The sequence below is a fragment of the Malus sylvestris genome, chromosome 11 (genome assembly GCF_916048215.2).
Source record: "Malus sylvestris chromosome 11, drMalSylv7.2, whole genome shotgun sequence".
Classification (NCBI taxonomy): domain Eukaryota; kingdom Viridiplantae; phylum Streptophyta; class Magnoliopsida; order Rosales; family Rosaceae; genus Malus; species Malus sylvestris.
In genome coordinates, this window is record NC_062270.1 from 17,229,784 (window position 1) to 17,518,141 (window position 288,358).

At 37.3% G+C, this 288,358-nt stretch overlaps 11 protein-coding genes, 7 long non-coding RNA genes and 5 pseudogenes across 28 annotated transcripts; 17 read left to right on the plus strand and 6 right to left on the minus strand.

The window, feature by feature from the left end:
• Nucleotides 1–3,982: 3,982 nt before the first annotated feature.
• Nucleotides 3,983–5,592, plus strand: LOC126588377 (uncharacterized). Its single transcript, XM_050253463.1, has 2 exons — nt 3,983–4,174; nt 4,960–5,592. The coding sequence occupies exons 1-2, from the start codon at nt 4,045–4,047 to the stop codon at nt 5,358–5,360; spliced, it is 531 nt and encodes a 176-aa protein (XP_050109420.1). The 5' UTR covers nt 3,983–4,044; the 3' UTR covers nt 5,361–5,592.
• A 38,005-nt stretch (nt 5,593–43,597) lies between these two features.
• Nucleotides 43,598–44,769, plus strand: LOC126590276 (uncharacterized; annotated as a pseudogene).
• A 296-nt stretch (nt 44,770–45,065) lies between these two features.
• LOC126588938 (uncharacterized) lies at nt 45,066–45,867 on the minus strand. The gene is made up of 2 exons (XR_007611675.1): nt 45,720–45,867; nt 45,066–45,622 (listed from the first exon to the last, which is right to left on the minus strand). It is a non-coding gene; the product is annotated as an uncharacterized LOC126588938 (long non-coding RNA).
• Nucleotides 45,868–53,528: 7,661 nt separating this feature from the next.
• On the plus strand, nt 53,529–55,066 carry LOC126588935 (NAC domain-containing protein 90-like). The gene is made up of 3 exons (XM_050254098.1): nt 53,529–53,727; nt 53,901–54,187; nt 54,376–55,066. The coding sequence occupies exons 1-3, from the start codon at nt 53,574–53,576 to the stop codon at nt 54,679–54,681; spliced, it is 747 nt and encodes a 248-aa protein (XP_050110055.1). The 5' UTR covers nt 53,529–53,573; the 3' UTR covers nt 54,682–55,066.
• A 12,494-nt stretch (nt 55,067–67,560) lies between these two features.
• LOC126588936 (uncharacterized) lies at nt 67,561–70,238 on the minus strand. 4 transcript variants are annotated; one of them, XR_007611672.1, is made up of 3 exons: nt 68,266–69,110; nt 68,034–68,181; nt 67,561–67,908 (listed from the first exon to the last, which is right to left on the minus strand). XR_007611672.1 is itself a non-coding variant. In XM_050254099.1 (2 exons), exon 1 carries the CDS (start codon nt 69,767–69,769, stop codon nt 69,095–69,097), a length of 675 nt encoding a protein of 224 aa, XP_050110056.1. In that variant the 5' UTR covers nt 69,770–70,238; the 3' UTR covers nt 67,561–68,181; nt 68,266–69,094. The 4 variants fall into 4 exon arrangements, 1 of the variants encoding a protein (XP_050110056.1); XR_007611674.1 differs by having other exon boundaries at nt 67,561–68,000; nt 68,084–68,181; nt 68,266–69,103; XR_007611673.1 differs by having other exon boundaries at nt 68,084–68,181; nt 68,266–69,100.
• A 3,961-nt stretch (nt 70,239–74,199) lies between these two features.
• LOC126588937 (vesicle-associated membrane protein 714-like) lies at nt 74,200–76,514 on the plus strand. Its single transcript, XM_050254102.1, has 4 exons — nt 74,200–74,569; nt 74,681–74,871; nt 75,213–75,376; nt 76,129–76,514. The coding sequence occupies exons 1-4, from the start codon at nt 74,353–74,355 to the stop codon at nt 76,217–76,219; spliced, it is 663 nt and encodes a 220-aa protein (XP_050110059.1). The 5' UTR covers nt 74,200–74,352; the 3' UTR covers nt 76,220–76,514.
• A 16,177-nt stretch (nt 76,515–92,691) lies between these two features.
• On the plus strand, nt 92,692–95,077 carry LOC126588932 (capsanthin/capsorubin synthase, chromoplastic-like; annotated as a pseudogene).
• Nucleotides 95,078–114,900: 19,823 nt separating this feature from the next.
• On the plus strand, nt 114,901–123,155 carry LOC126588934 (mitochondrial fission protein ELM1-like). Its single transcript, XM_050254097.1, has 10 exons — nt 114,901–115,247; nt 116,979–117,205; nt 117,622–117,718; nt 119,008–119,157; nt 119,357–119,483; nt 120,841–120,953; nt 121,024–121,087; nt 121,771–121,864; nt 121,957–122,065; nt 122,729–123,155. Exons 1-10 carry the CDS (start codon nt 115,065–115,067, stop codon nt 122,828–122,830), a joined length of 1,266 nt encoding a protein of 421 aa, XP_050110054.1. The 5' UTR covers nt 114,901–115,064; the 3' UTR covers nt 122,831–123,155.
• A 693-nt stretch (nt 123,156–123,848) lies between these two features.
• Nucleotides 123,849–125,369, plus strand: LOC126590277 (casparian strip membrane protein 2-like; annotated as a pseudogene).
• A 2,198-nt stretch (nt 125,370–127,567) lies between these two features.
• LOC126588940 (uncharacterized) lies at nt 127,568–129,066 on the plus strand. Its single transcript, XR_007611677.1, has 2 exons — nt 127,568–127,900; nt 128,571–129,066. It is a non-coding gene; the product is annotated as an uncharacterized LOC126588940 (long non-coding RNA).
• A 285-nt stretch (nt 129,067–129,351) lies between these two features.
• On the plus strand, nt 129,352–129,782 carry LOC126588941 (uncharacterized). Its single transcript, XR_007611678.1, has 2 exons — nt 129,352–129,520; nt 129,609–129,782. It is a non-coding gene; the product is annotated as an uncharacterized LOC126588941 (long non-coding RNA).
• Nucleotides 129,783–130,677: 895 nt separating this feature from the next.
• LOC126588939 (uncharacterized) lies at nt 130,678–131,923 on the plus strand. The gene is made up of 3 exons (XR_007611676.1): nt 130,678–130,859; nt 131,378–131,454; nt 131,728–131,923. It is a non-coding gene; the product is annotated as an uncharacterized LOC126588939 (long non-coding RNA).
• A 2,397-nt stretch (nt 131,924–134,320) lies between these two features.
• LOC126591487 (uncharacterized) lies at nt 134,321–143,470 on the plus strand. The gene is made up of 3 exons (XR_007612407.1): nt 134,321–134,873; nt 135,629–135,687; nt 143,271–143,470. It is a non-coding gene; the product is annotated as an uncharacterized LOC126591487 (long non-coding RNA).
• LOC126591486 (uncharacterized) lies at nt 135,700–142,686 on the plus strand. Of its 2 annotated transcripts, XR_007612406.1 has the most exons (3): nt 135,700–141,252; nt 141,336–141,457; nt 142,213–142,686. It is a non-coding gene; the product is annotated as an uncharacterized LOC126591486 (long non-coding RNA). The 2 variants fall into 2 exon arrangements; XR_007612405.1 differs by having other exon boundaries at nt 135,700–141,457.
• Nucleotides 143,471–149,934: 6,464 nt separating the features above from the next.
• Nucleotides 149,935–156,712, plus strand: LOC126589820 (OVARIAN TUMOR DOMAIN-containing deubiquitinating enzyme 6-like). Of its 7 annotated transcripts, none has more exons than XM_050255238.1 (10): nt 149,935–150,014; nt 150,106–150,166; nt 150,723–151,576; nt 152,044–152,205; nt 152,675–152,752; nt 154,771–154,849; nt 154,937–155,082; nt 155,791–155,856; nt 155,950–156,121; nt 156,342–156,712. In XM_050255238.1, exons 3-10 carry the CDS (start codon nt 150,890–150,892, stop codon nt 156,554–156,556), a joined length of 1,605 nt encoding a protein of 534 aa, XP_050111195.1. In that variant the 5' UTR covers nt 149,935–150,014; nt 150,106–150,166; nt 150,723–150,889; the 3' UTR covers nt 156,557–156,712. The 7 variants fall into 7 exon arrangements, with proteins under 7 accessions (XP_050111195.1, XP_050111192.1, XP_050111194.1 ...); XM_050255235.1 differs by having other exon boundaries at nt 149,957–150,014; nt 150,602–151,576; XM_050255237.1 differs by having other exon boundaries at nt 149,957–150,014; nt 150,713–151,576.
• A 7,603-nt stretch (nt 156,713–164,315) lies between these two features.
• Nucleotides 164,316–169,194, plus strand: LOC126591504 (mRNA-decapping enzyme-like protein). The gene is made up of 8 exons (XM_050257204.1): nt 164,316–164,727; nt 164,847–164,887; nt 164,989–165,038; nt 165,781–165,925; nt 166,773–166,829; nt 167,178–167,304; nt 167,861–168,331; nt 168,719–169,194. Exons 1-8 carry the CDS (start codon nt 164,569–164,571, stop codon nt 168,773–168,775), a joined length of 1,107 nt encoding a protein of 368 aa, XP_050113161.1. The 5' UTR covers nt 164,316–164,568; the 3' UTR covers nt 168,776–169,194.
• Nucleotides 169,195–173,269: 4,075 nt separating this feature from the next.
• LOC126590151 (uncharacterized) lies at nt 173,270–183,705 on the minus strand. Its single transcript, XM_050255677.1, has 14 exons — nt 183,278–183,705; nt 182,714–182,883; nt 181,362–181,465; nt 180,308–180,374; nt 178,802–178,894; nt 178,557–178,721; nt 178,310–178,450; nt 178,131–178,208; nt 177,284–177,396; nt 176,640–176,700; nt 175,178–175,345; nt 174,413–174,514; nt 173,945–174,034; nt 173,270–173,812 (listed from the first exon to the last, which is right to left on the minus strand). Exons 1-14 carry the CDS (start codon nt 183,567–183,569, stop codon nt 173,750–173,752), a joined length of 1,707 nt encoding a protein of 568 aa, XP_050111634.1. The 5' UTR covers nt 183,570–183,705; the 3' UTR covers nt 173,270–173,749.
• Nucleotides 183,706–193,890: 10,185 nt separating this feature from the next.
• Nucleotides 193,891–198,673, plus strand: LOC126591542 (ruvB-like protein 1). The gene is made up of 12 exons (XM_050257258.1): nt 193,891–194,129; nt 194,555–194,743; nt 194,888–195,019; nt 195,124–195,273; nt 195,478–195,633; nt 196,199–196,333; nt 197,308–197,373; nt 197,455–197,561; nt 197,782–197,881; nt 198,021–198,112; nt 198,192–198,261; nt 198,360–198,673. The coding sequence occupies exons 1-12, from the start codon at nt 194,040–194,042 to the stop codon at nt 198,447–198,449; spliced, it is 1,377 nt and encodes a 458-aa protein (XP_050113215.1). The 5' UTR covers nt 193,891–194,039; the 3' UTR covers nt 198,450–198,673.
• A 2,278-nt stretch (nt 198,674–200,951) lies between these two features.
• On the plus strand, nt 200,952–203,135 carry LOC126588549 (uncharacterized). Its single transcript, XR_007611513.1, has 2 exons — nt 200,952–201,774; nt 202,741–203,135. It is a non-coding gene; the product is annotated as an uncharacterized LOC126588549 (long non-coding RNA).
• Nucleotides 203,136–218,794: 15,659 nt separating this feature from the next.
• On the plus strand, nt 218,795–224,077 carry LOC126590278 (uncharacterized; annotated as a pseudogene).
• A 1,614-nt stretch (nt 224,078–225,691) lies between these two features.
• LOC126588748 (germin-like protein 9-3) lies at nt 225,692–226,704 on the minus strand (annotated as a pseudogene).
• Nucleotides 226,705–242,951: 16,247 nt separating this feature from the next.
• On the minus strand, nt 242,952–255,179 carry LOC126590279 (germin-like protein 9-3). Its single transcript, XM_050255770.1, has 2 exons — nt 254,728–255,179; nt 242,952–243,135 (listed from the first exon to the last, which is right to left on the minus strand). The coding sequence occupies exons 1-2, from the start codon at nt 255,177–255,179 to the stop codon at nt 242,952–242,954; spliced, it is 636 nt and encodes a 211-aa protein (XP_050111727.1).
• Nucleotides 255,180–273,998: 18,819 nt separating this feature from the next.
• Nucleotides 273,999–275,242, minus strand: LOC126588393 (F-box protein At2g27310-like). Its single transcript, XM_050253479.1, has one exon. The coding sequence runs from the start codon at nt 275,182–275,184 to the stop codon at nt 274,174–274,176; it is 1,011 nt and encodes a 336-aa protein (XP_050109436.1). The 5' UTR covers nt 275,185–275,242; the 3' UTR covers nt 273,999–274,173.
• Between the last annotated feature and the right edge of the window lie 13,116 nt (nt 275,243–288,358).

A 288,358-nucleotide genomic window follows, 5' to 3' on the forward strand; every position in this document is an offset into this window, starting at 1 on the left:
GCATCTTCACAAAACAAGCAAGAATTGAAGATTACTCACAAAATAGGCAAGAAAGCCCTATAGATTTCGGCCAAGCAAGGGAAAGTGGCTGAAATTAAGACACAAAACATGCCTAAATTCTCCCATGGATGAATCAATACACAAATCAAAGCCAAATCCATCCAACAGCAAGCTTTGAGAAGTTTATAAATACAAGGTCCTTAAACAAGCATAAAGGTCGACAATTTTTACATTGAAGGGCTGAAATTCTCACAAAAGGGGAACCTTTGCCAAATCTTTGAAGACTAATACACTGCCAAAGCTCTCTTTGAAGAACATACAACCAAAGCTGAAGCTTTCTTTCGACCAAAGCCAAAGCATTCCCTTGAAGAATTTACAATCACTTGTGCCAATTCTTTCAAGACTTTGTTGCAAGCTTAAAACTTGTAATGATGTTCGATTCAAGATCAAGTCACCAAGACCCTTGAATCAACAAAATCACACATCAACTTCACCTTCGCCACAAGTCATACACAAACTTAGAGGTGAAAACTAACCACACATTGTTTAAAGCTCAAAACTTGAAGCAATCGTTCAATCATTCATCCAAGATCAAGTCATTGCGACCCTTGGATCAACAACCTACGCATCTACCTCAAATTTGAAGATTGAATCAGAGGAAAATTGTAAACAGAGATCGTAAACAGAGATTGGAAAATCAATATTAATCTACTTTGTACACATGTTCTCTTTCCATTCATCACATAATTTTCATGTTTACAATAGTAAAATTATGAAATAATAGAATGGGGGTTCATGCATCATGAGGATTTATAGAGTGGGAGAGAGAGGGGCGCGACAAGCAAGAGAGAGAATTTGGTGAATTCTGAGGTATATTATCTCACCCCATTATGCCCCTATTTATAGTAGTAGGAAACATAAATTTCTTAGGATTTACACAATCACATTCCTAACCTAATTAGAATTGCAACAAGAATTAGAATATTACAATAAATAAAAAAAATTGTTGACTCACACGAACAGATTCTAGCTACTCCATCAGTAAACTCAAGTGGATAATAATAATAATAAGGGAGACTTTGGATGCGGTCCCTAGTTATAAACAATCTTTGACTGAAACTTTGTTGGTTTTCAATTTTTTATTCAAGTCCCTAAAATTAATTGATAATTTATTTCTATGTGCGTTACTATATTTTTTAAATTAAAAATTAAAATTTATAGTTGTTTATAGTAATGAGATTTTAAATAAAAAACATAATTTGTGGGATTAAAAATATTAAAATATAAATATACTATTGTGTGTGTGTGTGTGTGTGTAAACATGGGTACATTCATAAAAAATAACCAAAAAATGATTGTATCAAAACATGGGTACATTCTTCAAAATGGGTACATTTAGCAAAAATAAAAATGGGTACAAATAAATAAAAAAATATGGGTACAATACAAATAAAACTGTAAAAAATATGGGCACAAAAAGAAATTAATATATGGGTACAAATTAAAATTGAAAGGAAAATTGGTACAAATTAAAAAAGGGTTGCAAATTAAAAATGGGTACAAACTAAAAATAAAAATATATGATAAAAAATTTAGCCATAAATATAAATATACTAATTGTAACATTTTTAATATTAAATGAATATATTTAGAAATAAAAAATATTTTATTATTGAAATAATTAATGATATTATTAATACAAAGGACCTTGATCAAAAATTGAAAAGTAATAAGGTTTTCATCCTTATTTTTACTACTCTATTGATTAAAACCTTATTACTTTTCAATTTTTGATCAAGGTCCTTTGTATTAATAATATCATTAACTATTTCAATAATAAAATATTTTTTATTTCTAAATATATTCATTTAATATTAAAAATGTTACAATTAGTATATTTATATTTATGGCTAAATTTTTTATCATATATTTTTATTTTTAGTTTGTACCCATTTTTAATTTGCAACCCTTTTTTAATTTGTACCAATTTTCCTTTCAATTTTAATTTGTACCCATATATTAATTTCTTTTTGTGCCCATATTTTTTACAGTTTTATTTGTATTGTACCCATATTTTTTTATTTATTTGTACCCATTTTTATTTTTGCTAAATGTACCCATTTTGAAGAATGTACCCATGTTTTGATACAATCATTTTTTGGTTATTTTTTATGAATGTACCCATGTTTACACACACACACACACACAATAGTATATTTATATTTTAATATTTTTAATCCCACAAATTATGTTTTTTATTTAAAATCTCATTACTATAAACAACTATAAATTTTAATTTTTAATTTAAAAAATATAGTAACGCACATAGAAATAAATTATCAATTAATTTTAGGGACTTGAATAAAAAATTGAAAACCAACAAAGTTTCAGTCAAAGATTGTTTATAACTAGGGACCGCATCCAAAGTCTCCCTAATAATAATAACAAAAATAATATTGATAATTCACCATGTTTAATTTTGTGGTTTAATATAAGTGAGCAACAAAGATTATATGCTTAGAAATTACTCTAATTCTCGAATGAGAAAAAAAATCAAGTTCAAATAGACTCTGCATCTTCCTCTCCATCTATTATTTTGTGCTTGACTTACAATTAAGAGTCCATTTGATAATTTTATTTTATTTTTTCACTTTTAATTTTTTCGGTTGAGAAAAAAAGGACAAAAATATTATTATCAAACACAAAAATAAAACTTAAACTAAAATAACATCATTCTAATTTAACTAGAATTTAGAAGAAGACGAAAAAAGTAGAGTGCTCTGAAAATTCCTACCTCTTTTGGGGTCTGTATCTGGCTATATTTCGTTTCTTTGTAATTGTTTTAATAAAGTTATATATAATTGACCCCAAATGAAATGAGATTATGCTCAAATGAGCTTATATTGGTGATATTTGAAGGGAAGACGCAAACTTTGGTTAGAAATTGAAGCATGACAAAATCTACATGTACCATGGTATTTCGTACCAAAATGCTGGTGATGAATTGTTCCAGTGAATTAGGTCTATTCAAACCTTTACCCCGTTCCTCTTAACTTAGAATGGTAAATATTGTTTGTAATATATATATATATATATATATAAAGCCTTTAAGGGAAGAGATTTTCATTTTTTATAAAAATTGGGATTAGTTGTGGGATCCACACCACATCGAACTTTAATGATCCGAATCGTCTATTTTTCAAGTTGTACCTCATAGATCATCTTTGCAAAATATTAGCCGAATTGGAAATATTTAAGACATCTAATTAGGTTTAAAGAAATGAACGAATACTTTGTTATATAAGAAACAATGAAATTTGATCTTGATAATTAAATAGGCAAATGATGTCAGATTAAATTGAATTTTTTTCAAGGACAATCTATGAATTAAGACTTACAAAATAAACGTTCGGATCGTTGAAATTCGATGTGGAGTGGGTCTCACATCTAATCCTCATGTTTTTCAAAAAAATGAGAATCTCTTTGCATAACGGGCCTGTATATTTATATATATTAAATAATGTGTACATGTGCCAAGTTGTCTGTGTTAAAGTTATAGAGACAGGCCAATGGTTCAACATCAATATTGCCTTCAATTTAACTACCTACTCATTCAGGAAAAGTAAGATTTTTTTATCCTTTAAAAATTCGGTGTAATTAAGAATAAAATCATGTAACTAGAAGTTGTAAATTTCTGGCAAACGAAGCGGGATATTCAACATCCTCCACCAAAATTTCTGTCCGGATTGAATACCAACATTACTTAACCTTCCAAAATATCATTCCTAGCCTCTACCGTCATAATCAATACACCTGTTTATCAGAAGACTCTGATGCAAAAGAAATTGGCATGCCAATAAATTTTGGACAAGCAAAATTAAAAGCCCTTCACGACAGAGCCAACTACTAAACTCACTCACTGGGGCCATTTATTTAATATGGCCCCTCCTCATCTATTTATAAGCTTCTATACGCTTACCTTTTCTTTAAATTAATTCAGTTTGCCAGTGTTTCTGTAAGTGAGTGAGTGATTAGTTTACTTCAATGGCGCTTTCCTGGATTCTCCCAGCACTTCTCCTTGCTTTGGTTCTTGCAAATGTCGAGACCTCCACATGCCAAGTTCTGAAGGGCAAGGTCACTTGCCTTGATTGCCATCAAAACTATGATTTCTCAGGTCCGATTTGTTAATGTTATTCTCTATATTTGTTTTTTTTGTTTATTTATTTATTTTTTTCATTTTTGCCCTCACTTAAACTTGAAGTTAAGAAACCCTATTAATTGTTCCGAATGTGGAATTCTTAGTACATTTTTCTAGACTTATAGAATTTTAACCACTCTGGGGGTTTGAGTAACACTACCTAATGGAGTCCAATCATTGCTTGAGAGAGCTCGAATACTTCTTCAGAAGGATTGAGTAGTACTCGAGGGGACCTTATTTAATTATTTATTTTATTTTTGTGTACAGTCACATATTTTACACTAAGTGTACGTAATTTGGATTAGGTCACACAATAATAGGTCAGCCATAATAAATTAAAAGTCAAACTCATCATTTATAAGAGTCAAACCAAATTTATGTACTAAAGGATATAATTATGGCCAGATCTAAAAATAAATAAATTTACACTTAGAAGTGGTTTTATATTATTTTATTTATATAAGAATATATTTACGCTTGGGAGTATGATTTGGGTTAAGCCAAAATAGGCCAGCCTAATAAATTTGTACCAAATTCGTTATTAACGGAAGTCAAACTTAAGATTTTTCGCTTAACAAATGGAAATGACTACCTAGTAGTAGTATTAATTGGCTGAGTAGTTTTATTTCTAGATCTTAAAAGAATGGGGGGTTGAAAGGCTTTAGGGTTTATAAAAATGGGTAATTTCTTCCAATTTTTCAAATTACCCAGTTTTAAAATTTGACAAATTCTTATTTTACTTCGTGTGTTATATGTTTCAGAAATCAAGGTTTTGGTGAAGTGTGACAAAGTGAAGAAGTTGGCAATGGCAATAACAGAAAAGGATGGCTCTTTTGAAGCAAAGCTCCCATCAAACAACAACCCTAAAACTCCAGAAGCTATGAACTGCCTCGCCAGGATTCTTGGAGGACCAGATCAGCTCTATTCCTCCAGGAAATTCTTGGCATCTGAGATTGTCAAGACCCAAGACTCCAACACTTACACCACTTCAACTCCTCTTGGTTTCTCTACATCATGCCCTTTGAACATCAAAGATGCAGCCTGTAAAGCCATAAACAAGTTTGGTTCATCCAAGACTATTGATGTGCCTCTACCACCAGGGTGGGGGTTGGCACCCTCAAGCTATTATGTTCCTTTCATCCCCATCATTGGGATACCTTAAGTATTTTGAGTGCGAAGAAGCACGTTATAATTAACCTGTAGAATTCTATATTATGGTTTAATTTTATTTATTTTCTTTCTTGTCTCCACTATAGCATGTGGCGAGTGTTTTAGTGTGTGTTTTTATTTATTTGTTCTTTTTTCCTTTCTGGGATGTAAACCTAGGAGGTACAATGTATTAAGCAATCAGAACAAGGTTGATTTACCAATATTAAACAAGTAATATTACTGCATTCTCAGTATTTTCAAGCAGATTGTTATTTTCTTCACTATAAGTTTAAATGTATACATTACAACAACAACAACAAAGCATTTTCCCACTAAGTGGGATCGGCTATATGAATCCTAGAACACCATTTCGCTCGGTTATGTGCCACGTCTTCCGTTAGATCCAAGTACTCTAAGTCTTTTCTTAGAGTCTCTTCCAAAGTCCTTCTAGGTCTTCTTCTACCCCTTCGGCCATAAACCTCTGTCCCGTAATCGCATCTTCTATCCAGAGCGTCAATAAGCCTTCGTTTCACATGTTCAAACCACTGTAACCGATTTTCTCTCATCTTTCCTTCAATTTCAGCTACTCCTACTTTACCTCGGATATCCTAATTCCTGATCTTATTATTTCTCGTGTGCCCACATATCCAACGAAGCATTCTCATCTCCGCTACACCCACTTTATGTATGTGTTGATACTTCACCGTCCAACATTTCGTGCCATAAAGCATTGTCGGCCTTATTGTCATCCTATAAAATTTTCCCTTGAGCTTCAGTGGCATATGACGGTCACACAACACGCCAGATGAACTCTTCCACTTCATCCATCCAGCTTGTATTCTATGGTTGAAGTCTCCATTCAACTCTCCGTTCTTTTGCAAGATAGATCTTAGGTAGCAAAAGCAGTCACTCTTTGGTACTTCATGATCTCCAATCCTCACCCCTGACTCATTTGAGCCTCCGTTTGCACTGAACTTGCATTTCATGTACTTTGTCTTTGACCGACTTAGGCAAAGACCCTTAGATGCCAACACTTTTGTCCAAAGGTTAAGCTTCGCATTTACTCATTCCTGAGTTTCATCTATCAATACTATATCGTCTGCAGAAAACATACACCAAAAAATATCATCTTGAATATGTCCTGTTAACTCATCCATTACCAATACAAAAAGGTAAGGGCTTAAAGATGAGTCTTGATGTAACGTTACAGTTATGGGGAAGCTTTCAGTTTGTCCTTCATGATTTCTTACTGTAGTCCTTACTCTATCATACATGTCCTTTATATCTTGGATATATGCTACTCGTACTCCTTTCTTCTACTCTCAAATCCTCCAAAAAATGTCTCTTGGGACCCTATCATATGTTTTTTCCAAATCTATAAAGACCATGTGCAAATCCTTGTTCATATCTTTATATCTTTCCATCGATCCTCATAAGAGATAGATTGCCTCCATGGTTGAGCGCCCTGGCATGAACCCGAATTGATTGTCTGAGACCCGTGTTTCTTGCCTCAGTCTATGCTCAATTACTCTCTCCCAGAGCTTCATTTTATGACTCATTAACTTAATACCCCTATAGTTCATGCAATTTTGTACGTCGCCTTTATTCTTGTAGATAGGCACCAAAGTGCTCTTTCGCCACTCATTTGGCATCTTCTTCATTTTCAAAATCCTATTGAAAAGGTTTGTGAGCCATGCTATACCTATCTCTCCCAAGACTTTCCACACTTCGATCAACATATCATCTAGGCCACTGTTTTTCTATGCTTCGTCTGTTTCAAAGCTACAACCACTTCTTTCTTCCTGATTCGGCAATAAAATGAGTACTTTCTACACTCTTCTGAGTTACTAAACTCCCCCAAAGAAGTACTCTTTTCATGTCCTTCATTGAAAAGATTATGGAAATAACCTCTCCATCTATCTTTGACTGTGTTCTCTGTAGCAAGAACCTTTCCATTCTCATCCTTGATGCACCTCACTTGGTTTAGGTCATTTGTCTTCTTTTCTCTTGCTCTAGCTAGTTTATAGATATCCAACTCTCCTTATTTGGTATCTAGTCGCTTATATATATTATCAAAAGCCGCTAGCTTAGCTTGTCTCACAACTTTGTTTTTCTCCTTCTTTGCTATTCTATACCTTTCACTGTTTGCTTCGATCCTATCCTTGTAGAAGGCTTTACAACATTCCTTCTTAGCCTTAACCTTTGTATGTACCTCCTTCTTCCACCACCAAGATTCCTTTTGGTGTGGAGCAAAGCACTTGGGCTCTCCTAATACCCCTTTTGCCACTTTTCGGATACTACTAGCCATGGAATCCCACATTTGACTAGCTTCCTCCTCTCTATCCCAAACACTTTGGGTTATTACTTTCTCTTTGAAAATGGCATGTTTTTCTCCTTTTAGATTCCACCATCTAGTCCTTGTGCACTTCAAGGTCTTTTTCTTTTTTCTCTCTCTTTAGATATGTACATCCATCACCAACAAACGATGCTGATTAGCCAAGCTCTCTCCTAGTATAACTTTACAATCCTTACAAATTATACGATCCCTCTTCCTCATTAGAAGAAAATCTATTTGTGTTTTTGACTACCCACTCTCGTAGGTGATCACATGTTATTCTTAAAGAAGAGATCTTATGCCATTGCAAAATCCGTGATGGCTTCCCCATCCTCGTTTCTCTCCCCAAAACCATGGCTACCATGAAAAACTTCATAGTTGCCTATCTCCTTACCCACATGTCCATTTAAATCTCTTCCTATGAATACCTTCTCCGTCTGAGCGATTCCTTGCACCAAATCTCCAAGGTTTTCCCAAAATTTCTCCTTTAAACTCATATCCAACCCTACTTGAGGTGTTTACACACTAATCACATTGATGAGTTCTTGTCCTATTACAATCTTGATTGCCATAATTCTATCTCCTACCCTCTTGACATCTACAACATCTTGTGTTAAGGTCTTGTCCACAATGATGCCAACATCATTTCTCATTCTATTTGTGCCTGGATACCAAGTTTAAAACATGAGTTTTCAAGATCCTTTGCCTGAAGACCAACCCACTTGGTTTCTTGGAGGCACATAATACTTATCCTTCTCCGCACCATAAATTCCACTACTTCCATAGATTTTCCCATTAAGGTTCCTATATTCCACTTTCCTAAATGCATTCTACTCTCTTGAACTATACCCTCATGTCCTAACTTCTTCACCCTCCCCCGTCTAATAAGGTCAAAGTACTTCTTTTGCTAACATGTGTAAAGTTGATAGGAGCAAATGCTTCCAAACAACTTTGAGTGGAGTCTTTCAAAAAGAAGTTTCTATGGCCCCCTTGCTCATTTAACACTCCATCCGGGCACCGATGGAGATACAGCGACCCTTGCTCACTTATCACTGTACTCAGGCCACACAGTGCGCCACTTACTGGGGATGACCTAGCTTTAGCGCAATTTTGTTTAGGATTCATTATCATAAGGATTCGATGTAAGATAGGAGTGCCGGTTGTCGACTACCCTGATGCCCTCCCCTTCCTCCTTCATCCGGGCTTGGGATCGGCAATGTAAGATAAATTTACACAGGCAAAGTTAAGATTAAATGTATACATTAATGGCATAAATTATTATATGTTCCATCTTGTACACAATCATGCTCTTGGACGATATCCATCTTGTAGGGATATGATCCTTGAACCTTTTAGATGATTATTTGAGTTGGTGTTGTAGCTATGTATAAAACTGTGTCATTGATGCCGCTTCTTCTTCACTTGTAAGTGAGAAGTCTTAGGTTCGATTCTCGCTAAGGGCGAGTTTGAACCACATTATTGCTAGTACATTGTGAGGCTAAGCCTACCACTCTTCCCTTAGTGTAAATAATAAAAAATAAAAATAAAACTATGCGTCAGTGAAGCAATTTACAGTTGCAGGTTCAAGATTGCATCAATTTAAATCTTGTTTGATTGATGGTTACGTCTGTTGTCAGATGAATGATATGGCAACGGTAAGTTTCGTTTTTGTGTTTATGGAAGACAAATCATAAAAAAACGAAATATTAAACAAACACCTCCAAGATTATTAGATGTATGTACAAATATCACTCAAATTGTACAATCAACCATTTTCGAATCACTGAAATATCACTCATTTTTTGGTTAAAATCTTATCAATTTACCACCTAAGCTACACTTTTCGAATGGATATACCACATCTATTAATCAAACAAAACTCATCATGTGTTGCACACACACGAACACTTTTCCTTGCGTATCTTACTCTGGATGTGTTTGAGACTGAATTCACATTTTCGGCCGAATTGAGTCCTAGTCTCAGCCAGCAGTGTAATGTTGGGACCCAATTTAGCACGCTCCCGGCCCAGCCATATTTTTTTTTTCCATTGGATAGTGGAAAAATCAGTTAATTTAATGACTTCAAGATATTATCATTGATTTTTATAAGCATGATAATTATATTGAGATTTTATTAAGGACTTTCTGAACCATTCCCTTTTAATACGGTTGAGTTTATGTGGGATACTACAGTGATATGGTGGATTTCTAGGTAAGCTACAAATAAGGGTATTTTTTTTTCTTGGCAAGGCGTGCATGTAATTGGACAAGAATGTGGGTATGAACATTGCATGCTTGCACAGAAAGCATTACTTAAGGGATATAGCACCAAATGGTTGAGGACATGCAATCTCAAGAATTTCAAGATAACATTCCAAGGATCAGACTCTACAATAATTCGACTTGAATATCAAGCAACTTTTTCTTATAATACACGGCGTTGTGCAACTGGGGAAGGACCTTCAACTCAACATACAATCAACGCTCTACGCGGAACGTGCTCACACCACTAAGAAATATACTAACTACTCCAATAAACAAGTCAACACAAATTCAATTTGGTTAAACAGGTTTAGAGTTAGCAGCCGACAGACGATTATAGTTCGGTTAAACAAAATTTTCAAGAAGCAGCCAGTGATAGTGATAGTTTGGTCAAATAACATTAGAGTAGTAGAATCAACTCAGCCTAATTAAGAGTCTTGACAGTTTGGTTAAACAACAAGTTCTTTTTTTTTCGACTGGTTTTATCCCAAGTCTCTACCGTCAAGAAGTCTTTGATTCTTTCACCGAGCGAGGTCACTTCATTAGCTTTTTTGGCGAAGTGGAGTGTTCTATGATTGAATATTTCCAAATGACTTTAGAGTTAGGCATACCAACCGTCAAACCACTATTACCATTAAGACACTCATCTACTTTGAGTATTTTTATGCCTATAGTTTGATACTGATTAAGTGTACTTATATTTTTACAACTATAGTTGAACCGCCTGAATATGGTATAAAAGATTGAATTTCATAGCAAAAGGCATAAACTTGTCTTCAGGTTATAGAACTCAAGTCCGAGAGTGTTTCTTTCTCGGCTGAAGTCACTCGTTTTAGAAGTTAGGGGCGTATTCTTAAATTAGTACCAACAAGAATATCCTGCAATTTAAAATTCGATATGTGCTTGACTGACTAGTCAGCTTCATCGGTCAACTAAGATCAAATTTGTTAGTTTACTAAAACAAAGAATATATAACTACACCTGGTTTACTAACTTAACTCTAGTTAACAAGGGTTTAGTTCAGTGTACTTTTAAACTTTATTAAACTTAGTTGACAACACATATCTATTTGAAAACCCTAGAGTCAATGTGTAACATGCAAATTAACAAGATATGTGAGTAAGAATGACAATAATCAACACATGAAGTTTTTGGCCGAAAAAATCCACCTCTAAGTTAAAAAACCAGGGACTCACCATTGAGTCCAATCCACTAGTGTAAACAAATGTTAATACAAAGATCCACACAAAGCTTACTTCCTAGAACCCAATCTATGGAGTAGCTTTATCTTTGTTCAACCTTGCCTTACAAGAGATGGACTCCTACGGTCTTCACGAAGTGGCAGCTTCTCCTGAGCTCATCACCTTGTGGCACCGAGAACCAACACAACCAATGCAACTAATATGACAATGATGGTTATGTAAAATCTGGATTCAATGGCCAGTTAGTTTCTCCAGTCAAACATTTGAAGAAGGAAATTCATTTGAATCCTAAAAATAGGTCCATATAAGGATTTGAAACTTAATGCAAAACCATGAAAACAATGCAAACCTACTTCCTAATGATTGGTGTTTAATGCATGAAGAAGGTTTTGCAGTTAGGGTTTTATAAATGGAGAAGAGGCCAGCTCAAAGCCTTTAAGGTAACTCTTTCTCACTAAAATGAATTCTAAGACCCCCAAAACACAATCTAAAACCCTAAGGAACAAATATACCCAAGGAAATCAGATTTTCCATCAATCAACTTGTCCCAAGGACACTTGTCAGCTGCAAAAGAGATCTAGGTAAATCAATGGCCAAAAACAGACCACTAGTATAAAGGTGTCAATATGCCAAGATAGCTGGAAGTCAACACGCAAAACTGATTAGACAATCAAGCTGGATAGAATGCAACACAAATATTGATATGAAATGCATATGCATGAACAAACCTTTTGATGTGACATGTTCCACATCTTGAACATTTACTCCAGCATCAACAACCCATAATCAGAGTATATCCTAAAGCTAGATTGAGAATATGTGATGTTCTATTACAAAATTTGACAAGGAAAGCCAAACCTAAAAGTCTTGACTTCACATTCTACCCATTTGGCTTTCCTTGACAAAATACCCCAAGCCTATGACTAATTTCACTTAAAACCACATTCAAGAGAACATCAATCAATAGGACAAAAAAAAAAAAAAAAAAAAAAAAAAAAACCAAGTAACAACTCCTACAAAAACAAAAAACTCATGACAAGAACAAGTGAAATTTATCATAGGTAAAAGACTTGCAAAGGTAAGAAATACAAATTTTACTCCCTCATTTTGTCATGGCAAGAGAATATAAGCACAACGGATCAAAACAAGTAATAAATCATATAAGCATGCTCAAGTAAAATGAAGCAGCAGCAAGTAAGTGCATGTAAATGAACCAACTCCCCCAAAAAGGATTCATGCAATATAAAAGGGCTCCCCCATAATTGATGCTCTTGATAAAAACAAACTCCCCCATAATCATAGACATGACTTGAAACAAAGCACAACAAACAAACCCTAAAAAGTTTGCACTTTTTGTGCCAAGGAACAGTGACGCAGTAGAAAAGAGTGATGTCCATGAGAAGGCAGATTTGAACAAAAAACAAGACACAATGGTCCCTAAACAAAAGAAGACAACATGTTAAAATGATAGAGATCAAGTTGATAGTTGAAATCCTTGCACCAGTAAAAGAGAGCTAAATTATAAGCCACGAAGAGAACAATGACAAAACAGTTTGAATATCAATGCTTCCAAGAGATATTGATAAGACAAGTATTTGACAAAACAATATGCAATGAAATTCTCAAAAGGCAACTCTTCAAAGGCATACAAAGACAGTAATACACAAATTGCTCATGATGCAACTGTGATGTGTCAAGGTAAGGAAATAGGATTGGTGATAGCCATCTTAAAATCATAGAACCAAGCACTTAATCTTAAAAGCAATTTCAAAGATAACAAGATTTTTAATAATCCATTGACTTTAAGAGACAACACTTCTTACATAATATGAACATTGGACAAGACTCAAAAAAGACAAGGCACAAGCCTTGGAAGAGAAGTTAACTTTAGTGAAGAACTTTGAGTGAGGCACCAATTTGAGAAATGCCAAGGTCATTGGAATGAGGTAAAATTTTAATGAATCATCATTTGATTTCTCAGACTTTTTGAAATATGACCTGCAAAGGGGATCTAGAAGCACTGCACATGACATTGCATGGAAGGCCAAAATAAAGGGATTTTTCCATTTTTGATGATATACTATTTCTTTTGAAGACACCTCTTTTGCTTACAACACTCACCTAATTGAATTTGTTTTAATTTGGGGAGAGGACAAAAAGAATATGAGAATTGACACTTGGTTCAGATTATAAAGTAAGTAAAGTCACTACCACTCAATTAGAACCAAAGTAACATTAAATTCAAAATCACTTCAAGTTTTGGATGAGTAGAAAAATGATTTTGCAGAGGCCATCTAAGAGAATATAGAGAACCTCTGACATCACAATGAATAACTATCCAAGGCTAATCCACATATTACTCATAATGTATGACAGTTAAGAGATGTATATAGAGAGTAAAAACAAAATTATCTAATGAGATAACTGTCTACACAAAAATGGGCACAGAGACTAGACAAAATATTCAACTCTTGGAAGCAAGGCTATACAACCTATTCAATTCATGTCACAAAGACCAACAGACCGTCGAAGATCTTCAAACCTTCGATTATCTAGGGCTTTAGTGAAGATGTCAACTAGTTGTCTTTCAGTTTGCACAAAGGTTAATGTAAGGATTTTACCTTCCAAAAGATCTCTAATGAAACGATGTCTTATATCTATATGTTTTGTTCTAGAATGTTGAACATGATTCTTAGAGATATCAATATCACTCATGTTATCACAATAAACAAGAAAGGTGGATTTAGAGATATCACGGTCATTGAGCATTTGCTTCATCCACATTAATTGAGTACAACAACTCCCGACAGCCACATATTCTGCCTCGGCAGTTGACAACAAGACACCATTCTTCTTGCTATGCCAAGCAACCAAATTGTTCCCAACATAGAAAACTCCCCCAAAGATACTCTTTCAATCATCAATGCACCAAACCCAACCGGCATCACTATATCCAACCAAGTTGGTGTTGGTGTCATGTGTATATTGTAGCCCAAAACTAGTAGTTCCGCCCATATATTTGATAATCCGCTTTACTGCCAATATGTGAGATGCCTTAGGACAACTTTGAAATCAAGCACACACCCCAATTGCAAAGGCAATATCCAATGTAGTTGCAGTCAAATAGAGTAGGCTCCCAATCATTTTTTTATACAAAGTTTGGTAAACATCCTTACCACTGGGGTCTTTGTGAATTTTGGCACACATACTTATTGGTGATCTTGCAATCTTTGATCCTTAAAGACCAAATTTTTTCACTAGATTCTTGGCATACTTGGCTTGAGAGATGAAAATGCCATCTTTTTCTTGTTTGGCTTGAAGTCCAAGAAGTAGTTTAGTTTACCAACAAGGCTTATTTCAAACTCACTGGTCATCATATCAATGAATTGCTTCACAAGAAAATCAAAAGTGGATCTTAAAACAATATCATCCACATATACTTGAGCAATCACAACATGAGATTTCACCTTCTTCACAAAAAGTGTATTGTCAACTGAGCCACGTTTGTAACCATGAGCAAGAAGATGAGAAGATAATATGCCATACCATACACGTGGGGCTTGTTTAAGACCATAAAGGGATTTCCTCGGTTTATACACCCCATATGCCCTGTAAGGATCTTCAAAGCCCTTTGGTTGTTTCGCATAGACCTATTCATTAAGATATCCATTAAGGAATGCGGTTTTGACATCCATTTGAAATAACTTGAACTTTAAATGGCATGTAATAGCACAAAGAAGTCTGACATATTGAAGACGAGCGATGGGAGCGAAGGTTTCATCAAAAGCAACACCTTCAAGTTGAGAGTATCCTTGAGCAACTAGTCTGGCCTTATTTTTTATCACATTTCCTGACTCATCAAACTTATTTTGTAAATCCATTTGGTGCCAATAACATTAGTATCTGATGGACGATCAACAAATGACCTGACTTCATTTCTTTCAAACTGATTCAACTTTTCCTGCATGGCTAAAATCCATTCCTCATCAGTTAAGGCATCTTTAATATTTTTGGGCTCAATTTGGGACACATAGCACACATTAGCAACTTCATCAGCAATTTGCCTTGGAGTTCTAACACCTTTATCAACAGGACCCACTATTTCATCATCTCGATGACTTCTGGGCCACTTTGGCTTGTCCTTGAACGTGGTATGGGAATCTTGCTCAGAACTAGATACGCACTTTATGTCGCTTTCTGATAACTTTTTTGACACAACAAAAACATCAGCTTTATCGTTAAAGGGAGGAGGAAACAAATTAACATTGTCAACATCCATAATAGGAGGAACGATGGAGTCATTAATTTTGACATTTATGGATTCCATGACGGTATTTGTTCGAAGATTGTAAACTTTATAGGATGTGCTTGTGTTAGAGTATCCCAAAATTATTCCTTCATCACTCTTTGTGTCAAACTTAGCTAGGTGTTCCCGATCTCTCAGAATATAGCAAACACTACCAAAAACTCTAAAGTACTTCCCTATTGGCTTTTTACCTCTCCAGAGTTCATAGGGAGTCACATCAGTTCTTGGCCTAAGAAACACACGATTTGAGATGTAGCGTACAGTGCTCATAGCTTCAGCCCAAAAGTGCTTTGTTAGATTCTTATTATTCAACATCACCCTAGTCATCTCAATCAGAATAAAATTTTTCCTTTCAACAACCCTATTTTGTTGAGGAGTGATAGGAGCAAAAAAATCATGTTTGATGCCATGAGTAGAATAGAATTCATCAAATTGAACATTCTCAAATTCAATACGATGATCAATTCTAATTTTGACAAGAGATGGACGACTGGACAGAGATTCATTCTTCATTACTTTATACACAATAAGGAACTATTGAAAAGTATATGTTTTTTCCCTCAAGAAACACACTTAAGTATACATTACAAGAATATACTTCTTTCCTCCAATAGACAGTGTCTGGATTGGGCCAACAAGGTCCATATGCACCAGTTGTAGAGTCTTGGAGGTTGCAACATCCTTCAACCTTTTGTGAGCTACTTTGGTCTGCTTTCCCAATTGACAATGTCCATAAACATAGGAATCAAAGACTAAAGGATGAGATAAACCCCTTACAGCTTCTCTAATAGACAGCTTATAAAGATCTTTGAAATTTATATGGCCAAGTCTTCTGCGCCACAACACACTAGCATAATCAATTGCTTTGTTGCACTTTGAGGAATCACCAACCTTTGAAGCATCAAGAATGTAACAATTGCCACCAAATCTTGGAAGAACCATAATATTTTTTTACATGTTCATCCACAATTCAACAACCTTTCTTGGAGAAGCAAACTTTATTTGCCACTTCATCACATAGTTGGCTAATGCTAATGAGACTTAACTTCAAACCTTCCACATAACTAATGTTCTTAAGTAGAGGTAGACCAGGAATATTTACAACCCCATTTGCCGAGATTTGGGACTTATCTCCACTACCAAAAACAACACAACCACCATTGAAAGGTGAAAAAGATAGGAAAGCATCCTTGTCCCCAGACATGTGACGAGAACACCCATTGTCGAAATACCACACATTTGGCTTCGTGGTAGATAGTGCATTGAGAACAACCAAACATTGATTGGAGACTTTCTGAGTCCATTTAGATTGAGGCTTAACACTCTCCAAATTAGATGACTACACAAGTTGTGCGATTTTGTTGACTTTATAGAGAAGAGTTTCTTAAGGTCCACTTGATTCTTCAATGTATCATTCTTCACAGAGAAGAGTTTCTTGCACTTTGGTCGAATGTGGCCCAATTCATCATAGTGATGACATATGGGAGTAAATCTAGTTTTCAAACTTGAATTGACTTTAGATATTACAGGAATAGATTCTTTCACAAATTACAATTTTGTGGTCACTGAGCTTGAGGCACCTTCTACATATCCAATACCATATTTGTCACCATGTGGTTTCCCAACACTCCACATCTTGTCAATTTTTTCAGCTTCAATGGTAAGACGAATAACTTTATCATTTGCCTCGTTTAATTCAATTAGTTGTTTCTAGTTAGCCTCATGATACAACACATTATTTGCCCTTAACACATGAATTTGATTCATCAAGTTTTCATGAGATACCACCAAGCTTTGAACCTAAGCTTCAAGACTAGCAATAACATCATCTTTCTCATCTTTCTCATTAAGATTAGACTCCTTCCTATTTAGCTCCTCAACAAGAGTCCCAAGAGAACCAATCTTTTCATCCAGTTCAAATCTGACTAGACGAATAAACTTGTTTTCCTTTTGCAACTCAAAAATCTTCTTAGTTAGCTCTATCTTCTCCACTTTTGTAGTACAAGTTTCATCAAAAAGAGTATCATACTTAATGAATAATTCAGCATAAGTCATCTTCTCACTGTCATTTAGTATAGTATCATCATCACTGTGAGACACTTCCTGTATTGGAGCAACAAAAGCAACAATGTTTCCTTCATCATCTGATGACTTGTCAGACAAGACAGACTCTTGATCATCATTATCACTCCAGGTAGCTGTCTTGGCTTTTTCACGCTTTTGTCCAAGAAATTTGGTGTTAGCACATTTAGCAGCATGGTGCCACCCACATGCAAAGCAGAGACCATGTACCTTTGACAAACCTTTGTCACCTTTTCTAGTGAACCCTTTGTGTTTCATTCCAACTGAATGTTTCTCCTTTCCTTTGTTTTTAAAAATTCTTCTGAATTGTTTGACAAATAAGGCAAGATCATCTTCTAAGGTATGTCTACACAAATCACCAACAACCTCACAATTCTCAATACCTTAAAGGGCCATTTTTTTTCTCTTCTTTGAGTCACTTTCATCCATGTCAAGCTCCATCTCGTAGGTGATGAGTTTCCCAACAAATTTTCCAAGCTTAATCTCATTTAAGTCCTGAAACTCTTGAATGGCAGCCTTTTTTGCTTGAAATCTCTTGGGCAAGCATCTCAAGATCTTTTGAACAACTGTTGTTTCATCATAGGCTTCCCTAACCCCAAGGCTTCATTTGTTAACATTTTAATTTTCTCATAGAAGACCGAGAAAGTCTCTGACTCGAGCATTCTCAAATCCTCAAATTTTGAAAGAGACATCTAGAGCTTTAGATCTCTTACTTATTTGTCACCTTCATGAAGTATTCTGAGCTTGTCTCAAGCTTGTTTGGTAGTTGTACAATAACGAACATGTGCAAACTGATTAGATGAAATGGTAGAAACAATGGCATTTCTTGTTTTCCTATTTGCCATGGCAGAAGAAATTTCTCCTTGAGTCCATTCACCATTAACATTTCTTGATGGTGTCCTCCATTCCAGGGTAAGATAGTCAACGTCAACTAAGTCTTGAGCTTCCAAAAAGATTTGAAACTTTTCACTCCATGTAGTATAATTACTTCCATCAAAGTATGGAGGAGAATTGTAAAAGGCAACAACACATTCACGATCAATGGCGAGATTCCGCCCAATACCAGTCACTCCCAGAGATCACTTTAAATATATCTAGAGAAAAGCTTCTCTGATACCAATTGAAATTGGTATCAGGCAGAATATCCTACAATTTAAAATTTGATATATGCTTAACTGACTAGCCAGCTTCACCGGTCAACTAAGATCAGATTTATTAGTTTACCAAACCCGAGAATAAACAACTATACCGGGTTTACTAACTTAACTCTAGTTAACAAGGGTTTAGTTTAGTGTACTTTTAAACTTTATTAAACTTAGTTAACAACACATATATATTTGCAAACCCTAGAGTCAATGTTTAACATGCAAATTTTAACAAGATATGTGAGCAAGAATGACAATAATCAACACAAGAAGTTTTTGGTTGGAAAAGCCCACCTCTAGGTTAAAAAAAAAACAAGGACTCACCCTTGAGTCCAATCCGCTAATGTAAACAAATGTTCATACAAAGATCCACACAAAGCTCAATTCCTAGAACCATATCTATGGAGCAGCTTTACCTTTGTGCAATCTTGCCTTACACGAGATGAACTCCTATGGTTTTCACGAAGTGGCAACTCCTCTTGAGTTCATCACCTTGTGGCACCGAGAACCAATACAACCAATGCAAATGATATGACAATGATGGTTATGTAAAATCTGAATTCAATGACCTGTCAGTTTCTCCAATCAAACATTAGAATGAGGAAATTGATGTGAATCCTAAAAATAGGTCTATATAAGGATTTGAAACTTAATGCAAAACCATGAAAACAATGCCAACCTACTTCCTAATGATTGGTGTTTAATGCATGAAGAAGGTTTGGCAATTAGGGTTTAATAAATGGAGAAGAGGCAAACTCAAAGCCTTTAAAGCAACTCTCTCTCTCTCTCTCTCTCACTAAAATGAATCCTAAAAACCCCAAAACACAATCTAAAACCCTAAGGAACAAATATATCCAAGGAAATCAAATTTTCCATCAACCAACTTGTCCTAAGAACACTTGTTAGTTGCAAAAGAGATCTAGGCAGATCAATGGACGGAAACTAACCACTAGTATAAAGGTGTCAGCCAGCCCATGTGAGCTATCTTAATTTGTGTGCCAAGATAACTGGAAGTCAGTTCAGAAAACTAACTAGATAATCAAACTAGACAGAATGCAACACAAATATAGATATGAAATGCACAAGCATGAACAAACCATTTGAGGTGACATGTGCCACATCTTGAACATTTACTCTAGCAGCAACAACCCATAATTAGAGCATATTCTAAAGCTAGATTGAGCATGTGTGAGGTTCAATTACAAAATTTGACAAGGAAAGCCAAACCTAAAAGTCTTGACTTCACATATTCCATTAAACCACTATCACATCCAAAGTATTCACCTGACTAAGCTCGGTGACATGTTAGCACGCCCGCATCAGAAATTAACCATTGAAGAACGTAGCAGACTCCTTAATTACTCTGCATGAATGCCACATAGGCTTTATAACTTTTAGGGTCAACATTTTGGTGTGCCTAATGGGACCAAAGTGCTAAAATTGCGAAGTTCAAATGATGTTTCAATATCCTAATTCGTCTCAATTCAACTGATTGGATGAGATCCAAGCTCAACTGGAGAAACACATTCAAAAAGAGCGAGGAGGCAAAAATGGCAAAGGAAGTGGATAAAATTCTTGATGCATATGAAGAAATGAGAGAATCCTTCACCCAAATGTTAAAGGTGATAGCTCACATCACTTTACAAAAACAATGGGTAAAAGAAGATAGGGCTTGTCTTAGTGCCTGTCTGGATGACAAACATTTTCCTTTCGTTCTTGGACACAAGTCAATCCCATTTAAAGTAAGGTTAGATCAAAAGGTCGAGGACTGAATTCTCACTTCAGCCTTGATCAAGCGTCGACCTAAGAATAGTGTCCATACAACCAAAGAAGAAGTTAGGCCACCTAATTATTCGGCTAAGATAGAAAATTTGATCAGCTCAAAAGAAAAAGTTCAAGTTTCGGAGCAAGTGTAGAAATTAGTTCAAAAGATGATTTGTCAAAGGAATGTTCAAGTCATGAACAAGGCCAAACATAGCTTCAGATGAAGAAACCATTTTATTGACATGGTAATTAAAGAAACGACCTCAGATAAAGAAACCATGTCAATTGATATGGTTATTGGAGATACCGTCGGTATGGAGCAATCCTGTTCGACTAAGTTATTCGAAGTCATTATGAATCAAGGAATTATACTCGGAGCGTATAATAGCTAAATGCATTAAGTGGCCGAGAATCAAAAATATTTGACCAAGTCAAGAATTTTTGGAGATGGTCCTTTGCTTGGCTTGGATCAAAATCATATTGAATACAATGTTATAAAAAGATCTCCATTCAGTATCGAAAGATCTTTGCTCGAAATAAAGTATCATTAGACTCATCCTCATCATGGTTATGCCACTTTTATTGTTGTTTGTAAAAACTTTTTTTTTCTTAACCATTCAGCTGTTGAGGCCAATGCTTAAGTAGACAAGGGAGGCAACAAGCAACTGTTTTAAAAAACAAATGCAAGAGAGAGAATGGTTTAGAGCAGAAGTTTGCAGCCGAGGAAAAAGAAAAAGGGTTTTTTAAGGCCGAAAGATAAGGTTCCTTAACTATTCGGCATGCAGAAACTGGAGAGCAATGTTTTGAACTGAATTCACATTTTAGGCCAAATTGAGCCTCGGCGGTCCCCAATTTTGCATGCTCTCGGCTATATGTTTTTGGCTGTTGGATGAGGCCATTGAATGGTAGAATATCACTAGACTATAGTACTAAGTGGCAATATTTCAAGACATTATCATTGATTTTTATATCGTCATATTATTTTGAGATTTTATGAAGGGCTTATCTGAACAATTCCATTTTGATACAGTTGAGTTTATGTGGGATGTTAGTGTGATATAGTAGATATCTAGGTAAGCTACAGATAAGGGTATTTTTTTTTTTTCTTCACAAGGCGTGCATGTACTTGGAGAAGAATGTGGGTATGAAAGTTGCATGGTTGCACATGAAGCATCACTTGAGAGATATTGCACCAAATAGTTGAGGATAATCTAAAGATTATCAAGATAATATTCCAAAGACCAGACTCTTCGGTAGTACGACTTGAATATCAAGGCGTTTATTCCCATATAAATAAAAGGCGTTGTCAACTGGGGAAGGACTTTCAACTCAACACACAATCAAGATTCTACGCAAAACCCTCTCACACCCCTAAGAAAAATAGTTATTGCTTCACTAACAAGTCGGCTAAAATTCAGTTTGGTTAAACAAGTTTGGAGTTGGCAGCCGACGGACGATGACAATTTCATTAAATAGAATTTTCCAAAGTCAACGGGAAAAGGTGACAGTTTGGTTAAACAACAATGAAGTCGTAGAATTAGCTAGGACTAGGAATCTTGATATTTTGGTTAAATAACAAGTTTGTCTTTTTCGACTTGTTATTTGTCTCAAGTCTCTGCCGGTGAGGAGTCTTTGAGTCTTTCCTTAAGCGATGCTACTTCATCAGCTTTTCAGGGGAAGTGGCATGTTCTATTATCATATATTCACAAGTTACATTCAGAGTTTGGCATATCGACAAACGAACTACTTTTCAACATTAAGATACCCATCTTTTTATATATTTGTCCCTATAGTTTGACTAATTCAGCATGCTTATATTTCTACAAATATAATTGAAACGACTAAACCTGGTGCAGAATATTGAATTTGGTAGCATAAGGCAGAACCTTGTCTTTAGGTTATAGAACCCAAGGTCGAGAGTGTTCTTTCCTCGGCCAAAGTCTTTAGTTTCAAAAGTTAGGAGCATAATCCATTACACAACTACTACATTCAAAGTATTCGCCCAACCGAGCTAAGTAGAGAGTTGGTATATCCGCATCAGCAATCAACCACCAAAGGACGTACACTAGTACAAAAAATAGCTTGCGCGACGACATTTTAGGCGACGAAAAAAAATTCGTTGCACAAAACGCACTTGCGCGACAGAACAACATATTCGTCACGCAAAATAGAAAACATATTGAAAAAAAAAAAAAAAACTTTCACGCGACGAATAATAGTTGTCGTCGCGTAAAGTCAGCAAGAAAATGCGGGGTAATTTTATTTGGCACGAAAAACTTGCGCGACGAAAGGACTTTTTGCGAGACCAATTTTTCATCCCTCAAGTTCCGGTCAGCTTTGACCATTTAATGCAAGTGAATTCGAGGACATTTAATACAGATGTTTGTGCGACAAAGCATTCGTCGCGCAAAAATCCTAACTTTGCTATAAATAGGCGCTTCTGCTGTCCTTATTCTTCACAATTATATTATCCTTATTCTTTACAATTTTGTTCGTGCTGAGATGACGGATAAAAACAATGATAAGAGTGTGCGAGACACCAACCTGCATGATTTCAGAGAGCATTTTGAGTTTGCTCATGTGATTGTTGTAGCTATGGGAAATAATTGCCCCACTGCTGAGTGGCGTTATTGGAAAGATGTGCCCGGGAATTTGAAGAAGGCTGTGATGGATGAACTATTAGTAAGTATATTATTGATGGATCAATAATGAAGTTTGTGAAAATTTTAGTTATATTTTGGAATTAATTATGTGCATATATTTGTAACACGGTAACTATGTTTTTGATGATGAATCGAAAGAACAATTGATGAAGTTGGTGGATGATGCGTTGGAGGGAGGTTACAATCGGTGGCATTATGAAGTGTTGCAGAATGGAGCAGGATCATCCAAATAGTAGTTTAAAATTTATGTTTTGTATGACAATATTTAAATTTCAGGTTTTTTTTTATATATAATTTATGTATTTGGACTTAATTAGGTTTCAATTCCTGTTGGGTTTTTTTATTGAGACCTAATGTAAGCACCCTATCTATCCTGGGTTTATATGTGTTTTTAATCTTTAATGAATATCGTACTTATGCTGAAAATAATTGTATGGATTAAGCCATTAATTATTTGTAGAATAAATATTTAAGGTATTAACTATTTATAGAATAATATTTTTGGTATTAATTATTTATAGAATAAATATTTAAAGTATTAATTAATTTTAGAATAAATATTTGAGGTATTGAATCGCTTATGAATATTTATTTTTAATTATTCTATGTTTTTGTAAATTTTGTAATTACAGTTATTTTATTTGTCGCGCAATATATTGTGCAACGACACCTTCGTCGCACAATATATTGAGCGACGATACTTCATCACATAAGATATTTTTGCGCGACGAATCAATGTGTTTGTCATGCAAAGCACCATCAGACTGCGTTCAAACCTTCCAATTTATTGTGTATTTATGACCCATTTTGCTCGACAGACTTAGAAGTTTGCACGACGAATATTTTGTCGCACAAAGGTGTCTTAGTGCTATATAATCACAATTTCAGAGGCTTAGTTTTCAAAATTTTTTTGTTTCAAAAAGAATGGCCAATTCTAGAGAAGGTACTGGCGAAACGAAAGATGTTGTGCGATTAGAAAGGTATAGACAGAAGCAAGTGCCATACTTTGAAGGTAAAAATTTTGCTGAGGCATACGTCGAATTTAAGTATGACATTGGGAATTTGGTGCGGAGGGATTGTTCTGCCAAGTTTGAGTCTTGGAAAAGGGTTCCTAAGGAGTTGAAGAAGTCCATGTTGGGAGAGTTATCGGCAAGTTTGAGGTAAATAATGAACAATTATTTTTGTTAAAATGTAATATTTTTTAAATTACTAATTTATTGTTATTGGCATTTATGTAGGTTCATTGGGATGTTGATGAAACTGATGAGAAGCAACGGATTTATGTGGATGGGCTTTTCAAGCAAAGTTTCTGGCAGTGGAAGTTTGATGTGTTGCGGGCGAGGGAGGATTGAAGTTGATGAGAGTTGTTTTTTATTTTTTTTAAAATAAGATTTTGTGGACTTTATATTTAATTTAATTTAATGAATAAATATATGTTATGTGGATGGGTATTAATATTTGCATTGATTATAATTTCTATTTGGGATAGTAAATTAGTTTTGTTAATTAATTTAATGTTTAATTAGGTTTGAGTTTTTTATTTATAATAAAATAAAAATTCACAATACATACAAATAAAAAAGAAACACATAAAAAAATATAAAAATATATGTATTGCACGACGAATGTTCTTTTGTCGTCCCGCAAAAGTCATATGTGCTGCGAAAACCTTTTTCGTCACGCAAATAGCATTTGAGCGACGAAGTCCTTTTTCGTCGCACAAAAATATCTTACGCGACGAATTACATGTTTCGTCGCACATAATCATTCGTCCTTTTTAATCTAGATTCAGCCATGTGCAGAGGCAAACTGCATTCGTCATTCGTCATTTCCAGCCTCTGCACTCATCCCTTCTATTTTGCTCAATCCAGCATTCGACATGTCCATTTTCTCTCAATTTCATCATCTAATACTCCCTCCATCTTCTTCTCTAGGTTGATCGAGCTATCTCTGTGTGTCTGGTAAGCATTTTTTGTCGTTACGATAAAAGTATTAATGTAAATTCATACTAGCGCCATTAATTTCGTTGTCTATAGGGATATTGTGTGTGATTAGCGATTTGTGGAGAATGATTTAAAAGGTATTTTCTTCGTTTTATTTTTTAAACATATAAAATTAATTAAATTATGTTGAACTTAGTTTGTTATGTTTATATTGTGTTATGAAATTATATTTATATTATGTTGTTAAATTTGTATGTGACATACAAATATGTGTTGTGATGTACAGAGTTAATTGAAATTAACTTCGTACTTCTTTTTTGTTTTTAGTAAAACTTAGTTTCCTGTTCGAGGATTAGTTGGATTTCACGCATGGATGCGAAAGTATGACTATAGTCTAATTAATTCTTGAATTGTCCCATTATTGGGATAGTTTGGGAATGCACAGTTATGACACGTAGTTTATGGTTGAAGAATTAGGTTTCGGTTGTGGAGATTTCAGTGTCATCTCTATAGGTTCTTCGGGTCGTACACCTGAAGAACAGTACCGAGATGCTACCGAAATTCATCCACGTCGAAATCTAATATGATGTAGCCGTAAATTACGTGACATGACTATGCATTCCCGACTGGGATAGGGCCTGTATTGGAGGCATATGGTGACATTATCATTTTGTATGAAGTTGTTGTGATTGTTGTACTGTTATTGTGGTTCCAAGAATTATGGACAGGACGTGGATACAGAACCCAAATAGATGCATGGACGAATACTTGGATGGAATCGATGATTTTATTGACTTTGCACGTACACACAACCCGAGTGCAACTAGAATCCGGTGTCCTTGTAGGAGGTGTAACAACACGTTAAGGGAAACAATTGAAAATGTTCGATTTCATTTAGTAAGGAATGGAATGATCAAGACATATAATACTTGGAACCATCATGGGGAACAATTATACAATGCTTTGTCTTCAAACACCACAAGAGTGGATAATGTTGAACCTATTATGGATCCTAATGAACAGGTCATGCATATTATAAATGATGTTTTTCCATTTGCATCGACAAACTCCAATCAGGAAGGGGAAGATGATGTGCCTCTAGCAAAGGATAGTGCAGAGTTCGAACAATATGAAAAACTATTCAAAAATGCCAACCAAAAGTTATACCCGGGGTGCGAGAGCTTTTCCATTCTCACGGCCATTGTGGAACTAATGCATGGAAAAATAAAGTATCGTATGTTGAACCAATGTTTCGATTACTTTTTGGGGGTTTTCAAGAGAATGCTTCTGAATGACAAACTTTTTCCGAAAGACCATAGACATGCACAAAAGGTGTTGAATGGTCTTGGATTGAGTTATGAAAAAATTCACACTTGCAAAAACAATTGTATTTTATTCTACAAAAAGTATAAAACATTAGATAAATGCCCTGTATGCAATGAGTCGAGGTTCAAAATGATATCTCAGAATAGAACGACTAAGATCTCACAAAAAGTCATGCGTTATCTGCCCCTGAAACCTAGGTTGCAGCGATTGTATATGTCGACACATACTGCCACAGACATGAGATGGCATAAGGAAAAATGGGTAAACGACAATGTGATGCGGCATCCTGCAAATGGGGAGGCATGGAAAAATTCGATCGAACGTTCTCCGAGTTTGCTGCTGATTCTCGTAACGTTAGATTGGGACTTGCCACTGACGAATTTAATTCGTTTAGGGTTTTAAACCAACACCACAGTACTTGGCCGATTTTTGTATTTCCGTATAATTTGCCGCCATGAAAATGTATGAAAAAAGAATACATGATGATGACTATTGATAACTAAGGATCCTAGTAGGTCAATCGATGTATACTTACGGCCGTTGGTAGATAAGCTAAAGGATTTATGGACACACTGTACGCATATACGATAAATGTACTGCATGATGTTCACTTTGCGGGCTGTAGTGATGTGGACTGTGAATGATTTCCCTGCATATGCAATGGTTTCCGGGTGGAGCACTAGGGGTTATATGGCATGCCCTGTATGCAAGGAAGACGTAACATCTAGTTGGCACGCCGAAAAAGTTTGTTACCTTGGTCATCGAAGATGGTTGCCTTGGGACCACGAGTGGGAAGGATAAAGAGTTTGACAGGGAGAAAGAGCATCACCTCAAACCCAGAGAATGGTCAAATGCTCATGTTTTGGAACAGCTTAATGGTTTGGACTTTGCTCCTTTCGGGACCAATGTCAGTAGGACAATACCTTCTACATATATGAACTGGACGCAGTCTATGTTTTTTGAGCTCTCGTATTGGTTCAAACTAAAATTGAGACACAACCTCGATGTTATGCATGTTGAGAGAAATGTATTTGACACATTGGTCGGCACAACTCTAGATATTGAAGGCAAGACAAAGGACATGTCAAAGTTCGTCTTGATTTGGAACGAATGGGAATACGACGAGGTTTATGAATGAATAGGGACAATGATAAAGCCAGAAGGGATCATGCATTTTTTTTAATGAAATTGAATGACAAGAAAGAATTTTTAAAGTTTTTATCGTTTGTAAAGTTTCCCGATGGGTATGCTTCAAATATCACGCGTTGCGTGAACGTTGACGGGGGTAAATTAGCTGTCATAAAGAGTCATGACTGCCATATGGTTTTGCAACACCTACTTCCTGTGGGTATTCGACATCTTTTGCCAGTCGATGTAGTGAAACCAATCATGTTGTTGTCCAGTTTTTTTTCTCTCAATTGACATCAAGAACGGTGCAAAAAACGGACATTAATCAGTTGCGCCTTGACATTGTGCAAGTTCTATGCAAGTTTGAGATGATATTTCCTCCAACTTTCTTCACAAGTATGATACATGTGATGGTTCACTTACCAGAGGAGGCATTGCTTGCTGGACCAGTCAACTTTCAATGGATGTATCTAATAGAAAGGTATATATTCCTCGTCTTTTTTATTAATCAATATTAAATATATTACGATTAGTAATATGTGTATCGTATCATTTTCTTTTGGCAGGCTTCTCGGAGACTTAAAGAAAAGTGTAAAAACAAAGCGAAGCCCGAATGATCCATTATACAAGTTTATGCAGCATATGAGGCGCTTACATTTTGTGGAATGTATTTATAGGATGTTGAGACAACTTTCAATCGTCCTCCTCGCAATAGTGACAGGGGTGTGAGAAAGGAGAAACTTTCAGTTTTTGCCCAAATCACTCGACCATTTGGAGATCCGATTTGTGGTGAGTAGTTTTCCAAGAAGGACATGGAGGTAGCACATTGGTTCATACTCAACAATTGTGACGAGACACTGTCATACCTAGACAAGCATGAAAATATGATGAAGCACGCACATCCTTCACAATTGTATGCCAAGAAACACCGTGAATTATTTCCGTAGTGGTTTCTCGAATATGTAAGTTTGAAGTGTTTTTTATTGGACATATATATTGTACCAATTAAGTTGCTCGAACTAACAAATTTAAATGTTTGTCTAATATTCCCCCGTGTACAGTGAAGAGTTATATAACTTGGCGTTTAGACCAATTCGTGTTGAATTGTAGTTGGGTTGCCATGTCAATGGTGTCAAGTTCTTAGCGGGTGCACGAGATGACAAGTTGTGTACACAAAACAGCGGTGTTCATGTCCCGGAGGAGGCGAAAGTACAACATTGAATTATATGGTAAACTAAGAAGTGTCGTACAATTGCTTTACAAAGACCGGTGCCAAGTGATCCTATTTAAATGTCGATGGTTTGATACAAACCCAAATAGACATGGAAGTGTGAAAAGAGATCATAGATTACTATCAGTGAACACTACCAAAACTTGGTACAATGACGACCCTTACATCTTAGCAGCCATGGCAAAACAAATTGTGTATCTAGCTGACCCTAAAGCCAAGAAGGGTTCTTCAGACGATGGATCATAGAAACGTGTATGCTATACTAGAACAAGACCGTACTAATGACGACATCGACAATGTTGCTGACCAACGTCTTAAATCTTTGATGAAAAGTGGTGCGGAAACACTCCGAGATACTAATCTTATCCAAGAACCATTTCAAATAGAAGAAGTATCTTCAATCGAAATACTGATTCAGTCGATCACAATTGATCTCGTTAATATTCCACAATACGATGGTCCAGTGCACATAAACGACGATGGTGACGTACCTATCGATGATGAGGAATGGGACACTGAAAATGATGAAAGCGACGAAAGTGAAAGTTATTATAGTTCGGATGAAGATTAAGGCAATTTATTTGTAACTTTTTTGTAAAACACATGAAATGGTTAATGCATTATATAGAGTGATGGAAAAAATGGTATGAATGATTCCATTTTATATATGAATTACTTTGTAAATAAATTTGGTATGTTTGTATTTTATAATAAATTGTAAACAAAAAAAAATTTAAAAACCATTTTAAAACATAATTGCATGACGCATAACAATTTTTTATCGTGCAAGCTAGGCATGGCAATTCCTAACACGACCCGATAACGCGACACAACATGAAAAATATTAATTTTATATTTTTATAACCCTAAAAAATTACTATAATAATTATATATATATATATATATATATATTAAATTTAATTTAAAAAAATGGTGACCATTGGATCGGCTTAAATATACATATCATTCAACTTCTTAAGTGTTATACGTACAAAATAAATAAATTTAAATCTACTAAATAAATATATATATATATATATATATATATATATATATATATATATTCACTTAGAAACAATTGCTTTAATTGACTCAATAGTAGACCTGAATTGTATTCAAGAATGACTAATTCCTACTAAGTATTTCATAAATCAACAGAAATACTTAGTGCTGCAAACCAGTCACCAATGCAATTAAAATATGAAATTCTAAAAGCCCATGTTTGTTTCAAAACCCCATTTCTTTTAATCAAAAACAATTCAGACCCAGTTATTTTAGGACTTCCTTTCATAGCTCTCCTATATCCTTTTAAGGTACACCATAATCGGATAACCACTAGAATGTTAGGACAAAAAATTACATTTGAGTTCTGCACAGAAACAGACCTCAAAAAATTAAGATAATTACAAAAAGATTGCATTCCAAAAACCATTAATTTACTTACCAATAAATCACAACAAATTAATTTCTTGAAAGTAGAAATTAATTACAAAAGAATTGAAGAACAATTAACAAATAAATCTTTGTTACAAAGTATTGACAATTTTCAAAAGAAACTTGTAAATGAAATTTGTTTTGATATTCTTAACGCCTTTTGGCACAGAAAACAACACATTGTCAAACTTCCTTACAATAAGGATTTTGATGAAAAGAAAATACCCACCAAAGCTAGGCCAATTCAAATGAGTCAAGAAGTTATGGAATTCTTCAAAACAGAGATTCAGGAACTTCTTAATAAAGAAATAATTATAAAAAAAAACAAAAACAAATCACAATGGTCATGTCCTGCTTCCTATGTCCAAAAGAATGCAGAATTAGAAAGAGGAACCCTTAGATTGGTCATCAATTATAAACCTATTAATGAAGTCTTGGAATGGATACAATATCTAATTCCTAACAAAAGAGATTTGATTAAGAGACTAAGTCAAGCAGTAATTTTTTCAAAATTTGACATGAAGTCTAGATTTTGGCAAGCAGATTCAGATTCATGAGGATGATAAATACAAAACGGCATTTGTCACTCCTTTTGGTCATTATCGATGGAATGTAATGTCTTTCAATCTTAAGAATGCACCCAGTGAATTTCAGAATATTATGAATGAAATATTTAACCAATACAGGCATTTCTTAATTGTTTACATTGATGATGTTCTAATTTATTCTAAATTGATAGATGAGCATTGGAAACACCTGAATATGTTTGCTAGGATAATTAAGTCAAATGGATTAGTTGTCCCAGCCACCAAAATTAAACTACTCCAAACCAAAGTTAGATTTTTAAGATACAATATCCACCAATCTACCATTCAACCAATAGATAGAGTCATCCAATTTGCAGACAAGTTTCCAGATGAAATCAGTGACAAAACCCAATTAGAGAGATTTCTAGTATCCTTAAATTACGTTGCAAAATTTTATCCCCATCTCAGACAACAATGCAAACCTTTATTTGATCACCTTAAAGAAAATCCTTCACCTTGGTCTCATACTCATACTTCCATTGTCAAACAAATCAAATCTCATGTGAAGACTTTGCCCTGTCTTGGCATTCCAACTCCTAATTCATTCAAAATTATTGAAACTGATGCCTCTAAAATTGGTTACGAAGGTATTCTCAAATAGTCAGTCTCATCCAGATCTCCTGCACAAATTGTTCATTTTCATTCGGGAGTATGGAATCCAACACAAAGTAATTATAGTACTATTATAACAGAGATATTATCTGTTGTATTATGCATTAGCAAATTTCAAGATGATTTATTAAATCAAAAAAATTTAGTCAGAGTCGATTGCAAATCTGCAAAACATGTTTTACAAAAAGATGTTCAAAACATTGCATTAAAACAGATTTTTGCACGATGACAAACCATATTAAATATTTTTTATTTTGAAATTGAATATATTAAAGGCAGCCAAAATTGTATTCCTGATTTCCTAACCAAAGAATTTTTGCAGGGGAAGAATGACAGACAAAAGAACTGGTCAAAGAAGGCTTCCAGCCATCCTACCACCACCAGTAAAAGAAGAATCAAACCAAGATTCTTCATCGGCCTTAGCCATTACGAACTATTTTTCTCCATTAGGTTCCACAATAAGAAACCTTAGGCCAAACTACCAAACACCCCGTCCAAATTATCAAACAGCATTAGTCAGTCAATATGATCCATATTCAACTTCAACTTACCAATCCTTATCATCCCAATCAGCCAGTTACACTAAAACATCACCATATGTCAAGAAAAACCCCAGTGAATATCTTTTTAGCATCCCTTTCAACATACCAAGAACAAGCACCAGAAAAAATAGCTAAAACAGTTTTTCCACCCAATTTTCATTATCAGCCTACCGAATCATATAAAACTCTCAAATATTACCGAGCCATTCTTAGTGAGAATGAATCCATTTCAATAAAACCGCTTTATAGTAAAACCCATGAAAACAAAATCCTTCACCATTCTCTTTACATTGGAAAGTTTTTAACTGAATCACCATTTCTGTACTCTTATTTTGTCTAGAAGCCCTAATATTAAACTTTTTGTTGATTTTTCTTCAGACTGAAAGTCTGAATTGTGACTTGAGGAAGAACTATCGTGTCCTTCATCATTATTGTTGACAAGGGTCTGTGTTTGGATCCTACTGAGATGTGTACAAATTTCTAAGTTTTCTAATTTTAAAAACCTAATTTCATCTTTCATTTGATTAACTTCTCTTTGTAAATCTTTAATTGTAATTTCCTTCATAGATTTATTGAATCTCTCCAAGGTTGTGCTAAGGCTAATTTTTTTGGGAAACTTGGGGTTGACTGGTATTGGCTTCTTCTTGGGAGACTAATTTCTTAAGCTTTTGTAAGTAGAATGATTTCAATTCTAGATCATCTACTTTACTGATTAATTCGATAAGAAGATTTTCTTGTTCTTCTTGTTTATTGAGGACTGAAATCTTTTTACAACAAGTATCAATGTATCCTATTTTAATGTCGGGGGATGAAAGACTACTTGAAGAATTGTTGGAAGAAGACGAATTAGAACTTAAATCATCTTCGGATTTACTATGGTATGTGTCCCTTCACCAAACAAAAGACTTTAGTCATTCATGGTTTATCAATTTTGACAAGAGTTTCAGGTTGAATTCCCAGCATGGTTCCCAAAATGGTGGTCAGTTCATGGCCTAACAGCCAGCCTTTTACCAGAAGAACTTATGCAAGTCTTATTAGCTGGTTTCCAAAAGAAGTTTGACAGAAGCTGATTTAATTACAGGATTACACTTCTCCCATTATTCATGGCCAAGTACAAAGTCCCGTGGATTTTAAAATGGAATTATGAAGTTGAAACCGGTGAAGTCTACAGAGCAAGATCAGTCAAGTGGTGAGATAAATTCAATCATTAGAAAATCATCAATCTGGTCCTCTCAGAATTTCCCATCATTTCAGTTCCAACTATTCCAGCATAACCAACAATGGCATTGCCAACCGTTCCAGAACAATCTTTACCAGACATTAGTCTGTCTTCATCCCTCAAAGGAACAACAAAGTCATCCAAATCAACAAGTTCAAAGAAAAGAAAAATCATCCCAGCTCAAAGATTTAGCCAAACAGTTAATGGAAAAAGTAGCTTTGCTCCATGACGAAGATTCAGACTCTGACGCTTCGAACGCATCCTCACAACATCCAGCCAATTCAGCAAGTCAAAAATCTCAAGCAACATATTATCAGGATTCCCAAGATCCATTTGATCTTTGAATAATTCAAACATGTGAAGACACAGTAACTAGGCATGTGACCCCAATAAGAAACATGTCATTTCCAGCACCAAAAGCAGTAGCCATCATTCTAGATTCCAGACAATTCACTATTCATTAGCAGTAAAAGCAAGCCATTATTTTGCTTCCTAACAAGGGCCGCGTGATTCAACAATCATTAGATTAAATCATCATCCTCCAGCTCAGAAGACAGTGAGATTCTAGGCCTCAATCATTCCATTCAATTATTTCCAGTTTATTAAAAGAAACCTCAGGTCTCATTCCAAAGAGAGCTAAAACTTCTGCGCATTCTCGTCCTAGAACAGAAGCAATATTAAGCTTGTAATTTCCCAGTTCAAAATTGTAAACACTTTTAATTTTTTTAAAGTGAAGGATGCCTGCCTGCACTAATATCATTTTCATCAGTTATTTTCCCATTTGCTGACCCAATCGTTAGTAAATCAATTGTAAGCTTCTAAGTAAGTTTTCAATAAAACTTATTTTCAAATATATCTGCATCGCTACTTTATATTCATTATTTTCATTACAAAGAATATTTTCATTACAACTAATTTTGACTACATTCAAGCATGGACCAACATATTTCTTCACCAATCATCTGACCTTAGTCACTCTTAGTTCATTACATTTGATAAAAGTTTCAGGTTAAACTTCCCAGCTTGGTTTCCAAATTGGTGGTCAGCTCATGGCCCAACAGTCAGTTTACTACCTGAAGATCTTATGAACATATTATTATCTGGTTTCCAGAAGAAATTTGATCGAAACCGTTTTGACGACAGAATTACTCTTCTTTCGTTATTTATGGCAAAATACAAGGTCCCTTGGATCTTCAAATGGAATTACGAAGTTGAAACAGGTCAAGTTTACAGGGCCCGGTGGGTTAAATGGTAGGACAAATTTGATTATGGAAAAATTATCAGTTTAGTCTCATCGGAATTTCCAATTGAACCTGTTCCAATGGTATCTCCACCAGCAACATCAACACAAGCATTGCCAGAAATCCAAGAAAATACCCAATCTTTATCAGACATTAGTCTTTCATCCTTTTTCAAAGGCAAACAAACCAAATCATCCAGGTCCTCCAAAACATCAAGTTCAAAGAAAAAAGGGAAATCCTCACAACTATTGAAAATGGCAGATAAGCTTATAGCAGAACTAACTTTGCAGCGCAGTGAAGATGAAGACTCAAGTTCAGATTCATCAGACGCTTCATCTCAAATAGCCAAGTTGGCAAATTACCAAGATGCCCAAGACCCGTTTGATTTATGAAAATTCATATTTGTAATCATTTGTAATCATTTTTAAGTTTTTACCCATGTAAATCCTATAGTAGAAGCTATGTGATTTCCACAGAAATAGCAGTATCAGCAGTAGCAGCAATCATTCCGACAAGACACTATTCATGAATAGTAAAATCACTTTTTATTATTCATCCATCATTTCAGCCAGCAGCAACGTGAATACATAAGAAAAGCATCATCATTCGCCAGCCTTTACAACTTTTGGCACATGCAAGCGACAGTTAGCAGCAAGATTCCCAGCCTCAATCATTCAACCTCTTCCTACAAAAGAAGAATTCATTTTCAGTAGAAGAGGACTCTAGTCGAACAAACAGATGAGACTCTATGCGAATTCTCTCAAGAATAGAAGTCATAATTCAGCTCCATCCCTCAACTAGCAAAATTATTAAACAATTGTATTTTACTTTATCAAAGATGCCTGCGAGCACCACTGTTTTTCTCATCAATCGTCAGTAGACGAAATTGTAAGTCGGTTTCCGATTTGAAATAAAATTATTTTCAAATATCTATTTGCATCTTTAATTTTAAATTCATTATTTTCATTATGAAGAATATTTTCATAACCACTAATTTTGAATGGCATAAAATTCTTAATTCCAGTCAATTAATTGAGTATCTCAAATTCAAGGTAAATACCGATCAATCTTTTGTTCTCTTCTTCCTTACAGTTTATAACATCTGGTATAATATATGCACCCCCAATGAACATAATGACTGTAGTCTTGATTGTTGTCCTCATAATTTCTACCATCATCAGTAGATAGAACTTCCGCTCCCATTTGGTATCAGAGCCAAGTGAGTAGTAATTGCATTAGCATCTTTATAATCTGCAAATTAGGTTCATTTTCGAACTTTCCATTTACAGTTATCTGTCGGTCCTCATGGTCATTTGTTCAACTCCCCAACCAAACAGTAAGGCGTGTTCCAAACTATAAGACCCATGAGAGGCATGAGCGGATCGCATGAGCGAGGAAAGGGTTTAGCTAGCGCAAGAGGAAGGTGAATCAGTATAAGTTTTTTGTATTTTGTTTGTTTGATTTGTGAACAAAATGAGTAGATTATTTAGATCTAATTCAATGGCCAGCACTAGCTCTAGGTCCAGTCTAGGCGTTATACCTGATATTGTTAATGAAGAACAAAAACTTGATTTTCAAACCGATGAAAGTGCTGACTTTGGAGATTGGAATATCCCCAAGGTTTCAAGTAAAAATATTTACAAAAAGAAATGGTCAATAGCCTCATTTAGAAATGAACATCATGTTAAAACATTTGAAAAAGCTTATGCTCTTAATAAAGAACATGAGACTTGTCAATTGTTTTCCCCTGAACAAATCAAATCCCATAGGAAAGATGGTCATAACTATATTCATATAGGCTTAGTTCAAATATCTGTAAAACCATTAACACGTAGAGGACACATCTATTCTATTATGTCTCTGAGATGCTAGATTCACTAACTTTAGTGATAGCATACTTGGTATGATTGAGTCAAGCTTATACAATGGACCTATCCATTTTGATTGCCTTCCAGATCTTACCATAAGTCTTTCAGACCTCCATATGCTGAAAGCACATACATTAAACATTAAAACTTCAGGATATCAAGTTCTTGAAGGAACTCATCCCTTGGCATTAATTTATAGAGTCTACTAAAAAGTCACTAGCACAAATATGAACTTTCAGGCTTTAACCAAAAGTCCGAGAGATCATACACTTTTAATTCAAACCAACCAAGAAAATGCAAACATTAAAGTTCCAAGAACCATTAGGTAGTCAGATATCAGTCTACCTTCAGATTGGTGTTTGATTAATAAAAGTCGGCCAGTAGCTATCCAAAATAGTCTAGTTAATTTAGACAACATAGAACAATACTTTGACGGGACTGTTAAAATTAATTTTGATCGTCCAACCAGAAGGTCTTGTGAGTCAGTCCACTCACATAAATCATTTGCTCCTAGCAGAAATTCTTTTTCTGGATCCATACCAACCGATATGATGGGTAAAGATCAAGAGTTAATCAATTCTTTAGCTAATAGGAAACTAAAATCAGTAGACACTAGTTCATCTGTTACTCAACAAGAATTAATCAATGATTTGATTAATATCAAATTAAAATCGATAGAAACAACCTCTCAGGTTATACACCCAGTCTATCAACCTGAAACCCAAGATCAAGAAGGACATACTTCTCCTACAGAATCTAATTTTGACGCAAGTAATGTTCATCATCAACTTTTAGTTAAAAATAAACCATTTCAAAAGAACCGTAAAAAGCTCAATGCTAATATTGAAGCTGAAGAAAACATTCCACACAGGAATATTTTCCGAAATAAATACACTCAAGAAGAAAAATTAGAAATTTATAAAAAATGGAATGAATTTATGCAAACTCACAGATTTAAAGTATTTTTCTTCGATTATGTTGAAAAGTACTATGAGTCTGATAAAAAACTTGAAGTAATAACTAAAGAAAATTGGCTCAAAGAAGACAAGACTATTGTCTCTTCTAGCCATCCACCACAAGAAACTATTCTCATCACAACTGCTAATAAGCAGATTCCAGCAACTCCTTTTAAAATCCCGAAAGAAGATGCAGGAACCAAACCTATCATTGAACAAAACTATTTTACTAATCAAAGTCTCCATACAATTGGAAAACAATTAGATAAAATTGAAACTAAAATTGATAAACTTTCTCAACCAAATTCCACAATCAGGGAAAACCCCTTGGTTAATTTCCTAGAATCCTCTTCAAAGGCAGTAGCCTTGAAATCATCATCAACTTCCATAAGCCAAAAAATTGATCAGTTATTACTTGAATTAAAGAAAGAAAAAACAGTCAAAACCATAAACTTCAACATATCTTTATGGTTGCTAATAGTTATATTACCAATCATAATCTCAGTCAACCCCAAGTTGTCGACCTTTTGGTCACTGGATTTACTGGAATGCTCCATTCCTGGTGGGAGAAACATCTCACTGAACAATCCAGAAATGAAATTCTAAACTGTTAAAAAAGATGAAGAAGGATTACCTATTTTTGATGAAAATAGACGTCCCTGATGCAATTAACACACTCCTTTTTACAATCATAGACCACTTCATAGGAACACCTAGTAATATAACCTCTAGAATCCATGATCAACTCAGCAATCTGAGATGTCCAACTCTAAGCAACTTTAGATGTCCAACTCTAAGCAACTTTAGATGGTACAAAGATGTGTTCATGTCAAGAGTCATGCTCAGAGAAGACAGTAATCAACCATTTTGGAAAGAAAAATTTATAAATGGATTACCAAATCTTTTTGCACATAAAATCAGAAATGTTTTAGTAAACGAAGATGGTATCATACCATATCATACCCTTACTTATGGAAATATAATAAATATTATCCAAAAGGAATGATTGAAAATGTGTATAGATATGAAAATTTCAAAACAAGTTAATAAAGATAAATCCATCGCTAAATATGAACTAGGAACGTTCTGTGAACAATATGGATTACCTCCTATTGCTACCTCCAACAAAAAGAAAATGTCAGATACCTACAATAGGTATCCAACCAAATACTCCAAAAGACATCCTAAATATAACAAATATAAAAACAAGAATTTTGAAAGAAATGAGTTTTATGAAAAACCTAAACATTCTAAATGGAAAAAGAAATCTTCCAAGAAATTTCAAACCAAAGACCAAACCCAAAAGGGTAAATGCTACAAGTGTGGCAAATTTGGCCATTACACCAACAAATGTCGTGTTAAGAAAACTATCAACCAATTGAAGATCTCTGAGGAAGAGAAACTTCAGTTAATCCAAGTTTTGGAATTAAAGACACAGACCAGAGTCAATCAAAATATGATTTGGAATTATCCTCTTCTGGTAATAATTCATCGAGCAATAGCTCATCTCCAGACATCGAGGTCGGATGTATCGATGCTTGTTGCAACAACAACAACAAAATTTCAGTCCTTAATAAACAAGAAGAACAAGAAGATTTTCTACTTGAATTAATAAGTAAAGTCGATGACCCAAAACTTAAATCTTTTTATCTCAAGAAGCTGAATAAATATATATATATATATATATATATATATATATATATATATATATATATATATACCATTGAACTTGATGAGATACGCATTCTACGAAATTAATTTCAACGATCCAACCGTCTAACTTATTTGTATATGGTTCGAGATCGTACATGCTAAAAATCACAACAAAAAAAAAAAAAAAAAAAAAAAAAAAAAAAAAAAAAAACATTCAGAGATCAAGTAACGGGACAAAACTTTTGGACAGTTAGAAATGAAAAATCACGATTTAACGATTATTTTAACTCCGATTTTGATGATTTTTTACAGCTACACTCCTTGACCCTATATGAATAGAATGAATGAATTCAATCTTCATTTTAACCTATTTACACTAGTGGATCCCACAAAATCTTATGTTATACTTAATGAAAATATAAATAAACTCTAAGTGTTAGTGAATCTATCTTTTTGATGGGATACGCATTCTACAAAACTAATTTCAACAATCCAACCATCAAACTTGTTTGCATATGGTTCGAGATCTTACACGCCAAAAATCACAAAAAACAAACATTTAGAGATCAAGAAATGGGACAAAACTTTTGGACGGTTAGAAACGAAGAATCACGATTTAACGGTTATTTTAACTCCGATTTTGATGATTTTTTACAGCTACACTCTTTGACCATATATGAATAGAATGAATGAATTCGATCTTCAATTTAAACTATTTACACTAGTGGATACCACAAAATCTTATGTTATACTTAATGAAAGTATGAATAAACTCTAAGTATTAGTAAATCTATCTTTTTGATGGGATACCCATTCTATGAAACTAATTTCAACGATCCAACCATCAAACTTGTTTGTATATGGTTCGAGATCGCACACGCCAAATATTGCAAAAAACAAACATTCAGAGATCAAGTAACGGGACAAAACTTTTGGACAGTTATAAACGAAAAATCACGATTTAACGGTTATTTTAAATTTACGCAGAAATATTGCGCGACGAATAAATATATTTTGTCGCACAAAGTATATTTGCACGAGAAATATTGCATTCGTCGTGTAAGTTTCTGAAATTTCAATTAAGGCGCCTTTTGTTTTGCGAAAATTTTAAAAAACTTGAGGCGACGATTTTTTGCCTTGCGAGACAAAGCCTCTGTCACGCAAGATTCTATATTTTAACCCCATCTATCCTTCTTCCCCTCACTTCCCTCTTCTTCCTTTTCCCTACGCGATATCGTCTCTCTCCTTCCTTTGTATCTCCTTCCGTCTCTCCGTCCCTCTCTCTGGTCGTCGCGACTTCGTCTCCAAGAGGTAATTTCCTCTTCAGTTTTTATTTTCAATTTTCTTTATTTACAAATTGGGGGTTAGAATTATGGCAGTCGGGTTAGATTTAGGGTTCGTAAATTGCGGGTTACATTTAGGTTCTTAAATTAGAGTTTTTAGGGCTCTTAATTGGGGTTAGATTTAGGTCTTAAATTAGGGGAACGATTTTGGCCAGTGAGGTTAGATTAGGTTTTCTTAAATTAGGGGTTAGATTTCGGGTGCTTCACTGGGGTTAGAGTAGGGTTCTTAAATTAGGGGTTTTTTAATTTCAAGTATAGGGTTCGAATTAGGGTCTTGTCTCGCTCTTGATTGAATTTTTCTTATTACCATGCAAAGTGATTCAGTGTGTTGAGAAATAATCGAACTAAATCAACTTACTACTATCTTTAGCTTTGTTCCTTGGTTTTCCGAGGCTACTTTGCTATTGGATTTTGGAATTTTTCTTATTAAATTGTTGCACATTTGTAAATGATTGTAAACAAGATGAGGTTTGAGAAGCCAATGTTCTTTCTTGCAAATACGATTAGTTTCAATAAAGTATCTATCTTGCAATATTGCTAATTTGGGAGTTTTGTTTTTCTTTTTTGGATTTCCTTCATGTTGAAGTTTATTTGGAATTCAAAATTTTCTGCGGTTAAAAAATTAAGTGGCACTCAAACCGATCTATCTAAGATGGGATCCTTGACCTTTGTTGATTTGTGAAATATTTTGAATCATCAAGTTGTTTTTTCGAAGGTTCAACCGTCTCCCTTCTTTTTCTCAATGTAATTAAAAGGTTGCCCGTTTAGGTTGTGCTTTAATCTCAGTTCCCATGTATGCTTTCTTGGCTGAATTTGGATATATTTGAGAAACAATGGGAGACAGAGTCGGATGGCATTTCTTGTTTTTCTCTTTTGATGTATGCATTGTACGTGCTCTACGGAAACCTCTGCGTAGGTCTGCATGACTATAAACTTGTATTTCCGACGTGTAATTTTGTATCCTAAACAATTTTAGTAAGTGTTCACATTGCACTTGGGCCATACTTATAATATAAATACATGATCACCATCCTTACGTGTTAATTAAGCAAATACTAAGAACTAAATGGATGCCTTAATGACTTCTCCTAAGCTGCTCTTCTCCCTTATTGTTCTTACTCTTTTGTTATCCATTTCTCCTCCGTCTTGCTCTTCTGTTGAAGACGATCATGGCATTGATTTGCTGATATGTATATTTATATCCAATAGTCATATGATTTCTATATGTAATGTGGATGTTTAAAGAGAGTGAGAATCACTTTATACGGTCCCTTTTCTCATTACTACCTGTGAAACTATTAAGTAATTATGTTGCTTAGTACATACACACACAGCACACACACACAACTTGCATACATGAACACACACACACAAAGTACATGGAAAATTAGCATACATCAAAACACACACCCAAAATCAGTATATATACATGGACACACACACAAACAGTACATACACACACCCACACACATAGAGCACGTACATACAAACGGACGCATACACTCATAGGCTATGATTTTGCCTCTAACTACTCCTTTATGCTAGTTTCTTCTTATAAGTTATAATTGTTGGGTCTAATCCTATCTGAATTGATTAGTTTGTGTATAGTATATCAGTTTTAAGTTTTGTTTCTGCCAAACTTGAATTGGGTTTAGAATTAGGGTTTTTAAATTTCGTTTTAAATTCAAGTTCAAATTATTAGTAGGGGTGGTTAGGTATGGGATACCATACCGAAACTAGTATCCCGAATCCCAAACCAAAATTTTTCGGGACGGGAATTTGAAGACCAATCCCAAACCAAATTTTCGGGAATCCTAAATTTTGGGAATCCCAAAATATTTTCGGGATTTCGGGACAAATAGGGAATCCCAAATTGAAATATGAAATTATGAATTGTTCTTCAAATATATAATTCAAGAACACATTCATGAACTAGGAATGTCATTTCATTCACACTACCATTTAATCAAACACTGGCATGCCTGACTGTTTTTATCAGAGTCAAAATTCAAATTAATTAAACCCTTTTTGCAATCTGTTGAGAGAAAAAAGAATCAAGCCTTTTGAAATCATCAGCCATGACAGCAGCAATAATAAAATCCAAATGAATATCAAATAGAACATGAAAAATATGTAAGGTGTAGGGCATTCCAGGTTGCAGAGCATGAATTAGAAACTACTAGCATCAATTATAAAAGAATAATATATATAATATATATGTATATATATATATATATAATAATTAATATTATATATTTTCGGTTTGGTATGGATTCCCAAAATATCAAGAAGCCAATCCCAAATCCCATACCGGAATTTCAGGATCTGTTCGGGATAGCATCCCGAAAATTTCGGGAATTTTTGTTTGGGAAATTTTTGGTTTGGGATCGGGATTTTTTTGGTTCGGTTCGGGATTTTACGGAATTTTTTCCACTCTTAATTATTAGCATGTGTACGGTAAGTTAAATCTTTGTGTACAAAACAAATTGATTTCCAATTTTTAGATGTCACACCTCATTAAAACCCGAAGGGCAATGACTTCTTCACCTAATCCAACGACTACTCTACTACTGCCACCACTGCTCCGGCAGAGATGGACCATAGGCCAGTCAATCCAGTTGACCTAGTTAGTCCTCCAGTCCCACAGGCGCAAGCATCGTCGACTTCTTCAGTGGTGTTGCCTGTTAGCGCCTTACGTACTTACCGGCATCCCCACAGTACGGACCAAATGTCGCCATCGGGATCCACAACATATGGCCCGGGTACATAACCAGGTATACAACCCTAATTTACTCCCTCATTCCCATGTTAACTGAGTCGTTATTTTAGGTTCAATTTGTTATGTCATGTCATGTAAGGATTAAAAAGTTGTCATCATTTTGAACCTTTTATTAAACTGTTGTGATCATTGTGTTGGATACGTGTATTGTTTATGATATTTTTAGGGTTTTGGGAAATTTTTTAATTATAGGGGAGGTTATGCCGAAATTTTAGTAGGATTTGTTATTAGCTTTGGGTTAATGATTTTTTTCATCTCTTTGCAGTGAAGAAAAACACCTGAGGACCTTGTCAGCAATTGAAAACGGCGAAGGTCACCCAGGTAACCAATGGTCGTATCCCAATCGGATACGATGAGCGACATCGGGCAACACCAACGGCGAAGCAGCATAGTGCATTGGCCCACGACATTGGGCATGTCGTGCAAACCTTTTGCCCTATACGGTGGAAGTCTTGGAAGGCGATGTCGGAGGAGACGAAGAACACGGTGCACAACCAATTATCCGTAAGTAGCGTCGCCTTTTTTATGCTTTTTGTGTAAAATTTATATATTTATATTTATTACTATCTTTTATTACTAATACTTTCAAAATATTTGTTACATTGTAGACAAACTACAATTTGGAGGACATGGATGAGAACATGTTCGCGTACCTCAATCGGCTCTTCTCCGAACACTACAAGCAGTGGAAGAGTGACCTACACCAATGTTTCCAGGAATTTGATGATCCATAAGTCACTCTCGAGGAGGGTTGTCCGAAGGAGTTGGAGGACTGACAAGATAGTTGGGTTTGGCTTTGCAGTCATTTTCAAGAGCCGGGCTATGTGGTGTGTTTTTAATTACGACTTCTTTCATTTTACTTTTCTTAATTTTTACTAATGTTTATTATTATTTTTTATTTTTCTTTAAGTATTACAACTAATACGTTTATTTTTTGTATAACAGAAGAAGGCGAAGGCGAACAAGATCAATCGGGAGAAGAAGACTCTTCTCCACCATTCGGGTTCGAGGCCTTTCTCCTATAGGATGGAGGTACGATGGAAGGTATATATTACATCTTTCATTTCCAATTTTAAAATGTCGCTAATAATTTTTTTTTCTCACTAACATTTTCCTTATCTTATTTGATTTCAGGAGGGTTCAAAATTTCCAAAGATCGACGTCTTTGCTAACGTTTATGTTCGGCCTGGGAATGAGTTGACCGAGTCCCTTCATGTAAGTAATTTCTTATGCATTCAACATTTATACTAATTATTTCAAGTTGTTTTCTATTAATAATCCATGTTTTTTTTCACATGCGTCTATGGTGGAGAAGAGTCAATCGGTGCTTCAAGAGTCCGCCTCCCAACTTCTTTCAGACACGCTGATTGAGTTTGTGGATCCCCTTGAGGATGCAGGGTTTCACATCATAACAGAGACGTTAGACCAGACTTTCGGTTAGAGGCCAGGAACTTATTGTCGGGGGATGGGAAATGCCAGGTGGCGAGAGAGTAGAGCCTCGTCATCATCACAGTCAAAAGGTCAAGTTATGGCTTTGATGCAAGAAGTCGCTAGCCTGAGGAATGAGCTGGCATCGTACAAGTCTCAAATGTCGATGCTTGTACAAGCCCTCAGTTCCTCCGGAATACATCTCCTCGCTTTTTTTGCACCATCGCCCTCACAGCCCTTCCACACCAAGCAAGCACAGCAATCAGGTCGTAAAGCCAATTCAACGGAGACCAAAACATCGCTGGAAGAAACCTTGTTTGCTTACAAAAATTCATTCACACGGAAGGGTGGACATCAAGGCCTCAACCAATGAATTCAGATGCACAGTGGTTAACCATCTAGTCACTCAATACCTACTGTTAGCCCTTGATGCTAACTTTAAAAGAACAATTCATGTGATCACCAGTTTTATTCCAATTCGTCTGGCTGTAGACGTTAACTAAAGCACTAATTGGGAGGCCACCCAATTTTCTTACTCTTTTCTTTTTTATTTTCATTTATTTAAGTTTCTTGCATTTATTTCAATTACACAAATCATGAAGAATAAAAAAAGTCAGAAAATTGAAAGAAAAAAAAAATTAATTATTGTTATTTTTCTTTACTAATCTAATAACGTTTCTGATTTGTGAATGCAAGCTGAATTTAGAACTGATTCGGCCTAATCGCAACTACTCGTGGATTCATAGCATTCATCTATTCACCTCAGTATGCATTCAACATCAACATTACGGTATAGAAATTTAAAAGGAAAGTCAACTGGAGTTTAAGAAACGTTATAGTGGGTTTGCAAAGAAGACTTTGTACTACTTGGACCCACTCCACTCATTCGCTCTCACATTTCAATTAAAAAAAAATACTTCAATACAAGTTTGGGGGTGGACTAAGAATCACAAAGGAAACCAGTACTTAAGCTAAGTTCAGATTCAGATGTTTGCACAAATTTTCCTCAGCATTCATCATCAAGAGACATGCACAACAAAAGGACAATTATGAGCATGCAAAGATATATTCATTCGTGGGTGCACGAATACACAAAGACACTGAGACAAAATCATTCACACAAATTCTTATAACCTATTCATCTAAATCGTGGTTGAGAATTTTTACCTTCCATTCTACCTTAAGATCTGCGGTTTGGGTTGTTTCCTGCTTTTGATCCGAGAGTCCTGCACACAATATACGCATGCATGAGGTACATATCATCTTTCTTCCAATTCATCTAAGCAGAAGCACAAAAATCGCAGAAGGATAGAGCATTTTTACCTTGCATTGAGGACAAAGAGTATAGTGATGGCTGTATTGAGATGGGATGGATCTGGTGCTTGAACGAGGCGAGTTTGTTTCAAATTTGGGGGTTACAGGTTGTACTTCGAATATGAGCTATAGTTATGGAGGCACGGCTAGAGAGCAATAGTTTTGTGTTAAGGTTTGAGAGAAATAAAGATAGAGGAAGAGAGCATTCATGGCTCTGGGCTCAAGATGGCTAAGAGTTTATCTCAGAAATGAATGATGATGGAAATGGTTGTGTCTTCAGTTATATAGTGGAGTTTTAGGGTTTCAGTCCCACATGTGTATCGCACGTGTGCTAGGTGTGGGCTGGTTTTCACATCGGTGCATGGATCTTTTCAAGGCCCAGTTTCTTTTGGTTTCCAGGGCTGCCAATCGTGCTCCATCTTTCTTTGCATCGGGACCCATGTCCAATGCCAAGTCCAAATTTTTAAATCCAGGTGCATTCTTTTCTTGTATTTCTTTCTCTATTTATTTATTCTTTTCTTTTCTTTTCTTTATTTCATTTAGAAAGGTTTCATTTAGTTAGGATTCTTTGTTGACTTTACTATTTTTTATGTTTAGTTCGGTTTCTTTAGTGTCTTTGATTTCATTTCTTTTTCCACACCTTGAGGACAATGTGTGATTTAAGTTTGGGGGTGGGAAATAAAAAATTTTAGATTTTTAATTTTTGAGTCAAATAAATCATTTCAAATTTTAAGTTAATATCCATAGATTATTTTAAATGTTAGAACAAATAGACATGGTGAAGATTAATCCCACAATAGAATCTTTTCTATTTATCGTTGCTTAGACACTAATTCATGAGTTACACTTTGAAAATTTGCACATTCACATCAACATGGTTTGTGGGGAGTGAGATTGAAATACTTATTTTTAGTCTAAGTTTATTTTTAATTTTTGTTTTATGTAAAGTTAGTTCTTGTTATAAATAAAGTAATAATTGTTCCACATGAGGCTTTGCCTAGTAACCGGGTCAGTCCTACTTGATCAGCAGTGATTCTCGCATCAAACGGTAGAGTTTTGGCATGGGGTAGGGTGGTTAGTTGGTTTCGTAGCCTTTTCACCTCGAGTAACTAAGTCCTTAGGGGTGTTCTACACCTGTGGTTTGGGAGTTATTGACCTAAAACTCGCTACATGAGTTGGATCGAAAGCTTAAGTGAACTGACATTGCACGACCACTACTATTACTTAAAAATAAAAAAAATAAAAAAAATAAAAAATAAAATAAAAACTATATTTAAAGTTAGTGCATGTGGAATAAAAGGGACAAGAAGTCAGGGTTTTAGTCGAGTCTCTTTAACTATGTTGGTTCACTTTACACCAAAGGAAATTCATGAATTCTTTTCTAATTGATTCTAAATGGCTTTAGACTATGTGGTGGGATTAGTTGAAATTTTTTTAAATATGTTTTGATTTTTAACGTTTTCTATGGATTGCGACTTGAAGATGAAAATTTTGTCTTAGTTGAGTTTTAATAAAGTTTTTTGTTAGTTTGCTAGTTTTTATCTTTGTTTTTTAGTTTTGTTTTGCTTGAGGACAAGCAAAAAGCTAAGTTTGGGGGTATTTCGCAACAAAATTTCCCTCGTCGCACAAACTGTTTAATTTAGTAGTGGTAGTAGGCTCCTTAGTTACTCGGCATGTGCGCCACATAGGCTTTGTAATTTTTAGGATCAATAAGATACAAATTTCCATCAAAGATAATCTACTAAAAAAAATTTCAAAATAATTAACACCATTAGGCTAATTGACCGAAACACATGAGGAGGGTGTTTGTCAAAGGACCTCTAGTGCCTAAGTCAGAAAAGCGTTTGTGGGAAACTGATTATCTATGAATTCTGAGTAGTAAAATGGCAATTATTGATTTCTCTTGTTGACTTGTACTGCCGTAGCAAAGGGAAACACCCACGAACTCTGAAAAGCGATCCCCAACCTGCTTGAGCCCAATGTGCAGATAGGTGAGAAAGAGACTTCACGGGCTTGTTGGTGATGTGCAGTGACGCTTGACCCATCGAGGTGGAGAAGGTAGTCTGCTCACCATGTCAAGGATAGAACTGTCATCTTGAGTTTGAAGTCCACATGGCGTATATCAACTAGAGGTGGAGATCGAAGGTAGTCTGCTCACAACGTCAAATGTAAAACTTCGTCCAAGGCCCATAGACAAATTAGTGTAAGAATTTCGGTTAAGCGGAAGATAGGTCCCACGTGGCGTATTCCCAATTGATGCCATTCATGGTATGGCATTCATCGATGCCTTATTAAGTTACTATTTGGATTCCCTATTGTGTCTAAGCTTACTAAGAAATGTACCTATCTCTTTACTTCTTTGAAACTAACATATTTCATTAAGTGTATAAAGCACTGATATATAAAAAATTTAATAAAAAAAATCCAGTCAAAATGACAGCAAGTACAAAATAGCATAAGGTTCCATGAAGAACGTGTAACAAAAGTGTGGGGCCTAAATAGGAAGTGCACACGCATTTGACGACTTGCTTATTTTGGTAGAAAAATCAATGGCCTGAAAAGCTTACGATGAAGAGAACTTTAATGAAAAACATCTGATATTGTTCATTTTAACGAAAAATTACATTTTTACACTAAAAATTCAATCTTGGTACTATTCACTTTACCTTTTATTTTGTCATTTTCATTAAAACTCAAAGTTTTCCAGTCATTTTCATTAGTTTTCCCTATGATAAATTGGGTTTTTTTTTTCTTAAATTGTGTCATGAGGTACTCATTCGTGGTGAAATCGTTGTTCAAAAGGCTGGGTCAGGAGCCGATCGTGATTGAATTTGATGAACTAGGTATGGATATTTTACTATTCATTACATGGCAATGCTTGAGTTTGCAATTTAGTCTTTAGATTTTTTAACGAACGATAATATCTAAACTAAAGGGATGAGGTAGTGGGCTAAATCTTACAATGGAATTGCCATAATAATGTGGTTTAACTAACTTCGTCTTTGACGAGAATCGAACCTAAGACCTCTCATTTACAAGTAAAGATGAATACTACTAAACCGTAGTACTATCGTTATTGAATTTTATTGTATCTCTAACTTGTTTTATCTTTATTTTATCTTTGCTGGATTGTGATTGAATTTTGACCATAAATTAGTACGAGGAAGTCTATATATGATCAATGGCGTTGCCACCCACAAGACTAAGGTGGGCTGTAGCCCAAGGAGGTTTTATGTAAGAGTAGTATTATCTATGCACTTATTTTTACTTCTCATATACCCTTCTCAATTTTCAGTTGTTCGAATCAAATGAGTTGGAGATGATCATTGACAGATAATTAATAAGGTTGTATTGGAAGTAAAAATGGGTTTGTGAATATAACTATTCTTTTGTAAAATCATGTTTATAGCTTACCCAATTTCAATAGAGATATCTAATGTATATTTTATAGAGGATAGGTAATAAATAATACGTTTTATGCTAAAAATTATAAATTAGTTCTATCTCCAGTCCTTCTTTATCATATTCTTTAAAGAAAAAGACCATTTACCCTATGTAATTTAGCCTTTGTGCTTCTTATTCAAGAAAAGAAAAATAATTTCTTTAAATCCATAATTAAATCCTTATCTCCGCAATTCCTTAATTTCCTTTGCGATTTTCCAATAAATGTCACCTTTGGTACTTTCTTAATCTCTATATTTACTTATTCTTGATTTAATTAGTAGGTTAATTATTTATATGGTCCATGAATTTATCGGTTAGGGTTATGATTTTGAGAATAGTTTATATTATATTGTTGTTCTTTTATATTGATTATTATATAAGTTTATATAAGCAAAAAATAAACATGTGATTTTATGGTACTATTTTCAATTAGCCCACCCGAAGAAAAAATCATGGCTCCACCCTTGTATATGATGAACTTTGTCAATAAAATACTAGCCTTCCTATTGATTTGTTATAATTAACTTGGAATGGTTGGTTTAGGGGCCAATTGAGAAAGAACAAATTCATGTTGAAAGAGATATAGCCTAAGACTTTGTGGAGCTCATTATGGATTCTTGGCCTGATGTAGGCTACTTCATTTTCTGTTTTTCAATCCGCCACATGTGTTTTCATCATTTTGTTTAAAACAAAAGTCTAGTTCCAGTAAAAATATTAACCTCTCTAACACTTTGTACATGAATGAATTTGGTCAAACTAGAGTTATTATATTATATGAATCAGGATCCCAATATATGGTATAAACTGAAATGTTCTCTAAGGGAGAAGAATTGAAATGTGATGAAGAAGTTGTTAAATTAAAAACTAAACATTGGGATACATGTAAACAGTTAGCCAAATTTTAACGTTGGGACGCATGTATCATGTAGTGTCAAATTTTTATGTCACGTTTTTAATGAATTCTTTATGAAAATAAGTTCAGCAAGAACCTTTTATGCCTCTATTCTTTCTATTTTTGTACTAAGGGAGGTATTTAATATGTCATAGAATGTTTTTGTAGAGAACCATGTTCAACCTGAATGCAAAATATTAATTGATTTTAGTTTCATCTTTTGTTTCATTTTTCTTTTTATTTATTAGTATTTAACTCTTCTTCTTATTCCTCCTTTGAACCTTTTAATTTTTTTTTTAAAAAATTATTCAGATGAATTTAACACATCCCGACCCGGAATGTCTACGTATCCATATGAGTAGTTGTGTTGTGCACTCTAGTTTATTTATTTAAAGTTTAAATTTATTCTCACTTTCACACATCAACCATGCTTTATTTTAGGTGACGAAGCCAACACAGTTAGATTCGAGTGTCCAAGTGGATCGATATTCCAGGCCATCAAAATTTGTAATTAAATTTTGTTGGATTTTTTATTTAATTTAATCTGAAATTTTGGTAAAATATGCCGCTCGATTCATCTACCATTAAATTGCTACTTGTAGATTTCGTACACTTTTTTACAGGACTATGGATCAAATCCTTGTATATAAATGGTATGTAATACACAAGAAGTATCCTTTGTAAATAGTACTATATACATAATCTTCATATGATTTTCTATCTCGCAGCATCATCATTTTTTGCTAGTACGGGTCTAATTTCCAAATCAGCAATTTAATGGCAGACCAGATGATTTTCGTAACGGAATAACTTCAAGAATGCTATAGAAAATATAAATAGTCCAAAATACAATGATGTTTGTATGTTATAATTGACCCCCACCCTGGCGTTTGAGTGTCAAAGGAAGTCCACCCGTATGAGGCCCTCAATATTTGTAATTTGTCCAGTCATTTTAACCTTTGGGACATAGGACTGTCAAAATTAAAGTCCCACACCAAAGGAGGATTAGAAGGCCAGAAAGACGACCCCATGCATGCAAGTTGGATGACCACAAAACCTGAACGCGGGTATGAAGAGGTAAACGAAGAGAATTGTTCCCCAAGTCACGCGTGCAAAGATTGGATTTTAATGGAATACAAGATGTTACACAGTTCAGTATGTTCCCTTTCTTTGATTTATGTCCCTTCACTGCCCTACATGACCGAGTCTTTGTTGGTACTTGACATTTTGTTTTCTCTTTATAATAATATATGATATTGGAAAAGAATGAGTCCATGGTGGAAAATTAGGCTTTAAGTATTAAATATATATATATATATTGTTAATATAGAATATGAAAAGTTGATACAAATTTTATCAGTTTTATTTTAGGCATATCACTTTCAATTTGTTTTTCTATAGGAAATTTCTCATTTTATTTAGATGTCGATGTTTATATATTTGGCACTCCTCAAAATGTTACTTGTCTTAAAGCATCTCTAATGGACGTATCAAATTATTATTTTCAAAATTTTATTTGATAGTTGATGTGACAAATTAAATATTGATGTTAAATCTTCTTTCCTTGGATTACATGTGTCAAATATTTATTTTATTAATATGTTTGGCCTCATGGTATATTAACTATTAAGAAATAATTAAAAATGAGTTAATTTTCATTCCATTGATTGGTAACGGAAACCGTGCACTAGAAAATAAATTAAAAGCATTTAGCGCCCAAACCTTGTGCTGCCAAAAATGACAACCGAAGGCAATGCAATCCATGTCAGCTTATAACATTTCGATTGAAAGAAATGTTGCTGTTTTTTTGTTCAACATGGCATTCGGCATTCTACATTACATTTGACATATTGATTGGAGATGCTCTTATATTTTTTTTCTCATAAAAATATATATATGTTTTTGGTCTAATATATTGTTGAGTAAAACAATTTGAAGAGATTGTAAGTGGTGAATTGCTTTGGTAATTAGGGTCTTCCATTCAACCCTTTGCATTTCGGATTCATATTCTTGTACAGCCTCTTAGTGTAGATTGACATAAAATATTCCTTGTAATAAAAATAAAATAAATAAATTTAGAGGTGTGATATCCACACACCCCATTTTACTTCTCACACATCTTTTTAATTTTCAAAGGACAAAAATTATCAAAGGTGTGTGAGAAGTAAAATAAGGTGTGTAGATAACACATCGCTAAATTAAAAAACTGCCTGAAAAGATTTTGTTTTAGTGTACTAAAATAAACTGAAATTTCTGTCTGGAATGGTGATATGAAATTCTTATTTTTAATTTGAAAGTTGACTTTTAATTTCTCATATCAAAATCGAATATCCTTGTCTCTGAGCCGATCTGACATCAAACATGATCAAATAAATTAAAGAATTATTATCTAACTATATATAACATCATAATAGACCAACACGATGTTTTTCTATAAAACAATGAAATGCTCATGGTGATAGTCAAATAATTAAAGATTTTATATATAGTTGTTTCTTAAAGAATAAGATCTAATAAGCCCTTTGTACTATTCAGCCGAGGGAACTACTCATATGAAGGGGTTGTTTTATATGTGTGCGTGTGTTTACATGTATAAGCAAACTTCGAGGGAGGGATCTCAAATGGGGTGTGATATCTACACACCCTATTTTACTTCTCACACACCCTTCTAATTTTCGGCCGTCAGATCAGATGAATTGAAAAAGATCAACGGATAAAAATTAATAAAGGTGTGTGAGAAGTAATTTGGGATGTGTGGATATCACATCCCATCTCAAATTTGTTACAAGAAATTATCAACTTTTTTTTTATTTCTAAAAGATGATAAAAACTTACACAGAGGATTCTCGACACATCATATTTTCAAATTTATCAAAAAGTAACTTAAAAACTATTACATGAAGAAAGTTAGCGAATGAGGAGAGTGAGTTTAAATTTAAACAATAGACCATGGTTGCATTATTTAGTGAATAGCTTAAATTTGATTTCAATGTTACGTATCATCAGTAATATATAGTATTAAAGAAAAATCCAAATAACTCTACTAAAACTCAGGTCACATCTTTGTGTCCAGAAAACCACAGTTATCAAGATTAACTTCAATTCTACAAATTGCATTTATTATTAAAATTGGCGGTGAATATGTTGGAAACGTTACGTCATATTGACCACAAACCCACAAAAGAATTGGACCTTTACAATTGTTTTCTTTTCTTGATAGAGGATAGAGCTTGGAGTTAAACTGAATAGTATAGCTGACTAGTTCAAAGGAGATTTTATTAGATGAGTAATCATGTCTGCATCAAATGGAAATAACATTACATCAAAAAGTAGCAATTATTTTCTGACTAAACGCGTGAAAGTTTCCACCAATCCACAGGTCTCCCCATTTTTCCAATCTAACTCGGCAACTTTCTCTTTCTCCCCATTATTTTTTATTTTGTACCTCTCCATCTATATATATAGCTCCCTTACCAAGCACACAGATATCAAACTAAAATATACACATACAGAATAACACAAAAAACATGGGGGAGCTACCACCAGGTTATCGCTTCTATCCAACAGAAGAAGAACTGGTCTCCTTCTATCTGCAAAACAAGCTCCAAGGGAAGCGAGAAGATACTCGTCGCGTAATCCCGATTGTAGACATTTACAGCAAAGAGCCATGGGACCTTCCAAGTACATTCTATCTTCCATTAATCTGTACATTCTTACATATGTTCTACTATGCTCAATTGCATGGCATGCACCAGAGTACTAGATGATTGGATATGTAATTCGATCCAACACGACATACTAATATAATGGTAGCTAGTGCTTATGTGAATAAGTTTGTTCTACATATGTTGTAGAGTTATCGGGGGAGTTGTGCCGTGGAGACAAAGAGCAATGGTTTTTCTTTACGCGGAGGCAACAACGAGAAGCTCAAGGAGGAAGGCCCAACAGGACTACTGCCTCTGGGTACTGGAAGGCCACCGGCTCACCTGGCTACGTTTACTCTTCAGAAAACAAGGTGATTGGAGTGAAGAAAACCATGGTTTTCTATAAAGGCAAAGCTCCAACCGGAAGAAAAACCAAATGGAAGATGAATGAGTATAGAGCCATTGAGGTAGACGACTCAACTACCAATACACCCAAGGTATGTGCATGATAATTCAATTGACAACACGAACAGTAATGCATTTGTAGCTCAATTAGATAAGACTTAAGAGCGTTCACTTCTGCACGCGAGGTCTGGATTCAAAATTATCAGAACCAATCACATTATTACATTATCATTTTCAAATTTTCTTCACATCACGCTTAATAACTTTTTATTCCCTATAGTTGGGGCATGAATTCAGATTATGTCGAGTGTACGTGGTATCTGGGAGTTCTCGAGCATTTGACAGACGGCCATTGGAGCCAGTCGGAGAGGCACAACAAAAATTTAGTGACTCTACAGGAGCAAGTACTTCTTCTTTGAAGACTACAATGGTGGAGAAAGCAAGCTCATCAGATGAAACTTATTCAAATTCAGGAGAGCTTGGTGATCTCCCGGAGACGTCAGCAGGGATTAATAGTAGTAACTGGGAGATTAATGAAGGTTTTGAAGAACCTCTATGGGAATGGGAACAACTAAATTTTCCCTAATAAGCAGCCCACAACCAACTTTTAAACATGCATCAGTTGGATTAGGCATCAAGCTAAGCTATTAGAGGAAGCAAAGCATAGGTATAACTTAATTTAGATGCAGTAAAATGTAAATTTTTTGTGACTACTCCATTGTCAAGTATAAGAGAAGGATGAGAGTGAAAAATCAGAAGAAAGTAAACCATTCAAATTCATGTAAAATAAATAGTTACATTAGTTAAGGCTGATATTTGACTTTGGAGATGACCATCTGTACTTTGTTCCTATTATAATTTTAGTTATAGAGTTAGAAAGCATTCTTTCTTTGTAATCTTTTTGTTTTTTTTTTGGTAAAATGTAATCTCTTTTTTTATTAATATATTATCAGTTGGTCAAGAAAAAGAAAGTCTTCGAAATCTGAAAGAAAATGGAAATAATGTCAATAAACAAATCAAACAGAGTTGCGCTGGCACTCCAACTCATTTCGATTTCGTCATTAGGTTACATTTCTAAAGTAATTTCAGAAGAGAATAAAATTGTATTGGAGAAAGTCAAGAAGTGGGTGAGAGGGGTGAGAGTGGGGAGAATAGACACTTGAATCTTGATCCTTTCAACCATAGAGAAAATAACAGATCATAGTTAGAACTTTGAAGATTACTAGCTTTTTTTTTTTTTTTTTACTTTTTTTAAAGGATGCTTAATTAAAAGAAGAAAAAATTACAGCACATCAGATAACTAAGATAGTTAATCTTTCACACGGACTTGTTAAACTCGAAAGAAATAAATGTGTTATGTTGTCTGGTTCCTTGCATGGAAAAAAAACGTTAGCAAATTACAAATGAACCACTTCCAACCATCAAGACACAATGCAATGCATTTTTATGCTAGGAGAATCCTCGTCGGATCCTCTTTGTGAAGATCCTGAGAATCCTTCAATCATATCCGTTCATCGTACATCGTGCAGTCATAAATCATTGTAAATTTTTATATTTAAAATTGAATATAAACAGTATCTAACAAAAACTGACCGCACAATGTACGATAATCGAATGTGATTGGAGGATCCCCGGGATCCTCACAATGAGGATCCAGCAAGGATCCTCACTCATTTTTATGCTCAAAAGATGTGGAGGTTGATCACAATAACATATGAGCACAAAAAATTGTTGTAAATTTGTTGACTCTAAAGACTACTTAGCCTACGTGGCGCGCATGCCGAATAGATAATAAGCTAACTACGTTCTTCGGTTGAATGCAGGGCATGCCAACCCTTCTTAAATTGTCACACAAACCTGCCTAGAAAAGGCAAGTCAACACCAACCTGCTTGAAAAATCTAGAATTCCAATCACTTCACCTACATCTCTTAGAAACACACTCATAGAGAAGTTAATTTTGTGGTGGATACTATTTCGAAATTTTGAAGATTCATTCAAGACTTGTACTTTTTGGATCGTACGCTTCTTAGTTATGTTAATAAATGGGTTTTTTGGCCTTATTAAAAAGTAAAAATCTATTTCACTAGAATGGGCCTCCTAAGGAAATCCACATAGACCTAAAGTAAAAATCTATCTAGGTGGCAAGGTCCACAACATCAACTTGAGAGGTTTCAAACTGAGTGTGTTGTCTCGAGTTGCCGAGCATTCTAGCTAAAGCGCTCGACCCTGGTCACTTTTTTATCTCCACGATTGAGCATTTTTTACCCAAGAAGTAGAAGGCATGCTCAACTGTCAACTATGCACCACGTGTCAATAATCGATACGGAAGAAATCCTGTGTTAAGGGCAAAGGATCCTCTCCGGATTCCTTCCAGCAACATCTTTCGGATCCTGAATTTTGCTTGCAAGCCTTGCCTCCAACACAGCCGCGAAGCTATCACAACTCTATATTCTTCCTTGAACAGGTCCACAAAGCCACGATCTCAACCTTGCCTCGAACAGGATCGTGAAACCGTTGATCCTGACTATGATTTTGACAACACCATCGTCTCCTCCACCTCTGCACCCTCTCAACCCCTCATATCGTCAACACCATTGTCGGGGATTCGATGCAGATGATCCAATGGCCATTGTTGCCATCGCAGTTTTTTCCTATTTCGATGGCGGCAAAACGTTTTCCTGACCGTTCGATTTTCTTTTAGATGACTAAGATTGAAAGATCCTCTAGATCCAGATGGAAGTGATCCAAAGATGATCTTATTCCTATACGGGAAAGGATCTTCTCCAAATTCCTCCCAACTAGATCCTCCGAATCTTGAATTTTGTATGCAAGCCTTGCCTCCAGCACAGCCGCGAAGCTATAACAGCTTCATCTTCTTCCTCAAATAGGTCCATAAAGCCACGATCTCAATCTTGCCTCGAATAGGACCATGAAACTATCGAGCCTAACTACGATTCTGACAGCATCGTCGTCTCCTCCACCTCTGCACCCTCTCAACCCTTCTTATCGTCAACACCATCACGGGGGATTCAATGCAGAGGATCTAATGGCCATTTTTGCCATTGCAGCTTCTTCCTATTCCGATGGCGGCTAAACGTTTTCCTAACAGTCCGATTTTCTTATGGGCAGCTAAGATTGAAAGATCTTTCGGATTTAGATGGAAGGGATTTGGAGAAGATCCTATTACCGTAATAGGATCATAGATTACTTACCCACAAGAAGCCTAAAAAATGGAAGATAAATCTTTTGGACTAAAGAGGCATGGCCTATATAAGACTATTCAAGGTATTGCAGTGCAATACTTTCAATCTTTGTTTTCTTCGGCCAGGGCATCTAATTTCATGGAGATTATACCATGTGTGCCGAGGGTTGGAACATAATTTATTGGTTGCTCCGGTGATTGATGTGGAGATTGAGCATGCTATCTATCAAATGCACCCAACTAAATCATCGGGTCCATATGGGTTTAATGTTGGGTTCTTTCATCATCATTGGGAAATAGTGGGTGGTGTGGTGCTAGGCATGGTTAAAACTTTATTTCAAACTGGTCAAATGCTAAAGGAGTTGAATCACACAAACATTGTGCTTATTCCAAAATGGACAATCCAAGGAAAATGTCCCAATTTCGGCCAATATCCTTATGCAATGTGGTGTATAAGATTGTTTCAAAAGGGCTGACGAATCGATTAAAGAAAGTGATTCTTAAGATAATTAGTCCGAATCAGTAGCGTTTGTGGCGGGGAGACAAATTTCAGATAATATACTAGTGGTTCATGAATTGTTTTTACTCTATGAAGCAAGGGGATGAGGAATGGATCAATTTCATGGCATTGAAACTGGATATGGCTAAGGCTTATGATCGTGTTGAATGGCCATTTTTGAATGCTATGTTGCATAAATTAGTATTTGATGGGACTTTTTGTCAGTGTGTGATGGAGTGCGTACAAACTTCTCTTATAGTGTGATGGTAAATGGGGAAGCTTCGAGGAACATCACACCTTGTAAGGGTCTTTGCCAAGGGGACCCTCTATTGACGTTTCTATTTTTAATTTGTGCCAAAGGTTTTTTTGCCCTAATACAAAATGAAGACAAGGTTGGGCGCATTCGGGGCATGACAGTTAGTCATGTTGTCGAGCCTCTTTCTCATGTTTTCTTTATGGATGACTCGATGTTATTTTGTCAATCAACGGAAACGGAGGCGTTAAACGTTAATGGTGTACTCCAAAATGTGCTAAAAGGTCAGGCCAATTCGTGAATTTGGAGAAAAACCCGACATACTTTAGTTCTTGTGTCTGCAAGCTTTGAGGATTTTGCTATCAGAGGTGTTGGGGATTAAATATCAAGAGAACTTCAGCAAATATTTAGGTATCCAAGCGGATTTTGGGGTCTAAAAAAAAGGTGTTTAAAGATATATGGAATAGGCTAAATGAGAGAATTAATGGATGGGCAGAACAGATTCTATCGGTTGCTGGGAAATAGGTACTTTTTAAAAGTGTAGCGATTGCTTTGCCTAATTACACTATGTCCTGCTTTGAATTACCCATTCAGTTGGCAAGGGAAATTGAACAAGCAATTGCCCGTTTTTGGTGTAGAGACCAGAAAACATAGAAGGGGGTTCATTGGATGGCTTGGGGGATGGCGAAAGGTATGACATTTTGAGGGCTTGGGTTCAAGGAAATTATTGCTTTTAACTTAGCCATGCTAGTGAAGGTTGGGTTTCGTATTATCTGTAATCCAGACTCTTTATTGGCAAAGGTTCTTTGAGCAAAATATTACCTTTCCTCTTCTTTTTTGGATGCACCAGTGGGAAGAGGAACTTCTTGGGGTTGGAAGGGTATTTTGTAGGGACGGAAATTTTTGAAAGGATGCATACGATGGCGGGTTGAAGACGGACGGAGTATTCGGATTCTGAAAGATCCCTGGTTACCTATTCCGCGTACTTTTATCCCAATTTCAAAGTCTACGGAGATGCCGCAAAGGGTTAAGGAGTTCGTGGCTCCTGATGGTAAATGGAAAATGGATGTGATTGATCGATGTTCAATAATGAGAAAGCCCGCATTATATTAAGTTTACCACTTAGTCGATTTGGATGACCAGATCGTATCATTTGGCACTATACACGGAATGTGATGTACTCGATCAAATCGGGATATAAGGTGGCTCAGGAGATGGAGCGGAATGGTGAGCTGGGATGAAATGGTACATGTTAGTCAAGTGAGATCATCTTAAAGATCCTATTAGGTTGGTTGTGTGGCAGTTGTCGGTTCCTCCAAAGCTCCGGCACTTTATTTGGAATGGTTGCAAAAATATCCTTGCGGTTCGATCTAATCTACAACGCCAGGGTGTTCGGTTAGAGACTTGTTGTCCACATTGTGGGGAGGACATGGAGACACAGGTATATCTCTTTTTCAAATGTTTGTTTGATAGAATTTTTTGGTTTGGCTCACATTACAAATGGATGTGGTTTCGGTGGAGGGTGGGGATTTTTTGGAATGTTGGAAATGGTTGAGTAGGAAATATAGTGACGAGGTGGAGGTGGACAAACTTATGCGGTGGGTAGTGTGTGGTTTGTGGCGTATTTGGAAATGTAGAAATAATGTGGTATTTGAGAAGAGCATAGTGGAGCCTTGAGTTGCTTTAGAGCTTCTGTAGCGACAATGGAGTGAGATCGAGGAATGTGGAGGGGAGCAAGTGCAGTTAGATGGACATCAGTGTCGAGTAGGGGGGACGGTTCAGGAGAGGCGGGCAAAGCCTCCATTTCGTACAATTAAGGTTAATTGTGATGGAGCTTGGTACACTTAAACGCGGAGGGGTGGATTTGGATGGGTTGCTAGAGATTTTGCAAGGATTTTTCAAGGAGCCGGACGTGGGGACTGTTTTGTGTGTGTTTGTACCATACTTGACCAATCCCGAAACTACCGAGCACCGGCCAACGCTATACTGTCAAGGACCCAGAAGAGTTCCCCTCCGACCAGGAGGCCAATCACTACTCGACACGTGTCAAGATTAGAAGCCAATCAGAGCGCAGCACGTGTCGACATCAAGAACCAATCATAACATGACACATGTCAATGTGACAAAGCTACAAGTTTTTCTATAAATAGGGGTCATTCCCCCACAATATGGCCTAATGCCATTTGTGTTAAATCATTCACAAGAACTCACTAAATTGAGAGCTTGATCCTTTGTACTTGTGTAAGCCCTTCACTACTAATAAGAACTCCTCTACTCCGTGGACGTAGCCAATCTGGGTGAACCACGTACATCCTGTGTTTGCTTCTCTGTCTCTATTCATTTACATACTTATCCTCACTAGTGACCGAAGCAACCAAGCGAAGGTCACAAAACCTGACACTTTCTGTTGTACCAAAGTCTTCACAGATTTTGTGCATCAACATTTGGCGCCGTCTGTGGGAAACGACACTTATTCCTACTCTCTTCAGCTGTGTCAAGCTGGTTTCTATCATTCGTACACTTTCTTTTGATCAGGCATCCCTCTCCAACATGGGAAGCGAAGGAAGCCACATCACACAGAATGACACCCCCCTTGCACATAGTGCGAAACAACGAAAGAAGGAAGGAAAACGAGTTCTTCTTCAAGCTAAAGTCGATGAGTTGGAAGCTCAGAACAACAAGATAGCAATGAGGAATGAGGTCCTCCAAGAGCAATATGAGAAGCTCTTCGAGACACTCCACGAAGCTAGGCAAGCTCAGACACGCGAGCTTGTTGCCCCCGTGGAAGTCAACCATCAACTGGGTGCCCTCCAACATGGAGGGTCACATGCATTCGACATAGATATCCCTGATAGGGAACAGATTACCCCTCGATTTGATAATCAACATGAGGCTTCTCTTAACCCAGTTGCTTCGACCCGAACCATGAGAAGTGGAGGGAGACACCTCTTTGCTGAAGGGGCAGAAGGATCGAAAGCCGTCTTTCGCGATTGTCGGGATTTCCTGAAGCAACGTCGAGAGAATTCCATCCATATAAGCTCAAAGATTAATGACCCAAGGATTTCTGAGAGACTCGGTCCCCTGCCACGGCCCAAGCCGGCCACCAATTTGGGGAAGGGGCAACAAGTCCTAGAGAGACATGAGGGTACAGGGGACTCAGAGGTGTTCCGACAGACATACCCTGGAAGCCAGTACAGCGAGTCCAGGGAAAAATCACATGCCCTTGATCAAACCTTCCTAATTCCAATAGGAGATGGAGATTTACGAAAGAAAGCTCCAGTGACACATAACTCCGCTCAGGACCCCCTTGTCCTACAACTTCTTGAGGAAGTAAACAAGTTGAAGGCTGAACGTCAGGCTGAAATACCTGACTGGAACCAACCCAGGCCTGGCCCTCTTACAAGGAGGATCCTCAACACCCCCCTTCAAGCAAAGATAAAGCAAAAGCTTGGCTTGCAACTTTATACTGGAAAAGAGGACCCGATTGAGCACCTTAACCTCTTTGAGTCCACCATGGCATACCGGATGCACACCGACGAAGAGCGATGTCTTCTCTTCCCCTCCACCCTCTCTGGTGGAGCTCTAAATTGGTATTGTCGTCTTACACCTGAGACGGTAGACTCATTTGAGGAATTGAGGAAACTATTTGTTTCCCAACACATTTTCCAAACCGATCGCTTGCACTCTGCAGATGACTTGTACACTATCCGCCAGAAGCCAGACGAGTCATTACGTATGTATGCTGGCCGCTTCAGCCATGAATACTCCCGGTGTGCCGAGGCAGACGACAAGACTGCCCTCAAAGCCTTCACGGCAGGCCTACGTGATTGTTTCTTTAAATACATGATCAATGCCAATACTTGGAAGACTTACTCTGAGGTGATGGCGCAGGCTTATAACCATGCCTCCGCCGAGGCAAAGACATATCAGGAGAAACCCCCTACAACCATCCTTTATCAACAAGTGGGAGGTGGAAACCAAACTCACCTAAATGAGAAGACCTCGACTTTCCAAACAGCAGTGGCACCTCCCCATGCCTTGCATAATGCTTCACCGAATCAACAGACATATCAATTTCAAGGCAAGAGGAAGGATTTCCATCCTCACCACTCTCCTTTCAGTAAAAAGAGTAAGGGACACTATCCCGATAACCAAGGGTATCGCCACAATAACGCTCGCTCCCAGGCAGTCAATGCAGTGGGTCAAACCCGCGTCAAGATACCCCCTACCCCAAGGTATGAGACATACACGCCCTTGAATGCCACATGCGCGGCCATTTACCCCAGCATAGCTCACCTGATACCAAAGCCAAAGCCGAGGCACCCAGATTACACGCCTCCGAATAACGCGGGCATGTTTTGTTGCTACCATGAGCATAACGGCCATGATAGCGAGAAATGTATCATCCTCCGTGATCGTATTGAAGCTTTGGCACGAGAAGGAAAAATTGATCAATTCCTTCTTCACCCTCAAAGGGATAACCGTAACCAACGCCAGGTGAATGTCATATATTCCATAAGCGGCGGCACACCCATATCTGAATCTTCCAATAGGGCCATGAAAAACAGTGAACGAATTCTGAGGCCTGGTCATCAAGTGTTTCACGTGGAAGACATCAGGGGAGGGAAGTATCAAAAGCCTAACTGGGATCCGATATGTTTCTACCCTGAGGAAGAAAGAGGCATCATCTACCCTCATAACGACCCATTGATCGTGGAGGCTCACATAGCCAACTTTGATGTTCGACGAATCCTCGTAGACACAGGGGCTTCGGTCAATATCATGTTTGCCGAAGCTTTCAAGGCACTCAGTGTAGCTGAACACTTGCTCGATCGCTCGATTTCTCCTCTGATAAGCTTCTCCGGTGATATCGTGCAACCCTTAGGGAGCATACATTTACCCTTTACTATTGGTACAGGCCCTTACACGGCTACCATTACCACTAACTTCCTAGTGGTTGACTGCCCAACGGCATACAATGTCATCTTTGGGCGCACAGGCATCAATGATCTCAAGGCTATGGTATCCACGCATATGCTGTTGATGAAATTTCCAACCCCCCATGGCAACGGCTACATCAGAGGAGATCAGCTTAGTGCACGATCATGTTACAACACTTCAGTTAAGCAACAACACTTGCCCGGACCCAAGGAAACCCTGTCTGTACATGACCAAGTCACAAAGACCAGCCTAGATGAAGCGAACTTGGATCTTCCTGATAGCAACAATCAACCCGATGATCCTCGAGATGACTCTTTCACCCAGCAAGCCCAACCTGCTGAAGAGTTGGAGAAGGTACCTATCTCAAGAGATCATCCAGACCGCATGGTGAATATTGGCACCACATTGTCACCACCCCTTCGGTTAGCATTGATATCTTTTTTGAAAGAGAACACTGAAGTCTTCGCCTGGTCATACGAGGACATGACATGCATCTCTCCCGATGTCATCTGTCATCGTTTGAGTATTGACCCCAAGATCAAGCCGGTGAGACAGAAGCGAAGATCTTATGACGCTGAACGATACGAGGCAATGAAAGCAGAAGTTGAAAAACTCAAAGGCATAGGCTTTGTCCGCGAAGTCAATTACCCGACATGGGTAGCAAATGTGGTCCTTGTTAAGAAAAATCCGACCAAAGAAAGTCTTTTGCTTCAAAAGGTCTTGTGGAGAATGTGTGTTGACTACACCGACCTAAACAAAGGGTGTCCGAAAGATAGCTTCCCTCTTCCTCTTATTGACAGACTTATAGACTCTACGGCCGGGTGTGAACTCCTGAGCTTCATGGATGCTTACTCAGGATACAACCAAATCCTCATGAACCCTTCGGATCAAGAACACAAAGCCTTCACTACCGACAGAGGACTATACTGCTATAAAGTCATGCCTTTCGGCCTAAAGAATGCAGGAGCGACTTATCAGAGACTAGTCAACTCAATGTTCGCCGAGCAGATTGGGAAGAGCATGGAAGTTTACGTTGATGATATGTTAGTCAAGAGCAAACATGCTGACCAACACATCACCAACCTATCTGAAACTTTCACTATTTTGAAGAGGTATCGAATGAGGTTAAACCCCAACAAATGTGCCTTCGGCGTAGGCTCTGGCAAATTCTTAGGTTTCATGATTAACCAACGAGGCATTGAAGCTAATCCCGAGAAGATCAAAGCAATCCTCGACATGAAGGAACCGGTAACTTCAAAGGACATCCAGAGCCTTACTGGCAAGGTGGCAGCCTTAACCAGGTTCATTTCTAAGGCCACAGACAAATGTGCTCCCTTTTTTAAAGCACTTAAGGGAAGTAGGAAGTACATTAAATGGACTGATGAATGTGTCGAGGCATTCAAAAACCTCAAGGAGTACATGAGTAAAGCCCCTCTACTCTCCAAGCCCGAGGTAGGAGACATTCTCATTATCTACCTATCGGTATCAGCTTCAGCCGTAAGTTCTGTTCTCATTCGAAAGGATGGGAATATTGAGCGACCTGTCTACTACGCTAGCAAAGCCTTACAAGATGCGGAGACACGGTACTCTAACATTGAGAAATTGGCTCTGGCATTGGTCATGTCTGCTCGAAAACTCCGCCCTTACTTCCAAGCGCACTCCATCATCGTGCTTACCAATTATCCTCTTCGACATATACTCCAAAGTCCTGACACTTCAGGGCGAATGATCAAATGGGCAATAGCGTTGGGTGAGTTTGACATCTCCTACCAACCAAAGCCAGCTGAGAAGAGCCAAGCAGTGGCAGACTTCATTGCCGACTTCACATATCCGGTTGACATTGCTTCTACACCTGAAGCAGTGGCTTCATTACCCCCGGAAGCTCAGAAGATAGAACCAACAACCTCAGCATGGAGTCTGTATGTTGATGGCTCATCCAACCAACAGGGCTGTGGAGCGGGACTAGTCTTGACTACACCTGACAAAGTAGCAATGGAGTATGCTCTTCGTTTCAAATTCAAGGCATCAAATAATGAGGCCGAGTATGAAGCCCTTCTAGCAGGATTACGTTTGGCCAAACACCTCGGGGTTAAACAAATTGATATTTTCAGTGACTCCCAATTGGTGGTCAACCAGGTTACCAACAACTTTGATGCTAAGGACAGCTCCATGGCAGCATATCTTGCGCAAACACAACTTTTGCTCAAGCACTTCCACTACCAGATCACCCAAGTTCCTCGAGCGGCAAACAGTCATGCAGACGCCCTGGCTCGCCTCGCCTCGGCTGTGGAAGACAAGATTGGAAGAAAAATTCATGTCGAATTGTTGGCAACACCAAGCACCATGGCCGCAGAAGTATGCAACTTACAACAGGGGGATAGTTGGATCACCCCGATCTATAATTTCCTTGCTCATTGCACCCTCCCAAATGATAAAGTCCAGGCTAAGCAAATTCGATACAAGTCTACCCACTACCTGATCATCAATGATCAACTCTATAAGCGAGGTTTTAGCCTGCCATACTTAAGGTGTCTTACGCCTGCCGAGGCGGAAATCGTCCTTCGGGAAATACATGAGGGAGTCTGTGGAGATCATGCTGGATCTCGGTCCCTAGCACACAAGACTTTTCGCCAAGGATATTACTGGCCAACACTCCACCAGGATGCCATCAAAGTATCCCGCTCATGTGACAAATGTCAACGATATGCGGCTATTCCTCATTCCCCTCCAGAGCCTCTTACTCCTATGATCAGCCCTTGGCCCTTCGCCCAGTGGGGACTTGATTTGATCGGCCCAATGCCGGCAGGGAAGGGCAAAGTCTGTTACGCAGTCGTTGCAGTGGACTACTTCACAAAGTGGGCCGAAGTAGAACCCTTGGCAACCATTACTGAGGCAAAGATAGAAGACTTCGTGTGGAAGAACATCCTTTGTAGATTCGGCATTCCCAATGCGATAGTCACTGACAATGGGCGACAGTTCGACAACAAGAAGTTCAGGTTGTTCTGCTCTAAGTTCAACATCAACTTATGCTTTGCCTCTCCAGCTCATCCCCAGTCTAATGGACAAGTTGAGGCCATCAACAAAATAATCAAGCGCACTTTGAAAACCAGCTTGGACAAAGCTAAAGGCTGTTGGCCAGAATTTGTACCCCAAGTTCTTTGGTCATATCGCACTTCATATCGGACTTCAACAGGAGAAACTCCATTCTCACTTGCCTTTGGCACAGAGGCGGTTGTCCCTGTTGAGCTCGAGCAAGCAACATTCCGAGTCCAGAACTACATTCAAAGTGAAAATGACAAACAACTCACCCTCAACTTGGATTTAGTCGAGGAACATAGAAACCAAGCTCACTTGAGGAATGTCGCCTACAAGCAGCGCATCTCCAACTATTATGACTCTAGGGTCAAGCCTCGCTCTTTCAAAATAGGAGACTGGGTCTTAAAGAAAAGATTACTCTGCGACAGAGTCCCGAGTGAAGGCACACTTAGTCCAAACTGGGATGGACCGTATGAAGTCATTGGCATCAGTCGCCCTGGCTCTTACACACTTAGAAGCTTCGATGGCAAGACCCTTGGCCATCCATGGAACGCTGATCACTTGAAGTACTACTACAAATAGACTCACGATGTACAAGTGTTGAGCTATAGCCGTTCGGCATCCTATGTAATGAAGGCCATTTGGCAATGAATTCACTAAAGAGGTAATTTAGCCAACTTGGCCCTCACTCTTTTACATTCCTAGCAATGGAACACTCAAGTGTTGAAACCTCAAAGCAGATATATCCAACACGAAACAAAATCTAAGTATGTGTCGACAAGACTATACAAAGAAAGGAACAACCAAACAATGGCTTATATCCAAACAATAGATCTATTCATACACAGCCAAAAAACTTCACTTAAAACAGCTTCACCCAAAAAAAAAAAAAAAAGCTTCATCCAAAAAGTTTCACCCAGAAAGTTTCATCTACAAAGCTTCACCTACGTAGCTTCACCCAGAAAGCTTCACCATCAAAGCTTCACCTAGAAAGCTTCATCTACAAAGCTTCACCCAGAAAGCTTCATCTACAAAGCTTCACCATCAAAGCTTCACCCAGAAAGCTTCATCTACAAAGCTTCACCATCAAAGCTTCACCCAGAATGCTTCATCTACAAAGCTTCACCATCAAAGCTTCACCCAGAAAGCTTCATCTACAAAGCTTCACCATCAAAGCTTCACCTCGAAAGCTTCACCCAGAAAGCTTCATCTACAAAGCTTCACCATCAAAGCTTCACCTAGAAAGCTTCATCTACAAAGCTTCATCTACAAAGCTTCACCATCAAAGCTTCACCTAGAAAGTTTCATCTACAAAGCTTCACCTACAAAGCTTCAACACCAAAGCTTCACCTACAAAGCTTCAATACAAAACCTTGCTCCAAATAAACAAATTTTGTTCACAAAACCCAAGATGCCCTTGAACTTGTACAAAAACACTTGGGTAAACATAAACATTTTTTGTTTTACACCCACAAGGGCCCAAAATTTTCCTTCTTATTTATTCACTTATATATGTTCCCAAACATATTATAATAGATCCAACAACAAGCCAAAGTCCCAAGTTTCATAATGGACAAAAGTACAAGCAATTCATCAATAATGAAGGTGCTACAAAAATTGGAATCTGCCCCAAAATAGAAATCCAACCCAAGAGACTTTTTCTCTCTCTCCCACTTCCGCCTCCTTTCATCTATCAAATTTCTGCAACCTCTGCTCTTCTCCAATGGAGCTGAATTTTGGACACCCTATAGTTCTTGAGCATATGAACAACTTTCAAGAAGGAACCATTTCTGTTTGAGCGACGGAAATTAAAGTGTTGAAGCTCCAAACATGACAGTCGGATTCTTGCAGATTTCGAAGCTGCTGTGATGTTTCGAAGATCTGGAAGTATTTAACCATTAGTTCATTCTGAATTTTTGATATGTTATGAAAGAGACGATGAGGAACAACTTCAATGAAGAAAGCATGCTGATCTGAACAATAGAAAATGGAGTTTCGAAGCTCACAACAAATCTGACGGGTTGACAGAAAAATAATAACCAGTCACTCATCATACTTGGATTTCTGGAGTTATACTGCTCCGAGGGACCTCAAATTTGGATATGTTGTAGTTCACAAGTTAAGGAACAACTTCGATGAAGAAAGTATGTTGATCTGAGCAAGAGACAATGGAGTTTGTGAAGCTCACAACAAGTCTGACGCGTTGATATACAAATGACGAACAATCACTCATCATACCTGAATTTCTGGAGTTGTACTGCTCCAATGGATCTCCAATTCGGATATGTTGTAGTTCACGAGCTAAGGAACAACTTTCATGAAGATGGTTTTGCGATCTGAGCCACAGAAAATGGTGTTATATTGAAGAAAAGCTAAAGGAAGACTAAAGGAAAGCAAAAATGGTAAAGCAAAGCAAAAGAAAAGCTAAAGGAAGACAAAATCATGGCACATGATAATGAGTCATACCCTACCCCTCATTGGATTCGAATACACCCATCCTCCAAAATCATGACAAAGGCCACATTATAGATATCTGTACAAACATTACAAAAAAAAAAAAAAAAAAAAAAAGGGCCTAGGCCTCCACTTCTTTGGGCCTAACACATCTTCATAACAAAAAACAGTATATGAAGAAAGAGCCCTGGGTTACCACTTCGAAAAGAAACAAGTGAAGTTTTCCTACTCATGACATTGACTACTAGCTAGACACCTCATTCGGCAACTCTCTTCGCCTGAAGACTTGGGGGACTCCCACCATATGCTACTGCACCTTGATACTCGGCAGTCTCACAACCACTCAGTGACTTGGATTTTTCAAGTCTCCAACCGAGAAGTTTTCCTCACTCGGGAAATTAAGGGAACACTACCTCAAACTACATGCTTCACTCACAAAGCTTCAACAATACAGGTTTCAACAAAAGCAAAAATTCAAAGAACTTTATGAAGAAGGCTTTGGTGTATTTAACACAATATGTTGAAATGAAGCAAAGCTTATTTATTAATATTTTCGATAAGCCACAAATATGTACATATACATGAGTCAAAATAAACAAACAAAAGGGAGCCTTCACAAAGGTTGCTTAGGGGAAGTCTCAGCAGTCGGTAGAGCCCCAGAAAGAGAAAGCACCGGAGGGTGGTTATCCGGAGCCTCAGTACTTGACAAAACCCCAGAAGGAGGAGGCATTGGAGGTTCATCATTTGAAGCTTCATTACCAGGTACAGCCCCAGAGGACGAAGGCAATAAATGCCTTTGGAACAAACCCACAAACCGCTGATGATCAAGTAAAACCTTACCATCAGATTCCTTCATCTGGTCAAGCTTCCTCTTCATGTTTGTAGCATAGTCATGGGCGAGCCGGTGCAACTGCTTATTCTCATGCTTGAGCCCTCTAATCTCCTGTTTGAGACTCATCACTTCAGCAGCCAATGATTCAACTTGGCGGGTTCTAGCAAATAGGCGTTGGGCCATATTAGACACAGAACTTGCACACTGAACACTAAGAGCCAGAGAGTCCTTAACAGCCAACTCATCAGACCGTTTGGAAAGTAGTCTGTTATCTTTGGGAGTGAGAAGGTTCCTGGCCACCACTGCAGCGGTCATATCATTCTTCATCACAGAATCCCCAACGGTAAGAGGACCAGTAGGGGATATGAAGGATGGGCGCCATATGTTGTCGGGAGAAGGCGTGGCTGTCTCTTCTCCAAGGTTCAAGTCAAAACGACGGTCGGAGGGTCCAGACATTTTCAAATGTGTTGAAGAGGGAAGAGGTCAGACAAATCAAGATCTTAGAAGTGCAAGAAATGAGCTTCTACTGGTAGAGATTCAAGTGTGCTGTGGAACTTAATGCCATCCTCTATAAAAATCTGCACTCGACGGAGCTTCAGAAATCGAAGAGGCGTTTGCTTTCTCAAAAGCTGGGCTGCTCAGAGACCACGAGGGCCGATCTCAGAAATCGAAGAAGCACCTGCTTTTTCAGCCTCGTCAGCACCTGTCACATGCACACTCAGCTTTGCGGAAATTACGGGCAATCTGTCGAAGATTTCTGGTGAAGTAGAAAGCACGTGAATCTTACTGTTCAATCACCGCTCTCCATATGCACCATCAACTCCTCGGGTACCACATATAACTTTGTCAAAGATCTCTGACAAAGTTTAGGCACGAGAATTTCGAAGTTCCAGCTACCCTACTATTACCCATAAGGGTAAAGGAACAGCACCACTGCTTGACAACTGGAAAGTCCTTATGTGTGTCGACCTCCGTGTTTTGCGGCAAGACAGGTTGGCAAGAACGTCCAACCTTTACTCACATTCGAGAAAAGACTCCCAACATAATTACTTTCTCAAAAACCGGAGTAGCACAGCTTTCCGAATCTCGAGAGTCAGATCCTCGACGGGATTGCTTGTTCGAAAACCGAAGAGGCACAACTCTCAGAACTTCGAGAGCCAGATTTCCTTAGATAAAGCTTGTCTGTAATCTTCACACGTAACATCAGCTTTCCAGATACCACATACCACTTTTTCAAAGTGCTCTGACAAAATTAAAACACATGAAGCTGGCAGCTCCTACTACATTGCTGTGACCAAGAAGGGTAAAGGAATAGCATTACTACTTGTTATTGGGAAATCCCTATATACATTGACCTCCCTCCTCAACGGACAGGAAAACCTGCAAAAATGCTCAACCCTTTCTCGCATTCGAAAAGGCACCCTCAACATAACCTCTCGAAATACTCAGCTTTATTTCCCCCCGATAATACCTCAGCAAATAAGCCACACCAAGAACAAGAGTATCTCATATCATCAGGGTCGAAAGCAAGAGTATCCCATATCATGCTTTCTCCCTGTCTTTGTCTTTGTCCTTGTCCACACCTGCAGGACAAGGAGAAATAGAGCAGTCAGTCGGAACCTGAAATCAAACCTCCAATTTGGAACTGACTGCCTGGAGCCTTTGCCTGGTTGCTTACTTAGCATTGCTCTCGAGTACTCATCCTCAACTGCTGTCAAAGTCACGAATTCCACCGGCAAATGCCTCATGACAGTTGATCAGATATTGGCTCTTTACACTGAAGCTGCCAAGCGTGGATGAGTCACTATGAAGGAATGTTCTGAAGGACCATTTAAATGCAAAGGTTGCACACCACTTCTGCCATGCAAAAGATTGAAGCAGAAGGTTCAACGGTGAGCTGAAACAGATCACTACAGCACGACACCTTTCCGTACCACATTCATTATTCCGTCAACAGCAAAAGTATCCCATATCATCAAGGTCGAACGTACTCTAGATTTGATGGACTTGTTTTGACCCTCAAATTTTTGAGTCGGCCTTATACTCTGAAGGGCACCAGAAAACCCTCCAGCACAGTTCAAGAATAAGCCTGTGGAAAGTTACTTCTTCAAAAGCAAAAGTATCTCATATCATCTCTTATCCATTTGCTTCTCCTTATCCTGGCAGTTGAATGAGAGACAAGGAGAAGGAGAACAATCAACCGGAAGCCGAAGTCAAACCTCTGATCCTGGGTTGCTTACTTGGAAGTTTGACTGCTTACCTTGTCTGTCACCTCTTTCGGCAGATCTCCTAGCTCGGCGACTTGGGGGACTCCTACTATAGGGTTTGTATCACACTTGACTAAGCCCGAAACTACAACTAAGCTTCAAGTGAAATTGATACATTACCTTGTGCGTCAACATCAGCTAAATACACCATTCCCGGATGGAGGAAAGGTACTTCCAGAGAAGGGCAGATGAAGATCAGACCACACTTCAGTACTTAGAAGTTTCGTGATTACTCAAGGGATTGGATCTTGCAAGTCCCCAACCGAGGAGTTTCCCTCACTCGGGAACTTAGGGGAGCACTGTTTGTACCATACTTGACCAATCCCGAAACTACCGAGCACCGGCCAACGCTATACTGTCAAGGACCCAGAAGAGTTCCCCTCCGACCAGGAGGCCAATCACTACTCGACACGTGTCAAGATTAGAAGCCAATCAGAGCGCAGCACGTGTCGACATCAAGAACCAATCATAACATGACACATGTCAATGTGACAAAGCTACAAGTTTTTCTATAAATAGGGGTCATTCCCCCACAATATGGCCTAATGCCATTTGTGTTAAATCATTCACAAGAACTCACTAAATTGAGAGCTTGATCCTTTGTACTTGTGTAAGCCCTTCACTACTAATAAGAACTCCTCTACTCCGTGGACGTAGCCAATCTGGGTGAACCACGTACATCCTGTGTTTGCTTCTCTGTCTCTATTCATTTACATACTTATCCTCACTAGTGACCGAAGCAACCAAGCGAAGGTCACAAAACCTGACATTTTCTGTTGTACCAAAGTCTTCACAGATTTTGTGCATCAACAGTGTGAATCTACTAGATGGCGGAAGAGGTGAGGGCAGCTTTGTTGGCCTGTATGGAGAGAGATTATGGGATGGTTCAGATTGAAACTGATTTGAAGGTGCTCGTGGATATGTTAAATGGTCTTTTATTACCGGAGGCTAGCATTGAAGGTATGTTATGGGACATTGGTCATATCAGACAACAATTGAGTTATGTAGAATTTCTCTTTACTCCTCATGCTTGTAATGGGGCTGTGCATTTTGGTGGCGAATTATGTCACTCGTATAGGGGGTTCTCACTTGTGGGATTGCTTTGAACCGAAGTGGTTGTTTAATGCTCTAGCTATTGATGTAAACATTTATATTCGTATTTAATAATATTCTTCTCTTTGACCAAAAAAAAAAATTATATATATAAAAGAGTATTTCTGTATCTATCAATGCTCTATTAGTTCTACTACTTGTTTGATTTTACGAGTCTATGTTGCATTAGTGATTTGAGTGTACGAGTCTTTGTTGTATTAGTGGCTTTGCCCTCACGTTTCATAATGTTATTGCATTATATATATATATATATATATCTAATTATTTTATGCATGCAAAAGGAAAGGGATCATCTGGATCCCTTCCTCCTAATCCACTAAATCAGAGAATTCGTGCCGTTGAAATTTGATCCAACGACTACAAACAGGGGCCCACTTTAAAAGTTATAATAACTTTAGCCGTTAGATCAAATTTCAACGGCACGGATTCCCTGATTTGGTGGATTAGGAGGAACGGATTTAGAGATGATCCATTTCCCATGCAAAATACTCTTATAATCTTTTTATTATTATATACATTGAAGTATAAAAAAAAATTCATGGATAGTAAAATAATCCATTTTATATGATAATGAGTTGTGGTTAGTTAGTTAAGCGAATTTATCCTTGCACTTAAAATTATGTGTAGATTATGGTACTGTTTATAAATAGTACGACAACAATCAGATTTGATGCTCATCGATTCGATTCATTTTAAAATAATGGCTTAAATGTCAAAATGGTCCCTATGTTAGAGTCATATGACCAATTTAGTCCTCGCGTTTTTTATTTGGCTTATTTAGTCCTCGTGTTTGTTTCTGTTAGCCAATTAAGGACATTTAATTCAATCTCTTTTAAGAAATTTATAAGAAAAATCATATGAGAAATAATTACCCTTTCTCTTTACAGAAAAATGCAAATTAATGAGAAATAACACATGAAAAATAAAACTTGCAATATAAAAATTGATTAAGGTTGTGACACAGAAAAGAGAGGATGTAATGTTAGGGAGGAGGTCGGAGGGTTAGGAGGAGAATAAATTTTCTTTTAATTTTTAATTTTATTTCATTTTAAATATTTTAAATCAAATAAATTATAATTTTATAAATATGTGTATAATAATTTGTAAATTTTTTTTACATAAATTAGATGAAAATGTCCTTAATTGGCTCACGAAGATAAACGCAAGAACCAAATTGACCAAATTGAAAGCATATGGACTAAATTGACGCAATGACTGAAACACATAGACCATTTTAACATTTATGCCTAAAATAATTGGATTAGAAATGAATTCGAATATGAATAACAGTAAATTGACCAGAATTCAATTGGTTTACAAGTCTTAACAGAAACACAAACTAACAGGGACATGGAAGCAAATTTCGAAACACTAGTAGGACCAAGTGTGTGTACGATTCCTTGTTATTTTATTAAACACGAAACCCCAAATATCTCGTTGGACTCACCGGTGACAACAAACATGGTCCACTTCCCGGTCTTCACCTTCACAATAACAAAAAAACAATAAAACAATAAAACAAACAATAAAAAAAAAACAAAAACAAAAACAAAATAATCAGTAAATCAGAATCCAAACAGCTCCATGAGACTTCGATCGCGATCGAAGTAGAGAGCTTGCGGAGCCCCAGACCCCAACTCCCGACGATACGAACCATCGATGGCGATACTCTACGCGGTGGTGGTTCGAGGCACGGTGGTTTTGGCCGAGTTCAGCGCGGTTACAGGGAACACAGGGGCTGTGGCTCGGCGGATCTGCGAAAAGCTTCCGTCGGAGGCCGAATCTAGGGTTTGCTTCTCTCAAGATCGATACATCTTCCACATACTCAGAGCCGATGGCCTCACTTTCCTCTGCATGGCCAACGACACCTTCGGCAGTGCGTAACGTATTTCCTTCGATTATGTTCTTCAATTTTGATTTGGGAACTTCCATATTTTTTGTGGGTTTTGTGGATTTTTAATGTGTTGGTGAATTGCTATTGATCCAGGAAGAATACCCTTTTCGTACTTGGAGGATATTCATATGAGATTCATGAAGAATTATGGCAGAGTTGCCCCTTATGCTCCGGCTTATGCGATGAACGACGAGTTTTCGAGGGTGTTGCATCAACAAATGGAGTTTTTCTCCAGTAATCCTAGTGCCGATACTCTCAACCGTGTGAGGAGCGAAGTTGGTGAGGTAATTTTGCTGTGCTTCTCTGGAATTTTGATCCAGTTTTGATCATTTGGTCGTCTTATCTTACTTGTGTCGCAATTTGCCCGTTATACTGGTTGGGGTAAAATGATTGTTTTAGGAGAACACATCTGTTATCTGAAAGCAAGTCGGTGTTGTTAACCTAATTTCCGAGGCATCACAAGGTAGTTTGCAGTCTCGGTGAACAAAATATTATACCGAAGCATTTAATTTGTAGCGTTCAAAGTTATACGGCACTCTGTTCATTTGATAGGTTGATGATTCGTTCTTCAATGCCTTTCTAGTTTGTGTTTATTTTGTTCTAACAGTCATTTTCTGGTATCTAGATACGAACTATAATGGTGGACAACATAGAAAAGATATTGGAGAGGGGTGACCGGATTGAGCTACTTGTTGACAAAACTGCAACCATGCAAGATAGTGCATTTCACTTCAAGAAGCAGTCTAAACGCCTTCGTCGAGCTCTGTGGATGAAAAATGCAAAGCTCTTGTAAGTCGTTTTGATTTACAAATTTGATATGATGTAGGATGGTTGGCGTATATTCTGGGAAGAAGAAAAGGTAACATAAAGATCATTAGAAGTGGTCGGAATTCAACATTAAGTAACAAAACCAAACATTAAATTTCTCTTTTCTGAATAATTTTTCTCAGACCAGATAAAGGCTATGTATTTGATTGAGAAAAAACAGAGGAAATCTATTGCAGGTATGCCTGTAGTAATGGTATCCATTTGCAATCACAAGCCTGAAATCTAAAACCTTGAAGAGCAAGATAACTCCTACAATAGTTGAAGCCGACATTGTTAATAAAGTAATGGTCGAGAAAGCTTAGCAAGATCACTCAATGGCTATAAATTTAATTTCGCAGTTGATAATATCATGCTCTAAGTTTATTATAATCTATTATGCACACTGCCTTCTGAAGATGACATTTTGAGATAAACACTTGAATCGTTAAGTTTTGGGCTAGTACAAATGTTTTTTAATGCAGCAGGATTTTTGTTTTTTCATTGAGTAAGACATCGACTTCGTAACGAGATCAAATATTTTGATTTCATGTTCGACTCCAAAATCCTTGGGTCCATAAGCACTGAATGCTTTTCCTTGCTGAGCTGTATAGCCTTTGTACTTCCCAAATGCTGTAAAGATAAAGCTGCATGATATTATATCGTGTTTCGACAATTTGTTTGATTGGTATTGCCATTTCCAGTTCAGTGCATTGAAGGTTGTCTAATTGTTACAGGGCCCTGTTGACATGCTTGATTGTCGTGCTTCTGTACATCATAATTGCTGCTTGTTGCGGAGGCATCACACTACCTTCCTGCAGGTCTTGACTAATTCGATTGTTGTTCAAATTCTGCTGAGGTATGGAACAATTACTTTTGAGATAATCCAAGTCAATATGTACGGAAAGGGGTTCCAGTGCTTGATGGTTCAAATTCTTTGTGTGTATATGGAAGTGAAATATCTTAACTTTGCAATGTACCAGTAATAATCCTGTAGATTGTGCACTTGGAGTGAATTGCTGATTTTTTTTAGGAAGCATGTCAAGTTGTTCTAACAGTCTCATATCATCTCTGTAATTTTTAAACACTTTGGTAATTAGTAAATTGTCATTGATTGTGAAAACTTACATACTACTAGTTGGTAGTCTTTGACGATTTCTAACGTGTAGATGGTACCAAAATGCATATTCCACCACGAGGTTCCAGTATCTGCAGATAAACCTCGTCAATACACATTTTACGTCATCTCCTACTCCCGTTATAAAACCCTATATATGCAGCATCTGAGTTGTTAGTCGTGTAGGAGGTTGTTTGTGTTGGAAATGCCTTGACAAGGGAGTAAATGAGTGGTGGTTGTGTCATATAAACTTCTACCTTCCTAGCTAAGGGCTGGTTTAGTGTCTTCTGTTTTCTGTTTATGTTAATGAGACTGATTTTGATAACCTCTGTGCAACCTAGTAGTGCTTCTGCAATGCAGCATTTCGTTTATAAGCAGACCTACATATTCTTTTCTCCTTTGGTCGAAAGCAGCCTACCTATTCTTCGATTGGCTTTGTCTAGAAGTTCATACCCTGTGATGTCAAGTCTGTCTTTACATTCTTCGCCAGAAAGGTGATCATTTCATTTTTAGTGAACATTGTGTTGAGCCGCACCTGTAAGTTTTACTCGTGTTCAATATCCCTTGCTGTAGATTCTGCCATGACCATACAGATGTGGACTGACCTTAAGACATGATTGGCATGGTTTGAGCATGACTCGTATGTATTTCTATTAGGGTGAAGTGCAGATATAGCTTGAACTATCACTAAAGTGAAATTTAGATTCCTAAATTATTTTTTTGGTAAAATCAGTCTCTAAATTCGTTAAAAATTGCTAATTTCATCCCTACTATTATAGTCAAAGTTATTGTATCCAATTTTTCATCAACTTAAGTCACTTGACACACTTTAGAGTGTAATACCGTCCATTGCTCATCTATAAGCCCTTAACATTTCATATAGGTTGTGAACCAAACATCTAATTTACCCTCCAAAGTTAAACACATACACAGTTTTTTATGAAAAATTGTCAATCTACCCTTCAATCTATATCACATGCGAGTAACGTGACTTAAATTGACAGAAAATTGAGTATAGTAGCTTTGTATTTAATATTAGGGATGCAATTAGCAAATTTTTAATAATACAAAGATTGATGTTTCAAAAAAGAAATGGTAGAAATAGTTTAGGGATTTAGTTTTTACTCAGGTGATAATTTAGGGACTAACAGTTCACAATTTTTATTATATTGACACTATAATCATGATATATTATCTATATACTAGTATGCGTGTGGTAATTTGGCTTTTTTTTATTTTTTATTTGAAAAAAAAAACAAAAAACAGAAAAAATAAAATAATTATATAGGAAACTAGAATATAATCCCTAAATAAGATCTATTTTACATTAAAGTTGGGTGTAAGATTAAATACTGATTTTGGTCCTTTGACTTTATATATCACCAAAAATCTAGCTAATAGTTATTAACTTGTGTTTTTGACACACCCCGATCCTAGAATCAAAGCGTGCTGGCCGTCACATGAGTGTGACGTAACCAAAAGTGCAACGCGGAAGCAATATGTAAGAGAAATACGAAAAAATAAAAACCAAATACTAGCAATCAAATCCAACTAGCATGCTAGAGTAAGTTTAAGTGTGAAGCACGCATATTCAGAGTATAAGTACTAGGTGCAGTCAAATAGGACCATAACTAAATTACAACACCCGAAGGTGAGTTCTACATGAGTAGTCTGTCAGAATGCCGTGGAAATTCTCGTGTGCCACCAACGCTGATAACTAGAACCTGGAGGGGCACAAAACAAAGTTGAGTGGGTCAGTAAAACAAAGCTTTTCGAAAACATTTCAAATAATAACATTTCTAACCCCTCGCTGTAAAACTTGTATACTTTCTCAGAAAATAACATAATATGCATATGATCTTCATATATCTCAAATCACAATTCTTAATAAAAAATCAGAAGGTATGCCATGCAATAAATGTCAACAACAGAATAAGAATGCAACATTATAACAGGTGAAATAAGGAATCAACCGGAGACCCTGCAGTTGGTCCTGTACGGTTAATTCTAAAGCTCAATATCCCATCCAACCAGAGTCACCGTAGTGACCTGTACGACGCTACTCTGCACATAAATCGGAACTACCTGAAGTAGTCTGTACAATAAGAAAGGTGTAAGAATACGCTCTAGTGCTTCTCTCATCAACAGCTGTATAATAATCTAAAATCACCTACAGTCGGAATCACTCTATGGTCTGTACGACATGTCGGAACCCTCTCATGGTCTGTACGACATGCACCTACTTGGATCCAAGGTGAGCGTGTGGTGCGGGGTGAATAATATAAGCACTAACATCAAGGGTGCAGGTTATGAGCTCTCAACACCATTCACATCATCAATAGTTCACATGAATAACATAAACTCACCTGATACTCACCTGTGCGTCCACAACACCATTTCACATATATATGCATCAATTACTAATTCATATAATTCATAATATGCATGCATGGCATTTTAAAAACATACTTTCATTTAAATTCGATTTCTGGGAAATTCAGTAGTATATAGGTAATAACAGAAAATAACTGCCCACTCACTGATAAGTCGAAGGGTCGTAACCCCCGTGACGTCCTTGAATGCGCTCGTCCTCGGGATAGGTATCACCTATATGCGAAACAACTATAAAAACGTTAATTAAAGCACATAACCGACAATTCTAAATAACTTCTCATACGATGCTCAATTTGGGTATATGAATATACCACAATGACCTACTCGACGTCACAGACGTCGAGGTATTTTTAGAAAAAAAAATTTAAGGCCGCACGCGCCGGGAGGGGCACGGACCCACGCGTCCTCACGCGCCGAGAGGGGCACGGACCCACGCGCCCCCACGCGCTTCACCTTCTTCCTCCAATCGCCGGACTGGTTTTGCCGGTCACCGTAAAACTGGAGATTTTTCAATCTTCTTGTTCTCCGTCATTTCTCCACCATTTTATATCAAAATGAAGCCCTAAGCATGTAGAATCACGTTACACTACTTTAAGGTTCAAAAACATACGAAATCTCATTGGAGAAATTCCAAGAAAACCGGCCAACTTCGAACCCGGCGATCCCGACGTCCTAAACCTTCAAATTAAGCACTCTGAGCTTCCTTGGACCTCTCTAAGCTCCCTGTAAGCTTAGAATTCCCTGAAAATCAACAATTCACGTGTGCATGAACAGTGACATCAAACTGGGGTTCGGATTTCACGTGATTTCGAAGGTTATAAGTTCCAAGAATGATACCATTCAACTCAGGAGGTTGCAAGGGTGAAGAAACTCACCTTATTAACGTTGATCCGTGATGTTTTGAGGGATTTTGGGTTCTTGTCTGTACGGTTCGAGAGAGAGAGAAAGAAACTGAGAAGGAAGAGAGAGAGCACGGGGAAGGAAAGGGTTTGTCCCGTGTGTGTGTGTGTGGTCCACCCAAAACAAGCCACTCTTTAATTCCCTAACCACACAAATATACACACATCCTTTAATCCAACTTAAATTTTCCAAAACTTAGGAAAATATGCATTATTCAAAACATGCCACACACATACCTTAGTAACCGTCAAGGGTACTTTCGTCATTTCACAACCTCGATAAATAGAATCTTGGGACGAGCTGTGACAATCTCCCATCCTTATAGAGTTTCGTCCTCGAAATTCACACAACTAAACAATCCACTTAATACTCATAAAATAACCTTGGATACATCTCTCTCATTCGATCTTCTGTCTCCCAAGTAGCTTCTTCTACTGAGTGGTTCCTCCACGATACTTTTACCAAGCTCACTGTCTTATTCCTTAAAACCTTGTCTTTCCAATCCAAGATAGTCACTGGTTCCTCATCGTACGTCAAATCCGGATTAATCTCCAAAGGTTGAGGAGGAATCACATGTGAGGGATCTGAAACATAATGTCAAAGCATCGAGACATGGAACACATTATGTACCTTAGATAACTCCGAAAACAACTCCAATCTGTAAGCAACTTCACCAATCCTCTCAGTGATCTCATAAGGTCCTATGTACCTAGGACTTAGCTTGCCTTTCTTTCCAAACCGCACTACACCTCTCCAAGGTGACAATTTCAAGAATACCAAATTACCCACGTCATATACTCGATCAGTAGCATGTCTATCTGCTAAACTCTTTTGTCGATCCTGGGCTGCTTTCAGGTTAGACTTAATCACCTGAACATTTTGAGTAGTCTCATCTACAATCTCTGGGCCTTCTAGCACTCTTTCACCAACCTCTGACCAACACAATGGCGTACGACAAGCTCTACCATAAAGTGCCTCAAATGGTGACATACCAATGCTCGAATGAAAACTATTATTTTCGGCAAATTCCATCAAGTCTAGGTGATCATGCCAAGAATCACCAAACTATAACACTGAAGATCTCAGCATATCCTCTAACATCTGAATAGTCCTCTCTGATTGTCCATCGGTTTGAGGATGATAAGCAGTGCTGTACAGCAGTTTCGTACCAAGAGCTTCCTGAAAAGCTACCCAAAACTTAGAAGTAAATCTTGGATCTTGATCAGAAATAATATTCACTGGAACTCCATGATACTTCACAATCTTCGTGATGAACAACTTAGCCAATTTATTCAGGGGATACTTTTCCCTCACTGGAATGAAGTGTGCTGACTTGGTAAGCCGATCTACAATTACCCAAACACCATCAAATCCATTTCGTGTACGTGGAAGCTTATACACGAAATCTATAGTTATATTTTCCCATTTCCACTGAGGAACGGGTAGTGGTTGTATCCGTCCAAAAGGTTTCTTTCTTTCTACTTTGACTTGCTGGCAAACAATACACCTACTTACATATTCTGCAATTTCCCTTTTCATATCCGGCCAATAATAAAATAGTCGAATGGTATGGTACATCTTAGTCCCTCCTGGATGCATCGCATAAGCTAAACAATGTGCTTCATCCAAAATTTCTTTCTTTAATTCCTCATTATTCGGCACATACATTCTGTTCTCCTGCATAAGCATGCCATCTGATTCTCAAATCCTGAGGTCTTCTTTTTCCCTTCATTTCTCAATTGGATCATTTCTTGAATCTCATCATCAACCATCTAAGCTTCAAGTACACGATCGACCAAAACTGGCCTGACTTGGAAACTAGCAAGAAAAGCTTCTATTCGATCTTCTAACTCCAACTTTACTCCAGTAGCTCTCAATTCTGCAAGAAGAGGAACACGACAAGCATACAAAGCATTGAGTCGACCTTGAGGTTTCCTACTCAGTGCATTAGCTACCACATTTGCAAGACCTGGATGATACTGAATAGTGCAGTCATAAGCACTTAGTAACTCCATCCACCTTCGTTGACAAAGATTAAGATCATGCTGAGTAAAAAGATACTGAAGACTCTTATGATCTGTGAAGATCTTACACTTCTCACCATAGAGATAATGCCTCCAAATCTTCAAAGCAAAGACAATGGCTGCCAAATCAAGATCATGAGTAGGATAATTCATTTCATGAATCTTCAACTGTCGAGAAGCATAGGCAATCACTCTATTATGCTGCATCAAAACATATACCAAACCATTCAAAGAAGCATCACTGTAAATCTCAAAGTTACCGCTATCATGAGGAAGTACCAATACTGGAGCATGAGTGAGGCAATATTTCAGCTGCTGGAAACTTTGCTCACAATTCTCGTCCCATTCGAACTTAACATCCTTCCTGGTTAATTTCGTTAGTGGCAAAGCAATCATAGAAAAATCTTGAACAAACCGTCGATAGTAACCTGCTAGACCAAGAAAACTCCGTACCTCAGTGACGGTTCGTGATTGTTCCCAATTCTTCACTGCTGCTATCTTTTGAGGATCTACTTGAATTCCTTGTGCCAATACTACATGTCTTAAAAATGCCACTTGATTCAACCAAAACTGACATTTACTAAACTTGGCATACAACTGATGCTCCCTCAATTTCTTTAATACCAAGTTAAGATGTCGAATATGATCTACTTTCAACTTAGAGTATACCAAAATATCAATAAAAACAATGACAAATCTATCAAAATATTGCTGGAATACTTCATTCATTAGCCTCATGAAAGCTGCAGGTGCATTAGTCAATCCAAATGGCATCACCAAAAACTCATAATGTCCATAACAGGTCCTGAAAGCTGTTTTAGGTACATCTTCATCTTTAATCTTCAACTGATAATAGCCAGATCTCAAATCAATCTTAGAGAACACACACGCACCTTTAAGCTGATCAAACAAATCATCGATACGAGGCAACGGATAATAGTTTTTAATCGTTACCCGATTCAATTGCCTGTAATCAATACATAATCTCAAAGTTCCAGCTTTCTTTCTTACAAATAACACCGGAGCTCCCCAAGGTGAAGTACTAGGTTGAATGAAACCTTTATCAGTTAATTCCTGTAACTGAATTTTCAACTCTCTCAATTCCGCTGGAGCCATTCTATAAGGAGTTAAGGATATAGGATCCGTACCTGGAAGCAAATCAATCGAAAACTCCACATCTCTGTCTGGCGGCAATCCAGGCAAATCATCTGGGAATACATCAGGATAGTGCCTGACTACTCCAACTTCCTCCACACTGTTAGGAACAACATCATTTAACACCACATGTGCTAAGTATCCTTAACAACCTTTCGATAACAACTTATTTGCTCTCATGGCTGAAATAACACCATGTCTCACCCCACTTCTTTCACCCACAAAAGTAACCTCTGGTAATCTAGGACGATGAAAAGTAATTGATTTCCCGTAACAATCTATATGGGCACGATTACAATGCAACCAATCTGCCCCTAAAATCACATCAAAATCCACAATATCTAACAGGATAAGATTAGCTGGCATAACTACACCATCTACCATCATTGGACACCCAGGATAAACACTATCAACATAACATTTGTCCCCTCTAGGCATAGCAAACTCTAAATCAAATCCTAAAGGTGTAGGGTGAGGTTGAGTCATTTGAGTAAACGTATGAGAAATCACAGAATGTGTAGCACCACAATCAATCAAAACTCTAACAAAGTGACCAAGAATATTTAACGTACCCATAATCAAATTTGGATGGTTCTGAGCATCTTGCAGTAATATGTGATTAACACGTCCCTGAGCTTGTTGTCGTCCACCACGACCTCTGTTACCTTGGTTACCTCGCCCCTGAGAAGTACGTCCATGTCCTGGCAGATTAGACTGCCTAGACGGTCCTGTACCGCTAGCAGCAACCTCTCCCTGTCAGGGCTGACCTCCCTGATACCACTGAGATCTGCTAGCTGGCATGGAAGGATATGAAGTATAACCTCCAGGATCTTGGGAATACCCAGTCTGAAGATAAGGATCCTGGGAATACTGATTCTGTCCAGAAGCATAGGGAGTAGCATCATCCTGATAGTGGTAAGCACCACCACGACCTGTTTGACCATAACTGCCTGATCCAAAGTTCTGCTGAATCGGCGCTGGAGGTGGCATAACAGATTGCTGAGACCTCTGCTAATTCTAGGGACACTGAGCAGCCCTATGTCTCATCTGTCCACAGGTGTAGCAAGCACCACCACTTCTTCTACATTCTCCATGATGTCTGAAATTACAACGGCGGCACAACGGAGCACCAGAACCACCAGCACCACTAAAGTCTCTCTGTCTCTGAAACCTAGGTCCACCAGCAAATCTTCCACCTCTCCTCGGGCCTGTGACACTAAATCCTCCGCTGGAAGAACTCGAGCTCGCTCCACTTTACTTGAAATTATGTGTCTTACGGGGTCCCTGAGTGGAGATACCTTTACCCCTGTCATCTTTCTTCTGATTATCATTCTTATCTTCATCATCCTCACTATTACTAGGAAGGTTGTCGGAATCCTCCATCCGAACCAAAATCTCAGAAAACTCATGATAAGTGGTGCAAGGAAGCGCACTAGCAAAAGTCCGCCATTTCCTCTTAGGGTGCGTTTGGTACGTGGGACGGGACGGGACGGAATGGGATGAGGCGTTCCGTCCCGCGTTTGGTGCGCCAAAAATGGGTGGAACGGGCTGTTCCACGGGACAGATTTTGAGTGTTTTTGCGTTCCACCTCCCCCCTGGAACGGGTTTGTTCCACGTTTGTGGAACGCAATGTTTTACCATTTTAAGATAAATATACCCCATGTCTTTTTCAAAAATTACATCTTCGTTCTGTCCCGTTCCGTCCCGTCCCGTCCCGTTCCGTTCCGTTCCGTCTGCGTACCAAACGCACCCTTAGTTCCCAGCTTAAAACGGCGAAGCATCTCTGCCTGATTACCAGTTGTATCAGGATCATAACGAGATAAGTCTGTAAACTTCCTGTAATACTCATACGTCGACATATTCTTTTGTTTCAATTGAGTGAACTCCTGCTTCTTACGATCAATGTACTCCGGAGGAACAAATCTTTTCTTAAAATTCTCTTTGAATACTTCCTAATCAGCTGCCATCTCAGGTGACATAAATTGAGTCTGATTTATCCACCAAGCTGCTGGCTCTCGTCCTAAAAACCAAGTAATGGTCTCAACCCATCTATTAGCAGGAAGATTCCCTTAACTCTGCATCACCTGAAAAGTCTTCTTAATATGGTCTAACCACTTTTCTGCCCCTTTATAACCCTCATTACCCATGAAACGGTCCAATTTCAGATTATACATAGTCTCTAGGGGTGTTCTCTGAGGAGGAGGAAGACGAATTGCATTCTGAAAGGCATGGGCCATCACTTCCTCTAATTGAGTTATATTAGGGAAATTAGGCTCAGAAGCACGACATGATTCCCTACGAGGCGGCATAGTTCTGACAGAAGACATCAAAAGATCATTAGAGCATTAACAATTTATACAGGACTGCAACCTAGGCTCTAATACCAAACTGACACACCCCGATTCTAGAATCAAGGCGTGCTGGCCGTCACATGAGTGTGACGTAACCAAAAGTGCGACGCGGAAGCAATATGTAAGAGAAATACGAAGAAATAAAAACCAAATACTAGCAATCAAATCCAACTAGCATGCTAGAGTAAGTTTAAGTGTGAAGCACGCATATTCAGAGCATAAGTACTAGGTGCAGTCAAGTAGGACCATAACTAAATTACAACACCCGAAGGTGAGTCCTACATGAGTAGTCTTTCAGAATGTCGTGGAAATCCTCGTGGGCCACCAACGCTAATAACTAGAACCTGGAGGGGCGCAAAACAAAGTTGAGTGGGTCAGTAAAACAAAGCTTTTCGAAAACGTTTCAAATAATAACATTTCTAACCCCTCGCTGTAAAACCTGTATACTTTCCCAGAAAATAACATAATATGCATATGATCTTCATATATCTCAAATCACAATTCTTAATAAAAAAATCAGAAGGTATGCCATGCAATAAATGTCAACAACAGAATAAGAATGCAACATTATAACAGGTGAAATAAGGAATCAACCAGAGACCCTACAGTTGGTCCTGTACGGTTAATTCTAAAGCTCAATATCCCATCCAACCGGAGTCACCGCAGTGACCTGTACGGCCCTACTCTGCACATAAATCGAAACTACATGAAGTAGTCTGTACGATAAGAAAGGTGTCAGAATACACTCTAGTGCTTTTCTCATCAACAGCTGTATAATAATCTAAAATCACCTACAATCAAAACCACTCTATGGTCTGTACGACATGTCAGAATCCTCTCATTGACTGTACGACATGCACCTACTTGGATCCAAGGTGAGCGTGTCGTGCAGGGTGAATAATATAAGCACTAACAACAAGGGTGCAGGTTATGAGCTCTCAACACAATTCACATCATCAATAGTTCACATGAATAACATAAACTTACCTGATACTCACCTGTGTGTCCACAACACCATTTCACATATATATGCATCAATTACTAATTCATATAATTCATAATATGCATGCATGGCATTTTAAAAACATACTTTCATTTAAATTCGATTTCTAGGAAATTCAGTAGTATATAGGTAATAACAGAAAATAACTGCCCACTCACTGATAAGTTGAAGGGTCGTAACCCCCGTGACGTCCTTGAATGCGCTCGTCCTTGGGATAGGTATCACCTATATGCGAAACAACTATAAAAACGTTAATTAAAGCACATAACCGACAATTCAAAATAACTTCTCATACGATGCTCAATTTGGATATATGAATATACCACAGTGACCTACTCGACGTCACGGACGTCGAGGTATTTTTAGAAAAACATTTCGAGGCTGCACGCGCCCCCACGCGCGTCACCTTCTTCCTCCAGTCGCCAAACTGGTTTTGCCGATCATCGGAAAACTGGAGATTTTTCAATCTCCTTGTTCTCCGTCATTTCTCCACCATTTTCTACGCATTTTATATCAAAATGAAGCCCTAAGTATGTAGAATCACGTTACACTACTTTAAGGTTTAAAAACATACGAAATCTCACCGGAGAAATTCCAAGAAAACCGGCCAACTTCGAACCCGGCGATCCCGACATCCCAAACCTTCAAACTAAGCACTCCGAGCTTCCTTGAGACCTCACTAAGCTCCTTGTAAGCTTAGAATTCCCTGAAAATAAAAAATTCACGTGTGCATGAACAGTGACATCAAACTGGGGTTCAGATTTCACATGATTTCGAAGGTTCTAAGTTCCAAGAATGATACCATTCAACTCAGGAGGTTGCAAGGGTGAAGAAACTCACATTGACGTCGATCCGTGATGTTTTGAGGGATTTTGGGTTCTTGTCCATACGGTGAGAGAGAGAGAGAGAGAGAGAGAGAAAAACTGAGAGGGAAGAGAGAGAGCACAGGGAAGGAAAGGGTTTGTCCCGTGTGTGTATGTGTGATCCACCCAAAACAAGCCACTCTTCAATTCCCTAACCACACAAATATACACACATCCGTTAATCCAACTTAAATTTTCCAAAACTTAGGAAAATATGCATTATTCAAAACATGCCACACACATACCTTAGTAACCGTCAAGGGTACTTTCGTCATTTCACAACCTCGATAAATAGAATCTCGGGACGAGCTGTGACAGTTTGGTTTTATTTTTAGTATTATAAATAAAAGATTCTTACTTAATGTGTATTCAATACATGTAAAAAATTGCTTAAGTGGTAACAATACATATATGTTTATATGCATAAATACATCATTTGTGTACCTATACATATGTACATAAATATATATTTATGTATCGATATATATATGCTCCTATATATACATTTGTGTACCTATACCTATGAACTTTTGTATATATATGCACCTATATATACATTTCTGCACCTGTGCATATGAACCTATGTAAATATGTGTACCTATATATATGCACCTATATATATATATATTCATGTACCTTTATATGTGTATATTGTTTATTGTGTCTGCATATTAGTTTGTTTGTTTGGTTTTGTGATTGTCTATTTAATTTTTTATATAGTTTAATTCTCATTAGCAAAATATTTCAAAAAAGTCTTCCATTTTTTTTAACAAACAAAAAAAGTCTTCGATTTTAAATTGTTAAATTTGATTTGTAGAAATAAAATTCCTATTTTTAAGACCTAATTGATGATTAAGTTAGGAATTTTAGAAAGAAAATTTGAAAATAATAAAAGTGGGCAGGGGTATTTAATATGATTGATAATGAGTTTCAGGGTGCGTTTGTTGTACCAGACTATCTTGGACTGGACTAACTTTAGGGACTAAGCTGGACTAAATTAGTGAAGCGTTTGGTGCAGTGTCGGACTAAGATGCAGGATAATGAAAAAAATATTATTCTCAGTTTGGTATTTGCTCGGACAATGACTAAATTAATGTATGTTTTAATTTCTTTCCGATTAAAACTATTATGAAGATTAATATTATTGATTCCATATTTTTATGAAAATTAATCTTGTTGATTCCAAGTCTTTTAATATCAAACTAAAAATAAAAAATAAAGAGTCTTTAACATCTATCTTGAAAATATCCAAATCCTTCTCCATCTTGGAAATATCAAAAACAAAAATACAAGGGCATAGCCCTTTTCTATGCGAAATAGTGCTCTGCAATTAAATCGTTTGCGGGCAAAATCGACGACGGCTTCCAGAGGGTTTGCGGCACCATTTTCATGCTGCTCAACCACATCGTGCTATTGCAAGGCTTCTATTTCTCCGTCGAATAAGGCAGATGAAAGTCTTCATACAACCCACCTAGCATTTTGACGACTACCCACTTTCTATCTCTGCAATTACAGAGCTCTGAAAACCCTAGAGGGAAACTGAAGCTTACGGATTGATGTGAATTTGGGCGGGTTTGATGGGGATTCGGTGGAAAATAAGAAGAGGATTTTTGGGGGAAATCAGTGAAATCAAGGTTTTGAGGTTTGAATTTGTGGCAAGATTTACATACTGGCTGGGATTCTAAAGAGAAGGAAGGAAACGAAGCTCAATCAAGGAAGCGAAGAAGGAGGCGCTTAGTGAGGTCCTTAGCAATCCCATGGTTCAGCAGGGAACTAATTTGACAACCTAACGAAGCCCCGAGTCCAAGCAAGTGAGGGCTAGTTTCATTTAACTTAGTCCCCAAACATAACAAACATGGGATAATAGTCCTACCTAGTCCACTCTCACTTAAGAAGGTGAAACAAACACACTCAAGTTAGGGACTAAAACTAGATTTATAAAAGCGCTCCGGTTATAATGAAAAAAATAATCTTCTTAAAGTCCTTAAGTCTAAATGCCCATTTTTTTTATTTTATTTGAAAATTTAATGGGAGAGGATAATTTTGAAATTATGAACGTTTTATCAGTTTTGCCTCCTTTATATATATAGATTATCAATATGGTAAAGATCCATTATCACTAAAATATCTGCCGGGTCATGCACACAACCCATGTGCGCCGTGAGCAAACGTCCAAAAAGTAGCCAACTACGTTAAGGAACTCGACGAGAAAGCCAATGCACGCTAATTTTACAACATAATAACCCACGACTGTATTGGCGACAGAGTCTATAGGGCTTTGGGACGGTCCTTAAAAATTTGCTAGGAAATACAACAATATTAGGGGAGGAGAAAGTTATGCAATTAACTAGTTATAATAATTTAAACGGTAAATTACATATGACTTACTTAAATTTAGGATCAATTGGAAACTCATACAAAATATTTAAAACATTTTAATCTTATACATTTAATATTAATTCATTTTAATTTCATATATCCGTTATAAAATCTGTTGAGTTAAATGTTAAGTGATGACATGGAATCCACAGGGGAGGGGAGGAGGTTGAAGGTGAATAGTAGTAGAGGTGGGGCGGGGCCTAGGGATGGGCAAACGGGTATAAGAATCGCGGGTACGGGCTGGTTCCAAATTTTTAATGAGAGAAACGAGGCGGAGCTTTGAAATTTTAGGGGTAGGCCAATTCCAGATGTATAGGAAAACGGGCCCCGGACCGGCCTGTTTGTAATTGCAATGGACGGCCCAGCAACCTCGAGTCCTTGACGACATCGCCTCTGTAACTCACTTTCTCACCCCTCTTATCTCTGCAAGTCTAGACTCTAGCTAACGCACTATTTCTCTCTATATCTCCCAATCTCTCACTCCTAATTAGAAATGGATCAGATCCCCACCACTCGCCAGACCCGAAAAATCCCACCCAAACCCGATTACTCAACGATAGTAATCTACGACGATGATGACTTCGAGGCTGATCGACAGAGCAAGCGCAAGAGCTCTAACCCATAACCTGACCTCTACACCACCATGACCTATAAGGGTAATGCCGACGAAGACGCAGACGACGACACCTCTCTCCCTTCGCTCCTCAAACGCCTCCCCAAGGACTTCGGCGAAGGAGCCTTAATCAATTACTTCGACGACGAAGAGGACGACGAAAACGGCGACTATTTCAGCATAATGATCATTAAGCTCGATCGAAATATGACCACGAGGAGGTCACGCGACTTCAAGCGGGCGTCGTTCAACGATGACGAAGACGGCAGTGGGTTCTTAACCTTTGTGGTGAGGCCATCGAGTGAGAGATAGTTGGTCCACAGGACTGTGGTGATGAGGACGAGCAGTGGCGTTGGTTCGATGATGAGTATTGCAGTGGCAAGTATGAAGGTTAAACTGAACCTGCAAATCCAACTTCGAATTCTCCACCGCCTCGCGAGCTTGTTGCTCGCAATCCAGCTCGACAATCAGCTCGTGGAACCGCTCAGGTGAAATCTTGTCAAGCGACGGAGTCTTCGTCGCAATTTGCACCGGAACTGCTCCTTCTTCTGCTTCAATCTCAATATGCCCAAAACCGAAACAAAAAAAAAATGTAATTGGACTCGCCCCGAACAGGCCTGTTTGAAACAGGTCGGATTAGGTCCAGTTCCCAAACTCAAAATCCCTCTACCTGACCCGGCCCGCCCTATTACATTTTAAAACGGGTAGGGTCAAGTTCCTCCAAATTTGGTCTCGGCCGGGCCATGCCCAGCCCTAGCGGGGCCTATTATGTTCTAAAAAAAATATTAGCATAATTCTATGTGGCATGTTAGTGACATCCACGTTAGCAAAAATGTGGGCATTATAAGTGTTAGGTCATCACTTAACAGTCAAATTGAGGATTTGACTAATTGATTATGAAATTGAAATGAATTAATAGTGAATGTATGAGATTGAAATGTTTTAGAAATGATATATGAGGTTGTAATTATATCCAAACTAGAGGGGGGTAAAATGTAATTTACTCTAACTTAAAATTAAACTCACATTACGAGAGTCAAATATAAAACCTCTCACTTAATGGAGCTAGATATGAAATACTTGATGATAGCATCTAATACATATTGGTGTATACAATATACCTAAGAAATTTATTTTTTAGGCCTTAAAATGTTTTACAATTATCAAACTGTTAGCAGTCCTAAATTAGTTAGGAATGTCTTTGTTTAAATCCTTATAGAATTCTTTAGTATCTTTTGATAGTTTTTTAGTTGTAATGTATTACTTGAAAGGCAAGGATTCTTTATTTCTTACTACTATAAATAAATACACAATGGGGTGAGAAATACAAACCACATAATTCACCAATTCTCTATTCTCTCTCTAACCGCCGGCCCCTCTCATCTCTCTATAATCAAGTTATGTCTTTATTATTGAAAACACCACAATATCTTGGAGATCAACCAAGCAGACCTTAGTTGCGACTACTTCGAACAATGCTGAAATTCTCGCTCTTCATGAAGTTACGCATGAATGCTTTTGGCTTAGATCCATTATGGAGCATATTCGAAGTACTAGCGGACTTTCTTCCGTTGTTGACGTCCTTACAACGATTTATGAAGACAACGCCACCTATATCGTCCAGATTAAGAAGGGATACATCAAGGAGACAACACCAAGCATATTGAACCAAAATTCTTCTTCTCACATCAGCAACAAGAGTATCAAAAGATTGAATTCAAGGAAATCTGTTCCCAGGACTACCTTGCTGACCACTTTACAAAGTCACTACTGAAGTTTACTTTCCAAAAGCTTGTTCAAGGAAGTGGTATGTGTAAACTATCTAAGTTGAATTGCTTGTAGTTCTTATTTGGAAGTTTTGTCAAACACATGGAAGCATCCAAAAGTAGACTCACTTGATCTTAATGTACTATTTTTCCTACGATTAGGAGAATTTTTTCCTTTAGAATTTTGCTATCTGACGAGGTTTTAACGAGGCACCCATCTTAGCTGGTCATACCCTTATGTGCGTTCTACTTGCATCCAGAAGGCGTTTACTTTTGACTTAATGCAAGTCTCATTTTTCTCCTTAAACTATAGGTTTTTTATCCAACCCTGGATTTTTTTGTGAGTTAAACTCTTTATGCATTCTTCCGTTTGTTTTGATACTTGCATTCGCTCTTGTGCCGATAACTTCATCAACTGTTCTTACTTCATTGTTGAAGACTTGATGAGACATTTATTAAGTATTTACACACTCAAGGTGTAGTGATGCAGTCTTAAAATAGTTAAAAATGTGATTGTATAAATCCTTATAGGATTCTACAGTATAGTTTCCTAGTTGTAACGTATTACTTGAAAAACAAATATTTTTACTTTCTTACTACTACAAATAAAGGTACAGTAAGAAGTACGTGCCACAGAATTCACCAATTCTCTCTTCTCTCTCATGTCGCCGACCCTTCTCTCTCTGTATAATTCCTCAATAAAATAGGGCCCCCAACACAAACTCAATTATTAAGGATTTCATTTGCTTCAAGTTTTAGAATAAAAATTCTTATAAAGAAATTATTTAATCATCAAAATTCTCCTTTGGTTCTTCAAGATCTGTCAATAAAAAGTTAGGCAATCCACCAAAACTACGAAGAGGTATCTTTTTTACGGTAAACATTAGATTCCTTCTGTCGCTTTGTCTTGTTCTGCTTCTATTAATGACACTACTTCCTACTTCCCGTTGACCTTCATTTCTCGCTCTAATGGCCACCCTTCTCTGGTCATTTCCACCGCCGCCGGCAGCGGCCAAAACTTCCCAATTCATCCACTCATCCACCCCTCCACTCCCTTTTCCAAAAACCCATCACCCATCTTCAAGAAAATCTCTCTCCAAATTCCACAGCAGCAGGTTCGGCAATTTTCTCGACTTAAAACCAGAGGCAAAACCCGAGTCTTTGCACTTCGATCTCCACCAATTCGACCCGTCAACGCGGTCTCGCTTAGATGTGATCATTATCGGGACCGGCCCGGCCGGGCTTCGCCTTGCGGAGCAAGTTTCTCGCTACGACATTAAGGTATGCAGCGTTGATCCTTCTCCTCTTTCTATGTGGCCAAATAACTACGGAGTTTGGGTTGATGAATTTGAAAGCTTGAATCTTGAAAGTTGCTTCGACAAAACGTGGCCTATGGCTTCTGTTCATGTGAACGATAGTCAGACTAAGTATTTGGACCGCCCTTATGGTAGAGTTAGTAGGAAGAAACTCAAGACTCTGTTGTTGGAGAGGTGTCTCTCCAATGGTGTTCAATTTCATAAGGCTAAGGTTTGGAAAATCGAACACGAAGAGTTCGAGTCCTCTATTCTGTGCGATGATGAGAATGAGTTCAAGGCAAGCTTGATTGTTGATGCTAGTGGGTTTGCAAGCAGTTTCATAGAGTATGAGAAGGAACCATGGCTATCAGATTGCTCATGGTATTTTGGCTGAAGTGGAAGAACACCCGTTTGATTTGGACAAGATGCTTCTAATGGATTGGAGAGATTCTCATCTCGATAATGAGCCTTATTTGCGCACTAGTAATTCTAGATTCCCAACGTTTTTATATGCAATGCCATTTGATTCGAACTTGGTGTTTCTGGAAGAAACTTCGCTTGTTAGTAGGCCGGTGTTGTCTTATATGGAGATTAAGAAACGAATGGTTGCGAGGCCAAGGCATTTGGGGATTAGAGTGAAGAGGGTGATTGCAAACGAGAAGTGTTTGATCCCAATGGGAGGTCCGCTTCCTCGGATCCCCCAAAGAGTGATGACAATTGGAGGGACTTCTGGGGTTGTTCACTCTTCAACTGGGTACATGGTGGCTAGAACCATGTCTCTAGCCCTGGTATTGGCTGAGGCCATTGCTGAGTGCCTTGGTTCAACCCGAATGATCCGAGGGCAACCGCTTTATCATAGAGCATGGAATGGCTTGTGGCCAATTGAGAGGAGATGCGCGAGGGACTTTTACTCATTTGGTATGGAGACTTTGTTGAAGCTTGATCTGAATGGGAGTAGAAGCTTCTTTGATGCTTTCTTTGAGTTGGATCCTTATTACTGGCAAGGCTTTCTGTCGTCAAGGTTGTCTCTGAGAGAGCTCGCATTGTTGAGTTTATCTCCCCATCTAGGTTTGATATTGTTACAAAGTGTCCCGTTCCCTTGGTTAAACTGATGGGCAATCTCGCACTTGAAGCTGCATAGCAATGTAACACTCGGAAATTCGGTTGAGTAACAAGAGTTTGGTTTTCGTTCCATTGATTTTACAAGTGATCTTCTTGTCAAATGATCGGCTGAGACACAGAGCATGTGCAAAATGTTATTTGGATGGTATACTTAATTCCCCAATTTCTTAATCTGTAGTTGGTTATGCTAGTCTTACTTTCTTAATTTCTCCTGTTTCATTTCAATATTTTCTTCCGGAGGGCCCTTCTCTTTATATGTAACTTCATTTCTACGTTTTCGATTTCACTCATACTTGATCAAATTGACTTGCTACGTATTTTACCTGGAAAACTTATTGATAGAAGACCGCAGGTATCCATTGAAAATGAGAGTCTGAAATGAAGGAAACACTGCAGCATAACCTGAACAGATGTACCGGAGAAGGCTTGACGACGTGCATAAACTCAAAGGGGAGTCGCCCAATTAGCATGGGCAGAGCCACGAAGGGACCAGAATGGTCCCGGGCCTACCTTGATTTCTCTCTCTCTATATTGTTAATTGATTTTTACGGTGGATCTCAATTCGGGATTCAACTGTCAACAAGGAAAGACTCGGTAAGGGTTTTCAAATTTGAGCAACGTATGACGCTATGACATTATCATTGTGAATTACAGGGCAAATCATTTTCGACAATCGACTAATACAAGAATTTGTTCCTCCAAAATCCATCTTTGTTTGGTCAGTGCATCAGCGAAGCCTCTCCCGTCGGCATTTTTTCAAACCATTCTTTTGCTAGTTGTGGGAACATAGGAAGGTCCCTTGGATTTACAATTTCGTATATATTAGAACTAATTTGGAGTTAAAACTCTGGTAACAAGGTCATATATATCATGAATAAATCTCTGTGTTTACGTTTCAAAATAAAAAAAATCTGTGTTTATATACGGAGGGTTTGGAAAGAGAGGGTTGACTACTCTGATCAATTTAGTACTTTTATTAGGAAATGGCTACGGTACACACCTTGAAGAAAGTTCATGGGACGTACCTTTCAAAACTTTTCTAAAAGCGTGCACGTCTATACGAACAAAGCTTAAGTATGTTCTATTGACTTTTTTTTTTTAATTTTTTTTATGGAACAAACGATAGTATCTATATTAAGGGGGTTGAGGAGTGGGCTAAGTCTTATAATGAGATTGCCATAATAATGTGGTTCAACTTCGCCTTTGGCGAGATCTGAACCTAAGATCTCTCACTTACAAGTGAAAATGAATATCATTAGACCGTAGTACTAAGTGTCGACTTATTTTTACATAACTACAATATCAACTAATGGGAAAATAAAAAAGTGTAATATAACGGTGTCTTTATTTGGGCTAAATAATGATTTTGTCGAGAAATTTAATCTGTTTGAAGAGAATGTCCTGCCCCAAATTACAAATAAATTCTATCCTCTGCTAAGTAACAAATAAACAATTACATCCAAAAATTCCTCAAATCAAACTAGATCTTGTGTCACACCGTTGCAATCCTATTTGCTTCCCATCAGCAATTGCGTTTTATTTGCCTAAAGTAATGAAAGCTCTTGTGTTAGTGATTTTTATTTATATTGTTGTGGCCTATTTTATCTGACAAGGAAAAGGGGTTGGCGGCACAAAGAGAGATAATAGAGAGAGATGTGTTTGTAGGGTTATGTAGAGGAATGTGTGTGTTATTCCCCCTACGCAGTGCATTTGTTTATAGTAATAAGAGAGAGAATAAATCGTTCTCCTCAAAGGAATACAAGTCCATATAGGAAAGAATAACTAGAATAAAATCTAATTTATGATTTACACAATCACACTTAAACTAGAAGTTTACAACACTCCCCTTTAAATGTGTAAATACTCAAGTAGATTCGTTATCATGTAGAGGTTGACGAACTCGACTCGTTAGCACTGATTATGGGAACACGCTATTCTCAATGAGGTAGGAACTTGCATAAGGAAGTAAGTCCCACAAAAAAACCCTATGACTATGGTAAAAACCCAAGTAGGGACAAAATCCATAGTCTAAGGAAAACTGTGTGAGTAATGCAAAGTTAAATGAAATGTCTACGGGACGTCATTAGAGATATGATCAACTCAAGGTGGGTGTCTCGTTCAAACCTAGTTAGGTAGCAAAAACCCAGCGGGAAAAATGCTCCTAATCATAGGAAAAATAGTACATTAAGATCAAGCAAGTATACTTCAGGATACTCCCCTTGAGTTTGACACAATTCCAAAGAGAACTATCAATGTTACAACTCAGAAAGTTTATTCATACCAATTCCTTAAACAAGCTTCTGAAATGTCGCATTCGATAGTGATTTTGGTGAAAATGTTGGCCAGATTGTCTTGTGAATGGATTTTGCGTGACTTCAATCTTCTGATGATCTTGTTGTTGATGTGAGAAGAAGAACTTCGGTGCAATGTGCTTGGTGTTGTCTCATTTGATGTAACCCTTCTTGAGCTGTTCGATGCGTGCTGCGTTGTCTTCAAAGATCATTGTCGGGACATCAACAACGGGGTAAAGATCGCAAGAGCTTTGAATATGGCCCAAAACTGCTCTCAACTAAAAGCATTCCCGAGTTGCTTCATGTAAGGCAAGAATTTCAACATGGTGAAGTGGCAACTAAGGTCTATTTAGTTGACCTCTAAGAGATTGTGATGTCTTCAACGGTAAAGACATAGCCCATTTGAGAACGCGCCTTGTGCAGATCAGATAAGTATTTTGCGTTGGTATAACCAACAAGGCAAGAATCGACTCGAGATAAAGGGTGCGGCATCACTTGATGATCCGTAAGGATAGAATAAGCCCAGATCCGTAGTACTCTTAAGCTAGTGAAAAATGTCTTTAACAGCAGTCCAGTGTCTGCATGTTGGTGCATTACTGTATCTTAACAAAAGATTAATAGCGAAGGAGATGTCGAGTCTAGTGCATTGAGCTAAGTACAATAAAGCGCCTATTGCACTTAGATAAGGAACTTCAGGCTCAAAAATCTCTTCATCATCCTTCTTCGGACGAAAATGATATCGTTTTGCATTTAGCGATCGAACGACCATAGGAGTACTCGAAGGCTTCACTTTATCCTCATTAAAGCAGCGCAACACCTTCTAGGTGTAGTTCATTTGATGTACTAAGATTACATCCGAACAATGCCATATCTCGAGACCAAAGACAGTATCGAGTTTTTCCTAGATCTTTCATCTCAAATTCCAACTTCAGGTGCATGGCAATTCTCACAAGCTTTTCAGGAGTTTCAATAAGGTTCATGTCATCGACATATACTGCAATAATAGCAAAACTGGAATGTGACTTCTTAATGAACACACAAGAGCATAGTTCGTTGTTCACATATCCATGACCAGTCAAATACTCACTCAAACGGTTATACCACATGCTTTCAGATTGTTTCAAGCCGTAGAGCGAATGCCTTAGCCAAATTGAAAGCATGTTCTAGGGTTTGGAAATATTTGATCTAGTCAAAGTAAGTCCTTTGGGAACCTTCATATAAATTTCTGTATCAAGATCCCCATAGAGATACGCAGTTACTACGTCCATCAGCTGCATACTCAATTTTTCAAAAACTACCAAACTGATGAGATAGCGAAAAGTAATCACATCTATAACGGGTGAATAAGTTTCGTCATAGTTAATCTCGGGGCGTTGTAAGAAGCCTTGTGCAACATGACAAGCTTTGTAACACACAATTTCATTCTTCTCATTACGCTTCCGAACGAAAATTCACTTGTAGCCAACGGGCTTCACATGTGGAAAAGTAGGAACTACAGGTCCAAACATCTTACGTTTGGCAAGCGAATGAAGTTCTATTTGGATTACTTGTTTCCAGTTTGACCAATCGGTTCTACGTCGACATTCCTCAACGGAATGGGGTTCATTGCCATCGCTCAACATGATATCAGTAGCTACAGCATATGCTAATGCATCGTCGACGATCATCTCATTTCTACACCACACATCATTTAAGCTAGCATAATAGACTGAAATATCATAATTCTCGGAAGGTAGATTTATCTCTTCAAGGACGCTTCCGTAATCTAGAATTTCCTCATGAATTGGATAGAATGAGTAAGCGACAGTCAGATTCACGGTAGGCTCTTTAGGTGTTGTGCAAGTGGGTTTCCTCTTCTGGGGGTGTGAATTCTTTGAACCAAGTGGTATGCCATGCTTTTATATAGGGGCAGATATTTGGCTAGCCGCTTGATGCGATGAAAGTTAAGCACTCAAATTAAACCCTCTTTTGACAATTGTAGTATATGTATAAGTAGGGATCGTTCTGGACCGGGGATTAGGAGGGATTGCTAATCTAAACTAAACTGACTTACAAAAAGAAACTTAAAAACACTTAACTAGACTCTATAGACTCAAAACACTTAAAAACACAAACTAAAACAAATTCTAACTAATTAGACACACTAAAGTAAAAGGGGATTGGGTTTTGGACGAAAATAAAGTAAAACAAAACAGAAACTAGAACTAAACAGATTTGCACAAAATTGGTTGTTTTGGATGGATGATGGGCTAGCTAGAAGGTCTTTCTCCACACATGACACACTTGCATACAAATCAATCTCCGATTGCTTTTCAATAAACTATGATGCTCAACACCCCAGATTAACCGTGATGCACAAATTAACCCTCAGATTTTCCTTTACTCATTGAATTGGATGAATGCATGCGACAACCCAAATCATTCTCTAAAAGTCCCCTATATGAATGCATAATAGAGATACAATTAAAGATCATTAAGTTCCATGAAAATCATAAGCGTTGACGAGGCAATTGTAACTATGAATGCATGATACGTTTTCCAAGAATTCAATTAACGCGATTGTGACAAGCAACCTTCACTACTCATGAATATAAACTTGTAACGATTAGATGAAACTTATTTATATCCTAGCATCAAATTCATGCATGAAAACTAAGTATGCATCCTTAATAAACATACACAAATCCGTTATGAGTAAAATAGATAATTGAATTGCAATCATAACTTATCAAATCACAATGGAAGAAATCAATTCATATTGCAAATATATTCATGGTTTCGAATTCTCCTCTAGCCAAAAGAGGTTTAGTTCCTCATATTTGCAATTAAACAGAAACAATTGAAATTAAACATTGAAAACCAAAGTAGAATACACCTAGAATGCTCCAGCAATCCAAATTGAATGACTAGCACAACTCCAAGCAATCCTCCTTCCTTGCAAATATGCGGCACCAAGGTGTGAGTGGTGAATGGATGGTCTCTTGTGGTGGTGGATGGATATAGGTGAGTTATGGTGAAGGGTGGAGAGTTGTGTAGATGATGTGGTGTCTTTGGATGATGGCCCCCAAATTATGGTGAAGGGTGGATGTATTTATAGGCTAGGGAAATGAGTGTATGGAGTTGTAATGAGTGGATGTAATGGGTGTAGTGGGTGGATGTTTGGTAATGAGTGGATGTAATGGGTTTAGTGGGTGAGTGTTGTGGTAATGAGTGGATATAATGGGTGTAGTGGATGAATGTTTGGTAATGAGTGGATGTAATGGGTGTAGTGGATGGATGTTTGGAGTTGTAGGTCAACACACTTGAACACACACATGTTGATTTCTAGCCCTTAAATCTTCAAAAACGTCCATCCTCATGTCTCCATGCTTGCACTATCCAATCTTGGCTCAAAAATGCTCTAAAATGCTCCAAAATGCACTTTCTTGCCAACTTTGTTATTATGACCTATAAACGCACGAAAATAGCTTAAAATACATAATTAACTAAGAAATAACAACACAAATGCACAAGAACAAGCTAACTAAGTCGCATAAATATGCTCCTATCACCGCTAACGTACGTAGATCGCCAAAGTTGGTGATGTGGTAAAAACTAACACACAAATTAAACCTATAAATTATGCAATCGTAGTACGAGTAAGTAGGGATCGTTCTATTTCGGGGATTAGAATGGATGCTAATCAATGCAAATTAAACTTATAAAACTAAAAATTAAGTTACACTAACAACAAAACAAGACTTGGGGGATTTCGGACGAATTTAATTAAAACAAAAGTAAATAGCAGCAAGTAAATTAAGTTGTGAATGAAATATGGATGAAATGATAGCTAAAGGATTTTTCTCCACACATGAAACATATGCATACAAATCTATTTCCAGTTATTCTTCCTATAAACCATGAATGACAATGCCCCAAATTAATTGTGAATGACACTTATTAACTCTCAGATTTTCCTCAGATCATTGAATTGGACTCAGCGACGTAATCAAATTATTCTTCTCAAGTTCTCTAACTATAAAAAGCACGATAGAGATACATCTCAAAGATCATTAAGTTTTGTGAAAATCATAAGCATTAACAAAGCATTCGTAACTATGAAAAGCATGATACTCCTGCCAAGAATTTACTTAACTCAATCATGACTATTGACTTTTACTACTTGCAAATATAAGTTCATAACGATTAGGTGAAATTCCCTGATATTCTAGCATCTAATCCTTGCATGCAAACTAAGTATGCATCCTTAATAAACATACATGAATAAGTTCTTTATAAAGCAGATAAGTAAATCGCATTCAATTCACCTCTAGCTAAAAAGAAACTTAGTTACACATGTTCATCATAACCTAAAAGCAATCTAAAATAAACATTGAAACTTAAAACAAAGATAGAAAGAACTCTGAAAATTCCAGCAACTTCAATGGATGAATGGTAGGCATGGCACACCCTAAATCGCTGTAGGAATTTCATATATATAGGGGCAACGGCCGAATCCAATGAGGAAAAGGTTTTGGCATTTTGAATTATTTTAGGACTCTAAAAATCAGGTAGAGAGTGTTGGAATGTGATTAGGATTCCTTCTTGCACCTGGAGATAAGATAAGATAATGTTGGATAAGATAGGATAAGATAAGATAGGATAAGATAATGTTCCTCTCCAACTAGGATTCCTCTTTCTTGTGTAATTCCTTGCCTTCCAAGCGTGAACTTTAATTTCTCCAAATTTTAGCACATATCTATTACCATTTACACACCAAAAAGGTCCAGCCCATATGCTATCCATGCATGCTATCTTATCCAAGTCCAAAACTACTTCAAATTGCTCCATTTAGCTATTTATTGTCATCTTTACCAATTGGACCTACAATAATACGAAAATAACTTAAATTACCAAAATAAATGGAAATTAACTAAGTAAATGTAAAGAAATAAGATAACAAAGTCGCATAAATATGCTCCTATCAAATTCCCCCACACTTAGCTTTTGCTAGTCCCCAAGCAAACCAAAGAAAACAAAACAAAACCTAAACCATCCAACAATTGCCTCAAGGATTTCCAATGAAACATGACATGTTAAAAATCATACTCACATAGATTTTAGCAATCCTTACTCTTGAGCTTCTACTCAACTGCAGTAACCACTCACTAGCTCGCATTTAATCAATTAAAACAACATTTGAATGTAGTAAACATGCCTTAGAGAATTCACTCAATACCTCACCGGATATACTCTCTATTTTCACACAGATTTTTTTACTACACTCCTTATACTAAGTATATGTGAGAAGATTGATGTAAACATGTAGAGTAGCACTCACATATGTTATAACAAAGAAGGCACTTTCTGAAATTATTAATACAAAGATGTATATGATCTCATGAACGGAATGCCACTACTTCGAAGCGAGAACCAGGGATTGCACATGCTCATACCAATTTCAAACTCCACATATTGAAACACATAACAATCAAGATAAAAGTCTAAGGGTTGTAATGGGGCTAAGGTATTGGCTAACAAAGAAAGGTTAAGGATAAACAAAGGTTCTTAAAGTGATAGTGTTTGGACCCGATTTTACACTATCGGCCTGTTGCGTTGAAACCATTAGATGGCTCCAAGACTAAACTGATTTTTTTTTATATTACTATTAATTTTAATTATGGTAATTATCTTAAGAGAGATTTTTTAGTCTGAGGATATCGGGATGAAATGGGATTAACATGGTGAGAGTTGTGGAAGTCTACAAAGTCATGGCTTTTTGCTTGGATAAGGAATTGAGCTAGTCATATTTGATTTGAAAAGCATGCAGCATGTGGAGATTGGGTGGATTCACAATCAAATTGGGTTGGTTTGTGATTATCCATTTGAGTTAATGAAGATTGCATGGAGCATGCATGCAACATTATTGGCGGAGACAAGCCCACATAACCTAGAGTTCCGTTTGAGATTGAATATATCTCATCAAGTGCGTGGCCTCATCATATATTTTGGTTCAGGATAAAGATGCATGAGTGACCAGATGATGGGTGGAAGCATATTTGAATGGCAATTCTTTACAGGATTTCGTAGAGGCATCTGCGCATACGACTCGTGAGACGGAGTGTTGGTTAGGCCAACACATCATCCAATGGGCTTACAGCCACTATAAATACATAGGCAATGGCATCATTTAGGGCTCCAATTCAACACACAAAACTGCCCTGCGCAAACTCTCTCAACAACTTTGAGATTTTTTATTTTCTCTTTTCGCTGACACATCTTCCGTTGGCATCAACAGCACTGTGAAAGCAACCGGTGATATCTTAAGTCGGCATAGATAGCTCTGTCACCGTAGAATCAGCTAGTCTCGCAGCATCTTCCATTGGCATCAACAGCACTACGGCGAGGACAGTTGATTACCTATCCAAGTCTCGGTTGAGAAGGATTTCTGAATCCTTATTGGTCTAGGTCATCTCATCAGCCTTCTTGGCAAAGTGAGGTGTTACAGTTATTACATTCGGCACATTGAAAGCTGAATTCGATTCGTGAACTTCGTAAGAATAATAGCCTTGTCTTCAGGCTCGAGAATCCAAGAGGCCGAGACGTGTTCCTTTCTCGGCCGCAATCGCAAAACGCAGAAGTCAGCCGTGCACCCAACGCAACATCAACAAATTTACTCCTCGGCCGAGCTCAGCAGACGAGTTGGCACGCCCCGCATTCACCAAAGGACGTAGTTAGCTTATAGATTACTCGGCCTACGCGCCACGTAGGCTTGGTAGTTTTTAGGGTCAACAGATAGTAAGCAAAGTAATGAAATCAACACTTAGAATTCAACTTTTGATTGTAGCACCCAACTATAAACACAAAGGGGAGATTCGTGCAACTTTAGGGGTCAAATTCACATTTTTGGACCATTCTTCAACAACCAACACTTATGAACTCATTCTCACTTCTTTTCAACCTCTTTTTTCTTCTTTTCTCAACTTTTTTTTTTCTTTTGAAACATAAAACATAATCACTACTTCACCGGATTCAAAAGAACAAATCCTTCCCCCACACTTGTTTTTCTACAAATCGTAAATCAAAAGGAATTCCCAATAAGTCATGCTTCACTACTCTTTAAGAGTAAGGGTATGGATATTCTTATACTAGGCTAGGTAGGGGTAATGTAGGTTAACAAAGAAAATAGGCTAAATAAGGCTTAAAGGGGTTAAACCTACAATACATATGCAAGGGATAAGGCTTTTTGGCTCTAATGGTAACTAAACAACTTCATCTTGTCATTTTTAAGTTTAATTTGTTATGCAATTAAAAACCAAATCCTTACCATTATGTTGGAAGGTACCCTAAGACATAAACAAGCAACAAAAATGACTCTTTTTTGGTTTTTTTTCCTCAAAATTTTTCAATTTTTTTTCAAAAATTTGTTTTTATGACACACAATAAAACACTTTAAAACAGTGAATAACAACATTAGTAGTGATAGGTGGTGAAATTCGAAGAAAAATCATGAAAAGCAATTTGTTTACCCCCATCCCCCAACACTTAAACCAAACATTGTCCTCAATGTTTCAAAAAAAAAACTTAAACAAGAAAGCAACAAAAGATAATTAGCAAACAAGACAATCATAGCAAAGTAAAAACAATAAAGAGAAGAGTAAAAGACAGCAAATCTGGTTGTAGGTGCTGGAAATTCCAATGTCTTTATTTGAATACATGGGTTGCCTCCCAAAAAGCACTTGCTTTAACGTCTTCCAGTCAGACGACATCTCCAATTAATCCTCACTAGGACCAGCGGCATGGAGTTGATCTTTGAATGGAATGTGATACTTGAAATGATCTAGTAATGGTTTAAATTCTAAAGTGGGTGCCTGAATCATTGAAATAAACAACATGTTAGTAGAAAACGAAACTGAAATTTGAGGAGGTGGCTTAGTTGTGTGCTGCGACAAGAACTCAAAGACAAACACTACTTTGAAAGTTTTAGGAATGTTGCCCTCGACCAAATTTGGTATGAGGGCAGTGACTTGTCCCGTGATATAAAATCCAACTTCTTTTGGGATAGTTGTCTCAAGTACATCCTCTTTGATGAATTCTAGATACTCCCTAGCCACTTCTTTCTCTTGAATCCTCCTTCTTGTTGTACAAAACTCTTTCAAAAATTCAACACATTATGGAACTAGCTTTATTGTACCAAGAATCGGGATATTAACTTGCAACTCTTGGAAGGCTTCCAAGATGTCTTTTTCATTCTCTTCTTTCTTGGATTGCATAAACCTGCGAGGAAAAGGTACATTTGGTGGACTAAGGTTAGAAAGAATTGAATTTAGAACAACCTTACTAGAATTGGATGGCAGTGGAGCTAGGGTAGCTGCATCAATAGGATTAGAGATGATTGGGTGTTGCGGCAAGGCTTTTTCAAAGCTTGCCGTTGCTAAGTCTTTCTCATCCTCTTTGGACAATAGCTCTTTGTCCATTTCTAGGCTATGTTTGGACATCTTTGGTTCAGCTCCAACCTCCATACACTTCCCAAAGTGATAGCATCAGCGATTTCAAAATCTCCCATTGAATTGACAATAGTTGAGCTAGAAAGTTTGCTTTGTTCTCGAATTTGTCCCATGAATTCTACGATCTGTCTAAGTTGATTTTTCAATTTGACCATCTCTTAAGCTTGGTTTTCTAGATCCTGAGTCAAAGAAAAACAAGAAGTATTTAGTGTTCGAAGAATTTTAACATGATCCATAGACATACTTGAATTTGGTTGGAATTGTTGTGAGGAAGATTGTGGTGGCTGCATAGGTCTTGAATAGAACTCCTCAGATTGCTGCCAATATCCTTCTTGTTAAACTTGTTGAGGTTCCCTCCACATAAAATTTGAATGAGGTCCCACCTGGATTGTAAATGTTGGAAAACAAGTCATTTCTTGATTGATTATGGCCTTGATAACCCCAAGCATTGACACTCTCCCAACCTCCATTCTCAATTAATTGAGGATGTTGATTAGTTTGATATCCTCCTTACCTAGAAGACACACCAAATGTAGCCACACTTTGCATTGTGGACCTTTCGATATACTGCAACATAAGAGAAGTAAGATTTGTCATTTGGGCTTGAAGATTAGCAATTGCCTTGTCTTGCTTCTCTAGTACCTGAAATCAAAGAAATAAAACTAAATCAAATATCAATAGTAAAATAAACAAAAAAAAACAAAAAAAAAAACAAAGTGATTAACAATTTTACTAATCCCCAGCAACGGCTCCAAAATCTGATGCGGTAAAAACTAACACACAAATTAAACCCTATAAATTATGCAATCATAGTACGAGTGAGTAGGGATCGTTCTATTCTGGAGTTTAGAAGGGATTCTAATCAACACAAATTAAACTTATAAAACTGAAAATTAAGTTAAACTAACAACAAAACAAGACTGTGGGGATTTTGGACGAATTTAATTAAAACAAAAGTAAATAGTAGCAAGTAAATTAAGCTGTGAATGAAATATGGATGAAAGGATAGCTAAAGGATTCTTCTCCACACATGAAACATATGAATACAAATCGATTTCTAGTTATTCTTCCTATAAACCATGAATGACAATGCCTCCAATTAATTGTGAACAACACTAATGAACTCTCAGATTTTCCTAAGTTCATTGAATTGGACTCAGCGACGCAACCAAATTATTCTTCTCAAGTTCTCTAACTATGAAACGCATGATAGAGATACATCTCAAATATCATTAAGTTTTGTGAAAATCATAAGCATTGACAAAGCATTCGTAACTATGAAAAGTATGATACTTCTGCCAAGAATTTACTTAACTCAATCATGACTAGTGACTTTTACTACTTGTAAATATAAGTTCATAACGATTAGGTGAAATTCCCTTATATTCTAACATCATATCCCTGCATGCAAACTAAGTATGCATCCTTAATAAACATACATGAATAAATTCTCTATAAAGCAAATAAGTAAATCGCATTCATGTCTTACGAAACAATAATTGGATGTAATCAATTTATATAAAACATATGATCATGGCTTCAATTCACCTCTAGCTAAAAAGAAACTTAGTTACACATGTTCATCATAACTTAAAAACAATCTAAAATAAACATTGAAACTTAAAACAAAGATAGAAAGAACTCTGAAAATTCCAGCAACTTCAATGGATGAATGGTAGGCATGACACACCCTAAATCGCTTTAGGAATTTCATATATATAGGGGGAACGGCTGAATCTAAGGAGGAAAAGGTTTTGGCATTTTGAATTATTTTAGGACTCTAAAAATCAGGTAGAGAGTGTTGGAATGTGATTATGATTCCTTCTTGCAGCTGGAGATAAAATAAGATAACGTTGGATAAGATAGCATAAGATAATGTTCCTCTCCAACTAGGATTCCTCTTTCTTGTGTAATTCCTTACCTTCCAAGCCTCAACTTTAATTTCTCCAGATTTTAGCACATATCTAGAACCATTTAAACACCAAAAATGTCCAGTCTATATGCTATCCACACATGCTATCCAATCCAAGTCCAAAACTGCTCCAAATTGCTCCATTTAGCTATTTATTGTCATCTTTACCAACTGGACCTACAATAATACGAAAATAACTTAAATTACCAAAATAAATGGAAATTAACTAAGTAAATGCAAAGAAATAAGATAACAAAGTCACATAAATATGCTCATATCAGTTGGCATCCTGGGCCTCCAGGAGGGAAGTCCGTCGTACATTTGGTACATCCATCTTTACAGGCACATTCAAAGCTGGAATATGTGATCTTGTCACTTGCGCTATATCGGTGAAAGCATCTGGCATGCTCTGAGCTGTGCTCTAAAGATCTAATACGCAATGCACTTCAGTCTCAGACTGAGCGATGCGAGGATCTAAATGAGACAAAGTGGGAGTCATCCACGATAATTCACGTTGTTCTTTAGGAACGTTGACGTTCTTATCTCCCCCTAATGACAAGAAGATTGTCTTATAGAAGTGACAATCTGCTAAATGAGCAATAAACAGATCACCTGTCAAATGTTCTAAGTAACGAATATCAAAGGAGAATCATATCCAACATCGATTCCCACCCTTCGTTGAGGCCTCATTTTTGTACTTAAATGTGGCGAAATAGGCACATAGACCGCATAACTAAAAACACGCAGATGCGCTATGTTGGGTTCTTATCCAGTAACCAACTGACGGGTGCTATATGGTTGGGTTGCAACAAGCCTCAGACAGACCAACATGTCTACGTACAATATTGCATGGCCCCAAGTAGGGATCGGGAGCTTGGTACCTATGACCAACGATCGAGCAATCATTTGTAAGCGCTTAATGAATGCCTCTGCCAGGCCGTTCTGGGTGTGAACATGGGGTAAAGGATGTTCAATTTTAACCCCAACCGACATGCATTAGTCATCAAAAGTTTTAGATGAGAATTCTCCAGCATTATCCAATCGAATAGATTTGATCGAATAATCAGGGTGGTGAGCCTTAAGCTTGATAACCTGAGCCAACAGTTTGGAGAATGCAGCATTCTTTGTAGACAACAAGCACACGTGGGACCAACGTGTGGAAGTGTTAACCAAACCATAAAATATCTAAATGGTCCGCATTGATGGTGAATCAGTCCACAAATGTCCTCATGAATCCTTTGTAGAAAAATAAAAGGATTCGAACGAATCTTGTCATAAGAAGGCTTAATAATAAGCTTTCTCATAGAACAGGTTTGACATGTGATTCCTTGAATCAAACCTAAACTTTGGGTTAGTGGATGCCCGTGTGGTGATTTGAGGATAATGCGCATCGCTGTTTGTCCAGGGTGTCCCAAACGATCATGCCAAAGGGTAATTTTACGCGCAGTCCCAGAGGTATGGTGGCTTTCTATAGGGCGTATGGTCGTAGTATATAGACCACTCAGAATACGCTCCATCTTCTCTAGAATATGCTTCTGACCATATTTGTAGGAAGTTATGCACATAAATTCAACTCCATTTTCTACATAGGTTTCAGCATGGAAATTATTATCTCTAATGTCCTGAAAACTCAACAACGTTCTTTCGGAACGCGAAGAATAAGTGCCTCATCAATGGTCAAAACTATACCGTTGGACAACATTATACATGTCTTACCGTATCCTTCGATCAAGTTGGATGGGCCTGAGAGGGCATTTTTAGGTATGAAGTTGGTGAAATAGATGTGTTCACGTAAAACAGTGTGTGTGGTTGCACTATTTGCCAGACAACTAACTTCCCCACTAGTAATGAAAATTAATTTGAATCGGTCACATGTATAAAAGTTCTAAAAACAAATATCCATTCAAAATAATTTAAGTATCCAAGGATGGTAATTAATTTAAAACTTAATATCCAAAAAAACAAACCAACAACAAATAATCCAAACATAAAGGAAAATTGTTCAAAATTAACCAAAAACACAACGGGGTTCGGCCACTAAGTGGAATTCGGTCCCATTGTCTAAATTTCAACTAAAAAAATAGTTTATGTCGAAGATTCTAATCTTCCATAGGGGTAACAGCCTCTTGAAAGTCAGAAACCTCCATCTTGGTACTCTCTGGTTCATCACTTGCACAAAGTTTGATTTAAACTTCTTACGACAAAAATGATATTCAGCTACAACCTTCTGGGGAGCTCGGCAAACATGGGACCAATGGTCCTTTGAACCACAATGATAGCAGATATCTGCATCCATGGTTTCATGTGCTTTGCCCTTATTCTTGAAGTTTGGGATCTTGGGAGCGAGATTAAGGCATTTCCGGGCTTTGTTTCCTCCCTTAGATGGGCGTTGGCTCTATTAACCTTGACATGGTGGCTTCTGGCCGCCCCTACCATGCCTATTTTGGCGTTTGTTTATGTTATAGTGTGCTTCAGGCACATTAGTCGCCCTAGTAGGTCGAGCTTCATGAATTTTCATCAACAATTGATTTTTCTTTTCAGCGAGAAGTAAAATAGAGATCAAATGCAAGAACTTAGTGAATTCTAAGCCCTATATTGTTGTTGCAGGACAATATTAGTAGCAGAGAATGTCGTATAGGTCTTCTCTAGGAGATCATCTTCAGTTAAGGTTTCGTTACAAAACTTGAGAAGTGATTGGATTCAACAAACTTCAGAATTATATTCATTCATAGACTTAAAGTATTGGAAGTGCAAATGCTGCTAGTCATGTCTTGCTTCAGGCAAGAAGATGTCCTTTTGGTGATTAAAGAGAGTGCACGTGGATCATCCTCAGCAAGGTACTCAGTTTGCAAAGCGTCATGAATATGTCTTCAGATGAAGATCATGGCAGTGGCTTTCTCAACTTCGCCAACCAGGTTGTCCATCTCATCTTCAATGGCGGGATGAAAATTCTTTGCAGTGAGGTGGAGCTTCACATCTTGGACCCACTTGAGATAGTTCCTTTCATAGACCTCCAAAGCGGTAAAGTCGAGTTTGTTCAAATTCGACATGTTCCTATCACAAAATAAATGGACAAGATGTGATTAGTGTAATGGATAAAAAAAAAAATCAATTCATTCACATAGAAGTAGAACATTCAAGTTCTAATAGTCATGCATTGGTTTCATTTGCATGAAAAAAGCTTCGGGTCTTCATAGGTGATGTTTTTTAGGAAAACTTCAGGTTTTCAAACTAGGCATGTTTGTAGAAACTTCAGGTTTCGAAATAATTACGAACTTCAGTTTCATATATTCCTGTAGACAAACACAAATATATATGCATAAATATGCAACAAGGAAATATGCAAATAAAACTTCAGGTCTATAATTATAATTGAATTAATTATTTAGACTTCGGGCCAAATTTAAAGTGTGGGTGAAAAAATAATAAAACTCAAATTGTCTAAAAAAATAAACAATCAAGCTCGGGGCCCAAAAACATGGGCCAAAACCCATTGGTGGGCTAAGCAAATTTATATCGTGAGGTTCAAGCCTAAAACTGGGTTGCAGTGGGCACATGCTGATCATGCCCCAATTAGTATTTGGGTTGCAGTCCCAGTAGCAGCAAATGGGTTGCAAGGATCGGGTCTAAGAAATAGAGGCCCAGATGGGCGCTGATCAGGTGCAGCACGGTACAGGTGCATTGATGCACCAGTTGTAGGCTGGGATCCAGTGCATCGTGGGCGCAAGGACATCATAACCCTCGGGCTGGTGTCACATGTTAGGCCGAGCCATGGTCTTGGGCCGCATCATGCGAGCCCAATTACAAAAAAAAAATTAAAAAAAAATCCTTTTTTTTTCTGTCACGGGCTGAGATTGTCAACCCAATTGGGCTTGGGGTTTTAGCCATAAGAAAACCCCATCTTCGTTGGGTGTGGTCACCGAGGACGAAGGCATGTGTCGCCACTGCAAGCGATCATGTTCTGGTCAAAAGAACTCGAAACGAGTTGTTGTGTTTGACATGGAACTGGGATGGTGTGACGGAGAAGGTTGCAACGTCCAAAAACCAAAAAATTTAGGATTCAAATTTGGGTTTTTGAAATACGGGAAGATTCATACGAATCTAGACCAAAAACAATGTCGGTCGGGGATGGCAGTAGCAGTGGTTGGGCATGGCTGCTTGTGACGCCATAAAGGGCCTCGAGGTTTTTGGGTTGGGTTCCAGAGGTTTGGAGCTTCAGGCTCCGGCTGTGGTTTGGGTCCCTAGAAATTGTTTTTCTTCTTTCTTGATTTCCATATTATAATTCAATGCATATTGACAAATAATTTAATGCATGAGCAGATATAGGATGCAATTCATGGAAAATATCAATTTCAAATAATTCAACAATTATGGATATAATGCACACAATTTATGTAGAATCTAAAATTCGAAAAACGTAAAGTTGGGTCATTCATTATGGTGAATGTTCATGCTATCAGAGCTGCAAAAATATCGAGATAAAAACCATTGTTTTGGAAGAACCTAATTACGTGATGATATTTGTGAACTGGTTTGATGCATAAAGCTTCCATGTCAGATTCCTAAGTGCAGTGGTAGGAGCGTGATGATGACGTGTTGTGACCTATTTTATCTGACAAGGGAAGGGGGCCAGCGGCACAGAGAAAGAAAATAGAGAGAGATGTGTTTGTAGGGTTGTGTAGAGGAATATGTGTGTTATTCCCCTTATGCACTGCCTTTATTTATAGTAATAAGAGAGAAAAGAAATCCTTCTCCTCCAATGAATACAAGTCCATATAGGAAAGAATAACTAAAATCAAATATAATCTAGGATTTACACAATCACACTTAAACTAGAAGTTTACAACATACATATCCTACTAAAATCTATATTATTTTTTATCACTTAGATAATTTTGGTATTTAAGACATTCAAATTGGTTCAACAACAAAAAAGACATTCAAGTTGGACTTTCACACACTTGTGTTTAGTTTTGCCCATTAATTTGATTTATTTATTTAATTTGATGATTATAAATAAATAAGAGTGCGTGACAAACTAAATAGAATATAGGCATGTTTGAAAATGCTTTTAAAATGATTGAAAGCACTTTTGGCCAAGCACTTAAAGTGCTTTTCCACCATTAAATAAGATTTTTACTAAGGATTGGTTTTAAAAACATTTCGCTTTCAGTCATTTTTTAATAGTAATGATAGTAGATTCCATTCAACGAAAAGAAATCGATAAAACAGCATGCAGTCAAGCCATTTAAAAGCAAAGCCTAGGTCAATTACAATCAAATAATAACAAGTTCAAAATGAAATCTGGTGGTTCCTCAAACCATGAGTAGAAGGTAGAGTCGTTGTGAAGTGCATAGCGTGCTAGACGGCGAGAATAGTGAGGGAGCAAGCATGGGATCATTGGTCGCCCTTAACCCCAACAACTTAAACTCATGTACATTTGTTTGTGTGTTGTATTCAATGTATTAAAAGTGAAGGCATAGGCAAGGCATTTCATGGATAGCCCCCCTAGGCGAAAGCCTTGAGGCGTGACGCGAATCCTCATTAGACCTAATTTTTTTAAGATATATATGTCGGGTGAAGTGCTGATTTGGTCCCTCAACTATCACCTCAGTGAAAATTAGGTCATTGAATTGATTTTTCTGTAAAATAAGTCCTTAAATTCATTAAAATTGCTAATTTCATCCTTACTATTATATTCAAAGTTATTTTATCCAATTTTTCATTAATTAAGTCACTTGACACACTTTAGAGTGTAATATCGTCATTTTCTCTCCTATAAGCTCTTAACATTTCATATAGGTTGTGAATCTAACATCTAATTTACCCTCCAAAAGTTATCTCCATGCACTATTTCTTTATGAAAAATTATCAATCTACCCTCCAATGTGTATCACATGCAAGTAACGTGATTTAAATTGACGGAAATTTGAATATAATAGCTTCAAATATAATATTAGGGATGAAATTGGCATATTTTTATAATTTCAAGGACTGATTTTTCTGAAAAAAAATAGTTGAGTGATCTAATTTTCACTCAAGTGATAATTCATGGACTAAATTAGCAGTTCACCTATATATATATATATATATACACACACACAATTATATATAATAAATAAATAATATAATACTTTGTAAAATAAATATTCACTGTTATTCAAAAGTGCATAAGTCACACATAAGTCACAAACTCACATCACAAACAAGTTTAACAAAGCAATTAACAATCAAACAAATAGAGTAGAAATTAGACATCTAGAATCTTAAGTAAGTGCATATATGCGTGTGTGTGTGTGTGTGTGTGTGTGTGTGTGTGTGTGTGAGTTTTGAGTAATATTTGGGTAGGATATGTAGTCTTTAAAAAAGAAATAAGATCATAATGTTTCTTTTCAAAAATAATAAAGGGTTAAAGAAATAAAAACAAAAAGATGTTTATTTTCCTACTGGCAGAATATTCAGGAAAATATGCTTCTTTATCTTAAAAAATAATAAAAACAAAAATTAAAAGATGCTTATCTATCTTGTATATGAGAAAAATAATATAAAAATAAAAAAGTGAACATAAAAGAAGATAGTAGGGTAATAAATGTTAATAAAGTAGGGTCATTTTAAACTTTAAAGAGAAAAAAAAATAAAAAGAAAAAAAACCCCTCACGATTCATCTTCTTCGATGGGAAGACAGACGTCCTACAACTAAAAAATTTAAATTTGGGCAACTCAAAAAGAAAAACAAGGACGCTCAGTGAACGCCTCAAGCGCACCTCAGCCGTCCAAGCACACCCGACAAAGTTAGGCGAGTTTTTTGCCTACTCAGAAAATAGAGGCAATTTTCCTCCCGCCTCGCCTCCAAAGCCACCTAGGCGTGCCTTGGGGCGAGGTTTTTAAAACACTAATTGTATTTCACCCCTATAAACAATTAAAGCAAACTAAATTACAAACTCATCCTCCTACTTCTATTTTCTTATGTTATATTTGTCTTTTTTTTTTTTTTTATGTGCGACTTTATTGTACGTACCATATACTCGATGAATTATCCTAGTTGACAAGTCTTGGCAATCTTCAACATTACTCCATGGTATCATATCCACTCTCAACAAGCATTTACAAATAATAGTAATTGTCAACATATATTGGCACAAACTTTTGACATATATTGGCAAGTTTTGGCAGGGTGCCTGCTAGGTGCTTGATAAAATAACCCAATGAAACTTTTTAGTTGATATTATGACTTTATTATTTGAAAATCTTGGCTACACCATGGGTGAGCAATACAATTGGCTTCACGACAAGTGTGGGCAACCATAGCTCCAGTGATCCTGAGGAGCAAACCTTCGCATCATCCACAATATGCCCCACATCGGACATGTTAAAAGAACTCTTCTAAATGAGTCATACATGAATTCTATTCTCTTTTTTCTTTTTCTTTTTTTATAGGAAAACTAATGAAAATAATTTGAAAACTTTGAGTTTTAATCAAAATAACAAAAAAGTGTTGTAATACATGGGTGACTTTTTAGAGTTAAAATGTCCTTAATCTTAAAAGTAAACAATATCAAAGTGTTTCATTAGGATTTTTTTTTAGAAACTCAAGTTAGAACTCATTTGGATATACTTTTAAAATAATTGAAAGCACTTTTGGTAAAAATATTTTTAGAACCAATTCTTAATAAAAATGTAAGTAAATCCTGAAAGAGCAGTTAAATGTTTTCTAGAAAAAGCACATAATTGATGCTTTTAGAACCAGAAAACATTTTATTTAAAAATATTTTCAATCATTTTAAAATCATATCCGAACGAGCCCCACGAAGAAATTAATACCCCAGAAGGCCTATACAAAATAATTTTCTTTTTCTGTCGCTCGGTGACTCTCTTGACAGCCAAACAGCGGGCAGAGGGAAATTAACTACCGGGAGTTCGCACCAAATCTTTCCGCCTTCAACCTCCTTTGCATTACGCTTCGAATTGAATTGAACATCCGAATCCGAAGTTATTAACTTTCATGAGGCCCATACAGCTTCCGGAGCCGCCCGGTCCCAAACTGCGCACGCCGGAAATCTTCGAAGGCGGTGTGTACGGCGTCGTTAGGCGCGCCGTCGTGATTGGCAACGGCTCCCCGGGTTCGGAGAATCAGAGCATTGGCTTGGTTCGTGCTCTCGGCCTCGCTGATAAGCATGTCTTATATGTAAGTTACGTGATTAAACCTAATCATGGGTTTATCCTTTTGATTTCTCCAAATTATGGTTATAATTTTGTGTGCTAAACTACCCATTAAATATTTCGTACTAATTTTTGTGTGATGGTTGTAATTTCAAGCTCAAGAACATATCGCCTTTGTATGAATTTTAGTCTTTTACCACCTAAATGCATGTTTTACCAGGTTCTTAATAGAAATTAGTGTACTTTTTGTTTGTTGAAATTATTTTAGTTGAAAGGGATATAAAGGTGTTGGCAACTTACTGAAGTATAATGTTTGATTACTCTAGCAGTTAGACAACGATGTTATATCGATGTCCAGTACACGAATCTGTTATAGGTTTATTTATTTGTTGCATACTAGTTTTGAATGTGTTTTCACTGAAAAGCAGCCGCGTTCTTCTTTGAATCTGTTTCCGTTCATTGTTTCCTGTTTTGTGGTTATGGGTTCTAGAGTGTTAGTTGAACGTTGCTCTCTATGCTGAATTTCGTTAAAAGCTTAATAAGGCTTGGTTTTTGCAAACCTGAATGATTTGTTGTCGTTGTTTAATGTTATAAACTCAGTATTGCTATTCGACTTGGATGTTTGGCAATCCACAAGACCAGCCAGGTTACTTGTAATGGAGCGAGTTTAAATTAATTTTCTGAAAAGAAAAAATACTGTCAACTTACATATGTTGGGGTCAGTGCCAGTTCAGAAGTTTTCCAGTAGAAAGTTGGTATTCAATATCTGGTTTCATTAATTGGAAGTGAGGTTTAACCATCAATCCATTGAGTTGTAAACCTGGACGGAGTTAATGACAATAGTTCAATTCATCTTATCGACCAAAAGGAAAACATATATGATCGCTTAAAGAATTATAACCATTCAAGACTAACAATGAACTGCAAAACATATGACATTCAATATTTTGTCAATTAATCCTACCAGACAGTTGATTACAAAATGTGCCCCTTGTGTATGTCATCCTCAATATTTCATCCCCACTTTGACTTTAAACTAGTTTAGGCTGAAATAGATTTCTCTATCAAATCCAACTAGAGTTGGTGTGAACCAATTACATTTTTCAAAAGCTACATTGTTCTTCAAGATGTATGAGATGTTTTATTGGTCATTGGCAGAGGGTTCTGTGACTTGCTTTGTTACTGTTTATCAGTTTTGATAAGAATAATTAGGTGGTCTTTGATGTATTGGTGTCTTCATCAAGGATGGTAGCCATAGCAAGTAGAAAAGGTTTCGTTTTTATATTACTTGTGTCTTGTGTTTGGAGGTCATCCTTGTGATTGCTTGTTACAGTACCTTTCTTGCTGTAAAGAAATTATTGCTTCTAATACGTGTTTGAAGCTTAATTTTATTATAAATTTTGCAAGTTTCAATTAATAATTTGAGCATGCAATATGCATGTTAACTATATATCCTTTGTGATCCAAATGTCTGAATTATTATCTTTCATTGTTACTTTCTTCCTGTTTTTATATTATGCATGTGATTCCCTAACTACTTGAAGCAATAACATCTGAAAGATCAGGCCTTTATAGTTCTTGCGATTTGAAAAATACTAGTAATATCACAAGTTGCAACCAATTATTGTCTGGAAACACGGTGTTAACATCACTGTAACCTTTTGTAATTAAGAGTCCCGCCCCATCCCCGAATTTATTCTCACATCAGTTTCACTTTTTGACTCTGTTTATCTTTTAATTTGACAATGTCATGCAGCGGGTTACAAGGCCGAAAGGAGGATTGAATGAGTGGCTTCACTGGCTCCCAGTTTCTCTTCACAAAAATTTATATTACATTGTAAGACAGATCTGTATTTTATTAAAGTATCGGGGGCAGAAAGTTTTGCCTCGACCTGCAGAAAATGGTGGCAGTGTGGGGTTGAAATGTGTTTTAGAAGCTGATGTCCAGCAGATTGTGACAATGGTTCGTCAGAATTTTGAAAAGTAAATATTTCTTCTCCTCTTTCACAGTTCACTGTTAGTTATAAGAAGTGTATTCTTCAATTGTTTGCCTAAATAATGTATTCAGTGGCGTGAGTTGGTTGAGTGGACCTCAGGTTTGCTTCCACGCGGTCTGGGGTTCAATTCCTTAGGGAACCTATTAGCTACTTTCTGGAGTTTCCTGTGTCCAAAAGATTGTACGGTTGCCGGGGGCATAGTTTCGATTCTGAATCGGCAATGCAGTTAGAGAGATTTCTGGGTAGCCTAAAAAAACAACAAAAGCAAAAATCAAAAAGTTTATTCAGGAAATAAACATGCTAATATCCAGAATGCCAATGGCGTTTACCTCTTAAAATTTAGAATGTGGTGCTTGACTTGATACCTGTCTAACTTTTGGTACTCATTCTTTTCTTTTTCAGGGATGGACCTATATTGGTGGTAGCTTCTGGAAGGGATACCATTTCTGTTGCAAGTTCTATTAAACAACTTGCATCTGACAATGTATTTGTTGTTCAGGTTTGTCAATGGGACCTTGTTTTTCCTGTATCAGTTATTAGCTATATATTCTATTCTGAAATGAATTTGGACTTGATTTTTTATTAAGTTACATGGTTTAGCGGTAAATGCCGAAATGACGATGAATGAATATGTCACAATGTTTATATTTATTGTGACAGTACGCTTGCAGTATCCTGTTGCACTAATGATTTCATGTATGTTTTGCTTGAGTTTAGGTCAACTTGAGATAGTCTCTGGATATTTTACTTTCAAGTTTTATTTTTGTGGTTAAAGTAGTTTGGAAGTGTGATTTTTATTTTTTAACACAGAACAACCTTCTTGGTGGTGATTATATATAGTCATCCATTATATTTATTTTCAACATTTCCTTCTACCTTTCTTATAGTTTTCTTGGCTTTACCAGGCCTTTGAATTATGTAGCAATGGCCTCTTTGAATTTATATCTGCCTGCTGTTTCTACATCAGACTGATGCTTGTTATTATGGAAAACACTACTAGTGCTACTCGCTGCCTTTTGTACCTAATTCTGTATGAGATTTTTGGTTCCAGATATACCGTTACTGTTGTAATGGCTAAAAAAGGGTAATTTAAGATTTTAGATTGAATATCTGGTTTTTGAAATCTATGGATATCATGGTTTCCCGACTCCTCGACTTGCTTTTGGCCTGTGCATTCTAAGTGGTTTTTACATATCTTCTCAGCTTCTCAACCTTACAGGATCTAAACTGTACTATGTTATTGTTTTGATTGAGTGAGTAGTTTTGGGTATATGAGTACACAAATGGGTTTGGAATTGACCCTTTTCTTTGTTTATTGGTTAGTGTCAGATTTCAGTACTCTTTGATTTGTCTTTAGGGTCATATTCTCTTATTGATTTCATGAAGTTAGTATCTCCATTTCTGTTATAAAATTTCAATTGATTTCATCAAGTATGTTATGAATTTGCTTGAGTATGCCTTTGCTCATCTGTTTTGCAATGAGGGTTTAGTTTTTGGAAGTGCACAATTTTCTCTTCAAAAGAAGTGCACAATTTTCTCTTTATTTGTTGCTAAGGTTGGAGAGATCTTTGGAGTGGATGCCTCTTTAGTACAGTTATGGAAATCATTTGCTTGCTTGCCTGGAAAGGACTTTTAGCTGTGACTAGGTTCATAATTTTCAGTGGCTCAACAATCCAATCTTCTTTTCTTTTGGTGGCTGTGGCAGTTTTTGCCATGTCATTTGAATACCCAAAATGTTCATTATCTTCTAATTTTTATTGACACCACCATTTTCCATCTGTTTCGCAGATACTACATCCCAGGTTGCATCTAAATAGATTTGACTTGGTGATTACCCCTAAGCATGATTACTATCCTTTGACACGTGAAGCACAAAAGCAGGTTCCTCAGTTTATTCATAGGTGGATAACTCCACGTGAACCTCCTGACAGTCATGTGGTATGTACGATGATTGATGACTTTATTATATGCATGCATTTCATATATTTAAGAAACTTTAACCTTGTTTAATATCAACTGCTCCCAGTACTTCGAAACTGGAGGCTATCTTAATTTCCTTCCCCTCCCCCTCCCCCTCCCCCTCCCCCCCTCTCTCGCCTCCTCCAACGTATGACATACTAATAACTTCTAAATTCAGGTTCTTACCGTTGGATCTTTACATCAAGTTGATGCTGGTGCACTTCGTAATGCAGCTAGTACATGGCGTGATGAGTTTGCTCCTTTGCCGAAACCCTTACTTGTTGTGAACATTGGTGGCCCTACAGGTAATTTGTTATATAATCTGAATCTTTGTTGCTTAATGGTTTATGGGATTGATATATAAGTATTTGAGTACTTGATGTATAATGTTTTGATATAATCTGAATCCTTGTTGCTTAATGGTTTATGGGATTGATATATAAGTATTTGAGTACTACATCATGATTCATATATAAATGCCTGCTTCATGTTAGGTTAGATTAAGCTCTGTATGTGGGGCAGCTGGTAGACTAGTAGTGTTTGGATGTGATGCTTTTCTTTCTCCTTTCTTTTATTCTTTTATATATTAAATGTGTTACTGAAAAGGGGGACTAGAATGGGTGCTCAGTATACATGGTGTTTTGATTTGTAAGTGTAGTGTATCTATGAACTTTAAGGACCTGTACTACCTATAGTTCTAGCATTGGAATAATCAAAGCGAAGACAAAATATATCTCTAAAGTTTACGACAGTAACTTTCTTGTCCTCGAAATACGTCTATTCCTCTCCTTTGAAAGGGTCCACAACACTATGTAAGGAGTAGATTGCCAAGTCAATGGCCCAATTTTGTTACAAGAGCACCCTTGACAACACTCAACACCGAATGGCTAACAAAAAAGGCACTATGCACTGGATACAAAAAATTAACTAACAATCGATACTTATCCGTTAATTTCTTTTGGGATTTTCCTTTATCAACTAGTTTTTTATTAGATGTATTGTCTAAGCCATTAGTCAGAGTCTGGAAGTCATTACCAATTCATTATTTTTCTTATAGACATAATATGAAATGTGGCAATAACCTGATACTGGCACGTGTCTTTCAATGTCACCAAACGAGCATTTAGCTATTCTGGAAAAACTTTGGTTCAAATTATTTGTGTTCTTATTTATGCACAAGTTCGTGCCATCCTGCCAGCAAATGTTATTTTGGAGGTCGGGATTTCTTTAGAAGAATGCATTCCCTTTGACAAAGGGAGTGACTTTTGTTGCGTGGTATAACCTTTTGTTTTGTGTAATATCACCGACCTAGATTTGAATCCAAGTTTATACTACGAAGGATGATGGAATTTGTGTTTTTTTTTTTTTTTTTTTTTTTTTTGTAATTTGTCTGAATCTCAAGTTGAAATAATTATGGCCTAGTAAAGGGAATGTAGGAAATCTGAAAATGTTTTATGTTTTTTTAATGTTAAATAGATTTTTGTTGCACGTTAGTGTTCAAGATTTAGTAGAGAGATGATTACTTTGAGGAGTATTAGATCATTCATTTTCTGAGTTTTCTAGGATGTTTGGAACATTCTACGTTGTTATTTTTGTTTGCAGTAGTCTACTTATTCCAGTTAGGGCTTGTATGATTTGTATCCTTTTTTTTTCATTTAATAGGCAATTGTCGTTATGGTGTGGACCTTGCAAAGCAATTGACTACCAACCTGCTCAGTATTCTTCCTAGCTGTGGGAGTATCAGAATATGTTTCTCTAATAAGACTCCTGAAAAGGTATTGCTACAGATATACAAGTTCTTACTTGGTTTTTTGTGGTACTCAATTTTTCCATTTTGCTCGTCAGGTATCTAATGTTATAACGAAAGAGCTTGGCGGTAATCCAAAAGTTTATATCTGGGATGGCCAAGGTATCATGTGAAATTTAGGGCATGTTTGGTACTCTACTTGAATCTAACTTTTTAAACTCAAAAACAATTTTCAAGTTTTAGGCCTTAAAAACGTGTTTGGTGGGACTATTTTCAAAAATTGAACTCAAGACTAACTAAAAAATATAGTCTATTCTATAAAAATATAAAAAGTGAGTTTTTAGAGTTTTTAAACTTAAACTCACTCCTTTCTTTTTCTCTCCCTCCTCCCCTCTTGCTCCAAATCTCTCTCTCTTTTCTTCTTTCTCTCTCCTCTTTTTTTTTTTTTTTACCTTTTTTGTCTCTCCTCCAATCCTTTTTCTTCATTCTCTTGGTTCTCTCACTCCTCTTCCTCTCTATCTCGTCCGATCCTCTCTTCTTTCTCTTTCCTTCAATCATCTCTTACTTTCTTTCCTCCTCTCTCCTCTTTCTCCTTCTCTTGTGACCCCTTCTTTTTAGATCTCCTTTTCTAGTTTAAGTCGTAAGATTTAAAAATTTTAAATCACAAACCAATCAAGTTTTTGAGTCTTAAAGAAAATTATTTTCAAGAAATGGTTTGAGAAATGATAAAAAATTTCAAATAGGATAACCAACAGGCCCTTAACGTTTTCTAGGTTTCTGGTCATTTTTAACTTTGATATGAATTGGGCTTTTTGTGCTGTACTGATGAATATTTTGGTCTCCAGAGCCAAACCCACACATGGGCCATCTAGCCTGGGCAGATGCGTTTGTTGTCACTGCAGATTCTGTCAGTATGATAAGCGAGGTTTGCAGCACTGGGTATGATTGAGGAAATTACATCTGTATTCATGATATTTTCTTTAATGTATTCTTTATTTAAGCATTTTAATTTTGTCTGTCCATATTTCTAGGAAGCCTGTCTATATTATGGGAGCTGAGCGATGTACTTGGAAGTTCTCAGAGTTCCATAAATCACTTAAGGATCGAGGAGTAGTTCGGCCATTCACAGGTTCTGAGAATGTAAGTAAAAACCAATTTGTTTCCATAACTCTTCCATACAAGGTAGCAGATTATAGAGGATGCCCTTCTTAGGATTGCATTATTCGTTCATCATTCTCTGTCAACGTAGATGCTAATAGAATAAATTGACAGACAACATTGGGAAATAAACGAGACTGGGAGTACCGAGGGGGAGAGGTCATTTGTTTGTTTTTCCCTTGTAAACACTAACACACACACTCTCTGTAGAACTGCTAAAATAAAATTGCTTTGTTATCCATTCCAAAGGATACCAAAACTGAAGGAAATATTCTTGCTTGCACACATTGTAATGGCGGATTTTGTCATGCAATTGAAAGATAAAGTTTTTTCTCTTTCGTTGGAAGGTTTATGGGCCATTAATAGTTTTAAAGGTGGTTCTTCCACGTTTTCGTTTCTTGTTGGAATCACAAATGTACGACTGCAGTTTGCTAATAATGATAATATATGCTTTTGGAATGGTTGGAACTTCTGTATATTTTGACAAACCTTCCGTATATTAACTTCTTTGTACTTTTCTTTTTTTTATTCTAACCGCATTCTCATTTATTCTTGATCACCATCTTTACCGAATGAATATTGGTCTCAAGTATACTTCTGGCTTTCACTATCTTACAACCTTCGTTGCTTTGTATATTTTGACAGATTTCAGAGAGCTGGAGTTACCCTCCACTCAATGAAACCGCAGAAGCAGCCAGTCGAGTGCATAAAGCACTTGCGGAGCGTGGATGGAGATTGCGACCATAGCAAGTGAGTTGATAACCATTGTTACTTGTAGACACACTCAAATGTTATGTTGAAAGACACACCCATTGAAAGTTAAGCTTTTTGTGATAGCACGTATAGGAATGACAGCTAAAGGCTGTTGTAGCTCTTATCTTTGATTCTTCCCCTTCCGGGGGTCTTGAGATAGAATAAAGGCTTTCTGTAATTCTGCGGCTTGTAAATTACGAAGAGGGGCGAGCGTTTCTTTAGTCTAAAGGCGGGATGGTTCTTGTTCGAAAATAATTAATTTGTAATTTAAAGTGGTTTTCTAGATTTTGTTTGATATTATCGAATTGTCCTTCGTAAACCAGTGTTCATTTAAGTCTTTCGAGATTGGACTTCGATTTGGCACAGTGACGGTCTGTTTGCTTCACCCATCACACCCAAGATTGAAAACGAACCAAATCAATCAAATTGATCTGGTTCGTTTAAGTTATGTTCAATCAATTTCATTCGGTTTGTCCAGCTTCGCTCCCCAATCCATCAACGATGTTAAACAGAAAGCGTGGATGACGGGTTGGAGGTGCGGATGACAGGGCTGAGGCGTGGATGGAGGTTGCAACGTCGCGAAGGAGACGAGGGATGTTGAGATTGTGATGGAGGAGAGTGAGATCGTGAGGGAGATGAGGACTCTAGGAAAGTAAAGGTCGTTCGTAAGGAGGAAGATAACCTTAGACGACATAATTTCCAATTGTTTCGTAACAAAAAGGAAGTAAAGAAGTAAGACAATGATTCCTTGGAGGGAATATACTAACATATATACTAGTAATTAAGTAGGGATCATACTCACAGCATGATCATAAATATCAAACTTAATGCTTTAGCTAGGTTTATCTACATAATTAAACACTTTGATTAGCATTTGCCCATGATATTGCTTAATTAGTGGAGCAAGTGAGCTTTTCGGAAACAACTCCTGTTCCTCTATTCATCTCCCAATTAAAAACAACATTAAAACTAACACATGAATTAATCACTGCATATCCCTATATAAACCCCATCCCAGCATTCCTTTGATCATGAAAAACTAATTGACTCTAAAAAGAGTGGTGAATCTGTAGCAATCAGTACCGATGAGAAGGCGAATTACGGTGCAGAAGGAAAGACTGCTGAAGTTGCTCCTCCTCCTGCTGTGGTCACCACAAAAGCTACCAAAATCGGGAGGAGGATGGAGAAAGGGTTTGGCAATCATAGACTTTGTGCTGCGGCTCGGTGCCGGTTCAGCTGCTCCTGCTGCTGCTTACATTACGGGGAATACCGAACAGATTCTTCCTTTCTTCACGTAGTTATTCCAGTTCCATGCTCAGTATAATGATCTTCCAACTTTGACGTACGAAACATATATATACGCTTCGTTTAAATTCTGAAATTTTCTTTTGAGCAAACAAATTAGTTGATTAGGGTTTTGATGGATTCCTTGATATATATGGGCAGGGTTTTTGTGGCTGCGAATGCAGTAGCTGTGGGATACATTGCCCTCTCCTTGCCCTTCTCTATAATCTGCATTATTCGATGACCTCATGCAATAGGGCTAAGGCTACTGCTCGTTAACCTTGACACAGTAATATGACTAACAAATTCTACTATTCCATACTCACATGGCATACTGATGAGTCCCCTTTTTTATTTCTTTGTCGTGATTGACGAGAGTGTATTCGTTCAAATTGTCACACGTGTCAAATATTATTAGTATTTAAATTTTTTAAAATCTAAATCTAAGACTAATTTGTATACGCATGGTAATCTGAGTTGATTACACACTATATATACACTACATCAACATGTCACGTGATTCGTCCTTTTAAACCGAACTAATAATTTTTTTATCTATTAAAGAAATAATGCTCTGGAGATGATCAGTTACATGAATATGGGAAATCATAAGTAAACTCTTTGTCTCCTCACACACACGACACACCCATGTTGGATCGTATCCATTATATCCGTTTGATATCAACCGATTTCCATGAATAAAGAAGGATGTGTCGTGTATGAAAGACTAAAATGGATATGTGAAAATCAGCTACCATGATATATATCGTTACTCTATCGTTAAAGAGCTCCCCGTTTTCTATTTCCTTAATTATGTATATGTTGATCTATATATATTGACTTACTGAAAACATTTCCTTAAATGCTTTGCAGGTGATGGTTGCTCTAATCATAGCAGCAGATGGTGCTTCATCTGCAATTGTGTACTTGGCGCATAACGGGAACATGAACGCAAACTGGCTTGCTATTTGCAGGCAAGACAACGACTTCTGCCAGGCACTCAGTGGGGATCTTGTGGCTTCACTTGTCGCAGCAGTCTTTTTTGTGTTTCTGGTTGTGAATTCTACTTTTGCTCTTAAAAGAAAATGAGAAATTTAGGAGCTTAATTACTGTACAATGGTATTGTTAAGACTTGTAAATTTCAGACTTGCATGTTGTCGATTGTGTATTATTATTAATTCCATTAACGGGTGAATGTAAACTGATATAAGTAATGAAAGATTTGTGTGGATTGGCTTCAAGACATATATGCTAGCTAAAAGTAGTTTTTACTTTTTTGTTCGTTTGTTTTGTTTTTCTTTCTTTATTTCCCTTATTTTTTAGAATCTTTCATGCTAATTAACAACTCTGGTACTAAAGAATTCTAAAATCATTTTATATAATTTTCTAAAATTTGTGATGATTCTTGTTTGATTAACCTAATAAAATTTAAGTTTCGAACCTAGAGCATGTGACAGATAGCAATCTACTACAAACATTACCTGCGTACGTGAATTGTTATCTTGTGGTGGTGGGGTGGTGGTGGCAACGATGGTTGTAAGGTGGGGGTTCCGACAATGTTGGTGGGATGGGATTGCTAACCATGGAAATATGGTGGTGGTGGTACTAGTAATGGTGTGTTGTGAACTTGTGATGGTGGTGGTGACGATGGTGGTGGTCATGAATAATGTGGCAGTGATGGTAGTCATGGCAGCAACGATAATAAGGGTAGGCATATGTAGTTGGGTTTTTTTAATTTAAACTCTTACACATGAATTTTAGAAAGAAAAATTATACAAGAATTCATTCAATTTTTTTTTATCACACGAAATTTATAAATCTATAATTAATAATAAATGCCCTTCTCTCAAGAAATGACCTTCGTTTCAAATTCGCTCTTATATATTTGAAAATCTTATTGATCTCTTCAAGAGTTCCAATTAATTTCATGTTATCATATACCACCATTGCAAACGCATAATTTAAATTTTCCTAGTCAAAATTTCATTAAGACAATTATACCACGTCCTAATTGATGGAGTACATGTTCTATGATTGCGTAGTTGTTTTCGGCGAATTTAGTCATTTTGGCACTTTCATATAGGTATCCGTATCTAATTCCTCATATAAGTGTGCAGTGATGATGTCCATAAGACGCATGTATAGTTTTTTTCTAAAACTACAATACTTAATACATATTAACTAACGAATGACAAGAGAATATTGTTGAAGGGCTTTCCTATCAACTGGTCAGACCACCACCTGTTATACTACTAAAGTTTCGTTGGATGATATTTGCCTTTCAAAAATTCCGCATATCAAAATGTGCGACGAACAAAATTACAAAATAATAAAAATGTTTTGAGTTGATTGTAAACGATGTTCGATGAATACTTTTGAGGCGAGCCTTGGAATCAGAATTTTCATCAACGATATTCTTAATGTCAACTCTAATGATAAAGTGAGGCAGCTCCGATAAAGTAACGGTATGTTCTTCGCTTGGTCATCTTGGCAACAAAAGCCTCTAAACCTAAAGTTTCTTGGTCTAATCTGGCGTGGTTCAATCAAAATGTTCCTAGCGAGGCCTTTGTTCTTTGGCTTGCTACTACGGATGTAATTCATGTTTACAACTTCAACATTGATCAAAGGTGTCCTTTGTAGGGACGTGCCGGTGGGTTTCGGGGATGGGAGGCCATGCCGCTCTTGCTTTATTTCTTCTGATATTTTCTCTCTCTCCCTCTTGCTCTCTTCAAAATCCCACAACAATCTTTGGAGTTGGAGGCTTTTGCTCTGTTGGGTTTTTATCCAATAACTCAAAGGCCGAAAGGTATTTCCATTTCATATTCTTCTCTCCCAATTTCTTTACACTATGTTTGGATGAAGAAATTTAAGATTATTAAGGAATTTTAAAATGACGAAAATTTAAATGATGGAATTTTATTCTATAGAATTTGTGAATTTTCTTGTTTGGGTAACCTAAAAGAACAATGGAATTGAATACGGAATTTGTTGTTTTTAAACTCTCAATCATAGAAATTGGAAAATGACACATATTTACATGGAATTTAAACTTGGGAATTGGAGGTCCCAAATTCCAAGTTTTTTTTCCATACGGAAATTCTAAATTTCCATGTTTATGAATCCAAACAAGGGAATTGGTGCATATCAATTTATAAATTCTGTCTTTAATCCAAATTTCAAGTTTATTTCCCTCATCCAGACATAGTGTTAGAGTTAATTTCAATTTTCTTATGCTATTTGCAGTGGTGCTTTTTAGGGTTTAACTATTTGATTTCACATATTCATTCTAGGCAAATTTAGATCTGATAGGATTTTAATAGACTTTGAAATCCACGTATGGTCAATTAAAATTTTAAAAGAGAATTTTAAAAGATTCTGAAATCATGATATAGTCAAATTAGGATTTAAAAGGGTTTTAAAAATTCATTCAAATCCCGATGTAATCAATTATGATTTAAAAAAAAAAAATCCACACAAGTATAGGTGCAGTCAAAATCTCAAAGATTTAGTAGGATTTTATTAGGTGAAGGATTTTGATGGATTTGAAAGAGATGGTATAAATACCAAATGCCATCCAAAATCCGATCCTAACCCCTCTGATTTCTTTTCACGCCAGACGAAGATGAACAGGCCATTCCATCTATCTATCAAGCTGTTGCCTTTTTCACCGATGCTCATATCAAGCAGAAGAAAGTGTCCGACGCCATTTGGCTTTTGATCTCTCTGCTCAGTACGACGCCATTCCCACTCCAGTCGAGTTGATTCTCTGAAATATCTCAGGTATGATTTTTCACCCAGACCTTGAAAATTTTCTTTTCATTTCTTCCAAACTTTGAATAATTTTTTTTTTTTCCTGCGTTGTATGTTTCGAAAATGAACTTGTGGTTGTTGATTGAAACGGGAATCACAATTTATCTTTGTTTTGTGACAAGGCATTCCCAGTTCCACTTTCCACTTTTGTGGGTACCATGCATATTTGGCCACCAAGTTGTTTGATTAAATGCCTCAAAGAAGTATATGGGAATCATATTAGGTGACTACTGCAACCTGCAAAGGTGCTAATAAGAACACCTTCGAGTTAGGTCGGTGATTCCCATGTAATTCATTTTGGTTTGTATATTGCATTATGTTGAATAAATAAGCAATACATAGGCAACTGGTTGTACTTAAGGACAAGAAAAGCATTTAGCAGTTGAGAAGATGATGATGAATTGCTGGACAGCAATTCAATTGATGTTAATTTATGATTTGCTTGTAGCTTTTATATAGCAAGAGTTTGACTATGACTGCAAACTATATTTATAATTGAATGGCCTTTGCTGAAACAGATAGCAGACTCACTGATAAAAAGGCCGTACCCAGTGCACAAGGCTCCCGCTTTACGCAGGGTCTGGGAGAGGTGAATGTCGGCTAGCCTTACCCCCATTTATGGAGAGGCTGCTCCCAAGAGATAGCAGACTCACTGATGAAGTGAGGAATTGGAAACTGAGACGCATAGAACAAGTGAGACAATTTCAGGATCTCCTCATCCAGTTTCATCTCCTGTACTGCGTGGAAGGGCTCCGTTGGGTCACAGGGACTTGTTTAGTCCAACTGAATACGTCAGTGCAAGGAGTCCAGCTGTTTCTGGCGGTAGGAGCTGAAAAGGTTCATGATGCAGTAGGAAGTCTGCAAGTGTTCCGTTGATATGCAGTGTTTTAAATATAGTTATGCCAGAACGGATTGCGCCTTATATGCAATGAAATGTGTTCTGAAAATTGTTGGTGGTGTAGGTGCAAACCTTTTTTAAAAAAAACAAATGTTGCACTTCTGAGTAAATAGGGGACAATCAGCCAGCAAATTCCACTTGTATTTTGTATGCAGATGTAATGAATTTTTTTGTGAAAATCAGCTATCGTTGCATAGATTTTGGGTTTCAGATTTTGAATAAAGTAGCATTGCAATGAGATTACGTTCTTATCTTCTTTTCCTTAAACCAGGAATAAGAAAAATTGCACCCACGCCTACTGAACATTGGGTTGTGTCCCTAATTGCCCTAGGAAATCCATAAAAATCCTAAGAAATCCATGAAAAACTCCATACAAATCCATACAACTCTATACTAGAAATCCATACAAATCTGTCAAAATCCAAAAGAAGTGTAAAATTTATTAAGATCCTTTAAAATCTATCACTGAAAAACAATCTATTAAAATCATGAGAAATCCAAATTCACTACACCCCCCTAAATAGTTACATTTTAAATTCGTATTTCATAACTTGGTTGCTTGAATCTAATGTCGATTCGTTACAACAGTAGTGAACTTTTTCTTTCAATAATTTGATCTGATGTAACTCTGTTTTTGTTCTCTCATGTCTAGGTTGGTCAAGGACATGGGGAGAAGAGCACTTTGGAAATGGGTACGAAAGGAAATAAACTTGCCGAACTGCATTGGCATCTATTGTTCTGGTTTTTCTTTGACAAGTTAACTTGCTCTCTCTTTTGCAGTAAGGCGCACAAATATGGGAAAAGCACGACAGGGGAAAGCTGGGATATTGTGGTGGATGAGGAGACCTTTAGTGTAATTCCACTTTGTTGGTACAATTTTAGACTTTTAGTGTTTACAATCTGATACCTCATTGACCATGGCTTTGATTCTATTATATCCCGTTACTTTGATTCTTTTTTTTTTTTCATTCTTTTTTTTCTTTTTTTGTGAGAGGAGGAGAATTGCATTGTGATGCTCTGTTTTTTATTGCCTTAAAAATTAGAGTTTTGTTATTTATTTATTCCGGAATTACAATAATATTTTAATATACAAATCTTTTGTTTAATTAATATACAAGTTGAATTAGTTTTTTAATTTGGTTTTGGTTTGGGTTGGTGCCCGCAAAGAAGAACAAGATAAGGACTTGGATGCACATCCAAGCTTTTAATTGCTTACCAATTGCTGCATGATATATTTTGCCATATTGGCAAGATATTGTGCGAATGACTATCTATTTTTTAAAATTGGTACAAGTTAAATTTAGAGTTATCTTGAAAATATTTTTAGTATCTTAAGCAGTCTTGAATATACCCATAACTTGGCTGTTTAATTCCTGTTTAAACTGTCTTTGGCTGAACACAGGCGCCACGACCGCCACTCAAATACGTTTTTCTATTTGTGTAAGCCTTTTCTGTCACTTCTCGGCCCGGGCCCCCACCACATCCCGGGCTCGACTCCATCGTAGCACGATATTGTCCCCTTTGGGCCCCGACCACGTCCTCACGGTTTTGTTTATAGGAACTCACACGAGAACTTCACAATGGGTCACCCATTCTGAAATTGCTCTCGCGCGAACTCGCTTAACTTTGGAGTTCCAATAGAACCCGAAGCTAATGAGTTTCCAAAAGGCCTCGTGCTAGGTAGAGATGAGAATATACATATAAGGCTTACAAGATCCATTCCCCTGGGCGATGTGGGATGTTACATTTTCACTTTTTCTGAAATCAAATTTCTTTCTATGTAATTTGCATGTTAGGTGGGAGACTTGGTCTCTGAAAAATTTATGTTTTCCGATTGTGTTTCTTGCTAGAATTTGAATGCCGATATGGTTATTTGTAGAGATTTTTTTGGTATTTATAGGATTCTTCCAAACGAGGGAGACCAGGTTATTCAGGCTATTGCATTTGGTTCCACACTCTTATACATGTGTTGCTCATCGTTGAAGGAAAGATGGACGGAAAAGCCGAGCTCTCTCTCAAGCATGCAAGAAGGTTCGTCTCTCTCCCACCCTTCTTCACTCTCAAACCTCAACTTCTCTCTTTCATTTTCTTGTTGAAAACGATTGTTTCTTCAGTACTTTCACTCTTAAACTACAAACCATAATGCCTTCTCGCTGAAAATAGTGAATCTGGTGTCAATTTGAATAAAAACTTAGCCCATAAAAGGTATTGTTTTCTATGAGTTCTCCGCCAAAGTAATTTTGTGTTTTCAATATTATGTGTTTAGATGTGTAAATTTGGATTTAAAAATAGGTTTTGTGTTCAAATTTTGTTTGTGTAATTTTGGGGGGTTTTGTTTCTAACCTCAGATTCTATATCTTTGTGTTTAATTTGGTTTTGTTTTCAGACTCGGCAGACTCTTTTTTTTCTTTCAGAGTTTTGGGCATTTGCTCTCTGTACTCAAGGTGACATCTATGAATCTGACAAATTGCTATTTAAATTTACTGAAAAATATTATGTTTGGTTCAAGCAATGAGGAAATTAACAAGACTGCTGTTTTCCTTTATTAGCTTTCTATTGAAAGGTTGGGTTCAATGAAGAAGTATGCACCTATTGTGTCCTTGCCTTCAAAGTCACTTTTCAGAAAGTGAGTATACTTTCTTCTTATTTTCTATCTTATATTACGTGTACATTTCCATTTCTTCTATTAATCAGTAACTATGTTTTATGCCTGACAGCTTCAATCCTCTTGATTCCCACGTATGGCTTGAATTCTATGGATCCCCATCTGATTGCAATGTCGATCTCTTCAGAAATTTGTATCTGTCCACCTACTTTCTTTATGTATTTTTGACATTCAACTTCAAACGCTCTTCTATTATTTTTACTAATCTGTAGGTTTATTGGGATATTTGTGCAGGTTATTCAATCATAGTGTGTCATGGGATGCTTGGGTGCCTATATTATTAGTCCTAAGTGATTCTGCCTAATTGGTGATCTTAGATACATACGAACAATCATTTGTGATTGATTTTGCCAAGTATAAACATTTGAATCGAACTATAAGGTAATAGTGTTGTAATTAGTGACTCAAATTGTTTTGCTTCTGTCGTCAAATTATGTATCAATAGCCAAATATAAACATTTGAAATAAAATTGCTTAAAAGAGCTGTTTTAATCCGAACTCAATTCTTTTCGAGGACATATTGTAGGTTGATTAACATTCTGGGATGTAAGGCCATCTCCAATTGAATGGTCCAGAGGCCCATATGGTCGAAAATACCCCGAAAACCATCTTCAACCGAGGGTTAGGCCTCTGGAATCTGGGAGGGCCCCACGGAATCTGAGAGGGCTAGAGGGCTAGCCATTTTTTTTTAATGTTTTGTTATTTCTGTTGGTTATAGTCAACAGAAATAATATATACTATATTATTAGTATATATACTATATTATTAATGTCGGTTATAACCGACACTAATAGCAATGTTAATATAATAGCAATTTGAATAGTGTCGTTTAAAACCGTCACTAATTCTAATTTGAATTCCAATTGTGTCGGTTATAACTGACACTAATTTGTATTCTAATTTGAATTCCAACGGCTAGCCAGTCACTAGCTGTTGTATTCAATTTTATTTATTTTTTTTATGAATTTAAACCTTTTTTTTTCTATAACTTCCTATAACTTTTTTTCTATAATTTATATTTTACAAAATTTGGCCCTATAACTTATATTTTTCTATAACTTTTTTTTAATTTAAGTTGTAGTTTTTAAATAATAAATTATGTTTGGCCCTCAGTTGGAGACGATTTTTTGTGATAGAGCTAAAACGAGCCCTTTGGCCCTCGGTTGGAGACGGAGGCAAATATGACCATGTACTGTTCATTAAAATATTAATATCTTGGAGGATCTTGGAGGGCCAGAGGGCTAAAACGAGCGCTCTGGCCAGCCATCGGTTGGAGATGGCCTAATATAGTTGGCATGTTGGGGCTGATCGTGGAGATTCTATTTACACTATAATTGATGTTGCAAAGAGTCCATATATGCTGCTTAAAGGCTGGTATCGACTGATTTATGATCTGATTACTTGAGAAGGTCCACTTCTTGAAATAGCTTGCATCCTTATTGCTGGTTTGACAATCATTCTGTGGCTAATTATAGTTGTTTCAAGTATCGTGTTGGCAGTTTTCATGAACATTTTAATTGGATTGTATGCATCAGTTGTAGTATATCAGGTTTACTGTAGAAAGTTTCCAAAGTTAATGACTTTCCTGCTTATGAAATATTGTTCCTTAAGCTCATTAAGTTTTACAGTAGAAAGTTACTTTCAGAAAGTGAGTAGAAGTTACTTTCAGAAAGTGAGTAGTGATGAGTAGATTTTATATTATATATTTTACCCTAATCTTAGTATATTTTGGGTAATATATTGGAAGAATTTTGATACTTTGAATTGTATTTTCAATATAGGACTTTCGACTTCCTCTGGAGCAAAACAGGACCAAATGGACGAATTTTGGAGTAATTCCAGTTGGAGGACGTTCGTGAGTCACTTAGCTTGGTCGTATCAAAATTTGGGATTTTTCCACCAAGCGGTTATTTTCTGGCGATGAAATAAAGAAGCAGTGTGCAGTGCTGGAAAATGACGTTTTTGGGCTTAAATTGCGTTTTTGGAGCCCAAGATGACCTCGGATGGGTTCGTGGCCTTCTGGAAAAGTGTTCAGAATATTCCAAACATCAAATCCAGCTATATTGGGCCAGTTTTGGAGCAGCTTTTGGGCCAAAACGTGGCTGTTCAGATTTTAGACGAATTTTACTATTTTTATTTAGGGTTTTTATTAATTTTAGTGGGCTAGGGTTTGTGTGGGGGCTTAGCAAATATATTGCTTAGCCGTCTACAGTTTTATACTACACTTTATTTTATGCAATATTGGAGACAGAGAGAAGTGCTAGGGTTTTGAAGATTTTCTACTTGAAGATGTTTTCAATCCTTTTCTTAATAGATATTTCTATGATTTCAATTATGAATATGCGGAACTAATTTCTTTTGCTAGGGCGAAGCCTTGAGCCTTAGCATGAATATGTGATTTTTATTTAATTGTTTATGATTGATTGCATGCGTACTTTGAATTGTTAATCACCGGGATAAAAACTATCTAATTGTTTTAATGCCTGATCACCATTAGGATTTTTAGAAAAGGAATTTGATGCAATTTTGGTCGGAAGGTTCCCTGAAATTGACGCTGGCTTCTTGTGATTAATAATTGTAATTTCATTTAGGATGAATATCACGTCTTAAGGATTGCATGGTTTTTCAAAGGATTTTCATAAAGCATAATGAGTCTTTCATGTTCAGATTTGATCCGAACGTCCGGACGGGTTGCATGTTAGATATACGTTCTATGTTGGAGGTTCCAAGTAGAATATGAATTAGGAAAATCTAACCTTCAAAGTCGCATGTATGGATCATAAGTAATGGGTAAAAATTCATAGGATTGCTAGGTGATGGTGGAACCCTAGTTGTCACAGCCCGTCCCGGAATTTTTAATTCCGAGGACGTGAAATTACAAAAACGCCCTTAAACGGGATTAAGGTGCGTAATTTTGGTGTTTGTTTTACCTAAAATTTCTAAGCTATTGTTGTGTTGGACTTTAGGTAGGGTCCTATACCCTAATTTCCTCCCCATTTTCCGTAACCTTTCCTTCTCTCTCTTCTTCTTCCATTTCAGATTTTCACTCTCTCTCTCTCTTACTCTCTAACATACGGACTCACACACAAACCACAATCAAATCTCCACGAACGTCCAAGTTAAGACCACCATTGCAACCCTGAGGACTCCACGATCACGTAGACACCATTTTCAGGTAAGTTTTGCTTCGGAAAACCCTAGTTTTTAAGGTCCCGTGTTTATATACTGTTCATGATCTTTTAAATGGTTACGATTTAGGCTAAAACAAGCTCACAGTGAGCTTAAGGAGGTCACTAGGAGGCTCGGAGTGCCTCGTTTGAACAAAATGGACGTCGGGATCACGTGGTTCATCTTTGGCCGGTTTTCTTGGAATTTTTCCGGTGAGATTTCCTGGTTTTTAGAGCTTTAAAGTAGTATATTGTGATTCTACATGTTTGGGGATTCAATTTGATATATTATACGAAGAAAATGGTTGAGAAACGAAGGAGAACGAAGCATTTGAAAATTCCCCAGTTTTCCGGTCACCGGAAAAACCAGTCCGGCGACCCAAGGAAGAAGAAGGTGCGCGTGGGGGCGCGTGGACCCGTGCCTTCCTTGGCGCGTGGGGGCGCGTGATAAAGTAAACAATTATTTTAAAAATATGTCGACGTCCGTGACGTCGAGTAGATCACTGTGGTATATTCATATACCTAAATTGAACACCGTATGAGAAAGTTATTAAGGATTGTTGGTTAGGTGTTCGAATAACGTTTTATAGTTTTGGTGAAAATGTGAATTGATGATCCGACCGTTGGATCGTCACCAAAATTTGATACGTTGTAATACGTAATATTTGAGGATTATTGGAACTTACGGATTGGGAATCCGAGTTACGGATCTTCCGGAATTGGAATTGTAAGTCCATAATATAAAATGTTAACCGTCACTTAGTTTTGGAAATTGACGGAGATCCGACCGTTGGATGGTAATGAAATTTTAGGATGTTATCCTAGAGATATATTGTGGACCTCTGGAAGTTATGGATTTAAAATCTGAGTGGCAGATCTTCCGGATCGAACTACGTAGTGACGTATTTTATATAAGTTATATATTCTATCGATATGAATTTTGAGCCTGGATTTGATTACTATTCTAGGCGGCGATCGTCATGACGCCTTGATGTGTGGTGCTAGGGAGTTGTTGGACGAACTCCAGGTGAGTGGGCAGTTTTGTTTTCCGTATATATATATACTTGACGTTTCCCAGAAATTGAATTGAAATGAAAATATGTTTAAAATGAAATGCATATGAGTTATGTGGAAAAACGGGAAGTGAAATACCATGCATAGAATTGATATGAAAAGTATATAGAAATGTGAGTTGAAATGCCATGCATGAATTAATATATGATGCATATGTATGAATTGGTGCGGTGGACGCACAAGTAAGAATTGATTTATGATGCATATGTATGAATTGGTGCGGTGGACGCACATGTAAGAATTGATTTATGATGCATATGTATGAAATGGTGCGGTGGACGCACAGGTGAGTATCAGGTGATTATTTAAATACTGTTATGATGATGTTGATATATATTGAGCTCAAATCCTGCACCATGGTTTAGTGCTTATAGTATTCACCGCATCGCACGCTCGCCTTGGATCCAAGTAGATGCTAGTCGTACAGTCCACGCGGAGTGGGTACGACAGACCAGTCGCGAGAGTGTTAGTGAGATTCCGACTGGTGGGTGACCTTAGATTATGTGCACAGATGATTTATGAGAAGCACTAGAGCGTAACTTGTGTGCAGAAGGCCGGACGGGTCACAGAGGTGACTCCGGTAGAGTGATAATGATAGATTTTGAGCTCTAGGTTCAACCGTATAGGGCTATTAGAGGGCCTACGGTTGATTACTTTCTTGCACCTGATATGATTATGTTGATGCATTCATACCTTATTACTGTTGAGATGATGTGGCATGGCATAATTAATATGAGAAATGTTGAGATGACATGGCATGGCATGATTGATAAAGAAAAATGTTGAGATAGTAAAAATGAAGTTTTGAGAATATATATGTATATTTATATTTTACATTTCTGGGAAAGTATACAGGTTTTACGGAGAGGGGTTACAACGTTTTGAGAAATGTTTGGATTTGGAAAAGAATTGTTTTACTGACCCACTCAATTTTGGTTTTGCGCCCCTCCAGGTTCAGGAATCACAAAGGTGTGGTGACTACGAGGAATTCGACGGTGTTCTGACAGATTGGACAAAATTAGGACTCACCTTCGGGTGTATCAACTTATAAATTGTATCTTAAAGCTTCCGTACTGTGCAAATGGTTACGTCACTCTCACGTGACGGCCAGCATGCCCTCCTTCGGGACGGGGTGTGTCAGTTGGTATCAGAGCATGGTTGCAATCTTGGACATCTTGAGAAGTTTCTAGTGAATTCTGTCAGAACTACACCGCCTCGTAGCAAACCACGTAGTTAGAGGAACTTAGTCTCCCTGATTTAGCGAGTTAGGGGAAACTATTCTTGTGGTGATTCAGTATATTAGAAAAATGGACATTTTAAGACGGGTTATGAGTTGAATTTGAATCACTTAAGAGAAATGATGAACCTGAGGGAACAAAGTGACGGTTTAACCATTTGGAAAAGATGTTTCGGATTATGCAAGTCAAAGGAATCTTCCTTCTGACAAGGGGTCGAGATGACTACCTGATTTTGGTTATGAATTTGTATCCTGGTGGAAACAGGAGTATGATTTGTTGTCACCGGAGGAACAGTCGATTGAGAATTGTTTAAGGACTTGTTTAAGGAAAAGTTTATCCCTCCGGCATTTATCGATGGTAGTAAACAAGAGTTTACAAATATGAGACAAGGAAGGTGATGATCGAGGGATATTATAGAAAGTTTTCAGACTTGCCTCGTTTCATCCAGATATTGTTGTTAATTTGGTGGAGGTGTTATGTTGTTTTAAGTTGGGTGGCAAAAAGGGAAGTGGTATTTTGGGTGACCACTATCCATTGTACTTCTTACCAGGAATATACGAGATGCTATTGAGTCTTGAGGACTCTGAGAACATGAGCAACGAGAATAAAGAAGAATAAGAAATGAATGGGAATTAAAAGAAGACGATAAAGTTAATGATTCGTCATATCAAGGATATAGAAAAATTCAGAGCTTCGAAAGAAGTGAAGCTAGAGTTAATTCTTCCAGCTGAGGTTTTATTGTCGCTGGTCAGAGTAAAAGTGATGGATATACTGGTAATCCCAGATATTTGAGACAAGGTGTCTCGAGTAAAGGAAATGTACCTTGTGTAGCAGGTACAAAATTAACACTTTGGGAAATGTGAAATTAATGAATGTGTTTATGTGAACAGAGGGGACACAGAATTGTGAATCGTCCCTAGAATCAGTTGTACTCAACAATTTTCCATGATATCATAGTGTCGATTCAGCAGAGTTATGGACTTAGTAGTTTGGTCGGATTGACCGTGAGTACAGAGAGATTTGATGAGTTATATGTTCAGCTGTACAGACTATGAGAAATTGGTGAGTTATAGGCTCGGCCGTACCGACCACGCGGAGTGGATCCGGCCGACGTATTATTGAGATAAGAGTTGAATCAGCCGTATTGGTCATTCTAGTTGACTTCGGCTGATATATTTCTTATTATGTATGTTATTACCTTGAGAGTAGTAAATAAATGTAGTTGAGATGAGTGTATGTATTTTGCATTGAGTGACAAAATAGTAATGTTATATCTTTGAGAGTGGTTGCTTACTTATCGAGACAACGATGATTTATCAGTATTGCGGGCTGCAGACCGTAATATTAATAACTCATTCGTGGATTCGTTAAGCAAGCAACCCGGTAGATTATTTTATGTTAGTATTGTACTTATTTGGAATGCTTAATAATAATAGAATATATATTGTATCAGTTAATTCTGTTCCATTAGATTGGTTGGTTATAATTGTGACAAGACGAAATGTTATGGGAAACCAGTACTTTCCATCGATCTGGATGAACAGAGATTACTTTTGTAAGTATGCAAAATGGATTGAGTCAGGCTGTTATTTATGCTGTGAGAGCAAAGAGATTGTTTTCGAAAGGCTGTCAAAAATACTTAGCTCATGTGGTGCTAAATGATGTTGTTTGGAGTAGTGTGAATAATGTCGAAAGAGTTAGACTTTTCTTGATGTCTTCCCTGAAAGTATACCTGGATTGCCTTCAGGCAGAGATATGAGGTTCACTATTGATTTGTTGCCAGGTATAAATTTATATTGGAGATTGGTTCATGATGAGTTAAGGGAATTGGAAATTCAGTTGAGGGAATTGGTTGATAAAAGTTTTATTCAACCTAGTACAACACTTTTGAGGAGCCCCAGTTTGTTGGTGAGGAAGAAAATGGATCTTGAGACTGTTCATTGATTATAGACAATGGAGTCGGGTAACGATTGAGAACCGTTATCCATGGTGATGTACTGATGTTTATTTAACCAGCTCAGAAGTAATTGCGAAGATTCAAAGATTGAATTGAGATCTGGTTACTACCAATTGAATATTATAAGTGACGTTGATCATAAGATGGTTTTCTGGACTTGTTATAGTTTTTATGAAGTTTGGTGATGCTATGTGGATACTCATGCTGTTTTATGAGTTATTGGATGAAGTATTCCAATAATGCCTTGATAAATAGATATCATTTTCATTGAAGATATTCTGGCATATTCTGAGCCAGAGCGGAGCATGTAAACGTATTAAGTCAATGAAGCAAAGATTGAGAGAACGTTGGTTGTATGCTAAGTTTAGCAAATACTAATGTTGGATGAATCAAGCAGCATTTCTGGGATATGTTATATATTCTTAAGGTATTCAAGTGAATCCTTAAAAGGTAACAGAAATTAAAATTTGGAACAACCACGAGTCGTAATTGAGATTTGGAATTTCTTAGCTTACCATGCTATTTTGGATGGTTGTGAAAGAATTTTTAGTCATTGCTTTGTCATTAACGAGACTGTTGAGAAAAGAGGTCATGTATGAGTGGGAAGGAAATTGTGAGCAAAGGATTCAACAACTGAAGTATTTCCTCACTCATGCACGTATTTTGGTATTCCCAGATAATAGTAGTAATCATAAATTTTTAGTGATGTTTCTTGAATGGTATTGGAGGCATGTTGATGCAAATGTTAGGGTGATTGCATACGTTTCACGATAAATGGAATCTCATAAGATGAATTACCCTACTGGTGATTTGGAAGTCACGATTACCATTCTTGCTGTGAAGTTATGGAGACATTATATTTTAGTGGGAATGCAAGATTTTTTTTACGAATCCAAAAAGTCTTCAATATCCATTACTTGGAAGGATTTTGATATGAGGCAGCGAAAGTGAATTGTATTGCTTAATGAACATGATTGTACGATCAGGGTGATCGTAAAGTTTGTTCTAGCTGAAGCACTTGGTGAGAAGACTACAGTAAGATTAATATCTGGCACGTTTGCCAAGAGTATCATTTTGTGGATTGAAAACCAACGGAAGAAAAATTAAGAATGGAAGATCGAGAAGAAGTTATACTTGTTAAGTAACAAGTTAGTACATTTACTCCAGTGTTGAGTAACAACCTTTCCCAGACAGTGCAACACTACTTATTTGTTTTATGGAAAAGAGAATTGGATTACGGAACTGCTAAGTTTCTTAAGTATGTTGGTTGTGCAGTTTCCGAAGTAACGCCATAAGGACCATGAAATGTGTCACGTGAGTCGGTTTTTGATGACTTGTGAATGGAATGTTTCTGGGTAGAGAAAGATTCGATCGAGAAAGAGTTTTAGTAGACCCTGAGACTATGGATGAGTCTCCTCAAAGTATTCAGGTGATTAAGTTAACCTGAAGTAACCAGGAATGGCAAAAGAGATCAACAGATGGATATGCCACTAATCGAGTGTGTAAGGTAAATGGTTTGATATTTTTGGAAAATTCACCACGAACAGAAATGAAGAGAATTGGAAAAGAGACAAGATAAGATTTAAACACATCAGACCGTTTTGATCATTAAAAGAATCAATGAAGTTGCATATAAGTTTGTGATGCCTTCAAAATTGGCTAAGGTGCATAATGCATTATATTTCGATGCGTTGTCACTAGGTGGCAGATTCGTCACATGGGATTCTGGTGCAACTATTTAGAATTCAATTGGATTCGACTTGATAAGGAACCAAGGACTACTTTGGATTGGGAAAAGAAGGTCCTGAGAATTAAGACAGAGTAAGTGGTAAAAGCTTTGTGAAGGAAATCATTCAGTAGAAAATTATGTGGGAGAAAGAGAAACGGATGAGAGAGATTTACCCGAAGCTATTGTTGGAGTATGGTTGATTTAGTTGATTGCTGGAATTTCGGGGACGAAATTCTATAAGGAGGGAAGATTGTCACAGCCCGTCCCGGAATTTTTAATTCCGAGGACGTGAAATTACAAAAACGCCCTTAAACGGGATTAAGGTGCGTAATTTTGGTGTTTGTTTTACCTAAAATTTCTAAGCTATTGTTGTGTTGGACTTTAGGTAGGGTCCTATACCCTAATTTCCTCCCCATTTTCCGTAACCTTTCCTTCTCTCTCTTCTTCTTCCATTTCAGATTTTCACTCTCTCTCTCTCTTACTCTCTAACATACGGACTCACACACAAACCACAATCAAATCTCCACGAACGTCCAAGTTAAGACCACCATTGCAACCCTGAGGACTCCACGATCACGTAGACACCATTTTCAGGTAAGTTTTGCTTCGGAAAACCCTAGTTTTTAAGGTCCCGTGTTTATATACTGTTCATGATCTTTTAAATGGTTACGATTTAGGCTAAAACAAGCTCACAGTGAGCTTAAGGAGGTCACTAGGAGGCTCGGAGTGCCTCGTTTGAACAAAATGGACGTCGGGATCACGTGGTTCATCTTTGGCCGGTTTTCTTGGAATTTTTCCGGTGAGATTTCCTGGTTTTTAGAGCTTTAAAGTAGTATATTGTGATTCTACATGTTTGGGGCTTCAATTTGATATATTATACGAAGAAAATGGTTGAGAAACGAAGGAGAACGAAGCATTTGAAAATTCCCCAGTTTTCCGGTCACCGGAAAAACCAGTCCGGCGACCCAAGGAAGAAGAAGGTGCGCGTGGGGGCGCGTGGACCCGTGCCTTCCTTGGCGCGTGGGGGCGCGTGATAAAGTAAACAATTATTTTAAAAATATGTCGACGTCCGTGACGTCGAGTAGATCACTGTGGTATATTCATATACCTAAATTGAACACCGTATGAGAAAGTTATTAAGGATTGTTGGTTAGGTGTTCGAATAACGTTTTATAGTTTTGGTGAAAATGTGAATTGATGATCCGACCGTTGGATCGTCACCAAAATTTGATACGTTGTAATACGTAATATTTGAGGATTATTGGAACTTACGGATTGGGAATCCGAGTTACGGATCTTCCGGAATTGGAATTGTAAGTCCATAATATAAAATGTTAACCGTCACTTAGTTTTGGAAATTGACGGAGATCCGACCGTTGGATGGTAATGAAATTTTAGGATGTTATCCTAGAGATATATTGTGGACCTCTGGAAGTTATGGATTTAAAATCTGAGTGGCAGATCTTCCGGATCGAACTACGTAGTGACGTATTTTATATAAGTTATATATTCTATCGATATGAATTTTGAGCCTGGATTTGATTACTATTCTAGGCGGCGATCGTCATGACGCCTTGATGTGTGGTGCTAGGGAGTTGTTGGACGAACTCCAGGTGAGTGGGCAGTTTTGTTTTCCGTATATATATATACTTGACGTTTCCCAGAAATTGAATTGAAATGAAAATATGTTTAAAATGAAATGCATATGAGTTATGTGGAAAAACGGGAAGTGAAATACCATGCATAGAATTGATATGAAAAGTATATAGAAATGTGAGTTGAAATGCCATGCATGAATTAATATATGATGCATATGTATGAATTGGTGCGGTGGACGCACAAGTAAGAATTGATTTATGATGCATATGTATGAATTGGTGCGGTGGACGCACATGTAAGAATTGATTTATGATGCATATGTATGAAATGGTGCGGTGGACGCACAGGTGAGTATCAGGTGATTATTTAAATACTGTTATGATGATGTTGATATATATTGAGCTCAAATCCTGCACCATGGTTTAGTGCTTATAGTATTCACCGCATCGCACGCTCGCCTTGGATCCAAGTAGATGCTAGTCGTACAGTCCACGCGGAGTGGGTACGACAGACCAGTCGCGAGAGTGTTAGTGAGATTCCGACTGGTGGGTGACCTTAGATTATGTGCACAGATGATTTATGAGAAGCACTAGAGCGTAACTTGTGTGCAGAAGGCCGGACGGGTCACAGAGGTGACTCCGGTAGAGTGATAATGATAGATTTTGAGCTCTAGGTTCAACCGTATAGGGCTATTAGAGGGCCTACGGTTGATTACTTTCTTGCACCTGATATGATTATGTTGATGCATTCATACCTTATTACTGTTGAGATGATGTGGCATGGCATAATTAATATGAGAAATGTTGAGATGACATGGCATGGCATGATTGATAAAGAAAAATGTTGAGATAGTAAAAATGAAGTTTTGAGAATATATATGTATATTTATATTTTACATTTCTGGGAAAGTATACAGGTTTTACGGAGAGGGGTTACAACGTTTTGAGAAATGTTTGGATTTGGAAAAGAATTGTTTTACTGACCCACTCAATTTTGGTTTTGCGCCCCTCCAGGTTCAGGAATCACAAAGGTGTGGTGACTACGAGGAATTCGACGGTGTTCTGACAGATTGGACAAAATTAGGACTCACCTTCGGGTGTATCAACTTTTAAATTGTATCTTAAAGCTTCCGTACTGTGCAAATGGTTACGTCACTCTCACGTGACGGCCAGCATGCCCTCCTTCGGGACGGGGTGTGTCACTAGTGCTTTCTTAATTTGATTTTCTCAAAACTGTTTTCTTCTCTCTAGTCCTAATATTGCAGATTGTTTATTTTAATTCATTAAATTCGTTTTTATTTTAATTAGGTTATAAAATAAATCACTTCAATTTTTACTTTACAATAATTAAATGAAATCTGATTAGTTCGAATTATTTAATAATCCCTGTGGAGATGACCTTGCGAAATCCGTTTATACTACAACAACCTTGTGATTCTTGCAAGTAAAATAGGAGATTTAAGCCCGTTCACATGAGTAGTAAAAATCCCTATCAAGTAGACTTTCTTTTTATCTATCTTATATTTTGGCCATTTCCATCAATCAGTAACTATGTTTTATGCCTGACAGCTTCAATCCTCTTGATTCCCATGTATGGCTTGAATCCTATAAAATTGGCCATTGGGAATGAAAAGTCGCTTCATTGCCATATTTTTACCCTTTTTGGTTGTATAATGTGAAATTAAGTGTCGCTTTGGAATATACATTTTTTTAGAAATACGCTTTGATGAGCTTAGATTCCTATAAGGTTCGATATTAAAATGACATCAATATGCACAATGAATGATCGAGAGGTCTCAATTGAGTTTTATCGATATTAATAACAAAAAATCTTGATATTTTAGTATAACTAGCGACAATGAACGGTTTGATATTAAACTGTTCAAATTCGTGGATTTGGGTAAGAAACTAAGAAACCCTGATATTTTCTTTTGGTTTTAAGAGCTGAAATGGACATGCATGTGCTTTTCTTTGTGAATTATAAGAAATTGAGAATTTTTTCGTTTATCATTCTGGAGTGGGAGGGGTATTGTCAGAAATAAGAGAATTAGTAATTTTAATCAGTTTGATAAATTAAGAATACGGAGGTAGCGATCTACACAAAAATATGTTAATAAATTGGTTGATGGGTTTTCAATTCCGTGTTATTATTGGCTCTGATGCTTTTGTTTGACTTATGTGTATGATAGAATTGATAAGTTCTGTGTATGTAAGCTTGCTTAAAATATAGCTAGGATACATCTTTCCTTTTTTATTTGGGAAAACATTTATGTCCTGCACTGTTAACTTTCTTTAATGTTTGCTCTGGATTTCACAGGTTCTTTTTAAAGTTTGGCACAAAATTGCTTTTCTTTTCTTGGGGTGCAAGGAAACGGAGGAAGAGAAAGAATCAGAGTCTGGATTTATCAAATACTTAGTAGATATTCCATGCATTTTGCAGATGGAATCTTTTGGTAGATACTTAACCTTTTAATCAAAGCCTATACATCCCAATAGGTTTTGTAAGTGGCATCAAATAATTAATTGCTTTTTTCTTGGTAAGTAGCAAAATGTTTACACTTTCAGCTTAATAGAAAATGATATATTGAGACAAACATGGAACCTAATAATCAATATTAGCAAACCCATAAACTTATTTCGTGACTACCATGATATTGTTTCAATATTCTACTTTTGCTTGCAATTTTGTTCTCTCTGGGACATTAAAGTGTACTTTTGGTTTTTAAGTTCCACCACCAAACACCAACTGTTTGATTTTGATCTCTCTGTGAGATTGGATATATGATTTAAAAATTATGTTAATAAATGTTAATTGTGATTCAACTGTTTGTTCAATCATGTAGGGAGACGCAATCTAAGCGACTGTAAAAGATGTCGACTATGCTTTACTTGATCAAAAAATAGAAACTGCATGTGTGTATTATGAGAAGAAGTGGAGAGCAATCTGTCTCAGTTTTGGAATGTATTGGAATCAATGAAGCTAACTCAAGGTGCTAACTTTGAATTTTCCTGAAATATCTCTCCTTTTTTTTATTAATTATTTTAGACGTAGGAATTCTCTATGTTTTATATGGTAGTTGAAAATATAAATTTGGGACTTCTTCCATTTAGTTATTTGGGAGTTTGAATTTATAAATGTATATTTGTATTTGTTTGCCTAGCTGCTATTTCAAAGCTGGAGGAGGCATTGTGGATTAATAATAGGAAATATGATGCTGTGGTGCTGGGAAATGCTTAAACTGCCACTCCGGACCAGAATGAAGCAAAGGTTCCAAAAGGTGTTGCAGTGCTTCCAGAAGACTTTCAATGAGGTACTTCCACTTACAAATCTGAAAGAAACTACATTGTTTTATTTTTTCAACTTTCGATGTGTAATAAGGAGGGTAGTGAGATTGACTGCATAATTTGTAATTTGGGTTTAGTGACTTATAAAATTGCAATTTCAAAGATCTTAAATTACAGCTTAGTTATCCATTTTTGAAATTCCTGTGCAGAGTAATTGATAGATGTAACACTATTTGAAAATTGTTATTACTTTGATTGTGCAGTGCTTACTATGTATTTGCTTAACTTAATTATAAATTACGGGCAGTTGAAAGTTTGAATTTTATTCATGCAGTTTGTGCAGAGAAGAGTATCTCATTACAAGGAACTCAATCCAACAGAATATTTATTACTTTTAAAAGCATTTTGTGAACTCCTAGCTCAAGTCAATTCTTAATTTTCATCTACTTTTTTATTTCTTTATGTCTAGGTGATTTACATGGTTTGTAACCATTAAATCACCCAACTTTATATTTACAATTGTGTTTCTGATTGTTGATATCAATTAAAATACTATTATTCAGGTTATTTGATTTTATGCTATATGTTAACATATTCATTTTAATAATTACCACTTGCTTTGATGCATTGAAAATGCTAATTCTATGACAAGAAAATAATCTTATTTCCTGTTTAATAAAACTCATAATTAGAGAAATTGTTAGAAGAGAATGATACATAATTATTCATGCAATTTGTAATCCCGCAGCAACGTGCGAGCATTACTAGCTAGTTACACCTATTGTGATGGGATTTGTGTGAGCCTTTTGAGTAAGTGTAATGAGAATTGGCTTTGTTGTCCATTGAGAAAGTTTTTGATAAGTGGAAGGGTAAGCATTTGATAAATCTGATTAAAAAGCTTTGCCTAGTTTCTACTATTTATGCCATATGGAGAGAGAGAAACAAAATGATCTTCAGAAATGAAAGCAAGAATTCAATGCACGACTCTAAAGACCATCATCAATTCTATTTAGTACACTACTAGGCTGCTGAAAGTTCCGCAACCACTCTTGCTGATATCTAATGACAATTGAATACTTGTTTAATTTGTATTTACAACTTTAATTATTTAAATACGTGTTCAAACGTAATTGGATATCAACAGGAGCGGTGTTGAACTTTCAGCAGCCAAGTAGTGCTCTTTTATTAAATTAATCTCTATCAATTTTAAGCCTTTGGTGAATTGGTGTACCTTTTTTAAATGGATCCCATCTGGATCCGAATTGTGGGATCCTAAGGATCCTCACATTTTAGTCATTCATCGTGCATCATATTGTCATAAATCATTTGATTTTTTTATTTGAAATTAAACACAAATAGTATTTGATGAAAACTTATTGCATTATGTACGATAAACAGTTAGGATGTGAAGATCTCTACAAAATGGATCCAGACATGATTCTCTTGCTTTTTTTGTTGCCTTTTTTTGAGCTTGTCGGCTTTCGTGCCTAGTTGTTTTCTTTGTGGATTTTTTTACAAGTCTACGTGCCTTTTTGTTTGGTGTTAGTCTTCTTGGGGCTATAGGTTTGTGATTCTCCTTTTTCTTGGATTATTGTCATTTTTTTTATTTTTTTATTTTTTTATTTTATTTTAAAAAGACTAGTAGTAAAAGAAAATGATGATACAAATAATTAAAAGTACCCTATCTGATACGTAGGTTTCACGCCCCATCTGAAGAATTAGCGTAAATCTTGAATTACAACGTGAATTAGTAAATCTTGAATTAAGACTATTAAACTTATATAAATATTTTTTTTTAATAGGGGACTAGTTGGTAGCTTCTCCACAACAGTTTACCACTCCAGAGACTAGGAAGATTTACAAGAATATTTCAGCCTTTCCTGTCCATCATCGTGTGATTCATCAACATCAAGAATTGAACCCATGACATGCATGTGAAATATGAGTCTAAATCTCATCCCAACTTCTAGGTCACTCTCTGATGGTTTACATATCTTAATAATTTTTCTTTTGAACAAACAATATTACATACACTAAGGGGGAGTGGATGGGCTAAATCTCGCAATAGGCTAGCAATAATGTGATTCAAATTCGCGTTTGACGAGAATATAACCTAAGACCTCTCACTTATAAGTTATAAGTGAAAAGAAATATTACTAGACCGTAGTACTAATTTGCTACTTATTTAAATAATTAAATGGGAAGAAAACATAAATAAGAAAAGAAAAGAAAAAAAACAAATTTTTGCTTTAAAAATTGAATAAATTATATCTAATTTCACAAGTCAGAAACTACTAAAAATTTGCACATGAGTAGCACTTATTTCAAACAATAGAATAAAAGCCATCAAAACCTTCATTTTATTTTATTTTTGTTGTACAAAGCTACATATTAAAATTCTAAAATGGTATGAATGAATACAATTTGAAACATCTTAACCAAATCCGTTAATCTATATAACTAAACACCCAAACCATATCTTTGTTCAAAAAGAAAAAAAATATAACACCCAAACCATGTCTTATTTGATGCTTATACCACATGATCTAAGTGATTTGAGTTTGGACTGAATTTGGCTCAAAGAAGTCCAAATGGACAAAATCATTAATTGTCTAGGTGACTTTTTTTCTTTATTTTTTCTTCTGCTGAACAAATAATGTTATCTACACTTAAGGGGGATGGGGATGGACTTAGCTTCACAATGGGTTAGCAATAATGTGGTTTGAAATTGCCTTTGGTGATAATCAAACCTAAGAGCATCTCCAATGGAAATCCCTATTTAGGGACTCCCACCACCACTTTTGAGTACTTATTTAATGACTTAAAATGAATCTTTGTGCCCCTAAAAGAATATTGCCTCCTAGGGTTGGCCAATTAAAAAAAAAAATTGACTATACTGACCAAACTACACCGATGGTTTGGTTTGGTTTTTTTTTTTTTTTTTTGTTTTTGTTTCTTTTTTGTAAGTAAACCGAACTGCACCAACTAAAATTGGTTTGACAAGCAGTTCCTATAATTCTTAAACATTGGTTAACCGAACCAACCCGTGTGTTTGCTTTTATTTGTTTTAATCAAAATAAAGACCTTAGTGGTGATGGTAGTGTTTTTTCTGTATGTCTAGGATGACTACTTTGTTGCCTAGTTTGTATCGACATCACATTTTCTTTACTTTTCTTGCCTTTTTGGCTATTTGTTCTTATGGCCCCGTTTTGAGTGTTTAATGGATAACACTTTTTGACTGTTTGTTCTTGTGGTCTCTTTTCTCTCACTTTCAAACTTAGTTCTCAAACCTAGCATAACAGCCTCCCAACCGTGTCCTCCATTCTTTCTTCCTCCACCACCATCGTGAATATCTCTAAATGACAACTCTCTCTCTCTCTCTCTCTCTCTCTCTCTCTCTCTCTCTCAAGCGTCATCGACAAACCGAAAACCGACCAAACCAACCTACCATTTTTGGTCAACCGACATGATCGGTTTTAGACCCAGCTTGATTGGTTTCGATTTGCAATTTTGGCTTAGCCAACTAGGTCAGTTTGATTTCGGTTTTGGCCCAAAGCGACCCAACATAACCCGCGCCCACCATTATTGCATCCAATGGTAGAGTCCTAGGAGAATTCCTAAATTTGACGTTTTTACAATTTTATGTGATAATTTGATTAGATGCACATTTTTTGTTTATGTTAACTTTTTTTTAATTAATTAAAACCATTAAAATTGAAAGCATTAAAATCATCAATCAAGATTGTGAGCCTCGCTTTTCACTTAAGATTGTCCTCATACAATCCCTATAGGTGAGAACATACTATGTATCCGGTGAATCCTTATACCTTTAGGGACTCACTTTCTGATCTATTGAAGATTCATTTTGTCCATATATTTGTTTTATACCCATTTATAGGTGGTTGTCCCTATTTAAGGATTCCACTGGAGATGCTCTAAGATCTCTCACTTACAAGTGAATAGAAATACTACTATAATTGTCTAGGTGACGTTAACAAAGTTGAGAATCGAAATCATCTCGCACGAAATAAGCTGACTGACTCCTCCCCCACCGGGTTTTTGGTTTTGAACGAATGATATTATCTACATTAAGAAGAAAAAGATGAGCTTAGCCTCACAATTGACTAGTAATAATGTAGTTCAAATACACATTTTGCAAGAATCGAACTTAAAACTTCTTACTTATAAGTAAAGAGGAATACATTTAGATTGTAATACTAAGTGATCAAAGTGCTGGGTTTGTTCTATTGTGTGAAAATATTAAATTTTTTTAGTTTATTTTATATATTAGTGTTAATTGTTTAGTTAAGTGAGTGAACAAAGGTTAAAAACTTTTAGACAGCAGACGCGCGGCCGTAGCGGGTAAGCACACGTCACGTGGCCGTCTCTCACCCTCCGTTAAAAAGCAGGCTCCCGTTTTCTCCCTCGCGACTTCTCTCTTCCTTTTCACATCGACATACCTTCCTCTCTCTGGTCTTCTTCTTCCCCTCGCAAAATCAACATAAACCCTAAAAAAATACTTGGGAATTTGAAAAATTAAATTAATTTCGTTCAGCTTTTGCAGATCTCAGACGCGTCGCGATTGAAGCTTCAGAAGAAGGCTGCGTTTCTTTATTTGTTCTCAGGTGAGTCGCCAACTCGTGCTGAGTCAACCTTAGGGTTTTTTTTTTTAATCTTTTTAAATTTTTTATGTAATTTTCAAATTTTGTTAATTGTGTGTGTTTTGCGAGTGGGTCTTGTTTGATTATCTGATTGGTGTTTTTCTTCCATGGTTCTTGGAGTTTTGGATTTTGTTAATCGGTTATACTGGGTTTGTGTCTGTTTGGTTGCTGAGAAAATGCTAGGAAAGGGGGAACAAAATTGAGAGAAAGTAGAAAGATTGGGTTTTTCTGGTTTTGTGCTTTTTGACAAAGTGAGAAGATTACCCAAGTTTTAGTCAGTTTTGATTACAATCTTGTTTGAATTTCCTTTCTTTTTCTCAGAAGCCAAGCGGATCGTTAGAAAGCTATGTTCTTTTTTGTTGATTTGTCTTGGAAATGTATGGTGTTTGTTGCGTGCAGCTTGGGGTAGTTGAAGATTGAAATTTTTGGCAATTTTTTGGGTAAAATTCGAGTAGCTTAGAGGGTTTTCTTGTTTAAAGTTCGAGCTCTGGGTCTCATGAGAATTGTTAGGGGAATGCAGAGATTGTTTCCCGAGGAGCAGAGCGTGCTGGGCTGGAAGAAAACCTTCAGCCAAGGGATTGGTGTGACTGTACCCAAGGCCAGAACGCGTGACAAACACAACTCTAAGTTTGGGGTTTTGTAAAGGATATTAGGCTAGGGTTTTGAAGACGTTAAACATTGAATGCAATGACTCGAATTCTGGTTCAGCGAGGTTCCTCGAGTGGTTCTTCTTCCAACCCAACTCGTCCTTCTTCCTTGTCTGGGTCTTCTTCTGCTTGGGCACAGCCACAGGTTAATAATCCTCAGGTTCTTTCGGTTGTGAAAGATGAGGAAATTGTAGAGGAGGTACAAGAAAATGTTATTTTGGATGAGCTGCCAGAGTATTGTGAGAGTGATGACAATAAGGCTGTGAAAAGTGATGATCTTTTGACAGAAAGCTTTAATGATGACAATGTGGGTCCAAGTGATGAACGAGCTGATGGGGAGAAAGTTGGTAAAAATGACATTGCAAGCCCAGGGGAATTGATGAAAGGTCTAGACGGGCTGAGGATTTCTGAAAGGGTGACAGTTGAAAATGTGGACTCGAGCAGGGATTCTTTACAAAATGTGATTGGGAGTTCTCAACCACCACCTCCTCCAGTCCCTCCCCCAAAACTTCCCTCGGCAAACTCAAATTCAAGGAGATCTGTCTCAGGAAGTTCAAATGCTGTGCGGATTGGACCTTCTAGAAGAGCAGTTGCCTGGCCTGTTGTTTCAACTAGGACTTCGCCGAATGGGTCGCGGCCTTCTTCTCCCAGGTCTCATGGTGAAAGCGAGGGGTACAATAGCGCTGATGAGCAAAGTCCTTGCTTTGTGTCTTCCTATGATGACACTGTAAGTTTCTGATCTTATATATGCAAATAAATAGGAATATCTGATGTCTTCCTTAGTAGGTTTTATTGCAAAGAATCCCAGTGTTCTAGAAGGAATTGAAAAATGTGTCATAAGATAAATTTTTTTTTGGCGATTTTTGGTACATTGTTCAAATATTTGCTTTGGTTTTTTGGTACTCAAGCGTGATTGCATCCTAAAGTTGAACTTTTTAACTATATATGCATGTTCTCAGAAATTAAGAAACAGCAGCATCCCAATATCAACTTAATACAAACTCCTCCATATCAGGAAGAAATGTTTAACAAAACGCTTATGCAGAAGCTAAACGTGGCCTCATTAAAATTCTTTACTTTTTATTTCAAGCCTTGGAGGTCACATTTGCGCCCCCAGTGGGGTCTTACATTTGTTAGCTCCATTCTTCACTTCTAATTCAGAAATCTCAAATTGGCATGTTAAATCTATGTCAGGAAAGAGAACGACAGTTTGAAATTGATATTAGACGTGCAAAAGGTTTTGAAGTGAAAAAAATGCTGGAGGATGGGAATTGTCTCTTTCGTGCTGTTGCAGATCAAGTTTATGGGGATTCTGAAGCCTATGACTTGATCAGGCAAATGTGCATGGATTACATGGTATTATTCCTTACCCGTCCTCTATTTTTTATGCTATTTATGCTCTTTATTAGGTGCTGCGGATATGTACAGATGTTTGGTACTTATTATTATGACAGCTTAATTTGGGATCTGGCCATGTAATGTTATCATATACTCACAAATAACAACTATGGGGTTGCTGGACAATGTTGTAAAGTGAATTGGTAACCCCACAGATGTTACTAAGCGTGTAATGAAGAGAAAAATGAAAGATATGAATAGTAAAATAGAAGAAAATCAAGGAGTAGAGGGAAAAGTTTTTCATAGTAACAATACTTATAGTTTTGATTTCCATTAATTGTTAGAGAAACAAATTACTGGACACGAACATAAATATTGCTTTCTTCATCATAATTTCATCAGTTAATGCTATACCATAATCTTTTTGTACCCACTTAATGCTATAGTCGCCATGATTTCTGATACTTAGTTCTATTTATTTTTCCAGGAACGAGAGAGGGATCACTTTTCACAATTTATTACAGAAGGATTTACCTCTTATTGTAAGAGGAAAAGAAGAGACAAGGTACGTCATATCATAGTTCCATTGATGTTTTACTCGAAATATTTTATCAATGAGGTATGCCTACACAATAGCTCCGTATAGTATTTTAAATTGGCATCTTGAGTTCTACTAGTTTATTCCCAGAATAATGGCAATGTGGTGGAATGTTAATTGATGCATGTCCTCTTAAAGATTGTCATCCTATTACAATATCATCCCTACGTTCCAAGGTTAGTTTCATAGCAGTTATGTCTAAGTTGGAAACTGGCGAAAGCATTTGAAGTATCCGTTCCTGTTCTTCAATGCCCTTCCCCCTTTATTGTAGGCGAAGTTTCATAACAGTGGTATGCTTGTATGTCTCTACTCTTTATGTGTCTGTCTTCTGAAAGTGAGTCAACGCTTGCTGTACTTGACTTTAAAGGGTGAAATGGCTTATTTTATTGGTCTGTTTAACAATTTAATATTATCTCATTTTATTTTCAATGTTTATAAAACAATCTAGTAAGGGTAATAAAATGGGAGTGGGAAACTTAATTCTGTTTAGTAGTCCTTGATAAATACATTAAAGTTAAACTTACTAGTTACGTGGGAAAAGAAGCAGATTAATTCCGGGTTGAGTTTTATTCATTAGATTACTAACTTTATTCCTAAACCTTTTATAAGGGTGGTAAATAATGAAATCTTTATCCTGGTAGGTGAAACTACAACTATAATGCTTGCAGAAGTAATATATTTTTCCAAAAGAGTTCACAATTGAGTGTTTTGGAGATCTAGAATTTGTTTCATTTTTTGTAGTGAATCTGGGGAAATTAATAAAGTCTTCCTTTCTTTACCGTCAAAATTTTGGTAAAAGCATCAGTTTAAATGACACAAAATTGCCACAACGAAAGGCTCATAATTTGGTTTAACCAAAGGACAGCTAAAAACCCTCTAAAAAAAAAAAGTCTTTTCCTATGGTATTATGTAATTTTAGAGTATTTTGAGCTTAGAGCCACTAGAATTGATTTTTCTTCCAAGTTAAATTGTCTTATTTATAAAATATTTAGCATGAGCGTCCTATTGGCAAATAGTTCGTAATGGTCCCTCATATTGATGGTGATGTGATTCCCATTTTTATCTAATGTAATTTTGTGTGCGACTTTTGCAAAGGTGGTGTTGGTTGAATCATGATTTCAAATTACATTTTGAATTTGAATTCGGTTAAGAGAGGTTGGGTTGCATCGGTGAAAACTGGCAATGGCTTTGGCCTTTTTTTTATTAAATGATTCCTGGGCTATGATGATGGTGCATGTTCTCAATGAAAGGCCCTCTGCAAAAGGAGTTTTTATCTTTTTAGTTCCTCACGACATGGTCATATCCAGGCTCAGTCGGTGATAAAAGATAAAAGACATCTTAAGAATTTAAAAATATTGTGGACAGACTGCCCAACTTTGCACCCTCAGTGAAGGCATTAAACACCTAGATTTACACACCCAAGGAAGTATTTGCCAACCTATCTTGGATTCTGCCCTGAATGGCTGTTGATTTCTCAGATGACACTGCACTATATCCTGGTGAAGAGTAATCAGATTTCCTCTTGAAGTTATGCTTGCTAATTGTGAGAATGCGGAAAGGCCTAGCTGCTGAATTATGACACATTGATGAATATTGTCGATGATCGTAATAATTTTATGGTAGGTGACTGAGGTGAATTATAATAATAGAGGCATATGTGTTGACTGCTAACAGAGATGGTATAATTAGAAAACTTAAAAGGTCTTATCCCCAGGATTGCGTGGTACCTATTTTACCCTCCTCACCGTCTCTTTACATACACACTAAGCATGGTTGTTTTTTCAGTCGCCTTTCAAGTGTTTGTCTTTCAGTAATTTTATATTATGACTTGGATCTGGTGGCTTCAGTTTTCACCATGTATTAACCTTTAGTTTTATACTTAATGGTAATATGATGTCTGTTAATTATTGGCAAGTGAAGTTTTGCACAGTTCCCCATCTTTTCCACTGCAGATGTGTTTAATAGCTCATTTTATCTTATGTCAGGTATACGGAAACAATGTGGAGATCCAAGCCTTATCTGAAATGTATAATCGGCCCATCCATATTTATTCCTATAGCACAGGTTTTGAGCTGAATAATGATTTCTTTCGTTCTTCCAGTGAAATTTTCTATTTGCAATGTTTTGTTAACTTAAGTGAGTCTGATGCAGAACCGATTAATATCTTCCACGGAAGCTATGACACTGACACACCACCCCTACGATTAAGTTATCATCATGGAAATCATTACAACTCTCTTGTTGATCCCCGTCGTCAGACCATCGGTGTAGGACTTGGGTTCAGCCGTCTTCGTGGGGTGGGTACATGTGCTTAATCATTCTATATTCTTCTGGCTTTAATTATGTTACTTCTAATACATGTGGATGAAACATGGATAACATAGATTTTCCTTTTCTTTCTGACATGATAAAAATGGGCTTGTATACAAAGGGGAAGGTTAAAAAAGGAAACTAAGAAAAGAATTCTGAAGTGTAACACTATTGCCAGTTTCCTTCAAAAAAGTTCGATTACTATTTACTGCCATGTGACATGGGCTCATAAATTTGTTCTCTAATTTATAGGCTTTGGCTGCTTCCACTCCTATATAAACAAAAGAAGTTACTGTTAGGGGAAGGAGAACTGTGTTTAAGGGGTGTTTGGCTTGAGTAAAGTGAATTTGTTTTATTTTAAATCTTTTTTGGGGGCTGGGAGTGAGGGTGGGGAAGAAATACGGTGGGATGATGAAATTGGGCGCTGAAAATGGCACCATTCATTCAAAGCATCGTCAGTTATTAGTGTTTCCAATTAAAGAAGTTATCAAAGAAAGCAAGGATGTGATGATCACATCACTTAACGGGCTAGCTATCCAGTGGTTTTATTTCTCACTATGTTTTCATTTGTTGGGGGTATTGGACGAAGGGTATTTGGAGGTTTGGTAACCTAGCTGTAGTTCCGACTTTCTGAAAGATATTATTTGGTTAACTGTTCAACTTACATCTGATGTTTCATCTTTTCGTTTCTGTAGTCAAATGTTGACAAGGATCAGGTCAAGGCTGCTATTAAGGCTCAACAAGACCAACAAATTGATAATGCAAGTGTCTTGATATTTGAGTGTTATAGTTTTCAAAAATACTTGACCAGGAATATCATGATCACTTTTTCCTCTCATCGTTACTACTGGCAGGCACTTCTAGCTGAGGGGCGATTTTACTCAGATCTGGAGCTTACTGAGAAAGAAATTGAGCGCATGGTGATGGAAGCTTCAAGGCTTGAATATGCAGACGGCACATTTAAGCAACAACTTGGTCGTAGAGAATCTTCCACTTCTAGTGCTGAGCCGTCATCTTCTGGAGCTAGTGAGTTTTCCGTTCCTGTGTTTCTTCCACCCGCCCTCCCTCTCTCTCATACAGAACTTGGTAGAAGAATATTTGTAGTTTGAGTGGGCTCAATTTTTAGGTATTAAACTGCATTTTTGGATGATATAGTTTGGCAACGCTTGGGTATGCGGGTGAAATTTGCATGTAGGCTTTGATTAATTCTACGCTTTTACTGACTAGAATGTCACATGAACAACAGGATCATCGGGCAGTGAGACTAAAATGGGAGGTAGGGACAAAGGATTTCAGGACTCAACCCCTAGCAGTAGTATGCAAGTCGTGCTATCGATGGGGTTCAGCTACCTGCAGGTGATCGAGGCATACAACATATTCGGAGATGATGTCGATTCCATGGTTTGTTACTTGTTGGAAACTAGCAGCAGTAGCCGGCGCAAAGGCAAGGCAACCGAATGAGCTGGTACGAGCCAATTTGGGGATGCTCACGAGATTGTGCTGGATTCGTTGTGCTGAAACTGTAGTGTTGGTAAAGAAAATGATTCCTAATTAATGGAGGCCTGTGAATCTTAAATATGTTATCCAAGTTCGTTCAATAAAATGGATTTACTAGTCTGTTTTTGAGGTCTCGATAGCGAACCTTTTCGTTAGCTAAGCACTCTCTTGTCTTTTGTCATCATATTGAATAGAAATTAAACAAAAATAGTGGATATAATTAAACACGAGTGTGTAAGGGGAGGAGAAAACGTAATCTGAGGGGTTCGAGGAGCCATTTAAATAGCCAGCTAGCGTATTGATGGATTTGTGGGTGTGACAAGTAAGAAGCAAAAAAGGAATGCACTTGGGTTGGTTGGAGGGAAACACTTTTCGCCGAAGGACTTGACTCAACCAACAGTACAAGGCCCAAAGAAGTTCGATCTTCACAACTAGAAATTCAATTACTTCATAACTGCTACATGACAACTAGAAATTCAAATGATAACCCTTGCAAGGCTTGTTCTCAATGGAAGTTGGTAATTAGACCATCACAACTAAATCTTCAACAATTCTAGTCAAGGAACACTCTTTGAATACGAGCAACAGACTCTGGCATAAAATCACCAGTGGAGCTACTAGTATTGGAATAGAGAACAAGAGCCACCATGAGAAAAAAAAAAATATTAAGCTTAATCTGTTGCCAAGCCCATACTACCCAAAGCCATCTAAATGTTACAAACCGAAAATCATGAGTACCACTGCCGCCGCGGCGGCCTGATGAGCGCCAACGTCGAATAAGCCGCATCTAGTTATTAAATACTTGTAGAATAAGGGTGGAAAATGAGAATGCTTGGTCTCCATTGATCAAACTTTGTAAGCAAGTGGCATTAGCGTTGGACTAAAATTGGACAGAAAAGAAGTGATGGGAACTCAAATTTAAGCATGACTTAGGCAAAAGCTAAATCACCATACAAGTGACTCTTATTTATTCGCCATAATAGCTAGGAAAATAAAAGAGAGGGGAAAAGACCCTATGACGACTATTGCTCTTAACTCTTTCTGGAAGCTATGATGTAGGCTATTATACTAAATTATGATTACTTCTCCAATTACGTTTGACAGTACAATACAGGTCTCTTCACAAGAGTTCAAACTTCAAATTAAATATAATGTTTTCCTTGTTGAAAATATTTGTGGGTTAATGAATGCCCACACAGTAATGTTGAAACTATTGGTGGATTAATGAATGCCCACACAGTAATGTGGACTTGGGAAATGAATGACGATTGTATTTTCAAAAGGTGTGTGCTGTAAATTTTGATGTGTAATTATTACGTTTGTTTGGAGTTGCTCTATAAATAGAGCGCGCCGTGTACTATCAAAATACACTGAGAAGGAAAAAAGGATCAATAACATTAGTATCTATCTCTCCCTCTTTTATTTGTCATCCCCTTGTGCTATAGTTACAGTGTGATATTTTACACCTGCTTCGCTTCTGTCACTAGTAAAGGTTATCTCTCTAACTTTTGCCTATTTATAACACGTTATTAGCACGACTCTCTAACCATTTCTTATTTCTCTTCACCGAAAGAAAAAAAACTGTTTCCTCTAAGGATTTTACTATTCTTCTTCTTCCTCTGCCTCACCTGCTGGATATACCCTTGCGAAGAATTGTTTGCACCTTGCCTGCTTCTAGTTCTCAACCTAACAGTTACTTATATATTTGATTTCTTGTTTGGTACAGCTCCTGACTACTAACCCAGTGTTTATTTATGTTAATTTTACTGCAATCCAAGATGGTGCGATACAATTGCCCATCTTGAATTGCAAATTTAATCTTACTGCAATCCAAGATGGTGCAGTATCATTGCCTATCTTGGAATGCAGATCTAATCTTACTGCAAATTTTAGGTGGAGCGATATAATCTCCCACCCTACCCTGCATATTTAAATCTGTCTGCTGTTTAATTTTATTGCAATTTTAGGTGATGCGGTGTAATCGCCCACCCTGCTCTGTGTGTTAAAATTTTTCAAACTACTTGAGTGGTGCGGAATAATCGCCCATCCTATGTTATGAGAATGGTGCAGTACAATCGTCCTCCTCATTCATTATGTAAATATTGAGCCAGAAGTTTCGAATGCTTATCATTTTGGTCTGAAGATCAAAATGAAAAATTTGTAAGAACCAAAAGTTCTAACACTACATACCTCCAAAATACATATTATTGCAAGTTCTTACACATCTCAATTTTCTTTCAGAAAAGAAAATGGCAAACTTGGCAAAGCTTGATTTTGTTGCCTTGGATATTAATGGGAAGAACTACCTTACCTGGGTAGTGGATACCAAGATCCATTTGGATGCAGGGAATCTTGGAGAAACAATCAATGAGGAGAACAGTGCATCTTCTCAAGATCAGGTGAAGGCCATGATCTTTATCCGTCGCCACCTTGATGAAGGACTAAAGAGCAGTACCTAACGGTTGAAGATCCATTAGCTCTTTGGAAGGCATTGAGAAACATATACAATCACCAAAAAACAGTGATTCTTCCAAAAGCTCGTTATGAGTGTACTCACCTAAGGATCCAGGATTTCAAGTCAATGGCTGAGTATAATTCTACGATGTTCAGAATTAGCTCCCAGATGAAACTCTGTGGGGAAACCATCACTGAGTAGGATATGCTGGAAAAGACTTTTAGCACTTTTCATGCCTCAAACGTGCTCCTACAACAGCATTATAGAGAGCGAGGTTTCATTGAATACAACCAGCTGAAATCTATGCTCCTGGTAACTGAACAAAACAATGAGCTCTTGATGAAAAATCACCAGTCCCGACTTACTGGATCTGTACCATTCCCAGAAGTGAATGTTGTTTCCCTCGAAGTGAACACCACATCCTCTAGTGGCAATAATCATAAACGAGGACGTAGCCACAGGCGAGGACGGTGGAATGGGAAAGGCAAGAATCATGGTGTCCAGTTTCACAACCAAGTTTCAAGGCATAATTCAGGCCCGAGCTTCAAAAATGTAAATCGCCATAAAGGCAAAGCTCATATGAACAATGCTCCCAGAAACTCTGAAGGAGCCTGTCATAGGTGTGGTGGCAATGGGCATTAGGCGCGTACTTGTCGTACCCCAAAACATTTGATAGATCTATATCAAGCCTCCATCAAGGAGAAAGGTGTTTAACATAACCCACCAATGGATATACATGTTCCAATGTGCAACTTATCAGGGCAATTGAACACAACCCACCTAGATGTCTCAGACTTCATTGTGGAAATGAGGAATGAAGTGTACCGGTCCGACTGAATCATTTATATTTGATGTACTGAACTTGTAGTTTAAAACTAGCATTTCAAATTCAATAAAAGTAGCATTTAAATTTCCTGTTATAAATTGCTTTTAACCGTGATCCCCTTTACTCAGAAAACATGGATAAAAACTATGGTCATTCTCAAAACATGAGAAATGGCAGAGATATTTGTCTTGCAGACAGCACAACCACGTATACAATACTTTGAGATTGAAAGTATTTCTCAAGGATTGATGCTTACAAAAGTAAGGGTAACAACAATATCAGGCCAATCATTTGTAATTGAAGGCTCGTGGAAAGCCTAAATTATGTTACCAAATGGAACAATATTGTCCATACAGAATGCTTTGTACGCTACTCGATCTACTCAAAATTTGTTGAGTTTCAAAGACATACGTTTAAATGGATACCACATTGAAACGAAAAATGCAGAAAATGTGGAGTATCTATGCATTACCTCCAATGATACCCAGAAGCGTAAATTGGAGAAGTTGCATGATTTGAATCACATACTGTCATGAACCAGAAGTTCATTGATTCAAAAGTTTACATGCCAATCGTCTGGGTCACCCAAGATCTACCATGATGCGTAGAATCATTACCAACTCTAATGGACATCCATTATTGAGCAGACACATTGCTATCTCAAATGATAACCCTTGCAAGGCTTGTGATCAAGGGAAGTTGGTAATTAGACCATCACAACTAAAGGTTGATGTTGAATCCCCATCATTTCTACAAAGAATTCAAGGAGATATTTATGGGCCTATTTAACCATCCTATGGACCATTCCGATATTTTATGGATTTGGTTGATGCATCTACCCGATGGTCACATGTTTGTCTCTTGTCTATCAGAATGTAACTTTTGCGAGACTTCTCCTCAAATAATTAAGTTGCGAGCACGGTTCCCAGATTACCCCATTAAGTCAATCCGACTTGATAACGCTAGTGAATTTACGTCTCAAACCTTTGATGATTACCGCATGACATTGGGAATTGATGTTGAACACCATGTTCCTCATGTCCATATTCAAAATGGTCTAGTAGAGGCATTTATCAAGCAGCTTCAATTAATAGCTCGCACTCTGCTCATGAAAACAAAATTGCCAGTCTCTGCATGGGGACATGCCATCTTACATACTACATCATTGGTTCAATTGAGACTTATAACCAACCATTAATACTCATCAGTGCAACTCGTGTTTGGGCATCAGCCAAACATTTCATATTTACGAGTTTTTGGTTGTGCTGTTTATGTGCCTATTGCACCACCACAACGCACTAAAATGGGACCTCAGCGCAGACTGGGAATTTATGTGAGTTTTGATTCACCGTCTATCATTAGATATTTGGAACCCTTGACAGGTGATATGTTTATAGCTCGTTTTGCTGATTGTCACTTTGATGAGACAATCTTCCCGTCGTTAAGGGGAGAAAATATCGTTCCAGAAGAACAACAAGAGCTGACATAGGTTGTTCCCACCTTATCTCATTTTGATCCACATAGCACTCAATGTGAAAATGAAGTGAAAATGATCATTCATCTTCAAAGTATTTCCAATCAAATGCGAGATACATTTAATGATGCTATGAAAGTGACAAAATCACATATACCAGCTGCAAATGCACCTGCAAAAATTGATGTCCCTGTTGGACAAAATAAAGTGGTAGCAAATGATTCATCTAGTGCACGCCTGAAGCGTGGTAGACCTCAGGTTCAAAAATTCAACCCTTTCGCAAGAGAAAGACAAGGGCACAACTGAATCCAAATAAAATCATTCAAGAAGAAAAAATGAATGACAAATCCATAATTCATGATTCTGTACTTTCAGAAAAAGAAAATGTCATTGATGAGACACATGTACCTGAAGAAACAGAGGTACATGAAAGCAAATAGATCTCCATAAATTATGCTTGTACTAATGAATTGTGGGATCAGAATGAAATAATCATCAACGACATGTTCGCATTCGTAGTAGCCACTGAAATCATATTAAGTGATGATATTGAGACCCGCTTTGTCGATGAATGCAAACAGAGACAAGATTGACCTAAGTGGAAATATGCAATCCAGGTAGAATTAAATTCCTTGGAAATGAGAAATGTTTTTAGACCGGTAGTCCAAACCCCACCTAGTATAAACCCTGTGGGTTACAAATGGGTATTCATAAGAAAGCGAAATGAGAAAACCAAGATTGCAAGATACAAAGCACGACTTGTTGCACTAGGCTTTTTACAAAGACTTGGAATTGATTATGAGGAGACATACTCTCCTGTAATGGACGCAATTACGTTCTGTTACTTAATAAGTTTAGTAGTTTCAGAAAAACTTGACATGCAACTTATGGATGTCATCATTGCATATCTATATGGAAAATTAGATACTGACATATATATTAAAGTCCTAGAAGGACTTAAGTTGCCTGAAACAACTAACAAACCACGAGGTACGCTCTCAATCAAATTAAGGCGATCATTGTATGGGTTGAAACAATTTGGACAAATGTGGTATAAACGTCTCAGTGAGTATTTGATCAAAGAAGGGTATACCAACAATGTCATTTGCCCATGTGTGTTCATTAAGAAATCTAACTTTGGATTTGTTATAGTGGCAGTATATGTTGATGATATGAATCTAGTTGGAACCCCTAAAGAACTTAATAAAATTGTTTAATATCTAAAAAGCGAATTTGAAATTAAAGACCTTGGAAAAACAAAATATTGTCTCGGCCTGCAGATCGAGCATTGCGCTAGTGGAATTTTGGTCTACCAATCAGCTTACATTGAAAAAATCCTTAAGCAATTTGGCATGGACAAGGCTTTTCCACTCAGCAAGCCAATGGTCGTTCGTTCTTTGGACATTAATAAAGATCTATTCCATCCAAAAGAAGATGATGAACTGGTCCTTGGTCCAGAAGTACCATATTTGAGTGCAATAGGTGTTTTATTGTATTTAGCACAATGTACTAGACCAGATATAGCTTTTTCAGTCAACTTGTTAGTAAGGTATAGCTCTGCTCCAACAATTCGTCATTGAAAGGGAGTCAAAGATGTATTGCGATACCTTCGTGGGACAATATACATGGGTTTCTTCTACTCAAAGAAATTCACAAATGACTAGGTCCTTGTTGGATATGCAGATGCTGGTTTTCTCTTTAATCCGCATGAAGCCCGCTCACAAACTAGATATGTGTTCAAGAATGGAGATACAACAGTCTCATGGTGCTCAACAAAGCAAACATTAGTTGCTACATCTTCAAATCACTTAGAAATACGTGCTTTACATGAAGCACGTCGTGAATGTTCTTGGTTAAGATCAATGATCCATCATATCCGGAATTCACGTGGTCTACCTTCAAAGACAGACACTCCAATTGTCATCCATGAAGATAATGCAGCCTATGTTGCCCAAATGAAGGAAGGATTTATCAAGGGCGATAAAACTACACACATATCTCCAAAGTTTTTCAGTGTATATGAGCTTCAGAATTAAAGTTATTGAAATCAAACAAATATGTTCCAATGAAAATCTGGCAAACCTGTTCACCAAATCTCTACCAAAGTGCACATTTCAAAAGTTAGTGCAAAGTATCGAATTACGTCGTCAATCAAATAAATTTGGAAAATGCAGAATCAGGATGAGATACATATCAGGGGGAGCATCCATGATACATGCATGTTGTACTCTTTTTCCTTCGATTATGATTTTTCCCACTGGGTTTTTCCTATCAAGGTTTTAACGAGGCAACATAAGCATACTTTACACTATATCAATAATCCAAGTAAAGTTGTACTCTTTTTCCTTCGCTATGGTTTTTTCCCACTGGGTTTTTTCGAGCAAGGTTTTAACGAGGCAGTTGATGTTGATATGTGGGCATCCAAGGGGGAGTTGAAAATATTTGTGGGTTAATGAATGCCCACATAGTAATGTTGAAACTATTGGTGGATTAATGAATGCCCACACAGTAATATGGACTTGGGAAATGAATGAGGATTGTATTTTCAACAGGTGTATGCTGTAAATTTCAAGGTGTAATTATTACGTTTGTTTGGAGTTGCTCTATAAATAGAGCGCTCCGTGTACTATCAAAATACACTGTGAAGAAGAAAAGATCAATAACATCAGTATTTATTCATTTCTCTTTTATTTGTCATCCCCTTGTGTTATAGTTACAATGTAATATTTTACACCTAATTCGCTCATGTCACTAGTAAAGGTTATCTCTCAAACTTTTCCCTATTTATAACATTCCTTATTTATCGAAACAGAATGATTAATCGAGTTCTTAATGATATTCTTATCCGAAATAAGTATATGGCGTGCATGCGGAGAAAATGTAATTTCCTTCAATCAACAAAAGGACAAGTTCGTCTTTAACATTTCGTTACAAGGCGGGAAAATGTTGTCAGCTTAGCAGCAGCACTAATGAGCGAAGTGAGGAAATGGAACTTTCCAGAAACAGATGTAAAAACCCCCAAAACGTCGAATTCCCTTCTAGAAGAAGAATGTCGGGGTATTTTCGTCATTGGGAATAACAGCGTCACGGGTTCGCTTGAGAAGGAAGGTTTAATGATGTCGTTGGACCTTCGCCTTCCTTAAATTCCGCTTCTTCCTCTGAAATTTTGCGGTTGCGGTGGCGGCACATGTGGCGGAGCGGAAGCCCAAGTTAGAAAAAAAATGTCGCAGAACGGGAAATTGACGCCGAATCTGGACCAGCAGAGCACGAAGCTTCTGAATCTGACGGTTCTGCAGCGAATCGACCCCTTCGTCGAGGAAATTCTCATCACCTCCACTCACGTCACCTTCTACGAGTTCAACACTGACCTCAGCGAATGGGTAGTCCTACCTTTTCTCCTTAATTTCTCATTATTTTCTTCTTGATATCTCATTATTTTTTTGCTTATGATCTGATTCCAATTGCATAATTCTCTCTGATTTTTTTTTTCCATTTTTAGAGTCGCAAGGACGTTGAAGGATCGCTCTTCGTGGTCAAGAGGTAATTCTGCGTTGCAAGATTTGGTTTTTTCTTTTTTTTTTTTTTTTTTTTTTTTGTGGCAATTTGGATTTTGGGGGTTAATTTTGTTGCTGTTATTCCAGGAATGCGCAACCTCGGTTTCAGTTCATTGTGATGAACCGGCGGAATACTGGTCAGTGCGTTTGCATTGTGTTTTAATTCCTGATCCGTGTCGTTTCGCTGCATTTGTAGTTCTCATAGATTGGAAGTTTTATTGGTATTTGTGAACAGGGTTGATCAGATTTTCCGAGTTACTTGCTAAACTTGATTCTTTAGTGTAGCCTTCAAAAATGGAGAATTTGCTATGGTACTATTAGTTTAGGGTTTAGGGTTTAACTTAGTAAGTACGCCGAATGTCTCACACTAGAAGAAGAACATATGTTGAAGTAGCATATGAGCTCTCGGGTGTCCTTCCCTTGGCTGGCTTGACCTGCTCTGGTACCAAATACCATTAGAACCAGTCTCCAATCATTACTGGACTCTGGACTCTGGACCACATTTCTGAGTTCTTTTTTTTTTCTTTTAATTTGTTTCCTCTCTGGTCTGATGTTCTTCTTTGCCTCTCGTTGAATCCTATGCATTTGATCCTGCATATGGTGAATATCTTCTACTCCACACAGCAAGTGTGCTACATGAAAGGCTAAGCACCAAAGGGACCAAGTATTTGAGATTGAGAGATGAAAGTTCATTCACTTGAGGCTTCAAAATCTTCTGATTTGGTTATTAGCCTTTCTAGTATTGTTTTAAGTCTATATCTCAGGTTATTCAGACGCCTAATGATGTTTTGCTTTTAATTTTTATATGGCATGCGTTTTATGTTTATACTTTACTAAATTTCTTTGTATTAAGATGATTTAGTATGTTTGCATGAGCAGAAAATTTGGTGGAGGATCTCTTGGGAGATTTTGAATTTGAAGTCCAACATCCATATCTATTGTATCGAAATGCGGCTCGAGAGGTCAATGGCATTTGGTTTTACAATTCAAGTGAATGTGAGGAGGTGGCAAATCTTTTTAGCAGGTATTGTCTTCTGGCAATTTTAAGTTGATTGAAAAATTATGATCTTTGTGGTATTTTTGATTGACTCGATCAAAAACTTCGTGGATGCAACAAGTATGCCAGTGAATGGATATTCTATTACAATAAGGCATTTAGGTGAACAGTGCATAACAATTAAATATCTGAAGATCTTAAAAGTACTCCGATAATGTACTATTTAAGATTTATCTCATTTTTCTTTTTAAGACAAGTAAGAAAAATAGATGAGTAACTCTAAACTTTAATACATGTTAATACATGCCAAAAATAGATATAATCTTTTTACCTGTGTATGTTTATCAGTTATTGTTTGAAATACGTTGTGTTCAGAAAAAAATCCTTCCAGGGAATCTACCCTTTTACTAGTTTCACTCTGTTGGAGGTAAATAATGAAGGCTAGTATTTGTGCCAAGATACAATTGAACTTGTTGTGTATACAATTAGTTTAAAACTTTAAATGCGAGTAATATGTCTCATGGTGAGAGAAAGTTGAAGGTTATTGTGACATAGTAACGCCATGAGAAATAGTTTTGCGTACCACTCTTTCGAGTGTTTACTTTCTTATATACTTTGCGTAACTTTAATTTATCGGTCAACTGAAGTTCCAGAAATGCATTTTTTTAGTGTTTTAATTATTGGTTTCTCACATGACATGACCTAGGTATGTTATTATTGCAACTGTTTGCTGGGATCCTGACTGAATTGCATTTTATTTATCCTTCTTGTTTATATAAAAGTTAAAAAGGAAAGTTGAGATGTGCCAGATTGTATATTATCCTTAATTGCTTTGTTTTTAAATCCATTCTATCTTTTACTTGTGTGGCTCCAGGATTCTTAGTGCATATTCCAAGGTGCCTCAAAAGCCAATGGCATCACCAACAAAGAGGTAATATTCCTTTCATCCCTACTTAGCACAAATGTAGTTATTCCTTTACTTCTGAAGTCTGTGCTATTACAAAGTTTTCCTTGTCGACAATAGTATATAAACTTCTGGCTTTGTATTATTGGTCATTTTGAAGGGTGATATTTTCTTTTTGTATACTGCTGAGCTTGCAAACTTCTGGTTTGTAAAATTCTTGGAATATTTATCTATATTCTATTCTCAATACAATAGCATAAGAAATTATGCGTTTATGCTGTTGAATATTTCAAATGTTCAGTTGTGCAATTTTGTAGCAATTTTAGTCATTTTGTTTATGATAACAACTGAAGGAAGAATGTATTACTTTTGTAGTGAGTTTGAGGAACTGGAAGCAGTCCCAAGCATGGTTGTTATGGATGGTCCTTTGGAGCCATCATCATCAACTGCCTCTCGTGTCACTGACGTTCCAGATGATCCAGCTTTTGTGAACTTCTTCAGTGTATGTTCTCTTCCTCTTAATGTTCTGCAGTTGTGGAAGTTTATTCTGGCCTTTTGTAGTATTAACTGTATAGGGTTTCATGAGTTCCTAATTTTGTCATTGATTGGGGAATTTTGGTTGTTCCATACAGCTGTAGAATGAAAATGTTTTGATTGTCTAACAATTTCTGCATTTGATGCTAATATTGGTTACTCTCAAATTCAGCGATGAGTAGTTAATGTGGGATTGTTGGTTCTAGTCCTTTAAGAAATAATAAATAAAATTGCAAACGGAGTACCTCCTAATGTGCCCGTTTGCACTATGTTTTATGCTCATTTCAAGGAAATACAGACTTGGTGAGTGTATGCCTACATATGAATGCCTCAGCACAAGCACGTGTCCGTATACAGCTTGGACATACTGATGGATATAATTTTGTGTTCATGCATAATGTCATCCCTGCATATGTGTATATATATTGGTGAACATACTGATGGATATAATTTCAGGATCGATGAAACATCTTTTTTCATTTTTCCTATATCTGTGCCAATCTAAATTTGGACATTAATTGCAGACGGCTATGACTATCGTGACTTCTTCAACTACAGCAATTACCGGACAGCCTTACCAGTCATCTTCGACAGTCTCTCTACCTTCTCATCCAGTCGGTGTTGCCCCTTCAAGTATTCCTGGCATGCAAATACCGTCTGCTCCACTGTTACTGTCTACAACTTTGTCCTCTTACCTTGACCTCCCTGAATCCCATAACATCACCAACTTGGCCAGTAATCTTGTAAAGCCATCTTCTTTTTTTGGTCATCCTTCCTCTTCAGTAACAACCATGCCACCTGTCTCTGCATCAATCCCTGCTGCTCCTCTTCTTCACCCTGCTGTAACTGTGCAACGTCCATATGGTGCTCCTCTTTTACAACCTTTTCCACCGCCAGCTCCTCCACCATCTCTCACTCCTGCTTCTTTCCCTACTCCGAACTATGGGCCAGTTAACAGAGATAAAGTACGAAATGCTCTCATGCTGCTTGTACAGGTTAGTCTTGTCGTAATGGTGCTATGTAGATATAATTACGCTCATTTGTTTTTTCAATTGAAAAGATTAAATGTTTGTAGTAATGTTCAAAATTCATGCACATATTCTGGAAATTGTTTAAAAATGCATCATGAACGTTTTGTAGTTTTATAGTTGATAAAAATGCATCAAGGAAACAAATACCTAGGTTTATATTCCTGATGCCTTTTTCCCAGGAGACACGTCCATTTGCATTACAACTTTGAATTTTTTGAATTATATTGGGTACCGAATCATTATCTAGAGTTCTCGACTGAAGCAACTGGTGAATAATCTTTAGGTTCTTCTTCATTATGATTATCGTTAACTTTGTTCATAACTTGATTATGAACCTTGCCTGCTCTGTAGGATAATCAATTCATTGACATGGTATACGGAGCACTCCAGAAAGCACCCCACTCATAACCTTTTCCGAAAAGCTTTACTGTCAGCATGTTAACGCAGGCCAGTGAACGCCTACCTGAAGCAGCAGAGTCTACAAGCTGGATTGTTTTTGTTCATTGTGTGCCTTCTTCTTTCGTTCCCCCTTTAAACGTGTGCATATGATGTATAGGATTTCGATTCTCATTCTCATGGGAGGGGAATTTCGATATAGGGGTATTTGTAAGTTTCGAATTGACAGTGCCGCGTAGTTTTGAATGTTTGTTTGGTCTTTTACTTGATGCGCGAGTAAAGACCTTTGTATTCTCAGCAATCTTATACCCCTAAACACCCCCCTTAACCCAAGCAAGTGAGTTTTAAGCACTCTGTTGAAGCGTACTAATTGCAAATTGAAAGTACACTCGCCACCTTTTTCTTAATGAAAATTGTTATTAGCACTTCAATTTAGTCTCCCACTTTGTTTTCGCTAGGTAAGAGAGTGAGTTTTTGGGTATTTTTCTGCACTTGTGTTTCTTTTGAGGAAATCTTGCTCAAGTTTGTCCTAGTTTGTTAGCAAATAACAAAAATAGGCCATTAGACCAACACAAACAATTAAAAGCAAATTGGAGATGGAGTTTGAGTTTGAGTTATCAAATTTGATTTATGGCATTGGCAAATGGTTTGAAAGATTTTTCTACTTGAATGTAGATGTGCGAGTTTGTCAGGGAAATTGGAGATGAGAAATCATAATCCTCTTTTAATGTAAATGTACTACTTCCGTCAATTTCTGTTATAAATTTCATCAAAATTGCATCATATGAGCCTTTTTTCCCGCGTATTTTCGCTACTTCATGCCCCTTGACGACATAGAGAAAGAATTTCGATGATAAAAGAACGTGGAAACAACTCTATACTCGTGAATTATAGGTTCTTATCCTCAATCTTTTAAGCACCTTGAAGTAGAAAAATACCCTCGAAAAATTGTTTATGACAGATAAAAAAACCCTTAGCCATCCATTTGTCACGTTTTAATCAATTCCTTTGCAGGAAGAGATCCCCTCCAGATCTCTCCCACCAAGTCCTAGGGATCCAGAGATCTGAACCCTTGAAATTTGATCTAACTGCTACAATTATTATAACTTATAGAGGGCCCCCATGTTTGTAGCCGTTGGATTAAATTTCAAGGGACCCGGCCTAGAATTTGATGGGAGAGATCCGGAGGGATATCTTCCCTTCCTTTGCCCTTCTCTCAAAGTACATAAAAAAATGTTTTTATATAAACTATTGAATTCTCAACACATGCTTAATTGGGAAATGTCATAAAAAAAAGGAAAATACTCCAAAATGGGACAATTTCTTAATCTCGGGACTGAAATAGGACAAACTGGTCATGCACAAAATCGAAATTACTAAAATACCCACATATAAATGGGTTATTCCTCCCATTTTCTGATTTCTCTCTCTACTCTCTCTCCCTTCCTCAGATCTATGAGCTTCAATTTCGAAGCGATAGAAGTCCAAAGAGAGGCGAGAAAAGTGATATGGGCTTTGGGTTCACCTCATACCTCTGATTTTGAACAAAGGGATGCGAGAGAGAGGTGAGAAGAGTGAGCTAGATTTTGTACCATATTTTCTGTTTTGGCCAGCAAGTTCCATTTTTTCCGGCGACTAAAGCTTTGGTAGGGATTGGAAGGTAGGGTATTTAGTTCCAAGTTCCTTCATCAATGATTTATGGAATAAATGGATTGTTTGCAAGATGAATTAATACTTAGAATTTAAATTAGGGTTTGTATTTCATGTTGGGGCGTATGGGTTGTGGAACAAATTTCAAGTTTTGACGTGCTACAAGACTGGGATGGAACAATTTCTGGTTTAAGTGTTCAATTGCATAAATTTGTGAAATTTTTTCCGTAATGTGCATGTGGTGCGCATATGGTGTGCATGGCTACATCTTAATATGAGAAGCAAGAATGTTCACTAGTTATGATGCACTTATGTTGAGCCCCAGAATTTAGCAAGTATGACTACAACCTAGTTGGCCTCAACGAAAAACAAAATTAAGAAAAAACTTAGAGGACATTAAGGGTCATGCATGTCCATGAAATAATGACAACGAATATCATGTTTTCCACATGCACGGTTAAGCGGTGGTTGATATACGTAACAAGACTTTTCAAACTGTCACTGTAACCTTATATACATAACAATTATGTTTTAATTGTATCCACTATACCATTATGTTGCTGTTAAAGTTTCTCTCGTTCTGTGCATATCATGCGTATGTACTATACATATTATGTGCATGTGTTGTGCATATAGTGTATTATGTGTAGATGATGCGTATTTACATCTTTGATAATCTTTGCATTAACGTAGTTTACTACTTTTTCCTTTGATTTAGAGGCAAGCCCTGGAAATACGATAAAAAAAACAAACGAATTCGTGAAACAATTTTCTTTGATTCAGTTGGGTTCTTTTGTGCCTATTCAAATTGCAATTTTTTCAAATCCTTGAAATATTTGAACCCAGTCAAATTTGATACCAAATTCAAATTAATGAATCTTCGATTCTTCATATAAAGTTTAGGGTCATTTTTCTGATTTTGAAGAGAGAGCTGTGACCTATGGGTTTTTGGGTTAAGCCCAGATCTGTGAGCATAACATGAGCATGTCATGTGCATGTTGTGTGCATACAGTGTATGAGTGAGCTTAATACGAAGAAAGCGAACGAATATGTGAAACAATTTCGTCCATATCATTCTCTCTTCCTTCTTACCACTCTGATTTCTCTATTTTCCCTCAAATTTATCTCTTCTCCAAACGGCAATTGACCTTTAATACGTTTTTTCATTTAATTGCAGCAAAAGTCAAACCCTATTTTGGTGCTTGTAAATTTGGATCAAGAGAGGGAGCAAAGGGAGGGAGAAGACAAAAGAAATGAAAATCCACATATAAATCAGAGAAATAATTAAAAAAAAATCAAAAATCAAAAATGAAGGATTTGGGTCTCCTCCAAGAAACACCAAACCAAACACTTCAACTCCATAAATCCATCAATCAAAAAGCAAAATTAAGTAAACCCAGTTCGCAAAACCTACAAATGAAAAGGTAAAAATCAAAGAAGATGAGTGGGTTAGAGAGAGAGCTCTAGAGTATATTCGAAATTCGAAATGTAGAGAGAGAGAGAGAGAGAGAGAGAGAGAGAGAGAGAGAGAGAAAGAAAGAGAGAGAGCTTGGATGAAGAAGATGGGTGGGTTAGAGAGAGAGCTCTTCGATGAAGAAGATGGGTGGCTTAGGGTTCTTTGAACTAGAATTGGAGGAGAGAGATTTCTCTCTCTCTCTCTCTCTCTGTTTCTCTCTACAAAATGGGAAATGAGAGATGGAATTTCTGGATAATCCATCTATATGGGAGGATCATTTCAAGGTGTAGGAAAAATCTTATTTATGTCCGATTGTTGTGCAGGCATGTGCATGTTGTGTGCATATTTGAAATGTCCTATTTCTATCCCATGATTAAGAAATTGTTCCATTTTAGGGTATTTCCCTAATATTTTCCATTTTAGTATTTATGAAAGTAGTGCATTTTCAATTTCAAATTTCAAATAGATAGAGTACTACACATAGTGGATTGCCATGGTGAAAATGCACTACAAAAGTACTGCATCACTAAATTCACTATATTCACACGAAAAATGATAACCCACCCCTTTATCTTCCCCTACACATTCCTGTTTAATTCCGCTCGTTATTTCCATGTACGACAAAAGAGAGAGGTTGTAGGAGGAAAAAATATGAGACTTGCACTACTTGGTTGGACATCTCGTATTCAATTCACAGTCCCATCAAACTTTTTGAAGCCGTGCTTTTCAAAATAAATAGTACTTGAATTGCAAAAGACACGTCAGTAGAGTATCATACTTATATCTTGACATTGTTAGCATTTAGGTGTGCTAAAGAAGGTATTGGCTCATCTAACATCGGAAATGCTCTTTAGACAAAAAATAACCCAACTTCAATATCTCAGGCTTTGAGTTTCTCTTTCACCGAATACCACCAAGGTTAAGCATGCAATTTTTTATTTTTATTTTTTAAGTTTTGTCTAAACAGATAAAAATTCGTTTTGAATCTTGAATCTTTAGCACAATCTATATATTCCAAATAGACTCGTTTAGGAATAACCAATTCATGGGGCGGTTGAAGTATCACAGGGGGTACTGTAACGAATCCGGGTATTTGGAGTTACTAAGGTGTGGATGGGGCACATACTGTGTTTTCAGGCTTCTGCTTTTTGGCAGCTATCTGGCATTGGGAGTATTGAAATCCAGAAATACTTACTGATGAACGTACACGAAAACCCTATTTGGATTTGCCTAAGATCTTTATGCAACCAAAATTGGAGTTATCCGCTAGAATTACAGTAGAGCAGTTTATGAATGCCTACGCGGTGGACTTGCTTTTACCAGAGACGATGGGAATGTTATATTGATCAGAACAAAACACAAGCAAAAACAAATGCAGAATAAAAATGGACCAATTGGAATTTAACTCAAAAACACATCGCACTTGCACATTCTATAGGAGTTGAAACAAGAAGCAATCAAATCGCGTGATAAAATTGATGACTCCGAAATTTTTGCTACCACTGGGTAACAAGCGAGTGGAAAAGAAAACATCTAAGACCGTGTTGCTTTCTAGCAAAACCATACAAAGATCTCTATCTCCACCTTTGCCTTGTTTATTCGACCCACTCGATCGAATTCATACAAGTTGCCAGAAATATTACTCGGATAAAATATGAAACGTCGACAAAGAAAAAATTCTCAGCACCTTGATGCTTTTCTGGCGCAATAAACTACTAAGATTTTCCTATAACGAACATCTGAATGATCCTCGTGACATGAACTAGGCCAAGACATGGATGGAACCACTAACAACAAACTAGTCAATTGTCATTTTAATCTAAGCCAGAGAATCTTCAGTACCAAAAAGCAATTTTCTGGCGCAATCCTACCTTTGGTAATCAAGCTGTTTTCACTTTACGTGAGGGAGGTCGTCGAAATAAACTGATTAGATCATCAAGACCCTGTCAAAGAGCAGCACAAGCAATTCAAAAAATTCAGATATCTGGCTTGATTCCATTCAATCTACAAGTAAAAAGTGAGAATGGCAGGACAAATATACGATGCTTTGGTATTGTAAGGATTAGGAACAATACCCTAGTTGTGATGACAAGGAAACTGAAAAGTACGATCAAATATGATCCCAAGACCAGAAGCAACAGCAAGTCGAATGTCACACTAGCCACCTGAAATAACATGGTTAGGCTGATCAGTCTTTACGCCAAGAAATTAACTGATAGGTAATTAAAAAGATAATGCAACATATTTTATGACGGACAATTCTCAAACACTCCTACCAGCATGTTTCTATGGCAGTTTAAATATAACAAGTGTCATGAGAAACTTATTTAAGCTCGAGCACTATAAAGGAGATTGTATTGCTAAAGAAGATTGATATAGGAGCCGAGAGTTAGACTAAAAAACTAGCAAGTATAAGCTCTTGCAGTAGGAAGAGCCGAAGAGGCAGTTGTCATTCAATGTAATGCCCCTTGTATAGGGTTCAAAAATCAACATAAAATAACACAATCAAACAACTTTGTTTTTTTCATATACACAATTAGTACCTGATACACGTTAAGGCTAGCCCTAGTTGAATCGTAGAAAGTAAACATCCCATCAAGCACCTCATGCTGCACATTCACCTCATCTGTGTTGTCTTCCAATTCCTGTCGACAATATCAATTCTGATAAGTTAGAAACAAATACCAAGGGCATGAAAAGGAAATCAATTTTATACAAGACAAGTTGGTTTAAACTTTCCTCTTTGATCTAAGGTTCCTCCCTTCCCCCTATTTTTTAATGGTTTCTAGGTACTTGATTATCCCATAGTCTACCACAATATATACCCAACCCCACCTACAATGGCAGCCTGGAGCACACCAGGTGCTGTCCCCAGTTTCTTTACTACGATGTCTGTGAGAAGTTTTGCATGCTCGCAGTTTGATCATATGCCACGAATGATCTCTAAGTATAGGTAACTTGAATTCAGAAACAGTTATTTTAAGAAACTCAAAATTTTTATTACATATATTGCATAATCTGACAATTACATGTTGAGCCCATAAATGAAACTTATTAACCCAGCAAAGTATCATTGCCAAACTTCTGAAGGTTGAGCTCGAAAGACTGTCAACAACAGAGAAACCTTAGATGCTTCCAACATATCTTTAACTTTATAACTTTGTTCTTTTTCATACAGTAAGAAAAATTAGAGAATCTGTAAATAAATATTTACTAAATAGTGAGCAAATTTTATCATAATATCAAGCCAATTGTGAATATGAAGATATAAACCATGAAATGTAAGTAAAATATGAAGATAGTACAACCTTCTTCAACGCCAAGATAAACGGGTCATTCTTTGATAAAAATGGCGCCACTCGAGGTGTTTGTGACAGTAGATCCAACCACGATTTTATGTAAGAAGGATTAACTGCTAAACTACTGTTGTCTGCAAAGATTTGAATGTTCTTTCCTTCATGACCATAGATATGCCTCTGAATACAATAAAGGGAAATAAAACATTAGAGATTATAAATAATTATGGTCAGGAACCAATTACTTAAGTAATTTTTCTGGCTACCATTTTAAATTCTATTGGACAAATTTAACAATTCATATTCCAGAATTCGCAATGTTACACACTTCGTGTTCAAGCAACTATTTCCACATCAATGCTGGTTGATGATGACCTGAATCAACTGCATCCATAATATAGACGATGCAGACACCATTACGTTATAGATAATATAGACGATGCAGACACCATTATGGTATAGATCCTTCTAACTCCTATATCTAAGGACACGACAATCACCAGGTGCAACTGCTTTTACAGTATTAAGTCACAAGTTTCTATACAGCATAATGTCAAAGTTTCTAAGTACCATTATCCTGAAGTTTCAACTTCGATAACTCAAGTCACCCAAACATGCTGCTTATCTAGATGGACTCTACCATTCCTCTCAGACCTACACATCTAGTTAGCAAATGTATTGAATGTTAACAACATAACAGACAGAAAATTCCACACAAAAACTTCTCATTCTTCGAAGCTTTAGGTATCTACGAAGCATGGCTAAACGTTCTATCTGTTGAGAATATCGTGTTTAAGAATGGGAAAAACAAGAACAAACTCCGGAAATCGAAAAACAAATAACCAAGATAAATAACACCAAGAATTTACGTGGTTCGGCAATATGTGCCTACGTCCACGGGACAGCAACAACAATCCTTCACTATATCAATAATGAGTACAACCAATAATCTTGCCAAATCTCTAGAACTAGAACTTGACGAAAAACCTGAAAGAACAAGAACAAGAAATACACTATCTCCTTCTTTTCTCTCGCACACACTTTACAATATTGTCTCACTCTAATCCCTTGAGTGGTATACAATTTATTGTTTTGCTCCCTCCAATTCAAAACTAGTACAATAGCCCCTTTATATAGACATAATAAAGGTCTCTTCAATAAGGATTACTAATCCTAATTGGAATCTAGTTATGAATCCTTTTCCAATTGAGAAACTAACTCCAATTGGGAAAACAATTTAATCCTCTTAAGACTATAATTCCTTATAGACGTAGGAAAACTTATCATGGGTTGGAAAAAACCCAACACTTTCACCTTAAGCATGAAAAAAAATAGAGAAAGTAGAAAACTTACAATCTATAGTATAAGTACTAAAACCATGATTGCATTCTTATTAAGATAGTACTAGAACCAAGAGAGAAATATGTGAAAAAAGGAATGAATAAAGAGTAATTTCCAGATAGATTAACCCTACCGCAAGGCTCTCAGCAACTAGCTTGACACTTCTGATGATTGCAGTTTCATTCACAAAAGGTCTGCACAAACCAAGATCTCAGCAAAAGACCATTTATTTATGAGTAAACTGCCGATTTGCCCCCTGAACTATCACCCAACTTTCGATTTCCCCCCTGAACTTTTAATTGGAAAATTAAGGACTTAAACTAATTTTTTTGGCCAATTTCCCCCCTACCGTTAGTTTTTAATAGATTTCATCCAAATTAACATTAACTCTTATTATGTGCAAACCACGTAACTCTCATTTGTGAACAAAAGCATTACTTCACTAGACATTCAGACACAAAAGCTATAGAATCACACATATTTGCATAGGTTTATATTATAAAAATCTAAGGTTTTCAATTATTTTAAAAAATGAAGCGACCGAACTACCCACACATGTTGTGCACATGCTTCCATTTAACAGAAATTTGGATGGAATGAATGAAAAATTAACAGTGGGGGGCAAATCGGCCAAAAAATTAGTTTAAGTCCTTAATTTTCCAATTAAAAAGTTCAGGGGGGAAATCGAAAGTTGGGTGATAGTTCAGTGGGCAAATCGGCAGCTTACTCTTTATTTATAAGTTTCAGAAGTAAGAAGACGTGGGTATAGATACTAACCTGCCATCAACAAGACTGCCAGTGCTTTCTAACAGTTCAGGAGCAACAGGGAGTCCAGAAAGAGTGGCAGCAGTAACTCTCAGCCGTGAAAATTGTTCATGCTCCCAAGCTACCTACAGCAATTAAACGGTTTATCACCTGATATAAACAGTAAGGTACAGGAGTGCAATGAAAATAAAGCATGTTTCTAGCAATGGACTAGTACTTTGAAGAAGATGCACCCTGACTGATTTACAGTCCCACAAAAACACCAAATCAGTAGTGTCCTGTTTGGTTGCAGCAGCAGAACATATAATTTTAAAAACAAACCAACAAATTGTCTGTGTAAGGTATGACCTCAAAATATACTACACAAGCAAAATATTCATGTCGATGATCAGTAAAGATGCCAATAGATTAAAAGTTTGCAATGAACCTCATGCATAACAATGATTAGTTTGATTATCCTAGAGCCAGATATTAGATTAAGGGGATTCTAGTTATTTTCTCAAGTCGTAAACATTTTCCATGAAATTTCAGTATAACAAGATATTGGGCCCTGAGGATTTCCATATCAAAGCCAGTAATGAAAATGATTGCGGGCATCATAAAATTCCCCAAATACAAGATTTTCAACCAACCCAGATACCAGTTTACTAACCAAGGAAAACCGATGCAATCTACTTCCTGAGCCATAATAAATAATAGTTATATTGCTTCCAAGAATAAAGTGCAAGATAACCAAACATCTTTCCTAGTTTGAGGCATTTAGCAATATACTTACTCGGGGATTTGAAAATATTATCATTAAATTGTTCAGCCACAACATAACCAAATATTCTTAGTTCACCAAAAAAGGGGTACTTACTCGGGGATTTGAGATATTAATCTTCTTGTGCTTCAGACCAACTTTAAGGCCCAGTTCTTCTGCTACATTAGAGAAACCCTACGGCAAATCCCACATTTAAACCATACAGTAAAGCAGCAGAACTCAATGTAATTCAACACACAACTTGTAGTATATTCTGTAAAACGTTATTAGCTTACTTCATAAATTTGCTTTATGTAGGCATTTTCTGGTGGTTTAGACACATGAATCCACAAGTCCTTGTCCCATGAGCCAATACTATTCAAGCATATAGCATAGTCAATACTCTCACGCTGGCGTTGATCAAAGCTCCGAAGCCACTGTAAATGAAAATAAATAAGATATACACAAGATAAGCAGTGGAAAAATATTTAAGTGACTTGGAGACAAGATGCTAGCTGTAATAAACCAGGAACAGATGAGCACCTTATGAGTTCCATTGTAGTTATAAGGTCCTCCTGATGTTAACCCAAAAAGTAAATTATACCTTCCTCTTGTCTTAGGATTGGAGTAAAGAGCAGAAAACAACCTAGCAATCTCAAGAAGTGCCACAACACCGCTTCCATTGCTATCACTTCCCACTGATAAAGCCTATAAACATAAGAAAATTTAGACCTTTATGAAGATTAAAGTAGCTGAAGTTATTGACAATATGCAGTAAAGTTACATACAGGAGCTGCACCGAAAGTGTCATATGATGCTACTATAGCAATAGTTGGAAGCTGATTTGCTTCTCCCTCTGTTTTCAGTCCTGACAACCATCCCTATATTCATCGAAAAGAAATATTCAATTTCCAAACAAAGTGAAGCAAACTAAACACAATCAACTGCAAGTTCAATCTTCCAATAAAGGGTTTCCAATTACAATGACGCCCTATGAAAACATTTGCTGATGCTAATTGCAGAATAAGGTTACAAGACTACAACTAAAACCGGACTGACGCTCAGAAGTGTGAAAATATTTAGTACAGTTGACGTATGATGTTAACGAATATGTATCTCCAAGGTGCTAATATGAATACAAAACTGAGAAATTAGATAGTCTTGGCCGGCCATTGAGTTTTACAAAGTGGTGGAATATATGTGCAATGACCTCACTTCACTTTAATGTATTACAATGAATTACAATGTCAACCAGCTCCTATGCATACTAAAGGTATTTCTGGTTGCAACATAAGTTGTCAAGTTGTTATTGCAACATAAGTTGTCAACTTGTTACTTAATGGGTTTGGAACACTTTTTGAGCTTAGCATAGCTTTAACACCTCTACCATTGCAGGAAAAGACTGCAAAAACTCAAATCCTATTGAATACAACTAATCAATACATAGGCAACAAATAAATCCTGGGTGACTACTTAAAATAATATGATAAGCCAAAATTATAAACAATTTCTCCATCACTTAACTCTTTGTTCCAATCAGCTAAAATGCAATCCATAAAAGCAGTAAAGCTTTAGTTGTGTACAGGGAAATGTACCCAACACATTAGAGCAGTCCAGGGTCAAGTAGAATAACAAGTCATGTTCTAAAAACAAAGCAAGTTTTTTAAGGAATTGTAAACAAAACCTAATACTCTTCGAGGGTGCGTTGGAGTTACTAGTCATGTCTTAAAGCCTAATGATGGAAAACTCATTTTTGGAACGGATGTGAAGATTATTTTTAGGAGCCTCTTTTATCGTTTTTGACGTAATAGTCTTCATCATCATCATCAACAATACTAGTCATGTTCTTGAACACTCTGAGAAACTCTCTTGCTACCACAAACTGGGGGTCATTTTTGTTGCCATCATTTTTACGTGTGCTGTTTATATTTGGGAAAAAAAAAACACTCATCTTCCATAAAGCTTAGAATATATATCCCAAACAATTTGATACACTTATATGTGCCTATTAACTTCAATAACAATTAGTTACAAACACACCAATTTGGTTTCACACGTAAACAGTGCATGAATTCTGTTAAAAACTTGGTGAAAAGGTCAGACCAGTAGAGTTAGTGTAGAACCTTGGAGAACTTTATGGACCCAAATACGATGATTCAACATGGAAAAATTTCGCCATGAAGCATACTCATAATTATTATCTATCTCAGTACAAAATGAAAGAGGACGCCAACAGCAAAAGAACTAAATAAATAAAAATGAAAAAATAAACAAGAAACTTTTTTAGCTTAAACCTGAATGTTTGTGATGGTGGGTGATGCGCGCTTTTTAGGTTCTGGGACTGAAACAACAAGCTTGTATCTGCGAAATGTGACCAGAAATAGAAAGTGATTCAGAGGTGTTCCATGACTAAACATTATAACCCTCCTCAAGCTCATGCAAAACAAGGATATACAAGTATAGTGTGAGTTGTTACTGATGTACCTAAAAGGATTGATGCGCACAATGACAATCATACAGAAGTAACAGTACCACAAACAGAACCATATGTATGCATTTAAAGCATAATTAAGATTCAAATATTTTACTTTAAAAAAGCACAATTGAAATCTTTAGAAATGAGCAGAAGAAAAATAACAAACAAGGTCAGAAAAATAATGATATACAAAGGAAAACAAACGAGGATAAGAACAAAAGCTTATTGCTGTATAAGTTGTACTTGTTTTCTAGACGTCATCGAAAAGATCTCCTGAATCAGCAGCCACATATGTATTTTCACACTAAAAGTTTCAAGTTTGTAGTCCCCCAAAAAACATATTTGTGGTTGCACAACCGTCTTTAACAAACTCGGTCTCCAAATATTTTGTCTACAGACGTATGTTCTTTTATTCTTTTCCCCTCCATCACCCTAACCTCCAGCTGGCTCCTACCCAAAACCAGCTCACATCCCACGGGAATTAAGATTCCCTTCTCTAACCTCTAACCCTCCTATGACCAGAAAGTTGCACCAAGATCCACCTTCTGGAAGTAGCTATAAGTTTATTTATTTCAGGAATTCTGGTGGCCACCCCACTAGAATCCTGATGAACTTGCAACACAATGATTCTATGTGCAATCTTTGCATCCTTAGTATGGCTTTCCAAGTAAAATGTATAATGGCCCGAACTTGCTTGAGGGACCACCCTCCCAATGTAATTCACTCTCACTAGAAATCACTCTCTTAGACAAATATTTTCTGGCATATCATCGATTTGAAATTCAGAAAATTCTAATTTAAGATGCACATTATACTCTGCAGCTATCTGTCAAATAAGTTTCATAATATTAATCATATAGCCATTTACTTACCCGCCAGTAGTTGCAGTAGCAGGTTGACCAGTGGCATCATTCCGCTTGACATCAGCCAACACAGCCTCAATATCATCATCTTCAAAAGCAAAATATACAGGATACTGTAACAGAACACACCACCACAAAAATATCTTTAAGAAAAAATAATTTAATAAACACTTAAATAAGCAAAACGTAACTAGGACATAGAATTACTCCCATCCTAATATATGAATTCTCCAAACAAACAAAATTCAAACATTCAAATAGTGAATCACAGATAGGAAAGAATTAACATGAACCAATACAATTTCATTTATGAATGCTGAATGCAATTCATTGCATCTGAAACTAGAACCTTCACATTAGTTTCCCATTGACTATATTAGAAAAGCACATAATAAGTTTCCTAATAAAGTTCTTACAACATATGGTACAACAATCAAGGATCAATATTTCACCCTTATTGGTAAGCATAGATACGTATAAAATACTATGCATATTCTAAGAAAACCTAGAATAATTCATTGATCCTTCTTTGGTCAATAACATGCAGTGGATGGAAAATATATAATAGGTTTAGATGTTCTTCCATGAAACCCGAATTCTAGGCAAACGTATATACAATAGAGTGTAATTTTCTTTTTTCCTTTTTTTTTAAGATAAAAAAGATACATTGGAAGTGTAAATGATGTAAAAGTTAACGTAGAAGGCCTTTTTTAAGAATCTACTTGCCATTTTCAAGTTTAGTATTGTTGGTGAATGTATTCTTAAACACATGCTCACAAAAAAAAAAAAAAAAAAAAAAAAAAAACATATGCACCACAACATCAATTATGGTGCAAGTACTCTGCTTTCATTGATTTGTTCAAACTCGAAATGCAAGATAATAAAAGGAATGAAAAACAATTAGTGGGGTGGTTTACTGGGAAAAATAAGATTGCATTGGATTTCACAAATTAAGCTAGTAGCTGTTTCTACCAAAGTTATGTTGAGAATATATGCCATACTGATCAAATAAAGAACCTCAAGCGTATGGTTCAGTGGTGGAGAAAATTAGGGGAAAAAGTTAATCATATATCTTAAACCAAGGAAGGACACTGAAATATTCAGAAACTTACCAACTAATGTTCCAACATACAAGTCAGAAAATAAACATTCATCATTTAATCACTATTTCATAAATTTACATAGGAAGGCTTGAGGAAAACTATAGAAGCTAGCTGTCAAGCAATCATAAAGCTAAATACAACAGCATATATGCATAGGCACATGGGTATCATAAACCATAACTTGGGAGCTGCAAGAAACCAAAAAACAATTGCCGGAATGTAAAAAGAATAAGAAAAAGTTATGGCTGTTGGACTCACAGGTATCTTGGAATGAATAAGTAATTTTTCAAGTTCGGCCAGATAATTCTTCATTGGCACCTCTCCATCAGTTTGATGATTACTCGTTGCCCTTTCTCTGCTTTCAATGCTAAATATCTGGGGCAGCAAAAACAGCAAACCTCCCAGAGGCTGCTTCTGGGTAATGTATTCTGCAATATGATTACCAATCTCGATCAGCAATCACAAAATCACTAACGGAAAGGCTGGTCCGTACTCAACCAACTTAACAAGCTCACTTAAATTAGTTATATTTTTAGAAACAATCATATTAAACATTCTGCTTAATTTGGTCTCGAGCATTCATATATTCAATATATTCAAAATTCAAACCGCAATATGTTATTGAGTTACTTAAACATAAATCTTTTCACTTTAACGAGCTGTTAGAGAAAGGAAATTTAGAGCCGCACGTGCGTTCAATACGTCAAGAACTTATTCGGAATTGTTACTAATCAGCATTTTAGAAGTAAAATTATCGAAGCACTGAGAAGCATTTCTGAGATTTATTCAAATCTTAATCTGGAGAGGTAATAGTAGTAGTACCAGTGACGAAGGAGATGTTGAGTTCGTGTAAGGGGATGATGAGGACAGTGCGGGAGAGATCAGAGCCAGGAGCGAAGTTCAAAGAGCCAGCATGGTGGTTGAGGTTGGCGAGCCGAGATCCAAAAGGAGCACCAGAGATGTCGTACTGGATCAGCCGATACACGTCGACGACGGTGGCGGCGTCGCAGAGCTCAACGTAGGCGACGATGATGAAGACGAGCGCAATCATCGAGTACATAGACTCCAACACTTGGCGGCCGCTGCCGCCGGGCGTCGCTTGAGCGGTAGCCATTCTCCGATTGGGATCTACTCTCCTCTCTCTCTGTGGGTCCGAGGGTTTTGGGATCGGAGGAAACAAAGAGCAGGTCAGAAGGGAGAGAGAGGTGGTTCGGTTAGTTTAGTGCGGACTGACTCTCGCTGAACTCTCCCTCTCCCAAATTGATTGATATTTGATTGGTTGATTTTTTTACTTTTTTTTTTTTTTATGAAAAAAAGGATTCATTAAAGAGAGAAGCGCATAGATAGACCTGGCATTTATGTCATGTTTTTTTTATGTTAGTATTATTTTCGTGTTATACCTGATATATTAACAGGTCATGTCGTGTAACATCCGTTTAAGCAACTGGATAATATGACTCAACTCGAAATCGACTAGTTAATATTATCAGGTAATATGATCTGACCCATTACATGTAAGATCCCACATCGACCAATGGAGAGAAGGTGATGTGCCTTATATGTACATGCTTCCCTCCCTATAGCACAAGGCCTTTTGGAAACTCACTGGCTTCGGATTTTATCAGAACTCCGAAGTTAAGCGAAAGCATTCATAGAATGGGTGATCCACTAGGAAGTTGCTCATGAGTTCCTAAAAACAAAATCATGAGGGAATGGTAAGCCCAAAGCGGACAATATCGTGTTACGATAGAGTCGAACCCGGAATATGACAATTTAGTATCAGAACCACTCTGCCGTTTGGTACGGATATGCCGATGAGGACACTAGGTTCCCCTTAAATTGGGGGATTGTAAGATCCCACATCGACCAACAGAGAGGGGGTGATGTGCCTTATATGTACATAGCGGACAATATCGTGTTACGACGGAGTCGAACCCGGAATGTGACAATTTGGTATCAGAACCACTCTATCGTTTGGTACAGATGTGCCAATGAGGACGCTAGGTTCCCCTTAAGTGGGGGGATTGTAAGATCCCACATCGACCAACAATGAGGGGGTGATGTGCCTTATATGTACATGCTTCCCTCCTATAGCACGAGACCTTTTAGGAACTCACTGGCTTCGGATTCCATCGGAACTCCGAAGTTAAGCGAGAGCGGGTGAAAGCATTCCTAAGATGGGTGACCCACTGTGAAGTTGCTCGTGAGTTCCCAGAAACAAAATCATGAGAGAATGGTAAGCCCAAAATGGACAATATTGTGTTACGGTGAAATTGAACCCGGGATGTGACATTACCTGTTAAAGAAAATATTTTTTAAATCAACAAATAATGAAAATGAAAAACATAATTTGACAAAAAAATAAATAGAAAACATAATACTAAATTAGTATATGCATATCACATTGTCACATAAATATTACTCCAAAACATTAAAAAAATATTTGTCTTTTAAGTATTATATACTCCAAAATAAGAGAATAATGAAAAAAATTAGTACATTACTATAAAATACCAAATGTTAAGGATATGCAAAAGAAAGAGAGTTGCATTTCAAGGTTAAGGAACCTTGCACGTTTATATATGTTTTCATATTTTGTAATCTTATACATTAATGATTATGAATTTTATTTATTTTTAAACTCTCTTAAAAATACTATTAATGAGGGTTTGTATAGTTTTAAAATTCAAACAACGTTGTACCATAATCATAGCGTATAGGATGCGATCACGAGCCTTTGCATATTTTTTTACATTTTTCGCACTTGTAAATTAATTATTATAATTTTTTTAATGTGTTGGTATTTTTAAATTACTTGATACTTTTATTTTAATGTATTTTATAATTTTTTTTAGTCTCATTATTTGCCTATAGTATACTATAAAAATAAATAAATAATAAAACTTAAATTTTTTAAAATTATATAGAATAATACAATAATACATATTGAATAATAATACAATAATACATATTTAATAATAGTACATATTTAATTATAATACTATTGAAAATGAATAAGGTTTTAATCAATGAAGTAGGAAAAATAGGGATGAAAACCTAATTTTTCCTTTAAAAAATCAAAATCATCAAAATAACTTATTTCTTAACGTTTCGAAACAGGTTACCCCCGTGTCACTTTCGTGTAAACTTGTTAAGAACCCGTTATTAATGGGTTCTTATCATGTGACTCGATAACGACCTGATTATTTATCGTGTTGACTCGAAATCCATTATTTTCATGTTATTTACGTGTCATGTTAACAAGTCATGTAAGAAATTGTCAAGTCTACGCCTAGTGCAACCCGTTTGATACAATCAAACAAATAGGCATGATGAGTAGCTAGAGATCTATCCTAAACATGTAGATTGTTGACAAAATACCCAACACTAGTGACAACATAAAAAGGTCGTACCCAGTGCACAAGGCTCCCGCTTTCCGCAGGGTCTGAGAGAGGTGAATGTCGGCTAGCCTTACCCCCATTTATGGAGAGGCTGCTCCCAAGTCTCGAACCCGAGACCTACCGCTCATGGACGAAGGCACTTGCCATAGCACCTAGTGACAACATCCGCAAGAAAATTGGCCTCCATGAAACGTGCTTCTAGCTAATCACCTCAAAATAACCAGTCAGCTTCCAAATGTCCTCCGAGATCGTCTTCAGTCTCTAAGGGGATGTGATAAGTGCCACAGATGGAGTTAACAAGAAGTTTGGAGTCTCCTTCAACATTGATTCTTTTGAAACTCCTAATTTTTGCCATCCATAATTCATCTCGAAGAGCCAGACATTTCGTTATAGAAATGGTATTATGTCCAACCTACTAGCCCCTGCTAAAATAAGCTCCCCATTCTCATTTCTAATGACGAAACCTGCCGCCGCACCTTGATTAATAATAGAACCATCAAAGTTTAATCTAACAAAACTGGAATCAGGGGGGACCATTTGTTGGATTTGTCATTCCTTCTACTGGAAATCGGAATCTTCTTATTTGTTTTTATATATTCCTTGCCAATTTTTAGGGCAATAACAACAACTCTCTTAGGGTCAATTCTTTTATTCTGAAAAACTGTTAAGTTTCTCTCTTTCTAAATTTACCAGCAAATGAGCAAAGCAGCACTTGTGTCATTTAGATTTTCATCCACCTTGTAATTAAGAGATTGGAGCTAGTCATTGAACCGTATGGAACGATTTATCTTTATAGTATTAGAAATATTTGGACTACTCCAAACTTGTTTAGCAAAAGTTCAATTCATAAAAAGATAACTTGTGTTTTCATTCTCCAAGTTGCAAAGAGGGCAAACAGTGGGAATGTTATTAATATGTCTAGATAGGCAATCTCATGTATGAAGTCTTCCCACGATAAGCAATGGGCTCAATATTTTAATGTTATGAGGTACATTAAGCTTCCACATTCTCTTCAGGAGATCCACAAAATTATCACCATTATTTGCACTGTTGAGGAACAAGGAGCAAATGATATGCTACAAATCTTATAACAATATATGTATCTACAATAGAAGAAAGGAAATCTCGTTCCCAATTGCAATTACCAATGAAGTGATTGACCTTCAAGTTCCAGTTGATACTACTTAATTGATCATTGCTAAAGAGGTTAGATAGACGGAAAGGAAAAACCCAGTTGTGAGTCCAAAAAATGATGCTTTCTCCATTTCCCACCACCCATCTTAATCCCATCTTAACAACATGCCTAGCATTTAAGATGCCTTTCTAGGCACAAGAGTGATTTTGTCTAACTTCCGTTTCCAACAAACCCTCATGTTTTAATTACTTGTTTCTAACAATTTGAACCCATCAATTTTGATCATTAGTAATAATTTTCCAGCCTAATTGGACCAAGCAAGCATTGCTGAAATGAACACTCTTTCTAATACCCAGACCACCACTCTCTTTTGAAGATAAAACTTTATCCCAAGCAATTAGGACTAATTTACAATCTTTTTTCCCATAGAAATTTCCTACTTTCCTAGTCAATGGCTTTATTAACCTTCTCTGACTCAGATCCCATCCGGATATTTCTAGACGGAGCCGGCGGAACACATCATTGTGGCCGTTTATGCAAAATAGATGTAAATCTTGTGGCCTCAATTTTTGTTTATTTATTTCACGAGGAATGAGGCGGTGCCTCTTCCTTCTTTCCCTTATCCTCTTGGGGGCGTTTGTTTGCCCTCATGGAACTGGACTGGACTAGCTGTTAGTCCAATACTGTATTTGTTCCATGTTGGGATTAACATTAATGAGACTAAAAGGGACTAGCATGGACAAAACCCTTTACTAAGAGGTCTTAGCGAGACCCCCCAATAACCATGAGACTAGCTAAGACTATCCTCTCTCGTCCTCGTCATGCTCAACAACCACTCCCGATAGACTCCTCGTCATCTCCGGTCACCTAGATCATAATAAAATATTAATAATTTATATATTAAATAATATAATATTAGAATTTGTTATTATTCAGCTTCTTAGTCCAACACTGCACCAAACGCTTCACTAAGTTAGTCCAGCTTAGTCAAGTTTAAGCCAGTCCAGCTTAATCTTTGAAGCTAGTCCAGTCCGAAATAATCCGGCGCAACAAACGCCCTTGGTGGTTTCTTTCCTCCTCCTCTCCCCCGAAAACTCAGATACTAAGTAGCAATCTTTGCAAGCTTGCCATCGCGACCAAATTATCCTCAGCAGAGGTTTGGGGACGAAGGAAAAGGCTCAGCGCGGACCTCGTAACCCTCCCCGTCTTCGTCTCACCGCCATCGACGATGATGGTGTGCGAAGATCGGATCGGCCACAACCAGTGGAGGTATCGAAGGGAAAATGAAGTGGGCCCAATGATATGCCTATTGAAACGATTTGCTTCTTCCTCTTTATCCTTTTTTGAATTCTTCATCCATGGAGTTTGCCCTTGAAATTTTTCCTAAATTCACTTCCATCTTGTTTTTTTTCCTATTCTTGATTGAAAGCACTACAAGCAATCCAGATTATACTTGTGGTTTTCTGAAAAATTGATGGATTAATACTTGGGTACATGAGAAAACTTTTCTTTTCTGGGTATTTTGATGGGTCCTCGGTTTTTGGAATGCGAGACAAAAAAAATGCAGAGGTTTTTGGGACGAAGGGGGAATGTAACAAAAACGGATAACAGCTGGAAAAAAATTGAAAATAATTTCTGACTGTAGGATTTGTGCTAAACGGTAGGGATGAATTGATCTCCACGGGATCCGGAGAGAATGATCTGGCGAGGATCCTGATCCTTTTGGGACAAAGGGGGAAGCAACAGAAACGGATGACGGTTGGAAAAAAAAAATTGAAAACAATTTCTGACGGTAGGATTTATGCTAAACGGTAAGGATGAATTGATCCCCACGGGATCCACATAGAAGGATCCGGTGAGGGTCCTGATCCCTTCTCCATTTAAACCATGTCATTGTATTGTTAGGAGTACCCAAAAGATTAGCTTTAATAAAAGTTAGTCTTCCTGCTTTGAAGAGGAGTATTGGCTTTTTAGCCATATAACTTATTTTGAATTTTAATATTAAGCTCCTTAGCATTAAAAGGATCTTTCCAAAATATAATATTGTAAATACCTAAACACCTAACAATTGTAGTCTTATGTTGAATTTGGAGAATATTAACAACATCACTTCTAATTTGATTGTTAGCATTATTTGAGAAATATAAAGAAGATTGGTTAATTTTTAATCAATTCTTTTTTCTTTTTATTTTGGCTTACTAATTGAATTCAAGGGTATTTAGGCATTTTACTTTTTACACATCTATTTATCTCTAGTTTTCACACTAAAGCCACTCTCAATTCCAATTTTGACAACTCTAATTCAAAGCCATGAATTTTGTGTCTTTTATAAAATAAATTATTCAATTAATAGAAAAACTCTGAGTAACAAATCATTATATCAACCAAACTAAGGGTTACGTGTTCTTAGAGTCATTTCAAAGGCATCCATGTACTGCCTCGAAACTTTGCACTTGAAAAATACTTATTATAACATAAAGGAAACATCATTGGCCTATTTCAAGATTCCTTTATGTTGTAATGAGTATTTTCAAGTGCAAAATTTTTAGACAATAGATGGATGCCTTGCAAGTGAAATGACTCTCAAAACATAAATGTAACCCTTATTTTGGTTAATACAATGATCATGTTGCTTGAAATTTCTGTTGATTGAATAATTTATTTTTAAAAAAGTCTAAAACTCGTGGGTTTAAATGAGAGTTGTAAAAATGAAATTGAGATTGATCTAGTGTGTAGGCTTGAGGTAAATAGACGTCTAGAAAGTAAAATGTCTAAAATACCATTGAAATTTAACAATTTTTTAATGGGGTGAAGTGAGACCAAAATAATTGAAAATATTAGTTTTCAGGGATAAAGTGAGACAAAACCAATTTTATGAGGTAAATTGTGGCTTAATGAGAGTTTCATGGGGCATTTCAATAAATAAGTCAAGAATAATTATGACCGAAACTAAAAGAAGAAAAATGTGAAAAATGATGTGAAAAAATCACACCCTTTTAGTAATAAGGCTATTTATTGATTAGTTTGTACATATATCATGCTGATAGATATTAGGTATTAAATTTTTCAGACTGCCCAAAAACTATCAAATCTTTGCCACTATTAACGTAAATGGTGTGAAATGGCTCAATTTTGATAGTTTCAGGAAATAAAGTGAGAGTAAAGTAAGATTAAAATGCAGTTTCAAAGAGTAAATGTAGTCAATTTGGATTTCAAAAGATTTTAACAGATTTTTTGATATGATAGATTTCAATGGATTTTAATAGAGTTTTCAACCCTACGTGAATTTTGATATATTTATATGGATTTTCATTATAGATTTCAATGGATTTGAATAGCCTTTGATTATGAATTTCTAAGTATCACCAAACCAATACAAACATGACCAAATCCACATAAAATGAATTTCTTTGAGATATTTCATAAAGAAGTTAATTATCATCATCTCCCCAAAAATGGTCTTTCAAGGCCTTTTTCTTCCCACTCCCTTATCCTCCACATTGCTGCTTCTTCTGTCCCATTCTTCCACTCCAAAAAATCCAAAAACCCTCTTGCGCTTTTTATCAAACACCTGTAGGACCAATTCATCACAACTATATAAACAAGCCCTGCAACTCTTTCTTCAAATACCCACCACCCACCAACCCAATTCACCTCTTCATCCAATTCCCATAACCCGAGTCATAAAAAAATCAAATCCATGGATGGCAAGAGTTCTGTGAGATTCTATTACGACCCGCTAGGGTTTTGGAGAATAGTGAGCGAGGAAAGAAGGGAGTGATAGAATAGAATGTGAATATAAGCTGGATTTGAAATCCTAGGGTTGATGTGAGATTCTTTTTTCTCTTGGTTATATATATTTGTGTTCACATATCCAACAAAATCCATAACTTAATGAAATACTGTCAAATTCTTGATATTTTGAATGCATCTAGATTTATAATCACTTTAAAAATTCCTATTAAAATCTAAATTGATTATCCATAGATTTGGATGAATTTTTAAAATCATCTTAAATCCTAGTTTGACTACACTATGATTTCAAAATCTTTTTAAAATCCCCTTTCAAAATTTTGATTGACTATACTCTGATCTTAAAGTCTATTAAAGTCTTATGAAAGTATAATTTGACTACACCCCTAAGCGTTTAGTAATATTGAGAGCAAGTCCACCCTAAAAAAATGCGCCAGCACCCAACCCATTTAATCCACTCAGTGAACAGCATGTTCTAAAATATCCATAATATCCCGATATTTCCATCGAAATTTCCGTGTTTTTGGACTACTGATATTTTTTTGGACTACCAATATTTCCGATATCGTCGATATTTTAGACCTCGCTAAGTCACTCATGTATCTTACCATGCAATGTATAAAGTGTAAAATATTGTACTAATTCATTATTTATAAATGTTTATGGTGTGTTTAAACCTTTTTCATTAATTATTACATATTTTTTACATTCACAATGTTTGCCAGCTCGCTATATAATCAACTTAAATCAGTTATATTTATCATGCAATGCATTTCCTTCCAATTTTTTGTGATAAACTAATAGATATTTGACTAAATAAACATCCTGCAAAGTTTCAATAAAAATTTCCAAGTTTTTCTTACAATTTCCGTGGTTTTTATTCAATTTTTATCGATGTCGATAATATCCTAATATTTCCATTGAAATTTTCGTGTTTTTGGACTACCGATATTTCCGATATCATCGATATTTTATACCTTGGTGAACAGTGATAGACCCTAATGAACAGTAATAGGCCAAATGCATCTCCACCCCTACAAAATGCACTGGCACCCAACCAATTTAAAATATTATTAAATTTTTTTATATAATAATAAAGAAATTACACAAAGTACTAATAATAAATAAGAAATTACATCTATTAATAAAAATAAATAAGAAATTACATAAAGTACTAAAAATAAAATACTAAAAATAAAGACGAAATTACATAAAGTATTAAGAATTAAGAGGAAATTAAAAAAAGTACTACAAATAAATACGAAATTATACGAAGTCTGTGGAGCTAGGACATGTGGTGCTAGGATCTGTGTAGCTAGAACCCCCTCAACTTGTTTCCGCATCTCTTGCACGCCTTCTTCACACCACGTCTCTTTTTTCCGAAGTCCAAAAATATTTTGAATATGGAGACAGTCCTACTAGAGGCTTTTTTATAATGTCACGATCTGCTTGAGCCATAATTTCTTCTCTAAGCATCTCATTTTCTTGATTAAGTGCTTCTCTAATCATCTCGTTCTCTCGATTAAGTATTGCTCTTTGTCATTTAGCCATCGCATCACGTCTCTCAGTAGCTGCTAATATTGCTGCCATAGCAGCATTTTTTTCCTCATCTCTAGTCGCTTCCCACGCCATGTTCAGTTCACCTTGGCGAGCAAGTTCGTCCATATATTTAGTGTAGTCATTTTTGGAAGAACAACCTTTTTTCTTTGATGCCTTTTTACCTTGAGGCCTGAGGGACTAATGAGTCGATTGGGTCTCCAGCACTTCTTCAAGCGTCCCTTCTATCTCTTCAAATGTGTCGCCTTTTTGTTCAGCCGTGTCTACCTTTGCCGAACTGTGTAGACCCATGCCGTGCATGACAACTTCTAGACCAATTGCCACAATTCTGTATCTGGGGCAATCTTTGACAATTTGCCAACATTCCCATTTGCTGAATGATTTGTTGTGGTTCTTCGAATTGTAGAATGCTTGTGCTTGTAGTGTCTATAAATGTGGGACAATACAATATTATAAAATGCGGTTGTAACACAAATAAATAAATTAAAATATTGATGTGGGTGGAATACATATAAATAAATAAAAATATTGTCACCTGATCCGCTAAACTTGTCCCACTATGCAGATTACTGGAATCATGAGAGATGGGGTTTTTCCTACAAGTAAAGGATACGTTGAATTTTTTCCAATGACCTTGAAGACCTTGACTACTTTTGGTGTCTTTTCCATGTACATCGCAAAACCATTTCGTAATTTTACTCGACATTTCTTGCTTATCATCTCATTACCTGTAATCAGGTCATGAGTAGTGTGAACCCAGCATTCACACAACGTAACATCTTTGATGAGCTTCCACGTAGTCATTTTTTTCTCTAAAAAAATTATATGAAAGCTTTGGTAGAAAGTGTTGAAAATATTGAAATGTGGTGTAAGGTAGAAGATGAGGGTTAGGTATTTATAGATTTTTTTAAAAATTTTTAATGTATTTTTTAACAATTTTTAATTAATTTTCTTATAAATTTTAATTTAGTTAATTAATCTGGACTATTGGATTTGAAAAGGATTCAAATCCAACAGCCTAAACGTTGACACGTGGCCAACGGTCATAATTCTGATCATTGTGCCTTTTTTTTATAAAAAAAAAAAATTTGGAGGGAAAAACGTGGATTGTTGATATCTGGATCGGACGGTCCAGATCAAGCCACGTCACTAGCCGTTGGATGTCAAATTCAAAATTTTTTGACCGTTGGAAATCCAACGGCCAAGAAATGAACATGTGGCCTCCCCATCTGATCCCTAAGTGCGCCAGCGCTAGAGGACCACCCCAATTTTGTTGTCGGGACGCGTGTATCGCATGCGCCTGGCTCAAAAAAAAATGAACTGGCCTGTGATGTCATGCTGGCGTCAGCATGACATCAAGCGGGCCATCCCATAGCTCAGTCCATTTTGAGCTGGCCTGGAGACCATCTTGGGCTGGGTGCCGTCCTATCCACTGGGCTGGAGCGGTTTGCCTTGGTGCCGGGCCAATTTTTGTGCTGGGTGCCGGCCTAAAAAGTCCCGGTGGACTTGTTCTGAGTGATTTGAATTCTAAAAGCCCGGCCCAAAGCTCATATCTGAAATGGTAGCCCATCTAATAGGAGAGCTGAAGAAGGAAAATAAGGTCTCCATTTTCTTCTTCTTCCTCGTCTCTGATACAGAGGACCAAATTCTTCACAGGTTTCAACACCTGTACTAGAACTTTCTTCTCTAAAAAACCCTAATTCAAGAGGGAGAGGGAGAGGGAGAGGGAGAGGGAGAGATGGACAAGGTGAGGATAGAAGAGGTTCAGTCCACTACCAAGAAGCAGCGCATAGCCACTCACACCCACATCAAAGGCCTTGGTCTTGAGGTCTCTCTCTCTCTCTCTCTCTCTCTCTCTCTCTCTCTCTATATATATATATATATATATATATATATTGTAGCTGATGCTTCATTTTTTTACTTTTGTGTTCACTGAATTTGCAATGTTGTTTACTGTGACTTTCCCTAGCAATTTTGTGTGTGTGTGTGTGTTTGAAATCAAAGGTCAGTGCTTTATCTATAGATAATATTGTATTGATAAATAAATCGACTTCTGGCTGCAAAGAAACCAACTTATAAACCGGACAAGTATAAGGGTCGATTCTTCTGGCCATTTTTTGGAAGAAAATGGCTAATGTATCTATTTTTTACTTTGATACTGCAATGATTTTCCTTTCTCAGCATTTTATGGACTGATCTCCATCTGAATGAATTGCAATGTTCTATGGGTTTTTTGGTGTCATTCTTTTTCAGGCCAATGGAAGAGCAATACCTTGGGCAGCTGGCTTTGTTGGTCAGGGGGAGGCAAGAGAAGCTGCTGGCCTTGTTGTTGATATGATACGACAGAAGAAGATGGCTGGTCGGGCACTTCTGCTGGCTGGACCTCCTGGAACAGGAAAGACAGCACTGGCTCTTGGTATATCTCAGGAGCTTGGGAGTAAGGTATTCTGACCATTTTTTTCTCAGTAATCTAGTATTTAATGTTAAACTGATTATCCTGTGTTTTGTGGGAGATTCTGATTCATATTCCATTAGGAATAGGTTTTTTCATTATGATTTCGAATGGTCGATGGTTCTTGTATGCAGGTTCCATTCTGCCCGATGGTTGGATCAGAAGTATACTCATCGGAAGTAAAGAAAACTGAGGTTTTAATGGAAAATTTTAGACGGGCTATTGGTTTGCGTATTAAGGAAAATAAAGAGGTCTATGAAGGAGAGGCAAGTTGCTAATTGATATCAAATTCTTTATCAATAATTCGGTCAGATAATGCTATTTGAGTTGGTTGGTTATGGTTCTTGATGTTTTGATATTCTCATTTTAGGTGACAGAGCTCACACCAGAAGAAACAGAGAGTGTTAGCGGTGGCTATGGTAAAAGCATTAGTCATGTCATCATTGGATTAAAAACTGTTAAAGGAACCAAGCAACTGAAGTTGGACCCCACTATTTATGATGCATTGATTAAGGAAAAGGTAAGGCCCTATTATTTACTGTGTAGAAGAGAGATTTTTGTTTCGCCATGTTGATTATATAATTTTACTTACTATTTTAGACTGTATGTGAAGCTACTGATGGCAAATAGTCTAAACAATGTCCAACTCATGTTGTCATGTTAAAGGGGCTTTTATATCAGGTCATTTCTTCTTTTCATACAACTTTGTTGATACAACATGCAGGTAGCTGTTGGTGATGTTATATACATTGAAGCAAATAGTGGAGCAGTTAAAAGAGTTGGTAGAAGTGATGCTTTTGCTACAGAGTTTGATCTTGAAGCAGAAGAGTACGTACCACTTCCAAAAGGAGAGGTTCACAAAAAGAAGGAGATTGTGCAGGTTTGTTCTATGTGATCTGTGCTCTTTTTGTAAATGTTCGCTTTGATGTTGATAGCATCCATTTTGTGGACGTAGTCTAGAATTGATTTTTTCATCAGCTTGCAGCCTTATTAGTAACTATATGGATTATTACTCAAGCTGATTGGTGAATGGTTCTGGCTGGCTGGATGCTAAATATTTTCAGAAGGAATATGCATCATCCTTGTATGATGCAGATGTTTCCCAAATAATACATTTCTATGTTTTATTGTTGGGTTAATATGGGGAAGGATTCGTGAAATACGCTGAAAATTTTATTTCCCTGCAATTGAGTAGTTGGACTTGATTGATTGGTCAATTCATCGAATTGGACTCCTAATATTTTTTTTTGGAATACCATCTGAACCTACCCCTATTGGTATCTCTTCCTAAGTCCATTAACAGTACAACTTCTGATCAATTTTTCATCGTGCTTTCTTTAAATTCTATATGTCCAATATTTGTTGACAGAATTTAATTTTTGTGTACAGATAATCTGCTCTTTTCTTGATGCTCAATTTCTGTTCACTTATACAACTCCTGACAGGATGTAACACTACATGATCTGGATGCTGCAAATGCGCGGCCTCAAGGTGGTCAAGACATATTATCTCTAATGGGTCAGATGATGAAGCCGAGGAAAACAGAAATTACTGACAAGTTGCGACAAGAAATAAATAAGGTAGTCTTGTAATAAAGAAATGTTGACCCCACTTAATGTCTTTTCTGTGATAGGAGCCAAAGATATGGTTTCCATATGAGAAAGGATCCTTACTAATTTCTTCAATATGGTTGGAGAAGCCTGCTGAAAATGTTACTAATGAAGTCAATTGATAAAAAAGTTCCAAGCCTTTGACGTATTATAAGTCAAATCAACTTCAGTTTTATTTTCCATTTAATTGGGCTTGATGACATCTATTTTCAACATGAATTGAGACACTAATAATCTAGAAACAGCTAACTCTTTGCCTACTTCCCAGTGTTCATAGTTCTTCGTATGGATTAGATTGGCAAATGTTTTGAATTCGTTGCTACTTCACTAGTCTGTCACCAGAGATTTTACCCCTGCATTTGGAATTTATTGAGGAGCGCTTTTATCGGCGGTGGAGGTGGGCAGTCTATCAAGGAAGTTTTTGGAAGTGGCAGTAGCTTGGAAAGTTTTGATAGTTTGCTGAAAGTAGTTATTTGGAGGAAGGAAGTTTTGGAAGTGGCAGTAGTTTAGTAGCTTGGAAAGTTTTGAGAGTTTGCTGAAAGTGGTTATTTGGAGGAAGGGAACAATAGTGCGCTTGAGGGAGTTCTCTACTTATTATATGTATGGAAGCAGGGTGAGCTGGTTCATGGAGTATACTAAGTTTAAAACTTCAAGTTTAATTTCTCGTTATGATTTCTTTCTTCTCTAGTCTATGGTAGGGTATTTCAAATTCCTGTAGTTGAGCGCTCAGGTTTTTTCATGCAATGAAGAATTTCAAACAAACTATTTTCTCTTCCTAATCCCTAAACTCTAAACCAATTTCTTTAAAATGAAACTTACAATTAATTGAAATAATTTACTTAGGTTGCACCAGTAATACAGTTTTTTTCCTTGTAACAATATTCCTATTAGCTTTAAAGTTAAAGGGAAAGAAGTTGTTTGATACACTTAATGATTGATGACAGGTTGTTAACCGGTATATTGATGAGGGTGTAGCGGAGCTTGTACCTGGAGTTCTGTTCATTGATGAGGTTATTTTTTCATCCAAGTCAAATCCTTTATAACTATTACATTTCTCCTAATCACTTGTACTTTTAAATCTTGACCAATAGGTACATATGCTGGATATGGAGTGCTTTTCGTACTTGAATCGTGCTTTGGAGAGCTCGTTGTCTCCAATAGTGATATTTGCGACCAATAGAGGAATTTGCAATGTAAGGTATGAGAGTTCTAATCATACAGGCATTTGCCCATATAACTTGTGAGGTACTACCTATATGTCAGTATAAAAGGATGTACCCAGGCAATGCCTATCTTTCCATGTCCAATTGTGCAAGGGTTTCCTAGAAACCTTCAGTATTCTGACGGTAACGTCCTTTCAGTTTGCTCACTGTAATTGTAATGTCTTGCTTTCTAACCATGAGTACGTTACTGTGCAGAGGGACTGATATGGCTAGTCCTCATGGAATACCCGTTGACTTGTTGGACCGGTTGGTGATCATCCGAACACAGACTTATGGCCTTGAAGAGATGATCAAGGTCTAGACCAATTTCATTTGCTTATTGTCTATGAAATTTCTCTTTCTACTCTTATCAAGTACCAAAACTACTAATTTTTTTTCCTTTCCTGAAAAGTGTCAAAACTACTGATTACTGTAATGGTTGGTGCTTGAGCCAGATCTTAGTAATTCGTGCACAAGTGGAGGAACTGGCAATAGATGACGACAGTTTGGCTTACCTCGGAGAGATAGGACAAGAATCATCTTTAAGGTCTGGCATAAATTTTAGATGTGATAGCTGTGAGTTCATTCCCTCTGAAGGATGCTCACTTTATTTATTGTTTCATCAGGCATGCTGTTCAGCTCTTAACACCTGCAAGCATTGTGGCGAAAATGAATGGCAGAGACAAAATCTGCAAGGTAGTTACAAATTTGACAATGTTATTATGTTCTGAAGTGAATTGTCAAAGCCTTATCATTCACGAAATTAATGCACTATTGTTTTGTATGATCCGTAGGCTGACCTAGAGGAGGTGGCTACGCTATATCTGGATGCAAAGTCTTCGACAAAGATTCTTCAATTGCAGCAGGAAAAGTACATTACATAAGTACCGAACAGTTTCTCTAGAAGTCTTAGTTTCGTTTTCGAAGTAGCATGATTTGGTACTATCTTCACTTTCCCTGGCTTTTGCTTGAGTGAAATACATTGGTTAAGTAAATGGTTTCGTGTTTTGTATCTTCCATCTGCGTGAGAGATTCTTTGCAATTTTCAAAATGCAAAAAGTCAGTGAAGATAGTTATAATCGAATTGTCACTTTTCTTGTTTGATCAAGTATTGGGCATGAGACAGGTTTCTGTTAAGCAATTGTGCGTGCCTACTATTCTGCCGTGTTGTATACGACCATTTTGCAAGTATACTTACCGAAGGCGATGGGGCTGGTATTACCATCGGTGTCGAGCTTTGAGTCGATAACCATGGAAATTAGGTTCCTTGTGGTTGTGGCTTGTTGGGCTGAGCAGGCACCGTAGAGTCTAACAAGTATCATATATGAACTCAAAAGGGAAGTAATGCCTCGTTGCGGAAAGAGTTTCTATTAACTTGTTATTATCGTGGAAATATCTTCCTTGCTACGTAGCTTTTAATCTAAGCCGTCCATTTTATAGTTCTGGCTTGTCAGTGGCCGTGATACTCTGTGACAGAGAGATTGGTGGCGGGGCTGTTGGTCTGTACTGCGGGAAAGAGGTTCGATCGATGTGGTGGTGGTCTTGAAGGGAGCGTTTGGTATGTAAACGGGACAAAATGGTACGGAATGGAACGGAAGTTGCATGCTACGTTTGGTACGCGTATGCTAAAATGGAACAAAAAGATTATATGACCAACATACTCCTGCCATATCTGTTGTTTAGTACAATGAGCCATTTTTTTATTGTTCATCTGGATCAACTCCTTCCTGGTTGTTTTTCACTTTCAGCTTTTTGACCTCCAAGTTCATCTGGATCAACTACAAGTTTTTTGCACAATTAAGTTAGGGTAAATTACATTTTATCCTATCAGGTTTCGATGCAATTACAACCTCATACAATTTTAAAACATCTCAATCTCATACATTTAATATTTTTTTTTTCAATTTCATACAACCGTTAAAAAATATATTAAATTAATCGTTAAGTGATGACATGGCAAATAAGGGGTTCCTATTTGTGCTGACGTGACTGCACATTTGTGCCACATGGCTAAACACTTAATAATTTTTTTTTTAAATATTAAAATTATAATTAAAGAAAAGTAAAAAAAAAAAAAAAAAAAAAAAAAAGAAGCCCAGAAATCCCCTTCGTCTTCCCCACCCCCTTCTCCTTTCCCCACTCAAGCCCACCCCCAAATCAAACACACACTCTCTCTCTCTCTCTCTCTCTCTCTTTCTCTCTCTCTCTTTCTAATCCCTAGCTCCAAAAATCCCCTTATCGTTTGGTCTTTCACAGTCCTCGTCATCGTCGGAGTCGAACTCCTCGTCGTTTGGCCGCTGGCAGTTGAGGAACTCATAGGAATAGGGACGAGAAGCAACATGGCGAAGACCTCGTTGGTGGTGGGGACGGCGAGGAGGTGGAGGGTGGAGATCCAGCAGAGAATTAAAGGATTGGAGAGGAGGAGAAGGGATAAGAGGGCAACTGTTAACCCTAAAAACTACCAAGCCAACGTGGCGCGCATGCCGAATAATTAATAAGCTAACTACGTCATTCGATTGTGTGCGGGGCGTGCCAACTCGTCGGCCGAGTTCGGCCGAGGATTAAAATATGTTGTTGTGGCATTGGGCGCGTTGCTGACTTCTTGATCTTGCGACTGCGGCCGAGGAAGGAACACGTCTCGGCCTTCGGGTTCTAGAGCCTGAAGACAAGGCTGCTAGTTTTGCGAAGTTCAATTTCAAATTCGGCTTTCAATGTGCTGAATGTAGTAATCTGATAACACCTCACTTCGTCGAGAAGGTTGATGAGATGACCTTTACCAACACGGACTAGGAAATCCTTGTTAACCGAGACTTGGATAAATAACTAGTTGGTCTCGAAACTGGGCTATTTATCCAAACTGAAGGTGCTCATCGGTCAGCTGATTCTACGGCTCCAATGCTATTTATTCAAACTGAAGATGTTGCCGGTTGCTTTTATAGTGTTGTTTATCCAAACTAAAGATGTGTTGGTGGGAAGAAAGGGAAAGAGGATAAAATCTTAGGGTTGTTGAGAAGCTTTACACAGGGCAATTTGTGTGAGGGGTTTTTTTAGTCGTCTGCCACTTGGTACTTATGGGTACCGCTTGGTACGTGGGATGGGACGGAACAGAATGAGATGAGGTGTTCCGTCCCACGTTTGGTGCACCTAAAACGGGTGGAATGTGCTATCCCACGAGACGAATTTTGGGTGAATTTTGGTTCCGCCTCCTCCTTGGAACGACTCGTTCCACCTTTGTGGAACACAAAATTATAACATTTTAAGACAAAAATGCCCCTTATCTTTTTCAATATTTACACCATTCATCTTCATTCCATCTGGGAAATTTGATGAAATAGCCAAAATTTTGATCCTGAATTGAATTTTAACCAACTATTATATTTTTATAATTATAACCAAAATTTGACATGAAAATATTACAATACGCTTTTTTAATTAAATAATTACACAGCTACATCTTCTCCATCTATTATGCAGTCTTTTCGATTCTTTCCTGCAACACAGTCAGTTTTGTTCTACTCTCGTATTGATTTTGTTTCTTACAAAAAATAACTACATAAAACCCTAAAACACCACAGCATCCATCCCATTGTCAATTTAATGGTTTTTTTTTTTTCAATAACGAGCCTATTGGTCGGAATTGGATCGATATATCTCATATGACTTGGATAAAGGAATCGGTTGATAGGATCTTAATTACCAGTCATCACGGAAGCTCGTTTGTGAAGGAAGGAAATGCATCACGTTAATGTTTATTTTATAGTGATTTGATGTTTTTGTTGATTCTCCGTTTTCTTTTCACCAGAATTGAATCTACAAATCTCTGATGACTTCAATAGACGAAGTTACCGACTGACAGTTGACGAAGATGAAGAAGCTATATGTTTCAGTAAACTTGAGTAAAGAAGATATACTTTTGTAATTATTTTGGTTAAGAGAGGGGAATAAAGTATTTTCATATCAAATTTTGGTTAGAATTATGAGAATTTATAATAGGTGGCTAAAATTCTATTTGTGATCTAAATTTTGGCTATTGTTCCAAATTTTCCATTCCATCTCTATAGCTGCCTTTCTTTTCCCCGTAGCCTTCCCCCTCATCATCTCCCATAGCCTTCCTCCTCATCTTCTTTCCATCCCTCCCGACTGCACCCAGCCAGCAGGCAGCATCACGGAGCCACTTCCGCGTGTGCGACATGCTGCAGATTGACCCAGGTATCTATCTTTTCTTAATTCTTAATTTTTCTTCTTTCTAAGAACATAATCATGCTTTAATGCCTTAATTTGAAGATTTTGGTATTGTAATTAGATTCAATTTGGAAAATTAAATTAGAAATTGGGGGTTTTAGTGTTAAATCGAATTTTAGGGTTAGGAATTAGGAGCATATATTTCAGCGTGATTCCTTTGTAAATACGAGCAGTCTCATCCTCTACACACATAGGTCCGTGATTGTCTGGGTATAGTTTATTTGTTAATGAAGATCAGGCCCGTGATTGTAGTCTATATACAGTATCGAAGAATCATTCAGCCACCACAAGGTTATTGTAATTAGATTCAATTTGTAATCAGGCTTTAATTCCTTAATATGAAGATTTGGTATTCTAAGGTCAGAATCAGGCTTTAATGCCTTAATCGTGTGTGTAGTGAATGAGCTCAGAAGAGAAATGTTGTTCTAAAAGATTGATTTGTCATTTGTAATTGGGTTGTGAATATCTGCAGCAGGCTTTTAGACAAGAAAAGAATGGGTTCAAGTTTGAACTAATTTGAAACCTCCCCAGGTTGTTTTAAATGACATTGTTTTGGGTACATGATAACTCTGACAATTATATGATTTTTATATGTTTATGGGGATAAACAACATTTACCTCAACGCGGTATCTTTGTAATCTTTTAGTGAAGAGTATCTGTTTTTGCCAGAGACGTCATAACAATCTGGTCGAAGATCCTTATGAATGGAGTGTTGTGGAGTCCAAGCACTATATGGTTCTTTGCAATGCCGTTGACGTCAATCCTTTCGTTGATGTTCAAAAGTTAACTTTCTTTGTGCATGAAAATTGACTTATGTGCAGTGTTGTTTATCTATTTTGGGTTTAAGAGAGTATAATTATCTTTAGTTGCCAATATTGGCTATTATTGAGACATTATTGACTTTCTACAGAACTTTTTATTGAATTTTGCAGGCTTGGACTAGGTGTTGTAGCTCCCCGCCCATCCAAGTTTGTATCTTCAAATTATCCCCTTGAAAGGAAATTACGTTACAAGTTGGATGCCGCAAGAAGAAATGCTGCTAAAATTGCGGAGGAGTCCACACTAGCTGCTAAAGATGATGAAGAAGAAGACAGCAGAACTAGTGCCTTTGCAAAGAAAAGACCAGCAACTCTAGTTCATGAGAAATGTTAGTTATTATTTTATTTTTTTTGGAAGCTGAGAAATGCCAGTTTGTGTTTATGTAATTATATGATATGGGAGGCAAATGAGCTGCATTGCACAACATTGTTGTATAAATTAAGTCACTTTCTTAAAACCTGACATAATTTTTTGTTATTATTAAAGAGGCTTGTGTGTTTGCAGATCACTTTTGTAGCTTCCTCTCCTATTTTTATTTGAATCCATGGCATAACATATATTCAGTTATGTGCTAGTGTAAAAAACATATCATAGATAAGTATATGTGTTCCAATATGAACAAGTCCAAAAATAAAAAAAGTATTTGTTTGTACCATACTTGACCAATCCCGAAACTACTGAGCACCGATTAACGTTATACCGTTAAGGATCCAGAAAAGTTTCCCTCCAACTAGGAGCCAATCACAGCACGACATGTGTCGACATCAGAAACCAATCATAGTGCGACACGTGTCAACATCAGAAGCAAATCACAACACGACACGTGTCAATGTCAGAATGAAACTAGAAACTCTCTTCTATAAATAGAGATCATTCTCTCACAATATTTCCTAATGTCAATTGTACTAAATCATTCACTAGTACTCATTAAAGGAGAGCTTGAACCTATGTACTTGTGTAAACCCTTCACAATTAATGAGAACTCCTATACTCCGTGGACGTAGCCAATCTAGGTGAACCACGTACATCTTGTGTTTGCTTCCCTGTCCCTATCCATTTACATACTTATCCACACTAGTGACCGGAGCAATCTAGCGAAGGTCACAAACTTAACACTTTCTGTTGTACCAAAGTCCTCGCTGATTTTGTGCATCAACATTTGGCGCCGTCTGTGGGAACGACACTTATTCCCACTCTCTTCAGCTTTGCCAAGCTGGTTTCCACCATTTGTACACTCTCTTTTGACCAAGCATCCCTCTCCAACATGAGGAGCGAAGGAAGCCACAGCACACAAAATGACACCCCTCTTGCACCTAGTGCGAAGCAACGAAAGAAGGAAGGAAAAAGGGTTGCTCTTCAAGCTAAAGTCGATGAGATAGAAGCTTAGAACAACAAGATAACAATGAAGAATGAGGTCCTCCAGGAGCAGTATGAAAAGTTCTTTGAGACGCTCCATGAAACTAGGTGTACTCAAACACGCGAGCTCATTGCCCCTGTGGACATCAACCATCATCTAGGTGCCTCCCAACACGGAGGGTCGCCTCCCTTCGACATGGGTATCTCTGATGATGAGCGAGCTAATCATCAAAACATTGATCAACATGAGACTTTTCTTAACCCAGATGCTTCGACCAGAAGTAGAAGAAGTGGAGGAAGACACCTTCTTGCAGAAGGGTTGGAAGGATTGAAAGCCGTTTATCGTGACTGCTGAGACTTCTTAAAGCAACGTTGAGAGAATCCCCTCCACATAAGCTTGAAGATCAATGACCCAAGGGTTTCTGAAAGACTCGGTCCCCTCCCACGACCCAGGCCAGCTGCCAATCTAAGGAAGGAACGACAGGTCTTAGAGGAACATGAAGGTACGGGGGACTCTGAGGTATTCTGACAGACTCGCCCTAGAAGTCAGTACTGCGAGTCCAAGAAAAAACCACACGCCTTTGCTCAAACTTTCCTACTTCTAAGAGGCCATGGAGACTTACGAAAGAAAATTTCAGTGGTACATGACTCCACTTAGGACTCCCTTGTCTTACAACTCCTTGAGGAAGTAAACAAGTTGAAGGCCGAACGTCAAGCCGAGATACCTGACTGGAACCAACCCAGGCCTTGCCCTCTCACAAGAAGGATCCTTGACACCCTCCTTCAAGCGAAGACAAAACAAAAGCTTGGTTTACAACTCTATACTGGAAGGGAGGACCTAATTGAACACCTTAACCTCTTTGAGTTCACTATGACATATCGGATGCACACTGACGAAGAACGATGTCTTTTCTTCCCCTCCACCCTCTCTAACGGAGCTCTAAACTGGTATTGCCGTCTTCCACCTGAGATAGTAGACTCATTGGAGGAATTGAAGAAACTGTTTGTCTCTCAACACATCTTTCAGAACGATCACTTACATTCTGCAAATGACTTGTACACTATTCGCCAGAAGCCGGACGAGTCACTACAAAAGTATGCCGGTCGCTTCAGCCATGAGTATTCTCGCTGCGCTGAGGCAGATGACAAGACCGCCCTCAAGGCCTTCACGGCAGGCCTACGTGATTGTTTTTTCAAGTACATGATCAATGCCAACACTTGGAAGACTTACTCTCAGGTGATGGCACAGGCTTACAACCACGCCTCCGCCGAAGCAAAGACATACCAAGGGAACCCCCATATAGTTAACCCCTATCAACAAATGGGAAGTGGAAGTCAAGTTCTACCAAGTGAGGAGATATTAGCCATTCAGACAGCCATTGCATCATCTCCTGCCTCATTTAGTTACTCGCTAAGTCACCAAACGTATATGTCTCTTGGTAAGAGGAAGGATTTTTACTTTCAGCAAACCCATTACAACAAAAGGGATAAAAGTTCGTATCAAGACAACCAGGGGTGAACGTACCGTCGACTATTATGACCATGGGGCCAAGCCTCACTCCTTCAAAATGGAGGACTAGGTAATGAAGGAAATGCTATTATAAGAAGGCATACACATTACAAATGTTTTAACTCTTAACCGCTTGAGATTTTTTGTCACACAAGCCATTCGGCAAATATTTAAAGAAGAGGGAATTCAGACAACTTCTTTTGAGTCTTTTGAGTTCCTAGCACTGGAACACTTGGTCTACACTGACCTACCTTTATACTCCAACTCAGAGCTTCAACATGCGTACTTTGACACAAAGTATGTATACTAAGTGTTACAACCAACATGGTTCACATATCAAAAGCATGGATCCCTTCATGTATAGCAAAACATTCATAAGCATCACTCATATCAATCAACATAAACATTATACATTCCAACACATTCATACATAAACATCATACATTCCAACACATTCATACATAAACATCATACATTCCAACATATCCATACATAAGTCAACTGTGCTTCGAAAGGGTTCAACATACTTTGTGGCTTCGACACTTGCTACAATATGCCTCGACACCTTGCCCTTATTCTCACCAACCAAGTGATGAAATGTGAAGAAGGAACTCATTTTCATGCTATCAACCAGGTGATGAAATGTACAACCCGTACTCTCCTTCATGCCACCAACCAGGTGATGAAATGTACAACTTGTACTCTAATATCATTTAGCAACTTGCCACTCATGCCACCAACCAGGTGAAGAAGGAACTCATCTTCATGCGACCAACCAGGTGATGAAATGTACAACCCGTACTCTCCTTCATGCCACCAACCAAGTGATGAAATGTACAACCCGTACTCTAATATCATTTGGCAACTTGCCACTCATGCCACCAACCAGGTGAAGAAGGAACTCATCTTCGTGCCACTAACCAGGTGATGAAATGTACAACCCGTACTCTCCTTCATGCCACCAACCAGGTGATGAAATGTACAACCTGTACTCTAATATCATTTGGCAACTTGCCACTTATCTTTGTGCCACTAACCAGGTGATGAAATGTACAACTCGTACTCTCCTTCATGCCACCAACCAGGTGATGAAATGTACAACCAGTACTCTAATATCATTTGGCAACTTGCCACTCATGCCACCAACCAGGTGAAGAAGGAACTTATCTTCATGCCACCAACTAGGTGATGAAATGCACAACCTATACTCTCATTCATGCCACAAACCAGGTGATGAAATGTACAACCAGTACTCTAATATCATTTGGCAACTTGCCACTCATGCCACCAACCAGGTGAAAAAGGAACTCATATTCATGTCACCAACTAAGTAATGAAATGTACAATCCGTACTCTCCTTCATGCCACCAACTAGGTGATGAAATGTATAACCCGTACTCTAATATCATTTGGCAACTTGCCATTCATGCCACCAACCAGGTGAAGAAGGAACTCATCCTCGTGCCACCAACCAGGTGATGAAATGTGATGAAAGGTGATGAAGGAACTCACCTTCATACCACCAACCAAGTGATGAAAGCAATTCACCATTCATTCTACCTACCAGAAGACGAGTGGTACAACATGTACACGTGAACTCCTATCATTCACAAATAATAAAAAACCCTCAAGCTTGACAACTCAACTAGGGGAGCACTTATGCCCAACAAGAGTTATAGTCACCAACAAAGTTTGATTGCTAGCCAACAACAACTTCAGTGCATGGCATACGAAGATCAAGCTATTCAACCCTCTTGCATCTGCTTCAGACATTTCCCCTCTGTAACAATGCAAACACTACAACTCGTAGAAAGCTTCACACTCTTGATCAAGACATTGTGAAGCAAAACCAATTTATGGTGCCAACAAGAGCTTCATCAAAGGAGTTCAACTACAATTCTCAAAAGCTTCACACACTCTTGATCAAGACAGTGTGAAGCAAAACCAATTTATAGTGCCAACAAGAGCTTCATCAATAGAGGGCAACCACAATTCTCAAAAGCTTCACACACTATTGATCAAGACAGTGTGAAGCAAAACCAATTTATGGTGCCAACGAGAGTTTCATCAATGAAGAGCAACCACAATTCTCAAAAGCTTCACACACTCTTGATTAAGACAGTGTGAAGCAAAACCAATTTATGGTGCCAACAAAAGCTTTATCAAAAGAGTTCAACCACAATTCTCAAAAGCTTCACACACTCTTGATCAAGACAGTGTGAAGCAAAACCAATTTATGGTGCCAACAAGAGCTTCATCAATGGAGGGCAACCACAATTCTTAAAAGCTTCACACACTATTGATCAAGACAGTGTGAAGCAAAACCAATTTATGGTGCCAACAAGAGCTTCATCAAAAGAGTTTAACCACAATTCTTAAAAGCTTCACACACTCTTAATCAAGACAGTGTGAAGCAAAACCAATTTATAGTGCCAACAGGAGCTTCATCAATGGAGGGCAACCATAATTATCAAAAGCTTCACACACTCTTAAACCAGACAGTGTGAAGCAAAACCAATTTATGGTGCCAACAAGAGCTTCATCAATGAAGGGCAACCACAATTCTCAAAAGCTTCACACACTCTTGATCAAGACAATGTGAAGCAAAACCAATTTATAGTGCCAACAAAAGCTTCATCAAAGGAGTTCAACCACAATTCTCAAAAGCTTCACATACTCTTGATCAATACAGTGTGAAGCAAAACCAATTTATGGTGCCAACAAGAGCCTCATTAATGGAGGGCAAACACAATTCTCAAAAGCTTCACACATTCTTGATCAAGACAGTGTGAAGCAAAACCAATTTATGGTGCCAACAAAAGCTTCATCAAAGGAGTTCAACCACAATTCTCAAAAGCTTCACATACTCTTGAGCAAGACAGTATGAAGCAAAACCAATTTATGGTGCCAACAAGAGCTTCATTAATGGAGGTGATGCGAAAATTAACTTAACACACAAATTAACCCTCTTGTTGACAACTGTAGTATGGATAAGTAGGGATCGTTCTTAAACCGGGGATTATGAAGGATTGCTAAAACACTCTAAACTGACTCAAATATATAAGAAGAGGCTAAAAACACTTAACTAGACTCAAAGAACTCAAAACAAACTCAAAAGACTCAAAACAAGCTAAAAACCCTCAAATCTGCCTAAAAACACAAACTGGGCAGATTTGGACTCTAAACACTCTTTTGGACGAATTTTGGTTTTATGTTGATTCAAAACACTTAAATACATAAACTAAACAGATTCTAACTAATTAGACACTCTAAAGTAAATGGGGATTTGGTTTTGGAAGAAAATAAAGTAAAATAAAGCAAGAACTAGAACTAGACAGATTTGCATGAAAGTGATTGAATTAGATGGATGATGGGCTAGCTAGAGGGTTCTTCTCCACACATGACACACTTGCATTCAAATTGATTTCCAATTGCTTCTTTCAATAAACCATGAAACTCAATACCCCAGGTTAACCGTGACATCACTTTTTTAACCTTCATGTTCTCATTAAGTTATTGAATTGGATGGGAAAGCACATACAACAATTCAAAACATTCTCTAAAAGTCCCCTATGTGAAAAGCACAATAAAGGTACAATCAAAGATCATTAAGCTTCATGAAAATTATAAGCATTGACGAGGCATTCGTAACTATGATGAGCATGATACTCTTGCCAAGAATTCACTTAACGCGATCGTTTATAAGCGACCTCCACTACTTGTAAATATAAGTTTGTAACTATTAGGTGAAACTCCCTCATATTTTAGCTTCAAATCCTTGCATGAAAACTAAGTGTGCACTCTTAATAAACATAAAAAAATAAGTTATCAATCAAACAGTTAAGCAAATTGAATTCACAACTTATGAAATAACTATTGAAGGTAATCAATTCATTATGCAAGTATAATCATGGTTTTGAATAGCCCCCTAGCCAAGAAGGGCTTGGTTCCTCATGTTCACAAAACAAAGGAAAATAGATTTATACATTGTAAACAAAAGAAAGAAAACACCTAAACGCTCTAACGATCCAAATTGAACAGCAAGAACATTCAAGCACTTCTTCTTTCCTTCATTTGCTGCGGCACAAGGTTTGGTGGTGAGTTTAGGGGGTTATGGATGGTGTAGAAGGATGAGTTTATGGTTAGGATACGTGTATGGTGCGGCAAAGGTTGTTTTAGGTCAGAAACTATGGAGAATGGTGAAGGATGGATGCGGCAGAGTGTATGGAATGAATTCTGGCGTGAATGGGTGAATGAATATACCATTTAAGGCTGCAAAAAGGAAGTCTATTTAAGGTTTTCAGAAATTCAAACCCTAACTTATTTAGGTTAACAAAAATTAAGTCAAAAGCTTCTAGAAAAAGGAAACAAAATCAGAAAACTAAGGGAAAGTGTAAGGGATATGCGGCAAGGACTTAAATTAAAAGGGAATGTGTTTTAAATGCAAGGAATAGGAAAGAAGAGCTTTCCCTTGCACGGCAAGGGAAAGAAAAGGTCAAGGGAGGTGCGGCTGGATGTTTGGGAAATGGATAATGTCCTAAAAAGAAAGGGAAAGAGATTTAAGGCAGAAATTAGGAAAGAAAGTGTCTTCCTTGCATGGCAAGGAAGAGGAAAGGGGGACAACCCACGGCAAAGGTTTGTATGGTGCAAGGAACCCTTAATTTGTGTCCTAAAATGCATAAGAAACCTTCAAGGTTGCTGGAACTTAGGGACATTTAGGATTAGGAAAGATCAAACCAAAATAAGAAACCTTGGCTTAACTTTCCTACTTCAAGTAGGAATCCTCACATCTTTAGGTCTTCAATTTCGTCCATTCCTTTAGCTCCAAACATGTGATATTCATTCCAAGCCCAAAATTGCTCCAAAAAGCTCCAAAATGCACTTCTTTGCTTCATTAATCATTTGGACCTATAAACACACGAAAATGGCTTAAAGTGCATGAGAACTAACAACATAATTGCAAGAAAACAAGCTAACTAAGTGGCATAGATATGCTCCTATTAGGAGGGCAACCACAATTCTCAAAAACTTCACACACTCTTGATCAAGATAGTGTGAAGCAAAACCAATTTATGGTGCCAACAAGAGCTTCATCAATGGAGGGCAACTACAATTCTCAAACCTTCGAGGCAAATTCAAGACTGTTCGAAGCAAATTCAATTTATATGGTTCATCCAAACCTTCGACTACTACAAGGTGTGGCTTGCATCACAATCTCTTGCTCAACAGTGTGGAAGCAAAATTTGTATATGTTGTCTCTCCCACATTTTCAAATTTCTAGTTTCCTAAAAAAAAAAAAACAAAAAAAAAATTGGGAAATTCAACAAAGCTTCATCAATGGAGGACAACTACAAATTCTCAAAAGCTTCAACTATTTTGATCAAGATAGTGTGAAGCAAAATCAATTCGTGGTACCCAACAAAGCTTCACCACAAAAGCTTCATCAACAAAAGCTTCATCAATGGAGGACAACTACAAATTCTCAAAAGCTTCACACTATCTTGATCAAGATAGTATCAAGATAGTGTGAAGCAAAATCGATTCATGGTACCCAACAAAAGCTTCAACTCCAAAGCTTCACCTACAAAGTTTCAACTCCAAAGCTTCACCTACAAAAACTTCACTCATAAAAGCTTCACCCACCACAAAAGCTTCACTTACAAAAGCTTCACACATAATAGCTTCACCTACAAAAGCTTCACCCATAAAAGCTTCACCAACAAAAGCTTCACCCACCACAAAAGCTTCACCCACCACAAAAGCTTTACCCACAAAAGCTTCATCCACCACAAAAGCTTCACTAACAAAAGCTTCCCCCACCATAAAAGCTGCACCCACAAAAGCTTCCCCATCACAAAAGCTTCACCAACAAAAGCTTCCCCCACCACAAAAGCTTCACCTACAAAAGCTTCACCCATAAAAGCTTCACCCACAAAAGCTTCACCCACCACAAAAGCTTCACCAACAAAAGCTTCCCCCACCACAAAAGCTTCACCTACAAAAGCTTCACCCATAAAAGCTTCACCCACAAAAGCTTCACCCACCACAAAAGCTTCACCAACAAAAGCTTCCCCCACCATAAAAGCTTCACCCACAAAAGCTTCACCCACCACAAAAGCTTCACCAACAAAAGCTTCCCCCACCACAAAAGCTTCACCTACAAAGCTTCAACACAAAAGCTTCACACTATCTTAATCAAGATAGTGTGAAGCAAAATTAATTCATGGTACCCAACAAAGTTTCAACCTCAAAACTTCACCTACAAAGCTTCACCTATAAAGCTTTATATATATATATTTTTTTTTTCTTTCGGAAATTCGAAAATTAAAAAAAAAAAAAAAAAGGCCTAGGGCTTCCTCTTCTTTGGGCCTAACAACTTTCATAACAAATATATATGAAAGAGAAGTTTTGGGCTACCACTTAGAAAGGACAATGGTGAAGTTTTGTTACTTTGGAAACTTGGCTACTAGCAAGACACCTCATTCGTCAACTCCCTCGACCGGAGACTTGGGGGACCCCTACCATATGCTACTGCACCTTGATACTTGGAAGTCTCACGACCACTCAGTGACTTAGATTTTTTCAAGTCTCCAACCGAGAAGTTTTCCTCACTCGAGAAATTAAGGGAGCACTACCTCAACCTACATGCTTCACTCACAAAGCTTCAACATACAAGATTCAACAAAAGGAAAAATTCAAAGAACTTAGTGAAGAAGGCGTTGGTGTATTTAACATAATACGTTGAAATGAAGCAAAGCTTGTTTATTGATATCTCCGATAAGTTACAAATATCTACATATACATGAATCAAAATAAACAAACAAGAGGGAGCCTTCACAAAGGTTTCTCAGGAGAAGTCTCAGCAGTCGGCAGAGCCCTATAAAGATGAGGCACCAAAGGGTGATTATTCGGAGCCTCATTACTAGGTAGAACCCCAGAAGGAGGAGGCACCAAAGGTTGATCATTTGGAGCTTCATTATGCGGTACAGCCCCAGAAGATGAAGACAATAAATGCCTTTGGAACAAATCCACAAACCTCTGATGATCAAGTAAAATATGACCATCAGATTCCTGCAGCTGGTCGAGCTTCATCTTCATGTTTGTAGCATAGTCATGTGCGAGCCTGTGCAACTGTTTATTCTCATGCTTGAGCCATCTGATCTCCTGTTTGAGACTTATCACTTTAGCCGCTAATGATTCAACTTGGCGGGTTCGAGAAAATAGGCATTGGGCCATATTAGACACAGAACCTGCACACTGAACACTGAGAGCTAGATAATTCTTAACAGCCAACTCATTAGATCGTTTGGAAAGTAGTCTGTTATCTTTGGGAGTGAGAAGGTTTCTGGCCACCACTGCAGCGGTCATAACATTCTTCATCACAGAGTCCTTAACGGTAAGAGGACCAGTAGGGGATAAGAAGGATGGGCGCCATATGTTTTCTTGAGAAGGCATGGCTGCCTCTTCACCAAAGTTCAAGTCAAAACGACGGTCGGATGGGCAGACATTCTCAGAAATGATAAAGGAGAAATGAGGTGCAATAAATATTTGAAGTAAAGGGAAAATTCCTACAAGAAATAACTCTCTGAATGTACTTCTTGCACACAATTGGTGCCCTTATAAAAGAAAGGGCAACATGATTGTTGGTTCAAAAATCAAAGAGGCACCACTTTCCACACGCAACATCTGCTTCTCGGGTACCATAGATAACTTTGCCAAAGATCTCTGAACAAAGTTTAGACACATAAATTTTGAAGGTCCAGCTACCCTACTATTACCCACAAGGGTAAATGAACAACACCACTGCTTGATAACTAGAAAGTCTTAATGTGTATCAACCTTCGTGCTCCGTGGCAAGGCAGATTGGCAAAAATGCCCAACCTTTACTCACATTCGAGAAAACACTCCCAACAAGATTGCTTGCTAAAAAATCGAAGAGGCACCGCCCTCTGAATCTCGAGAGCCATACTTTCAATAGGATTACTTTCTAAAAAATCGAATAGACACTGCTCTTCAAATCTCAAGAGTCAGACTCCTAACATGATTGCTTTCTCAAAAATCGAAGACGCACTGCTCTCCGAATCTCGAGAGCCAGACTCCCAACAAGATTACGTGCTCAAAAATCGAAAAGGCACCGTCCTCCGAATCTCGAGAGCCAGACTCCTAACAAGATTACTTTCTCAAAAATCGAAGAGACACTACTATCCGAATCTCAAGAGTCAGACTCCCAACATGATTGCTTTCTCAAAAATTGAAAAGGCACCTTTCTCTGAATCTCGAGAGCCAAATCCTCGATAGGATTGCTTGTTCGAAAACCGAAGAGGCACCACTCTCCGAACTTTGAGAGCCAGATTTCCTTGGATAAAGCTTGTTTGCAATCTTCACACGCAACATCAGCTTTCCAGATACCACAGACCACTTTTTCAAAGTGCTCTGACAAAGTTAAAACACGTGAAGCTTGCAGCTCCCACTACATTGCTATGACCAAGAAAGGTAAAGGAATATCACTGCTACTTGTTGTTAGGGAGACTCCTATATATGTCGACTTCCATCCTCTACAGCCAGGCAGACTTGCAAATAAAAAAAATGCTCAACTTTTCTTCACATCCGAGAGGGCACTCTCAGCAGAGTCTCTCGAAATACTCAGCTTCTTTTCCTCTCGATAATACCTCTGCAAACAAGCCACACCAGAGCAAGAGTATCTCATATCATCAGGGTAAAACAAGAGTATCCCATATCATGTTTTTTCCCTGTCTTTTCCTTTGGCCTTGTTCTTACCTGTAAGACAAGGAGAAAAAGAGCAATCAGTCAGCACTTGAAATCAAGCTTCCAGTCAGGAACTAATTGCCTAGAACCCCTTGCCTGATTACTTACCTGGCATTGCTCTCGAGTACTCATCTTCAACATCTTATGCTTCCAAAGAAGATACCACATCTGCCTGAGGAACAGATAGAGCAAGTAAGAAGGATACAAGGAAGCATGTGGAGACAAGCGTAACAGAACACGTGCCGATACATCCATTACTTTGTCAACAGCAAAAGTATCCCATATCATTAGGGTCGACCATACTCTAGATTTGATGGACTTGTTTTGACCCTCAAATTCTTGAGTCGGCCTTATACTCTGGAGGAAACCAGAAAACCCTTCAGCCTAGTTCAAGAATAAGCTTGTGGAAAGTTACTTCTTCAAAAGCAAAAGTATCTCATATCATCTCTTCTCCATTTGCTTCTCCTTATCTTTGTTGCTGTTTACGACACAAGGAGAAGGAAAATAATCAACCGTAAGCCGAAGTCGAACCTCCGATCCAGGTTGCTTGCTTGGAAGTCTGATTGCTTACCTTGTGCGTTACCTTCTTCTGCAAATCTCCTAGCTCAGCGACTTGGGGGACTCCTACTATAAGGTTTGTATCGCACTTGACCAAGCCCGAAACTACAAGTAAGCTTCAAGTGAAATTAATACATTACCTTGTGCATCTTTATCGGTTAAAGATACTGCCCCTGGATGGAGGAAAAGTATTCCAGAGAAGATGCCACATCTACATATGAGACAGATAAGGCAAGTGAAAATGATACTACACTTCGGTACTTAGAAGTTTCGTGATTACTCAATAGCTTGGATCTTGCAAGTCCCCAACTGAGGAGCTTCCCTCACTCGGGAACTTAGGGGAGCATTGTTTGTACCATACTTGACCAATCTCGAAACTACTAAGCACCAGTCAACGTTATATCGTTAAGGACCCAGAAGAGTTTCCCTCCAACCAGGAGGCCAATAACAGCGCGACACGTGTCGACATTAGAAGCCAATCATAGCACGACACGTGTTAACATCAGAAGCTAATCACAACATGACACATGTCAATGTCAGAATGAAACTAGAAACTCTTTTCTATAAATAGAGATCATTCTCTCACAATATTTCCTAATGTCATTTATACAAAATCATTCACTAGTACTTACTAAAGGAGAGCTTGAACCTATATACTTGTGTAAACCCTTCACAATTAATGAGAACTCATCTACTCCGTGGACGTAGCCAATCTAGGTGAACCACGTACATCTTGTGTTTGCTTCCCTATCCCTATCCATTTACATACTTGTCCACACTAGTGACCGGAGCAATCTAGCGAAGGTCACAAACTTAACACTTTCTGTTGTACCAAAGTCCTCACTGATTTTGTGCATCAACAGTATTGTCTCATCCCATCCCATGCACAAACATTGTACCAAACAACAAACGGAACATGGGTAAGTTAGTCATTTAACCTTTTGGTTCGGTTCCGTTCTGTCCTGCGCGTACCAAACATAACATGGAACCTCTGCTCTGTTTCATCCTACGCGTACCAAACATAACACAGAACCTCTGTTCTGTTTTATCCCATCCTGTTTTGTCCCGTCCAGTCTGCATACCAAATGGTACCATAGAGACTTGCATGCCTAAGTCATGGAAACCAATCCCAATTGCATTGTGACTTTGAGTCTTTATTTGTTGCTGTCGACCACACACTTATCCCATGCATAATCACAATAATAAAAGAAGCTTTGAAAACTTTATCCTATATGCACCTAAGTCCAAGCCTTATCACATCAATCAAAGCTTGATCCCATCTTTTCCATCCTGACATTCCAATACAATATTTTTCAAAGATTCAATCTAATTGCATCATCACCATCAGCCTATCATGACTACCATATCCCAGCCATGCCATGTGATAAAAGTCCTCAGCTCGAACTGTATTGTTTACTTCCAGTTCATAGATATAGTTTGCATCCCATTCATCTTGGATAAGAAAACGTTAAGATAATTCCATATTAAAAGATAATTAAAAGAAATCATAATATTACCCCTTAACAATAATAAAATTATTTGTACTTTCCATCTGACGGTTGGGAGCTATACTCACTCAACGACCTTGATTGCCCGGGCCGATGATGTAATTTTAGGTCCAAACTACGGTGGAAGAGAAGGTGGAGGATTGCTCGAAGTGGCCCTGAGGGAAGTAGTAAACCCTAGAGTGGAGGGATGGGATTTGGACGGAGTTTCCAGCGCAGGCCCTCCAAATTTTGGGGTCGATCGAACAGCGGTGAGAGTGGGAGTGAGGCTGATGGGGCGTAAGCATATTGGATTTTTGGAGCTAGGGATTATAAAGAGAGAGGTAGTGTGTCTGATTTGGGGGTAGGCTTGGCTGGGGAGAAGGGGGTAGGGAAGATGAAGAGGATTTCTGGGCTTTATATATATATATATATATATATATATATATATATATATATTTTATTTATTTATTTATTTATTTATAATTTTTCTTTAATTAATTAATTTAATATTTTAAAATTTTTATTAAGTGTTTAGCCACGTGCCATAAATGTGGCGGCTACGTCAGCACAAATAGGGACCCCTTATTTGCCACGTCATCACTTAACGGTTAACTTAACAGATTTTTTAACGGTTGTATGAAATTGAAAAAAAAAATACTAAATATATGAGATTGAAATATTTTAAAGATGTTGTATGAGGTTGTAATTGCACCGAAACCTGAGGGCTAAAATGTAATTTACCCATTAAGTTACAAGACTCAATTTTTTTATGGATATTGGAATGTAAGCAACAAAAGGTTCTTTGTTTAAATTCTCTAATCTCCATAAGCTCAGCTGCTAGTATAGGAGCCGTGGATCGCTAACACAATTTTATTTTTTATTTTTTATTTTCTCTAAAGGTCATGTTCTGACAAAAAAAGAAATAAAAAGAAATTGAACTTGTGAACTTGTAGGAATCGGTCTGTTTCGAACGGGTCAAGTTAGACCCGATTTCAGTTTAGTTTTCTATATTCGACCCTGTTCGGCCCGGTCGTGCTTACCACTAACTTAGAACCCTAATTAGGGCAGAAACAAAGACAAGAGAGTCCCAATGCGAGAGTACTCGAAATCCCAGAACAAAACTGTAATGGCGAATTTGTAAGTGAGAAATCTTAGGATCGATTCTCGCCAGAAGCAAATTTGAACCACATTATTACTAGCCTATTGTGAGACTTAAACCACACATTTTTCTTAGTGCAAATAATATCGTTTGTTAAAAAACAATTTGGGGTTTTTATCATAAATGATCCCTGGAATTGAACCACTCCATCAAGATGATCCTTGAAATTTAAAATCAATTAATATAGTCCCTAAGAATAGATGTAGCAAATCAATGTGGTCATTTTGTTACAATCCCGTTAAAAATTATGTTATGTGTTGATGTGTCATATAAGTGAGTCTCACAAGTCTAATTAAATATTAGCATATAAATTAAAAATATTTAAATAATATTATTTTTTATGTCAAAATAAAAATTAGGGTAAATTACACAAAACTACCTCAACTATTGGGTCAATTACAATTTCATACCTCATCTTTAAAACATTTCAATATCATACCTTATCTTCAAATTTGTTGCAATGTCATACCTTCCATCAGTTTGTTTGTCAATTCCTTCGTTAAATGCTGACGTGGCTTGAGGCGGGACACACTCTCTATTAAAAAATAATTAAATATTTAAAAATTAAAAAATAAAATCATTGAATAAATTTTTTTAAATGAGGGACCCACCTCTACAAACCCATCACCCATCCACCCGTGTCTCCCCCTCCTCCTCTTCCTCCACAAAACTACCTTACCCTTCTTCTCCAGTTCACCCGCATCTTGCCACTACCATCTTTCTCACATCCCGGCCCGGGTCCACCACATCTGGGGCCCGTTCCACCACCGTAGCACGATATTGTCTGCTTTGGGTTTACCATTCCCACACTGTTTTGTTTTTAGGAACTCACGAGCAACTTCTTAGTGGGTCACCTATCCTGGGAGTGTTGGAATTTCATCAAACAATTTCCATGCACAAAAATACTTCCTCATAAATTTACCCACAAGATACCAACTAACCCATCCAAATTTATCTTTCAGGTATGCAACATAGTTATTAGTCAAAATAGAAGGGAATTTAGCTTCCGAAGTTGCTAAAATGATACTCAAATTAAGAACTACCTCAGGTTTAGTGTCCGTAGTATCGGAGATCGAGTGCTCATGAAGTAGGCGGGGAGTAGAGGTCATCGTCGAAGCATGAATCCTTCTCTTCAATTCTGGCAGAGAAGCTGTGGCTGCAGTGGAATTGTTCGACTGTGGCTTGACGGCCGAAGTTGTTAGTGCTCGCAACAACCATGAAGATGAGAGCAGCGGTGGAGCTTGGATTGTCGTCAGAATAAGTTGCAATTGGGCTCCTCCAGCACATATTGGGCTTTGAGGTAGCTGGATAGGCTCAATTGCAGGAGAAACATGATGATCAGTGGCAGGAGGGGCATAGATGCCTTCCCCGGCACTTCGAAAGTGCAGCTCTTTACGAAATTTGTCGAAATAGGCAGGAAGCTTGGTTGCAAAAGCCTTTTCGATAGCAGCATCAATGAGGGAAGGTAGCGAGGCCAATGTAGCCTCCAAGGAAGTAACACGATCTTCTAGGGAAGAGAAACGAGGGGCAGCGGTTTGGCGGGTGTGCACAAGAGGGAAACCAGGATTCGAGAAGGATGATACCAATGATAAGATCCAAATCTCTCAGCCCTTAATCAACCTGCAAGTAACACATAAGATAGAGAGGAAGAGGGAAGGAAGATGAAGGAGCAGAGCTCCAAATATTTTTGTATTTAATTTCATTTGTGTAAATTCTCATCTCCTTTGTTTTCTGGGAGCTGGGCTCCTTTAATACAAACTCTACCCCTTAAAATTCCAGTTGGCATATTTAACAGTCCTTAATACTAAAAACTAAAGCATAAAACCTCCCATTAACACTCTAAATCATCGATTAAGACAATCACAATTGAGACCTATTATGGGTTCATAACAACAACACTCTGGAGGCTACAACAACACTCTGGAGGCTCAATCACAAGGCTCTCTCCGACGTACGTACGGCGTCGTCTTTGCCCTGTCTTTCTCTTGATTTCGTATGGGATTATTGTCAATTTTACAAATTTCATTTTATGGGTACAATTAAATTGTGATTTGCAAAAATGGGCAGGTTTCATGCTTGGGCGAGTTGAAGAGCTTGGAGAGTTTCGACCTCAGCTTCAACAAAACCTCACTTCTCTCAAGGTAATTGATCGATTAGCCGTCTTCTTTTTTGTGATGTGAATTTTGTGGAAGCTAAATTTGTGTGCTTGAAAATCAGGGGTTGAAGTCATGTGTCAATTGGAAATGGCTATCTGTCGCGAATAATAAGCTGCAGAACCTCAACGGAATTGAGGGATTCACTAAGCTCACTGTAAGTACCAACTGTTTTCTACTTTTGATTTTAGTCAAAATGTGGGTGTTGGAAGTTCCTTTTAGCTACTTGATATTAGCGGAATATGGATGTCGAACTTTGTTGAGGGTAGTGCATCATTTAGCCTGGACTAGTTACAGAAGCTCATTTAGTGGGAAATTTTGAAATTTCAATTGGTCTATCTTGGTCAGGCGGTATTTTTATACTACCGTACTCCTTGTTGTTCAGACCGGAAACTTGATAAACATATGGCCATTATGGTGTTCAAGTTTTCTGTCACATCCAATGATTAGGATTTTCTAACCTAATAGTTTTCTTTCTCATGTACTTGCTTGTGCTTTATGGAGAAATTATTTCGTAAACAGCACAAAGCAAGAAATCATGGCTACTAAGTTTACATATATTAAGTTCCTTTCTGTTAATTACATGCCATTTTGCATGTATAAGAATAAGAGCTTATACCCAGGGCAGGGTTCTAGCTCACATGGGTCTTTCATTCAAAACTATATCTTGCAGTGCTATGTAGTATTGTTATCATGCTTGATATGTTTTTGAATGGAAGACTCATGTGTGCTACAACCAGGGAAATCTTGTAAGACAAAAAAAGTTGATATTAAGAATGTGCTATTGTATTATGGTTACATCATATCAAAGGTGATTTGAAAATCAGTATATAGAGTATGTCAAACTCTATCCTAAGAAGCCATAATTTGTGGCTTCGTTGGCTTGGGTCACAACTTGATAAATCGTAGACCTACTGTCAGCTACTTTCTCCTGTAGTATGAGGAGGGTTAGCTCCAGGTAAATAAATGAAATTGATAGAAAACACTTCAAAACTAGAGTGAATAAAGATGAAATAATTATACTACACAAGGAAATTTATGACTAGATTAGACAAAGGAAAAGAAAAAAAGACATAGAATAAAAGTTATAACAGTTGGAAGGATTGAACTAACCTGATGGTGTGTTTTGAAGTCTTTGTTGGCACTTAGGATAAAAGTGAAGAACAAAAAATCTCTAGTTTTCCCCTGCTTGTATCTGTTTGTAGGGGAAAATATGGGGAAAAAGGATTTTTAAGGACTTATCTAGGATATAATGTATTTAAACAGCTCTCAGCTTCTCAAATCTGAGAAGTAAAAGGTAGGCCTTGATAGAGGTTGGTCCTCTTTCACTTCTTTGTTTCCCCACTTCGCAGAAACACTTTTTTAGACAGCTTACAAACAAGAATGCTGATAGTTTATATTTGTAGAAATTTGTTCATTTGAGTTCTTTCATTCCTTTTAAATAATTGGCTATTGACCAAGTCAAGATAATTCTATAATCAGTAAATCCACAATTTGGGTTCTAGAGTCACTTTGTTCAATCTTTGTAATCAGGTGTTAAATGCTGGCAACAATAAGCTTAAGGCGATGGATGAGGTCAAGTCTATTGTGAGCTTACGTGCAGTAATTTTGAATGGTGAGATTTTGTTTGAACATTTTGTGAAATATCATTTGGGCTCATCCTTCATCCTTTACATTTTGCTGTTTGTGAAACAAATTAAAAATGGAATGACATACAAAAGGGGATACCCAAGCGAACTAAATGGACACCCATAAAAAGCAAGGCTAGTAGTATTAATGACACCATAGTAGAATGTTCTTATGATAGAAAACCTTTTTAGCATGGTAGGTAGAACCGTAAGAACATTTTCTCGCAACGATAAGAGCAAGAAAGCAATGGCTTCAAACCCAAGAAACCATTCTGATATAAGAGAGGAAATAGCTTAAATTCATGATATCCCAAGTCAAGTGGGCCAATTATGGTGAATAGTAGTATTGGAGGATATGTATTTGCCACACTGGAAGGTAGTGACTACTTAAAGTACTCTCTCTCTTGCTCTCTCTCCCAGTTTCTCATTTTATCTTCTGGGTTTTGTAGATAATGAGATTGCTTCAATTTGCAGACTTGAACTGTTGAGAGAACTGAACACTCTTGGTATGCGTTCTAAAGTTTTTTTTCCTTCCTGAATTCAATAATGACATTACTTTTAGTTTTATTGTAATAAAGATAACCAATTTTGTATACGGACTGTTTTTATCTTATTTTATTTGAAGTGGATAAAAGGTAGGATATAAAACATGAGGTGGAGATCCTTTCATGGAGTGTCTTTCTGTAGTTACCTTTGTTTAGAGGTGAAATTCAAATTTATTAACATGTATGGGGTCACCTAGATAGCAGTTTCTCATTAGTTTGTTACATTTCTCGGTGGAGTTTTGTTCAGAATAAATCTGAATGAAAAGCCACAATTTCCCCCATTTTCTTTTTCTCACACTACAAAGCTGATAACCTCATATTGTGTTGGTTTTTTTTTTCCTGCTATTCTTGTTCATGATTCATAATTATCAAGAAATATAAAATTTTTTGTTCATGATTGATATGAATTCTGCTCTTTTACTTTGGGACTTTTCTGTAGTTCTTTCTAGAAATCCGATCCATGACATTGGTGATTCTTTGAAGAAGATGAAATCTATCACAAAGGTAAGCATTTTTCTGGTGATTGATTGTCCTTTGTGATAATTTCAGTTAAATTTAGCTAAACCCTTGAAATTTTCTTGGTTTCAGCTTACTCTCTGTCACTGCCAACTTCAGACTATAGAGGCTTCGCTCAAGTTCTGTATTGAACTGAAAGGGCTCCGTCTTGCTCATAATGATATTAAGGTTTGTTTTCTGCTGATTGGTTTACCTGTTGGAAAACATTGTACATTTTAAAATACCGTTTTCTTGTAATTACCTCCTACCCTACTCAACTGTTGTAATTATTTCCTTTAATGATTACGCAGTGATTTCCTCTACTGTTTCTTCACAAGTGTTGAAAACTAATTTTGTTCAAGTAGCTAAGTTTGATAACTGTGTGTTGCCTGGTTTTGTATGCTATGATGCTCTCTCTTTCTCACTTACTCACTCACCCACCGTCTCTGTGCATGCTACTCAGAGTCTCCCAGCCGAGTTGGCTTTTAATAAGAAGCTCCAGAATTTGGACGTGGGTAATAATGTGATCACAAGATGGTCAGATCTGAAGGTTAGATCCAATGACCTGGAACTTTTGTTTCTCTATATTTCTTTTATCTTATGGGAATATTTTTTGGCCCTGATTCTTGGTATTCTGAGGTAGGTAATCAATTCATTGGTCAATCTGTGGAATCTCAATCTGCAAGGAAACACTGTTGTTGAAAAGGATAAATTAGTAAAGAAGGTACTAGTTGTTGTCCTAGTCATTTTTTATTTTTAGATCTCTATTCTGACACTAGATTACCCTTGTTAAATTTACTTATAGAAACAATGTTACTGTAGATTAAAAAGATGTTGCCGAACCTCCACGTATTCAATGCAAGGCCCATAGATAAATACATCAAGAATGAAAAGGGCGCTGGAGTTGATGAAGATGATTCTTCACTTAATACTGCTAGCAAGTAAGAAACTCAAACAGAAGAGCCAAAATATAGAGATTTCAAACATCGTGCAATGGGTGAAACCAACGGTGATATTGAAAATGCTAGTCATTCTGATACAAAGAAATCGAAATGGAAAAGGCAGGGATCAAAAGACAACACCTCAAACAATGTTGTTGTTGTCGAGGGGGATGAAAAAAGAGATCCCGTCAAGAAAAAGAACCGCAAACATCAAGTGCAAAATGAAGATGATCGTGGTAATCTTGAGAATACTGGGGATTTTGAGAAAGCATCGCAACAGAAGAAGCAGAAAAAGAGTTCAGCCCATACAGAAGACAATACCAGGGTTGGAAAGAAATCAGAGAAATCCAAGGTGAGAAAAGGTGACCTTGATGTTATCGATGATGCAGATACACCATTTTTGAAGCTTTTTTCTGTTGATGCTAAGGTTGCTGGTGAAAAAAAGGCTAAGGACAAGGTAATAGAATTGGGTGGCTTAGTAACTTTCCCTTGAAAGAGTAAAAGAGCAAAAACCTTGGCCTCCACCAATTCTACTCTACGGCCGTCGCATGTTGATGAAATTGGAACAGGCGAGCCATCAACATGGGGTGATGGTTAGATTAATGGTTGTGGATGCAGATGCTTGGAGCCCATGAAATTTTGTGTTGAGCTGGTGTCTAGATTGTACCTCTTCTCGACCTCAGAGTTTTCGTTTTTGAGATGCAGATGTACTGGCTATGTGTAAAATCTAGGTTTAGGAAACTTGCATCCAGGCAGCAAAGAGTATAATGTGTAGGATAACTTTTCACATTTACCCTTGTGTTCTATAACTTTTCACCATTTACCCTATAAAAGTTTAACCTTTTGCTTGCATTCCTTTCTGTCAAGTTATGATTTTTACCATTCTAGAGACAACAATCCTTGAGCATTGATCAGTGGAGATCAAGGAGGGTTTTGAACTACTTGCTTTATAATTAGAATTTTCTTTCATACTGGTTACATGGGAACTCACACGCTATAAAGCAAACCTAGCTAACCTCACACGTTAAAAGTCGGTTAGAGTAGTGTGTTCCCTCTACCACCTTAAAAAAATGACCTAGTGAAGCACTCTGCATGCGAGGCTACTGCATGCATATATAAAACTGCTAAGCGGAATGAAAGTACCACCAGTCACCAACCAGAGTCCCAGTTTCGGCGCGCATCATAGGAGGCATTGAAGGTGACTTTTAAAAAATCTAGGCGTCGGTCGGACCCAATGAACACGCTCCACCAACGTCCGAGCTCTTTTCCGATGTTCGTTAGCCAGTGCCAGCTCTGAGAATTTGGGATGTTAGGCAAGCATTTGAAGTGGGGTCATATAGTTCTCAGAATCCCGATCTTTTGTACATATATGTATAAAGAAATTTCGCTAAATACATATAAAAAAAAAGGTCTATGCCTACTTCAAATACACCTACATAAAGGCAAGTAACAAACACAATAAAAATACCAAACTATCCATACCATAGAAAAAAAGTCCCAATAACTCAAAAACAAAAAACTATAAAAAAAGATAAAATTTTCTCTTCGATTACCTTATGAATTTGCAGTCAAGAGTCTAAATTGAGAATTGAGAGTTTTGTCTATTTGAGAAGGGAACCGATTAGAATAAACAAGGGTCTTTAGGATTAGGTGTTTGTTTGGGGAATGTGGCAATGGCCAAAGGGCTTAACCGTTTACGGTTTGGTGTAGGAAGTACGGCAAAAGAAGTAAACAAGTTTATTTTTCAAGTTCATTCATTATATAGAGCAATTAAATCATCGAAATATCATGCTCAGCTACTCAACCCAATGTTCTATTGTATTTAGACAAAGACTCAAAGTTTGCAAACTTTCTATTTGAGTTGACACAAGGTTTGTAATACATATATATATATATAATAAAATAAAATAAAATAAAATAAAATATTGGGGCCCTCCGGAGTGGGGGCCTAAGGCGGTTGCCTATTCAAGCTACCCTTAGGGCCATCTTGCTTACAGAAGAGGTCTTAACATTTATTTTATTTTATTTTTATAGATCCCCTACTAAGAGAGATTGCCGGTTGTCGGACTTGAATCTAGGCTTTGGTTTAGCAAAGAGAACGATTCTTACCAGTTCAACTAACCCTCGTTGGCTTACCTTTTAGTTTTATTCTGTGTTAAGAGTTAGAGGAAAAAGAAGAGTTGAGAAAGGGAGAGGTGGTGGGAGGTTTAAAAGAATTGATTATCAAGTAGGTGCAATTCTAAATCATAATTTATTGTAAAACTGTTAGTTTATTGCTTTCTTCTTTACTCGATTTCTCCACAATTATTCTAACTAAGCTTTAAGTTTTATGAATCAGACGTGCGCTTTCTTTTTACTTTTATACTGAATTGTAAAATCAAAATATTTCTTTTAATACAAAACCAAAATAATTTTTTTTTAATACAAAACCAAAATATCAATCCACCACAAATAATAAACATAGTCGACAATAAATTATTTATGGCAAACAATGTAATACGGGTTAATGGCACACCCTTCGAACACATTATTGGTAATTATTCAACAAACAATGAAATACTGGTCATCGACTCTTTGGTTATGCGACTATCTTGACGGCTTGGGAGCAAGACCGGCCTTGAGCTTCTGAATGGTGCCAACATCAGTCTTGAAGGAGATAGCCAACACATTGTCGTCGATGCCGGTGGTGAACAAGGTGGAGGGGATTGATACAGTTCCTGCATTTGCACTTCCAAATGCAGAAATTGCTATGGCTGGGTTTTCTGCATCAGCGTTGTACTGGAAGTGTGCAAGTCCCCTGGGAAACACAAACAGGTCACCTGTCTGAAGCGTCTGCGTAAAGAGGTTGTTTTTGGTGTCAACGAAACCGACTTCAAGGGTACCGCCAATGAGGAAAAGTAGCTCAGCAGAGCGAGGATGAGTGTGTGGTGGGTTGGTAGTGCCATTTGGGAACTGAAGGACGGCATACGAAACACTCTGCCCATTAAGAGCAGGGAATTCAGCCAAGGATGCCTTCATAACCTTGAAGGCTGTGGGAGGGTCGGCTCCAACAAGGGCACGAAAGCCAGTGTATGTAAAGAAGTTTCCATCTAATGTTCCATTTTCATTTGGAGGCACTATGAAGTCAGTAATAATGTCCGGGTCTCCGGCCATTGCCATTTGAACAATGGCAAATGAAAAAAATTAATAGTGAGAGGAATCTGAGGCTGGAAGTTCTGGAGGCCATTGTTGAAACCTGATTAACTGAATATGAGTTGGATGAGATATTTGTGCTTCTAGGGACTATATATAGGGTGCTGGTTGTGTCGATTCTAAAGACAAGGCAACGGCATTCGAATATATTAATATGTTGCTGCAGGCCTTCTTGTAGTTCCAGGTTACAATATTAGTTTATCTCGTGCCAACTTAGACGAATAATACGATGTTTCCTTGTAGTTACAGTAAGGAACGATGAAAGTTAGAGCTTTAGCTTCTCTTGATCAGCACTAGATATATTAGACGGAGTAGAACAGAAGTATATGCTCGTGAGCATTTGGCTTTGTTCACAAAACCTTCCTTGTTGACTAATAATATTACAACATAATAGGGTATATGTTCATTCAGTTCTTCTGAGTCTTGACACCCACAAGACGTTAATTCCAGCTTTACTTTTGCTTTATAAAAAAAAGTATAGAGAGAACAGCTTTGTACTGAAAGAGTTGCCAAACTTTCTTATTGTCTAATTGCTGGGATTTTCTTTGGTGCTCCAGTGTACCGGATACTCTGGATGTTTTAACGGTTAGATCTTGATTTTTGATGCGAAGCCTTGAAGCTTATGTTAGAAGAGCAAAGGGCCCGAGGCTAGGGCAAGCTGACGGGGAATAGCGTAAGTGAGCGAATGTGTGTGTAAGTTCGGTCAAACATGACTGTTTTAGTCAGTGCGGGCCATCACCTTCGAATGGTGTTGGTCCTATATGAAGAATGAGGATCCTTTCCGGACCCTCTTTGTGTAGGATTCCGAAGATCCTCTAATTACATCGGTTCATCGTACATCTTACGGTCAATTTTTGTGAGGTATTATTTATATTTAACTTTAAATAAAAAGAATTACAATGATTTCTTATCATTCCTATATGAATCGTGACGGCTAAAACACCCGGAGTGCGGAGAGCACCCAAGAAGTTTTGCTAATTGTTTTGTTGGTCGTTGTTCATAAAGATTGCATGGCAGACTGCTAGAGAAAAGAGAACTGAAAATTGCAGGCCAAGAGAAACAGAAAAACAACATGGTGGAATCAATGCAAACTAGATGAAATTAAAATTGAGTAAAACAAATCTATCTTTTCAATTAAAATGAACGATTATTCGCTGCCCGGAATAATTTTGTTGACTGTCTAACAAGTGTATAAAACTAACTTCAATTAGGATGATTCATTTCGTTAACTCATAATGTAAAGGTGTAGATCCCACAAGTGAATTATTGGTAATTTTATAACATTCACTTAATAACTTACATCTATACTCTACAAGAAGTTCATGGTGTAACAATTAACGTTGGTAGAATTAAAGGCTATCTTAGAATTTCACTTTAAAAAAAAAAAAACATAGTAGCATTGATTCTAGGGTATAGCTCATGAGTTTTCGGCTTCGCTCAAAACCCGAGCCCTAAACCGGAAGCCATAAGCACCACCAACCCCCCCCCCCCCTCCTCGATCCCTGTACACTAAAAACCATGTAAACCCAAAACCCAAACTGGTGTATAAAGGGGCTATTTTAAGGAATTGGATCTGTTCTGCACCTTAGTGTAAGGAGCTTAGGGATCAATTCATCAGGGCTGCACAAATTCAATCCAATGGTCCCCATTAACTCATTTTCATGGCCCACCACACAAAACCAATAGTTCTGATTTCTTTTACACACTAATTATCGGCCCAGCTGATTTGATCCCTAGACTCCGGACACTAAGGTCTGGAGCGGATCCAATTCCCTATGTTAACTCCTCCCGGGGAAGTTGAATAACTTTAATATACATATACTTTCATTTGTACACCACATGAATGAATATATAACTTTCTCTCATATTTATATGATAGGACGGAGATTTGCAAATAAGATAGAGAAGGGTGTTTTAGGATATGGTTGGTGGCAATTAACCTTATCCAGTTTGAGTTCTTGTCATGTTTTGTAAATCTTTTCCAAAGACAACAAAGAATGAATTAAGTATGACAAACAATGTGTCATTACAACAATCATGTTGAACTTAAAAAACTATCAAGCGTACGTGGTGCGCATGCCTAGTAAGTAATGAGCTAATTACATCCTTATGGTGAATGTGGGCATGCCAACTAGCGATCAAGCTTAGTCAGCAAGTAGAATGGATGTGGTGATGGTGTCGAATGCACTTTTGACTTTTGTACTTTAGCGGTCATGGACGAGGAAGGAATACGTCTCGGCCTTGGGTCCTAGAACCTAAAGACAAGGTTGCTAGTCATTGCAAAGTTCAGGTTCTTCTGCACCAAGTTTGGCCACCTCAACTATTTTTGTGAAACTATTGGTGCATCTAATCGGTATCAGACTGTAAGGATACAAATACTTAAAAGAGATAAGTGCCTTGATGGTAAATGTTATTCATTTGTTAGAATGTCGAACTCTAAAGTGTACATGGGAATAACCAATCATAGAACACTTCACTTGGTTGGAATCTAGTGAAGTGACCTCGTTTGGCGAAAGAATCAAAGACTCCCCTTCGTCTAACACTTGGATATATAATTAGCCAAACTTGAAGTAGTGTTGTTAATTCAAATTGAAGATACTTTCATGATCGCCTAATCCTACGACTCCCATGTTTGTTAATCCAAACTGAAAATGTCGCAGGTTGTCAACACAATGCTATTACTCAAAATTGAAGATGTGTTGACGGAGTTAAGGCAATTAGTAATTTCTCAGGGTGTGAGAAGAGTTTGCGTAGAGCGAGGTTTTGTGCAGAGCGTTTATGTGTTGAGTTGAAGGTCCTTGATATTTGACTATGTCAAAGACATTCCATCAGAGGGTATCTACAACATAATTGTGGTTAAGCTACTTAACCATGGAGGAAGGTGAATGCCCAACAAGAGATGTCTAACCTTCAAATTGTTAGGGGAGAATTGTCTATGATATGATTAATAACCTTTGGCCAGAGCATGAATGAGATTAAGGAAGTCGTTCCAAATCACATTCTAGGTAATCATACAAGTAAGAGAATCACATTGGATAGTAGACATGAATAAACTATCATATCAAACAAGGTGATCAAGAGTATTGAATTAGAGAAAATATCGTATTGCATTTGTAATCCCAAACTGAATAGGTTCTCTGTTGGGGGACTTTTAGGTTAAGGTGGACTTGGGCTTTGAGAACGTTCTCTTGTCTTCATTGGTTCAGATTTGTACCAAGTCCCAGAATATCTCAAAAAAAAAAAAATAGCACGTCTTAAGAAATATCCTAGCTGGACCAATGACTTGAAGATAACATGATTTAGGCAAATGATGACTTGATTAAGAGAAATGTGGTGCGGAAGCTAGAAGCTCATTAGTTTTGCATGAAAGAGAGAGAGCTTGGGTGATTGTATGGTGTTTTCTACTGGATAATGGGTTTCTTGGGGTGGTAGCTAGGTTTACTATGTCTGGAATACTTAGAGGAAGGACATGGAAAATACTAAGGTTGCAAGGTGATGTTTCTAGGTTTTCTTTGGTTCTCGGTGTGAAGCGGGGGGATTAGGGGATCCACTCTCTAAGGTTCTTGACCTATATTTGTAGTTGAATTATTCTTTCCCAAGGAATCTCTAGTTAGGGCTTGTTTCTTCCTCCATTTCTCCTTAATTCTCCTGCTACCTTTTATTTTGGTGTAAGGAAGCTAGACTCTAGAACCTGCAACGTGTTTTCTTTCTGAGTCATGGTTTTCCTGCTTCAACTTTCCACATACCCTACTTTTGTTAGTGCGCCTCATAGCTTTCGCGCGTTAAATTTTTGCGTAAGTTGGGAAGGGAAAGTCATTATTAAGTGCTTGTTCTGATGGGCTTTTGTGTGAATTTAGAGCTGGAATCTGGTTCAGTCCTAACTGAGCTGGTTAGCTTGCTAGGGAAATAGGTAAATTTTGGCTAGTTCTTTCTCAATACCTGGATACGTGGACTTCAAAGGTTATGGGCTTGGATCTTTACGCCCTCAAGCAGCCCAAAGTCTTCCATAATCTTGATTCCACATAGGCCTGATGAATTTATGTAACCATCCACACCACAATTCACTTGACAAGTCCCGAGCATGTGACTTGGGCTTATTTTAGCATGACAAATACGCATGTCATGGTTTATAAATATCCAGTCTAATTACTGCAGCATGGCCTGTTTGTAAATATATTTCTTCCTCGATCTCGCACCTTTACATGTATTTGGGCTTGAATAGAGGCTTGCATGACAATTGGTCTTCGAGGTTTTTTTTAGTCTTGCATGTGACATTTTTGGACCTCAACATTAGCCCCCTTGATTATTTGGGCTTTGAAGGACCTTGAGTGGGCTAAATAATTAAACTTAGGCCCAAGGGATTTTTAAACTTGGCTTTCCTGATGAGACTTTTTTCTTTCCTGCGTGGCTGCTAGTATGATGCGCTCCTTTGATTTTGTTCTTGCTTTTCATGTGCATTGTGTGATTGCCTCATAGCTCGGCTTGATTTCTTGTTGGTGAATGTTCAAGTATGATTAGTTTTGGTGCATTGTTTAGCTTGGCATGATTGCTTGACTGCATGTAGCCTGCTTTTGCACGAACAGTCATATAACATGCTTTCCCTAGCTAGAATTCATTTCTCTTATGTTTATATGGCTTGTTAGCATGATATGTGTAGGGGAAGATATATGTGTTCTGCGCGATAGCATGTAGGGAAGCTAGTCCCATGTTAAAGTCTTAGGCTTTTGTGTGATGGCATGTAGGGAAGTTAGTCCCATTTTAAAGCCTTAGGTTTGCATGATGGCATGTAGGGAAATTTGTCCCATGTTAAAACCGTAGGCTTTTTCATGATGGCATGTAAGGAAGTTAATCCCATGTGAAAGCCCTAGACTTTTGTGTGATGGCATGTAGGGAAGCTAGTCCCATATTAAAGCCGTAGGCTTTTGCTTAAGGTGCTTGAATTTTTAGAGGCTTTTATTTACCTGGGCAGTTTGCTTTTTTTTTAGGGTAGATGATGAGTCCATATTTTATTATATATTTTACCCTATTCTTAGTATTTAATTTATTGGTTATTTTGGTAGAAATTTGATACTTTGTTATATATTTTCAATGTAGGACATTCGACTTCCTCTGGAGCAAAAAATAATCAAACGGATGAATTTTGGAGTGATTCTAATTGGAGGATGTTCGTGAGTCTTTCAAGATGATTGTATCAAAATTCCAGGTTTTTCTACCAAGCCGTTTGACCGTGGCGATGAAATTAAGGCCCAGCGCGCAGCTTTTCCAGATTGATGTTTCTGGACGTTTTGGGTATTTTAGAGGTCAAGATGTCATATTTTGAGTAAGATTCCTTCTGAGGATTTGTAGGTAACGACTTCAGCTTTCAAAAGAGACCTTTTGGGACTAAATCGGATTTGATTTGGTTAGTCAAACGACTAATTGTCTGAGAACTCCGAATTCTAGTTCAAATAGGAAGCCTTTTATTTTCTGTTTTATCATTTAATTATGTTTTCTAATTTTATTCTAAGACCTTTTAGGGTTTTATTTTGTATTAGTATAAATAAAATATTTAGCCATTAGGTTAGAAAAGGAGAATGCACGCACTATTTGGAGAATTGCTTTTGACAATTCAAGTTTATTTTTAAGGTGTTTTCTATCCATGGTTTTAACAATATTTTGGTTTATAGTTGTTTGTAACTAGTTTCGTTTGCTAGGGCGATGCCTTGAGCCCAGGGTCGTCTCTGAGATTTAGGGGCCCTGTGCGAAATTTATAAAAGCGCCCCTCTTTATGATAGTCTTAAAAAATGTAGGACAATGTATTGACAGTAGAAAATAATTACTTAAATTAAAACAAAGTTTTGCACTCACTGATTGCAAGTTTAAAAATGTCATTAATAATAGGTCAAATACCTACAAACATAACGTTCACTAAATAATCAAAAGCATTTCACTCTTAAACAACCAAACAAGAAAACAAATATCAAAAACTCTAGTTTTAAAGTTTCACTTGAATATGTAACATTATTATATAATAATATTGAAAAAATACCATCTTTTATGGTGTATTATTGGCACTCAAAATATCTTATTGTGCTCTAAATTTTTATATTTAGAAAAGAAAAAAAATTACGCTTATAAGGAGTGTAAGATGAGATTTTAAGGTGCTAACAAAATCAATTTTTGAATATAGAACATTATCTCATAACAAAAGCAATTTTAAATATAGAATATTATTATATATAAATACTAGGTGATAAAGATTTTGGGGCCCCTTCAAATTTGGGGCCCTGTGCGATTGCACCTTTCATACCCCCTCAACGCCCCCTCTGCTTGAGCCTTAACATGAACATGTAGTTTTTATTTAATTGCTTATGATATTATGTATGCATACTTTGAATTATTAATCATTGTGCTTTAAACTGTCTCTATATCTTAATGCTTAGCTACCATTAGGACGTTTAGATAAGTAATTGGATTCAATTCGATCGGAATACCACCGGGGGATTGAGTATTGCTTCTTGTGATTAATAGTTGTAATTTCACCTATGATGAATACCACGTCTTAGGGGTTGCATAGTTTTTCAAAGGGTTTTCACAAAGCATAATGAGTCATGCATGTTTATATTTGATTTGAATACCACGGACATATTGCATGTTTGATATATGTTCTAGCTTGAATACCACGACTCGAATATGCATTAGGAAAACCTAACCTTCAAAGTTGCATGAGTAATTCATAAGTAATTGGTAAATCTACATATGATTGTTAAGGGGATGACGGAATCCTAGGCTTTTACAATTTGGTTTTCAAAACTATTTTCTTTTGTTTTCTTTACTTTGTCAATTTATTTAATTGTTTTAATTAAATTTGTTTTTAATATTTTAGGTCATTAAATCAACCTCTTCTAAACTTTGTTTTCAAATAGTTAATTAAGAATTAGTTTAAATGCAAATTATTCATTTAATCCCTACGGAAAACGACCTTGCTTGAGCCGTTTATACTACAACTACCTTGTTCTCTTGCAAGTATTTTTAAGTGTTTTTATCCCTACTTTTGCAGGTGGTAAAAATCCCTATCAGTAGATTTTCGTTTCTTGCTCTGCCATGCTTTAGTGGTTGTATGCTAGCCATGTCTCTTCATTGTAGTGTCTGATAAATAAGTTGCCCTTGTAAGTGTAAAAAAAACAAAAAACTGGGTCTCCAACGGTAGTGGTGAAGCTACAAAGGAGTAAGGAAGGGCAGCCACCCCTCATCTCCCCGAAAATGAAGCCCAGGAGCGAATAGCCGCCCCTCTGGTCCATTAGAAAATTTGCAGGTGAGGGTTATGTTTCTACTACTACTGCGTGCAGTTTCACTTTTTTTTTCTGAAAAGTTCAGCCCAAAACGAAAGGAAGACCTAACTAGACGGCGTCGTTTGATTTAATGAAAAAAAAAATATAATACAATATGGGGACCACCTTATTAACCCCAACGTGGTTTTTTCAATTCCCTCACCCAATCAGTTATTCTGCCCAGATTACTCCCTTCCTTTCCAGCCTTTAAGTAGGTCTGGCGAACGGGTCGTGTCTGTCGTGTTCGTGTTGTTTTCGTGTAACACCTGTTATCTTAATGGGTCATGTCGTGTCACACCCGTTATCTTAAAGGGTCCTTAACAGGTCGTGTCGCTTTACCCAACGGGTAAAGTGACCCGACCTGTTATGACCCGTTAAGAAAAATATAATTTTTTCTTAAATTTGCACATACCACACATTGCCACATAAATATTACTTCAAAACATTAAAACAAGTTTTTCGTTTAAGTACTACATCTCCACTCGAAAATAAGAGCCTAATAAACAAACATTCATACAATTCTAGTCTATTACAAAATATTAAATGTGCAAGGATATGCAAAATGAAAGAGTTTTTGTTTTCAAGGTTGTGAAGCCTTTATCAAAAGTTTAAGCCTTACCAATGGAACTCAAAACTTTCATTTTATTCCTTTTACAAAATCCTCAATTTTCATCAATCATCATGACATAAGATTTTGTGGTATCGACTTGTGTAAATATTTTAAATTGATGATCAAATTAATTCATTGAATTCATATAGGATCAAGGAGTGTAGCTGTAAAAAAATCATCAAAATCGGAGTTAAAATAACTGTTAAATCATGATTTTTCGTTTATAACCGTCGAAAAGTTTTGTCCCATTACTTGATCTCTGAATGTTTATTTTTTGCAATTTTTGGCATATGCGATCTTAAAGTATATACAAACATGTTTAACGGTTGGATAGTTGAAACTAGTTTCGTAGAATGCGTATCCCATCAAAACAATAGATTTACTAACACTTAAAGAGTTTATTCATACTTTCATTAAGTATAACATAATATTTTGTGGTATCCACTAGTGTAAATATTTTAAATTGAAGATCGAGTTCATTCATTGTATTCATAGAGGGTCAAGGAGTGTAACTGTAAAAAATCATCAAAATCGGAGCTAAAATAACCGTTGAATTGTGATTTTTTGTTAATAACCGTCCAAAAGTTTTGTTTCGCTACTTGATCTCTGAATGTTTGTTTTTTACAATGTTTTTGCGTATGCAATCTCGAAGCATATACAAACAAGTTTGACGGTTGGATCGTTGAAATTAGTTTTCATAGAATGTGTATCCCACTAGTGTAAATATTTTAAATTGAAGATCGAGTTCTTTCATTGTATTCATATAGGGTCAAGGAGTGTAGCAGTAAGAAATCATCAAAATCGGAGTTAAAATAACCGTTAAATCGTGATTTTTCCTTGATAACCGTTGAAAAGTTTTGTCCCGTTACTTGATCTCTGGATGTTTGTTTTTTGCAATTTTTGACGTATGCGATCTTGAAATATATACAAACATGTTTGACGGTTGGATCGTTGAAACTAGTTTCGTAGAATGTGTATCCCATAAAAACAATAGATTCACTAACACTTAAGAGTTTATTCTTACTTTCATTAAGTATAACATAAGATTTTGTGGTATCCACTAGTGTAAATATTTTAAATTGAAGATTGAGTTCATTCATTGTATCCATATAGGGTCAAGGAGTGTAGTTGTAAAAAATCATCAAAATCGGAGTTAAAAGAACCGTTAAATCTTGATTTTTTATTGATAACCGTCGAAAAGTTTTGTCCTGTTACTTGATCTCTGAATTTTTGTTTTTTGCGATTTTTGGCGTTGAAGGAAAAATTTTGTCCTAGCTAAGAACAAGTATGAACATTTGAATACACATGCAAGCTATTAACACTTTAAAGTAGGCATGCATCCAAAAACAATTCATAAAACCCATGACTTTCAAAGCCTAGTATATGGTGAACCAAAATAAACTCTTTAACAACATTAAAGAGAAGTAAAGATTTAGTGATTCTTTACCCTTGAAGCTCATCCTTGATTACACAAGGGATTCACCCAAGTGGAGGGCCTTCAAGTCACCTCCAAGCTCCTTGAATCCTCCTTGTGTTTTCCTCCCTTTAGTGCTCCTTTGATGATTTGAGGAAAAAGGATTTGTTCTCCAAAACACCAAAAGCTTGATGTCTCTAGGTCTCTTCACCAAGGTTGTATCTTGTGAAGATGATATGGATGACTAAGGGAAGAAGAGATTGCTAGATGTCCCTCCCCTTAGTGGCCGGCCTCCTTAGAAGAAAATGGAGAAAATGTTTCACCCAATTTCAACAAGAAGAACCCTAATTAGAAAATAGCTATAAAGTTGTATTTATAACCTTTTCTTTGGTGAGTGGCAAACTTGTAATTAAGCAAACTTTGCCCATCCACCCTAATGGCCGGCCATCCTTTGTTATTGGGCTAATTTGCCCATTTTGTTTTAGTTGTCATACAACTTAAACATAATGGGCCTTGTGGACCAAAACGCTTTTGGGCCCCGAAACCCAAAACCAACATATAAGCCCAATACGAACCTTTCGTATAATTAATTAACCAATTAATTAATCTTGACCATTCTTCAATTAAACCATTTAATTGCTTATCCATCTCATTTAATTTCTTCACATACATCCTTACTCGGTGTACGATCCATTAGGTTCTATTTAGCGAGGCAGTGGGCGATGTTACTCTTAACGATCGATTTTGAATTGAAACCACATTTCAATTCTCCCTTTTTGTTGATTAGTGTTTGCTAACCATTAGGGCTTCCACAAACCATGAGTGACGCCTAGCAGCATATCATGATTACCCAAGCTAAGTAGAATTGGTTGGAGAACCTATCCAGTTACAACTACAATGCAATACGATCCTTCTCTAATACAATACTCTTAATCACAATGTTTAAGTGATAGTTTGTTTCATGTCTACTATCCAATGTGATACTTTCCTATATGATTCCCTTGAATATGATTTGGAACAAACTTCCTAAGTCATATTCATTTGCTTTGGCCAAAGACTTTAGAATCATATCTTAGAGTATTCTCCCTCCACCATGGAAGGTTAGAGATCCCTTGTTGTGCATTCATATGCCTACTTGACTAGATAGCTTGACCCCAACAATGCCGTGGACACTCCAAAGGAATGCCGTTGACAGGATCAAAGATCAAGGACCTAATCATTAGACATCGATGATGCCTCAGGTCAAAGGACTACTTTGCATATTGCAACCTTAGAGTTCATACATGACATGTATGTTCGAACTCTCTTTTGATCGTCGTTCAGTGAACTCGAGTACTCTTTCGAGCACCTATGTGTTTGTCTTAGTGTCCAACACCAAATGACTTGAGACTAGTTATACTCACGATTGAGTCAACATAACACATACTAGCCTTAGCGGATTGTCAATGCCCAATTAGCAATCCTATGGCTAGGAACGTTTTAGGAATGAACATAAGAGAAAGGTCTCGATAATCTAACTCATTAGATCACTTATCTCTTAGAACAAATACATTCCTTGGATTCCCTTATTGCTTAAACACATGATACAATAAATAGTGATTAACAATAAGATTTGCCCTTCATTAAACATATAAAAGTTTAATACAATAAGTATTCCAAAAAGCTATTACATCAAATGAGTGGCTTTGTGGGCATACTTCCAACAGGCGTATGCGATCTTGAAGCATATACAAACAAGTTTGACTATTGGATCGTTGAAATTAGTTTCATAGAATGCGTATCCCATCAAAATGATAGATTCACTAACACTTAGAGTTTATTTATACTTTCATTAAGTATAACATAAGATTTTGTGGTATCCACTAGTGTAAATATTTTAAATTGAAGATTGAGTTCGTTCATTGTATTCATACAAGGTCAAGGAGTGTAGCTGTAAAAAATCATCAAAATCAGAGTTAAAATAACTGTTAAATCGTGATTTTTCGTTTATAACCGTCGAAAAGTTTTGCTTCGTTACTTGATCTCTAAATGTTTGTTTTTTGTAATTTTTGGCGTATGCAATCTCGAAGTATATACAAACATGTTTGACGGTTGGATCGTTGAAACTAGTTTCATAGAACGCGTATCCCATTAAAACAATAGATTCACTAACACTTACGAGTTTATTTATACTTTCATTAAGTATAACATAAGATTTTGTGGTATCCACTAGTGTAAATATTTTAAATTGAATATCGAGTTCATTCATTGTATTCATATAGGGTCAAGAAGTGTAGTTGTAAAAAATCATCAAAATCGAAGTTAAAATAACTGTTAAATTGTGATTTTTCGTTGATAACTGTCGAAAGTTTTGTTCCGTTACTTGATCTTTGAATGTTTGTTTTTTCTTATTTTTTGCTCATACGATCTCGAAGCATATACAAACAAGTTTGACGGTTGGATCATTGAAATTAGTTTCGTAGAATTTGTATCCCATCAAGTTCAATGGTGTGTGTATATATATATTAAGTAGATTTAAATTTATTTATTTTGTACATATAACACTTAAGAAATTGAATGATATGTATATTTAAGCCGATCCAATGGTCACCAATTTTTAATATTTAATTTAATATATATATATATATATATATAAAATTATGATAGTATTTGTTTAGGGTTATAAAATTATAAAATTAATATTTTGCTTATCGTGTATCGTGTTACCCACGTGTATACCCGAACCAACTCATTATCTTAACAGGTGCTTATCAGGTTACCCGATAACGACCCGATCCGTTATTGTGTCGACCCGAACACCTGTTAATTTCGTGTCGTGTCGTGTCGGGTTATCAGGTCGTGTCAGAAATTGTCAGGCCTACCTTTAAGCCAACCTTTAGCCAGCGGCTTCCTGTTCCAAACCAAGTCAATAGCTTCTGCTTTAAAACTTGATTTTAAAGCCAATTTTTAAGTTAAATTTCTAGTTTTTTTTAAATTTAAATTCCTATTTGATAATTTAATATGAAATTGTGTTTAATTGATATGGAATTATAGCTTATGGTGTTGATTACTAATTATTGATATGAATTATATGATTATTGATTAATGAAATGGTTTATTATTGATGAATTGTGATAGAGATTTTTACCACCTGGAAAAGTAGGAATAAAAACACTTAAAAATTCTTGCAAGAGAACAAGGTAGTTGTAGTATAAACGGCTAAAGTAAGGTCGTTTTCCGCAGGGATTGAATGAATAATTTGTATTTAAACTAATTCTTAATTAACTATTTGAAAACAAAGTTTAGAAGAGGTTGATTTAATGACCTAAAATATTAAAAACGAATTTAATTAAAAACAATTAAATAAATTGACAAAGTAAAGAAAACAAAAGAAAATAGTTTTGAAAACCAAATTGTAAAAGCCTAGGGTTCCGCCATCCCCTTAACAATCATATGTAGATTTACCAATTACTTATGAATTACTCATGCAACTTTGAAGGTTAGGTTTTCCTAATTCATATTCTACTCGTGGTATTCAAGATAGAATGTATATCAAACATGCAATTTGTCCGTGGTATTCAGATTAAATATAAACATGCATGACTCATTATGCTTTATGAAAACCCCTTGAAAAACCATGCAACCCCTAAGACGTGGTATTCAGCCTAGGTCAAATTACAACTATTAATCACAAGAAGCAATACTCAATCCCCTGATGGTATTCCGATTGAATTGCATCCAATTACTTATCTAAACATCCTAATGGTAGCTAAGCATTAAGATATAGAGACAGTTTAAAGCACATTGATTAATAATTCAAAGTATGCATACATAATATCATAAGCAATTAAATAAAAACTACATGTTCATGTTAAGGCTCAAGGCATCACCCTAGCAAACGAAACTAGTTACAAACAACCATAAACCAAAATATTGTTAAAACCATGGATAGAAAACACCTTGAAAATAAACTTGAATTGTCAAAAGCAATTCTCCAAATAGTGCGTGCGTTCTCCTTTTCTAACCTAATGGCTAAATATCTTATTTATACTAATACAAAATAAAACCCTAAAATGTCTTAGAATAAAACTAGGAAACATAATTAATTATAAAACAGAAAATAAAAGGTTTCTTATTTGAACTAGAATTCAGAGTTCTCAGACAATTAGTCTTTTGGCTGACCAAATTAACTCCGATTTGGTCCCAAAGGGTCTCTTTTGAAAGCTGAAGACATCCCCTACAAATCCTCAGAAGGAATCTTCCTCAAAATATGCCATCTTGACCTCCAAAATACCCAAAATGTCTAGAAACATCAATCTGGGAAAGCTGCGCGCTGGGCCTTAATTTCATCGCCACTGTCAAACAGCTTGATAGAAAAATCTGGAATTTTGATAAAATCATCTTGAACAACTCATGAACATCCTCCAACTGGAATTACTCGAAAATTCATCTGTTTGATTATTTTTTGCTCTAGAGGAAGTTGAATGTCCTACATTGAAAATATATAACAAAGTATCAAAATTCTACCAAAATAACCGATAAATTAATACTAAGAATAGGGTAAAATATATAATAAAATATGGACTCATCAAATTGAATTAATGATTATTGAATAGCGTATATGATTATTGAATAATTTATGTGATTATTGATATTGATTAATTAAATTGTTAGTTTAATTAGTTATTAGTCATATAGTAGACTACCATAAAATTAAGAGTCTAAGGTTTTTTTTTTCATTATACAGTTACGTAATGGAACAAAACTATAAGAAATAGTGTTATAAAATTCTAAAACACTACTGCGTAGCAAAATGGAAATCCATTGTTGAGTGATAGCTTGGTTTTTTACATTGAAAGAGAAGTTTTTGCTTTTATTAATAATGAACCTATTATGCCACATTTTTATGACTTGAAACCTCGCCCGCAGAATTGTAACTATATTTCTTTGTATCGATACATTATAAACAACATTGATATTGTCTAACATGTAAAAGGATTTGGTTATCTATATTTTTTTTATTAACACTTTTAAATTTTGCCCCTCCCCTCATTTATTCTTGGCTTCACCATTGTCCAACGGTTCTACCCTACAGCGGTCGGATGTTGATGAAATTGGAACAGGCGGGCCATCAGCATGGGGTGATGATTAGATTAATGATTGTGGATGCAAATGCTTGGAGCCCATGAAATTTTGTGTTGAGCTAGTATTGTACCCCTTCTCTACCTCATAGTTTTCGTTTTTTAGATGCAGATGTACTTGCTATGTGTAAAATCTAGGAGTTAGGAAACTTGCATCAAAGCAGCAAAGAGCATAATGTGTTGGATAACTTTTCACATTTACCCTTTTTTTGTTCCTTAACTTTTCACCATTTACCCTATTTTTATTGCAAGTTTAACTTTTTACTTACGTTCCTTTTTGTCAAGTTATGATTTTTACCATTCTAGAGACAACAATCTTTGAGCATTGATCAGTGGAGATCAAGGAGGGTTTTGGACTACTTGCTTTCTAATTAGAATTTACGTTGCTATTGGTTACGTGGGAACCTACACGCGATAAAGCAAACCTAGCTAACCTCACACGTTAAAAGTCAGTCAGAGTACGTTGTGTGTTCTCTCTAATCTTGAACAAGAACCACCTTAAAAAATTGACCTAGTTAGCACCCCAGCACTCTGCATGCGCCGCTACATGCATGCATATATAAACTGCCTAAGTCGAATGAAAGTACCGCCAGAGTAACCAATCAGAGTCCCAGTTTCGGCGACATCATATGAGGTATTGAAGGTGACTTAAAAAATCTAGGCCTTGGTCGGACCTAATGGACATGCTCCACCAACGTTTGAGCTCTTTTATGATGTTCGTTTGCCAATGCCAGCTCTGAGAATTTGGGATCATAGGCGAGTCTTTGAAGTGGGGTCATAGCGTTCTCTGAATCTCGATCTTTTGTACATTGATATATAAATAAAAGAATTCGCTAAATACATGAAAAAAGTCTGCTTCTACATTGAATATACCTACATAAAGGCAAGTAACAAACACAATAATAATATCAAACTAACCATACCATAATAAAAAAAAATCCCAATAACTCAAAAATAAAAAACTATAAGAAAAGATAGAATCTTCTCTTCGATTGCCTTTTGAATTTGCAGTCAAGAGTCTAAATCAAGAATTGAGAGTTTTGTCTATTTGAGAAGGGAACCGATTAGAATAAAGAAGGGTGTTTAGGATTTGGTGTTTGTTTGGAGAATGCGACAATGGCCAAAGGGCTTAGACATTTGGGGTTTGGTGTCTAGTAGTGTACGAACTGCGACAAAAGAAGTAAACAAGTTTATTTTCAAGTCAATGAGAATAGGTTTAAGTCATTTGACATTTCACCTTTCACGTACAAAACAGGTTTGAGTCGTTTGACGTTTTTCCTTTCACGTACTAAACAGATTTGACATTTTTTATTCAATTAATTATATAAAACAGTTAAATCTTAGAAATGTTGGGCTCAGTTACCTAGCCTAATGTGTTTTGTATTTAGACAAAGACTCAAAGTCTTTAAACTTTTTATTTAAACGGACACAAAGTTTGTAATATTAATTTATATGTGTATATATATTATAAATAAAATTTTGGGGCCCTAGGCGGCGCTTATTTAGGCTACCCTCAGGGCCGGCCTGCTTACAGAGGGTCTTAACCACCTTTTTTTTTTAACATATCGCCTACCAAGAGGGATTGCCTATTGGTGGACTTGAACTTAGACCTTAGTCTAACGAAGATAATGATCCTTACTAGCTCAACTAACCCTCATTGGCTTGGCCTTTAGTTTTATTCTGTGTTAGAGTTAGAGGAGAAAGAGGAGTGGAGCTAAAGCGAGAGGTGGTGGGAAGGTTTAAAAAATTGATTATCAAGCAAACCCAATTCTAAATCATAATATATTGTAAAACAACAGTTTATTGTTTTCTTGTTTACTCAAGTTCTCCATAACTATTCTAACTACAGTTCTAAGTTTTATAAATTGTAGAATCAAAATATTTCTTTTAATACAAAACCAAATTTTTTTTTTAATACACAACCAAAATATTAATCCACCACAAATAATCAAGGAAATGTTATTAGTCGACAATAAATTAATTATGGCAAACAATGTAATACAGGTTGATGGTACACGCTTTGTACACATTATTGGTAATTATTCAACAAACAATGTAATACTGGTCATCGACTCTTTGATTATGCGACTCTCCTTATGGCAAGACCGGCCTTGAGCTTCTGAATGGTGCCAGCATCAGTCTTGAAGGAGATAGCCAACACATTGTCGTCGATGCCAGTGGTGAACAAGGTGGAGGGGATTGAAACAGTTCCTGCACTTCCAAATGCAGAAATTGCTATGGCTGGTTTTTCTGCATCAGCGTTGATGTAGTGAATAAGGAGTTTATTCAATGGGGCTTTTGGTATTTTGGTGTTCATCCATTCCGTTAATTATTAATTTGAGATTCATGTATCTTAGGTCGTGATTTAATGTTTTGTAGTAATTTTGATGCATTGTAAGTTGTGTTTTAAATTAAGTGGCTAGGTGGAACAATTGTCATTTAATATGTTTCAGTGGCTTAGGGAGTTGTATTTGCATTGATGAAGATGTTTTGGCACACTAGTATATTAGGGAGGGAGTTTGATATGCCAAAGGAGACAATTTGGAATTATAATTTTATGGTAACAAAGAATTGAGCATTGCTCTTCTATCATTTTTCTGTCAAGCCTCGTGTGTTTTTTGACATCTCATCTATCTCTTTGTCGTTCTGCATTATTTGGTACCAGAGGTTCGCTACTCTCTTTGGGTTGCTTCCGCGCTATTTATCTAAATGGCAGCGATGGAAGGTAGAGGAAGGCGTGGTAACCAAGAGCTTGGAGATCTGAGAGTTGAAAGAGATGACGAAATTCAAGAGGTGCGACTAGAAATCGAGTTGCTTGCCTTGCGAATTGAACGCCTAGAAGCTCGAAGGAAGCATGGTGGATCAAAACGTAAGAAGCACAACCAACGATGGTGGACTACCCAAATGTCAAGGTTTGGTAGTTGGCTTAAAGATGCTAGGTCTTGCACCATCAGATGCGAATCTGATAAGGTGAACCCAAATACTTATCAAAATGAACAAATGGTGGTGCCTAAAGTTTCAGATTTGAAGGTAACCCCATCAGTGTCACTTATCTTTGAAAATGAGTTCGATAATGATGAATTGGGCTATACTTATGATTGTACCTTACCACCTATCTATGATGAATATCATGAAGATGGAGATACATGTCCAAAAAAAGAGGTCACAGATGAATCTCTTCATCACAACAAGCTGGGTTATTCATCAATTGATATATCTCATGCTTGCGAATCAGTTTCTCTGCACAATTTCATGTCTTGCTCAAAGGGGGATCCCGAAGCAAAAGGTTTTGCCAATCCATCTAGTGGCTCTAATGATGTCTTCTTGGTTCATGGGAGAGATGTTGGAAATGTGCCCTAAAACCAATCATATGATGATACTTTACGGACATTTCACATGTTAAACTAATATAGTTTAATTTAAAGGGCAAAGATTATTGTTTGAAGCCATCTCATATAAATGTTATACGCTTAAACGATAAGTCCGAGGAATATGTAATTGGGAGAATGCGATCTAAAGAAGTTAGATTCATGAGACCATTCTCTTCCGTATACATATCCTAAATGTTCCTGATCATAGGATTGCCAATTGGGCATTGACAGTCCGTTAAGATCAGTACATGTTATGTCTTCTCTTAAGGAGAGTGGCTGGTCTCGAGTCATTGGTGTGACTGACACCAAGACAAGCATGTAGGTGCTCAATAGAGAATGAGTCCACTGAACACGATTAACAAGGAGTTCTCATACTCATGTCACATGAGAACTCATGGTTGGGATAATGCAAAGTAGTCCTTTGACCTGAGGCATCATAGTTGTCTTGTGGTTAGGTCCTTGATCTTTGACTATGTCAAAGTCACTCCGTTAGAGGGTGTCCACGGCATAGTTGGGGTTAAGCCACTTAGCAATGGAGGCAAGTGAATGCGCAACAAGGGATCTCTAACCTTCAAACAGTTTGAGGGAGAATACTTTATGATATGATTAAGAATCTCTGGCCAGAGTATGAATAAGATTTAGGAAGTCGTTCCAAATCACATTCAAGGTAATCATAAAAGTAAGAGAATCACATTGGATAGTAGACATGAATAAACTATCAAACCAAACAATGAGGTTAAGAGTATTGTATTAGAGAAAGACCGTATTGCATTGTAATCCTAAACTGAATAGGTTCTCCACCTCTTTTGATTAGCTTGGGTAACCATAACATACTGCTAGGTGTCACTCATGGTTTGTGGAGCCCTAAACGTGTATAATCACTAAAGGGAGAATTAAAAGTAAGTTTCAATTCACAATCGATTTGAAAGAGTTCTAATTGCCCACTGCCTCGCTAAAAGGAACCTAATGGATCGTACACCGTGTAAGGTAGAGATTGAAGAAACAACAGAGATAAGTAAGGACAATTAAATGGTTTAATTGTTTATGGCAAGAATTAATTAATATGTTAATTAATCAAATGAATAAGTTCGTTTTAAACCTTGAGTTAGTTTTGGGCCTTAAAGCCGAAATTGGGCTTCGAATCGTCAAGCCCATTAGCTTAAGTTGTATGACAACTTAACAAACAAAATTCAAGAAGCCCAAAACAGCCCAAAGGCTTGGGAAAACCGGCCATATAGAGAGGGGTATTGAACTTGGCTGAATTGCAAGTTTGCCATTCCATTGTGAGGTGGTATAAAGGCAACTTTATAGCCATTTCATCCTTAAGGGTTTCTTTTAGAGAAAAGATGAGAACACAAGCTCCATTTTTCTCTCTAAGAGGCCGGCTACCCTAGAGGATTTTAGCTAGCAATCTTACTTCCTCTAGGTCACTCATCTCTTCTTCAAGTCCTACCTTGGTGTGGAGACTTAGAGGTTCTCAACTTTGGGAACTTGGAGAATCCTTTCAACCATCCTCATCCAAGAAATCCATGGAGCTAAGAAGCAAGAATGAAGGCCTCTCCTTGGGTGATTAGCCTTTGCTTATGCAAAGAGGAATTAACAAAGGTATAAAGTTTCTCAACTCACTTTGTTTTGAGTTGAGTCTTGGTTCACCCTTCTATTAGGCTTTGAATTTCATGGGTAATGTTTTATTTTTGAGTGCATACAAGCATGATTCCACCTTTAATTGTTAATTGCATGACATAGATGTTGCTCAAATGAACATGTTTTTCACAAAATTTTCTTCAAGTGGTATCAAAAGCCTAGGTCTAGTAGTTGGTGAATCCTTTTGGGTTTTGTAGTTCATGGTCTTTGATTTGAATGTTGTAATTATTACAAGCTTTATTCTTGCTTCTTTGAATGTAAATTTTGTTAGAAAATTTGCCATCTCAAATGTTGTAGATGTAGTTCATATGAGCATGAATTTTGGAGCTAAAATTTGATGCCATGTTTTTGGGGAAATTCGGCCAAATCCAAAGGGTGGATTTTTGGGTTCATGTTTGTCTTGTTAAAAGTGTTTTAAAGTGACATTAGGAGCCCCTAAGTACCCTAGTATGGTAATATGTTTTTTCCCTTAAGTTTGAGAGTTTTTGGGGTGTCTTTGGGTGAAAAATGTTCATGGAGCTCTTATGAGTTTTCATGGATGTTTTTCATTGTTCTTGTTATGTTCTAACCAAGAACAAAAAGGTTTGGTGTTTTGATTCAAAGTGTTTGATGTTTTTCATAAAGTTTTGTTTATGGTGGTTCGTGTGACTTTATTGTAATAAATGGTATAACATGATTTGTCCTTTTTCAATCAACACCATACCAATCACTTACACATTTTCCTTGTTTCAAGGAATCATGTTTTATGAAAATCACTTTTTCAAACCTACCCATCACCTTTCACCTTTGTTGAAAAATTCAAAAGTTTTATGACACCATCTCTCATCCAAAATAGGCCACCCTATTAAATAGGGTACTTTTGGGGCTCTTATGCAATTACATAAAGTTTTGATACTTTTGTGTATTTGTACTTTGACCCGAAAGTTTACGTTTTTACGTAAAGGCCCAAAATCATTAAAGGACAAATTGTTTTGCTCCTTTAATGAAGTTTTTGTATTTGATGAAATTTTTGGGTTCTAGTTGTAATTACATGAAGTAGTGGACTTTTGTGTTCTTACAAAGTGACCTCAAAAGTTTATGTTTTGCAACATAGCCCAAAAAGTTGAGGTTGTTGCATTTGGCCCAAATTAGTTGAGAACAAAATAGTTTTGTATCTTTAAATGAGAATTGGATTTTAATTTCATTTAGCTCCATTTAAATCAATTCTATGGAAACAAAAACCAAATGAAAATGTTGCATTCAAATTTAATTAGTTAAAGCGTTAATTAATTAAAGAAAGGGTGATTATGAACCTAAGCCTACGATAATTGAGCTATGTGAAAGGCCCGTCTCAAAATTGTTTGAACCATAGGAATGTGTAGATTAGATTTTGGTTGTAATTTGATATGATCAAATGTTGTAAAAGAGCATAAGCTCTTCTTTACTTTGAAGTACTCCTTTCTTGTTTTATTTGATATGCATGAAATTGGAGTAGTTGGGTCTAACGCCCAATAGGAAAAATACGCCTTAATGTGATTAAACGAGTAACTAAAATCAATCACCATCCCTAGACCTAGATTCAACACTAGGCTCGTGTTGGATCGAATCAAAGGTTCATAGTCATCCTTAGGCCCTAAGGCAACTATATAGTCCATCAATGAATGCAAACCTTATGTTAGTAGTACCATATACTCTTGCTTTAAAAACCGTTTTACAAACATAGTGGGAGTATCATGTACAACTAAATCAATCACATAGACCAATAGTTGTAATAGGACCAAATTGTTTTAATAAGATTAAAATGCATGCTTATATGTGATGAGACCTAAAACCCTCAACCAAATCATTATTAAGTTGATAAGCGTGAGAGTGCTTTGAACACTCTTTCATGGCCTTCCACCGTGGTAGGCTTCGATCGTTTGTGACTCGTACATCGACTTCACCCTATCATGGGGGAGTACAAAGTGCGTGCTTACACTCAGGAGGAGTTCTATATGCACACATGATGTTGTGAAGGTAGGCAACGAGAATGATCAACATCATATCATTGTGAGGTTGTTCTTGAACCCCTACTCGAACTTGCATGGTGGGAATGACTTAACTAAGTGCAATGGAGTCAACATCATATCACTGTGAGGCTTCATTCTCTAGAGGCCAAATAAGATGGGTACTTGCAAAAGATGCAAATGAGTAAGCGTACTCTCTCATTATTATTGATGCTAACCAACATCATATCATTGTGAGGTGGGCTTGGTAATGATGAGTCTCCCATACCCTACTAAGAGCTTCCTCCAAAACTCTCGAATTCTGATGAGGGATATGGAATTTGCCAAAAATAGTGGGTGATGCTATTTGATTTAAAGACCCGAATCAAATGGCTTAAAATCAATCAATTTATATTCGTTATGTATTTATTTACCAATATATTTGCAAACGCTATCCAAAACTTGACAAAGAAAAAGCCGAAAACTTTAGTTTCCGGACTTGGTACTACAATCCCATAGATTGTCTATAATGGCTTGTATATGTACCTAAGTAGTCTCATCCTCGCAATCTTCCTATTGATAATGTATCATTGGAGAACATGTTAGATAAGTCTATTATAAAGAGGACAACACTTTTAATGTCATAATTCTTCAATTACAAATTGTTGTATGAAGAAGTAAGAGTTACTTTGAACAACCCTTAGTTAACGCAAACATTAGTGCTCGTTTCTTTGTTACATGAACAAGGAACTTGAGAAGTAAGCACAAGGGCATGGACACTTTATGTGCCATGATTCTTCACTTACAAATTGTTGTATGAAGAAATGAGAGTTGCCTTGAACAACTCTTGAATGTTTGTAATTGTGTTTAGAACATAATGGTTGGTTGACAAAAATAGTCCATCAACATGGACTTATGATGATTTTGAATCATTGAGTGTTGAAGTGTTAAAACACTTCTAGAGACAGAAACTAGGCAAGGACTTCACTTTTGTGTCCCTATCCAAATGGTTCACTAAGTTTATTGTAAACTATATAGTGAACAAATAACCACACGCTCTCCAAATTGTTTGATGTATATAACACAATTGAAATAAGTTTCAACAGAGATAGTGGGAGTAGTTTAGGGACCATGACTATTGTAGTCAAGGGAGAAGTCAAATAAAGAAGGTGAAATAACTCCAAGGGAACAAACTTTCTTTATGAAAGGATGGACATTGGAAGGGGTATTTGCAAGAAATGTCTTGCAAGTGTCAAGAACACACCATTCGAAGGTGTTGTAAATTGTTCTTGAATAGTTCAAAACAATTGGTTCTTCTACTTGAATGCTTGATTCCGTATTAGTAACTATGTTTTACAATCGTTGTAAAAGTGTGGCTAATAAGAAGTAGAAGATTAATGAGAGAAGAGAAAGTACTTCACATTCGGAACGTGAATCAAATGTAGATCTCTGCGAAAGCATGTAGTACTTGCTTCCTCATATGAACTATCAAAGAAAATGAAAAACAAAGATTGTCTTTACATTCCAATTGAATAAAGGAACTTAATTCCGTATGAGAAATGGATAAATGTTTTGTTTGACAAAACATTGTTCTTTATTAATGAATGATTAGATTATTGTAATCTAATTGATTATCTCTATAGTAGAGATGATATGGTAGTGTTAACTGTTTAGAATATAACGATGCTTAAAACCCAAAAGGTTGCAAGGTAGTGACTAATCCCAACTGAGTTGTGATACCTCTAAAACATAAATTACGAGTTGGTCATAGATGGATGCTTTGGATCGTTAGATCCGGATCCAATGCCTTCTTGTTAAAATTGTATAGAGGAAAAATGTTTGAATCTTTATTCTTTTGGAAAGGAAGAAAGAATCACAAAGTTGTTGAGGTTAATTCACTTAGATGTTAGTGGCACTTGTCCATAACATAATACTACTCATGTTGTATGACATTCACCGAAGATCGCTCTCGGTTGGACTATCGTTTATTTTGAATAAACACAAGTCCGAATACTTTGCAAAAGGTTTCAAAGAATTCAAGAATGTAAGTTGATGAGTAAGACGTTTAAAGTGTTTACCTTCTTAGATTTGATCCAAGGAAAGGTAACACTTTGGAACAGTTTCCTTGAAAGATATCAAGGAAAGAAGCATCCTAAGATAATGGGATTTCTCCATTAGGAGAAGAACGAACTTGAATAAGATTTAGTTTGTTGGATGTTATCAATTACCCATATATAGGATATATACTTCTAAGACAATATGATTGTCAATTAGAAGATCTTCCAAAATTTTCATGACTCCATAGGATGTAGTTGGAAAGAAAGAAAAGTCTTAATCGTGTTAAGATTTGGGGTTGTGTGCTAATAAGCAATATTTGTTTGGGAATTATCTTGTGGATATCCTTAAATTAACCTTTGAATATCACTTCTATAAACCAACTAACAAATGTTGTTTTGTTGGGTAGTTCATTGTAATCCTACAATATGATTTGCCTAAGCGCAAATGAACGAGAGATAGAACTCAAAGAATGGGTTCTTTGAGAGACAAGATGATAATCAACAAATATAACAACCTAGTTCCTACACCACAAGCTCCAAGGTAGTCGAGAAGGATTTATAAACTGTCTCAGTTGAATGGTTTGAACTTTATGACTATGTCATAGAGTTACACCTCTTAATTCAAAAGAAATAAGAATGAAAATCCTTATGACTACATTGAGTGTATATACGACATATACTCAAGGAAATGGTAAAGTACCATTTGACCCGAAATAATGAAACCTTCATAACTAATTGGTAGCTTAAGGTGACTACAATCAAAGAGAATGGTTGACTTGGAAGAAACCATCTTTGACATAGTCTTGGTTTTAATTAATTCAAAGATTGCTAGCTACAACTAAATGGTGATTCAATGTTTGGACATAAAATCGGTTTCCGAAACCATTATTAAGATAGTCTTGATAATATGTCTAAAACTATGAATCACAAGACATGTAAGTTGTAGAGATCCATCCATCATGAATCTTAGCAAGCTAGTGGGAGCTATAAGCGTCTTATGAGAGAAAGATCAAATCGTTTGATTTCTCATAAAGATGTAAATGAATCTTTTGTTTACTAGGTTTACAAAAGATTAGTGGGAGTTAATCATGTTCCTAAATTTGAATGAATATATATATATATATATATATATATATATATATATATATATATGTACATATATGATATATTAATTTTGGAAATGAAAAGAATACTTCTTCGTTAAAGTTAGGACTTTAAACATTCTATAATTGATAGAATGTATATGGAAGACATAGTCTATAAACATGGGATGGAAATCTATAATGATAGATTTCAGGATATAATTGGATTATATCAAGCCCTAATGATAAACAAAAGATGCTAGGTAGTTTCTCATATGATGATAAACTTCAATCAGAAGGACAACTCTAGTGAGACTAGGAAGTTGCTCTTCTCAAAGGGAACGTACCTTTTTGACTCCTAAAGAAACATAATGCATAAATAGAATCCTTTATGCATACGCAGAAAGGTGACTTATGTATTTCATATTGTATGAAAAACGTTGATATGAGTTGTACCAAGATCGGTACAAGACGATATCAATGCAAGCCCAGGATCAGAACCATGGCAACTGTCAAGTGAATCCTTAAGTATTTGAGAAATAATAAAGGATGGATTCCTCAAGAATGAGGAAGAATTAAAGTAACGTAATGGAAGCGTAAATGTATTAGATTATGAATCTAATCCATCATTGGATGTTTCTTCATTATGAATGAAGAGATAATTAGATATCTCTTTATTATGACTAAAGAGATATTTGGATGGAAACATTAAAAGTAATGACTTTAGTGTGTTCCATTGTGAATGCAAAAATATTGCCATATAGAAGCTTACAACAATGTTGTTTGGATGAGAAAGTTCATTCATGAACTCGCTATTCGGTTCCAACCAGAAAGTGTCTCTAGTGTACCGACACTATGACACTAATGGGGCGATAGCTCAAGCCAGGGAATCAAGGTCTCATCATGATCTGAACTCAAATGAGAGACTAAACCACATGATTAAGAATCATGTATAATGGTGACGTCGTTATTCTCAAGGTTGCTTCTATGGATAACATATAGATATCCATTGTCTAGGCCTACTACTCAGCCATTTTTGAAATGACTACAGAAGAGGTATTATCATTGATGACCAAGCTGATTAGCTCTAGTGCAAGTGAGAGATTGTTGGAAATGTGCCCTAAAACCAATTATATGATGATACTTTATGGACATTTCACATGTTAAACTAATATAGTTTAATTTAAAGGGCAAAGATTATTGTTTGAAGCCATCTCATATAAATGTTATACACTTAAACGATAAGTCCAATGAATATGTAATTGGGAGAATGCGATCTAAAGAAGTTAGATTCATGAGACCATTCTCTTCCGTATACATATCCTAAACGTTCCTGATCATAGGATTGCCAATTGGGTATTGACAGTCCGTTAAGATCAGTACGTGTTATGTCTTCTCTTAAGGAGAGTGACTGGTCTCGAGTCATTGGTGTGACTGACACCAAGATAAGCATGTAGGTGCTCAATAGAGAATGAGTCTACTGAACACGATCAACAAGAAGTTCTCATACTCATGTCACATGAGAACTCATGGTTGGGATAATGCAAAGTAGTCCTTTGACCTGAGGCATCATAGTTGTCTTGTGGTTAGGTCCTTGATCTTTGACTATGTCAAAGTCACTCCGTCAGAGGGTGTCCACGGCATAGTTGGGGTTAAGCCACTTAGCCATGGAGGCAAGTGAATGTGCAACAAGGGATCTCTAACCTTCAAACTATTTGAGGGAGAATACTCTATGATATGATTAAGAATCTCTGGCCATAGTATGAATAAGATTTAGGAAGTCGTTCCAAATCACATTCAAGGTAATCATATAAGTAAGAGAATTACATTGGATAGTAGACATGAATAAACTATCAAACCAAACAATGTGGTCAAGAGTATTGTATTAGAGAAAGACCGTATTGCATTGTAATCCTAAACTGAATAGGTTCTCCACCTCTTCTGATTAGCTTGGGTAACCATGACATACTGCTAGGTGTCACTCATGGTTTGTGGAGCCCTAAACGTGTATAATCACTAAAGGGAGAATTGAAAGTAAGTTTCAATTCACAATCGATTTGAAAGAGTTCTAATCGCCCACTGCCTTGCTAAAAGGAACCTAATGGATCGTACACCGTGTAAGGTAGAGATTGAAGAAACAACAGAGATGAGTAAGGACAATTAAATGGTTTAATTGTTTATGGCAAGAATTAATTAATATGTTAATTAATCAAACGAATAAGTTCATTTTAAACCTTGAGTTAGTTTTGGGCCTTAAAGCCGAAATTGGGCTTCGAATCGTCAAACCCATTAGCTTAAGTTGTATGACAACTTAACAAACAAAATTCAAGAAGCCCAAAACAGCCCAAAGGCTTGGGAAAACCGGCCATATAGAGAGGGGTAGTGAACTTGGCTTAATTGCAAATTTGCCATTCCATTGTGAGGTGGTATAAAGGCAACTTTATAGCCATTTCATCCTTAAGGGTTTATTTTAGAGAAAAGATGAGAACACAAGCTCCATTTTTCTCTCTAAGAGGCCGGCCACCCTAGAGGATTTTAGCTAGCAATCTTACTTCCTCTAGGTCACTCATCTCTTCTTCAAGTCCTACCTTGGTGTGGAGACTTAGAGGTTCTCAACTTTGGGAACTTGGAGAATCCTTTCAACCATCCTCATCCAAGAAATCCATGGAGCTAAGAAGCAAGAATGAAGGCCCTCTCCTTGGGTGATTAGCCTTTACTTATGCAAAGAGGAATTAACAAAGGTATAAAGTTTCTCAACTCACTTTGTTTTGAGTTGAGTCTTGGTTCACCCTTCAATTAGGCTTTGAATTTCAGGGGTAATGTTTTGTTTTTGAGTGCATACAAGCATGATTCCTCCTTTAATTGTTAATTGCATGACATAGATGTTGCTCAAATGAACATGTTTTTCAAAAAAATTTCTTCAAGAGATGGAACAATGAGTGCGGACTTGATTCCCTGTAGTATTATTTCCCTGGATGCTTCAAACATTACAAATTATACTACTTATTTGCCTACAGTTGAGGAAAAGGTTCCTAACTTTCAGTTTTATGATTCCATTTGGTATGACTTTATATATGGATCCATCAACAACTATTTGAATGCAAGGAAAGAGTTAATTATGATTTTGAAGCCTTATATCTTTCGTGAAATGTTATGTAGGTTACTACAATTTTGGGAAAGAATGAATCTTTGTTTCTGCCATGCAAGTAATATTTTTGTTAGTTCGAAGAAGAAAAGAAAGAGAAGTGAGGCAACGTGGTTTCTAAACTCGGCGATTTGGAAAGAGCTTGGCTTGAAATTAGTGAACTCGTGGACGATTTCTTTCTCACTCGGAGAGTTTGATGTAGTGAATAAGGAGTTTATTCAATGGGGCTTTTGGTATTTTGGTGTTCATCCATTCCGTTAATTATTAATTTGAGATTCATGTATCTTAGGTTGTGATTTAATGTTTTGTAGTAATTTTGATGCATTGTAAGTTGTGTTTTAAATTAAGTGGCTAGGTGGAACAATTGTCATTTAATATGTTTCAGTGGCTTAGGGAGTTGTATTTGCATTGATGAAGATGTTTTGGCACACTAGTATATTAGGGAGGGAGTTTGATATGCTAAAGGAGACAATTTGGAATTATAATTTTATGGTAACAAAGAATTGAGCATTGCTCTTCTATCATTTTTCTTTCAAGCCTCGTGTGTTTTTTGAAATCTCCTCTATCTCTTTGTCGTTTTGCATTAAGTGTTGTACTGGAAGTGTGCAAGTCCCTTGGGAAACACAAAAAGATCACCTGCCTGAAGCGTCTGCGTGAAGAGGTTGTTTTTGGTGTCAACGAAACCAACTTCAAGGGTACCGCCAACTAGGAAAAGTAGCTCAACAGAGCGAGGATGAGTGTGTGGTGGGTTGGTAGTGCCATTATTTGGGAACTGAAGGACGACATACGAAACACTCTGCCCATTAAGAGTAGGGAATTCAGCCAAGGATGCCTTCATAACGTTGAAGGGAGTAGGAGGGCCTCTTCCGACAAGGGCACGAAAGCCAGTGTATGTAAAGAAGTTTCCATTTACTGTTCCATTTTCATTTGGAGGCACTATGAAGTCAGTAATAATGTCCAGGTCTCCAGCCATTGCCATTTGAACAATGGCATACGAAAAAACTAAAAGTGAGAGGAATCTGAGGCTAGATGTTCTGGAGGTCATTGTTGAAACCTGATTAACTAAATTTGAGTTGGATGACATGTAAAGTTCTTATGAATGACAATGAGTGTTATTTAATATTACTTGAATAACAGTTAGCTTGGTTTTCAAGTTAAATGTGACGCAGATAGTATAGTTGGTCTTAACTTCGTAAGGTTTATAGAGTCTTATTAACTTAAAGCAATTCTGATAAGGATTGAATGCAAAGATGTTTAATCATGATAGGACTCATTCATTATTAAGGCGATAAGGATACACAACTGTTAATAGGCTGGTTGTGTAACCCTAGTGATATATATATGAAGTTACAGTCCCTGCTCCCATACGTGAAAAACCCTAGAGATACTGGAACCTATTCATACAGTAAGGGACCTATTGAGTAGTGGGAGTAGAAGACTGACTTGCGTTGCAAATATGGCCTCAAACACAAGTAGGTGTTTCTGTACTTAGTTTCTGGTATGCTTTATATTCTGCATGATATAATTGTATCGTAACCCTAGGGCCCAGTTGTTGTGGTTGTAGTTTATAGGTTTTATAGAACTGCTTACATGTGGTATCAGAGCCACCCAACATGGCTAGGGTCCATTCTAAATCTTACACTAATGATTATTATGTTTAAGATCTTGGTAGTTCCGCTGCAAACTTTTCTTCATATCTGATAGAGTTTTCCTTATTAATGTTGATACATGCTTACATTCATTAAAACTGGTTATATATATACATACACTTTATATCAGAATGATGTGTTTGTTCAAGTTTTATTAGGAAGAGATTATCTAACAATGGCATATATGACTACTCGATGACACTAATGGAGATGTGCAAGACTATAGGGTTCATGTTATCATAATGATAACGTATGAACAACTAAAACAAGAAAACAATACCTATTCTGCTCAAAAGTGTTTAGATCATTGTTTTGACTTGTGAATCAAACATATTGATGTGGTGACTCGTTTAAAAGCATTTGAATGATAATCTGCTCAAAAGTGTTTACTATTCAATTTGTTTAAATGATTCAATGTATAGTGGAACATGAGATTGACAAGATTACATTATTCTTCTGCTCAAAAATGTTGAAAACATGTAAATTTACCTTGTATCTTATTATCCAGCTATGCAAAATTAATATGAACAACATCTGTCTAAAGATGTTGCTGTGTTCATATGCTTGTTGAGGGAAAACATTATGTGAAAGTTTTCCTCATTAACTGATAAGGTGCAGATTGAATATACTGACATCAAGGAAACTTTGTATTTTGTAGCTCCACATATGACCTCCCTTAACTTCAACAACATTGAAACCCTTACTGGTTCCAACTTCAAGAAATGGAAGGAGGAACGACTTAGGGTTGACAAAACTAGTGAAGTGAACCTGGTGCAAATGGAGAAAGGGTCCAAGTCATTCAATGCTGGTTCAACTTTTACTGCTGGTAAGAAGAAGAAGAATGTAATTTCTTCTTCTTTTAAAAATGCTAACACTTCTAAAGGATTTGTCAAACTCAAACCAGTGAACACTGAGATAGAAAAGGAAAAGGAAAGCTATTTTTGTAAAGAAACAGGTCATTTAAGAAGGAATTGCGTTGATTTCAAAAATTGGCTTACAAAGAAAGGTAAAACAATAAATGTTTTTGTCTGTGTAAAGTCTAATTTAATTTTTATTCCTCCTCAAAGTTGGTGGTTTGACACTGGATGTTCAATTCACATAACTAATTCTTTGCAGGCTTTTAAAAAACAAAGGAAGTAAACAATGAAGTCTACAATGTTTATGCTGGGAATGGGAGCAAGGTTGCTAACGAGTCCATTGGTAGTGTCAAATTAGTCATGTCATCTGGTTTTATTTTGGAATTATGTCCAGTGTTTTATGTACCTTCAATGAGAAGGAGTCTAATTTCTGCGTCCAAATTAGTTAAGTTAGGTATTTCTTTTGTTGGGGACAATGAAAGTGTAAGGTTTTTCGAATCAAATAATATGAATTCCTTGCTTGGTGTTGCTTATTTACAAACTGATATGTGGCAAATGGAATGTTCATATGTGCATGAGTGTTTTAATGTTCAAAGTGTTGGTTCTAAAAGGTTGCTCACTTTTGAAAAATCCTCTATGCTTTGGCACAAGAGGTTGGGGCACATTTTGAAGGAAAGAATCATCACTTTGAGCAAACAAAACTGGTTGCCCCAATTAAATTTTGACGATTTAAAAATCTGCACAGATTGTTTTAAAGGGAAACTTACTAACACAAGGAAAACGGGTTCAACACGCAGTCAACACTTACTTGAAATCATACACACTGACATTTGTGGACCTTTTCCAAACAAAACTATATGTGGAAAGACATATTTCATCACTTTCATTGATTACTTTTCACGCTTTGCTTTTGTTTATTTGATTTCTGAAAAATCTGAAGCGTTGGATTGTTTTAAAATCTTTAAGTTAGAGGTTGAAAAAAAATTGGAAAAACACATTAAAATAGTAAGATCCGATAGAGGTGGTGAATATTTTGGCAGGTACACTGAAACTGGACAGCACAAAGGACCCTTTGCTACATACCTTCAAGACAATGGCATAGTTGCTTAATACACAACCCCAAGGACTCCACAACAGAATGGGGTGGCCGAGAGGAGGAATAGGACCCTAAAAGACATGATTCGATCAATGTATGCACAATCAAGATTACCTATGTTTTTGTGGGGGGAAGCCTTGAAAACTGCTAACTACATAATCAATAGGGTGCCGAGTAAGTCAGTAACAATAGTGCCTTTTAAAGCTTGGACTGGAAGAGAACCAAGCTTCAATCATTTTCACATATGGGGCTGCAAAGCTGAGGCACGTTTTAATAATCCAAATGAGAAGAAGCTTGATTCAAGAACAACAAGTTGCAGGTTTATTGGTTACTCGGAAAAATCGAAAGAGTTTAAATTTTACCTTCCTCATGGTCAGTCTCGAATAATGGAAACTCACAATGCAAAGTTTATAGAAGAATCTAAGGAGTTGAGTTCATCTGCCACTAATTCACAGCCTTTTGAGTTCGAAGAAATGAGCAACAATAGCAGTTCCTTGCATGATCAGCAAGAAGCCACAATGCAAATCCCAACAGTGACATTTCTCCCAACCGTGATAGCTCCACTTGAAATGAATACTGACGCACCGACTACAAATGCATTCGCTCAAGAACCAGCTTCAAATGATGTCACTGAAAATAGTGCATTAAATGAAGAAATAAATGTGCAATCACAGGACATTCCCACTGAAGAAAATGAAGTGCCAACTGAAGTACTGGCTGCTGGAAATGTCAGAAGGTCCCAAAGAACGAGGAAAATTAATGTGCTTCCAGATTTTGTATATTTAAATGAAGCCGAATTCAGCCTAGGAGATGAAGATGACCTTGCAACATACCACCAGGCCATCACAAGTATGAGAGCATCCCTATGGCACCAAGCAATGGAGGAAGAGATTGATTCAATGCTGAAAAACAAAGTTTGGAGTCTTGTGCCAAAACCTGCAGGTGTTACAAAAACAGTAGGTTGCAAGTGGGTCTTCAAGACCAAAAGAAACTCACAAGGCAACATTGACAAACATAAGGCAAGGTTGGTAGGCAAAGGTTTCACTGAAAGGGAAGGAATTGATTACAATGAAACGTTCTCTCCCGTGTCTACAAAAGATTCAATGCGAGTGATTCTAGCCCTAACTGCTCATTTTGACCTAGAACTGCATCAAATGGATGTCAAGACCGCTTTTCTCAATGGCGATCTTGAGGAAGACATTTATATGCATCAGCCACCAGGATTTGTTGAAAGGGGGAAGGAATCCATGATCTACAAATTAAATAAATCCATTTATGGATTGAAACAAGCCTCTCGACAATGGAACAAAAAGTTTGATCATGTCATGTCATCATTTGGCTTTCGGGAAAATAAGATGGATGAATGCGTGTACCTCAAGATAAGTGGTTCCAAAGTTGTATTCCTAGTTTTATACGTTGATGATATTTTAATTGCTAGCTCAGATTTGACTCTTCTGCAATCAACCAAAGAGATGCTAGCCAACAGTTTTGATATGAAGGACCTAGGAGAAGCCAAGTTCGCTTTGGGAATTGAGATTATTAGAGACAGAAGCAAGAAAGCTCTTGGACTTTCTCAGAGACTGTATGCTGATAGAATAACCAAGAGGTTTAACATGGAAAATTGCTCCAGCGGTGAATTACCAATTGGGAATGGTGATAAGTTCAGTAATGATCAAAGTCCCAAGAATGATTTGGAAAAGGATAGTATGAAGACCAAACCTTATGCATCACTTGTGGGCAGTTTGATGTATGCTCAAGTATGCACGAGGCCGGATTTAGCATTTGCAGTAAGTGTACTAGGAAGATTTTAATCAAATCATGGGGCAGCTCACTGGACTGTAGCCAAGAAAGTACTATGATATCTCAAAAGAACCAGGGATTTCATGCTAGTTTATGATCAAGTTGATGAATTAGAATTGGTAGCTTACACTGATTCAAATTTGGCAGGATGTATCGATGATAGGAAATCTACGAATGGTTATTTATTCCTACTTGCTGGTGGTGCGATATCGTGGAAAAGTGCCCAGCAAAAGTCGATAGCATCGTCAACTATGAAAGCTGAATTCATTGGCTGCTACACGGTAACCAAACATGTAATATGGCTAAGGAATATGATGAAAGGGTTAGAAATTGTGGACAACATTGACAGACCATTGAAGCTATTTTGTGACAATAAAGCAGCTGTTTTTTTCTCTAAAAACAATAAGAGATCTTTGGCAAATAGGCTGATGGACATGAAGTATTTGAAGGTGAGGGATGAAGTTAAGAAAGGGACCATCGACATTTAGCATATAAACACAACTCTTATGGTGGCCGGTCCCATGACTAAAGCCCTACCAGTGGGAGTATTCAAGAACCGTGTTTTCAACATGGGTGTCAAAGAGAACTTTGAAGCAGCTAATGAGTGGGAGTAAGCACTCAATTGACTGTGATAGGTATGCTTATATATGTATGGTTGTTCTTCAGAACCTTAGTAGTTTTATTCAATCTGCAGACAACATCTAATATGTTATGATATTCTCATTCATATTTTATTTTGATAGCTTTTGTTCTTATGTTGTGAGCTGTTGTTTTGGTTAATGGCTCTTGATATCATGACTTTGATGACAACATTGTGCTTTAAGTTTTATGTGCTTGTCATCATGGAGTGCAAAGAACATACCAATTTGTTTTTTGTTTTCTTTGGTTCGACATTAAATTTTTAGTGACCCTTTGTCAAGAAAAGTTGGTTGCAAATTTTGAAGGCTCAGTGATCACCATGAATCCTTATGAGTTGAGATTTCTCATTGACATTCAAGTGGGAGAATGTAAAGTTCTTGTGAATGACAATGAGTATTAGTTAATATTACTTGAATAATAGTTAGCTTGGTTTTCAAGTTAATTGTGACGCAGATAGTATAGTTGGTCTCAACTTCGTAAGGGTTATGAAGTCTTATTTCATGCAGCTAACTTAAAGCAATTCTGATAAGGATTGAATGCAAAGATGTTTAATCATGATATGACTCATTCATTATTAGGGCGATAAGGATACACAACTGTTAATAGGCTGGTTGTGTAACCCTAGTGATATATATATGAAGTTACAGTCCCTGCTCCCATACGTGAAAAACCCTAGAGATACTGGAACCTATTCATACAGTAAGGGAGCTATTGAGTAGTGGGAGTAGAAGACTGACTTGCGTTGCAAATATGGCATCAAACACAAGTAGGTGTTTATGTACTTAGTTTCTAATATGCTTTATATTATGCATGATGTAATTGTATCGTAACCCTAGTGCCCAGTTGTTGTGGTTGTAGTTTATAGGTTTTATAGAACTGCTTACATGACATAATTGTGCTTCAAGGGACCACATATAGGGTGATGGTTGTGGCGATTCTAAAGAGAAGGCAAAGGCATTCAACTATATTAATTTGCTGCTGCAGGCCTTGTTGTAGTTGAAGTTTACACACTAATTTATCTCGTGCCGACTTAGTCGAACATTACAATGTTTCCTTGTAGTTACAGTAGGAAACCATGAAAGTTATAGCTTTTTCATTAAATATATAGACGGAGTAGAACAGAAGTATATGCTCATGAGCATTTGGCTTTGTTCACAAAACGTTCCTTGTTGACTAATAACATTACAACATAATAAGGCATGTTCATTCGGTTCTTCTGATTCTTGACACCAACCAAACCTTTATTCCAGCTGAACTTTTGCTTCATGGAAAAAGTATAGAGAGAACAACTTTGTACAGAAAGACATGCAAAACTTTCTTATTGTCTAATTGTTGCGACTTTTTTTTGGTGCTCCGCTATACCGGGTACTTTGGGTGTTTTAATGTTAGACCTTGATTTTTGATGTGAAGCCTTGGAGTATACCTGACAATTTCTTTCACGATCCGTTAACACGACACATAAACGACACGAAAATAACGGGTTTCGGGTCAACACGATAATTTATTGGGTTGTTATTGGGTCACACGATAAAAACCCATTAATAACGGGTCCTTAATAGGTTTACATGAGAGTGACATGTGGGTAACCTGTTTCGACACGATAAGGAAAAGGTTATTTTGATGATTTTAATTGTTTAAACTTACTCAAAAAACTTACTATAAAATACAATAGATATAGTGGGTATGTATATATTGTTTATTAATTATTATTTCATATAAATTTTAAAAATTTAAGATTTATTTATTTATTTTTATAGTATAATATAGGCAAAGAGTGAGTGTGACATCCCACATCGCCTAGGGGAGTAATCCTTAAATGTATATTCCCATTTCTACCTAGCATGAGACCTTTTGGGAGCTCACTGGCTTTGGGTTCCGTAGGAACTCTGAAGTTAAGCGAGAAGAAGGCTAGAACACTCCCAGGATGGGTGACCTACTGGAAAGTTGCTCGTGAGTTCCTAAAAACAAAACCGTGAGGGAATTGTAAGCTCAAAGCGGACAATATCGTGCTACGGTGGTGGAACGGGCCTGGGATGTGGTGTACCTGGGCCGGGATGTGACAGTGAGATTAAAAAATTATAAAACAGATTAAAAATAAAAATATCAAGTAATTTTAAAATACCAAACACATTAAAAATAAAAATATCAAGTAATTTTAAAATACCAAACACATTAAAAAAAATTATAATAATTAATTTACAAGTGCGAAAAATGTAAAAGAACATGCAAATGCTTGTAATTGCATCCTCTACACTTTGAGGATGGTTACATTGTCGTTTGAATTTTTAAAATCATACAAACCCTCATGAATAGTATTTTTAAAGGAGTTCAAAAATATAATAATTAATTTACAAGTGCGAAAAATGTGAAAGAACATGCAAATGCTTGTAATTGCATCCTCTACACTTTGAGGATGGTTACATTGTCGTTTGAATTTTTAAAATCATACAAACCCTCATGAATAGTATTTTTAAAGGAGTTCAAAATATAATAATTAATTTACAAGTGCAAAAAGTGTGAAAGAACATGCAAATGCTCGTAATTGCATCCTCTACACTTTGAGGATGGGTACATTGTCGTTTGAATTTTTAAAATCATACAAACCCTCATGAATAGTATTTTTAAAGGAGTTCAAAATAAATAAAATTTATAATCATTAATATATAAGTCTGAAAAATGTGAAAGCGTATATAAAAGCTCATGATTGCATCCTCTACGCTTAGGCGATGGTTACATGGTCGTTTAGATTTTCAAAACCCTCAAAATCTCATGAATAGTAATTTTTATTTGAGTGCAAAATTAATAAAATTATTGTAGAAGTGTGAAAAATTTAAAAAAAAAAAAAACAATCACTCGTAATGACAAGCTTTACAACTTTCATGAAAGGGTCAACTCTGAAATCTGACACCAGAATCCATAAACCTTTGATTTAAATTTAACCGTCCATTGTCGTTTATACTTTATTCTACTCACCAAATTTCATTTTTTAGATTTTCTTTTTTGAAAAGTGATCTTTTAGCGGATGTAGAAAAATGAACGGTTTGGATCGTTGATATAACATTCTGATATTTACGGTTAACTAAAATATGAGTTGATGTTATATAGTTTCTAGAGACTTTATAAACTTCGAGCTATATTTTCACTAATGGTAAAACTTTGAATGTAATATCAACAATCCGAACTGTTAATCTTTCTGCATTCTCTAAGTGATCATGTTTTCAAAAAAGAAAATCTGAAAAAAAAAGCAAAATTTGGGGAGAAAAATGGAGCGTAAATATAAACAACAATCAACGGTTAAATTTAGATCTATAGCTTATGGATTATGGAAAATCTTAGTTAAAACATCGTCAATATAACTCTTGAAGATAATATATCAATCCAAAGTTGCAATACCATTCCCCTTGGTGATTGATGAAAATTGAAGGGTTTTATTGTAAAAAACGTGCAAGGTTCCTCAAACTTGAAACGTAACTCTCTTCATTTTGCATATCTTTGAACATTTGTATTTTGTAGTTTGAACTAATGTTTTTCATTAGGCTCTTATTTTGGTGTATGTAAACTTGAAAGACAATTTTTTTTTTAATGTTTTGAAGTAATATTTATGTGACAATGTGGTATGTATATATTAATTTAGTGTTATGTTTTACATATTTTTGGGTCAAATTACGTTTTTTCATTTTCATTGTTTATTGAGTAGATTTTTCTTAATGGATAATGGGTCAGGTCATATTACCTGATAATATTAATGGGTCGATTTTGAGTCGGGTCATATTACCCGTTCATTTTAATAGGTGTTACTCGACACGACCCATTAAGCTATCGGGAATGACACAAAAACGACATGAACACAAGAAACCCGACACGAATGCCATGTCTACCTTGGAGCTTACGTTAGAAGAGAAAAAGGCACGGGCAAGGTGAGCTGAGGGGGAATAGTGTAAGTGAGTGAATGTGTGTAAGCCCAGTCAAACATGACTATTCTAGGCAGGACAAGCTACTACCTTCGAATGATGTTGGTCCTATAGATCGTAAAGATTAAAACACTTAGAATACCGAGTACTCCAAAACAACCCAACAAATTTTGTTATTTGTTTTGTTGGTCGTTTTTTCATAAAGATTGCATGGCAGAAAGTACTATACTGCAAGTGCTAGAGAAAAGATAATTGAAAATTGCAGGGCAAGAAACATAGAAAAACAACATGGTGGAATCAAGGCAAACTAGATGAAAGTAAAATTGAGTGGAACAAATTTGTCTTTTCAATTAAGGTGAACGATTATTCACTGCCCGGAATGATTTAGTTGGCTGTCTAGTTAGCAAATGTATAAAACATTCGATTAGGATTATTCACTTGGTCGTTATTAATTCATAAAGTAACATTATTAAATGTGAACGTATGAATCACACCAATGAATTATGAAAGGAGTGGTGCTATTTTCACACCTACTTTTACATCTTACACATCCCTCTCAATATTCAGTCATAAGATCAAATGAATTGAAGAAGATCAACAGACAAAAATTAATAAGGAAGAGGGGTGTGTGAATAGTGTGGAGCAAAAGACGGCACATGGATTTTTTTTCTCAAGAAAGACAAGATTGCCCTCAATAAATGAGCATGGCTCTCAAATACTCTCACACTCAGCTCAACATCCCTGAAGGTCCAAGCAGTTGACTAAGACTGCTCAAAGCTCCCTTAATCGTGGCATGAAAAAGTCAAAAGGCATTAAGATAGGATTAATTACTAAATCCTATCTTTAATAGATTCCCAATTGAAGGTTAGCTCCATCAAGTAAGGAATTCTTATCACGATCAATCATGGATGCTTCCATCATTATCCCAAGATATTATCACATAATTCATATCTTGGGAATATTCTTTCCTCATTCATCCAACGGATGACACACCTTGGCCAATAGGATGTCGCCATGTGTAGGGCAAACCCTAACCCCATGGCGGCCACTCCTATAAATACCTTCATCTCCACTAAATTTTGGTAAGCTTCATGATAGGCATGCAAGCGCTAAGCACTCACTTTTTTTTTTTTTTTAATTTTATGAAATACTGACTTAGGCATTGGAGATCTATTGACCAAACCCCCCCACCTCACGGGTACTTGAAGCTTTGGTCTTCGATCAAAGGTGTTAATTATTTTGTAGGTACAAATTCGTCAAGACTGAAGGTGATGGATTTTGCTATCATAAGTTGGTGCTTTCATCAAGAGCTTGATTCAAATACTCGAAGAAAGTACTCACAATTATTCTGGAATTTATGTTACATTGAATTTCTACGCTCCTATGCTACGTAGAATTTCTACGCTCCTAGTCAATAAAATTTTTCCTAGAAAAGTTCTTTGATTAGTCATTGGAGAAAGGATACAAGAATAGAAAATTCTGAAACCACGACGAACGGAATGCCCTACGTTCAAGGATTTGGACCGATAAGAAGAGCCACACTGCCGCGAAACACCACATTCACCACGACCACTGCCCAGCAGCCATCATGTGGCCACTAGACAATAGCCCATAATGCCACTGCGTTGTAACCCACAGGCAGGAGGCCCAACCCAGGCGTGGAGAGGAGCATCCAAGCCTAGGAGGACCAAGCGTTAGCCCAGCGGCCAACCAGGTGGGTTAGCCTGCACTACGACTTGCTCTAGCGGCCCACCTTGCGACCCAGATTGGTTCAACTAACATGAATTTTAACCATTGACCGGCAACTGAATTAAAGGTATTTTTTCTCTGAGTTTTTCGTAGGTTTACCCATCCTCATTCGGGGCCTGAGTTTTTCACCTGCAGCTCACTGCACTACCACCACCCATGGAGATGCCCATCATCCAAGCTCTACTATCCTAAATGGTGAATAACACTTATCTTGACAGATCGCAGACTTAATCAGCGCTTTAGTGCAATAGTCAACTTTGGTGAATTAGCTCTTGAAGCACATTGAGACGCATCACATCCCAGCAAAGGTGTCTAGAACCAGGACAAAGGTAGGTGATCATGACTATTTTCAGCAACATCCCGACTAGAAACTGCCTAACCTGCCACAAATCTAGCGTTCTGGCAATGCACACTCTAGTGTGGCCCTCAGGAAAACGTCTTCTCCACCCATAAAGTGTAAAGAAGCATTCATTCTTGACTCAGCACAGGAGTCAGTGTGCGTTTGGGGTTGGGTCCACACTTTGACAAGCATTCTAAACATTTCAGGTGAAGTGTCCATTCGTAGCTAGGCTTGCTAGGAGTTCCTCTTTCCATGCACTAGTGTAAGCGTCATGAGAGCAATCTAGCTCAAGTTCAATTGCCAGCCCATTCCAAATGCTACCGTGAGCTGCTCACTCACTAGCCAGAGACGAACAATGTGAACTGCAGCGGAGACATAGATAAATATCATTCAAATGATGTGCAAAAAGGTAATACAAATCTTAACGAATAATAATTAACTACCAAATGCATTAACAAATTACAAAAACGCCGTATTGGTTGAAGTCTCAACAAGACAATCCATGAACTAGCAAATTTTAATGTGTCATGCCCCAAGCATGATAGACGCATAGGTTTCAATGATTTAACTCTCCAGAAATGAAGGTTAAAAATCCAAACTGTGACAACCCATTCCTAATTTTACAATTTTATAAATTTTAAAAGTGTGAATTGACCAAAATACCCTTAGAGTGGAGATTGTTGACTTTTGTTGATTGTCTTTTCATGGCACATTTGAGCTATTATCTTACCGTATTCTTGAAGTACTTGGCGGTACGAACACATAGGTGCAAGCGAAACGGAGTTTGGAGTTACAACGAAAATTTTACAAACTACGGAGCATGATGGGCGTTTTAGTAATTTTGTGTTTACTGGAGATAATTTGATTTGTTTTTTGCCTTGGGCTGTGTACCATGTGGGGCCCATGCCCTATTCCTTCACCTATTTCCCTCTCATCTCTCCCTATTCTTTTCTGCCATCCCATCATGTTTCTCTATCCCATTTCACTATCTCTCATCTCTTTCTTCTCTCTGTGAAACCAATGGAGTCAAGCTCCCTCACTTCACACTATCCCGTCCTTCTCTTTCCCATCCCATGTCTTAGAGATCTTAAACCCTGCTTACTGGATAGCAACAACCTGGATGATGACACCACCATCTGCAGGTATTCTTCTTCTTCCTCATATCTCTTGTTTTTCTCCAAGCCTAGGAACCACCACTTCGCCGTACTCCAACGAACCTCTCGACCAAACCACCACCATACCATCACCATTAACCTCGTGGAAGACCACCACCCTTGTACCCAGTTTACTCAGGACACCCAAATGGAAAAATGGAACTGCACAATGACTTTTATCACTGTTTACTAATCTCTCCGACCATGGTAAGCATCGAGACCCTCAAATCTTCCTTATTTCAAAGCTCTTATGTTGCTATATCCTAATGGTGATTGGGTGACAATTTAATGCTAGAAGTAACCTAGGAAAATTTCCCCAGATTTCTAGAAAACTAGGACCCGTGGCCATTTGGCCACTTTTAGACCAAATTCCTGGCCAACACACTAGTCACGTTTGGGCTTCTAGTAGGTATAGATTGATTCCCTATATTTCTAGCTTCAAGTTGGTTTTTGTATCATTGAATTTGGTTAATAATCGAGCTCGATAGGAGCTTAGGAAGTCAGACAAAAAGCTTGCAAAACGCAGGCTTTCGCGAGGAAGGCCAGTACGATGGTACTCGCAGGCGTATGGTGCATGTGGGCTCACATTGATCGTCGGCACGTGGCTGCCAATGCAGCCACTTGTGGTGGCGTGTACAGCGGCCGGTGAAAGAACCTGAGGTCTATCCTTAGTTTTCTCGATGTGCTGGACCTAAATCCGCCCTCCGTTTTTTGAAATTTGACCGTTTTAAAATAGTTCCTTATTAGTCTTACTTTGTACGAAAACGCGTTTATATGTTAGTACGTTACGTATTTACATAAATGGTTTCATTTTTAGGTGAAACGCATCACAAGGATCTTCAATGCCCGTGAGGCGGGTTCGACTCGGTGACAAGATTTGTGAGTGGGTCGTTTCTTTATATATATATATAATTGTTAGTTTCCATTTATACATTTCATAAAAAGTTTTCCACAACACGCCTAGATAAATGTGACATTATTAAGATTTAGCGCATTGATATAAATTATGATGTTATGCTACATCCTAAGGGATGCATATGTATGCGTATTATTGTTGATGCCTTAATTATATTTATGACCGTGAATAATATTATGTTGATTAGAATTATCGAATCATTATGGCATGACTATATTTACGTCATCTGCTCATCGGTTGCTGCACCGGTGTTAGTACTCACTCGGGTTAGGGCCAGTCTTTCATGGGTATGTACACATCGCATCGTACGCTCACTTTGGATCCATTGTAGGTGCCAGTCCTGTCTTAGATTGATATAGGCAATTAGAACTCGTATGTGCTGCGCATAGCGCCAGTCTTCATGTGATTATAGTACTAGAGCGTATATCATTGTTACACCCAGTCTTGTTCATGTCAGAATAGCTCTGCATGAACTTGTGTGCCAACATGTGTTGATGAGCACTCGATGTGATATATTTATTTCCGCGAGATATCGTGATTACTAGAAGTTATTTACGATTTTGTGACATATTGAATCCTTAAGGTATTGTAGGCTACGGTAAGTATTTTTATACTATACGTAGTATGTATATTTTGGAAATTATACTTGTTTTACGGCGAAGGGTTACAATGTTTTCAAAAAGGTTTTTATAAAACTTTATTTTTAGGCTCACTCACCCTTGTTTTTCGCCCCTCCAGGTTTTAGTAGCTACCTTCGATGTTATAACTCTTATCCTACCTTACTATACTTTACTTATGCTCTGACATCACGTGTGAAATAGGTTCATTCCTGCTCACAAGTGCACTCTTATAATTAGACACTTTTAGGTTTAAATTTATTCACGTGTTCCACTACACTACACTTTATGGCTCGTCACCTTCCAGGTGTTAGTCAGCACAGCTCGATTCGGAGTCCAAGTGGACATTCCGGGTTAGGGTGTGTCACAAACTCTATAACACTCTAGAGAAGGTTATGTTTCAAATTCTTTAAACGGTTCATTTGATAAGATATGATTGGCCTAGAAGAGACAATGTAAAGCCCTTGAAGAGGCAAGGATATCCGAAGCAATGAAGTGCTTATAAACTATGCATGCACATGCACACGAGAATTGTGGGATCATGAATTGATGATAACCAATATTAATGTTAGTTTTACTATAGTTACTAGATTCATCAATGAGCTACATTAATATTGAAGTGTGTTCTTTTGTTCATCGACAAAAAGAAAAATTATTGGCCAAAATGGAAAGAGTCAATTCCATTACAATTTAGTATGATTGTGAAAAAAGTGGATCTATAATACAAATTGCTAAATGATGTTGAACCCAGATCATTACATATGTGCATTGGTAAATAGTGAAATACTCTCACATGATATGACATAAGGTTCCTAGTTGAAACTTGGAATTGTAATCCGCTCCTGTAACATGATTCCCATTGTGAAAGTTGTCCGTTTCAATGGAGGATTATATATCATATGAAGGCTTATGAAATTTTGAAGCATATCTCCATAAGTAATTTACTCAAGTATAAATATAAGCAAATTGCTTTCTATAAATTCCAAGAAAAAATGTGTCATGAAGTGTAGAAAATCTCTGAATGATTCAAATTGCTTAAAGCAAGTCCTGAAAGGGTAAAACAAAAATTATGTACTCAATACCAATGGAATGGTACAAATTGCCTTAGTGAGTACTGTCATTATAATATTATTGCAACATACTAAATCTCTTGCAAGAATTAATATTAGATTGAGACTCCTATAGAGTCTAGAAAGGTTATAAAATGTTGAAGGACAAATTCTCAAGCTGTAGATCAAGCAATATGCCAACATGATTTTTATCCATAAAAAGACTTATGGGTATCAAAGAACCATGTGGATTGAAGATCATGAGTGGAACACTCAAATGATTAACCAATATTTAGACACTAAGAAAGATCATCCATCCTCATGAGGGAAATGGTGAATTAATACTTGGTCCAGAAGTACCATATTTCAGTGAAGTATGTGCTTAACTATATTTAGCACAATACACTGAATCTTATGTTACACTTCTTGTGAAGTACAATGCCAACATATGTGTATTAAAATGAAACGAAGCTTACCTATTTATATCTCAGGGAAATTATAGACATGTGCTTGTTCTATTCCAATGAACTCGCTAATAGTCATGGTCTTATTGGGCAAGCAAAATCCAAATATCTCTCTTGCTTACATAAAGTTCGCTCACATATAGAATTAAGTAATGGAAACTGGAGAAACTCGTTGAAAACAAGTATGGTACACAAACTCACCAACTATCTGCCAAATTTTTCGTTTCAGAAGTTCAAGAATTGCACCAACACGCATTGGCCCCATGACAAGTTAGTTAACCCAAGCTTGGGGGAGCGTCTAAGAGTTTGCTACTTTGGCCATATGAAAGTATTTTTCTTTCCTTTAGGCCGTCCATTCATCTCATGAGTTCTCATTGGAGAAATTTTAAAGACAATCCATCAAAGACTTGTGGTCATCCAAGGAAAAATGTTATAATAGTGGATGACCCACATGAAGAAATGTTGAAGACCGTCGCACCACTTCTTGTCAACCAACAAATGTTGAAGGTGTGCTGCTAGTCTCGTGCTGCATGTGCTACTTTAACATCTCTTTGCCTTAGCAAGTAACGATATGTTTTCTATATAAAGGCCTATTAGTTCACAATGTTACATAGAAGAAAAATCTTTCCATTGCTTTGTAATTTCAGTTTAATAATGAGAGAGACTACTGCTATTGCCTTGAGAACGTAAGCACAATTGTTGACCCTTGTAAATATTGTGTCTTATTTATTTTATGTTCCATTGTACACATATCTTAAATTTCACAATATAGACAATACTATTGAAGAAAAAGACATTTTATAATGTTGATAGTGCAGTGATGTCGTATATGTCGTATCTTGCTGTTAATTTGAAAAGCATCAAAGTACATTATTGTAGCACACAATGTGAAAGAATGTCCTTATATGAGTGACCAGTGATGTGGTACCAAATATTCTCATCATCTTATTCACTAGTAATATCTATGATGGTCCAAATATATCCACACAAACATTTGCAGAAATGATGCCAGGTCGATTGGATAGAATAAAAATCACTTTCACGTCTTATCACGTCGACAAACTTTCTAAAATGGCAGGCGCTCACAACATTTGAATTTGCAGACGGGGGGCTCAATCGTAATCGCCAAAATACAAAAGTCAGGAACGCATCGACATACCACAGCTAAATTTATTCTACTCACTCGATCAAGTTCGGTTGCAGGTTGCTATATGTTAGCATTCACAAGAAAAATATAGTTGATTTATAGTCACTCGGTCACCATTTGTAAAACTTTTACATTATCTTAAAAAACAATGGTCTTGTGCACACTCTGAACGTGCGTGTTGACTGATCAGTCCAGCAAAGCTATAGAAAACATGTAAATTTGATTGAGCTTGCCCAAAGAATTTGACTCTAATGAAATGACTGCAGTGAGAAGAACAATAAATAATAACTTTTAAAATTCATGTTCCTTATTTCTTGCACTATCCTATTGGTTTTTTTTCAGTATAAGTTTGGCATCTTATTCATCATATTCGCTAAAAATCAGGACTGGTTTCAGAGTCATTACCACGTATTATTTTACTTTGAAAGTGATATAATATTAGTGATACTCATAACAACATGGAGTTGTTATTAGATTTTTAAAGTGTGTTTGATGTATCGGATTATTTCGGATTAGACTAGTTTATGGAATTAAGTTGGATGTACTAACTTGGCTTGGATTAAGCTAGATAAGAATTATGAAGCGTTTGATGCAGTATCGAACTAAGCCATAAACTAATAAATTTTGAAACCAATATTTCTTTTTTGCCATTTTTTAAATTTAGTTTTGCCTTTGAAAAAACAAAAACTATATAAAAAACCTTATCATAAGCCATCATCGTTATCCTTGCCCATATCTTCTCTCACATAGAGCTTCAAATTTGCATCAACTGGGTTGCTTGATTGCAGACACTCTAAGAAAAATTTCCAAAACAAATACCTATATTTGATTGCTAAATCTGCTTCCTCAAACTCTCCGACTCCGCCTCCGACTTCGATCCTGATCCAATTGCTATTATTGAAGATTTGTTTCTGATTTGATCTCTCACAGTTCACCGCCACCATTGAGAAAAAGAGGAGGGGAGGGTGCGACGGCAAGATAGTGGGAGTGCACAAGGTTCCAGTGAGGTATGGGGAGAAGGAATTGGGAGGGGAAGGAGAGTTGGAGGGAGAGGTTGTGGTGATGGTGGGCTAGCTGGGTCACCACAGATGAGGAGGCACGGGATTGCTAAGGATTGCTAATACCGAGCTTTGGACGGTATTAGCCTTTAGTGAGAGTGAATTCCTTATTCTCATTAAAATTAATCCTTGAACCAGGTTAAACAAGGGATTAGGACAATAGCTAAGTCCTAACAAACAAACAGGGCCTTAGAGTGCTATAATAACGATTATTTTACATTAATTTAAACAGGAGAAGGAAAGATTTAAACCATCAAACGCAATAAATTAAAGATAAAGATCATTTTTTTTTTAACAAAAGATATTACCTATACTAAGGTGAGGGGTAAGCTTAGCTTTACAATAGACTAGTAATAATGTGGTTCAAATTCACTTTTGATAAGAATCAAACCTAAAACTTATCAGCTACAAATAAAAAGGAATACCACTAACTAGAAATAATAAGTGGCGAGAAAGATTCTAAATAACCACCAGGGTAATCCACTAATGATGCACTCGCCCTTCTTTTGTGAGAAAAATTTAGAAGACAAAAGTCCTTATCATATCTTAAGAAATTAATACATATGGCAAACACTGCTGTTATTAATCTTTTAATTAATGGTTGGTTGTTAAAAAAAGGCATTTTTGCCTCCACCTCCACATATACTAATCTCAATACTCACAACCTAATCAATCAATTGTTGGTTGTTACAAAAAGACATTTTTCATTCTTAATAAATTAAACTGAAGAAAATCAGTTGCGATTTCATATATCAAGATAGATTGAAAGGATCCAACACCCTCAGACCATCGCTGCATGGATATTCACTAATTTTTCGGAAGGATTTCAAATGATGATCTTTGAAATAATACGGTTCGTATTATTAGATTTTGTTGTGAAGTGACCCAAGTGAGAGATTAACTTTGATAATGAATTTCATATTGGTAGGAAGAGGTACCTTGTATGGATTATAAGTAAGTTTGGTTATTTGTTATGTTTTTGTGGTGGAACCTCAACGTTCTTTATGGTTCTTGTCTCACGTATGAAGTCCAATGACTACATGTGCTCCTCCTCACTCAATTTGTGTTGTCAAAATGCTACGCTTAAAAAGTTTTCATACATGAGAGAGCATGTTGAGAATGAATCTTACATTGATAGGAGATGAACCTTACATGGCTTATAATGACTTATAAATAAATTAGGTTACTCCACATATTACCAAATGAGTTTATGGTAGAACCTCAACCTTTTTCGATTAACACTATATTAACCAATTAGTACGTACAATATTTTCGAACAATAGTACGTACGTACAAGATTTAGAACAGAAAATGGGATACATGCATCTTCCATATACACCTAATTTGAACCAATTTAATGGGGGTATAAAGAGCTACACTACATAATCACATATGCGATCATATAAATAAACAAATGATTATAATCGAAATCCCATTTTGCTTCCATTTTACGAACCTTTCTATACATGTTGGTATAAATAATTAATTAAACTATGTAATTAACTGTAAATTAACTAAACCCAACTGCTTCCTTTTCTGGGTTCATCATCATCATCATCATCATCATCATCATCATCATCATCATCTCTTAGACTATCTGAACAAGACGAATGACCAAAACGCCATGAAAATAGTAACCCCAGCAGCAATGCAGATCATGTCGAAAGCCTTCTCTCTCCTCTCGTTTCTCTTCCTCCTCTCTCTCTTGATCTCCAAGTACTCCTCCAACCTTGCCTTCCCGTTTATCTCCTTCCTCCTCTTCCCTCCTTCGATCGCCCTCTGCAATATTACCAAGCTCTCCCTCCCGTTCAAATGATTCTCCTCCATGGCCTCCACATGCATGCTCACCTCCCTCACGTGCAGCTCCCCACCTTCGGTCCCCTTGCACGTGACCACCGTACCGCACTGCACATACTCACCCTTCTTCTCCCCCGCCAATATCGTCGTGAACCGCAGCTGTATTTCCCCCGTCAGCCAGTGCTGCTGCACCGTCACCGGCCTCCGGCTCGACAAATTCGCCGCCCGTTTCCGGGTTGGATCGATCACGATCCAGCTCAAGCTCAAGTTCTCCTCCAAGTGCTTCAATGACTTTTGGCCTTCTCCGACATGTCGGATTGGTGTCGGAAAGGTTTCTTTCGGGTCAAGCAAGTCCACCCGGAAGGGCGAGCATAGGAACCACCCGGATTCGGTCTCTGATTCCTGAACCTTAGAGAAAATGAGCTGGCCTTTGTAGAAAATATCGACGGCCGAGATTAACTCCGCGGTGCGAGACGAAGGGCTCAGAGCGAATTGGGAGGGGGAGTAGTCGAGGAGCGGGAAAGAGTCGGAGAAGAAAGAGCGGTGACCGGCTGGGAAAGTGGAAATGAGGTCGTTAACACGTGAATCTGTGGTTGAAGGCCACATGGCGGTGCTGATGTCCCGCCAGAGTTTTTCTTCGGCTGAGAAAGCGCGTAGTTCGGACGATGCGCAGGCCACAGCGGCCAAGGTCTGGCCGTTGAGGCGGGTGAGGATGTGGGCCGTGATGATGTCGTGATGGATGGCGGAGATTGAAGCTCCGTCGCCCTTATCGGCGGCCGGTGTGGTTGAAGCAGCAGAGAAACTCATTGTGAAATAAACAACGATGAGTTGAGGTTTTCTTGAGTTGTGTTGAGTGGTGACAAGGAAGGGTGTGGAGGGGCGGGTTTTATAGTGAGGAGACTGAGGGGAGTAAACCAAAGCTGAATGGTCAAACAACGTTTCAAGGTTTATGAATCTTAATTATTAATTAATTAGTTAAACAATAATTAAACTAGTTGCAGTGAAGGTACGGGCAAACCTCCTCCTTGATTAACTAGATTTATGTCATTTAATACTTGGAACTTGGAACACAAGCGTGTTTCATACCTTCTTTTCTTTCATTTTATTTATCTATTTTAGGGTTTAAGAATTAAATAGCCTGAGTCCTCCTAAGATTTAAGAATGAAATGTAATCTGTTTCTCTTGGTTTCCTTTTTATTTAGGTTGGTTGATTATTGTAATGTTTTTGGTGGGGATTGGGGGAGTTTTTGGTTTCATCTATTCTTTTTTACTTCTTTGACAATTATTTCTAAATTATTTACGTAGCATGTTAATTATTAATAGTTGTGGGTATGTTCTAGTTTTGTGTTTGGTTTCAACTACAAAAAGTGAGATACCTATGTACTAGAGTCTTGTTTTTATTTTTTTTGTTGATACTTGGTAGCCGAAGATTTATGATTATTTATCTTTGCTAAGACTCTTTTCATTATATATACGTCGTCTTTGAAAATATGTAGTATTCTTTAATTTTCTTTTGCGTCAATGAAGTGTGTTTTCATAATGGATCCTAGTTACCGTGTGTTTTCATCAGTAGAGATGACTTGCAATTTCACCAAAAAAATCAAGTATGCAAAATTAAGGTACTAAATACGAATGCAAAATTAAGGGTGCAAGCGAAGACTGAGTTATTAACGAACTAACGATTCTTAATTATGGTTAACAATTCTTCTTTATAAGATTTGAACTCAGTCTTCATTAGAAAATGAAAGAGAAATTATTAGTAGACCAGTAGCAGGGAAATGTTTGGTATTAACTAGTTCTGGCCAATAACCTAAATTTGCCTAATACATTAAGATTTTAGGTACCTTATAATAATATTCATTAGAAATACGATTGAGACTTGAGACTTGAGACCGTATTAATTAGGGATTTAATTATACCGTTATCATCTTATCGCAATTTTGATGACACAAGTGATAACAACGTACGGCTAGTTGACAGCTCTATTTTGGTTGTCTTTACTTGACTTGACTATTAAGCTTAAATAGTCAAACTTACTCAAATAAACTGTTTTGGCAATACTTTAATTATACGTGGACGGCAGTGATGCCTTTCTGATTTTCTTAAGCTACTATGTCAACACATTTCTCTTCTCAACACTCGGCGCACTTTTAAGTTCAGTACATGTGGAGGTGGAGGAAATGTTCACACACTCAGCTCAACCAAGCCCCACAAAGCTAGGTCGCAAGGACATGAACACGGACACGGGTACAATGACAGGGATACGACGATATGGTGACATAAAAAATTTAAAAGGAAAGATACTGACACAGCTAGGACACGACGATTAAATAAAAAAAAAAATTACATACGTAAAAACAATACTTCGAATTCGAATGCATAATATATAACAAAGTACTTATGTTCCCCACTGTCTCTAGTTTCGGTTCATCAAGAAAGGTTTGTGATTTCGAGAGAAAGAGGACCGAATAGATGACTTGAGAGAAGACTGAATAGGATTGGATTTAGGACTTGGGAGTAGAGACGCCGCGAAGGAATGGAGAGAAGGGCTGAAATAGAATTGAAGTTAAGGGGTCGGGAAATTTTAGGCTTTAGAAGGTTTGATATTTATAAAACTGCCCCAAAATTTTTTTTTATATTAAAAAAAATGTCCCGGTCGTATTTTGACCGTGTCTTAACAGTGACTTGATCGTGTCCAACCCATGTCCTGGACGCATTTGAGGTGTGTCAGCGTGGTGGAGTGTCAGATACTCAGATACTTCGGAATTTTGGAGTGTTCGTGCGACCTAGGAGTAGTTTAACTGTCAACGTGTTTGGCATTTTGACACTATAATTTAGCACTTTCTTGGATCAACGTTTCCTTGTCGAATTCCAAACGAGTAAAAAGCCGAATAAATAAAGTAGTGCACTTTCTCAATGAGGAAGCAATGGCCTTTGGGGTACCACCATACCAACCATTTGTATTTCCTTTCGTTAGGTTTTGCAAGTTTTCTATGGTCACACTTATAGCAGGACTTTGTTAGACATTCTTAGCACAATATTATTATATTGAGGGTATGTCAATTGTGGAGCCTAAAATAATCCCAAACATTCTAGAGACGATACGTGGATTTTTGCTCAAGAAAGACAAGATTGCCCTCAATAAATGGGCAGACTCCTCAGACACTTCCACGCGCAGCTCACACCCCTGAAGGTCTTAGTAGCTGAATACAACTGACCACAGCTCACCTGCCCTTGACAAGGAAAAGTCAAAACATTAAAGATATGGATTAATTACCCAAATCCTATCTTTAATACATTCCCAATTGAAGATTGACTCCAATCAAGTAAGTAATCCCAATTTAAATCAGTTAGGGTTAATTACTCCATTATCTCAAAATACTATTTCCTATTTAATATCTTGAGAATATTTCTCCATAAACATTGGCCAATATGATGCCGCCATGTGTAGGGTAAAACCCTAACACTATGGCCAGCCCTCTCCCCTATATATACCCCATATTCTACCAAATTTACCCTAAAAAAGCCCTAAACACTTTACTCCGTTTAGAGAAATTGACTTAGGCATTGAAGATCCATTGGCCTAAACCCCCCGCACCTTGTGGGCACGTGAAACTTAGGTCTTTGATCAAAGGTGTTGATTTTTGCAGGTGCATTTTCGTCAAGACTGAAGATGGCAAAAATTTTCATCGACAAATTGGTGCTTTTATTGAAAGCTGATTCAAATACTCGAAGAAGCCTCTTGCATTTGGTTTTTTGAATTTTCTGTTACGTTGAATTTCTCACACGTCGTAACAATTAATTTTTCCTACAAAAGTTTATTGATCAATCATTGGAGAAAGGATACAATGGTGGGAAATTCAGAAACCACGACAAACGGAACTCTGTACATACAAGGATTTGGACCAGAAAGTGGAGATGAGGACATAGCCCCGAGACGGCGATCCTCAAGGCTCTACGCAACTGTCGAAGCAACCCCACCACCGCCACCGTGACCTGGCAGCACGGCAGGGCCACCAGGCTACGGCCCAGATGCAAGCGTCACTACCCTTGCAACGTCGTAGCCCTCAAAACCCTAGGTAGGAGGCCCAGAACCCGTAAGCCGCAAGCCAAGCCCAGGAAGCCCAAGTTGCATCAGCTCAAGCCACCAGCCAGGTAGCCCAAGTTGCAGCAACCTAAGCCGCAACAATTAGAGCCCAACCATCACAACCTAAGCCCAACGCTGAGCCCAACTTACTATAAATGCAACCCAGGCCCAACTCACTACTGAGGCAACTCGAGCCCACTTGGCTGCTAACCGAGCCTAAGCTCGTGAAGAGCCAACGCTAGCCCAGGGCACAGTGCAAACCCAATGCCAACCACCACATGTGCGAGCTTAGCACATCCACACTCACGGACCGACTACCTAACCGGGTTGGCTCGCTCTGCAACCCGCTCTGACGACCCAACCCACGGTACATTCCAATCCGAGGCCACCTCTATCGATCTAGATTTCAACCACCGGTCCCACGATGGACTTAGGGTTATTTTCACCCCACTTTTCTGCAGGAATGCTTGCTTTGGGCTCAGGCTTTGTACCTGCAGTCCACTATACTTCCACCACGCATGGAGACACCTATCATCCAAACTCTTCCAATCCAAATGGCGGGCATGACCTCCCTAACAGGTCATTAATCTAACAAGTGCCCTCACGCAGCAAACCACCTTGGCGAGCTAACTCCTTGAGCGCATCGAGACACAGCGTGCCTTAGACGAGGTGTCCTGAAGCAGGATAAGGGTGGAATAACGTGACTCATTCAAGTGACGTCCCGGTAAAGAGCCGCTCAGCCCGTCACGAATCGTGTGTTCGAGAAGTGTGCACTCTAGTTTGGAACCTCCGGAAAATGTTTTCTCCTGCCTAGATGCATAGAGAAGCATTCTTTCCTGACTTGGCTCACGAGTCAGTGTGCATTCAAGGTTGGGTCCACACTCCAACGAGCACTCAGGATATTCCTAGCTAATCGTCCACTTGAGGCTAGGCCCACAAGGAGATCCTTTTGCGAGGCACTAGAGTAAGTAACCATATGGCGAACCGAGGACAGCACGAGAGCAGTCCAGCTCAAGTTCCACTGGCAGCCCCCACCAAGCATGACGGTGAGCAACACTGAACTAACCACGTGTATCGTAACAGCAGCATAGACGAGCAGGACATGCCGTAGAGCAACATGGACCAATAGGTCAGCACCGGGGGTAGCTGGAGGCTTCACTGCCTTACTAGGCACAAATCTAGGAGAAAGTACAAAGGCTCGTAGCAGAGTAGTTGCGCGGATTCTAGTGCATTGATATTACCGATGATGCCCTTTGTAGAGACGTGGCCAACCTAAGCAGGTCACCGTTTATAGACAAGATTGAGTAGACAGAGCCACCGTAAAAGTTTAGCCAGCTGCATTTCACCTTGTTCAAAAGAGATAAAGATTTAGACAGGCACTTGATGCATTACCGAATTTCCATGACCCTCTACGCCAACAATAACACTCTTATGTGCAAAATCTTTGCCACGATGCTCCAAGGCTAAAGACTGGTTCCACACCTTGCCGCCACGTTCAATCCAGAACTTCAGTGAACTTTCCTTGGTTTTAACTAAAGAATATTTGTCCTACCGCTCAATTAAGAAGAAGTCTGACCACCTATTCAACATGAAGAATGACCCAAAGGAGTAACTCTGCACATATGTTAAGAGGTTCAAGGTGGAGCAGGCGAAGATCGTTGGATGCGATGATAGCATTGCGTGCTCAACCTTCTAGAAGGGGCTTCCAACAGATCACCCACTTTTCGGATAGCTAGTCCTGACCCTGGCAGACTCTTATGCTTTGGTAAAAAAACACTCATTCTAGGATGAAGCCAAGCGCTCCCAGAAGCCACATGAGCAGCCGTGCAAAGACGTAGAACCGACAAGAATAAGCCAGGAAGCAGACTAAGGGACCGATCCTCGATGAAGGGAGGCACGACGCCTAAGACATACACCAAGTTCTCAGTCCTAATCAACTAGATCATTCGCGACTTCAAGGATAAGCTATGGTTCAAGATGCCGCCACCCATGAGGGGGGACACCTCCAAGATGGACTAGACGAAGTATTGCGCATTCCACAGAGGTCCGAGGCACGTAACCAATGAGTACACCACATGGATGCAGTACCTTAAGAAGCTTGTGAAAAAGGGAAAGTGCAACCAGTATGTCGACAGGCTAGCTGCCCGGCCAAGGCAAGAAGCAGACGCTGATGCCAAACCCCCAACCAAGACGATTCGAATCAACAGAATCTTTGCCGAATCCTAACATCTGGGGGCCACCAACAGTTCCAAGAAGAGGAAGATCCAATAGGCGAGATCTATCTTTCAGGTTCAAGCCATAGATATTGTACCTGGACCAATCGTCGGCTTCACCGAGTAGGACGCGGAAGGACTAGACTTTCCCTATGATGATGCCTTGGTGATTTCTGTTCAACTGGGCCACGCCATCGTTGATAGAATTATGGTGGACAACGCCAACTCAGTTAATATCCTACAATTGTCAGTCAGTTAATATCTTACAATTGTTAGTCACCTCAACTGCCATTAGCACAATCACGCTCGACATAACCAGCCCTCCAATAATCTTATCGCAGACCTTTATGATCGTTAAAAACCCATCTTCCCATAACGGGATATTGGACCGACTTTGGCTAGTGAAGATTGGAGCTGTGACTTCGATCGAGTATCAGAAGATCTGATTTTACACCTCAGGATGAGCAGTCAGAGAGATCAAAGGCTAGGCCATGTTTTGGTGATGCACAGTAAAAGTTCTCAAGGAGTCGGAGAAGATGAGGTGTAGAAAAATGATTCTACCTCCACCAAATAGCAATCACAGCAAGCAGGTCAAGGTCGACAATGCCCTGATAGAGGAATCAGGATGAAAACCTGAAAAGGACATCGAGAACATCATTCTTGACCCTTACCAACTGGAGATGACGGCTAGGATTGGCTCATATCTAAGCCTTATGGAAAAGGAAGAACTCACAATTTTCCTTAGGGAAAATCGTCAGTTCGAAGGGAGCGCCAAATACCGAAAGTGAAGTAGCTCCTACCTACAGGAGCATCCACCTTTGTGAGGTCTGAGGTCAATGGCAATATGTCACCCTGCTTAAATGATAGTACTCTTTCCATTAGGAGCTTCCCCCAAGCTAAAGAAATAGAAATTAATAATGAATATAAATAAAGTATAAAATTCATATAGCAAGCATGGGCGAACGTTTTCGCATGGTCACCCTCTTACATGCCTGATATTGATCCAATGATAGCTTGTCACAAGCTGCACGTCAGTCCTGCAACCAAACCTGTGATCCAGAAAATGTGACATTTCACACCCGAGTGAGTAGTGATTATTGAGGCAAAGATCGAGAAGTTACTAAAGGCCAGATTCATTAAGGAAGTGGCGTACTCAGTATGGTTGGCCAATGTTGTGTTGGTGAAGAAAAAAGACAAGGGTAAATGTAGAGTATGCGTGGATTACATCGACCTTAAAAAAGCATGCCCTAAAGATAACTACCTGGTTCCTCAAATCGACCTGCTCATTAACTCAACATTTGGGAACCAGCTGCTCAGCTTATTGGTCGCATACTCAGGCTAGAATCAGATTTCCATGCATGAGCCTGTCAAGGAGAAAACTGCATTTATGATTGAGCGAGGCACATACTGCTACAAAGTCATGCTCTTTGGCCTCAAGAACGCATGAGTAACCTACCAGCAGCTCGTAAACACGATGTTCAATAAGCAGATCAGAGTAAGCATGGAAGTCTATGTCGACGACATCATGGTGAAAGGTAAGCAGCGATCAAACCACACCCATAACTTGGTAGAGACTTTTGACATCTTCTGAGAGTTCAAAATGAAGCTCAACCTAGCCAAGTGCACTTTTGGCGTCTCATCAGGCCGATTCTTAGGGTACCTTGTAACCTAGAGAGGAATCGAGGCTCATCCAAGGCAGATCAGTGTGATCCTGGACATGAAGTCTCCCACAACTCTGAAGGAAATCTAAAGTCTGACTAGACGAGCAGCTGCACTCAATCGTTTCCTCTTGCGATCCACCGACCGATGTAAGCTCTTTTTCAAGGTAATCAAGAAAGAGTAGAAGGACAAATAGGACGACGAGTGCAAGAAAGCATTTCAGGACTTGAGGCTGTACCTGACGTCACCTCAACTACTAAGCCTGAAGTGAACCTGTACATCTATTTGGCAGTATCAGAAGTAGCAATGATCTCTACCCTCATACAAGAAGAGCTGGGGACCCAACTGCCTGTATTCTATACATCTAAAGCTCTCCTCGATGTGGAAACTAGATACCTGAAGATTGAAAAGCTAATTTTAGCGCTAGTTGTTGCAGCTCGGAAACTTAGACCTTACTTTCAAGGGCATCCGGTCATCGTCATGACCTAATACCCACTACGATCAATTTTGCATAGTTTAGACGTTTCTCAACGAGTGATGAAATGGGTGTTGGAACTCAGCCAATACGGCTTAGCATACCAACCCCGCACAGCAATAAAGGCTCAGACATTGGTGGACGTCGTAGCAGAATTCACCCCAAGCCTGAAAGAAGCAACAACTCAGCCCAAAAGTGCCATAGAGGCAGCTGAGCACACCGTAACTATACCAGTTCCACCTGCAAGAGATTTCTGGTGTTTGCACGTTGACGGATCATCTAACTACCAAGGATCGGGAATAGGCCTAGTCTTTACTACCCCGAACGGTTCGATACTTGAGCAGGGGAGCACTCTAAGCTTCAAGACATCAAACAATGAAGCAGAGTATGAAGCCCTATTAGTAGGTCTCCGATTGGAAAACGACCTAGCGGTGAAGAAGCTCGCAATCTATTTCGATTCCCAGCTGAACTAACCAAACCTTAAGGGAGTACATAGAAAAGCACCCAAGGATGGCCCGATACCTTGACAAAGTACGAGAACAGCTAGCGAGTTTCATATGTACACACTCACTCAGATTCCATGAGCAGAAAATGCCCACGCAGACGCCCTAGCAGGCCTAGGCTCTGCTTAAGACCATTAGCTCAGGCGTTCCATCCTAGTCGAGTACTTGGAAAAACCGAGCATAGATGAAGAACCAGCAGTCGAGGTGGCCCAGATCAACACCACTCAAAGCTGACAAGATCCCATCATCGATTACATAGTCAACAGAAAGCTCCTTAAAGACAGACCAGAGTCCAGGAAGCTTCAGATGAAGGTAGCACGCTACTATATGTGGAACGGCATGTTTGTTTGAAGATTTTTCTCGACAACCTAAAGATTCTTAGCTCAATCCATGAATGTGTCTGTGGAAATCACTCTGGAGGCCATTCTTTGGCACAAAAAGCTCTTAACGCCGGCTACTACTGGCCTACCTTGCATTAAGACGCCAATGAGTATGTACAAAGGTGTGACAATTGTCAGCGCTTCAAGCCTGTGCTCGCACTATCTGCCAGTGAACTCCATCTGCAAATAAGCCCTTGGTCATTCATGTAGTGGACGATTAACCTAGTAGGACCAATGTTACCTACCACTGAGGGTAAAGGCATGATGATCACAAAATGGGTTGAAACTGATTACTTCACAAAATGGGTTAAAGCTGAACCCATGACCACAACTACCCAGACGGACATATAGCACTTCATATGGAAGAACATCATCTGTTGCTTTTGCATCATTCACTCCATTGTCATATACAATTGTCCGCAGTTCGTGGGCAAAGACTTGGCGAAGTTTTTCAAAAAATATGGCATTAAGTAGCACATGTCCACAATCCGGTATCCACAGGGTAATGGGTAGGTCGAGGCGTCCAACAAGACCATCATCGACTGCCTCAAGAAGTCCCTATCAGACAAGAAGGGCAAATGGCTAGACGAGCTCCCTAGTGTTTTCTGGGCATATCGTACCACAAAGAGACGAGTAACCAACGAAACTCCATTATCCCTAGCTTATGGCTTTGAGTCGATCATCCCTCTTAACATCGTGGTGCCAAGCATTAACACTGTATTGCTGAATTTGAGCAGAAAGAGAATGAGATGGCCACTAATTTAGACTTGGAAGATGAATAATACGAAAAGGTTATCACCCACATTGCGGCCTATCAGTAGTGGCTCCTCTCTAGCTATAACAAGAGGCAGGCAACCCAACATATAGTAGCATGCTGTTCCAACAAGCACCAACAAGCATATGTGATCACGTATAGTAGCGTTGAGAAAGTATAGTAGAGGATCTTCAAACGACATGCTTGTTTGAAGATCCTCTCAACCTAAAGTGGTCACATGGGTCATTTACTTTTGTAAGTAAGACGTTTGGCCAATGACCCAACAGGCAGGCAGCCCTAGGTAATCTGTTAGCCAAAACTTATAGCTAATATGACTACGCGGACTTCTCTGCTTATTTAAAAGTAGTGCTTCCGACCGTCGATCTATGATTTATGTATTGGAGGAGCTAAAGACGAAGTACGACTATAATAGTTACGCAAATTTCCTCTACTTTCTACAAGAAGCAAGTGTCCAGTCGTTGACTCTATAAGTTAAAAACTTCACAACATGCCCTGGGAAAGCCAAGGCTCGTGCAACTGCTAAAGCCGAAGTATGACTATAATGGCTACATGGATTTCCTCTGTTTTCTATGAGAAGCAAGTTTCTAGCTGCCGGATTTATAAGTTAAAAACTTCGCAACATGCCTCGAGAAGGCCAAGGCTCGTGCAACTGCTAAAGTCGAAGTACGACTATTGTAGCTACACAGATTTCCTCTGCTTTCTACAAGAAGCAAATGTTAGGCCGCCGGCTTTATAAGTTAAAAACTTTGCAACATGCCCCGAGAGGACTAAGGCTCGTGCAGCCACTAAAGCCAAAGTACGACTATAGTGGCTATGCGGATTTCTAATGCTTTCTACGAGAAGCAAGTGTCCGACCACTTAATCTATAAGTTAAAAACTTCACAATATGCCCTAGAAAGGCCAAGGCTCGTGTAGCCACTAACGCTGACATTCACGACTATAGCAGCTATGTGATCTCACCTGCTTCCTTCAGAGGCTATGAGTTTGGCCGTCAACTTTATAAGTTAGAAATCTTGCATTTTTTCCTCTTGTGGGTAAAGCTCCTTGAGCATCAAAGTCAAAACTAAAACATAAGTGACGACGTGGGATCGACTGCTTCATTGAAGCAGCTCACCTAGTCGCCCGTCATATGGTAAAGTTTTGCAAAAGACATGGCGAAATAGAAGGATGAAGTAGAGCAAGGAAATCTATTTATTAAATTTCTAGCAAATTGATAAACCAGCTCAAAGGCCAACAAAGTTCAAATAAAGCAAAAAAAAAAAAAAAAAAACAAGGAAAAGAAGAAAATTCCTAAGTCTAAGCCAAAAGAATACTCATCGGCAGCTTACGCAACCATTAGTCCCTCAACTGCCACACCTTCAGTAGCTGCATCATTCTTAGCAACCAAAGCTTCCATCAGCTCATCCTTAGCTGCTTAATTAAAGGCCACCTCAAAAGAGAAATTAAGCAGATTAACTGGAGAAATAAAGAAAGTCTCGAAGTCATTCTCGGAAAACTCATAATTCGACGGCCTACATAGCCAAGCTTGTGAAAATCGGCCTGACAAGAAGTAAGCGCCACTTCGTGACCGCCTTTGTCATTCTTCAGCTACACATTCTTCTCAATAAGCCCAATATGAGCACCATGTAGCTTATCCAGTTCCTTTTTCAGGTTCTCGCTAGCAGGCAACGCACCTTGCAGATCCATTTCCTTGAACTCAAGCTTATTTGCAACATCCTTGAGACGAGACACTTTTGCATGCATGAAGACAAACTCATTGTCCTTGGCAGAATAAGCAGATCTTAGATCCGAATTGACACGCTCTAGGTCCTTGACCATCAGAGAAACACGACTGACTTCATTCTCTGCAGCTTTCGACATTTCCTAAGTCGCACTAAACTTAACCTTCAAATGTGTGTGACCTCTTCCAACTGCCTAGAAGTGGGGGCAAAGACATTAGACCCCTTCAAAACGGTGAGTACATATTCGAGCCTCTTGATCTTTTCAGCAGTCGAGTTGTCAACGCCACTTCAACCTTTTTAGCACACTTGATAGCATCCTGATCAACGCGTATAGGCTTAGCTGCCAAGATCAAAGTCTTGTGCATTGTAGCAATTAGGGAGAACTTCCGTGAGTAGGTAAGACGATTCATAAAAGAGTTTGAGCGGACGACAACTTTCCCAACACTGTCAATGACCTTGGCGTATACATCAACATCCTCAAGCAGGTCAGCCTTCAGCAGCATATAAACCTCAAGAAACTCTCCAGCCTCAGACTCGAGGGATCTCTCACAACTGCCTGTGTGAGCAGATTTCCTATTCTCAACAAATGAATTAGTCATAATAGGATGAGGAATAGGCCCAGGTGCTACCTTGGTGGCAGAATCCACCTTCCATCTTTTCAAAGCAACTAAGCCTTTCAGAGGTCGAACCAGACTTAGTTCCCAATGCACGCTTCGGTATAAAGTCGGACATCGGGAGCACCATCGAACCTTTTTTATGGGTAATCCTCTCAGCAATGGACATGGCTACCTTCGGAGCAGTAGGTTTCACAAGCTCAAACTCAACAGACTTTTTTGTCCCCTTAGGAGAAGTCAGATCGATGACAAGCTTCTTAGTACCAAACTAACCCCCGTGAGAAATAGAAGAAGTCCTTGGCTTCTTATCGTTCGAAGGCTAACAAGCAAGTGAGGAAGACTTCTTCTTTCCAAGGTCATTTGCAGCAGGCACTACAGCAGCGATCAGACGAGTAAACGTGTCATCCTTTATTCACTTTATCTATTTCTTCAGAGTCAGCTCGCCTTTCTTATGACAAAGAGGACTGAGCAGCCAGCGCCACTCACGATGTCATATCCTAGTCTGCATAGTAAGATATTGCCCTCTTTGGGCTTCCTCACATATTTGTTCTTAGGCTTTCGCCCAAAACGAGTCTTACTATAGGGAGGTAGGCATGTACATATAAGGCATATCACTTCCTCTCCCTCAGGCGATGTGGAATCTTACAATCCACCCCCTTAGGGGCTCGACGTCCTCGTCGGCACACTTCTGGCTGGGAAATGGGTTTGATACCAAATTGTCACATCCCGACTCTGCCATAGCTAGATATTATCTGTTTTGGGCCACGCCCTCACGGATTTGTTCTTGGGCTTTCACCCAAAACGTGTATTACTATAGAGAGGTGAACATGTACACATAAGGCACATCACCCATTCTTCCTCGGGCAATGTGGAATCTTACACACTATACTCAGCAGGAATGCCCAAAACAATGTGCATTTTCTTCATATCACTGAAGTTCTTGAAGTTGAGCCAAATTCTGAATCTACACAAAGTAAGAAGGACGATCAGTAAACTAAAGTCATGGAGCAGCTTAACAAAAATTCAAGCAGGCCTGAAATGGAGCAATTCACTTATCACTAATAAAGACAGTTAGAACGCACAGCTTAGGGGAGGAGTCAAACTCACACTCTCCACTAACCTCCAAGGTATCTTCGTCCACTTATGATCACCTTTGCATGAAGCATCAAGCAGTTTATGGCAAGACCTCAGCTGCCCCACGTCTTCCTTGTGGCCGATTTCAAAGAAGTACCAAAACTCGTTTATAGTCAAGCCAAGGTCAAAGAACCTGCTCAAGTTTGAGAACCTCACCATCGCAAGAATTGTATTCAAGAAGCACTGAGCATGCATATTTCATGGAGCATATCACCTTCTAGAAAAGACATGGCATGGGAAAAGTAAATCCCAACACAAAGTAATATAGATGGAATTTGATAGCCCACTTCTTAGCAGTGGCACCCTCTTTGCATGGTTCATGGCCGTTATCATCCTTCACCCGCTTCACGTGAACCCCTGACAGAATTGCATGCTTGTACGTCTCAAGAAACTCCCAGAATAGCTCGTTGGAATTGATCT

What these genes read in the sequence shown, in the direction of transcription:
- LOC126588377 (XM_050253463.1), top strand. Translation starts at nt 4,045, where the DNA reads ATGGCGCTTTCCTGGATTCTCCCAGCACTTCTCCTTGCTTTGGTTCTT. An exon ending in TCAAAACTATGATTTCTCAG is followed by an intron (nt 4,175 to 4,959) that starts GTCCGATTTGTT and finishes TATATGTTTCAG; the next exon opens with AAATCAAGGTTTTGGTGAAG.
- LOC126588935 (XM_050254098.1), top strand. Translation starts at nt 53,574, where the DNA reads ATGGGGGAGCTACCACCAGGTTATCGCTTCTATCCAACAGAAGAAGAA. An exon ending in AGAGCCATGGGACCTTCCAA is followed by an intron (nt 53,728 to 53,900) that starts GTACATTCTATC and finishes CATATGTTGTAG; the next exon opens with AGTTATCGGGGGAGTTGTGC. An exon ending in CAACTACCAATACACCCAAG is followed by an intron (nt 54,188 to 54,375) that starts GTATGTGCATGA and finishes TATTCCCTATAG; the next exon opens with TTGGGGCATGAATTCAGATT.
- LOC126588936 (XM_050254099.1), bottom strand. Translation starts at nt 69,769, where the DNA reads ATGTCTGGACCCTCCGACCGTCGTTTTGACTTGAACCTTGGAGAAGAG.
- LOC126588937 (XM_050254102.1), top strand. Translation starts at nt 74,353, where the DNA reads ATGGCGATACTCTACGCGGTGGTGGTTCGAGGCACGGTGGTTTTGGCC. An exon ending in GGCCAACGACACCTTCGGCA is followed by an intron (nt 74,570 to 74,680) that starts GTGCGTAACGTA and finishes CTATTGATCCAG; the next exon opens with GAAGAATACCCTTTTCGTAC. An exon ending in TGAGGAGCGAAGTTGGTGAG is followed by an intron (nt 74,872 to 75,212) that starts GTAATTTTGCTG and finishes TCTGGTATCTAG; the next exon opens with ATACGAACTATAATGGTGGA.
- LOC126588934 (XM_050254097.1), top strand. Translation starts at nt 115,065, where the DNA reads ATGAGGCCCATACAGCTTCCGGAGCCGCCCGGTCCCAAACTGCGCACG. An exon ending in CTGATAAGCATGTCTTATAT is followed by an intron (nt 115,248 to 116,978) that starts GTAAGTTACGTG and finishes AATGTCATGCAG; the next exon opens with CGGGTTACAAGGCCGAAAGG. An exon ending in CTAATAAGACTCCTGAAAAG is followed by an intron (nt 120,954 to 121,023) that starts GTATTGCTACAG and finishes TTTGCTCGTCAG; the next exon opens with GTATCTAATGTTATAACGAA.
- LOC126589820 (XM_050255238.1), top strand. Translation starts at nt 150,890, where the DNA reads ATGACTCGAATTCTGGTTCAGCGAGGTTCCTCGAGTGGTTCTTCTTCC. An exon ending in AGAGGAAAAGAAGAGACAAG is followed by an intron (nt 152,753 to 154,770) that starts GTACGTCATATC and finishes ATCTTATGTCAG; the next exon opens with GTATACGGAAACAATGTGGA. An exon ending in AAGACCAACAAATTGATAAT is followed by an intron (nt 155,857 to 155,949) that starts GCAAGTGTCTTG and finishes TACTACTGGCAG; the next exon opens with GCACTTCTAGCTGAGGGGCG.
- LOC126591504 (XM_050257204.1), top strand. Translation starts at nt 164,569, where the DNA reads ATGTCGCAGAACGGGAAATTGACGCCGAATCTGGACCAGCAGAGCACG. An exon ending in ACACTGACCTCAGCGAATGG is followed by an intron (nt 164,728 to 164,846) that starts GTAGTCCTACCT and finishes TTCCATTTTTAG; the next exon opens with AGTCGCAAGGACGTTGAAGG. An exon ending in CTTTTGTGAACTTCTTCAGT is followed by an intron (nt 167,305 to 167,860) that starts GTATGTTCTCTT and finishes CATTAATTGCAG; the next exon opens with ACGGCTATGACTATCGTGAC.
- LOC126590151 (XM_050255677.1), bottom strand. Translation starts at nt 183,569, where the DNA reads ATGGCTACCGCTCAAGCGACGCCCGGCGGCAGCGGCCGCCAAGTGTTG. An exon ending in ACACTTTCGGTGCAGCTCCT is followed by an intron (nt 178,722 to 178,801) that starts GTATGTAACTTT and finishes TTATGTTTATAG; the next exon opens with GCTTTATCAGTGGGAAGTGA. An exon ending in GGCAGTCTTGTTGATGGCAG is followed by an intron (nt 176,701 to 177,283) that starts GTTAGTATCTAT and finishes TGGTTTGTGCAG; the next exon opens with ACCTTTTGTGAATGAAACTG.
- LOC126591542 (XM_050257258.1), top strand. Translation starts at nt 194,040, where the DNA reads ATGGACAAGGTGAGGATAGAAGAGGTTCAGTCCACTACCAAGAAGCAG. An exon ending in TCAAAGGCCTTGGTCTTGAG is followed by an intron (nt 194,130 to 194,554) that starts GTCTCTCTCTCT and finishes ATTCTTTTTCAG; the next exon opens with GCCAATGGAAGAGCAATACC. An exon ending in GGACAAGAATCATCTTTAAG is followed by an intron (nt 198,113 to 198,191) that starts GTCTGGCATAAA and finishes TTGTTTCATCAG; the next exon opens with GCATGCTGTTCAGCTCTTAA.
- LOC126590279 (XM_050255770.1), bottom strand. Translation starts at nt 255,179, where the DNA reads ATGACCTCCAGAACATCTAGCCTCAGATTCCTCTCACTTTTAGTTTTT. An exon ending in GGACTTGCACACTTCCAGTA is followed by an intron (nt 243,136 to 254,727) that starts CAACACTTAATG and finishes TATTCACTACAT; the next exon opens with CAACGCTGATGCAGAAAAAC.
- LOC126588393 (XM_050253479.1), bottom strand. Translation starts at nt 275,184, where the DNA reads ATGAGTTTCTCTGCTGCTTCAACCACACCGGCCGCCGATAAGGGCGAC.